Raw genomic sequence first — 288,358 nt, forward strand, 5'->3', positions numbered from 1 at the left:
GAAGCGACTGAGGGAGGGAGGCGGCGCCCCGGGGCCCCCTCAGCGCCCCCGGTCCGCCCGCTGGGGGCGCTGCTGCTCCCGCCCCGCCGGCCGCGCGCGACACCAGCGGCCCCGCGGGGAGACTCGGCCCGCGCCGGGGGCGTGGCAACGCCCCTGAGTGGCGTCCCTGCCGGCCAATGGACGCGCCGCACGCCTGACAGTTAGGCGGGCTCGGCCAATGGCGCGCGGCGGGGGGCGGGCGCGGCGCGGCGCGAGAGGCGCGGCCGGGCGGCGCGGCGGGCAGTCGGCGCGGTGGCGCAGGATGATGCGGCTGTGGCGCTCGGCGCTACTGCGGGAGCTGCTACTGCTCGGCCCGCCGGGGGCGGCCGGCGGCGGGGCCCCGATCCCGGGACCCCCCGCCGGGACCAGGCGCCTCCCGCCGCCGCTCGCCGCCCTCGGCGCCAGCCCTCCCGCCGCCCGCCGCGGCCCGGCGGCGCTGCCGTCAGCGCGGAGTCTGTGCACCCGCTCGGAGGGAGCCTTGGAGGAGCCGGGGAAGGGGGCGCAGGCGCCGTCACCGACTCCCGGCGAGCCCCCCGCCGACAGCGGCCACAACAATAACCACGGCGGCGGCGGCGGCGGCGGCAAGGAGGTGGCCGGAGGCGGCGGCGGGGAGAAGTGAGTGTGGAGGGGGCGGCGGGCGCGGGGGATGATGCGGAGGCGCCATGTGAGCGCCGCCTCCCCCTCGCACGCGTGGTGCCTGCGGAAGGGGCCGGGCTGGGCCGGGCGGGCGCTTCCCCGGCAGGTGCGGGGACCCCGGGGTCTATCCCGGCCGCTCCCCGGGCGGTGCGGGCCCGGCTGCCGGCGGGTCCCGCGGGTCGCGGCCGGGGGGGTCGGAGCGGGAGGGAAGCGTACACGCGTGGTGGTGGGGCGTGTGCGTCCCTCGGGGCTCCGCTCACCGCGGCGTGGGGCCCAGGCAGCGCCTGGGGCTTCCCCCGGCCTGGGGGTCCCTCCTGCGTGTGTGCGGGGGTGCCGTCCGTGGGGAGGCCCGGCGCAGGGAGCGTGCCGATAGGGTGGCTTTGGTAGCGTTTCCACTTGGCTAAAAATATTTTTCAAGAGAAGCGAAAGCTGTGTCATCTCGCATTAATTATTAAAGGCAGTGTGCATGGTGAGTAGTGCTGCCTTGGAAGTTTTGCAGGATTGTCTTCTCCACGTCTGTATCTACCTGGGTGCATTCCTATGTAACCCGCCCTAGGGTGACCCAGCCTTGGCAGGGGGGTTGAACTGAGTGATCTCCGGAGGTCCCATCCAGCCCTAAGAATTCTGTGATCTAGTGCAGCCAGGGACAGATACTGCCACTCGTACGTGGTGAGTACAGATGTTTATAGGCAGGATGTGTGCCTGCGCCAAGAGGTCCTTATTTGTCCCTTAGTGGCAAAGGTACGTGCAGGTCATAGAATGATAAGGCTGTATATGTTTATGAAGTTAAAATTCCTTCACTCAGAACTTGAAATACTCCTAAAAAAAAAAAAAAAAGGTCAGAGACAGGTGTATCAGCTCCAGTTTTTTACCTGGTAATGACTGGTAGTGGATACCACGGATAGGGTATAATGATGAGGTAAATGGATTGGCAGAGCATTCTGCTTTGTTAGTACTCAGCATTATGCAAGTCTTGAATGTTCATTTCCTACCACCCCCTGTCTGACAGTCTATGCATTGGTTGTTTGAACCTGGGTACATTTAGTATCTCAGATAACCTTTTAGAAGAAGGTTGACAGCTTAACTGCAAGCCCATGATGACTTCTCCTTTGTGTGTGTTTGAAATGTGCCCCGTGGCATTCCTGTAGGCACCCTGTGTGCTGATTATGGGGTGGCATAATTAAAATTACACCCAAGCTGCTTTCTCAGGCTTTGCTATGCTTATTACCTAGATGAGAAGAGTAAATGACAGAAGGAACAGGGCTGAGAAAGGGCACTTGACACTGAGCAAAGTCTCTGTTAGTCTGATGCTAAGAGGAAGTCTGGAAAAGATTCCACAAGGCCAGTCAGGAAGGCTTCCCCTTAGCTTGCTAATAGTTCTGCTTTTGAGTTGTGGTTTGTGGGGTTTTTTTTTTAGCATGAACTTCAATATGGCAGGTGGGGAAGGAGGCTGTGGCCCTGTTCTCTGCTTTTTCCCCCCAGATGTGTTAGCTGCTCAGCCTGGTTCAGTGGGGTATAGCCTGCTTTGAAGGTATCACTAGTTACTTCTGCTGTCAGATGCCTTAAAAAATGCATGCACGTCAGGTTATGTAACCATGTACAATATAATACACAATCATACGGCTGTAATTTTTAAATATATGCTATTGTTCAACAAATATGAAGTCTCTTCTTTGAATTAGCTCTATATATAATGTTTTGGAATTATATATATAATGAAAATTATTCTTCTGTGGCTTGAATAGGTGTGGTTTATAAAGATTGCACTTCTGTTTTCAAGCAGAAATACAGACATTAAAACTTTGGAAAAAAACAGCATGCCAGGTGTGATGCGTTTTTGAGGGTATTGCAAAGGTGATTTATTGAAGAGGCAATGTTTTCTTAAACTGAGCTGTTATTAGCTTCCTACAGCTAGCAACAATTAGTGAAATTCTTTAATTTCTAATGTGTGTGGTAAAGTTGTGTAATCACAAACCAGTTAAGCACTTTTAATAATTTTTGGCTTTTGACAAAATGATGTTTTTTAAAGTCAGATGCTTGTTCTGTGAGTCTTACTGCAGAGTGAACCGGGAGGAATTCTATAAAACATCTATCATATAGTTATGATCAAGGAAAAAACAAGAAACTTTCTTTTCATTTCAGGTTGTGCAGGAATTCCTGGTAGGACATTAGTCAGGCTGCTGGATACTTTCATTCTTACTTTTCTTAATGCAGAACTATGAAAATCTTCCTTCAAGCATTTGTAAATGGTAGAATACATGTGGAAATCATTGCTTTGTTAAGACAGAGTACAGGGTTGAGCAAAGTGAGGTTCTTCAAAAGATAGGTGTCTGAACTGCATCGACAACTGGGCTAAGTCAGTGCAGTCTGTGTATTCTGCTGATTCCAGCACTTTGCCATCCGTAGTGTCTAACATTTGAGTGGTGTTTGGCAAGTGGTTTGTGGACCCAACTGGCAATAGTCCTTTTTACTCTTTTTTTTTTGTTTATTTGTTAGCGTTGTTGGGCTATTTTTTTTTCTATTTGGTTATAAGGTCATGATTCTGGGATACAGAAATAACCCACAGTGTCAAAAGGCAGCAGTAAGGTTTTCCTGATTATTTGCTTGTCTAACAGTTCTTGCATAGAGAGAGTAGCAGTTGCAAGTGAGAGCCTAAAATGTTCTGTGCAAATACTGCAGAGAAATTTAGAACAGTTGAATTCCTCATAGAATAAATTATGAGGTCTGTGGCTGATGAAATAACTAGTATCCCATTGCATAACCAGATCCCCTGTGCATTTTTTCCTTCATATCTTCCACCACCTCCTTATCTCTGCTATCCAGCCTTCACACTGTGTATCCAACTAAAGCTTAATATATTTTAGAGAGGAAAAATAATTGAGCTTAAACTGAGAGTGGTCACAGACTGGTAAATTTAATTAATGGGAACTGTGGATTAAAACACAATAATATCTATGCTCATGCCTGAGTTATTAAAACACAGTAGCCTAATATACTCCTCAGTTATAGAAGTGTATAATATTTAATACCCTTTGCTCCTACTTTCAATATAACTGTTCTTTTCTTGCTTTTACTTTCAGTATAAGAGTGCATTGTTCATCTTGCATCTTATGCTGGACAGTAAAGGGATCAGTTTATCTTAGTAGAAGCTATTTCTAAATTACAAAGGCCTTGATTAAGGTGAGAGGGAGGAGCAAAATGTGAGTGACCCTAACTTTTGAAAGCTAAATTGCTCACTTTTTACAGCTACATATACTGCTGGACACTAGTATATAGAATATCACAAAGCGGTTAAAAGAAATGTTTCATTATTTTTTTTAAATGACAAGGGAGTGGTAGTGCTCGTTTTTAAGGCAGAGATGAATTCTGGAGATACTTTTAAAAATAAATTTGCTTTTGCAGCCAGGCCAGATTACAGAGGAATAACTAATAACCAGGCAGTGGTTCATTTCGCTGATACTCCTGTGGAGTGTGGATACAATACTCAGAGATGCAAGAAACAGTTAGAAGTGCACTTTTATTAGACCTTTCATAACGTCTGTAGAGGCCAAGGTTTTGAAGCTACAGTTTTTTGTTTTACCATAAGCACTTTGATAGCTAACATGTCTATCTTTGGTCTAAGTTTATAAATATGTAGTTTCCTCTTGAATCTTGTTTAAGTTCTTGGGTAAATAGTTGCCCACCTCTGTTATGGGACCAGCATCTCACTATACAAGTGGACAGAAAGTAGTTTCTTAGTGACTTGACAAGTGTTTGTGTCTCTTGGTTGGAAATATTTATCTGTGTTATGGTGACAACTTCTTCAAGGTGCCTGTTTTAGATAGAGGGGCTATCTGACTGTGACTTGCAGCTTTCATAGAATCCCAGAATAGTTTGGATTGGAAGAGACTATTTAAAGGTCGCTCAGTACAAACCCCTCTGCAATGAGCAGGGACATCTTCAATAGATCAGGCTGCTCAGAGCCTCATGCAATCTGACCTTGAATGTTTCCAGGGATGGGGCATCTACCTCCTCTCTGGACAGCCTGTTCCAGCATTTCACCACCCTCACCATAAAATTTCTTCATTGTATCTAATATAAAGCTGTTCTCTTTTAGTGAAAAACCATTATGCCTTGTCCTATTGCAACAGACCTTGCTAAAAAGCCTGTCCCCATCTTTCTTATAAACCCCCTTTAGGTACTGAAAGGCCTCAGTGCGGTCTCCCAAGACCCTCCTCTTCTCCAGGCTGAACAACTCTATTTCCCTGAACCTTACCTCTTCGCGGGGAGCTGCTCATCCCTCTGACCATCTTGGTGGCTTCCTCTGGACCTGCTCCAACAGGCCAATGTCATTCCTGTGCTGAGGACCCCAGAGCTGGATGTAGTACTCTGGGTGGGGTCTCACCAGAGCAGACTGAAGGGAAAATCCCTTTCCTTGACCTGCTGCCCACACTCCTCTGGACGCAGCCCAGGACAGGTGTGGCTCTGAGTGCACATGGCTGGGTCATGTCCAGCTGCTCCTCCACCAGCACCCACGAGTCCTTCTCGGCAGGGCTGTTCTTGATCTGTTTGTCCCCCAGCCTGTGTTGATTCCGGGAGTTACTGTGGCCCCGGTGTAGAACCCTGCACTTGGCTTTGCTGAGCTTCATGAAGTTCACACCTGGACAAGCTTCTTCAGTTTGTCTAGGTTGCTCTGAATAGTGTCCCATCCCTCAGGCTTGTCACCTGCACCACTCAGCATGGTGTCATTGGCAAACTTGCTGAGGCTTCATTCTATCCCACTGTTGGTGTCATTGATGAAGATACTAAACAGTACTGGTCCCAGTACAGACCCCTGAGGGACCACTGTTTGTGACAGTAATTGTGACCACATTTTTATGACTGGTGTCATATTTGTTAATAATGCCTGAAAGTATTATTAGCAATATCATATCTTTATATCATTTGTTGTTCTGTAAATCCTGTTCTGCATTTTGGCAGTTCTATCTTGAAGTACAAAGTAGGAATCTTCCATGTTTTTTGAAATTTAATTTTGTTTCTGTCTTAGAAATGCAGTGTTTGTTAAAATGAAATCATCCCCAGAATCTGGTGTAGGCTTTGTACTGATGCAAAAGGAAGAGCTGAAAGAACGAATGATACGGACTGCAAAGTCCTTGTGCTTGGAATTCCTGTTTTTTTTTTCTTTATATTTAAAACAGTCCACCAGTATTGTAGCCCACAGATTAGTACACTACCAAAGAAGTCTAGTTGTTTAATAGTCTGGTGCTTATTTATTTTTTTAAAGAAGGTAAATAAGTATCAAAAGTCATTATTCTTCAAATCAGGTAAACTGGAATTTCCACTTAATTTGACTGTGAAAATTGCAAGTTCCCCGACCTGAAAAACAGCTTTTTTTACATGTGTGGAGCAGAATTATCTTGCTAAGTGTGCTCCCAGTGCCAAAACACATCTTTTAGGTTAAGCAAACATTGGTTACTGACATCACTGATCTGATAAACTGCAGAGCAAGCCTTTTCACCCCTATTTAGCTGATAAACTTTATGAAAAGGTGGACTATTTGACGAGGAGCAATTTTCTGTAAATATATTGAATGTCATCCTCTTTGCTTTCGTAGTCTGTGCAGCTCTATTGTTTAATTAGGCTGAGTGACCCAATATTGAACAACAGCAGATGTGAAAGATATGAAGACCATGTTGAGAGATTTTCTGCTGTGAAGGGTGCACATCTCTTTAATAGTTTAAAAGCCTATGAAGAGGCAGCTAAAATCTTGGTTCAATGTCTGAAGTATTTTTCTGCACCTTTCCAGACAGAAATTCTTGGAACAGCTGTAAAATTCTGAGTAATTGCTCAGAAATGTGTAATTAAATAGGTTATCAGTTAAAATTTCTCAGTGTGTTTGCTGGCTGGTTTTGCTAAAGTGAAATAGGAAAGTTTCCTCTGCCAGACCTTCAGCAGTCCAGGAATGACTCATGTAGCATAGACATCCCTTAAAACATGAAATCTTGACACGTTGGGGAGCTCAGTTAAAAGCTCTGTGTAAATGATGAAGATGTAGGGGTGTGGACGATGTAACTTAGCATAACTTTTCAAATTAGTTCCCTGCAGAATTAGGATGCAGATGCAGGGGGAAGCTTTAGTTGCTATGTTGGTAGTTCTGGTTCTGTTGGCTTGACTGGACATACTGTCCCCAAAGGACTGAAAGCAAAATATGCTGCCTGGAAGACCTGAATTTTCTTTAGGAAAAGGGCTGTTCAGTAATTTGCTTGAGGTAGTAGCAAGCGTTTGTCTTGGTTGAATTGCCAGCCTGTCTGTGCATTAGTCAGCCAGCATAATTTAAATTTAAAAAAAAAAATCTAGACTGTAAGACAAGGAAAGTTCTGTTGGCTTACAAAGCTGTCTTCTGTTCTTAGTATGTAAATACAGTGTTTTAAATTAGAAAATGAGAGGTGGTATTTTTTACTACTGGTTTTCACAGCTAGTTACTAGGAAAGGAGGGAGGCAAGGGCAGTCTAGAGGTTGTCTTAAATTTAAAAGGGTATTTGGATATAATCAGATTTTTATTAAAAATAATCATAAATCTGACTTGTGCAAGTATTGGGAGAGGAGAGGATTAAACGTCAGTCGTAAGATTGCATTGGCCTGTCTAGGGTCTGTGCTTACTTGTAGCATTTTACTTTTGCAGTTAGAACCCTGAGTTCTGTTATTCAAAGATTACTAATCTCTTGAAAACTTCAGTGACTAGAATTTGGACCTGCTTTTTGTACACGCTTGCATGAATGTATAAAAATACATAAATGGCCACTGAGCATTCTAGTTTCAGGCATTAGTTTATCCGTTACCGTATAGTAAGAAAGTATTGCCAATATTAATAGATTATAAGATAGACCTTTACAGTTGATGGCTAGAATGATGTAAGACTACATACTCTGCATTTTAGTTAATATCTACATTTGTTTTCTTTTGGTTTTATGTATGTTTGCTTGTCAAACATCGGAACATTGGTTTTTTTTTGTCTGGAAGCAAACCTAGGCACTTCAGGGGACCAAAGGATGGGAATCCCTTTGCTGTTGCTGCCCCTCCCAGTCTCAAAGTGTATGTTCCACTGCTTACAGGCCAAGTGTAAAGACTTGGGCTCCTGCCTGCTGCAGGGTGCTTTGGAATATCAAGGAGAGCGAAACTTTTTATAGGTTAAATCTATAACATTCCAAAGGCTTTGAGGGAAAGCTGTCAGTGCTACAGCTTTCTGTCTTAGAAGGAATCTCAATGCTTAGTCTGGTAGGTTTCCTTCAGATTTCACATAAAATGGAGATGCAGGTAACAAGAAACTGCAGCCATAGGGGAAGCCTATCTTGGAGTGAAATAGGTAGCACCTGGGATCTTGGAGAGCCGGTGTGTTTACACTGATAAGCACAGTGACCATTAAAGGTGCATCTACACTGGGTTTGCTTAGCTAAGTAGGTGTGATGAGAATCACTCCTGCTTCAGGTGCTCCGATGATTATGCTGCAGATGTCTTTGCTTGTTTCACAGTAGCTGATGGGCCTTACATAAGCTACTAGAAGGATAAGGACTTCAGGACTCCTCTGTGGAGTCCTGAAAACAGGACTGTTTTGAAGAAAATATTACACATTTATCATCTCCTCTTGCTTGTAGAACAGTTGGGTCATAATGCTCTACAACTTTATTATGAGGCATGTACATCTTGGAATCTTATAAATAATTTATCCTCTTGCAAGTAACATAGCTATCTTTGGTAACATCAAAAAGAGGGATATGTGATTAATCTACTCCCAGAAAAATCTAAATACAATCTTAGCAGTAAATGTATGACAGTAAAAATATAACTGTGTTGCAGTTAAGAATGTTTGCTACTGTAAAATCTACTTGCAATATTACCATTTTTTTCTACTTAAAGTCGAACTAAGCTTTGTGTTCACTGATAAAAACGTTCTTTGAAATTAGTGGTAGCAGTTACATTGGTAGTGAAAATGTGTTTCCCTGAGAATAATGCAAAAATGTGTATAAATAAAAATAGGCACTAAAATAATCTATACTTTTTATATTCTGTTTTCCAGTAAAATGAAACAAGGTCTCCTTCCCAGCTTAGAAGATCTACTTTTCTATACTATTGCAGAAGGACAAGAAAAAATACCAGTTCATAAATTCATAACTGTAAGTTTACTGTTCCAGAGTGCTGTATGAAAGCTAACTACTGCAAGGTTATTTTAACATTCTAAGTGCAAGAGCAAAGCAAAGAATTTCTGTCGACCATGTTTAGCTGTGGGAAGGAATATAACTATTGTTTTTCCCCCAGTGCTGTTTCTGTAGTTGAGTAAGAGAATGAGTATATTAATGTTGTTATTCACTTCTTTGATGTGCAAAAGAGTATGCTTGAAAGCATCTGTGCCTATGGCACAGCTCAGTAGTATTTGTGCTTGTGTAAAATGTAGTTGGACCACTGGATTTCAAGTAATATTAATGTTTTGACATAAAATGCAGCCAAAATTGCCAAAGGAAATTGCTAAAGAATCAGTAAAGTGTCAAAATGTCTCTGTTGATAATGCAGTGGCAGATCTCTTATAGTGATAAATGCTGAGCAGTAGATAACTTGATTGTAATAGCATATCTTTTCACTTAGTAATTACTGTTTTATCATAATAGGCACTCAAATCTACAGGATTACGTACATCTGATCCTCGATTGAAAGAGTGCATGGATATGCTAAGACTGACTCTTCAGACAACTTCAGATGGTGTTATGCTGGACAAAGACCTTTTTAAAAAGTAAACTTTCTGTCAATTATGTAACTATAATTCTGAATGAATGCTGTCTGTGTGTTACTGAGTGCTGTCTTAAGGAGAGACATAAAGTATATAAATCGATTAGAAAGGGAGTTAAATGTACACTCCTCATGCTGTTTTGATAAAAGTTTGTTCTCAGATTTCATGCAGCAGACAGGCTCCATGATCTCCACAAGAGTTTAATATGTCAATGTTGTTTGCATGTGTTTTCACCCCATACTGCAACTATTGGTCAGATGCCAAACAAATGATTTGATGCAGCATGAGGTATTTAGTAGGATTATGTAAAACTGCTCTCTCACTACATTGTCAGTTTTTAATCTGAAGTTCAGGATGCTGCTTCTGTGTGGCAAGATGTTCCGAGCATGTGTGTAATTCTAAAAGTGAGTATGTGGGAAACAGTGAAGTTAAATTTCAAGATACGTGGAAATGAGAGGTGTTAGGATGGCAGACATTCCTTTGGTCTGTTTTGGAAAAGACCTGTGTGCTGTATTTTAGTGATGCTTTTATTGGTTTTTTTTAGCAAAGTCTGTAAGCTGAATAGTATAAGCACTGTTCAGGTTGTCTTCTGTTCATTTCAAGCACACTCCTTTGCCCCTCTGCTTACAGCTTTTGTGTGCCAAAATATTGGAAATTTGGAGGTTCTTAAATTTTGAAATGTAATTTTTAGGCTATTTTTCCATCTGCATTTTAATTCCATTTACAGGGTAAATCATAATATTTAAAACTTATTTGCACATATTATTTTGTATGTGTGTATATATTATACATATATAATATGTTTATTTTATATACATATAGGTATATAAAATATATACTATACTGTGTATTTGCATAGTTTATATAAGTGTAAATGTATAAACATAAAAGGTATGTATATATATATTAAAATATAGATAAACATTTTTGGAAATAGATTGAGAAAAAGCGAATGTCTGTGTGTGAGAGAAAATAACAGACCAGTCAACTCCTTAAGCAGATGTGAGATACTTTGTAAAGATCCAGCATGGACTGACTTTACTCCTGTGTTAAGTTCAAGACCAGGTTTTCACTGTTTTTATTGTCAGCCCAGTAAAAACTTGAAATTGTTAGATTCAGAAACCTTCCTGGGTGTATGGATGGTTTGGAAAGGAAATGCATTTGGTATTATGTGTTACATTTGTACTAAAAGACTTATTTGTCACAGTACACTCTGAATTACGTTTTAGGCAAGGGCTGTACATTTGAAAAAGGACAAGTGATTGCTAATTAGCAGGATTATCTTATGTTCTATGTCACATCTCTGGGATTCGATCCTCTGTGTGAGGAGAGTAGTCGTTACTATAACAATTTGTGGAAAGCTTACATGGTTGCTTCTTGTGTAGGAAGAATTTTGAACGTAAAGATAATACAGACGTGGAGAGGTGAATTTTATTTCACATAGCAAGTTTTTCTTTGCAGCAGCAGAAGGTTCCTTTGCAACCTTTTTCGTAAATTAAAAACCCCCAAACTTCACTTACCTGTTCCTTGTAGGGACACTGCATTTGTTGTGAAGAGACTTGCACAGAATCCCTGTATTTTCTTCTACAAGTGTTTAAGGTGTGAAATATAACTAATGTATCTACTCAACTGTACTTACCTCAGGACTTTGAAGCTTCAGTTCCCTAAACATAGAAGTCAGTGGTGTAATTCTCATCTTGAATTTGAATCCAAAGCTGCCAGATCACATAAAGTATCAAGGTTAAGTGATCTGGAGTAGTGGTAACATAAGCTTGACTAAATCAATGAAATCCAGTAGAAATTAGCTGTAAAATACACCAGCTCATATGTCTATACTGTCTATTTCTGTATGCCTTTTTAGTGGTTCTACACATTAGGCTCCAATTTGACTAAAACTGCTTTATTTTGAAGTTTTTTGGCTTTACAGCACTCTCCACATCACAATCTCCATGTTACAGGCAGAACAACTTGGAGTTTTAATCTTTCATTTGCGGAATTTCTTGAGTTGAAGATTTCTGGGGTGCACATTCTGGAGAGAGTGCTGACAGATTCATGAATTAGTTGCTTATGTTGCTAACATGGCCGTGATGTGGTCTTTGCAGAGTGAGACCAAGCTGCTACTGAAAGCAGTGTGACATGCTGGTTAGCTTGCTATGTGAATTTTCTTCTTTCTGGTATTACTTACTACAGTAGTACTATCTATTGTTAGATGAAACTTGGGCAACTTAATAAATATGGAAGATTGTACTTGCTAATCTTCCTTACAAAGTGTGCACATTTTGACATGCCCTGTGTTTTTAGAAGTTTCTATGGCATTGTAGCTAGTTTGTAGAAAAAAAGTCTGATAATATTTGTAAGAAATCCTCCTAACCCTCTTAGCTTTTCCTTAAACTCATAGCATGTTCCTAACAGAAAAATATACGACTTGCAGAAAGCCCTTTTTCTCAAATAACAATATTTTGGTCAGTGGGGTAGAGTGGGGAGGAGGGGTAGGAAAGGCATAAGGCAATCAGAATTGAGTTAATTTGATTATAGTGTACACTTGAATGAAATGATAGCTACTGAGTAGCAGTTCAACTCTTAAGTTTAAACCCTGGTTTTTTTTCAGAATAGCTTGCTTGGCTTTGTAGGATTAGCCTTTGTCACAAGGTGCTGTCTATCCTGCTTTATTGACCCAGAACTGTGGTATTGCTACCACGTCTTTGATGTGTGGGTAAGAAGCAGCAGTCTCAGTGTGTTACGTACTGAGCATCAACCTGTCAATCTGTTTCTGGATCTCAGACAGGGTTTGCTGTTTGCTGCTGAGTGGCTGTGCTGCTCTCAATATAGGTAGCAAATCCTGATGAAAACTTTAGTTTTAGAGGAACTTAACCCCAGGTGTTAATAAATGTTTTCATCCTGTTTGAGCAATTAGATTTGAGCAATCTTTTGACAGAAGGTAGAGGATTTCCACCATGTTAGAATATTAATATCTGGTTTGTCAACATGCTACTTTTTTTTCTAAAATGTTTAAATGTGTTGAACACTTCTACAGACCCAGTAATGGAATTTCACATGGCTTTCTGTAATGCATAAACTGTAGCTTTCAAAACAGGAAAAAAGTGTATCTGTACACATAGCTGAAAAGCTCTTTGGAATTGAAAATTCAGATTATGTTTTTAGCCATGTCTGTTTTGTGTAGGGAAGCAGTAATCAGCAATCTTGAGTCAGAACTTGAAAAATGATGGATAAACCTAACAAGGTGATAAAGGAAACAAAGCGATTCTAACTTCATGCTAGAGCACAAAGATGCAGTTTCCAAAGACCCTCAAACTGTTGCTTTCAAACTTGGATATACAAGTCATTGACAGTTAATATAGATCATAAGACTTGCAGCCTAATCTTCCTAACCAAAATGTGTCTGGAAACATTTATAGTTTGAAAAGACTTTTTTTAAAAGTGGGGCAAGAAATGCTTGGATTGGGATTTGGCAAGAGAATTGTTTTTGTTTTTTTAGGCTGAGATTGTGAAGTTCATTGAAATGGAAGAATGTAAAATAGGAAGTTTTTAGTGTACCTGTCCGGAACACTACTAAACTGTATGAGAGATAAGAGCCAAGTTGTTCACAACATTTGACCATAGAAAGGTTTTTATTGATCAATATATTTATTTATTTAAATTCCTCCCTGTGATCTTTTCCTAGTGCTCCACTTCTTTGGAGCCTGAAGCCAGCCATCTCCAGAGGGTTACCTGGAACATAAGTAGTTAAATACTTCGGTGGGGAGGAGATGTCAGCTGCACAATTTTAGAGGCTGTCATGGCTCATGTCCTGGCTGACTGAAAACTTTGCTGTCCTGTTAAAGGGAGACCTAAGAACTCTGTTAATTTGTCCATGCACCTATTGTTCTGAATACCCATCTAGATGACTTGAACCCTTGTATTTAATTTAGTCTGTGAATTCGTATGATTTGCTTGGGTTAATGATAAATACCCAGACAATGACCTTGGCAGAGTCTGGGAAAAATTGGTAATGATAGGTAATGTCCTTCGCCAGCTTAGCCATTTCTGTGGTGAGTTTCAGTCCCTGCATTAAAATGGTTGTACTGCTGAAGTGAGCATCATAGACTTGGTGTGAATTTTAAGTGTATAAATGCCCTTCCTGTTTCAGAAACACAATGTGATCTTAAGAGGACTGTATTTCAGTGCATACTGCCTTCTTGTTTTCCAGACTTTGTATTGACTTGTTCTAATAGGTTTGGGTGAATTTTGGATTTTTTTTCTTTCTTACAAGCGTGCTTAATGCTGTCCAGGTGGTATAGGCAATGTTAGAAATGTATCTGCAGTTTGAACCTAGTGGATGTTATGTTGTTACTCATTCTGCACACAGCTGCCATCAGTGGTATTAATTACTTTTGAAAAGGGGTTTTGCACCTGGAGTAGGTAACTGTAATTGGAAGCTGCTGGGAACAAAAGCAAACAGGATTTTTTGCAAGATACAGAAAAAAATATGACAGATTGCAACAAAACAACTCAACTGCAATTTTAACATAGGCTAAGAAAGAGCAGCGTATTACAGACAGTAGTTTGTAAGGTGACTGTGTACATCGGAAACGTCACAATTTCTCGTTCACTTTCGGAGACCAGTGCCTATCAGCATTTGAAATGGGTATCAATTGAATTTAAGATAAGTCGTCTAAGTACTAAGGACTTTAAAGGCGACTTTAAAGACTTAGAAAAAGAGAGGGGGTTTCAAAGGGAGGAAAATTCTGTCTCTTCACCGATCTTCATGCACCTTCGTTTTGAACTGATGATGACTTTTAATAGTAGGATTATTGAAATACCTTATCTAAGTGAAAACATTTCCCTAAAAATTATTTTTTTTCTGAGTAACTCTTATTTGGAAGGTATGTTCTTCTTTGTAGCACGTGCCTAGATGTTCTTAACTTTTCATTTGCCTGCATTAATAGTATGTGTCTGCTTTTGTCAACACTGCCAGAAGGCATGGCATGAAGGTGTTAACTGTTTGTTTGGTGTTAAACCTCCCTTTGTCTTCCTTGCACTGGGATAGGGCTGTTAATACCCTTCATCAGGTCATATTTCAACTGACTTGATAATGGCTCCCAGTTGCCACCCTGCTCGTGCTCTCCCCCCTCACCCACAGACACACCACTTTCAGCATGTCTCAGTTTGTGTTCATCCTTCCTTCTGTTTGTCCTAGATACCTCCTTTCCTTTTTACCTCATCGGTTTTTTGACTGACCCAGATGGGCTGACGTTCCGAGGGTGTGGCCGATAGTGTAACTGTGTTCTGGGCTGAAAGGCAACAGAGATTCCTTAAGTGCTGTCGGTTTGAAACTAGAAACTTGCGGTACTGCTCACTATGAACTTTTGCTCAGTTCAGGAGATGTTACCAAGTTTTTCCACAGGGCTTTTTTCTTATTAGAGGGGAATCACATTCCAGTTTGGTCTGTTGGCAGCGTTCTCCCCTCAGTTCGTGGTGAAAGAGTCAAGTGAGAGAAAGCAACCCTGAACCTCCTAAGTCTGATCTAACTCTGAAATTAGTACTGTTTTGGACAAGGACTGGGCTAGATAAACTACAGATGGCTTGATCCTGAGAACTGGGTGCTTTAGATCCCTTTTGCAAGCTGAGGTGCTACTTGAAGGCAGATTGATAATACCTTGCAGTATAGCTTCACAGTTGAAACTTCAAAAAGAGAGCTTTAAGTAGAAAAAAATAAAAATGAATGCAATAAAACTATTATAACTAATTTAGAAAAATAGAGTGACAAATTGGAAAAGTAATAAAGCCTTGTTCTTGTAGGCATGTAGCTTCAAGGGACTGAAGGTCCTAATTAAATAACATGTAATTGCTACTTAAGTAGGCTTTTTGACAGTACGTTATCAAAGTACTAATAAACTTTTTCAACTTTTTGCAGGTGTGTACAAAGTAATATTGTGTTGCTTACTCAAGCTTTCAGAAGGAAGTTTGTCATTCCAGATTTTATGTCGTTTACTTCCCATATTGATGAGCTGTATGAAAGTGCTAAAAAACAATCTGGAGGAAAGGTAACCTGTTTATAAATTCAACTTCAGACTTCTGTAGGTTTTTAGTATTAACCAAATGCGTCATTTGTTAAGTAGATAGATTTTTCTTAACATTTTTAGAAAAATTAAACAGATAGCGTAATGAAAGAGTTTTGGAAGTTCAGTTATGCCTGCAACTTGTAAACTGTGTTAGAAATACAGTCCATAGCCTCTAAGAATCTTGTAGCGTTTTGATGTTGGAATATGAAAATAGCATTATTCTTTCTTATAAAACTGCTGTATAATTTGTCAGACTACACTTAGTCTATAGAAAAATTATGCAGCTCTACACATCTGGCAATTGTCAATACCACACCTTTGTTAGTAAATAAAATTTATTCTGGTGCTTGTTTTCAATAAATTAGTTTTAAAATCCCAGACTTCGTTACAAGCTAAAAATTTTATATGATTTGAAAATGCTGAACATGCTGTAATACAGAACACAGATACCTCTCTGAATGTGCTGAAAATTTTACTTTGAAAAAATGTTTTATTTGATAGTGATCCAGTGAATATAATAATTTCTAATGAAGCTTTAGATATACCAGGTCATTATTAGTAGTGTAACTCAGTTCTACCTTGTGTATTCTTTCCATTGACATTTATTTTAAGTAACGTAGAGTTAAGTATTTTGGATATTGTAATGTGTCTCTCTTTATTTCACGCTGTAATAGGTTGCTGACTATATTCCACAACTGGCCAAGTTCAGCCCCGACTTGTGGGGGGTGTCACTTTGCACCGTTGATGGACAAAGGTATATTGTAACTTCTAGATTTTGTTCTTGGAATAGTTGAAGGACAGATAAAGGCAATGCTTCTGTAGTATTAATCTTTGGAAGCTGAAAAGCTTTGTCTCATAGTACTTGTGCATCGAGCTGTATAACTTTCTGTGTAGGTCACAATGTACAAAGTGTTAGTTCCTTCTCCACATTTTAATGTTTTCACTGTAGCATTGTTATATAATATGTGTGTCACTGAAAAAATGCAGATACATGTTCTTTAAAAAGAAAATGAAGATGTGGAAACTGGACAGAGCTGAAGATGATTTTGCTTTTCAGGTTTATCAGGCTTTTCCCTGTAAGGGTTTACATAGGTCTTAGATATAGTCAGAGTGATTTTATTTTTCTCAGTATTAGTAACTCAGAGTAGCAGATGGTTAGGAGCCTCGATGTAAAGGGATACCTTGCACCATCTAGCTGAGAAGTAACACAAACTCTGTCTACCTTTCTGAGTACACAATGCAAGATGTCCATCATCTCTGCTGACCTGCAGTTTGGTGTGGTCCTACTGCAGGTCCTGGAAACTGCAGTTTTTGGGTGTTGGGTTTGTGAATGGGGCATTCCTGAGAGCATCAGACTTGCTTCTGGTGACTATGGCTTGGAAGTTATTTTGCTATGATCTCTTGAGATCCATATGTTTGCTTCTAATTAGCCATATGCTCTGTAATCTCAGGGGAGGAGCTGTACAAGTGAGCTGAAGTATATTTTTCATCTCCCTGTTTAAGTGTCTGAGCTACAATCTATTAATAGTAAAAAACCTTATACTTTAAATTGGCATTTTGCTTTGTTTTGGATATTATGCGCTAATGAAAGTTTCTATAATGTTAATTTTTGTGATGTTAAATGTTTAGTAATGTTAGCTTTTCTATTGCCAAAATGGTATTGTGATTTTCACTGAAGCTTGCTTGTGTTTTCTGCAAAGAAAAGAAGCAAATACACTCCTGATTTTGTCACCAGACAAGTGACTGCTTCAAGCCTTTTGCTCTAGATGTGGCATATGCTGCTTGCATGAGTCACTCTTTGGTGCAGTCTGACATAGATGCTGAAAGTAAACTTTCCAAAAGATAGCATGTAGTAAGTGTTATAAAACATCTCTGCCATTATCACAGGGAATGTAAATGCAGCTATTTGATTATTGTTCTCAAATTGCAAAACCAAACTGTATCTCATATTTGTTTATATAGACATGAATAAGTGTAGTGGCTCTGTTTGGGTCAGCTGTACCCTGTTGAGTATGTGGTTTGCAACTGAGTAGGATAAGTGTAAGATTAGAGGTCTGAGGTGATTTCTTGCTCTGGTACAAACCCGTATCTGAACCCATTTTCATTTTGTTATCTCTGCAGTAGTCAGCAACTGACTTTGTTATGCTTGGCTTATGGAGTCAGTTGCTAAAACCTGTAAATCTCATTGTTAAGTTCTTTAAAATGAGACTTAGTATCAATATGCTTTTGCTTTTTGGTGCGTTTTTGTTATTAGTCCTTGCATGTGGAAGGATAGATGAAGCATTTAACATTCTACTGCCACAGCTGACAATCAGGAAATTCCAAGCCTCTTCATCTGTGTTTTTCGCAGGCATTCTGTGGGTGATACCAAAGTTCCATTTTGTCTTCAGTCCTGCGTAAAGCCTTTGAAATATGCGATTGCTGTCAATGATCTTGGCACAGAGTATGTGCACAGATATGTTGGTAAAGAGCCTAGTGGATTACGGTTCAACAAATTGTTCCTGAATGAAGATGGTAAGAGATACATTTTACTTAATAATGCAAATACTCAGTTTTAGAAAAATATGACGCAAGCCTACACAGTTTTTTCAGTCTTGTCATTTTACCCTATCCTCTTAAGTCATATTACTAGGCAGCTTTCTGGAATATTTTGCATCAGCAAGGTAAACTTAGTTTTTGTTAGTCACTTTTGCCTAATTTAGAATGCTAGTAAAAGATGTTGTATTGCTTCTATTCTATTTGCTAGTTATTGAGCTGTAGGAAAACCCAAAGAATTTTAACGATGAAAGTATTTTAAATTTATTTTTATTTAGTTGAGTTGGTAGCAAGTGTTCCTTAATCATGGCTTCTGTAAAAATGGTGGTGAAAGAATCAAAGATGTTAAATTGATTTTAAAAAGCATATAACTTCTCAGCCTTCTGAGAAGCAGGTGCTGGTGCCAAAGGCCAGCACTGACTAGCTTCCAGAAGGCGAAATCTTCCCACAGATTATTCTAAATGGAATTTGGTTACTGATTCAAAACGATGTTTTTATTTTTTTCCCTGTGGCAGGAGTATTTTAGCAAGAATTTCTCATACAGCACTTACCTAGATTATTTCTTTTTCATGTTATATTAATTCTCAAGCATGGAAATTTAATTTTAATAAACTTTATGGCAAAAATCTGAGAAAGGTGACTCAGGTAGCCCTAGAGGAAATACTGGATATTATCTCTGAAACACAAATGTTTCTTCTAGTGGATCTGTCTCAGTAAAAGAACAGACAATGTTTCCATTGCCATGGTATTGCAATTAATATTTAATTACCAGCATAAGGCTTGGATGACATTTTTCTCAAGGACTGTATTGAATTCTGACTTAAATATCTACATTATTAATATATTAATGACACCTGATTATATTTATTATGTTTATAAATATATTCAAATGATTATATAAAAATTATTTATTTATATCTTAAAATCATCTTACCATACTTAAAAATACAATATATCGTGACAATTTATTTTCTCTGTTTTATTATGTTAGTAAATGGTGATGAAATACCAGTATGAATATATTGCCAAGAGAGATTAAGCATTTTGTCAAGTTTTGCTGTCTTGTTTTTGCTTTCCTAGTTTTTCCAAATATACAGTGTTGTAACAGTGTGAAGAAGACTTGTCTTTCATATCTTACAAAAAGATTTACTATAAAAAAAGCTTTGATGGTGCTGAAAATGGCTCCTTAATTCCTTTGAACTAATATAGATGTTCTGTATTTTCTCTTTTTAATAACGTGACAAAGTACAGAAATTATTTTCTTCTTTTTATTGCTACTTTTAACATTGAACTATTGGAGAAGAATTGGTGGGCTGTGGTCTTTTACATTACTGTTATACTTTAAGAGTGTTTATAAGGCAAGAGTGTTTCTTATGCATATTATGTTATGCATAAGAGAATTTGGACTATGGAAATTTTGACCAAGGAACATGAAATTAATAGAGAAGACTAATTCACATGATAGAAAATTTAATCTTTAAATATGTGCTTCTATGGCTGATAGACACAGGAAAGAAATGCTGGGACTGACCTGGATGGCCTCTTATACAGTCGTTATGAGAAGAACTAAAACAAAAAGTAGGAGTCTAATAAATAGGAACATTTCAGTTATAGGGAGAGAAAGGGAGGTTGAGTTTCTCCAAGTGAAGGAAGAGGAGGGAAGAACGGATTATACTTTGCTTGTAGATTTAAACCACTGTATGAACTTTAGATATGCAGAGTATTTGTCAGTTTGAGCATCCATAAATACTTTGAAGATCAGATTTGAAAATGAAAAAAAAAAAATAGATATTGAATCTATTTACTTTCTGAATATTCAGATGTAGTTGAATTTCATGTTCATAATCCAGATTCTGTGAAGTGATACACAGGTGTTTGAAAACCGTTTAGACATGCATCTGAAGCTATTTTTTCTATACTTACTTTATGGAAGATTCCTAAAACAGGATATTCTTGTATTTCATTGTTTACTAGTATTGAGATTCAAGCTGGAAAGAATGAAGAATATTTTAACATAATTTAAAATTATAGCTAAAACTGCCGATTTACAACAAAAAGATGTTGCTGTGTTTAGAGTATTATCTGTGCTGTGCAATGGAAATTTGGAAACTTCTGCAGGCTTATGCATATTCAATTTTAAAACTTGTTTTATCAAAGGGAATATATTGCCCAGTCCAAGTCAGATTTCTGAAGGAATAAAACAATCTCCATGCTAATTTTAAAAATACTATTCCAGTTGATTGAAGTAGATCAGGAATTTTACTATGTAAAATATGTCTGAAACAGGCATTATCAGGAATAATTTTCCTGGCTATGGTCATTAGGCAGCTACAGGCTTTTTAATATCTGTTGAGCTCATGATGCTACAAGTGTGACAATACCTGTATATATGAACAGGTAGTATCTCTTATCCATACATACAACCTCTTCTTGGTGATAATTATTTGTAGAATTAGTCGAGTGATACAATAATTTGTGGAACTTAGTCCAGTAATAAAAGTTGCATTGTAATTGAATAGGGGATTGCCAGAAAAGTGTTTATTTTGCTTATATCTCATTAAGGATAAAAACATGAACTTGGCAGTATAATGAGATGATACAGCAATACATGTGACTTGCAGAGAAGCTGTGTAAAAGATTTTATTTTTTTTATCAGTCTGGGCAGATCACTGCCTTTATTATTTGATTATGGAGAGTGTGTGTGCGTTTGGTTTTGGTAATGTGTGTCAGGTTTGCAGTTTGATACCTCTTTCTAAAGATTAAGGGGTGAATTTGTTCATCTCTTTGGCAAGTTTGCAATTACAGTATCAGTCTTCATGCTTAGTTGTTGTACAGGATGAAATCCTTTTGCTGATGGCACCCACTGTGAAGTAGATCAGTAGTGGCTGCTGATTTAGAAATAGACTTGTGTATGAATTTCTTTAAAAATTAATGTAGTGTCAGAACCTATACATCCCCCAGCGGCGAAAAATTACCAGGGAATGGAAGACATCTCTTCTTTGGAATCTGCAGAAATCTTTCAGAGTTTAAGTTTTTATTTAGGCACCCTAGCACTTAAAAAAGGGCAATATAGCTAAAGTTCGGGGAGAGGTTCTTCATTGTAGAATGGAATATTTTGGTTGGAAGGGACCTACAGCAATCATCTGTTAAGGGCATTTTCCAAATGCCTCTTAAACACTGACAGGCTTGGGGCATGGACCACCTGCAGGAAGCTTGTAGCTGTTTAGGCAAGATAGAGCGTTTTCTGTCTCTTACAAACACCTATGTATAGGAAGTATTTGGGTGTATTCCCTGGTGCTATGCAGATAATGGTGAAAACTGCTTACCTGGGACCTGGATACCCTGGCAGGGTTTGTTGTGCTTAGAAGAGGCAGCAGTGGGTTCATGGCAGGTGTCCTGCTCAGTGCCGTGACGTGCTGGAGTTGGCAGCAGTAGGAGAGGCCCTCAAAGGACAGCTGTTGTTAGTGTATGGTGAGCCAGGCTGCTGTACCTCCCCTTAGCTGGTAAGGCTCCCATAGTGATGTTCCTGCCGGCCTGTCGTGAGGGGAACAGCACAGAACTGCATTTCAGAAGCACGTTCAAGAAAGTGCATATTTTGTTTTATCGGAAGGTTCTTCCCTTCGTCATATGCAGGCAGCACATGGAGATGTGTTAGTTGTAAAGTGGCCAGAACAAGTACAGGTTGCTTGAGATGTTAAGCAGTGGGAGACTGGAATCTTCAGAGTAGAGGGGTATGTGACCAAGAATGCCTTGACTTTGCAGGTAAGTGGTGATGTCTCCAAAGAAATAAGAAGCAATAGCGTTTCTGAGGGTATATTCTGTGTGGACATACCACGTTGATAAGCTTTTCAATTGCTGAATGCTAAATAAATATTGCACTTCCTTTTTATTCAAACATACACGTGGTATGGAATCTGGTTGTGTTGTTTTCTTCGTACTGTGTGGCAGATTGAAACTATAGAGGTGCACAGAAGAATCAAGAGCAAAATATTTATAAAAATATTTTTAGAATGGGCTCTGTATGATAAAGTCATGAGTTTATGGACTGGAGTGATACCTAATGCTGGTGAGAGGAAGCTGTAAAGAAGAGAAGCATAGCTAGAGTGAGAAATGAGGGTGACAGTGTGTTCTGATTAAGCATGAGAGCCGTGTTGTCTTGAATTGTGTGTCCAGAGTTGGGATCCCCAGCTCAAGGAGAACAGTGAAAAACTGGGGAGGGCTCCAGCGAAGGGCTGCCAGGATGCTGTGCAGTCCAGGGCACGTGCAACTCCCAAGGAGCAGTCGGAAGGGGGAGTCTAGGGGCTCCTCTGGAAGCCTCTTCAAATTCTTGAAGAGGAATTGCCAACATGAAGAGTTCTTTAATTCTTCTTGGTAGTGGCACCTGGTACAACAAGGGCCAGTAGCCCCATGCAGTGGCTTGGGAGCTGCAGATTGGATATTAGGGTAAATTTGTCCTCTAGGATGAACAGGATTGCGGGAGAGGTAGAGGATTTGCCACATCTGGAGGTTTTCAAGACTCAGTTAATAGAACCTTGGCAATAGCCTTGCATTGAGTGGGAAGGTGGAGGAGATGACCCCCAGATGTCCCTTCTGATGTGCAGGCTGTGATGCTGTGAGTGGTCATTTGACTTGTGTTCAGGTCTGTGGTCCCTAAGGAGCTATGGAAATCGTATGTTTTCTTATCCAGGATCTGGTCTTAATTGAAAGTCAGATACATTTGACCCTCGTTGCTTGCATTAGTAGATTACAACAGGATATTTTATATATGTGGATCTTAAGTATAATCAAATGAAATCAGAACAATTTGTCAGTCTCGTTCAGAGAGAGAAGGAATGGCAGTAACAACTTTAAAATAGTATCTAGACAACAAGTTTGTATTTTAGGGGAGCTCCGCTGTTTTGGAAGATACTGGCCTTTTTTCCCACTAATAGAATAGTTGGATTTATTTAAAAGTTCCTTTTAATATTGACTTTCTGAAAAATACTAATAAAATTGATGATCAGTTTTTGAAGATTAACTGATAGTCATAGATGGCTGTCATTGACCATACCCAGTGTAATTTTCATGGGAAGATGTGTGTTGGCTGCGAATATCAGACTCATATCCAAAACCCCAATCATCTCAAGTTTCCTTTAGAGTCCATATTTGTATATCATGCATAAAAGTATTAAAGAGTTTTTGTGTTGTTTTTTAATTAGTATTTTTTCAAATTTGGAGATAAAGGAATAGCAAATAAAGAATTCAAACATGTCATGATATTAATGCATTGAGAATTGTTCAAAGTTTGCTCAGAAGTCAACATCCTAGTTAAAAGGCACAGCAAAAATGTTAGTTAAAAAAAGAAAAGGGTTATTTGTTGAAGGTGGATTATTTGGGAAAAGTAAGATGGCTGATAAGGAGAGGTTTTTCAGAAAAAGAAAATAGAAGAGAAGGTGATTCATTCAGCAGTCAAGAATGATTTGGGAATGCAAAGATACTGTTAATATGGAGATCAGTGGGAAAAAGGAGAATGTAAGTGTAGCAGGTATGTGCAAGTCAGCTATGAAGTAAGTTAAATTCTAGGGAGGATGAGTAAATACATATTTGCATTTCAGAAGCTGCCGGTAGAAACCTCTGGCTCTTGAAAAGAATCAGTGTTTTGTATTCATGGTCAGCAGTAAGGAAATTTAAGAACTGGATTTTAATTATTTTTTAAAGGTCCTGTTTAAACACTTTTAAAATCACTGAGACTTGGTAACTTGGGGGAAAAATTGGAAAGTCCTGGGGTTGCTCTGCTTTTAAGTGTTGCGTTGATCCAATACTGGAACACTGAAGAGCATTTGTAAGTTTCAAGAAAAGAAATTATGCCAAACCAAATAATTTACTGGATTAAGTTGCATAAGACTGGGTGTGTTCTAAGCTGTAAAATACTCAGAATTATAAAATATTGTGTATAGTGTTGGATTACGGTATTTTTTTAAAGGTTTAGGATTATATAATAGCTATTCTGTAATAGTAACTTGAAGTCATACATCTAGAATAATTTTTCCCTTAGGCACTTGACTGGTTTTGTTTGACAAACTTGTCTTGGAATATATTTGTAATTGAAAACTTTATTTCACAGACAGGCCTCATAACCCTATGGTGAATGCTGGAGCAATTGTGATCACATCTTTAATCAAGGTAAAAAGTTAATTTTTAGTTTCTCTCCGAGTATTTTAGTAGAATGTAGAAAAAAATGTCTTGTACAGATTATAAACTGTATTTGATTTTTGACTGCAATATCTGATGGCACTTTACTCATTGGCAGGTAGACAACCTCTGATATTTTGGAAATAGTAACCCTTGCAAACAAATGCAGTGTTAGACTAGCAGTTTCTAACAAGTATCAGTGCATCTCAAAAACTCTGTTTCCTTGATGGTATTAATTTGTTTCCTTCTTTAGCTGCACAACACTTGATATTCTCTCGAGAGTGTTGCCTTCTATTTGTTAATTGCTGAGGAAGTACATTGCTCAGGAACATACTTTATAGCACTTAGAAGTACATTTCTGAGTGTCTAGTGCTCTTACAGAGCATAAAGTTACAAGAGTATTTCTTGCTGTGCAGAAGAAATGGAAGATACTATAATTTGTACAGGAGCAATTGTGCTGTATCTAAATGTCAGTCTTATGTTGAATTTGTGTGCTGTTAACATCCTGCACCACTAAATTATGTTAGGCTTCTATGGTACACAGTTGTTGTTGGGATGTAAGTGTGCTTTCATAAATAAGAATGTTTGAAAATAGTCACTTATTTTGCCAAGCACACCAGGACTGAATAATGACTTTACATCTTTAGTCCATGATCTTGAGACTTTTGGAAAGCTGTACTGTATTTTTTCTGTAGAATAGCTGTGTATAAATGTCTTGAAGTTGTTAATGGTATAAACTCCATATAATGTTAATGCTTGCCAGATACTTGACTTGTATTTTCTGCTGGTGTTGGTCGCCACAGGTACAAAAAATTAATTTTTTTTTCTAAGGGTACCTGCATAGAGTTCTGGGGAACATGTCAGTCCCCTGGAATTTTTGAGTAGTAAGCTTGATACTGTTACTTCAGAGGTCTAAAAGTCTTGTTTACAACCTGTTTCTTGGTTGTGTTTCAAAGTCCAATAGCTACAGTGTGTTTCCTACCCTCTATTTCCAAAACGTTGATTTTAAAATTACTTAGATCTTGATTTTCTGTTATTTTATATTTAAAGAAGGTGTAAGAACTCCTGCTTAAAGACATTTATCTTTGATAGCTGTAGGTGAAAGAAAATGGCCTTAAGTATGACAGGTAAATTTATTCACATTTAATATTTTTTAAAGGTTGACTGAGCATTGAAATTCACTTGGATAATAGTGAATTTTAAAAACTGACTTAACACACTTGTCTGAAATGTCAAAATGTTAGTCCAAATACAACATGCCCTGCTGATCATAAGGCAAAACAAAAGCATGTGCCTCTTGCAGAAGGCACGTAGTTCTTGATAAATGGTGTACTTCTGAATAGATAACATGGATTTGTTTATTGCATGCAACTGTGGTATTTGTTGCAAGGATGGGGGATTGGTTTTGCTGGGTGGCTTTCTTTAAATTTTTATTTGGGTTTTTTCTGTAATGTTCTTATAAAGAGTATTGCATTGCACTAACATTTCTGCATGTGGTAACTGCACGTCTAGTGGACGCGTATCTTATCACACCATTATTTGTTTTCAGTGTGATTAAAATGTAGATTATTTTCTGTACTGCTTTCACTAAGATACCATTTATCATTTGAATAACTAACCAAGCTAAACATATTCTGAAGAAAATTATGTAGAGGGACACAGGTACAAAACTACCTAGTAGTTGTATTTTTTGTGAAGTAACTTCTTTACAATCTGCAACTTAACATTATTCCTACTAACCTGTGAATTACGTAATTCACGTTTGTATTTGATCTAATATCAAACTTACCTTTTTTCTGAAAAAGGTGGCTTCATTAACTCATGTTTTGCCCTCAATTCCTCTGCATTTGTTCTTTTTATTTAAGGTGTTACTTACATGTCTTAAAGGCAGTGTGTGACTCTTAAAGTACAAGAAAACTTAAATTCACCATGTATTGCAGATTTATCTAATGTGACAGCATGTTAATAACTATGGAGAGATTGTTGCTGTATTTCATAGTTAAGAATGCTTTTATCTCCTTTGAGATTCATTATCTCTTTCTGAGAAATGGATCTAAGAAGTCTTTCAAAGTTCCCATACATGGTACTGAGTTTAGCAGCTATTAGTAGACACGATCTTGCACACAGCTGTCCTTAGAGCCTGGCACAGACAATGGTTACTTGTGGATGAGCAATGATTCTTGGAGTAATCTTTCTGTCAGAATATGTTAACATGTAATATGTTAACATTTTAGGGGTAAAAATGGCTCTTAGCATCACTTACCCAGTTCTGGCTTCTGTAAGAATTTGGTGTTCCCACCTTGGAACAGAGCAGGGACCTAAACTGTAACATTACATTGTCTTTGCAATCCATAATAATAAATAATGAGGGGTATGTGTATGTTAAATTGTACGTTTGTTTGAGTTACTTAGGCATGGCTGTATCATGCTCCTGCCATCTTAAGTGATTCTCCGACTGCCCTGGGTTTGGAGCTACAGTGTATTTACATTTTGGTGTCTCAACCCCTGGCTCTGTTCTGATTGTACTTGCATTACACTCCATAGACTATTTTATCAGTTTAAAGGATGTATCTACAATAAAAATGCATTAGCAAAAGGACATCCTGCAGGTCACTTTTAAAGAAATAAAATTTAAAAAAAACCCCTAAGGACCTTTTCCCTTGTTGATAATTGTACAGCCATTTGCCTGTAATACTAGTTGTATAAATGACATGGTTACAACAATTTTCAAATAATTTTTATCAAAAGAAAATTGTGTGGCAATTACAGGAGTTTGTGGAAAGGCGGTATGAGATAAAACAGTAATTTTTTCCGTATCTTCAAGGAAATATAGGTGCTTGAAAGAAGGTGATTCAACTCCTGTACAGATTTAGTACAGATTCAGTGCAGCTTTCTGTACATCACATTGGCTGGGAAAAGTCTTTATTGCCTGTAGTAGGGATAGATTTTACTGCTTTGATCTGTTTTCTTAAACTTCAAACTCAATTCTCAAAGCTTGTCAACTCCAGGAATAACAGTGGTTTTGTCAGGGACTTCCCACTTCCACTTTACCTTTACTGACTTGTCGTATTAGAAGTGCAGGTGAGATAAAGAGGAAGGATTCACAGAGAAATATGTGGAAGAAGGCAGATGGCTGCGGATGGAATCACCAGAGGATAAAGGATTAATCTTAAGTCATTTTTATTGTGTGCTTTAACATTCCATCTGTAGATAAAAGTTTTCCTAATCTAACAGCAAAGGTTCAGGCAAATACAGCATCTTTAAATCCTCTACGTACTGGCAGCCACACGCAGACTGTAAGACAGTGTGGACTTGAAAGCTCACTGAAGGGAGGTGTTCTGTGGTCTTGAATTATGTGGGAAGCATTTAGACATGTTGGGAATAACAAAATTCATAGTTCTTGCAAAAAATTCGGTGTACGAGAAAATGAAAATGCTGATCTCGCTGACCCTGAAAAGACCTTAGTTCAATGGAAGCTTTTTTTTTTGATAAAACATGGAGGGGTTTGTGATATATTTAAGAGCTTTCTAAATATACTGATAAATCAGAAAGTAAATGAGGCAAAGAGTGGTAGAAAAAACCTGTCTGGCTGTGCCAAGGGTCTGTTTGCTGTCAGGATTCAGTTATTAGGAAACCTATGCAGTTACAGTTTAATACTTGAGAGGTGGGAAAATGCATGGTTTATTTGGCAGTATAGTTATAATAAACTGTACTGATTTAGCTTAACTGCTCTATGCTGTCACTCCAGTTATCCTTCCTGATAGACTGTTGTGTAAATATACATACAAACCACTTTGCATCATGTGTTGGTGTTGTGATCTTCTCTACCAGATACTTGTCTTTACTTTGGTGACATTGCCTCTCTTCCTAGGTTATTAATTTTCTTTTGGTAACTAATTTGGGGATAGAACTTACATCCATGTTTTTCTCCACTTGCTTTTTACTGTAACTCAAGTATATTGGATGTTATCTGATGTAGAATATGTATGAGATTCTGTGAAATGACATCTGTTCAGTGGTCACAAACGCACAGAAGTGAAGGACACACAAAATCTGACATGTATTTGAAATTTTCATAGTATTTGTCTTAGGTCAAGTACTGTCTGTCACAGTGTACTCTCAAGTATTTCAGAGCTGAAAATGGTACACTAAACTGGCAAGACACCAGTTCTCACAGAACAGGACCATCTTAACAAATAAATATAAAAAGTGTGTAAGTACAGAAAGCTAAAATAAAGACATAAAGAAAAGACATAAAGAAAAATGCACAAGTGTAAAAAAAAAGAGTTTTCTTGCACTCTGATGTAGTATTATGATTTTTTGTTTCTGGATATTTTCATCACAGGATAGCGTTAGATTATAAATTTGGCTTTAAATATTCCAGAAATTAATTTTTAAATAATCTTCTATTATTAGAAGATTATAAACTTCTCATGATCCAGGTGTTTTTGTTAGCTTTGCTTAGATTCTAAATCGAGAAATTGCTTTAGCAAGAGACATGTGGTAAGAGCTTATATGGTCTAATCATAGAAACAGTGTTGATCAATGAAAAGTGGCTAATATTAACTACTTTTCCAATAAGTATTGCCTGATTTTGTTGTTGCAAGCTCTGGTAAGTATCCATGGGTCTCTTTCCTATGTAGGCATGTAGCCTTTGCAACTGTTTCTATTTTTTAATAGAAATACAAGTAATATAGTACAAGTACCTTGTTTAAAATAAAAAAGGGAAGATCACTAAAACCTGACACAGTCAAAAAATTCAAATTTATGATTGACAGCCATAGGTTCATTGGGGTTTTAAGTGTTTACAAAATTGTGTTGAGCTGTCTTCTGCAAGTTTGAATTTTCTGCCTATCAAACTGCTTCAGTCCTAACATTGTAAATTTAATTTTGTATTCATTTAGAAGTGTTTTTTCATATGTTTATACACACAAGCATGTATAAGTGTGTATATGAACATATGTTCCAGTAAATGTACAAAGTGTTTGTGGAGTTAGTGCATGGAATGTTTTCTTTGATGTTCTAGACAGGTTGAATTGCATCTGAACTTTAAAAATGCTTTTTAAGAAGTATTGTCATGGTTGCCCTCAAATTCATAGGTTTATACAGTCAAGCTAAAAATAAGGGCTTGTGGAAGAACAGAAGTTTCCTTGTCTCTTATATTTGTTTAAATTATTACGGAAAAGCTGCTTAGTACTCTAAATGTTAGGATTTTATATTTGCAATTGAATTTTAATCATAGAATGTGTGTTGCCACTGTGTCTCTTCAGCTTTTTAGGAGGAGCAGGATACCTCTGTCAGCTGCTGAAAGAGGGGAACTAATCTGCTGGGGTTTTTAGTCATCATGTGTATGGAAGCAGAGTTTCTCATTTCAGTAACATGTTGTAGTAAATCCCTACTGAGGTCTTGATCGTGTGATTGCTTAAGCAAGTAGTTCAGGTGAATGAGCAGTCTGATTTCAGTAACAATGCTTTTGTGTGTGATATGAAATACCTCTACAAGTGCGCGGAACATCAAGGACTAAAAACTCATCATCTGGCTTAGTATGCAGAAGATTTTCTTCCCAAAATACGAGTTTAGTTGTGAACTTTGAAAAGGAACCTTTTTTATTGAAAGTCAATGTGGAAAAAGTTTGCATTGAGTCTTTCGCCCACCAATTTAATGTGCTGCTGGTAAAGCCATGTTTTTATTGAAGGGAATATTTTTTTCAACCAGGCAGAACAAAAAAGTGAAGTATTATGTATTTATATTTTTGCAGAAAGCATGATCTCTTTCTCCCTCTTTTCTTTTTTTTTAACAAAAGAACCTGTTTCAATTTATTAAACATGTCTAACCATACAATTATCAATGCAGCATCCCATAACTAATGCTGACCCACTTTCCCAGAAAAAGATGTTCATTGTGCATTTGAAAGGTTGAAAAGGTTTTTGTGGTTTAAATGTTGTTACATATTTTACAGCATTAGGATCTATGGAATATTTTGACAACTGCAACAGTTCAATGAAGTTGGTAATTTCTTCTTTTAATTATTTTTCATTGAACAGATTTGGAGTTAAATTTTTAAGATTTGTGTTCTGGTATATTATACAGGAACATTTTGATGAAATGTATCATGCATTTTTTTATCTAATTGAAAATTAGCTAGAGATTATTGCCTTTAGGAGTAAGGTTATTAGCCTTTAAACATAAGGTAGCCACTGGCGCATAATTTTGAGAGAACAGTGTGGTGTTCCTTTCACCAGTGATCATACGTGTGTGTCTGCACATCCTCCTGTAGATGAGCTGATGCATGGGCTTCCAAGATTATCTGCAATACCCTAGTCCACACACAGAGTGGGAAATGAGACTGGCTTTATGCATTTCATTAAGTAAAATACTGGTTGATATAAAGCTTCCGTTTTTTCCACTTTCTTCCCCATCCCCACACTAAACACAGTGCAAGTAGCGTCTTGAATTGTTTGAGATTTGTTAGAGGCTTGTTATTCTAAATAGAGTGTCTTTAATATTAAAATAATGTATTAAAACAGATACATTGTTTCCACTTGTGTATGCGATGCCATTGTTTTTTAAACTTCCTCCAAAAATTCTACTTGGCTACTTAAAAAAAATTAAAAACTCCCCCCAGTAGACCATATGCTATTTTTTACCTCCCACTCCTCTTTCAATCTCTTTTGATAGGAATTTGTGAAAGGCCACCCATCAGAGACCTCTGAAAAATTAATGTTTTTAACTGGCAGCTACTAAATTTGAGAATGTTCTTCAATGTGGGAGGAAAAAAAAAAAAAATTCTCAAAGTAACACCCCTCATCCTTCCTGAAAAACCCAAACCAAGCACACCCTAAGAATTAAGTTTCACTATCATCCTTATTAAGTTGGATTTAGATTTTCCTGTACATTGTTATCACAATGATGTGCCCTATGATGTGAAATTCTATTTTTCTAGCTGTTTAACAATTTTTAATAGGTAGGACATTAATCAGATATTAACTAAATCAGATATTTTAAAACTAATTGCAGTTATTTTCATAGTAAGGGGTAACACTTCATTTTTAGTCTTCGGTCTAAATTCTTAGTATGGGCACTGGCCATGGAAATATTTTAACTTCAGTAGCCTCAATCTCCCTATGCTCAGCTCTGTTGGTAATATGAGAATACTTTTGGCTTACTAATCTATAAAAAGTTAGTGTTTTTACTGTAATTATCCTGTTTGTAGTTACTTCTGTATTTTTTTTGCTTTAGCTACAGCATTTACTTATGCTAAGCATGTAAAGTTGAATAGAGAGCACTTAAAATAAAGCATACCTTCATTTATTACCTTCCAGTTTAAATTAATTTCCAACATACAGGTGTTGGTTAAGATTCATAGGATTGTTTAAATTATAATTAAAGATTTACTTACCTAACACTTTAATTTTTTCATTAATATATGAAGTGATTGTAGTACCTTATTCTTAATTAGCCTCATACCTTAGTTATGTGCATTAAAATCCTAATACTGTTAAGTGAACTAACTTCTTTCCTGTGTTAACAATTTTTGTAAATTATTTTTTCTTTTCTTGCAGCAAGGAGCAAATAATGCAGAAAAATTTGACTACGTAAGTTGATGTTATAACATTGCTTTTTAAACTAAATTCAATGGAAAATTTTCAAGATGGCAAAAGAATTGAAAGTTAAATTTTAATAATATCCTATGTTTTGTCTTTGTAGATATACTTGGTTGTTCAAACATTTAGTGATTTGTATTGCATTTGTAAAATGGTGTTGCAAGATTTAGGGTACGGCTGGGTTGAAAGTTGATAACCTTTTCATGTGTAAAAATACTGCTTTTCCTTCTCTTTGTCTCTAACAGGTGATGCAGTTCATGAATAAAATGGCTGGTAATGAGTATGTTGGATTCAGTAATGCTACGTAAGTATTTTTTATTCACTTACTGAGGTTAGGTGGAAAGTGTTTCAGCTGATAACTGGCATACGAGCTTATGACAAAGTTTAGTTATTTACATTTCAACCAGCATTTCATCCCTTATATTGGAGGGTGTTTTTGACTTAAAATTTACAGCTAAAGTTGTGCATGTCTCTGACATCAGTGTGGCTAAATTTCACCTAGAAGTGTTGGTTACCTCTTTGAAATGTCAGTATTCTGTCTTAGTGCTCTGCTGGTGCTATGGCAATGAGAGCTGTAAGTGCAACTCTTCCCTTCCTGGCATTCATATTAAAAATTAAACTCTGCATGTTGGTGGCTGCGTAGCAAATGTTTAGAAAGCACTGTTCATAACAACTGGGACTCCCTCTGCTTTTTTATTTTGCATATTTAAATTCTTTTCTAGAAGAAACAGTTCCCCTCATAAACTCAGTGTATAGCATTCCAAAAATCTGGAGAGCTTTTTCCAGCAGCATGAGGGAAATCATGAAGATTCCCTTTAGCAGAGTTGCTTCCAGGTTGCCAGCTGGAATGCACATGCAGAGGTGTTTTTCCTGAGCTTTGTTACAATAAAAGGTGTGTACTGTAGAAGGAACCAGGCAGGTATTCCTCCTTTAGTTTTCATCCTTACCTTAATCATCACAATGAGGAGTGCAGCCATCAGTCTGGTCACTGTCTGATCTGCTGTGTGTGTGTGATCCTCAGATTCCTCTGCTTTGGTCAGGAATGACCCTTTCGCTGTGGGATGTTCCATTCCACTCCGGCCTATTTAGAAATGCTTCCGAGATTAGGATCTTGCCCTCCTTTGCCTTATCTCCAAGTCAGCTTATGTTGTGTGGGTAACCAGTACTGTGTGTATTTGGATGTCAATGCTGATTCAATCCAGCTGGGTGAACTGGGATGAACTTCTATGGCCAATTCTGTCCCATTAGTAGAATATTTGTGTTCAGAAGTGGTATATCCTTTACATGCAGTTTTACTGAATTACATTATACATCTTGAGTTCAGCGATTTTTGGGGTTTTTTGGAAAGTTTGACATGTTGCCTTGTCTTTTTTTTATTTTTTTTTTTCTTTTAGGTTCCAGTCTGAAAGAGAGAGTGGAGATAGAAACTTTGCAATTGGCTATTACTTGAAAGAAAAAAAGGTTAATCTCTTTTTTTCTTGAGTGTATTTTGAAGGTGGTGTGCTGGGTTTTATCCATAGTCTGTGAAGACTTTTAATTTATGTACAGTATGGCATAAATTAATACTGTATATGTCTTATCAATGTTATTCAAATGCTGTCATTAAAAAAGTGTGATACTTAAGCCATTCTCATAAAACACCTCTAAATATTTTTCTGTATTGTAGCCATGGTAATTTGTTTTATTTGTTGTAAAGCATATAATCTGTGCTGTACAGGTGACTTCATAAAACTCCTGGATGCATTTTTCAGTTTGCTTATTTAAAGATGATGGAAAGATGTACTGAAAAAAGTACATTTAAAGATGTACTGAAAAATACTTTAGTACCTAGTTTATTGATATCGCTGCACCAAGTTATTTTTAAATCTGATGTCATCAAATATTTCTACTTATTATATTTAAATATTTATATTAAAATATGCTTAATGCTTAGTATGCTGACAAAAATATTGCTTAATTTACGTCTTTCTAAAAGTGATACTTAAAAAAAAATAATAATTTTACCTAAAGAGTCTTTATTTTTCTTCCTCAGTGCTTTCCTGAAGGCACGGATATGGTTGCTATACTAGACTTCTATTTTCAGGTAACTGACTTTAAAATTGAGACTAACTATAGACTTAGAATTGCTATTGTAAGCAGTAGAAGCTGATTTGTGCCTAGACATGGAGGCTTTAATGACTTGCAGTTAAATTTGTCAGCTTCTGTTAAACTCTGGAAATGACAGATGTGTGTTTGATGTATCCAGATTTGCTCAGATGTCTTTATTGCTAATACAAACTAGCAATAGTCTTTAAACCACTAGTAGAAGTTTAAAATGTCTTGTATTACTTCAGTGAGTTTGACAAAACATTTCTTCTTCTTTGGGTTGCTGCTTCTTACTGTGCTGTGGAGTACTTTACTGTGTAACTGGAGAATGCATGCTGAGCTGTAGGCTTGAGGGGAGTGGTACAAGGGAAGTAATGGCAATATCTCCTTCTTTTAGTTTAATTCAGTGAGTTTAATTTTGAGTAAAAGAATCTATATATATATTTATTCTCCCCCTCCCCCATTTTTTTTCTTTTTGACTTTCAGCAAGTTGTTTGCAACTGTCACAAAATGAGAACTTGGCAAGTGTGAGGTATTTCCTCAGTAAGGGTTTCCTAATGTTTAAATGCTCACAACTCAGCCCTGCTGTGTAGGGTTCTCAAGAGGTAGTTCTAGTTGTGTTACTGATTCACTTCATCTGGGAGAGTTTAAAAAAAAAAAAAAACCACAGAGTTCAGTTCTCAAAATCTGTTTTTGACTTGGAGACTTGCTGTTACTTACGCAAATCATAAGCCATTATTTTCAAAATGCAAATTTTATTCAAGTTTTTTGTGTTTGGATGCACCTGCTCTCTTATCTTTAGATCAGATGCGTGTTTGTGAAGTAAGATATGTGTGATTAGCTGTAGCTGACCTCTTGTTGAGTTAGAAACTAGGTACAAGCTAATAGTCTGCTCTAAACTTCCCTTGTGACTGAACAGAACGTGTAATTTATCTGAATTTACTGTGTAAACGTGCTTTTTAAATGCCTTGTATCCCACTGCCTGATAATGTGTTCTAAGTGAAAGCTATTCATAACTTAAGAAATGTTAAAGCTAACTTTTCTGATGTATTTTAATTTGGCCTAATTTTTGTGCATTCTGATCTCTGATTTAATGACCATGTGTCATTCTTTCTTTTTTCCCTTGAAAAATCCCCTTTTCACTCCATGCTCAGGAAAAGGATAGCTCATACACGAGCAGCATTTCTGTTTTCTTGTTAGGGTACAATGCTTAACTTTCCAACACTCAGATTCTACTTGAAAGTCTAGTTGTTTCTTTTCTTTGGGTTTTCTGTAATGTTCCTTCCTCCCTTTTGTAACTGGGAACTTTCTGAGCAGGAATAAAGGTATTTGCCTATTATCTCTGTAAAGTGAGGATGGATTGTTCTCAGATTAGAGAACCGAGGTACAAAATGCAGGTGCTTAAACTGAGAACCTAGAAACAATTTTTTTTTCAAAGTAGGTGATACTATGTAATACTTCATATGTTTAAAACACGGTTGCCATTTTAGATGCGTCTCTGACAATCTCTTGATTTGCAACTCCAGTTGATTGGACTAGGATGTATTGAGTTTGGCACCCGGAAAATAAGAATTCCAGGTAGTAACTACTCATGCAAACGTGGCTTAGGTAACTTCATGAAGTATCATGTAATGACTGTTTGGCAAAAGCAAGAATACGAGCACTAGTTTGTTTACTTTTTAGAGCAGCATTTCAGCTTCAGGTTGAAACCAACTTATCTTTTGGTTTCTGCAGAAATGAGGCAGCATCAGGTGATGGCATCATATCACATTTCCTGATGTGTCACCAAAGTATGTATAGTCTGTACTGAAGCAGGGATCCTGGGAAAAACTATGGTGTGGTTGTATAATTACTATATAAAAAATTAAATATGAGAAAGGTGAAATAAGGCTGCATCAGCAGGAAGTGCTGGCATTAATACTTGCATGTGCTAGAATTTGCAGCTTTAAATTGTACTTCTAATAACGTGTGGGATCTTCTAAGCCTTTAAAATGAAAAGAACCCACCACACAAAACTAGCTCAAATTGAAAAAAGCAGTCATTCTGTGGCTTTGCCATTTAAGCAGATGCAAAATACTGAGATTGTTTTACAGACCTCTTCCTCTCAAAGGAACATAAGGGGGGGTGGGGGGAGGAATTGAGCAGAGACACTAACCCATAAAATACTGTCCCCAGCTTTTAAGAGGGCTTACAAACACTGTCACTGGGATCTTTATAGTAGAAAGATTCAGACTGTATTAATTGATGCTACTAGTGTCATCTGTAACAAATGTATGTTACAGGTGATTTTGAGATGTTATTTTAATATTTCTGTATTTTGTTGATCCTGCTGTAGTTGGCCTTACTGTGCTAGAAGTACCAATGCTTATAATCTCTATTTCTTTTCCATAAGCTTTGCTCAATAGAAGTAACATGTGAGTCAGCAAGTGTGATGGCAGCAACTCTGGCTAATGGTGGCTTTTGCCCAATCACTGGTGAGAGAGTCCTGAGTCCTGAAGCAGTCCGGAATACCTTGAGTTTGATGCATTCCTGTGGCATGTATGACTTTTCAGGGCAGTTTGCCTTCCATGTAAGTACTTTCCAAGTGTTAATTACAGCTGACCAAGAAGACTAATCTGTGCTATTATTTTCTGTGTTCCAGGGGTTGCTTCCTTGTTTTTGAGGCAAAGGAGAGGGCGTTACATGAATTGTTTAGAAATTGAACACACTGTAAGGGAAAATCTCACCTAAGATTCATGGCACTACTAGTGTCACATACCTTATAGCACTCTGCCTTCACATTTGGGAATCCTTTTCCTATCAAAACATGAATACTGTTCCTTAGGAAAGGCTGTTCATGAGAGAAACAGGTCATGATGCAGATGGAACTAAAAACATGGCTGCAGAAATCCTGCTGTATGGGAGTCAAGGATAGCAGAAAGCCTTTGCAGACAGTTGTTTTTCCTTCACTAACTCAGGCTCAGAAATTGTCTTCATGTGTTGTAAAAATGGATGTCATACACAGCACATGTACTGTGCTCCTGTTTTCTAGCAGTGTGTTCCATACATGTAAATATTTCGAGATGGACTGTATCTTATTGATACTTTCAGTACTCTGGTCTGAGCATTTTTAGTTTTTCCTTAGTGCATACACGTAAAAGTGGTTATGGTGGCGTTGTGTGACCTAAGAGTTGCTGCTTGGAGAGCTATGAGGATGTGTGACATGTTAGTTCCTTCTGGAAAAAAGTAATGCCTTTGTTCATATTGTAAATAAGTAGGTTATTGTATGATTTCGTAGACACTCTGCAATTTTCTTGTGGTTTTGTTTTTTGCCTTTTCCAGTCAAGATTTTTACAGCTTCATTCTACCACCTTGTTGTAAGCTGTTCATGAGACATACACTTGTGTACTACTGCTTAGTCACAGTTGCTTGTTTTATAATAGATTTAAATTACCTTTTTTCACAGTATTACTGACTCACTGTATTCTGAGAGCAAATAGTTTTATAATTCTGAACCTCGGATTGTTACAAACTGTATCAGGTTATTGTTTATCTAAAAAGAGATAAGTAATAATGCTTTCCTGGCTTCAAGTGCCTTCCAGATACATGTTTTATAAATGCTACACAATAATCTTCAGGAAAATGCTGATGCACTGTGTTACAATAGTCAGGAACATCTGTAGAGGCCAGTAATTCTCTGATTATTCTATAGGTTGGTCTTCCTGCAAAATCTGGAGTTGCTGGTGGCATTCTTCTGGTTGTTCCTAACGTCATGGGCTTGATGTGCTGGTCACCTCCTTTGGACAAGATGGGCAACAGTGTTAAAGGAATTCACTTTTGTCATGTAAGCAGCATTGCCCTTGGGGTTTTTTGGTTGTTTGGGTTTTGGTTGGTTTTTTTTTTTTTTTTGCTTTTGCAGCTGATGTTTACGGAGTTTCAGTTGGCATAGCTGAGATCTAAGTGAATTAAATGGTGATTTGTGATTGTTCCCTACATAACAAGTTTCATTGATTCAAGGGTGAAAGTCTAAGAATAGATATTTGCTTTTTAGTAATAAATAGCACTTGAATTCAGTGAGTGTTAAAATATGATGCCAGAAACGCTGTAGAAATCTGTTGTGGAAAAGCTTTGAAAAGGAACACTTCATGAAGTAACAAAAGTGCTGAATGCCAGTATATTGCATTAAAAACTGTAGAGCTCTATTTATAGACTTCTTTCCCTCTCTTGTCATAAAGTGCAGTTTTCAAAACACTGGAAATGCAACTCTTATTTACTCTTACTTCATTGCAATAAAAGAAAAAGATTGTAATGAAATATTGCCATTCTGATGTATTTTTAAACTGATTTTTGTAAACCATGTGACATAAAAGATGTCTTCATACATGATACCCAGCTGTTGGGCAAGCTCTTCCTAGCTTTATGTTGTGCCAGTGAAAGGGCTGTGGATAGTCTGATGATAGCAGCATTAGAAGCAGGAGAGATTTTGGGGAGGACTGTGTAATGATTAATAAACATGTTTTGTGGGAGAGGAGAATGTAAAAAATTTCTTCCTTTTTTCTCCCTAAAACTACCTTGTAATGAATGATTGCTTAATTATAAAGGGGAGGTTGAGCAGCAGTTAAAACTTTTCATGCTTCTATTTATCTAACATTCGTACAGCTTCAAATTAAGATGTTACTAGTTCTAGTTTAAGTACTTTAAATTTCATATGAAATTGTGCTGGTAACTTAACTCTAAAATCCTGGAACAGCAGGCTAGGTGAAGATTTACTGCGTCAATTCTGCATTCCAATGAGACCCAAAAACTGATACATGATCATGGCATACAAGTAACATGAATGTAACATTCACTTTTAAAAATAGAACAGCGTTGCCAAGTTTTGTAATTACAGCCTTTCATGCTGTAACTCAAACTGACTTAGGATCCATTATGTCACACATTTCCTTGTTTCATTCTTTGGACTGCAGTTTGATGTACTGGACTAGCCCAGGCTATTCTTTCTGCTCCTGAAATGTTCCATACAGCTGGAGTAGGAATTTATTAAAATAGGTATTTTGCAAATTGCTCCTTGTTTCGTTCTTCGTTAGAAGGAGTTTAAAGGTATTATTAGAGCTTTATCATATAGTCGTGCAATGTTTAAAGGGCCTTACAGACATGGGTATTGATTTATTAAATCAACCTCTCTTCTTACTGGTTTAAGTTACTAAGATATGATGCAAAATGTAAGGGGTAGTATTATTAACGTATATGCATTTGGCTATCATATGCAGATAATAATGCATGTTCTTAAATATTTGCAGGATCTGGTTTCTTTGTGCAATTTCCATAACTACGATAATTTGAGACACTTTGCAAAAAAGCTTGATCCTCGCAGAGAAGGTGGTGATCAGCGGGTAAGTTACTGTCTGTGTTCAGTGAGTATTGCTTGTAGACTTCAGAAGAAATATGGAAAAGTTCTTCTCTAAATGCCAAACTGCTCAATGACATGTATTGCATCAAAGCTTTCAGATAACGCAGTTAGTGCACGTTATTAGTGGACACTTGCCTGGGTGGACCACACTATCACAGGGTTTTTTGTAGTAGAATTTCATATTAGAAATGAACTCCATTTCATACAGTTCATCTCCCCTGCTAGATTAAGTAGATGGTATCTGATCTAAGTTGCAAAGAGCTTTACTGTACTGGTTGCCTTTAATAAAGACTTGACCAGCTGGTGGGCTTAGCCTTTCTGTTGGGTGCTGCAATGCAGGAGATGTGTTTAGCTTTATTTTCATGGGGGTATCTCTGACCCCACATGACCTGCTGAGAGTTGCACAGGCAGTGAATTCAGGCATGAATAGTGCTGCAGACAAGAGCCTGTTACTTAGGGAGCAGCGTAAGCAGTCTTTGGGAATGAACTGAATCCACTCCAGCTACACAAAAGATACAAGTGTGAGGTGTTGAGATAAGGAAAACCTCTTTTTGTTTTCAATACCATTAATGTTTTGACTAAGACATGAAGATTTCAATAGGTGAAGTAGAATGATTTTTAAAGTGCTTCTATTTGCATGTATACATCTAAAAAATACCCAGTTTTGAATTTGATTTTTTTATAAGTGGAAAAGAGAAACTAAGAGTTAATGTGAGGAGCTGAGAAACTTGAGTCTGTTAGCAATGACTGCAAGTATGGATTTTTTTTTTTTCCCTTCAAGTACACTAATAAATAATGTATGTTGCTTGAACAACTAGCATTCCTTTGGACCAATGGACTATGAGAATCTCCAGCAAGAACTTGCTTTAAAAGAAACAGTATGGAAAAAAGTGTCACCTGAATCAAACGAGGACATCTCCAGAACCGTAGTGTATAGAATGGAAGGTCGGGGAGAGCAGAACTAAACGAATGGGTTCTGGTTTCATTAAATTCTTCATTTTAAAAACCCTCAAGCATCTCTAGATTTAACTTTGGTTTGAATATTGTTTACCTGGTGTTTCATTTATATATACATTTTGTGTAAATTCTGTATGCTATACCAAAAAGATTGTCAAAGTTCAAGGGTATGTGGGGAAAAATCATGTGCAAACAACAAACCCAAAGCTGTAAACTGACTTTTGTAGTTACTTAGAATACGTTTAGTTAAAAAAAAAAAAGTAAAGGTAAATCTTAGTGTTTTCGAAGATATACCACAAAAGTGGTATATATCTGTTTATTTTTGTTTATATCTGAGAATTTTAAGTATACAAACTTTTGAGGCTGAGGAAGAACTTGTGTCCACTGAGCAGGGTCAGCATGCAAAGATAGAATACTAATTAAAATATAAAATAGTGTTCAACAAAATACACCAAATTCCTGAATTTCTAAATAATTGTATATTAAGTGGAGATGGGTTCTGAGTCATATTAGTACCACATCAGGGTTTTTTTAATGTCAGCTTTCAAATTTGAGCAGAAACAGACCCTTTGCATATGCCGTGCTAGTGAAGATTATTTTTTCTTTTAATCAGACCATTAATAATTATTAATGCTAATGTTGTAATAAAGAGAGCAAAAATGCCTGGGCAGGAGTGGGAGAAGTAGGGAGGAGAAGGAAAAAAACCTGTCTTGTTTGCAAGTTAACTAATGCAGCAGAGAGATTTCTGACACAACTATTTTGAGTGCTGCCAGCTGGTAGTTATGACTCAGAAGTCTGCCTTACTAATAGTGCTGTGCTCCACCCTGGAAAGGAATGTAAGCAATCTGGGGTTTGGAGTGGTAACCAACTGAGCAGTGGGCAGGAAATATGTTCAGAGGGAAGCAGATAGGTAGATCTTACTAGAACTGTTTACAGTTAACTTACTTTTCAACCATTAATGCGTGCGCATGTTTGTATATGAAGATGAGAGGTTTCACTTACTTACACACGAGCAAATTCTTGAGAACTTATCATTAACTGCTGCTTTTTGAAATGATTTTGAGTTTGCAGCTCTGTCAGCTTGCTGAGAAAGAGGACTTGCATTTTTCTATAGGCAGCTGCATCTCTTAAACTGCATAATTTGATAATTTGAGTATCTTGAGTAGGATGTAGCTCCAAATGATATATTTAAGCTTCAGGTAGGCTCAAGAGGCAGTTCTGGACAGAGGTCAAAGACTTGCTAAATTCTTAACACTTGTAGGAATTAGATTCTTAATAATGCTAAAAATCTTAGAAAATCATTCTCTATAAAGTTTTCTCCTTTATAAATTTGCAAATTATATGATATGTCCCATCCCTAGTACACATCACACAGAGTCCCAGTTTATCAAACTGGGGAAACTTGTCCAAGCAATGATAAATGGTATTAGCTGGTAGAGGATTTTAAGAGACAGTGACAATTCCGTAGGAACACCTTCACCTCTTCTCCCTGCTCCCTTCCCCAGTCCCTCTCCCTTTTTTTGTTTATCTAAAACTCCAAAATGTTGATAGGTGAGTTTTGCCTAATGGCAGAGTTAGTTTTTTCCTGTCCCTTTTTTGACCCATCCGGGTGTTTATGAGTTTAGGAAGATGCATAAAACAGAGCTTATGTTCTCTGAGAAAGCAAGCTGCTCTTAATTACTCTGTTTAGGTATTCTTGGTTTTGCATAAACATCTGAAAAAGCTCTGACTAAACCCTGAATTATCTTCATTTAGCAGAATATTGTAAAAGGATGGGCTTCCTGTCTTTGAAGCCTAGGATGAAAATATTTAAGCAAAACAGCACAGAACATAAATTTTCAGTGAATTTGATGCCCTACTGGGATGAAGAGGTAAATCTGTGGTGCAGATGTCAGTAATAAGTGTCAGTCATGAATTGCTGAATAATAACTGTTTTATATTCTTATCTCTGATGATAAGGTTAGGTTTGTTAGTGCTTATCCTCAAAATAAAGGCAAAGTCTTGAATTATAAAAATGTCTTGCCTGTTTGAGGATTTTACAGTAAACTAGTAGCTACAGAGACATAAAAAGTATTCAGATCCCACAGAACTACTTTACCTGAAATGCCCTCAGTTGCAAGAGGGAACATAATGTGTCTGTGCTGCTAATGAAAAGTATTTACAGTGGTGACGTTGCTGGATGCATTATGGATTTAACTAAAAATGGAAAAGGCAAGATGCAGGATTTGCTTGATCTGATTCTACCCACCTTGATTTTTAGTACTGTTTGAAGCCACTTCTAAAGATGTGGTTGAAGATAGAAGATTTTTCCACACGCAAAACTTGTGGTAGAGTCAAGTCCTGCATGGGAAATACAAAAATAAGGAAACTACTAGGTCTTTAATATGCATAATAAGAATATTTAGAGTACAGCTTACACAGTCTTTAAATATATATATATATATATATATATATATATATATATATATTACAGTTCTGTAATATATGCTTTTGAAGCCTGCCTCAGAATTGAAGGCAGCTTCTAGCTAGGAGGGGTCAGGAAGAGACTCCTCTGACCCAGCTGTTCTTTAACTTGCCCACACTTGTAGTTTCTTGCCCTGGCCTGCCATGTGTGCAGAAGGCTCCTCTTCATGGCAGGGCACCTGGGCAGCCGAGGCCAGGGCTGGGTGTGCCGAGAGGCGTCACCCATGATGGGCAGGTGGGAGAGGCCGGGGCCACAGAGTTTTAGTCATTCCATGTGTGAAGTCTGCAACGGTTTTAGTGTTCACCTGTGCTACAGTAATAGCAATTCTTGATATTCAAGCATTTTAGCTGTTTGTTTGTTTTTCTTTGTCAGCATCATTAACATTTCATTAGAAATGTAAATGCTTTTTAAAGTTTTATTTTAGCATTTGTGTTGTACCTTTTGGCTCAGTTGTTAAGTTACCTGTCTCGTTTTCCATTTTTCATTTGCATTGTATGTTATTTATGTATCTTGATTTCCAGCATGCTTATTTTTGTATTGTTTAATAAATTTATTTTAAGCTGATTTTTATTGTATTTTTTTTCTCTCAATGGAGAACAGATTTGTTCAAACACGTTTTTTAGATTGAAATTGAGATAGTGAGCACTCTGTTCTAAAAAAGATTCTGAAAAAGTAGGTGGAATAAGCAGATTTAGTTAAACCAGTCACTGAAAACTTCCTGAAGATTTTGTAAACATTTTGTGCAATAATCTAGTTACTTTTCTCTTTGAACTGATGTCTTAGAAAGTGGAAAGCAAAAATCAAAGAAGCAAAACTTTGTCACCGTGGCTTTTTTGATAAAGAAGTCCTGGTGCAGTAGAATATTAACATCACTGTGTATTTGTATGGTTCTGAAGATACTGATTCAGTCACATAGAAAATGTATGGTTAGTGGTGCCAGTGCCAGCATAGTAACTGCTGATCCTGAGCATTATGAAGGGAAAAATACAGCTTGTAATAAATCCTGTATAGCAAGGATGGGTCCAAATCCCACATTGTTTTGGTAGTGATGGTGGGGCCTTCCTATACTGAGGATGGTCAGAATTGTTAATTTAGCTTTTCTGTAGACTGGTTTATAAGCTGAAGTTATTTGTTCTATTGTTGTAAAATTAGCTGTATGTTTATTATACGTAAAACCATTGCATATCAAAAGAGTTTGTTCTCTAAAAGTCATAAAGATGATGGAAGGAAAAAGAGTAGTAGGTATAAAGAAAGAGCCACAGGTGATTTACTGTAAAATTATTTTGCCTCTTATATTGTGGTTTTCAGCATGTATTTGTGTCAGAAGACCAGTGGGTGGGTAGATGAATAAAAAGGCAATGGATTCAGAGGAGGGTGGGTGGGAGGTGGGGGATGGATTATGTTGGTTTTTTATTGCTCTTATATCTCTTGGTCTTGATACATACATGTCATTGATGCACAGTAATTTGTGAACAAAGGAATTAATTATGAGCGTAATTTATGTACGATGTTTTAGTATCCTAAACATTGTTTGTAGGCTTTTACTGACTTTTTTTTTTTTAATTCTAAAATGTATTTCTGTAGATTATTTGAAGGGAGCTCAGAATCAGTTATTGCAGTGAAAGAAGAAAAAACTTGTTTCAGCTGATGTCATATTAGAATGACTTTATGCACCGAATAATTTGCCTTCAGTGCAGAGTCTTGTTGAGGATTTGAGTCCACAAATGTCTGTAGTAGTTGGAGGGTTGGCAAGAGGCTTCAAATTGGGTAGAAATCTTAACTAAAGCTTTATTTTTTCATCATGCTGGCATCTTGTCTGTTCCACATTTGTCCAGTCTGGAAAGGCATGACTAACTAATATATGTAAAGACACGGTTGAGTCATGCACAGCCCCATTTTCTTTCAGGAATTTGTGTCCCAGTATGTTGAATAATTTAAATAGTCTAAATTATTAAACTACCTACCTTGAATCAAGTGTGGTTTCTGATTTGCCATTTGCTCCTTCTGGAGAATGTTGGGTGCAAAACAGAAATGCCCTCTTTTCTTTGATTTTCATGTGAGTAGGAGTTAATTTTATTACTGGCATCTAATCCTGCTTTTGCAGACTTTTGGTATCACTTGAACACTGAGCATTTAAAAGGTTTTGCAAGACTTGAGTGGCACCGCTCTGCACATGGTTCAGCTACTCCTAAAAAATGCCACGTGCGTTTCTTCTGCGCGTAGCAGGGGTACATGATGGTCACATCTGAGGCTGCAGCTTAGCTGAATAAAGCCTAGAATGGAGTTGAGTGGCAGAAGTGTGGTAGGGGGAAGTTTGTTGGGTATTTTGTTTGTTGTTTTTTACCAGTTTAAGCAGGACTTAATTGAGGCAATAAAGCTGTCACTGGTGCTTGACTGAGGACAAGGCAGGGGGATGTTTGGAGAATAATAGACACTTTGACACCTCAGCACTAAGGCTGAGGAGGAAACGGGGTTGTAGGAAGGACGAGGGGAAAAGGAAGTAATTCTAGAATGTTTTTCTATCCTCAAAAATGTTCCAGCCAAGCATACTTTGATGTATTTTATGTGCTAGGCAGGCACGTGGAGCAGCATATCTGCTGGAAGGTGCTGCTTCCTGTTTTAGCTGCTGCTCTGCTCTGATTCTGACTCAGCTGGCACATAGCTGTGCCTTTACGTGGTTTTACAAAATTCATGTGCACACTGTGAATTGGAAATTTATTTTCATATTGTATCTTTTCTTAAATCAGGTCAGCTTTACTTAGCTAGGTGCAGTTACTGTAACCTATCTGTATGAGGTGCAGGAGGCACTAGTGACTGTAAGCAACCTGAGAAGGAAACCATGAGGTCACAGAAGCTGGGAGGGATCTCTGGAGATCTTACAGTCCAGCCTCCTGCTCAAAGAACCATCTAGTGTCAGTTGGATCATGTTGCTCAGGGGCTTTGCCAGTCAAGTGTTGAAAACCTCCAGCGATGAGGTTTTGTCATCTGGCTGGGTGACTTATCCCAGTGCTTTAATGCTTTGATTGAAGAATTTTTTCCTAACCTACAATTGGAATTTTCCCTTTGTAGCTTGTGATGGTGACTTCTGTCATTTCACTGAGCATGATGATTTTACCACCATGTTGTAACGTGTTGGCTTTTAGGGAGTCCTAGAAGTGGCATAGGTAAAAATGGCTTTTGGTCAGCAGTAACTAGTATTTTCACTTCCTGCTGTATTTTTCCTGCTGGGTTCTAAGTATTTTTTCATTATGTCATTGGAAATGAAGTGATTTAGGGACTTGAAAAGGCCATATTCCCTTTATTTTTCTGCTGCAGCCCAACAGGCTAAATGCAAATGTGGAAGTGTGTAATTTGCTGAGGGATGGCATGTTACTGTTAGGACCCCTTGTGATCAGAGCGCTTGTCAAAACAATGAACTGAGAACACAAGTGGAGTGATAGGAAGAGATAATGTTACTCATTTCCTGTTGATGTCATTCACTAGCCCAGCTTTTTCCTTGAGGCAGGCAACTTTATTGTTTGTTCAGGAATTACTCATGCAATAATCAGGGGTTTTTTGGACTCATAGACCTGCCTTTGGTTATATGTGTGGCTTTTACTTTCTGAATGGAAAGTACATTTCACACTTCTTTTAAAGGACCCCTCTCTTAAATTTCTCCAACTTGTAATTATTGCAAGTCAAATAATTAAAATGTAATGTTGATCTGAGAATAAACTGTTTCGGTTAAACATGTTTTAAAAAATCCCCACTCATGCCATTGCAGAGCAGGATTAAGAATTATGATTGAGGACATAGAGAAGCAGGCTTATCCAGCTGAGTACATTTTGTCCCATATACCAAGGCTGATGGGGAGTAATATGACTGTTTGCAGTGTTTAAAGATAAAAGCAGGGAGGCAGAAGATTTGATTAAGCTAATAAATATTTCCAAAATGAGGAAAACAGGTAAGGAATACATAGCCTAAAAATTAGAAGAAGATTTATAGCAACTTGATCCTAGTATTTAGAAGGAGCCTTCACGGCAAGAGTAGACTGCAAGCATCTGGTAAGATTTCCCCATTCTGCTTTCAACCGGTAGGGTGGAGTCAGTCTGTTTGTGGTGCAGGTGCCTTATGTCCTTTGAGAGCAAAATCCTTTCTTTTGGGAATAATTCCAGTTCCAAGTCTTGTATTTAAGAGTAAACTGTCAGCCACAATTTGTGAAGTGCCTACAGGCTGGAAAGTGGGAGCATTGCCCCACTCTACTCTGTTGTGTGGGTGGGTATCAGTGTGTCAATAGGTCCTTGAAAAGGCAGACATCCTTTTGTCCTGTCTGCTTAACACAGCTCGTGTCACTAAAGCACCCATCAGCATTCCACTTGATTCATGTGACTGTGGTTGATCCCAGTCCTTTGGTCCCAAATCTTGCACTGTTAGTGATGTCTATATCCATTACTTCAAAGGCTCTTGTTTTTTTTTCCTGCACCCAGGATCAATGGCTTAGCATTCATTCCTCTTTTTAAGGTTTCTGTATATTTTCCCTATGCTCTTTGTTGAAGAACTGTTAGCAGGGGGTTAGTCTTTGAAAAGGAGCTACCAAAGTAGGTATCGCGACATTTCTGTGATAGTTTACTGCAAGAATTATTTTACCATTTTTGAACTACCAGCCACCATTATTTACTGACAAAATGTTTCATTGCTGATGAGAAATGCTGAAAAAGTTTGATAGTGGAGTAAGTGAAACTTTTTGAGCGCGTCATTTTCTTACATAACTTGGATGCTTTGGACATGGCAGCAACATTGAAGTATTGCCATCCAAGCTGCTGATGGCAAATGCATGCCACCTAGAAACGAAAATTTGCTTTGTCTTTGTCTTGTGACTTGAAGGGTCTAAGTCTTTATGCTTTAAATCTTTCACTTGATCTAGTAAACTTTTTGTTGAAATGCTTAATTGACCTACCATTCCTTTGTGATACTGTTCATGGCCAACAATGCAGCAGTAACACCTTTGGTCATCCATGACAGGAGCCAGGTTGGATTTTTCTGTGACTGACTCGCTCTTGTTAATTCATGGTTCTGTGGAACTGCCTGATTCACTGTTACTCACTACTGCTGTTCTAACTTGGCTTTCCTTATTAGGTGTTCAAAAACCTTTCTTGCTGGCACAGTTTGAGTTTATGGATATCCATGAAAGGTCTTTTAAAAAAAAACCCCAAAACCAAGAAAGTGGAATCAGCCAACTTTAGCTCTTAAGTCTAGTGAAGGATGATTAAATGCTCAGTTGATATTTTGGGGGTCTTTTCAGTGATGTGCTTAATTCTGTTGTTTCTAAAAGCAAAAAGTGTGATAATTCATTGGTACCAGAAGAAATTGGAAACAGCAGGTGGAAGCAAGCATGGCCATACTCACTGTAATCTAGTGAAGGCAGCTTTGGTACTCAGTTTTCTCTCTTCTTCCCAGTATTTGTACCTTCTGAAATCGACATAATCATTCCCAAAATTTAGGGATGGGGATGGGTATACCCTATGAAGCAGAGTATAAGACATCTGTCAGAAATTGTTAGTGAGTAGCTCTTGAGATCAGCTCCTCTTCTGCCAGGCTCTTCTGTTTGTCCAGGCACACATGTGCACAGGCAGGGAAGCTCTCCAGTCACGACATTATCATCTGAGCACTGCTGAAGCTTCAGCATTGGGTACTGTAAGGCCTTCTGTGTTGAAATATTTAGGATGATCGGTTGTTCCGGGATATCTGTGACAGCAATATTGGCTGGGTCCATCCTGGTACCTGTTCTTGATGCTTCATACCAGGCAGTTTTTCCTGGAAGTTTCTTCCAACTACAGATTCTTGGGATCTAATACTGATGGAGTCAGTTGGTCTGAATCTTGAGCTCTGATTTCTGTGGGAATTTTTTCTGTGTACCCCTTGAACCCAGTTCATCATTAGTTGGTTTTATCTGCTAGAAAGGAGAAATACAAACCTAGTTTGCTTCCCACAACATTTCCTGCTGTCCTGCTCAGGATGATGGCACTGGAAAGGAGAAACTGCCCCATCTACACACCCTGGGCGTTCTTACGATACTATGTAATATTTGCTAGTTAAATTGGTTTGGAATTCCCTGATTCCTGGGGGAGAGGCTTGTATGCAAGGATCCAATTACACTTTGCTTTGTGTGACCCACTCTCCACCTTTGGATATCATGTTCTGGAGTCAGGATTAGTGAATGGTTGTTTCTTCTGCCTCCATCAGGGGAGGCAGAGGCAGGAGTGGGGCAGTTCAGGAATATGGCTGGCCAGAATAGCCTTGGCTCACGCTGTGGGGTTTGCACATCTCGGGAGTGGAATAGATGGGCCTGAGCTTTCTGAAAGAATCTCAGTTACTGAAGGTAAGTAGATGTTTCACTTACTCTAGTAAACATTTTTTTTTAATTACTTAAATCTTAATTCATCGTAATTAAATAGTCTTACCTGTAATTTAAACAGCATCAGTTTACTAATACTTCAGAATTAATCAATATTCAGAACTGTAAATAACAAGGCATTGCAAATTCCCAGTGTGTGTTGCCATGAAAAAAGGTCTCTGCTTCCGTGGCTTTCCGTCATCAAGGGCTGTTCTGTATTTCAGGCGCTTGAGTAAAACCAAACATAGCATGAAGCAGACTACAGTTGCGGAATCACAAACTATATTGGAAAGATAGATGATTTCAAATTTCATTTACAAGATTCTAAATCTCATTTAGCATTTAAAAATTAGAATAATTAAATGTAATAATCTCTGAGCATGCATTGGCTGAATTAATTGCAGAACTGAGCTCAGTCCTACCTATGGCTCTTGCTTTGTTCTGTATGAGTCAAAGGATATTTTTGGACACTTGAAGAGCTTGCACCTCCTACCTGATAGTGTTCAGGGTGAGTTCACAGGTAGAGAGATGATGTGTTGAGGAATACCAGTGTTACAAACTCCTTCCAGAAATTTGTGTCCACTTGATGGCCATCTTATGAGCAAGAGGTTGGTGTTGGAAGAGATGAATTCTGTCTTTCATGGCTCCAAATGTGATTGGAGGAAAAGTACCTCCTGCTCACAGTTACTGCTTCCTGTGTCCTTAAGCTCTTTCCATTTTATGCAAACTAGTACAGTAACAGAGAAGAAAAAAAGAGACAAGCACTTATGGTATTGTGCTCGTTGTTAGTAAGTATCATTTTCAGATGGTTTTGAATACCTCCATTAATTTAAAGTATTTTGACAAAAAAAAGGACTTCAGGCAGAGATGGACAAGGAAATGCAGGTTACTGTAACATGTGGTATCAATACTCTTAATTATTTGCAATTTTGGGTGGCATAATCCAGTACTTATCTTGAAAAGGTTTGAATCAGAGAGAGATATGAATGGTAGAAATCCATTTGATGCCAGTGGGTGGAAGAGGGGAGCAAACCACCTCTGCTCAGCCTTCCCTCCAGGAAAGCTGCACTTCTCCTTTAGCAGCCTTAGCCCGTCTGTTTGCCAGTAAAGCAGGCTGACAGCTCTTCTTAGGCTGGAGAAAGGGTCCTGGTGTCAAGAGAAATCTTTGGTGTATATATTTGGTTTATTTATTTCTTACATTCAGCTGCATGCACGGCTTCTGTGACAAGTTCCAAGACTGAGCTACTGGTGCAGGCTTGTTTGAATGTTCCTGTATCTGAACTGAACCTAGTCAAAACTCCTCACTCTGTTTTTGGATTTTAAATAGACACTTCAGGACCATTGAAAAAAATTTTTTTTGTTAGTGTCTACCAGCTAGTTCAAAAATGTAGGAAGTCAGAAGGAGAAAATGACTAGCTTTATTCTAAAAGATTGGATTTGGATTTGAAGCAGTGTGAGTAGTTGAATTGCAAGAAGACATTTAAATGCCTACTGGGATTTTGGCCAGCTTTAAGTAAAAATAATTACTAACCGGTGTGCTGGCTTGCCTGAGGGTTTTGCAGCTCTGGCAGTGCAGTTGGTTTAGAGCTGCTTTGTGTTTGGATACATGAAAATACAGCCTCTTGTGTGGCTGCAGTCTAGACATCACTCATGGGAGAAGCAGCTTTTGGTATATGCATGGGTTGTGTTTGAGCAGGGCTGCTGAAAACTGGAGGGAGGAATAAATAGACGTTTTGTTAGTCTGTTAGTTTGCTATCAACAGCACAACCTATATGGATAATAGCTGTGCAAAAGGCATTTCAAGTTAATTCCACCAGGGAGACTCCAGAAATAAACTCCGTGGTAGCAGCTTTGAGTCCAAAAATAAACGCTGCACCCACAGCTCGTAAGACTGAAGGAGCTGGGTATCGTCCTCTGTCCCCAGCTGTGAAGAGGGAGGACCTTGCACCATCTAGAGGAAAAGAAAGGATAGTCCAAGGGTTAGAAAAGGGGCTGGGAAAAAACCCTGATAAAATCTTGTTTCCTGTATTAGTTTTAAAACATGTCAGAGTAGATATTGGCAGATTCTAAAGTTATTTTTGCACTTTTGTCACATTACATGAGGAAACAAGGATCAGTAGTGCAGAAAATAGCCTAAGAGGTGGTGGAAGTCATCAAGAAGAAATTAAAGTTTTATGTAACAACTAGCCTTGTCTGTATTTTCAAATATATCAATATTTTAATGTGTGTAGGTATATGCATTAATTTATTCACACATCTGCTAATTATTTATAGTGTAATGGGAACAAAGACTCTTTCAAGGAATTCTACCTTTAGAATTTCTTAAGACCCTTGTATTTGTTTGAAGTCAGGGCGGGAGGCTCTGTCAGTGTTGGGTTTCTGTAGAGGTACATGGGGTGATTTGATCACTTGCTGAAAGCCTTACTTTTGTGTGCTTCAGGAAGTTATTTAGAGAAATTACCTCTTCTTGTGTAACTGAGTTTTCTGTGGAATAAGGTAATGCTGAGGCTTGATCCAGAGGCTGCTTTGAGTGCCTTCAAGGACTGTCCATCCCTAAAAATATTCATGAACAGAACCTCACTGGTGAGCTCTGAGGCTACTTCAGAGCCAGCCCTTGCCTGGGTGGTCACTTAAACTAGTCTGGGATTCATTTAGTGAATAAAATATGACACTTAAGTCTGGGAGCTGTGTCCTGGCAGCTGGCTGGCAATGGAGTGGGGCAGACAGGTCAGGTCCTGGCTGTGAAATGGAGGTGATGCTTGGCTGGGCTTGGAGGGCTTAGAGCTTGGTTGGGTATTTGTCTGTAGTTCAGTCTTAGTTTTTACTTTGAAAAGTAAGTGGTTTACTTACCCTTAGGTAATAAGTTCTACTTTATTTCATGGGAAACAAAGCAGAAGCTCAATTGCAAGAACAGGCTTTTGACTGAGATTTCTTTCCCTACGAAGTACAACTTCATATTGAACAATGGTATTTTAAAGGAAAACTATGGCTGTCTCTTTTAGACCTGAAGAGTCTGAATTTTTTTCCCAACAATAGCCTTGTATGTAGACACTGGAGAGTAGGTTCCAGGTTACTGAAAATTAAATGTAAATACAAACCTGGCCTGTTTGTAAAATAAGTGATCCTTCTGAACATACAGATACCTGCATTCCACTCTCAGATCCAGCCCCGGTTTATTTTTGTCCTTTTAGGGACTACTACCTGCATCCTAGTTTCAAAGTTGAAACTCCAAAATTCATTTTGGGCAGGTTTGAGGGGTTTGTTTTTTGTTTGTTTTTACTTTATTTTGAAACTCTACATGCCAGGAAAAAGCTGTCTAAAGGCCGTGCTTCAGCGTAGGTGAGCTACAAGTTCAATGTGTAAAAACCGGATGACTAAATTGTTTACTTTGTGCTCTAGATTTACTTTTTGTGGTATCAGTAGGTCAGCGCTGCTGTTTCAGAGTTTATATTGGCATCTTGGGTTTCAAGAATTGTTTTCCTTTGATAAAACAAGCATCTAAAAATTCCGAAGAGCAGGAGGAGGGATTGCTTTTTGCTGCAAGCCCCGATGACCTGCATCAGGGGACCAGCTTTAGGAAAAGCAGCTGAACAGTGCTACTGTGAAAGTGGATTCCTGTTGATTTTGGAGCTTTTATTGCTTTGTGCAGTCGCTTGTGGCTCGCATAAACTCTGCTCCTGCCTTCCTTGTCAGGCCCTGGCCGTTTGTAGAGGCCATGGGAATAGGCAGAGTGTGGTGCAGTCGGTCTGTCCCCTCTGTGGATTGCTAATCCCCGTTCACTGGACGAGTGCTCACCTTGGGCAGCTTAGCAGTCTATTTCTGCGTTTCCGAGTTAATGCCGCGCTGAGCCGGATTAGCTGTGTGCTGCGAACAATGGATGGAGAGCCGGCGTGTGCGGGGCTCCTGGGCTCATGTGTCCCCTGCCAGGCAGGGTGGGTGGCCGCCAGTGGGCTGCGGGAAAGCACGGAGCCTCCTGGCTGGAACAATGTGCTGCCGGGATGCGCTGTTTGGAAATGCCACCTGGCAGATTTTCCGTGTGAATAGGGAGCTGTGGAGCTGTGCTGTGTCACCCTCGGTGTGGGCGCAGGTGCCCCAGGGAGGCAGCCAGGGTGTCAGACGTGCAGATTAGCTGTGCTCAGCGCCGCTGGGGGTCAGTGGCACGGAGAAGTGTGCCTTGGGGACACTTCCAGACGAGCTGGGCTGATTTCCCTGGTGTGCTCTGTGCTGATGAAGAGCTGCAGGACTGCATTCTGATTGCTGTGCAGCCCTCCTAGGGCTGGGAGCCTCTCAGGAGCCTGGGGAGCACATAACCCAGAGCCCTGCTTGTCTGGGACCCATTCTGAGATCCCAGTGCATCAGGCCCTGGGGTTGGTGTGATAGTCACCTGTCATTAGGGAAGTCAGGAGCTGAATTTAAATCCCAGTTTATCTCTACAGCTCTGTGCTGTGCAGGGGAACTTTTAAAACTTGGTTGTTCAAGCCAGTTGGCCAGACGGGCAGGGTTCCCCAGAAGGAAACATTACATCCCATTTTAAGCACAAAAAGTGGGATTTGAGAGAAGAGCATGGTTCATGTGTTCTCTCAGCTAGCTCTACTCTCTCTTTTTAACTCCTTTTGTTCTATTTGAAAGTCTCCTCTGAGCACACTTGGTCTGGTGCACAGTAAAGGTCAGATACAGCAATGTTCCTGAGAAACAATATCCATTCAAACCTTTTTTCCTCAATATTTTGAACATCTCTTCAGAAGTCTAACCTGGGGCGTCATCCCTAAATATCGGGGAAAGAGCATTGCAAAGTTTAGGGGAGTTGTTTATTTATCCTTGTTTGTATTGCCTTGAGCAGCACTATTATGAACTATAGGGCTTGACTGTATTGCTCAGCCATCTGGAGAAACGTAAAGTTGGAAGTAATACTTTTTTTCAGAATGTTAATTCTGTAATGTTTTCAAAGAAATTGGAGAGGAATTGCAGAGCATTTTCAGGAAACAGGGCACAGTAGGAAATTAAAGTCCAGATTCACTGACCTTTTTAGCTAAGGGCTTCTCATGGAATTAATCCAGCTCCGAGCTAAATTAATTTTTTCTGAAGGATTTGCTTTCTGTACATGTACAGCTGTTTGGCTTTTCTCTCCTGAGCCAAGTGCAGTGCGGGGCAGAGGCTCTCCCTGCCGTGCTGGAGGCATTGCAGTGATAGCGGAGCAGGACAGAGCCCTGTGGTGACAGGGACACGTGGGCAGGGACAGAGCACAGCGCTGGTGTGCTTAGCTGCTTGGGTTTGGCTCCTACTCAAGGTGTGCTTGTTCTGCATTTGTGATGAAGGCAGCGGGCAGAAGGTGTCAGGCCACTCTCCCTTCACCACGAGACCGTAGCAGTTCATTTCTGTCTCTGGGCCTGCATTTCCCATCTTAATGCCAATAGCAATGTCAGTGTGCTCTCTGTGAAGGGTTTGGAGACGTCTTCTGAGGATGGCGTTAGAGCCGGGCAGTGACAGATGTGCTTTTCTTCAGTTTAAAAAAAATCCTCTAAACTGGTCTCTGTTAAGATCTCAGTCTTGTGTGGGCATTTGCTATTAGCCATCATGAGATTATTTAAGTAAGTCTGGATTTGGGTATGCAGCTCAAGTAAGGAAAGACTGTTTTGTTACCAATATTCCACCAAGGCAATTCCCACATTCCAGCCAAGCCTTTCAGATCAGTTAGATGTGTTGACATTTCACTTGAAATAAGTAACTTCAGCATATTAATACTGAAGTTAAATTTTTCTTTTTTTCATTAAGTTTTTCCGGTTGGTACACAGAGAAATTGAAAACCACCCCAAAAGCTCTCATGTCATGCCCAAGTCGTTTGTGCTTGCAGAGAAGGGGGCACAGCCTGCACTTGCTGTGTGCTGGGCCACGTGCTCCCTGCTGCAGTTCCTGTGCATCCGTTCACGTCAGCACTGCTGCTTGAAGGAGGCTTCTTTAAAACTTGCAGCATAACCAGGCTCAGGAGATATTTAAAATAACTGTGATAGGAAAGCTTTGGACGAGGAGTCGCTTTGACACTCAGTTTCCTGTTGTAACTGTCAGTGCTGTAGCTTGCTGTAGCAGTTTGTCCATTTGGGGTTTTCGGATGGTGTTTTTTCCCTTTCGTTTTTTGCCTTTTTGGCCCCCGTGTTTATCTGAAATATCTGCTGCAGCGCTGTGACTTCCTGCCGCTCTGAAGTCCGGCTGTTTCCTTCCTTTGACGTGACCTCAGTGCAGTTCTTGAGCAACAACAGTCTTGATTTTTCTTTCTTGAGCTGCTCACATCCTCACCCACAGACTCAGAGAACCATTAGTTGGAGAGGTACCTCTGGAGGTGTTGGTCATTTGGCCACCGCCGATGTGAAGCAGGACTTGAATCCTTCATAGCTTTGTCCCGCTGAGTCCAAGACCTCTAACACCTACTAACCTGACAGTGAAACTGTGTTTCTCATTTTTACCGTTGAGTGACATGAGTATTTCTGAGGAACCTTTCCTTGCTGGTTTCACTGCCTGGATAACGAGGATTATACCCAGTGCTCAGGAAGGAGTGCTGTACAAAGAGGGTCTAATTGGAGCTGAGTGAGCAGTGCTCTGTATTGTTGGCATGGTGAGAAGAGAGCTGCCAAGTTGCTCTGCTTCAGTGCACGCAGGTTTTCTCTCCTGATTGACAAAAGGTGGAACAGTTCTGGTCTGGGTTTGATCCTGCCATGCAGCTGTATGGCAGTGTGTGACCCCTCCAGCTCATGTAAAGCAAAGGGACCCCATCCCTTCTCCTTTTATTAAATTTTCATAGTTAGGGAAGTACATGCAGTAGGAAAAGGTAATTCATGGCTGTTGGGCTGAAGGGGAACTTTGTTTCTAAACATTAGGGAAGCTTGTGTTCACCAGTACAGTTATCGAGACACCAACACTGAATGTTCATGAACCACTTGGTGAGAAACTCACTGACAGTGTCTCTAAACACTTAAATTAGTTGCCTTGTGCCCTACTTAGTTTGAATGGATAGAGCTCATCTGTCATCTTCACTATTTTTTTCTCCCCTACAGTTAAAAATCCCCAAATCGTATGTTTGCTGCTGCCACTTTGGAGTTTCTTTTGCCTTTTGATGTTTTTTTGCAATGAACCTGTTATTTCAAGCTAGTACACTGTGAGTTTTGGGTAGAGAATTTGTACTTGACTTTGTGGCAGCCTAAGTGAGATTCTGCACAGATACAAAGCTTATGGCAACAAGTGCTGCTCACATAGTGGGTTTTTCTCACTGTAAATGATAACCTCTTACATGATGATTTAGTATTATGCTGCTTCCTTGAAAACTAAGGAAGACCCATAAGATGCTTGTGGAGATGGTATATTCTTACTTTGAGTTCAAAATGAATTTTGTATTTGCAGATTCACTTTTTATGTGAACTCAGTAAAACTTCTGTTGTTTATGGCTGCCTTCTTAGCAATTTAATTTCATACTTTATAAAATCTGTTAATTTTTTGGCCTGGACTATGCTGCTGTTACAGCAGAGTGCAGTTATGGGGTTCAAGGTGTGTTTTGTTGGTAGCAAATCCAGTCTAATTCTTCTATAAAATCATTAAAGTCTCTCTAGAAGCTGGAGGAAGTTGTTCCAAGTGGATTTTTTCAGCTATGATGGCCACACTTGGCTTGTTCTAGCTTGAGTTCATCTTTGACCAGCTTTGGGTAATTACTCTGCTAATAGTTGTTCTGCTTAATTTGTTGGGTTTCTCCTGCTTTTTGTATCCCATTACTTTTTTGTATTGGACAGGGAGCAAATTTCCTTCTGAGCTAAACAAGCAGAGATCTTTTTGTCTGGACTTGTATTTCCTTTTGTTTTGATCTGTCAAGCAGTTCAGTTTGATAGTAATGTGACGTTTGATTTTACTTGATTTATCTTAAGGAAGGAGCAGCTTTGACCTCTCCCAGATTGCTGAGAGACATGATCTAAGGTGATTGTGTTACAAAGCCTCAGGAATCTCTGAATTACATTTTGTCACGTCGTTATAGAAAACAAAAATCGCTTTTTAGCAAAATGTTCAGCTGAATCCAGGATTCTGGGTTCTGACTGCACTTGGAAAGTTGTTTCTTGAAGAGAGGAATGTGTGCTATTTTTATTTTATTACTTTAATATATATTTGCATTTCCCAGAAACATCAAGAATCCCAGCCAAAATGGTCAGTTTCCTCTGAAATGGTTTTTATGAAAGACAGAGTGTATCCTTTGCTCATCCCAGATCCTGAAAAGGGAGAGTATTCAGCACCTGTAGGACCTGAAACATGGGAGTGCCGCCAGCCCGGTCTGCCTGGGGCCCCAGCAGCTTCTCCTCCCCGAGAAGAGCTCCTGAATCACCTCGATGAAATGTAGAGATTATCAAACTAAATTCCCCTTTCACACCTGCATTTAGTCTGCAGCCCGGTGCCTGTAACAGATGCTGTCTCTGTTAGAGGGTTTGGTATTTCGGCGTGGCTGTGGTGTTTCCTATGGAAAGCCCAGGGAGTGTGGTTGGGTGGTTGCTGCCCTGAGTTGGCCTTGCTGATGCAAGTCTGTGTGTCTGTGACACTGCAGCAGCAGACCCCAGCCCTGCAGGCTGCTCCCAGGAGCTCATTCCCGTGCTCCTGCAGCCCTGCTGCTGAGCCAGGGCTGGAGAGGGGCTGCGCCCAGCATGGGGAGCTGCCTCTGGGGCAGGAGGGCTCAGCTGGGGTGGCTGGCTCTGCCTCTGGAGCAGGGCCCTGCTGAGGAGTCTCGGTCACTGGTTTGGCTTTTGGCAGAAACTCCAAACAAAAAAATCTTTGTGGGAGGAATAGAATCACTCAAGGCCTGTCCTCTGTAACACTGGCGAGGAGGGTCTGGGGCGTGATGTCAGGTTTGCCACAGTTCAAGGTGCTGCGGGGTCAGAGCTGAGAGAGCCTGACCAGGGGCCCAGCCTTTGGAGCCAGTCAGGTTTAGGGACAGCCCAGGGGGGCAGAGCCCCTGAGAAAGGAGGGAGTCCTACAGATCTTAAGCCTTACAGCCCTCATAATGCAAACTTAAAAGGAGCTGCAGGAGTTTGTGGGTGCTGGAGTGAGGGTGGCTCTGTGTTCCCTTTGTATTTCCATCCTGGCCTTTGTGCCTCCTCTTCCTTATGCTTCGGTCTCTCCTTGCGTCAGTGCATATTTGAGGTGTAAAAAACAACAAGCAATTCCGTGGCTTTGGTTTTGAAGAGGCGCAGATGTTGGCTCGTCTGTGGCCCTGTGAAAATACGCCAGTGTTCTTGCAGAAATCTGTGGGAGACTTGCTTGTGGGTGGAGAGTTTTCATTCTGTTCGTTTCTCCTCCTTGTTGCAGAAGGTCAGTGCAGCATCAGCTCCTTCCTTTATCTCTGTTGCTTGGCTGGTGGCAGCGACAGAGCTTTGTAGACTCAGAAAGCAAAGCAGCATTTAGAAAGTTTACTGGAAATTACTGTGAAATGGTGCCTAGAAGTGGCTATGTCAGCTTATGAAAGAAGCTGATGTGGGATGCTTAAAACCATCTAGCTTGTCATTTTTGGCTCTTGTTAAAACCTGCAGAGTTGTTATGGCCAGGATGTATTAAAAATATGCATGGGACAAGGTTGGTGTAGCCTGACAGTATCATTTCTTACTAGAGTAATTAATACAGCTGAGAAAAAGCACTATGTACCTGAGACTTTATCTGTATCATGCTTTAAGCCCATATTTATCTAAAAAAATGCAACTTTGTCTGCCTGGAAACCTTGCTTATTATGTAACAGAATCGCTTAAAACAGTTTATTTGAGGAAAGTCTGTATGTTGGATGTATGCAAGGATAATCTGTAATATGTAGAAAAAAGGTATCATTTCTTCTCTTCTGCTGACACAGATTTCTCCTGGCATTAGGAATCTTTGCAGTTAATAATAATAATAAAAAAAAATCTTACTTTTCCAGAATGAGTTTGCTTTACAAAGGAGTTAATGGTTTTATAAGTTGTGCAGCGTGATGCTGTCCGTGCAATTCAATACTTTTGTTACTGGGAAACTGAAGAGAGAAATACAGTTTGCCCATAGAGCAAGGCTCATATTTTTTACCACAATAGAGCAGAAATTAATTTGTTTTAGTTCTTTTACTGTCCTTAATGACTTCAGCCTTGGAAAGACAGACCATGCAGTACTGGTAGCAAAGCAAGCTGTACTGCAAAACGTGGTCAGGCAAGAACAATTAACAAGTTCATAAACACTGGACCAACTGGCCATGCTGGGTTTTCTTTTTGAGGAAAGAAGATCAGTAAACTGGAACTTAATCTTTCTTTGTAGGTGAAATCTGTGATAAATCTGCTGTTTGCTGCCTACACAGGGGACGTTTCTGCACTCCGGAGGTAAAAATCATTGGGGTTTGGGAACAGGATGCTGCTTGTTTGGTTCCTGCTGTTGTTGTTGATTTAGGAACATGCACATGCACTGTGTCTGTGTGGGGGACATGGAGCTGCATGAGCTAGAGATTGAGTATGTTCACCCAAAACCCAACCATCAAAAAGAGTACCCTCACACTATCTTGAATCCCACTGTGTTCCATTTCTTTGGATCACAGTAAAATAATTTCTTTAACCAATTTTTTTATAGTACTGGCAGAAAATCCTACCTGTACTCTCACCTGCTTTAATACTCAATTCTGAAAGTGCCACAAAAATTCAGGTTGGAAAATGTACATGGTTATTGGACAGGTTAGGACATCAGCTTTGCTTTTTAAATCTGGAAGAGAATCTGGCAAAATTTAAAGTAATAATGGTAGGAGACTAAATAAACATTAATTTGGCTAGAATATATCTAAATATAGTTAGTGGGTGGAAAAGTGTGTATAGTTCAATTTTGCTCTCCCATGGCACCATAGTGTGAAGCAAGAACTCTCCCAATCCCTTAATGCTGCTCAGGATTTTCAGACTTGGGAGACTTACTGGGATTTTTTCATCTGGTATAAATTTCCTTTGCCTTATGTGGCTTAGCTTGTCCGTGTACCATTTTAAATGAGGTGTGTTGACTGTTATGTTTCCTGCAAAGATGCTTTATTTTTCTTCATGACGACTAAAGAGCAGAAAAAAAGAGGCACTAACGTGGTTTTTAGAGCCAAAGCCCCTTTCATTATCAGCAAAGATCCGATGTGCTCGTGATGCTGCTTACATCCTCTTGTGGCAGAGCGATACTGTTCCATGCTAGTTTAGAAACGTGCTTTAATTATGGAAGACTTGCCTCTGCAACCTCTTTTATTTTATTTTGTTTTTTAAGGTTTGCTCTGTCAGGAATGGATATGGAGCAAAGAGACTACGACTCACGGACAGCCCTGCATGTGGCGGCTGCAGAAGGTACTGTCTCCTCACACAGCATTTGCTGTCTGTCTGTCTGCCTGTGGGAGGGGGCCAGCTTGCTTTAGAACATCTTTGCTGTCTCTGTGTGTCTGCTTTTGTCTGTACATACATGGATATATAGAAGTACATGCACTCACAAAACTGCTTTTCTCGTAGGACATGTGGATGTTGTTAAGTTTCTGCTGGAAGCATGCAAAGTGAATCCTTTCCCCAAAGACAGGTGAGTGTTTTTATTGCTGCTTTGGAGGAAAGATGCTCCAGTAGTCCCCATGAGGAGGAGGTGCCTGTCAAATAAGAGTGGAATGTATTGAGCCAGTCCACTGAAGCGGGGGGAATGGGATCCTACTGATTCTCTGTAGGTTCTGCAGACTGAGCAGGAATAAAAAATGAACCGCTAAGCCCTTTTTCAAGTAATTTCATTATTTGAAAGGTTATGCTCAGCTTAATGAAGTAGTTCCACAGTTACTGAACTGAGTGTGGTCTGTGTGCTGAACTATTAGTGCAGTATGTAAAGAGCTAGATTTGAGGTGCTTTTTGGCTCTGTGCTTAACGTGCTGATCTTAAAAATACTATGCTGCTTTTTGTAGGTGGAATAACACTCCTATGGATGAAGCTTTACATTTTGGACACCATGATGTTTTCAAAATTCTTCAAGAATATCAGGTCCAATACACGCCATCAGAGGATAACAACGATGGGAAAGAGAACCGAACGGTTCATAAAAATCTGGATGGCTTACTATAATCATCTTCAGCTAGATCCTAAGAATCAAATCACCTATTTAATTGTGGTATGCATAAGTAATGAAGAGCGTGTGTGTTTCTATCTGATAGTGGTATATATTTTACAGAAGTCTCTGTTACTTCAGTGTTACGTTGCAGGAGTTTCTATACGCACAGGACAAATCCAATCTCTTCAAAAGAAACAAAACCAACTAAGAATCTCCCTCCATAATGTGAGCAATATTACCTCATGCTGCATATAATTGATGTATAAAAATATTTAGCTGTTGTTGGCTTTACTGTGCACTATTAATTTATTTTTGTGTTCTATGTGAACTCTAGTCCGTGGTCAGGAACTTTTCTGCTGAATTTTTGTTTCTTTAGCCTTCTGTTTCCAGTATGGCCAGGATGAGCCAGAGTACTGTCAGGTATGAGCGTCAGTGAGGTTTTTTGAAAGCTGAGGATGCTGATGTACATTTAGGCTGGGTGTGTTAAGTAAGGATCTGCACTTACCTTTGGGAAAAAATAGAGAAAAGAATTCCACACAACCTTGTTTACATACTATAAATATCACAGAGTATAAAAGTGACACTTGTCAATGGTCTTAGAGATAGTCTTGTCAGGGAATGTGTTTTAAGGTTTGTTTGACCAAATGACGTAGGGGAGTGTGACTTGTAGCACCGGTGTGTAGTGGGATTTTTGTTTTGGGAGTGTTTCTCTTCGTTCCCTTTGTCTTGCCTCCCTCCTCTCTCTCTCCATGTTCAGCTGCTAAAGTACTTCCCTGTGGCTGGGGAACGTGGGTGCTTCCACTCCGTGCAGGTGTTCCTTGCAGGTATATTTGCACTACAGCAGAACCCCTGGGGGGCTGACAGGTGCTGCTCCTGGTGGCTGTGCCAGGAGCCAGCAAGGGCAGTGGAAGTGCTGGAAAGGCAAAGAACTAAACCAAATACTACACGCCAATCTGAGCTCATTTAGGCTTGTAGTGAGGAACACAGATGGAGTGAAACAGCTTTAAGGAGCATAGAGCCAATCAAAATGGGAGCAGAGCAGGAGATAAGCCAGGTTTTTGGGTATGTTCTCTTCTTGCACTGCCATCAACCAGGGAGCAGGATATTGCATCACTGGGATTCCCCTGGTGTAGGACAGGAGTTCAGCACCAGGAGCACAAGTAAGTAAATGCCTTTTGTGGTGAACAGTGGAATTCAATTGTCTTGCCACTGAAGCCAGCGTGGCACGTGCCCCGTCATGGAAAACGTAGATGCAGGTATTTGTAGTTCACAGAACAGCTCCCTGTCCCAGGTGCAATTACTTCTGCCAGTACTGTGGCATAAAACCTCAGAAGTGAGCAGTCACTTAAGATATTCACAAAACACTACAGTTGTTGGACATAGGCAAGAATTTCAGCACAAGAGTTGTAGGCAGGAATCATTTAGCACATGGAAAAGGAGATTGTGCTTGAGAATTGTGTATATGGTGGTTTTTATCCTAGCATGTAGTGTACAAGTCATTAATAGGTCTCAGAGTTCAAATTTTCTGTGTTTTGGCACCAAAATCCTCTTGAAATAATGCCCAAATTCTTCCTAGAATGGCCCAAGCACTTTATAAAGATGATCTGAACCACATTACCCTCCTTTAGCAATGAGTACACTAAGGCTTGGAGAGAAGTAACTTCTCCAGAGCGACCCAGCAGGTCAGTATAGTTGAGAATAAATCCTTTCAAGTTCCTGTACAGTCTCTCGTTGAAATGCCATACTGCCTCCCTGCAGGGAGGACAAGCCACATGGAAAAGTGCTTGGTACTCATCACAAGCAGTGACTGTCTTCATGATGGTGAAATCTTTGAAGAGTCTGAAAGTCCAAAGCCCTCAAATAGCATCTCAAAGCTGGCTGGCATGGTTATCAAACACTTTTTCTCAAGAATCCTACTGTTCTTAAGCTAGTTGGGTTTGTTTTTTGGTTTGGGTTTTTTTGTTGTTCTTCTGAAGATCAGCTGTTTTTCTGAAGGCTTTTAACCTGTTCTCTTCACATCCTGTGTCACAGCCACCCCTGTTGTAACCAAGAACTAAATGAAATGGCCTCTGGCTCCTTGTTGAGCCACACCAGTCACTGGGTAGCACAAGGCCTCTTCTCTGCTGCACTCTGATCTAAATTCCAGCATCTTTTCTCTGGCAACAGATTTATTGGCTTCAGTGTAAAGGAATATTTTCAGATGGATCCTAGTTCAGAATTACGAATGTCAGTGCTAATCTTCCCTATTTTCCCCCTATTACAACACATCCTATAGCTTCTCAGAAAAATACCTGATTTTGCTTTATTTAACTGACATTGCATTGTTCAAACTGGTGTTTTTAAACATAGGTATATTATATAGTACACATGATATAAACAAACCAAAACCAAAAGAAGGATTTTAACTGAGCTAACATTGAAGATCATAGCTGTTCCTCAACTTAATGCTTTCGTACCGAGTGCTTTTAGCCGGTCTTAGCTTCAGTGCATTTTTGCTGGTTAGTTCTAGTATTTTCTCATTGTGAGAAGATGGATTATTTTGTAATGTTCAATTCAGCAATGCAGCTATGTAGACATGGCATTATTTATAAATATATGCAGTACATTGGTTTGGCTGTTTATCATTCATGACACTGACATGTAGATTTTACAGTAAATAGCTTTTGGTTATCTTTACCAACGCTGACTTCCTTATGCTCCAAAGAAGATTCCCCCACTCCTTTGTTTTTATGTCATATATGTTTCTTCTGTATCACAACCTAAAATTGTTCAGCTAACTTAATGCTTTGTACTCAGAAATATTGTCGTAGTCTTAGCATTAATTAGCCTATCTTTGTGAACAAACTTTATTGTACCGGATTTTTTTGCTTCAGAGCTGGACTATCCGTGACTATATTTACTGGCAGTGTACTTCTGGTCATTGTAACTGACTGGGCTGATCTTGACTTTTAGATTCTGTATTGTGGGGACTAGACAGTGATGAATGTATTTCTAGCAGTTTCCCATGAATGAATCTAAACTTGAGCTGTACTGGTTCTGAAAATGAAAGTTATTTATTTTAAGAAATAAAATCCAGATAGTGTTGCTTTTTACAGCATAATAAATGGAAATACCAAGATGATAGTGGTGCTGGTGGGTTTTATTGGTTATCTGTGTGACTGCCATTGAAATAAGTCTTCAGTCATGGGGAAGGCTGTCCAGGAAAACCTACTCTGGTCATTTCCACTGTGCAAAACATACAGGAAATCAGAATGCATTTATCTAATGTAGCCTTTTTCTGATTTTTGTTGGTGTTTATTTTGAAACCTACACTTCCAGAGCTGTGTCCTTTCACTGGCTGCTTTTTGTTAATGCTGGAATTCTTAAGTGGATTGGCCAGGAACTCCGAACAGCTCTAGCTTTCTCTTGCCTTACTCCTGCTATCCTTCATCACACCAACAGTTTCTTTCCTTTATTCTCTGTCTGGCTGTGCAGTTCATATAAAAGCCTGACAAGTGTGAGATGAGGGATTTTGTCACTTAGTTGCCCCAGAGAAAAACGATGCAGCACTGATCCAGCTTGGTAGCCCGCAGAGATGAGCCATAGATCAGTTATCCTACTGAGGACTCAAATTAGAAATTCAAATTCAGTTTATTGAAGTTTGTGTGGGGACAGAAACAAATTAATGAAGTGACAGAAGCAGTAATAAAACAAAGTTAACAGTCACCTTCTAAGAACTCTAGTGCAGGCAGACCTGCAACAATGCAGAGAATTAAAAGCTGCAATACTGCCTTGGGCTTCAGCGCTGTATCTCCTTAGTTGCACAAACAAGTTCAAAATGAGTAGTAAAATACTGACAGACACGTCCACTTTAAAATAGAAATGACGACAACACAAGAGAGAGAACAAAAGTGGCAACTAGCAGTTCCATTTATTTAAAACATATATAAGAATATTCTATGGAGGAAAAATCACTGCCTCCAGACCTACCGGCTCTGGAAGGACCAACCTGTGAATAAGGCCACTGCTTTAACTCTCACAAAACTGAAGTATAAAAGTAATAAGATGTAGAACATGAATACAAAGCATAGCTCAAAAAACAAGTAACTTGGTTTTTGTATTAGCAACAGCTGCACATTCAGCTAGTTACAGCAAGATAAAGGCATTAAGTCACCACTTGCTATTTCCTGTAGCACTGTTAATCTCAGTAACCCAGGGCACCAAAAATAAGTCAGTTTGGCTTTTATTTAAATTCTTGTGTTGGCAATGCTTTCATTTAAATACATGTGTTACCTGCTCTAGGTCCTTTAATTTTTCTTTGAAGCTTTTGCAGGGGGCACATCAGATGTCTTGGGCACAACACACCAAACTGAACCAGTCCTCTACTTCCCAAACAGCAGCTGATGGGTCTGGAGAGGCTTTGGGAGGTCACCTTGTCCAAGCCCCTGCTCAGGCAGGGAGGGCCCCCACAATGGGTGCCCTGTTCCTGTCCCTGGACAGGTGGGGTGCAGCACGAGTGCTCTGCAGCCCCTCTGCTCAGCTCCATGCTAATTAGCAGCCTGCACTAATAGGTACCCCTTAAAGGGAGAGACCAGCTGCCTAGAACAGCCTCGCCTCTTGAGTTGTTAATTACCTTCCAACCTGCTGAGAAACAAACCTGTTCCTCCTCTAGTGGAAGCACAGCTTCATCCTTTAAGTACTGCACACTGCATATCCTGCAGCCACTGCTCTGGATAAACTGTAACTTCTTCACCCTCCTGTGCCTTACCCCTAATTACAAACCCACTTCATTAGCAAAGCCTGTAGAAGCTTTTAGCTATTCAAATTAACAGTTAAATAAATGCCCTGGTTCATAATGCACGAGAAAACTGAGTTCCATTCCCCCTGTTACAACCTAAATGGGGTCTGTATTATGGCAAAAGTTAGGAGTGACCAGATCCCAGCCTCGGCAGACTAAGCACAGTTAACAAAAACATACTTCAATTCCTTTTGCACTCTTTAAGAGTAGGTTCTCATTTTGTCTTATGACTCCAGTCTGCAGAGGCTTTAGTCTTGATTATACACCTTGGGTTGCAAGCTCAGCATATGCCAATGCAGCTTGAAGGTGGTGTCCTAAGAAATGCTTTTTATGAGAGAGATTGTGTGAAACATCCTACACAAGATTAAGCCTTAGGAAAACTGCAGAAATGAAATGCAGGTAACATTTTGTGCTTTTGCTCTCTCAAAGTGCCATGCCCAGAAAAACTAAAAGCACAACAAACTTCAGCAGCACAGGGATTTGGTGGGGCATGTAGCTGTAGAGTGTTTTGCAGACAAAAATTGAAGGTGTAAGCTTTCTGAACAGAACCTCTGCAAAAGAACCAGCTTTTCTTTGAAGCCTCCTGTGTACAGTCAACTGTTTTAAATGTTTAACTAATTCCTTTAAACAATGAATGCACGTTTCTCCTATCACTGTCATTGAGGAGCTCACATTCCCATCCTGCTCTTCCTCCACTCTGGCACGGTATCTTGCTAATTAAACAAAGATATGCACGTAAGGAGGCTACTCAGGCTGCTGCTGTTGATACTCCCATTAGCTAAAATTGCTACTGCACCTTCAGGTTGAGAAACCAAGGAAGTGAAGTGTGTCCCCAAGGCATTGACTACAGCACAGGATGTGTGAAGCGAATCGGCCGTGCTAATGACGCAGGGAAAACTCAGCCAAAGCTCAGAGCTGAATGTGTGTACACATCTGCAAGGAGAAAAGGAAACCTCCATGACACAGGCCGAGCCCTAGTTCCCAAGTCTTTGCTCTCCACAGAACGTGACCACGTTCTGCCCCAATCACACCTGATTCCCATCTTAGGATTCAACTACTCAGGGTGGGCAGTGGGAGGGATGACTTTAACTTGTTTCTTTTTCTGAAGCACACCCTGCAAGGATGGCACTGCTCTGTTCACAGGCAGTACCTCACCAGCACTGGCAGGGCAGCACTTCCAAATTGCACTCCTGCTCCGGGCCCTCCCCACACAGACCCCACAGGAAACACTACTGTGATCCTCCTTCCTCCCTTCCCATCTTCCCTCCACCTGCAAGGCACACACAAGAAGCTTTGCTCTCCTGTTCTTCACCCCCCTCCCTGCAGACAAGTGGAAAAAACAACTGCTGGCAATCCCAGTCTAACTCTGGATCCCCAGCTTTTCCTATCCATGTGAGGAGACGTGTTCTCAAGTGCTTGCTTAGGTGTCTGAGGTATGTGTGAAGGGGGGGAAAAAAGGGGAAAAGCAAGTTCTGGCTCAACCCCCTGCTCCAGGCTGTTTCATGATACGTACCACAGTATCAATGTCTGCTGGGTCCACCATCCGAGACACCTCATCAAACTCCTCGGGAGACATGGGGAGCAGGTTTTCTGGAGACTGGAGCCTGGAAGGGTGGCTGAGGGAGAAGAGCAGGGGTTCAGCGTCACTGAAGGAATGAGGCACAACTGGGCTACCCTGTCTGGCTCCAAGGCCCGAAGGGCCACTAAGGAGGCCTCTTGTGAAGAAGAGCCTGGCTCTAAATGAAAACTCAGGCTATTCAAGGGTGCACATCCTAACCAAAGAAGTCCAACAAGTCTTTGAGAACGTGCTTTTCAGGAAATTACTTGCCAGTACAACTACCTGCAAGTTTATAGGGTTTATACCTAAAAATGGTGTTTTGAACACAGCACTGCATTAATGTGTTGTGATCAGATTCTCAAAGAGGAAAGACTTGACAGGGGCACCTACAGGTTAAATACTGTGAAGAAGCACGAACTACAGCTAAAAACTTACGATCAGTTCTTAAAAATCCAGCATTTTTGTGGGAACTTACACTTCAGATACAGAGATTAACTCAGTCTTGATGTAGCCGTTTCCCTTGGGACCATCCAAATCCATTGGCTCTGGTGCTTCAAGGAGAAAAAAAAGCTTGTGGAGTTTTTTTTCAGCAATTTTATGTCACATTTTCATCTTTATTATACCAAAAATATAGCCTATGACCCAGATAATGTGCAAGTCTCTCTGTCGTGCAGTTTACAGCACTATGGTTAATTTATTCCATTTTTAGTCAGTTTTCCCTTTCCTCCTATAAAAGATGGCAAAGAAACCCCTCCCCTAACCAGGCACGGTCGGGGCTACTAGTGGGAACCTACATTTCTGAAACAGCTCACGGGCTCACATGATAGCTGAGTTGGAGGGCCAGTGACAATTAGGGGTTTCAGTTTTTTGATCTGATTAGATCTCATGTTGTGCCTCTTTGTTAACCTCTAAACATGGGACAGGCTGCCAAGACATTGAGGCCAACTGCTCCCCTTCTTTGCACGCCACAGAAATGGTACAGTGCCCCAGTAGTTCAGGAACAACCAGACAAGCTAAAAGACACAAGCCCCTCACAGCACTCACCCTCCTTAGGCCTGGAGTAGTATTTGCCAAAGGCGTTGTCTTTGGGTATGTTCGGGTACAGGAATCGCAGCGGGTTCTCAGGAATGTTTTCAGCTGCCATCACTTTGTAATTGCGGATGATATCAGGGAAAGTCACAGCAGAGAGCTCCTTCTTGGTGTAGGGTTCTACTGAGTGGAACTGGAGCTCTGCAGAGGAGAGAAGCAGCAACTCTTAAAGGTGGTTTCAAGGTTTTTTCTGAAAGAGTCCAGAAAAGCTGCAGCCACTTCCCCAAATTCAGAGTCCACATGAGCAAAAGGCTTGCCTGAATGACACCTACATTGCTGCAGTAAATATTTCATGCCTGTCAAAGGGAGCATAATTGTTCTGTGGGGTAGGGAGGCACGGGGGATTAAAGCACACAGTGATGGCTCTTGGCGTGCTTTGTATTCAGAATGACTGGTGTGGCTTGTCCATGGAAATTAACTGCAGTATTTCATTAACTGCAGTATTTCATTAACTAATTCAGGTTGTGCTGCCTTTTTAACCTTCTTCCAAATTATGTAATTCAGACTCTGCTGCCTATTAGGAAGTTTGATCCAAATACACCACTTGAGGCTTTTATGAATCATCAAGAGACACAGATAAGCCTTCCTGAATGCTCCAAATACTATCAACCTTTTGCTTAACTTTTGGATGTCTCAGGTAGCAAAGGGAAGAAGTCAGACAAGTACATTCAGCAGTTTCTCTTCCACCTGCTGCCCTGATTTGGGCTCATCAAAGTGTCAACAGCTGCCTCATGCTGGCAGGGGGGGCTGTGTAATTAGTGTGGTAAGGGGAGAGCCCTGACTGGGTACAAGGGAGGTTATAACTTTCTGCAGCTGTGATGGCTCCAAGCTTCCTCAAGATGAGAAACGAGTCCAGCTCACTCTTTCAAAGAAGCAAGCTCTTCATTGATCCTTTTGAACAACGGGAGGAAGGAGAACTGCTCAGAAAATGAAGTATGTAATTTACCTAGGCAGAATGTGGGAAGGCAAGAACAAAAGCTCCATTTGGGTTTGGAAAGAGATGCAGGTGTGTGTGTACTAAAGGCTGGGAGAGAGCTGAAGGAGGCATGGAAGACAGTCCAGGCAGTTTTTCCTACCCAACTTCCAGCACAGAGGCAGAACCTGGGAAGTGCTAGCTGAAACCTTGATCAATTCATTGTGTGGTTTGAGTTACCGCAAGTATGGTGTGTCCCTGCTATTGCTTGTGCCCTGCTGCTGCAGGGGTGTTGTGCTGGTCCTCAGGGTGGAGGAGAAGGGCATAAAGACTTCTCGTTCTGATGCAAGTACATGAACAAAGGTTCTCTGCTGCTGACTTACCATTCTGAGATCCCTCTACCCAAGTAAAGGTGATTGCTCCCTCCCTGCTGCTTTCACTGAATCTCAGTAAAAATGTTCCTGGGCTCTGGTCCTTCAGTAGAGCACGTTCTCTCTCTTTGCTGATGAAACCCATGATGCAGCTGTAATGTTGAAAAGAAAGAGCTGAGTTACTCCTCAACATAAAACCTAAGCTGTGCTGGGCTAGCTAGGAAAACTAAAAAGCTTTCCTCACTTAAAAAAGATGAGTACTGCTGAAAGCTTCATGAAGGCTTTGTCCCGTGAACAGCTGGCAGCAGGACTGACTGACTGGCTGCAGTCAGGTGGTGATTCATGCCCCTTGGTTGCCATGAATCACCACAGCTTCCCTCAGCACTCTCACTTTCTCCTGGGGGCTTATACAAACATCTTTCTGAACTTGGAACAAAAGAGATTGTCCATTTTGCTGTCGAAGCTGGGCTGTGCAAGCAGAACTGAAGTTGCATGTGTGTAACAAGGTCAGATCCCAGCTAGCAGTTAGCTTTAGCTTCAAAAGAATGCTAAGGAACAGTTGTTTCTCCTTTTTGGCTGATGAAACAAACTTTGCTAGCTGCCAGATTACACTCTTAGAGGTGTGGGGTTTGCTTTGGTCCCTGTGCATGTTTTCTAGAGGAGCTGTTAAGCTTGTGTGACTGATTCACTATGCTCAACAGATGCTATTACATGGACAAGGAGGCTGGTGTAGTAATTATAAGAGATTGATTGATTTGGACAGGTACTGGGGAGGGAGCTGTTCAAGTCAGTACTAGGGTATAACCCTGGCCAAGCCCCACCTGTTTGGTTTCGGTTGCTTTGTTGGTTGATATTTTGCTTTTGATAGGGTTTTTTTTTTTGTTTTTTCAAAGGTCAGAACTTCTCTGCTTCTTATTCCTCAAAATACTCCATCAATAATGAACTTTTGAGTACTATGACTGTCCTTGTGTGCATTAAGTTAGGGAAAGAGGGTTTTGCACAAAAAAATACTAAATAATCATAATTTTGCTTAGAATTTCAGATGCTGTAAGCTGCCCTGTTTTACGGGGTTTGGGGGTTTGATTGGTGAGTTTTGTGTTTTGGTTTAAATACCATGCTTTAGGTAACAAATGCATTCAGCAGTCAATATCCTGTGTATAAGGAAGTCTTTTGCCTTCCTATCTCTCAAGTATGAAGAAAGGCAAGTGTTCTTGAGGCTGTATTACCCTTTTGTATACAAGGGGAGTCTCTGCTATTCAAGCCTGTACCAAATCCACATGTAATCCCAATCCCAGAACTGACACTCTGCTTCAGTAATGGTGGCAAATATTCCCACTGCACTGCAGCCCCCTCATCAAAGAAATGGGGAGGTTTGGGGCAGTGAAACAAGGCTTTGAAGAACTCTCCTGGACCTGGGGGGGTAAAAATGTGAAGCCCACTGCTGAATGTGGCAAGACAAAGCAATCCTGCTGCTGTAGATCCTGCAGAACTGTGGGATACTCCACTGTCAGTGTGCTGTTTGATGAGGTTTCATAATGTGGCTGAAGCTAAAAGGCAGGATTGTGACTTTAGATAAGCCTAGTTTGGGCAGAATTACTTCTGAAATCGGAAATCCCAGAATGAAAAGTTTACTAAACCAGTATTAAAGGGCAAATGGAACTGTGTTCCCATCTGGCAGAGTCCCTCTACTTAGTAATAGTCTTAAAATAAGTGAAGACTGCTGGGTTCTGGGCCTGTGCAGGCACAGGCATTCCAAGTCTGGCTGCTGCCACCTCCAGGCAGCTCACACTAACTCTCTTTGGGCAGGCAGTTTGGTTTTTTTAAAATCATATCACTATGACTTGTACGTCCTTGTGCTTCAGTTTTTCTTGGCTGTGTTCTAGGATGTGGAAAGAACTGACTTACAGCGGGAGCAGAGGCAAAACAAAATATAATCTAACATTCAAAGCCCTGCTCTGTGACTTAAATGGGACAACTCAGTCACCTGACGTTCCTGCTTCTAGCAGTTGCCTCACCAGAGGTTTCCTCAATACTACAATCCACTTGCTTCAGATTCTTCTGGTTTCAAGTTCCACTCTCTGCACAACCAACCACCCAGCAGCTGAGGGTGCAACTGCTGGCCTGAAAGTGAGGTCTGAGGCAATGACCACATCTTTAACTTCACTCAGGTCTTACCCATCATTCCAGAGACACAGGAGATGTTTCTTAATAAGCTCCAGGATTCCCTCAATCCACAGCCAAAAGGGGAAATTTTTATCATTTATGTTTTCCTGAAATTCAGAATATGGAAAGGCAGGGATGGGAGTAGGGAAAACAGGGATAATGAGACATGAGTTTCATTAAGCAGAGAGGAAAGCAAGGTTTCAATCCTGCCACTGTCTACTTGTTCTTGTGTTTTTCTTTTCTTTTCTCCCACCCTCCCCATATTCTCTTATGACTCTTTTTCTGTCTCTCCAGGACAGGAACTATTGGTAATGAAGCATGTACTGAATCTTAAGGCAAGAGGAGAATGAGAAAAATGCCTGTCTGAGCCTCCAGTACCCACAAATATGTGATCCATCACCTCTCACATGCAGTAACACTGGTCTAAGAGCAGAAAAAAGGCTCTTGTTCCCTGCCTGGGTGCTATCCTTACTGAGTTGTTGGACATGCAAACCCATTCTATTGGGGTTTTTAACTGGGCTGGCTAGCAGAAGCTTTAGAGACACTTTCTGTTGAGACTTGGATCTCAATTTCTCATGAGACATCCACATTAATGAATTTCAGTGCTTGTAGGTCACCAGAGCCTTGCTCTTCCCCTGGAGTCTGCTCCTGGTTGCTGTGATCGCCTACTTATCTGTATCAGTTTAGGGTCTAAAGCTAAAGAAAATATGAAAAGCCCTCCTGTCTTGCTGCAGCCAGGGCTGTGAAATTGCATGGTGTGGCTCTCTGTCATCATACTGACCCTCTTGGCCACCCCGTGTTAATCCTCACCCTAATCCATTTGCTCCTGGCCTGGGAAATGTCCTTCACTAAGATACAGAAGAATTGTTCATCTTGCTGATTGTTTTGTTTATGTTTTCTGTAATAGTCAAAATGGAGAACTATTCTATTAATAGCAGCTGCATTAATAATAATGAAGGTGCTGTGTTTGAAAGATACATTTTTTTTTCCTATGGAGTTTACATGGATCAAAAGCAGTCTCAAAATCATCTACTCCTTGCCATTGCAAGCTCTTTTGCCTCCTTCTGCTGCTACTTTAACCTTGCCACCAAAGCCTCCCATAACTATGTAAGGTCTAGAATAATGAGAGGATCCTACTGAGAAAGAAGGCACCCTGGGGGGAAAAACAAACAAAAAAAGCCCAAACAAAATCCACAGTAAAGTGAGACCCCCTCTTCCATCTCAGCTTTTAAAACTGAGCTCATACCTTGCAGAATCTTGTCCAAGGAATAAGGCCATCCTGAGATCCTCCGTTTGTTGGCCCTGAACACAATACATTTTACTTCAGTCATGTTCCATAAGTTACTTAGTAAGGCTAGAAGTACTTAGAAAACCAAGTTCTGAGTTATTATTTGGAATTCAACTGTTGAACTACGAAAGAAAAGGAAGGGCAGGCTGCTGTGCTTTCACAGCTAGTGCAGGGGAGGGTGCAAAGTTCCCTCTGGGAGGTTTTACGATAACCAGATCTGTGTGAGCAGCCCTTGCATAATGGGAGCCAATCCATCCTGACACTTCCTGTGCTGCGCTGCACCAAACACTTGCCAGCTTCAAAATGCTTCCAGGAAGGAGGCTGAATCCTTGCATAGTTCTTGCCTGCACAAGAAGACTGCAGCCCACAAGCTCCTCTGCAGGGGCTCAGCAGACCCTGCAGTATCTCTCTAAGATTAAGCACTTTACTACCTTGATTCTGGTGACCTGCAGGCTTTTGCCCCAGAAACTCTTGACTCCCAGGTCTACCCCAAACACAGACTCATCTTACTCCTGTTGCAACTGTTTCCCCCAGCCTTGTTTTTATGTCCACAGTGTTTCATAACCATATCCAAACCACAAAGAAAAGTCCTGTGCTGTGACTACAGTAGCTGGAGCTTTGCAGACCCTGACTGTAGTCAGAGCCAAATTCTTTCCATTAATGATCATGCTATGGCTTCCAATAAATATGCTTTTCTCTGTCATTTTTCTGAAAATGAACTGGGTTAGGGAGCTTGTTACTGATACTTCTTGGTGTTAAGAGATCAAGATTCTGTCAATTTTCACATTGCAAAACCAGCTACAACCAGGTTGTAGCCTGGCACTCTGCTAGTTCTGTCTCCTCCTTGCATTGAGGAATCCTGAATCTACAGTGTTCAGCAACCAGGATTTTTTCAGCTGGGTGATATTTTTATCTACAGAGGTAAGATGTAAGGAGCAAGCCTACCATTACCAGAGCTCGACAAAATTCCTGTAGTTCTGACATGCACATTTGCCATAGAAATATATCACTGGTCTCCTTGTGTTGGTTAATTAAACAAACAACAACAAAAAAATCATTCTCCTTGTAGAATTTTGAAAAGTAATCTACTAAAAATTAGCAGCTTTTTGTCAGATCTTATGTCTTGGGGGAATTAGAGAGTGGAATGCTGTACTTGCCACCTAGACACACTAAACTCAAATACCTTTTAAATATAACTTTTTCCTGAAACTTAAGGTCGGTGAAATATACTGAATCAACAGTATTTTTCATCTAGAGTCTACTGTGCAAAATCAGTAGCAGTGGCAAGTGCCCTGCCTATTCAGGCAAACTGCAAGGAGTTTGTTTCCAAACCCCATGGCTGATGAGGCTTTTACTAAGGACACTCATGTGGGAGATAATTCTATTTGATATCCTTTAGCAGTTCCATAGTGTTTGCATGTTGATATTACAACTGTGTTTATGCAGAGTGAATCCCCACTGCAGCTCAGGGCATGCACGGAGTTAAAATAAATGGAGGTGGATTTAAAAACAAAACCCAAAAGATGCCAAGAAACATCCACTTCAAAGACTGACTAAACACGAGTGTTACTTCAAAAGGCAGAATTAGGCCCAACTGGTGTTGCTCTAATGCACAGAACTCCCAAGTTAGAATGGCAGATTTTTTTAATGACATGATCTCATTTACAAACTCTGCCATACTGAAAAGTGGAAAATACTTAATTGCTACAAAGTTGTATTGTAGAAGGGGAAAAGGTGTGAGAGGAAATGAAAACTTAAAATAGGTTGCAGGAAAAGATGCAGAATTAGCTTCAACTGAAACAGGCCATCTGTGATGAAAGCAGACCATACCAAGAAGCTTCTCTCCCAGCATGCTCAGCTGATCTGCATTAAGTCCTCTCTTTGTTACAGAAGAAAACTGCCAACTCAGAACTTCAGAAAGCTTAGACCACTTTGCACAAGGCGGATTCAGAAAGAAGGACAAGTTCTAGAATGAAACAGAAAAATACAAGCTACATAATACAAGTAAACATTCATTTTGGAATGCCATTTGAACTTATAAAAGTGTATTGTTGCCAAAACAAACTCCAGATTTAAGAATGGATGTCAGCTTGAGAAGAAGCTCTGCAGAAGCAGGCAGCTATTCTTCCAGGCACTCTTTACCAGGAAAAGCAATCTCTGGGGCTCTGGGTATGTCTTCTCCCAGTGGGCAGAATTGCTGGATTACTCAATGCACCATAATTGAGTTCTTGATTGTTCATTTGTCATAGTGTATATCCTGAATACATCCTCCCCTAATCTGGGTTTCAAACATTGCTCTGTTTAGGTCAGGGAAGTTGCTGCCCCTCTCTACCCCTGAAACTCATTAAGAGTCATCTGCAGAGCTAAAATGCAGCAGCCACCTGCATACAATGCTTGAAAATTACATATAGTACCTGAAAAAATATTTTTTTCCTGCAAATACCTTGGGATCAGTAGACAGCATGTTGAACCACAAGATAGAAGCCCATCCACTGGGAAGCTGGCTCACATTTGAGATCACAACAATGGGAAGGGATGTGGTCTGAAAGGGGCACAAAAGGAAACATATCAGGTTACCCTGCACTGCTGCCACAATCCTCCTTGAGATTATTCACAAACCCATTTCCATTCTAATTCCCTGCTTGCACAGTCTTGACTTTTTCAATAGAGGTTGGTATGTAGGGGAGAAAATATCAGTATGATGAAATACTAGAAAGAACTTGGGTAATTTTTATCTAATAAAGACTTTAATGTCAGTTATGACAGCACTAATAGTGACAGTAGAGTTCATAGCACACTGCTTCTGAAATAAATGTAAACTGATAACCAACCCTGTGGTTTAAGCCCTCTAGGTATCAGACACTTTTGCAAAGCGCATCTATTCTTATTTACCAGAGATCTGACAGCATTCTCTCTCTGTCTCTATACACAGTTGTGAAGTGTCATTCCCATACTTTGAAATAACTGAAAGTGCTTGATATCCCAGTACTTAAAAAAAAAGAAAAAAAGAAAACAAAAGAGAGGAAAAAAAAGTTAAGATTGTCAGCATGAGTGACACACAGGAATTGAGGTCCCTCTGTTTCATCTAAGACATACCTCTAGGTCTATTACCAAACCAGGCTGGCACAGCTGCGTCTCAAAACTCAGAGAGTGAAGCTCTTCTGTTACAATGAGAGGACCCTTCAAAAAAAATAAAGGAAAACTTTTCAGGGACTGAAAACTCCTAGGGTGAAGTAGTGGGGCTTTATTATGGGGAAAACCCTTTTTTGCCCACAGTCGTGCTCTAGACCTCAGTAAGAGCTTACAGATCAAAGTCAAGTGACAGTGCTGACTTCCTAGAACTGCCTCTCCAGGCATGTGTTTTTTGGTTTTTTTGTGGCTACTACCACCTATAAGCCACAGAAAAATCAGTGCTTGCCAGGAAGTCCTGTTAAAGGTAGATGCCAGTGTCGGAGAGTCCCTCACTACCATTCTGGCTGTAGTTCTCCTTGCAGACTGTTCCTACATGGATCCCTTTGTAGAAACACTGAACTCCTCTCCTATGATCTCTCATCCCATGTGTGTCTTCATGGGTCTGATCAGAGAGCACTGTCTTAAATGAATGCCTTGTTAGTATTATGCTAAAACTTGACAAAGAAAAGGTTAGTGCTGCTTACCTCATTTGTTCTGCTCCCTGCATTTTTCTGTTCTTTCAGTTGCTGCAAACGAACAAAAACCTCTGTCACTCGTTTATCTCAGCCACAAATGGAAGTGGTAGAGGAGGTTTGCATGCTCCACTTGCTCAACTGTATGCAAACTTGCTGCACTAGTGCCTGATTCTATTTGGCTCTAAGCTGTGGGAGCCAAAGGATTAAACTGTAGGTAACTACTATGCCTTTATAAACTGTTCATCTGTGAAAAAAGATACTGCACAGTTATGATGCAATGCCTTTATGTAAGAGGCCTTTTAAGAACAGAAGCAGTATGAAATCAGAATCAGATGGAATATTGGTTTATCAAAGAACCCCTCTGAATAGGATGGTAAACTCTAAGCAGTCTCAGTTGTGGTCAATGAAGAGAGAGTTCCATGTTCCCTGGTCCTGGACTTGCATTTTTCCTTTCCTGTGGTAGGAAGGAACCAATCTGTTCCCTCACAATGTGCAGATCAGAAGTGTGGTACAGTCTGCTGAAGGCACTGACTTCCTTGCAGCTGCCCACTCCTTGACAATTTTCATCTTCCAGACTCAGAGCTCTTTGAACTATTCCAAGCTTCCCTACCTGTGGGCCTTCCTCTGAAAGGCCCAAACCAGCCTTTCTAGGCTTTTTTAACTTCCTCCTACAAAGAACCCATTGCAGCATAATCTGTATAGCAGAAAATAGTCTTGCTTGCATTCCTGTCCCTATTTCAGTGACAAGCAATCATATTTTGATTGAAACAGGCCAAATATTTCAAAAAGGAAAGCACAAAGAAAAAGGAGATAATCACAGTTCCTCTTTACACAAAAGTAAATAATGACTTCAATAACAAAAGCCATTTGTTTCCTTCCTACCACACTCTACCAACAAAATTAAGTGGCTGTATCAGTAAAAGAAAGAAAAAACCAACCCCCTACCAAGTGCCTGAATTCTGCTGCTAGACTTCCATTGGTAGATTCTTCCATGTTCATTACTTTTGTGTTTGTTCCCAAAATATTAAATTTCCTGAACCTACACAAAGAGAGAGAGAAAATGTAATTAAATCTCAACTTTGTTGAAAGAACCTAATAAATATACAAAACTCTGATGCCACCTACCCTTTGACTGAGTTCTTCTCAGTTACATCTCTGTCAAGAAAAAAAAAAAAGACAAAAAAAGAATCTTTTAAAGATTCTGCCAGAGACAGAGAAAATGTGCATTTTTTAGTAGCTGACAGAGCTGACTGAGAACTGGTAAAATGCTTTTGTGAAATTCTTGTGCAAAAGATGAGGCAATTGGTTCAAGCAGTCAAAATAAATACTGTGCTACACAGCCCGTGTTTTACTGAGGCTTAATATTGCTATGGGGGCTTTATAATCAAAGCAAGTACTTTCTTTTACTCTATCTATTTTTTTCTCTTGTGCTGAGGAAAAAAGAATATAGTTCTGCTACTCTAAATCTGCTTTAAAACTTGTTGAATAAATTGCTGCATCACTTGAATTGGTTTTCCCAGCACTTGGGATTCTACTGAGTTGCATTCTGTCTAGCGCACTTCTCAAAGCCTCATCTCCCACAACCACATAAGAACTTTTTTTTTACTTTTTCCCTATTCTATGCAAGTTTCTGGACCCTAAAGCCATTTCAAGTGAACAAAATTACTTGGCTGAGAAGACAAAAACCCACTTGCTTTCTTGAAAGCACAGTCCCTGTCATTATTTTGGATAGCCTGTCATATTTCTTTCCATGCCCTTGAAGTATGGAACTGCTTACAAAATACAGAAGGTTGGTATTAAACTGTTTCAACTGCTGTGATTTTTCCTCTGATTGAGAACATGTCCTATGTTACAGGTAGGTAGATTATACCCCTAACTCAAAGGCTGCTTTAGGATAACCGTATTTCTTACTAGACACTACCCAAAAAGTAAGGTATTCTAGAGACATGACTGAATTATGTGACTGGAAAGGGTGGAGTTCAATTCGACACTGTCACCTTGTGCTAATCCAGGTGAAACAACCCAGCAGAGCTGTGGCTGTTCCCCAGGTGCTGCCCTGTGCCTGATTTAGCAGTAGTGAGCTCTCCTCAGAGGAGATGACGGTGAGAAGCTGAAGCCATCTGCACTTTGTGACATGTCTCTGGTGTCAGAGATTTAGAACAAGGGAATGGATAAGAAAAAGGGAAGGATGTACTTGCTGTCACAGAGAACCAGCCTGCTGCTGGCCTAGTCAACACTTATAATGTGACTGCTCTTTGGTTTCTGAACGTGGGGACTGTTTACCTTTACATAAGATGGATGAAATAAGTGCAACATACTTATCAAATAAAACTTTCACTTTCAAGTTGTAGTTCAGTTCCTGCAGTTTCACCAGCAATCTGGAAAGAGAAGTATTTTTTTTTATGTCAGCAATTGAAAAAGATGGGTTCTCTTCTATTGTGTTGCTTACCACAGATATTTAAGGAGCATGCTTGGGGCCACGTGCAGGCTCCAAGCTTGCTCCGTACCAGACAGCATTTAGAGATGAAACTAAATGGGCAAATGAGTTACTCTTTGGCATGACAAAGTGCTCTGCACGTGTCTTCTTGCTGTTTGGTTGTGTTTGTTACACACTCAGTACACCCCACTTCTGGTAAAGGGTAAAAGCTGAATGTGAGTTAAACTCTGCCAGAAGAAAGCCCCTGCCCATGGCACTTCCCTCCTCCTGGCCTCAGCCCCTGGGCTACAGGACAGGCTGTGCAATCCCCCTGGCTGTGGAAAGCCAGTGACAAGAAAGCCTTACCACAAAACAGGAATAGGGAAAGGGGAAAACATACCTCAGCTTCACAGTAAACTGTACTCCTGTCTTCAGGACTAGTGGCCTCTGAGGATGTGTTGGCATGCAAGGCTGCCTCTCCACCACAAAGGAGCTATGGGAAGAACAGATTAAAGGCACTGTGGTTTATCTGTGCTGTCCTTAAATAAGAAACCACATAAAAAGTGAACTTTAAAAGAATGCTGATTTACCAGTAATACTATACCCTTTATTCACTCAGTTTCTATCTACACAGAGGTGTGTGCATCAGTTCCTTTCAATTGTTTCAATGGGGCTAGAAATAGTGATTTTTAAAGTGCTGGCTTTTCTGCAATACATTGACAGCTTGAGGAGGGAGATTGCTTCATCAGACTTCCCTAAAATCAAACAGCAAGGAAACACTGTGCTGTAATTAGCACAGTGCAAGTGAAGAGTGTTGCTTTGTTTGCCATTCCCAGGACTTCCTGAATTCTTACAGTGACAGTGCTGTGTAAAAACAGGTGCCCAAGGGATGGATACACTAGCAGGGGATTTGATGAGGGCCAGCTAACCCAATGAAACAAAACTTCTGGGGCTAACTGGTTCTGATACACCCCAAATTTTTATATACTGTGTGTGTACAGAATAGGACTCTGATCTTACGTGAGGCAACTACAAGCTACAGTACCTTGCATCATAGAGGTGGTACAGAGGCAGGGCTGGCCTCCCTGTGCTGGAGGCAAAGATGATGCGTCCAGTGACAAAGGATTGGAGAATCTAGTGTGTATCTATCTTGGGCACAGCTTGATGCAGATTGTTTCTTGCCTCTCTTCACCTGAACTCTGCAGCGTTGAAGCTTGAAGCAAGAAGTGGACTAACAGACTGGGAGTTTGTAATCAGTGTGTACTGCAGCAAAGCATCTGCTAACTTCAATAATGACTGATCACAAACCCTTTCCACAGGCCTGAACCTGTGGAAATCCTAGATAGAGTAAATCTCAAAAACAGTAATTCAGTTTAATATTTGTGACAAACTTAGGAAAACCTTGGAAAATGAAAAGTTACTATGCAAGAAATACTGAGGGAACAGTAGGGAAGGTGCTCTTCATCTATTTATTCATGTAACACCAAAAGATCCTTCTGGTCTGTTACCTTTGGATGAGTTGTTTGAAAAGAGTGTGCGTTAGGTCCTGCAGAAATTGTTTATTTTTTGTAATGGGATCAGGGTCGTAGGTAAACTTCTGTTCCAGTTCCTCAAGCTTCTTAAGCTGCTGACGAACTTGCTGTAGACTTTCAGCAACAGTGGTGAACCTAAAATTGACACGATCTTGTTACTTTTAGCATGTTTTTGTATTTTTCTAATGCAGAGGCACCAGCCAGGTGACTGTCCCTGAGGATGTGGCAGAGCTTGGAGAACACTTCATGCTCACTAGAAATATAGTTAGGTAATAAAATTAATGTAGTTATAGTAAGACAGAATGAAAATGGATAATATAAATCATCAGTATATTTCCTAGATGTGGTGTTCCTTCATAACCTGGCTCAAATGCAGCCTTACAAAAGACTTACCAGTTCTGCAGCTGGTCGAGGCAGGCATTGGGTGGCCCACCAATGCATGCTGTCTGTTGCCTGTGCTTCCACTCCACCAGCTCATCATTAATAAGGGCAGTCTGTGTGTGCTCTGTGCTGTGCAGCAGCTGTACTATCTTATTCACCACCTCCTACACAGAACATGAGATTACCCTGTTTATTAAAAATACATCATACAGGAGAACTAAGTACTGTTTTAGCTAGTGCTCATCTGTCTTGCAAAACTCTGCAAAGACCCCAGTTCAACTGACATATTAAAAAAAACTTTTCTACTGCTATTTTATGTCAATTCAATGAAAATGAACATGTGCTTAAAATGAAGAGCTGCTGACTTCTGAAAGAAAACTTGAGCACTACCTTTCTCTTGAGGTCCAGGTTTAAGAACATCTGCTGGAGACTCAGCTGTTCTTTCTTGTACTCCTCCTGAGACATATTACTGGACTCGTGTTCTGTAAAATAAGTCCAAATTGTGAACGGGAGGCTGCAGGAGTGCTGAAGGATGGGTGGGGAATATGCTGGGGGGAAAGTGGACAAATACAAAAAGCAAGATCGTAGCTCAGTGCTTCCCTAAGTACCTTCTGAACTTGTCCCTGTTCTGAGGGACAGTCAGCTCTGCCCAGCTGTGGTGGAAACTAAAGCCTTTTCTAGAACAAAGAATTCGACATCAGAGACAGATCTGTATAATGAAACCAGTGTGGACTCCGTGTGTTTCCCTTGGTGCACAAGAGCCTACAAAACCTAAAGCTAGTCTGGCATTTGTGAAATACAAGATGGCAAAGGGAAGCCTAAACATCCCTAATTAAGTGTATGGCTGAATGGCCACAGAGCCTACAGGGCTTGCTACTTCTACTGGCAAAGGGCTGCAAAGGACAAAGGAATGCTGTGTTAACAGGGAGGCTCTCTTACTTGGAACTAAAGACAGATGCAGAAATTTAGGTTTCAGTGCGAAACAGAGTTAATAAAGGAGGGACATTACCAGTAAGTTTGGCCGTGTATCATTAGGCTCAGTGTCTTGACATAAAGAGCAGTTTACTCTGACAAACTACATGCAATAGGGGATGTCCTTGAAAAATTACTTACCTCTATTCTGCAGGGTTTTACATTTGAAGTCATACTCATCTTGCATATCCTCTAATGCCTTGATGTCCTGCTCCACATCCTGTAATGCATGAGTGAGGGTGGCCACAATTACTTAATATTTTCAAGTAATGCAAGACTACATCTGATGAGGAACTGCCTGGTACTAGCCCTTGACAGACATGAAGCCCAGTTTTGTTACACTGCTTTTTCCTGGAACTCCCTAAAAGGAAATATTCCTAAATTTCATCACCTATTCACTGTTCCTACTTCTCAGCTAGCTGAAATCTATTAAAGTGTGGAAGTGCCTTTGTGGTCAAGCCATGTAAGTTCACAGAATTTAGAAAAACCTATGCTACAGTGGAAAAACTTAGCACACAGCATTTTAAACTTTCAAATTCTTAAGTACTGCTTGGAGAAAAGCTTTCTGTTGTGACTGTATTTATTAAGACAAACATTTGTATGCTAAAAAAAAAAAAATCTTCTAGTTAACAACAAATTGGTCAGTTACAATTTAAGAGGTTTTTTCCCTCAGTTGCTAGTATTTCAGACAGGTAAAATGCTTTTGTTGCTAAAATTTAGGCACAAGGTACTTTCTGTCTTCAGACAATCCCTGGTTATAGACTTGAAAGCCCCTACTTTACTTTTATTTGTCACTTTATCAAGTCTAATGTACTACTGAAAGCTTTTCAACATCTGTGAATCAACAAACACTACTATGAAAAGTTATATTATACTTACTGTAACACTGCTTTTTATAGCCTTAACTTTGGCATCAAGCTCCTTCTGTTTGTCCAGCATCCCAATCACAGTGTTCTGTACATTCCCTACTTCCATCTGAGGGAAGAAGCAGTACAAGTCAAAACAGAGTGACCCATACTTTTTTCATTAATGTAAATTAGTGGCTTTTGTTGACAAACAACCTGAGGAAGCATGGCTCTGATAAACCATACTAAAATTTTGTAGTATAAGAAAATCAAGTTCAGGTAAATTTGAAAGAAACAAACAAAGTATTTATTTTGGTAAACTGCCGAAGGTTCCCCATCATGGATTTAAGTCAGTGGTGGAAGTGATGGCCAAGCTGGATTGGGCATCAAGCAACCCAGTCTAGTGGAAGGTAGATGATCTCTAAAGTCCCTCTCAACCCAAACCATTCTGTAATTCCCTTTCCCTTTTCGATGACCCCAATTTATTGCACACTGGAAAGGCAGCAGCAAGTGCTTTATGTCACGTGCCAGCACTGAACAGCTGTGCTGCAGCTACAGGGGCTCTGTCAGAGTCACACTCTGAGAGCAGCTGCTTTGGACACTGTTGCAAAGGGCCCCTTGTTGAAAGCCCGTGCCCAAGTGCTCTTCCCACACTGCACATTCAAAGCCCTGCTATAAACTGAGGTATTTCAGCACCGGGAATTAACATGCTTGGTCAGTCATCACTTTATTTCTACATAAATGGATTACAGCTATCTATACATTTTTGCATGCCTTTCCCAACTGCAGAATTTTTACTGCAAAACAGTTATTTCAAAGGAAAAAAAAAAAAGGTGAGAAGCTGGAGAACAGGTGACGAAGGAGAAACTATGGCTTTACCTATAATTCAGAGGAAAGAAAAGGGCTTCATTAAAAAAACCACCCCAAAACCCCACCAAAATTAGAAAGAAATACTTGGAGACAACTGGGAAGGAGAATGATGCATCATTTTCCCAGAGTAAGTCCAGAGAAGCATGCTCAGCTGCTTAACAGAGAGTAAGCTGGGGAGTAAAATGCAGAAGAACAAACCTAAAATCTTTCTGGATACGTAAGTTAAGCACTAATTATTAAAACAAAATCCAATTAGCATATCAGGCTACATCGTACTACAGAAGCATTAAAACAACCAGCATAGCTTTTACATCATTCAAGGAATAAAAATTATTTCCTGGCCATTTATTCTCCAAATGCTTCATTCATGAGAAAAAAGCCATGCTGTCCAGCTGGTACATATCAGCGCTCACTCATCTGTTTTTTAAGGAACTTCTTATTGTGCAGAGAGGGAACAGCCTGTTTCCCCTGACAGTCTTCATCCACTTCCCTTATCCCAAATAATAGGAAAGGGGAGATACAACTGCAGCAGACATTTCAACACTGTTACCTCATTCGACGCCTGGGCACTGTTCAGTATTTTTCTCTCTTCTTTCAGACAGTTGTAGATGATCATTGCCATGTGTATCGGGTCTTCTTGGAAGTTATCCTAGCATTAGAGACACAGTCTATTGTTAAAGTTCATACACATCATTTCTTGTCCTTCAGTAACTTTCAGATTAGCAAAAAATAGGGAATTACCAGTGTGTGAGCCTCAGGGAACACACTGGTCATAGCCTGCTAAAGGATTACAAGCTGTGACAGCCACAACCAGCTCCAAGAACGAGTTTCTATTGTAGTTCATTGGCATACAAAGAGACAGAATTGGCACAAAACAACAGGAAAGGGTCAAACATTACTGGGAGATGTGGGATAATACCCTACAGTCCTAGAGAGAGCTCATCCCTTATGAGCCATCCTCCCACACCTTGGTATGGCTGCTGGTTTAACACACAGTCCAGGCTGGATGCAAATTCAACGTTATTGTTTTACCTGCATACAAACTGGAAATGTGCTACAGACTGAGTACTGCCCTGCTCAGGATGGTGCTACCCTGGGGGGTTTTCTTCTTCCTGTAGTTCTCAAACTGTAGCTGTTCTGATAATTAAACTGTAACTTTCTAACCATAGCAAATCAAAACAAAAATGGAGCAACACTTGAATTCTGGCTTTTAAATCAGGATTCTCACACATCCTCTACGAAAACCCCTCATGGCAGGGTAGTTGCTTGGAGGCATCCAGCTGCACTAAAGCAAATCAAGCAAATGTATATATATAGAACCCAGGCGTACCTGAAGATTACGTTTGCTTTTCCTTATGTTGTGCTGCAGCAAAAAATTGTTTTCTATCAAGAATCTGCTGAACTGATCATCAAGCTGTGACAGCAGGTCATGGAATAACAGCGTAGCAAATGAGACATTGCTGGCGGCATGTTCCCTAGAATAATTTAAAGCATGCTTGGGTTAAATACACTTCCAACACAAGATCCAAGAAATACATACAGGTGTACTTGATTTTTAATCCCCAACTCCAGTTGTAGAATATGCAAGTAGTGAGAATTAGCTTCAAATGTAAGCCAATTTCATTCTCTTAACTTTGACTTTACTTTCCTCGATAAAGAAATGTTGTTTCTCTATTCTTTTTGCCACATTCTCTTCAAATTCATTTACTCATGCCATGTACGTCAGGAACCTAAAAGTGACCCTGATGCACGTGCATGTTGTACCACTCTCCAAAGAGAAGACACTCCACAGAAACTTCCGCAGAAGTTCAGTCTTTGAAGAGCGAGAGACTGAGCTACAAAGGCAGTAACTAATTGGTCTTAGAACAGCCACCACTGAGAGCAATGTGAGCAAGGACACTTACTCCAGGCATCAGGCCCCTCTAGAAAGCCCTGAAGAGGGGCAGGAACACATGCTGTAGTATCCACATAGCTACCGAAGCATCCTACCAGCAAAGGTTTACCTAGCAGCTTGCTTCCCCAGCATTCTCCTGCTGCCTGTAACTGCATGTCTGAGGGCATTGCTTATCACACAACCCAAAGCCTAATAAACTTATGTGCTTACCAGTCCTGGTTTTCCAGCCACTGTGCCAGGTACTGCCTGATCTCCATAGGAAAGCTGTCATCATATAGCTGGTGAACTTGCTCCAAAAACTTGGAATCAAGTTGCTGCAGCTGATACCACTGAGTCATCCTGAGGAAGGGGTGAAAAAACAGCCAGTGTAAATGTTTAAGGAGTATTTGGACTGAACGAGTGAAAAACAACTAATTTAAAGTTTTCATGAACATTGACAAAATTGGAACATGTGCTGATTTTGGCTGGGATAAAGTTTATTTTGTTCACAGTAGCTAGCATGGGGCTGTGTTTTGGATTTGTGCAGGAAACAGTGTTGGTAATATAGGGATGTTTTTGTTACAGCTGAGCAGGGCTTACACAGCATCAAGGCCCTTTCTGCTCCTCACCCCACCCCACCAGTGAGGGGGCTGAGGGTGCACAGGGAGTTGGGAAGGGCACTGGGAAGCTGACCCCAACTGACCAAAGGGATATTCCAGACCATGGGGCATCAAGCTCAGCACACAGAGCTGGGGGGCGGAGAAGGAGGAAAGGGGGAAATTTTGCATGATGGGGTTTGTCTTCCCAAGTCACTGTTAGGCATCATGGAGCCTGGCTTTCCCAGGATGGCTGAACACCTGCCTTTTGCTTTGCTTGTGCACATGGCTTTTGCTTCACCTGTTAAACTGTCTTTATCTCAACCCACAATGCTCCTCACTTTTACCCTTCTGATTCTCTCCCCATCCCACCACATAGGGAGGAGGGGAAAGTGAGCGAGTGGCTGTGTGGTGCTTTCTTTTTTTTCTCCTTTTCCTCTGAACCCCTTTTCATGGCACTTAGGGTACTGCTAGTGTTACTGCTCTCTTGCTTAGCAGGGATATGGGAATGAGGACCTGTGTGTTTGATACCTGTACCCTGCATAATTGAGGTCCTGAACGTGGAGTATTGCCTTTTGTTTGTGCGGATGTATTCCCCATCACCCCCCGCCAGAGCGTGCATGAAAAATCAAAGAGCCCTCTAAGTGCCCATTTTCAGTTGCTTTGTGTCCACACTTGCCTGCTCTGAAAATGGACTAGATCTCAAGTCACTTTAAATGTCGAAGTACTGGAAAGATGTTTTGTCTATGTGTTTTAGTTCTCATGATCATCTTTTCAAGCTAAATTCAAGTAACCTTTCCAGCAGATACAGGATGCTTAAATGAACTAATATTGTACAGAATAGCTTCTCTCAGTCCTAACACTTTTGTGACAGAGTGGCTTTATGGTCTCTGGCAGCAGATCAGTTAGCCTTCCAGGCTGCAGGTTATCACCTTGTAGTGGAAATGGCACGTAAAGATACATCCAAGGAACAGTCCAGGCCAAGAATACAGGTGGTGAGATGCAAATCCACTCACACCACTCTTTTTTACTGACTGCCTATAAGACCTGTCCAAAAGACCAGGACAGCATCAGGGTGAAGGACTATTTTCTATGCTCCTTCCTGCCAAATCCTTTAGTGTTTGTATGCCAGTGCCCCTGGCATGTGCTATGTGTGAGAAACAAAGTAGTTAAAAATGTTGTTTAAAGTGAGGGCTTTGAGGCTTTTCATGCGTGTGCTTTTCAGATTACAGGTAATACAGCATTTGAATGTGCTCTAGCAATCCCAAAAAATGAGACTCCATGACCTCCCTGGGTAGCCTGTGCCAGTCCTCTGCTACCCTCAATGTAAAGAAGTTCTTTCTCATGTTGAACTTGTGTTTTAGTTTGTGGCCATTGCTCCCCATCCTGTTGCTGGGCACCACTGAGAAGAGTCTGGCACCATCCTCTTGGCACCTGCCTTTGAGATATTTATATGTAATGATGAGATCCCCTCTCAGCCTTCTCTTCTCCAGACTAAACAGGCCCAGCTCCCGCAGTCTCTCCTTGTAAGAGAGATCCCTCATCATCTTTGTGGCCTCCGCTGGACCCTCTCCAGTAACTCCTCTTGTTTTTGTACTGAGGAGCCCAGACCTGGACACAGCACTCCAGATGTGCCTCACTAGGGCCGAGTAGAGGGGGCTGATCACCTCTGTCAACCTGCTGGCCACCTGATGCACCCCAGGACTCCTTCCTGGCCCCTCTCTACCTCATTTTCTGCCATTCCCGGGGGATCGCGGCCGATCCACGCGGCGGGGTTCGGGAGTAAAGGACCCGGCAGCCGTCCCTACCCTCGGCCGGCTCCCTGCCCGCGTTCCCCTCGCTGCCGGCCGGCTCAGCCCCGCGGCTGGGAGCACCGCACCTGTTCAGCAGAGGCTGCCCAGCGATGCTGGAGGCACAGGATCAGCGTCAGCGCCGTGCCGGGGACAGGGGTCCGCTTCGGGCGCTCCGGCGCTCCCGGGCAGGGCAGGTCTGGAGATGCTGATGGACGGAGAGTGAAAGCTGTGGACAAGGAGCCAAGAGTCGGACTTGGGAGCAGATGCAACAGATGACAGAAGAGCAGGGGTGTCCCTGCAAGGAATGAAGACCACTAGAAGATATCTCCCGCTGCCCCAGGTGCAAAGACACTAAAGCACAAAGCTCGGTGTTCCGCGGGCAGGGACAGTCTGAGGAAGCGACAGTTTTAGTTACACCGGGCATTCACCCCGCCGGCCCCCGAGCTGCAGGCAGTGCCCGGCAGCACCCCGCCGTGCCGCTCCCGGCGCCATCCCCCCGGCCCCTCAGGCCCGCTCCCCTCACCTCGGGTCCGGCTCGGCAGTGCCGCGCTGCCGGCTGCGCTCGGGGAGCCGCGCGGCCAAGTGCGCATGCGCGGGGGCGGCGCGGGGGCGTTCCCGGAGCGGGAGCGTCACGTGACTTCTGGGAAAAGCAGCGGGCCGGCGAAAGCGAAAGCGGCGCGGTGCCGTGAGGGCGGGGGCTGCCGGCCCAGCTGCGGCTTTTGGCCCGGGCACTCCAGCCCCTTTGCTAGCCCAGGCGCCGCTGAAATGCAGGCGGCTGAGCGTTAGTTCCCTTCCCCTTTCTTGTAAGCCTTGCTCGCAGGGACGCTGTGGCTGTCTCTTGGACCAACGTGGTGTGTTGGGTTTTGTTTGGTGTTTGAAGCCAACAGAGACCGGCCTATTAAGTCCAGGCTTTGCTGCGGGTCTCCAGGGTACTTTGTGCACCCTCCCTCCTCAGATGGAAGAGGCAGGTCCTACTCCATAAAAGAAAGAAATCAGAGGTCCGTTTGGTGAACTTCGTGGCATGAAGTACTAGGGAGTAGTGGATATATAAACATGGCTATAGAAAAAAACTATGGAAGAAGGTAACTGACCGTTTTTATGTTTTTTAATTAGGACCATTACAGTGATGCACCAAGACAGCACAAAACAATCACATTTTTTTACTTTGCTGTTGCAAAACACAGCAAAAGCACAAACACAGTAGAAGTACTTAAAAGCAGACATTTTGTTTTCTCTGGTAGTATCTGGGCACCCCTTTTTTGTTTTTCCCCCCCCACCCCCCCACTATTTTACTAGAGAACCACTTTCGTACTCATAGTGGCATAAGAACAAAATTCTCACTTTTTTTAATGGAAGGAGGCTTGGGCTGTATATATTCATCCTACAGGAAATTATTCCAGTGTTCCTTTAAAACAGTGAAATGATTTCAAGTCATGTGCTTTTCAATGAAATGTTAAGCCTACCCTCTGCAAAAATCTGTTCTGAAGCAATAGCAGAAACTGTCCTGCCAAAACGTGATCCACAATGCTGTTCAGGAACACCAGTTTTATTGGGCTGAAGTTAATACTTGAGAGTCGAAGGGTTGCCTTGCATGGGGAGCAGGGAAGAAGGAGAGAGGAGACTGTTTCTCATGCCATATCTGATCTTTTCTTGCTATACTTCTCATGAACTTTAGATGGTCAAAAATATAGGCCATCCCCTGTTTTGTTTGTATTAAGATTGTGAGAAGAGGTTAGAATGGAAAGACATGCAAGAGCTGATGTGAGAGGAATGTTTGCTGCTTTAGAAGTCTGTTACTGCTTGTAGCTCAGTTTAAGGTCAACAAAAAGGCAGCAAGACTATTTTTGTTGTGCCTTGAAAAAAATCCACAGAGGTCTGGGTATGCAACTTGAAGCCAAAATCTGATTTTATTCATGCTGGTTATATAAATTACAGATATTACCATGCTATATACAGAATTGCTCTTGTTTTTTATTTTATACACGATGCTTTCTGAACGTATGTGCAACTCACTTTAAGTCACTCAGGCTAATGAACAGAGATGTGTTGTTTCTTTGAAATCTACTTCTTTGTATCACAAAAATATCCCATTACTCTGCTTCTGCTCACTCGCTTTCAACTAAGGTAAGTAGCATGGGTGAAAGGAGAATTGGAAGTCCAATCCATGTCTTCCTGATTCAAGGAGGTTATGTTTTCATCTCAGATGTCTCATTTATACCTGCCTGAGAAAGCAGTAAGGTGCAAACATTCAAGGGCTTGTATTTTAAGCATGCATTAACCAAGTATTCTGCGGGCAAGACTTAGGTCTTGATTGAGCCTGCATTTGTGAAATACAGTGGCCTTGTAGTTGTCTCTTTATTATTCATAAAACCATAACAACAAAACCAAACAACCCAAACTCAGCAGTAAACATGCCTGAAAGAAAAAAAGAGTATTAAAAAATTTACCATTTTTACAAAAACTAGTTGTCCTGCTTATTAAATGAGCCTGTGACAGGCACATAATATCCTGTCATGCAGCACAAATTGCCAGGTGGTCAGCAAATGCTGCAGCTCTTCAGTAACTGTTTTTTTAAAACTGCCTCCCTGGTGGCGTTGACCAGTTAGTATCCAAACTGTGTCAGGTCAGGATTTTTTATGTGTAGATTTTCTGACAGTACTTTCTGCCCAAATAGATTTACTTCTGCAACTATTTTGCGAGAGGGGGAAGTTTTACTAACTCTCTCTTCCAGTGGTGAAATGGAGACAGCCTTTTAAACACCACAAGTTTTGTGTCTGCTTCCTTTGTGGAACTCCTTTCTCTCCCCAGCCTTGACTACCCGCCTTCCACAACTTCTGATGCGGCATCAGATAAAAATCTCTGCTGAAGGCAATTCATCTTTGGAGAAAAGCAAACCTCAGACACCTCTGGAACATTCAAAGTCAGGGGAATGAGAATCTTTGCTTTGAAACAGTATCTAAATCAGTGGTCCACAAGATTATGATTAAGCAGAAAGTATTTAACATAATAAATCCTAATTTCTCCAAACATATTAATGTCTTTAGGTATCTTTATACACTGTTTTCAGAAGCAAAACATTTTATTCTTATGCTCTCATATTTACAGCAATTCTATGGAAATTAGTTAAATTAGCATGTAAAACTTATCTCTGCTGGCACCCCACTGAAGTCAAATGATTTCCAAGCCAGAAAGAATTTGGTATTTTTTCAGTGACAACAGCAAATCTGACTTGCATAAGGCTATTTGAATTCCTAGGGAGAAAATTCCTTGTTTGTGTGTTATTGATAACAGAAAGATGCCTAAGAATAACAAAATGATTTCCAGGAAAAGCTAGTTTTCAGAGGTGACAGGAAAAAAAAATTATGACTTCTTTAACCCATCCAGTGTTCACATGATTACTAATTTTTCCAGTATGTGAACTTCAGTCAGTGGAGTAAGGAGAACTCAGCTAGAAGAAAAGAAGGAAAAGATTAGTCTCATGGTACTCACAGCTGTTCCTTCAAAAGTAACTGCAGATGAAACCTTCTCTGGCTCAAGGTAACTATAGCCTCACTTTGACAATGTGAGAATCTTGTTTCTAGTTATATATAGAATAGAGGGATACTCTTTAGAAAACACTGTGTGGGAAACAGTTGCAATAGGAATAAGCATAGTATTTCTTTTTATATGAACTTTTGTTGTTGTGGCCTGTGGATATGTATTGCAGGGTTCTTCCTGGAGTCTTGTTGTTTTTGACGGGCAAGGGAAGCTGGATGGGAGGATAGAAGGGAATTCAGCAAGGCTGCAGAAAGTATGCTAAGACTGAGTTAGTGAGTTGCAGGATATTTTGTCCTGCTGCAGATTTCACTCTTGTTTTCTGTATCTCACATGGTGCTTTTTTATTGGCATTTCATGGAGAAAAAGTATTGCTTTAATAGTGCAGATTGTGTACTTGCTGTACTTAGCCAGCTCTTCAGCAGGGTAGATTGTTGTGTGAATTTGGGGTGATAAATAAAAAGCCTCCATATTTTCCTCATTTCCGTTTAGGAAGGTAAATAGAATGGAAAAAGCAAGGAAGGAATTCTTTTAAAATCTTCTAGAACTCTTTTTCTCATGAAATTTTTAGCAGAGCTTGAAAACCTTCCTAGTAAGAGCCTATAGAAGTATCACCATCTAGCAGCACTGAACCACTTGTCTTGATACCTTTAAAACCCACATGACTGTATTTAACTTTTGCAGTTTGCCACCAGGCCCTAAACAATGGCCATGGTCACAGCTTATTTTGAAGCTCTGAATAGAGATGGTTTGAGATTTACTGTGCCTGCAAGAAGAAACCAAAAATGTTTGGAGCCTGATGTTAAACGAAAGTGAATCCAACTATTTACTCTGCCGAAACTTCAGGAAAGCAAATGCGTGCATAGTTCAGAAAGGCAGTTGAGGAGGTCAGAACCATTTCCACATGTTATACACCACAATAGAAATGAAAGGTGACATGTCTTGGATTGGGTGGAGTAGGTTTTAATGCAGAATTTTAATTCAAGCTGGTTATTTCATTTTCAGCTAAAGAACTAGTTTGTCACGAGTGCTATTGGAGAAAAAAGTGAAGAATAAAAAGATATTTTGCTCTTGAGCAGTTCTTCAGCTTGATGTATTAAAGAACTCATCTATTTATATGTAAAGTCTAACTGTACTTCCAATCATTGACAGTCAGGAAGGATTCTGGTTTCGTTTTGTTCTGTTTGTGGGTAAGGAAGAGTGTTTACAGAGAGGCATTTAAAGGGGAGTTGGCAGGCTTTTAAATACATAACCATTTTAAGATCATAAATCATTGAATATGCAGAAGGTTAAGGGCTAGTATTTAAAAAGGAGATTTTCTTCTAAAGCTGCTAGAGCCAAACCACTGCTGTGTTTCCTAAGAAAAGCCTGCTGGACAAATCCCCACCCGGCTCATTACTCTAAAGACTCTGAGCCATGATGATTCTGAACACATTTTCTAGTCAATAAGGAAAGGAGGAATTTTTTTTTTAATACAATGTTCACAGAGTATTTTCCTAATCTTTCTATATACTAAGTTAATACTACTTTTCTTTGCTGAAAGTGTTTTAGTTGACTTTTAATTTTGCACTTTGAAACCCCATGTAAAAACTTGCAGCATTAAAAAGTTGTGCAAGTTTGCTGAATGGGAAATTACTGTGTTCCCTGGGCAGCTCCCCTGAGCAAGTCCAGGCCTTTGTGCTGTCTAGAGAGTTAGTATAAATTACATGTATTTGTCAGTGTAAAGCCTTCTTTTGTGCAAGAACTCTGGGATCTTTGTGTTCTGACATTCATGGTTCATTGGCCAGCATGTCAGGTAATTCCAGTGCTTTCAAGATGCTTGCAGTATCCTGCACCATTTAGAATAGGAAATATCTGCACCATTGTTTCAGAATGTAGTGCAGCAATTGAAGAAAGAGCTGTGATTCTTTCACAATTGTGCAAGCAGCATTTTGTTAACCAGCATCTGTGCTGGACACATCCTGTTTGCTTAATATTTACTTACGAATGGGAAAGTCTACAACTTACAGCAGTTTCAATGGCTGTGGGACTCAGGTGTTCTCTCAGAACAGCATAAACGCTTGGAGACATTGGAAGAAGATCTGATGGGGAATGTGGTTCTGTAGAATCATTTAAGCTAAAAAGAAAAAATAAGCAAACAAAAAATATACAAAAATAATCTTAGAAAGAACTTAAATCCCTCTAACTTTATGCATATCAGTGGAGTATGGTGAATGTTTTTTAAGTCTGTTAACCCTGTACTCAGGCTTGCTGGTGGCCCTGCAAGCACATGCCAACAACCTGGTATACACTTAAAAATGTAGGAGATAGAATCATGTTTATCCTCTTTTTCCTTGGCCTTAATACCAGCTGCTGGAGAGAAAAAGGAGACAGTGAAAGATAAGTAGATCAGAGTACCATGAAATCTGCATTCACTTTTTACAAATGTTTTGCCACATGAATGGGAAAAGCACCATGCAGGCAAAGTTTTTTATGTCCCTTTCTTGTGTTTAGCAGTCCTTGGCCTTGTGTTTCTATGCCAAACTATTTTCAAATAGTTTGGGGAAGGGAAGCAGGGGAAACTCTGAAATGGGATGTAAATTAAGTAAAAAAAAAAAACAGTTGAAGTGTGACACACTTGTGAGGATACTTACATTTTGGAGACTGGGATAAATACAGAAGGAACATAACCTTTCCCTCCTCCATCTGAGGGCTTTGAGACTAGAATAAATAGTAAATAAATTAAATATTGTTGAGTCATTTTATTATCTATTTGAAATTGATTATTTGCTTGAAGTGCTGCAGACAATAATAAATTGAAAAATCCCTGCATAAATAAATAGCCATAAAAGTGAGGAGAATTCCTGAGATTAGTCCTTGAGTTCAGGTCTTAGTCATAGAATTGTCTGTGCTCTCTTGATATGAATCACAATACAATACCACAACCGATGAAAGAGATTTCCTTAGGCCTTCAAAGCAAATACACAATTCTTTAAGTCTGGTACTCTGAGCCTCCACATTTCAGTTCTGCAAATGCTTGGAGCTCTGTCTCTACAGATACAGCTTCAGCAATGTCTTTTGCATGAAATTAAGCATATATGTAAGATTTTAGAGGATTGGAGCATTAGGCAAAGTCCACTGAGTTAAAATGAAGAGGGAGAAAAAAACCTGTAGCCTCCAAATATTTTTGAGTTGTGTAGGAATTTGAGTTCAAATGGAACTGTAACCCTTGATACTGAAATTCTAGAAGAATGTGTTTTATCTATTAAAAAATTAAGGGTTTGAGGGCTTTCTTTAAGCGAGAATGAATTTGATCTAAAAACGTAACTTGGACAAAAAAGAACGTGGGCCTGAACATATTTGGAACCATCCTTTTTTGCATTTTCCAGTGCAGTTGCCAGGGGTTTTTAGGGACATTGTCTGCCATAATAACTTTGTAATTGTGCGGTGTATTGGGAAAAGGTGGTGCAGATAAATTACCTTTTTTAATGAGGTTCCATTGGATGAAATGAAACAAAGTAGGGCTTCCAAGCTGTTTGGGAAATACTGAGTTTTCTTGAAATTAAAGAAACAGCATGCTACAGTATAACACAACTATGAAGCCGATAAGCAGGATGACTTTTCAGTTTCCTCTCCTTTGAACACCCCAGCACTGAATTTTGTGATGCATCAGTCAGGAAAAAAAAAATCAATTTCTTAACTTTTTAGAAATATTTTCATCACCTCTACTGCAACCTCTAAGACTAGGGATGTATTTGCAAAATGAAGCTGTCTAAATGATAGACACATGTTAAAATAGTTCTCTTGAAGATGACTATTAAAGGAGGCATCTTAATCTGTTCTCTCCCTCCTCTTTCTACATTCCTAAAATTGCCTCTTGACTTTGCAGCTGCTGTGCAGAAAGGGTAAATAGAGAAGTGGAGCCCAACCTTCATTTGGCTGACAGCTGTAGTGTTTGCCAAAGGCCTTATCTTTGGGGATATCTGGATACAGGTACTTCAGAGGGTTTTCAGGAACGTTGTCTGCCATAATAACTTTGTAATCGCGTAGTATGTCGGCAAAAGGCAGGGCAGATAAGCGACCTTTGTTATAGGGTTCCACCGAGTGAAATGTTACATCTCCTGCAAAAACACAAAGGCACCATCACCTGTAGATCAGCATCTGCAGCTGGAACACACTTTAGCCTTTCTTTTGAGGTTTACACTTGCATAGGCTTTACCTGTTCTTACCTACGTTAGTATCTTTCAATATATAATTTTGGCATATTTGGAAACAAATCTAAGGTCTGCAGTAAGCAGATACACCTCATAGAGAGCTTTGTTAATATAAAGAACTCAGAGGTGGAATGTCAGAGTTTTGGTTTGTGTTTGAGAAATTGTGATACTTGTATCTTGTCCAAAACCATACTATGACATGATATATGTGAATTTTACTTTCAAACCAAACAAAACGTGACTCCAGTATTGCAGGTATATTGCCGAGTTTGGGTTGGTTTTTGTTTGGTTGGTTTTTTTTGGTTTTTTTTCTTTTAAATTATACTTACCATTTTCTAGCTGATCCACCCAAGTAAAGGTAATTCCACCCAGATTGCTCTCACTAAACCTTAATAAAAATGTTCCTGGTGTCTTGTCTTTCAGCAGAATTCGCTCCTTTTCTTTGCTTACAAATCCCATTATGTACCTGAGGTATAACAGGAAATCATGGGTTTACTTTTGGAAAAAAATACAGACTTCCATCTGGGCAATGTGTAGAATCATAGAAGGGCCTGGGTTCGAAGGGACCTTAAAGTTCACCTGGTTCCAAACCCCCTGCTGTGGACAGGGACATCTTTCACCAGACTGGATTGCCCAGAGCTCTATTCAGCCTGGCCTTGATCTGGCCAGACTTTATACAGGTTTCCAAAATGTGGTTACAAAGCTTTATAAGGCCTAGAGACTGTGACCTAAGCTTTGTGTGATTTACATGTGGAGCATGGCATTGAGCTCAAAGTACTATGAAACTGGTGAAATTTATCCCAGTACTTAACTGCATAGACAGAACTGAAGAACAGATCTAAACCTGCATTTCTAAGGGATTCAGTGTTGTTCCCCTTTGGCAAAAATTTCCAAAAGCTGTAAATGGGAGAAGGGAGAAGTATTAAACTCATTGCAAATACTCCTCTGCATAGCTAAAACTGAGATTAGTGAAGGACAGAGAAAAAGCGGAGAGAGACCAATATACAGCAGTTCCCTTCTTGCTCACCCATCAATCCAAAGAGGAAGAATGTGTTTTTTAATCAAGTCCAGGATTGCTTCAAGCCAAACCCAAAAGGTAAAAGACTTCCCAGGCAAATGCTCCTAACGGTTAAAAACAACCACAAAACACAAACAAAACCAACACACACAAGAAGAGAATCATGAGAGTGATGTTACCCAACGTTCACATGACATAGTTTCTTCTCAGTTTCTTAAGAATAAGCTACTTTGCTCAAGTGAGAATGACAACTTGAGCTGTGGTTTTGAGTAACATTTCTCTTTCAACCTGACATAAAACCAACTGATTTTTAAGATATGCATTGGAAGCACCTCATTTTTCAAGGAAAAAAAAAAATCACATCTGTTGTTTCTTCCTAGTTAGAAAATCACGTTTGAATGAAATGAAGATGAGAAAGTTGAACTTCCTTCCAAGCTTCTGTTCTTGTTTAAATAATGTAGTTAATGAGAATTAAACGAGCTTACCCTTCTTTATCAATACATTCTCTGTTCCTCATCAAAGTTATTGCATATATTGACTGTCTTGGAATAATTTAGGTCAAAACTGAGCATACAAAAAATAGTACCTATGCTTTACAGAAAATATATTACATGCTTTGATAAGACTTTCAACTGATCATTTACAGAAATATGTTAGGCACACTAAAATGGCAGTTTCTGATATCTGTAGCAATATATCTAACTAGATCCCTAATCCCAAGCTTTACGCTTCTGGAAGTGTTATTTTCCTAGTTAAATTTTTACAAGGGATGTGATTGTGCTGAGCTGTAAGTCCCACATATGGCAAATGAGAATCTTATCAGTAGCATCAGGGAAACAGAGATAGGCATGGCTGTGGGTGTTATGAGACATAAGAGTCTAGTTTTACTTTTGGAACAGTACCTTGCAGAACTTTGCCCAGGATAGTTGATAATCATTGTAACTGACTTGTTGCCCTGAAAGAAAAAAAAAAGCCCAAATGGTGCATGTATTATTCTGAAGTTATGAAATAGATATAGCTTGATATCTGTATAGGTGGGTGAGGGGAGAAGTACAGTACATACAGACTTGGGGAGGGAGGGATAGGGGCATGCTAAGGGACTGTAGATCTGCTTTTCTGTATTTTTATGAAGCAGGTGATAATTGTAGTTTTGGGAATACTTGCCTAAAGCAGCCCGTGACTTGGTGTCTGCAACTCTACATGCTCAGTTTCAGTTTTTAGCCTAAATGTTACTTCTCAGTTTTCCCCAAGGCCTCTCCCTTCTGGGGCACACTTGGGTCTCAGAGTAGTCAACAGTTCATCTCACTGAGGTTACAGGGCCTCTTTGCTGTGCTGACACCAGTGAAGCATCTCTGGTGAGGTCCCAGAAGTGAACAGACCCACAAGGACAGGTACTTAAAATGAAACAAACCCCAAACCAAACCTCATAAGCAAGCAAAAATACTTCCTTTTGATTTCAGATGTAAGAGATAATTGCTAAGGAAGAAAAATAACATCACAGTTCAGTGTGACTTTGATGCCCTCTTCCTTCAGTTGAGCAGCCTGGAAGTTGAAAGTTGAATTACTTTGTGATAAGAATAAGCTGATGCCTGCTTTTCTTTAAAGAAAAAAAATGTCATTGTGACATTTTTGACATCAGCCCTGGAAGTGGAGGTCATGACGTGCTGGTTTTGGCTGGGGTAGAGTTCATTTTCTTCACAGTAGCCAGTGTGTTTTGGACTTGTGCTGGAAACAGTGTTGGTAATACAGGGATGTTTTAGTTCTTGCCTAGCAGGGCTTACACACTGTCAAGGTCTTTTCTGCCTCTCACCCCACCCCATGAGCAAAGGGGCTGTGAGTGCTGAGAAGTTGGGAGAGGACATAGCTGGGACAGCTGATCCTAACTGACCAAAAGAATATTCTGCACCATATCATGACATGCTCAAACTAGGGGGAAGGAGGAAGAAGGAGGGGATGTTTGGGATGATTGCATGTGTCTTCCCAAGTAACTCTTACACATGATGGATCCAGCCCTGATTTCCAGGCTGAACACTTGCCTGCAGATGGGAAGTAGTGAATGAATTCCTAGTTTGCCTTGTGTGCATGTGTGGCTTTTGCTTTACCTGTTAAACTGTCTTTATCTTGACCATGAGTTTTCCTACTTTTACCCTTCCAATTCTCTCCCCATCTCACTCTGGGGGAGTGAGTGAGTGAGTGGCTGTGTGAGGCTTAGTTGCCAGCTGGTGCTAAACCACAACAGGTGCTTAAAGCCCTTACCTGTAGCCATCAAATATAAACCCCAAAGCAAATAAAGTCTGTGTATTTCTACACACTTACCCGTAAGTTTCTCTGCCAGCATGTTGAGCTGTTCAGAATTGAGTCCACGACCTACGTATGATGAAAATTGCCAGCTCAGTACTTCTAAGAGCTGGCTTAAAGTGGCAGCAGGGGGGTTGTTGAAGAAAGACAAATTCTGCAACAGAATGAATGCATTGTTTAGATAGCAGCCATGAAATACGTATCAGGCTGTAACAGGAGGCTGCAAGTACTTGAGCAGAATCTGGAAGTGTTGAAAGTCAGCTCTGTGTGTGGGGAAGCATTGGGGCAAACATCTGTGGGCCCTCCCACCTGCAGGCACCCAGCAAGGTCCAGTGGGGTGCCTGAGAAGAGTTGTAGGGCGGCACTCCTAGAGAGAGCCTAAGTCTCTGTGTGCATCTCGGATGCTAAAATACCTTGCTATGCTTCTAGTAGTGTCCTGTGTAAAGACAATGAAAATATGCTTAAATCCTGCCTGAAAAATCTAGATATTATCACTATATTTTAATGTTTAGCGCATGGAAACCTTAAACCATTACATACTGATATGGTGATGTGCTGTTGAATCATTTGGCTTATCTTAGTTTTTTCATTTGTTTTTTTTGGATTGTACACACCATGGACATACTGAAGACTGTGCAAAAACTCTTTGGAGTATCACAGAGTGATAATGCAGTCCAGCCTGCTGGTCTGCTGGCCTGCCACCATGGTGGAGTGTCTGACCCTTTCCCTCCTCCGAGTATCCATGTGACTGCATTAATGCCCAGCTGAAAGCCTGAGAGCCATTGACAGCACTGTTCCACAATCTGCAAATACAGTAACAGTGACTGAATCTAAAATATGTGCTGAGACAGCTGGAGCCTTAGAAAGAATGATTCTGCCTTTGCTCAGGGTTAGAGCCACGAGAAGCTGCTACTTAACATTTATAATCTTCTCCACAGAAAGCACAAGTTCCTATAAAATCCGTGGTGGAAAGCAGCACTTAAGTACATTAGAGACTCACCTATATGCCTGCTTTCATGGTTTGGAGTTGTACTGGTAGAATTATCTTCTAACAGCTCTAGTTTTAGTCAGCCACACCCAAGAAAGATAAAATCAAACTACAGAAGTTAGAGAAGTTGTGGAGAAGGGCTGTCACCTTTCCTTAGTTTAAGAACTACTTTAGGCTACAAAAAGGAAAGCTAAGTGTGCATGTGGTTTTATATCTGGGAAAGAAAGATAAAGAGGACAAGATTAAAGTGTGATGTTGATAACAGCGTATTGTGAAAAAAAGTAAGGCCAGTTCAAGAGCGAAACACATCTTTTTTATACTTAATGTATTTAGTAACCAAATAACACAAATGTGAAGATGCAGGAAGTTGGTATTTATATACTGAGGACCTACCTGAGGATCGTTGGTTGACAGATTGTACCAAATAATAGAGGCCCAGGCATTGGGCAGTTGGCTGACATTGGAAATCATCACCACAGGCAAAGAGCTGGTCTGGTAGAGAGAATGAATGCAGTGTGTAAATGCTGCTGAGGAAAGTATTAGTGCTGTGCTGTGCTTTGGTGTTTTAGCCTCTCTTTCTTCCCAAAGCATAGACTTATTTTCCAGAAGTTCTGAAAATCTTGTGGTTACTGCTGAGGGCCTCACCGAGGATAGGCAGACCTGTGGTCTGGCCCAACACAGTTGTTCTTCTATGAACTGCCGGAAAATGCCTTTTACTCTTGCCCCAGAAAATCTGTCTCGAATACTCACTTCCAAATTTATGGTCAATCCGTACAGGCAGACCTGTGTTTCAAAGCTGATGGAGTGCAGTTCCTCGGTCACCATGTGAGGGCCCTGAGGGAGTAAGGAGGTTTTAAAGCTGTGAGTGCACAGTTGGTGTTTTAGTGATCCAGCTGCTGAGGTCACACTTGGAAAGAAAACTCATATCAAATACATAAGCAGAACAGGAAAAAAAGGAAGTGAAGGAAACAATTTGTTTGTTCAACTATAACATTACATTAGTCCAGAAGCTTGGTATTTTTTCTGATGAATCTAAAAAACCCTGAATATTGTTAAAAGAGTACTTCCAAACTTTTAACTTTTTCTAAAATGGTACTTTTAAACACAGATTTGCACACAAGAAGTTAACAGATAATTTTGTGTGTCTGATAAAGGCTGTCGCCAACTTTCCTTTTCCTAAAGTTTCCTTACTGATTGACAATTTGACTTTGAACAGACATGTTCAACTTCAAGGAGAAACAAACTAGAAACAAAGTCAATAGCCACAGCTTTAAAGACAACTAGGCCTTCATCCAGGTTTGCTGTGTGTACTGAGATGGTACTAGTTGAAGGAGTAGAGACCTACATCATTAATCCAAAGTAAATCTGGTATTAAAACCCCAAGCTTTTCTTGGATGGAAAAAAAAATAAAATCTGTTTGTCATCATTGATTGAAGTTTGTAGTACAAGCGTTTGTTGATTACAAACCAGCATAGCTCTGTAAAAATCCAAATCTCTGCCCCTTAGGAAACAGGTCTTTCGAAATACATTTCCATCCCCAGAACTCAAAGCATAAAAATATATTTCTCCTCTTCCTGTTTTCTTTGTTGTTGGTCTTTCCCTCCCCATCATGCGTTTGTTTTGTTGGACTTGTCTTTTAAAAAAAGAAATTAAAAGTTGCAAATCAAAATGCTTTCCCGTATTGAAATATTCTGCTTTCAGTCAATGTAAAATAAAACTATTTCTTGGCAGAGGACCTCGTGGCCTTATCTTTCCCATGGAGCACCTCCTCCAGGATATGTACAAGCCACTGCAATAAAAGACACTGAATAAATGAGGAATTGAGACCACAGGAGATCCTTAGGCATCTGAATAATAAATCTGCCTTGCAAAGGGAAAATCCAGCTTAGACCTGAAGGCTTTTACATGGAACACTCATCCATCAAATGAGCTCAGATGTTTTAATACAGGTTAAATCAATCCAGCTCAACCTGTATTACTGATACAAAGTTGAAAAGGGTTGGTGAAACCACCCTTCTTCCCCTCATTATGATTTTGCAGAAACAAATTTTTCTCATGGAAAAATCATCTAGGCAAAAAGGTACATCTGCATGAAAGGACAAATCTAAAATAGAGAACTTCCACTTTTTTAATGAGGCCAATTATGTTTAACTACACTTTTAGCAAACTGAATGTCTTATAACAAACCTAGTTTTGAAAGTATTATAGTTGCTGTTAACAAAGAAAATCCCAACTCTTGTTCTGCTAATAACCACTTTCACAGACTGACTTGACCAAGGAGAGGCTCTGTTTGAGGAAATCAGCAGTGAGCCAGGTCACAGTCCAGTTGTCCTAATTCTCCACAGACCTATGATAGCTTTAGATAGTTTTAAAGGCACAATGTGTGGAAGGGGGAGGAAAATGCTGCCAGAAGTAGAGTGCCAGCATTTCTTAACCTACATTTTTGCATTTGCTTGTTGTGATGTCAGTGATTTTGTAAATAGCAAAGTAACTGGGAGGTGAGCCTGGAGTTTCAGTCTTGCTAATCGGGTTGTGAGTTGTTCTGTTCAGAAATGTGTGTGAAACAGGAACAAGTATCTCCTGCTCTAGGTTTTGGTAAAATTCTTCATGTTGATCATACCTTTTACTTTGTACTTAAAGACTACTTCAAATAACTGTTGTGCTTATAAAACTACAGCTATGTGGGCTGTGATATGAGTGATTTTATATATACATATACATATATACGTATATATATATATATGTTTTTTTGGGTTTTTTTAGCTTGCTAATTCAACTTTACCCTCAGTTGTTGGTTTTAGCGCTTTCGTGCCATACACAGAGTCACCACGAGAGGGGAACCTACGACCAGGCTGGGATGAGTGTCAGTAAATGAAGCACATTTTTGGTCCTGGATGAGGCAGCAAATCCATTTGATGCAAAAATAATGACATCCTGACTTCAGCTGTGAACCTGGCCAGTAAAACATATATTTAAAGGACCTTTCCTATAGGAAATAATTATTTCATTATTATTTGGTTTGGGTTTTTTTTCCAAAATATAAATGACCAAAAAGGTAACCTTTGAGAGGAATGCACAAATTTGGATTATTACTCTCCACCTTCTATTGTAACTTTTTCAATATACAAACTTAAGGCATGCAATTACAATTTGAGTCATTCCCACCAGTTCTCATTATACTTATACTAACATAATAATTGGATCCTGTACCTAGTACGTATTTCAGAATCTAACAGCTCTTTGATTTAAATAAAATCAAATATGAAATACTTGTGAGAGTAGGCAAAAACAACATGTAAAATAAATGCACAAACCTCATTTCCTTTGCTTCCAGCGCTTGTTTTCATTTCTTTGGGTTGCTGTATAAAGCAAAGCAATATTTATGTGTCAGAGAGACTACAGACAGAAGTACATATAAAGAACATAATTTGTAACCAGGATGTTTTTAGTTATAATAAGATTTTATTTGCAATATACAAATGAAGTCTTCATAAGTCTCTTGACACTACACCTCAAAATTCTATTCAGTGAGGGTCTTTTGATATTTTAAAAGAATTTTTAAGAAACTAAATGAATGTAACAAAGCATTAATTAGGGTGCTTGCCAAGTGTATAACACAAAAAAGCGCTAAAGACCATTGATCTCAATCTCCTTTTGCAAAACTACACCAAGGTACTGCATCTGTGGTTAAGCCCCAAAAATACCACAGGCAAGGGAGTGTTAGTCAGAAAGCAGGACTCACGGGGCTCTCAGAGAAGTCACAGAAGCAGTACTCTAGTCTCTCACAAGGCTGTTATCACAGGCATTAATTTCCGATAGATTTCAAGCATTCAATTCTATTTCCCCTAGAAAATTGTGGTGTGGTTTAGGGTTTTTGTCTGTTTGTTCTGTGTGTTGGGTTTTTCTGTTTGGGTTTTTTTTGTTGTTGGTTTGGTGTTTTGGGTTTTTTTTAACCAAACTCAGTTTCTGAGAAGCTTTTTAATTCAGCATGATTAGTCTTTCCTTTTCTGGTGGTAATTAGGGTTTGCTTTGTCATTTCTGTGAAAATATATAGTCTTATTTTATGGAATGGATAAGGTATGGAATGGCATAAAGAGGTTCTAGGAGTAAACTTCCTGTATAAGCAGAAAGAAAATGAGTGTGGCATTGACAGTAATACAGTTCTCCCTCCACAGCTTCCAAAGAATCTTATATTTCTCTACCAGAAGTACACAACAATAAAAAAGCAGTCAAACCTACCAAATGTCGAAATTCTACTGACAGGCTTCCATTTGCAGACTCATCCATGTTCATGGCTTTCACGTGCGTTCCACACAGAACGAACCTCCGGTTACTGGGGAGGACATTTCACTTATGTACTCAAATACCATTGTATTGGAAAAATTTAATAAATGTGGTACTTTTATTGTCTTACCTTACAGTTGAAACATTCCTAGAAGAGAAGAGGGGTGGGGGAGAGGAAACAGATTGTGAATCAGTAAATATGTAAGCCATGACTTGTACTGAGAAGCATATCTCAGATGGTAGATTTTGCCTGGTCGAAGTTGGTTTGCATTGACAACACAACTACAGTTTTTAAACTGAAGAACTGAAATTCATACTGTCCATTTAGAGTTTTGCATCTGGCCATATGTAGGCAGTGTATTTTATCTTGCTCTTTATTATCAGACAGTACGCGGCTTTTTAGAGAAACAGCCCTGGCTTCTCTCTTGCTCCCTCCTCACTAGGTGTTTTCCTTCTTTCTTGTAGGCCAACATGCAGTAGGTCCATGCAGTCAAGGTGTTTTTTAAGGGCTTGCAGAAGCACAACAAGCAGAAAGAGGGAGGTAGCTGTACTGAGGGCTGGGGATGGAGCATGGTGAGAGCGGAGGTATTTCAAACCTAACTATCCCATAAATGCAACACAGTTTGATTTCAAGTTTTTGTGTGATGCTGCTGTATCACACAATGATGAATTTTTTCTAAGTCTTGAGACAAATCTTAAATGGATTTCTTGCCTCCAATTTGAAAACATCAATTAGACTTAACAGCTTTGTTTTAAAAAAAGACATCATCCACATAAAAAGGAAGTGTTACTCTGATCTTTTAACTGGTGGGGGGTTTTAATTTTTTTTTTCTTTTCCTTTTAAAAGCAGTTTTATAATCAGATAGGGTAGCCACTGAAAAAAACTGTGTTGTCTCTGTAGGGAGAAAGAGAATATCTTCACTTTTAAGTTTCTTACTTGTCAATAGTTGCTTTCACTCTGATCTGGTAGTTCAGCTCTGGCAATTTAATTAGCAACCTTCAAAACAGAAAATGAGAGAGTGAATATTAACAGAATAAATGTCTCACCAGAAAACACCAGACTAGTTGCTCCAGATTCAAGTATCAGAAATTATTATAATCTGAAAACAGATTAGGCACCTAGGATTATAACACAATTTACAGGGTTTGAATACTCAGAAAGAGGAGCTGGGCTGTACTGGTGGTGGGTGCCCTACCCTCCCTCTAAGTGTGTGGAAAAGTTAGCATGTGTTTCAGGGAATGTCTGGAGAGACACCAAAGTAGTAATAATTAGGAGATGGATTTGTATGATCTCTAACTGCACCACAGATTGTGTGGTGGGCTTTCCTTCATGTACCTTTTCTCACCCCCAACCCTCCATGCACTTTGTGCTGCAAGGTGGAAATGAAATGAGAGTTCCTCTCCAATTTTTGTTCTTTCACAAAGTCAGGCAAGGAGCTACTGGGAGAGAAATAACTTGTCTCTGATTCACCAGAGACCCCCAAAATGCAGCAGTTTCTCTTTCCTCTGTGTATTCTCTGAGTATTCTGATTTTGGCTTGTATGATATGGATCATTATTTATTCAGTTTGTAAAGTCATTAGAACAAGAATTCAATGCATACAGAACCCTGAAGGTGCCACCTTTAGCCACAATGTGCCTTTCTTCCTCATGTTTTACTCTTTGCTGCCACTTGTTCTGCATGACAGATTCTGTGGACTTCATATCCCCATTCCAGAAAATCTCCCTGCAGTTGAAAGGATCCTTAACACAAGTTGGTCTGCTTTGCTTTCTAGATTCTCCTAGGATAAAATACTGTACAAAAATGAAGGACTTTATATCAGATTTTTTCCCTTACCTTAATTTAACAGTGAACTGTATTAAAGTTTTGAGAACCATTGGCCTCTGGGGATGTGTTGGCATGCAGGGCTGCCTTTCAACCACGAAGGAGCTGTGTGAGGAGTGAAACAAATGTATTTTTAGGAATGTGTATGAACAAACAGCTGGGTTTTTTTAGGGGGGAGAGGGGGGAATGGGGCTAGTATCTCTTAAAGACTTATTTCTCTACAGATTCTGAAGTGGGAGGTCTGCATTCCAACTCTCAGTTCTCAAAATGATACAGTGGTCTAATTTTCATTTAAATTGTTCCTTTAAGGAACAGATACTTGGAATACATTGAAAATCACACCAAATTCTATAGTCCTAACATACAATGATGATTAAAGTCTTGGTCTTCTAAACTTTTATCAGAACCATGAAACAGAGTATGAAAATACACTATGTCTCCAAGGAAATGAAACTATCATAATTAAACTATAATTTGAATTTATATATTTATATATATATATATATACACACACACGCATATATATATATATATATATGTCTCAAACAATTGAACACACTTTGCTTTCAGAGACTCACTTGTGGTATATATCTAGTATAGCCAGTAAAAAAACCAAGAGAAATGATGATAATATTTTATCTATTAATAGAATGATGAGTTGGAGGGCAGCAGGAAGAGTATCTTGGTGAGTAAGAGGAAAGACAAGACACATTTACCTTAAAAAAAATAGCAAGCCTACAAACACAAAACCCCATAACTTTTCTCAGCAGAATGTACGTAACTCCTCCTAAAATAAGGGGATTTCTAGCATGCAGTTAGAGTCAGAACTTGATGACAAACCCTTAAATGCTACTCATGAGAAGCTGCCTGGCACCTTCAGTTTCTATGAGTTTTGATGACAGCTGTACATACTTCTTATATTAGGAACCTGGACCTTAAAATCCTCAGATATTCAAACTTTTTTCCTTTTCCTTTTTTTTTTTTCCTTCTTAACAGTGTGTTCTCACTGTTGTACCAGTTCAGGTAAAGTTCTGTACATTGGCAGTGGCTCACGCACTTCCGGAAGAGGTTGTAGAGCAGAAAGTTGACTTTTTCCAGCAGCTGAGGTCTTTGCACAGGAATAGGGTCCCCATCATAAGTCAGCCTGATCAAGAGTTCATCCAGCTTTTCTAGTTGCCTTCTGACTTGAAAGAGACTCTCTGCCAACAGCGTAAAGCTACAGCAAGACAAAGAATTAGTTTGCAAACTTTTGTGTAAACAGTTTCTTAGAACAAAAGAACTACTGAAGTTCTTGCTTGAGGAACATCAGAATTTGTATTGAATGGTACTTTCCAGCTTTGCCCAAACTCACATCCATTCATCTTTTGTTTACAGGAGTTTATAAATACATTGGGCCAATCACCTGCTTTATCTTCAAAGACAGATATTTTCATAACAACACAACACTGTCTGTGACAATTTGGAAGAAATATATACACAGTCCTGATGTTGTACAAGCAGGGCTCTTGTGCCAGCATTAATTCTTTCCTACAGCCCAGTAGTTTTGCAAAATGTACTCTTTAAAATGATAATATTTATACAAAATGAGTAGGTTAACAAGACTGAAGAAGTGTAAAAGCAGTAAGGAAAAATAAATCCAAACACACTTGCTAACAGTTCAATAGGGTATGTGTGTATAAAATTACATTTTTAAGCTATTTTTAGCATCTTCCTTGGAAAAAAAAGTACTTCAGTAAAAAAAAAAGAACCTAAACCAAAAAAAAAAAAAAAAAAAGAAGGAAAAAACCACTTTTTTTTTCAATCCTAAATTTTTTTTGGTAATTTCCCTTCCTTTTTACTTCTTAATATTTACTTCACCTTTTCCATATGAGAGTTTCGATCGGAGAGTAATGATCATGATATGTTGACATTCTCTGAGTCCATTATCTTTCAAATATAATGCTATTTTCTTTTTACTTGCAATCACTTCAGAGTTGCCACCACAGAGACTACTGCCATTCAATTCCTGCACAGTGTGAAGTCTGGAGGAGTGAGTCAAAGCATAAAGCTTCTACCCAGCCCCTGCCTATACACAACTCCCACTGTCTTCAATGACAAACTCAGTCAGCACCATTCTTACTCAAGCAAAACTCCGGAGAGAGTGTGTCTCATGTATCTGGAGGAACTGTCAAACCCAAAAATGAGTGAGTGCCACGAGTCAGGCTCAGCAGTTCACCGTGGCATTAATTCTGAATAGCGGGTGTTGCCCACCGCATCACTTTTAGTTGGCACCTTTTAGTTATTTACTTTCTTAGCTGCTGATGAATTTGCTGCTGTTGCAGCTGATCTAAAGGAATGATCATTTCAAGTGTAGCAGACTTCCTGTGGTTTTCAGTGGAAACACAAGGTCAAGGCAGGTTTACCAATTCTGGAGCTGATCGAGCCCACCGTGCAGGGGCCCCCCGATGCAGGCGATCTGCTGCCGTCTCTTCCAGTCCAGCAGCTCCTCAGTCAGCATGTTGCTCATCAGCATATCGATCTCATGGATCACACGTCCTATTTTACTGAGCACTTCCTGTAAAATAGGAAAGGTGTTACAAACTGACCTCAGGCAACAGCTGCAAAATTCAGCAATTATCATGAAGTGCTTATTAAATTTTTTCAATTATTCTGAAAGTAACCATATTTAGTTCCTATTGCTTCAGTGACAGGATTAATCACCCATTGTACATTAATCCTAAATCTCTATGAACTGTTCTTCAGTAAAACTTTTTTTTTTGGGAGGGTAGGAGGGAAGATTGTTGCATTCTTTGTGGACATAACATCTCCAATATTTTGACACTTGCAAGCTCTGTCAAGTTCAAGAAATTCTGCTTTTGTTTTGCATCATATAAAATGCATTGGTTTTTTGTTTGCTTGATTTAATCATAAACCCGCCCCTCCCCCCACCCCCCCTCCCCCGGACTCCTTGCTTCACTCCTGAGGTGTGCAGAACCATATCCTTCATTGAGCTGTTACTTAATTGACAATTTCTTAGCTTTTAGTCAAAATCACTCAGACCCACCCAAACATTTTGCAAATTTTTAATTCCTGTGTAATTTGTCTGTTCTTCTGAAATGAGAATTTAAAAAGGCACACATACACATTTGAGTATTTGGTGTGGGAATAAGGGGAGAAAGCAGATTAACCACAAATGACAAAATATTGTCACTAACCTTTCTCTTGTAGTCCAAAGTATTGAGCATTGCCTGCAACGCCAACATTTCCTGTTTAATGAGGGCGCTGTTTTTGTCATTCTGCTCTGCAGGGGATGAAAAAAAATCAGTATAAATACATGTGTGGGTGTGTGTGCCTGTTTATAAGGGGAGGAGAGGAAAAAAACCACGTCCAGACTGCAGCATGAACTAGTGAAAAAATAAACTGTGGACATCGGTAGATTATGTAACAGAATATTTCATTTGAAAGGACTAACTTTAGTACTAGTTTAACATAAGGTGTAATGTTACCTGTCTGTAGATGTGTATGTGGGGTAGGAAAAGGCAGAAAACATGCAGATGATACCCAGAGTTCCCTAAATTTCTTATCCCTGTGCATACTCCTGTGTATTATGTACATCTGGCTTGGATCAATGATTGATCTGTACACACAAATGCACTCTTGGTGTCAGCAGTTAGGCTAAAGCTCTTTGGACTTGATGTGAATTACAATGTCTGGCTGAGAGGCATTTGAAACAGAGATGAAATGTTCATCGCCAGGGGAATTTCAGCAGCCAGGAGCACTGATCGCTGGGCATTTCCCCCTCTCTCTAACTTCTGTCCTTCTCTGGATCATGTACTAGTTTCAAGAGTACCTAAGCTCACCCATGCTCTTACACATGCAGCTCTTCCCCACCCTCACTTTTCCCGACCTTTTGCATCTTTCATGCTACATTCAAAAAAGAAATCGGTGCCAACTGTGTGTCTGCTAAGCTCTGGGTTGATGCCTTCCTAGTGAGTTAGGGTAGATGTTTCAGTAGAAGTGGACAAGTAACCACCAGCAGCTCAGCCACAGCAATTGCTCCCACACATTGTAAGCTGGATGTGCTGGAGCAGAGCAGTGAAATTTTAAGCCCTGAAAGTCATTCATGTCAGCATGTTTTATTTTGCAAGTGGGGCAGCTTTCAGTTATCTGTGTGGTCAGTAATTATGATTGGCCTGATAACTAAACTCATTAAACTGTGGCAACTCTTCTGATTGCTGGGTCATATCCAGCCTTCAACATTTAGGATTGATGTGCTTAAGGACTCGGACGTTTCAAGCCCAGTATCTTTGCATGTTCAAAGGAAGATAATATAAAGATATCTGAGCAGACACAAGTGGACCCCAGTTTCTTTTCTGAAAAAGATCATGCAAGGACTGTTGCCACGTGCCGATCTCAACCATCACAGGCTGGTCAAACATGCATTCAGAGTGCTTACCAGCTGGTTATCACCACTGTGGTCAAAAAAGAACAGAAAGCCAAGTCAGAGGCTAGAAAAATCAGTTTTGCACAACTCTGGGAAATAAGTGTCTCTTCCTCATTCTGCCAAAGAAGGGGCACGTAAAAGGTGGGGAAATTGAAAAATAAGTTCTTTAAATTAAGAAACGTACTACTTTACGTGCCATTATGCAGCTTACCCATACAAAATAACTATACTTTCTTAACACAATCCTCTTTACCCTCTTAACCCCAAAGGAGTCATTATGTTCCAGGACTATAACTTTATATAAACTAAAGATCCATTTTTATGTTTACATATATTATTTAAGTAATACACAAAACCCCCTGATGCCAGAGTCTAGCTGCAGAATCAGCCATTTCCTAGAGAATCTAAAATTTGGTATAAAAACTCTTACCTAAGCTCTGTATTGTTTTATACCTGAAGTCAAATTCCTCTTGCAAATCTTCCAAGTATTTCACATCTTGGTCAGTCATCTTTCCCAGAAAAGAAATGAACAAATGCATGATGCAGTATTTTCCTTTCTTACCACTTGAAAACCCCAGAACAGTTCTGGGAACTCTCATTCACTATCTTGTAACAGGATGATTGAATAATAAATACATGTTTGTAGCTACAAATGTATTTTACTTGTTTAGAAAGTCAAATATTATCCTCTATCCTGCAGTTGACAGTGGTTGATTCAGCTTTATCCCTTCTTGTTTACTAGTGCAATGACATAGAGGAAAGTAGGAATGATTGTGTTAGCTTGAGCTAAACTGAAATTGTTATGCCAATAATGTTACTCTCTTCTTGAAACTTTAAAGCAGGGCAAAGGAATCATTTTACATTTACTTAAATGGAAATTGAATTGGGGTGTCCAAAGCCAAAAAAGGTGGAGTCAGACACAGAAGTAGAGCTCACAGAATTTATTTACAGAGTGTCTTAAGAATCTGGATAAAGAAATGAAACATTTTTGCTGCTTTGGCATTTTGCAAGTTTCTTTTCATATGTGCTATAAAAAAATGTTGAAGATATTTTCTAGTAACCAATCAAAAAAGCCCATCAAAAGGAAAATAAAACTGTAGGAAATTATCTGTTGTGCTTTGAAGGCCTGTTTCTGTGCTGTTTATAGGAAGCCTTGATTTTGCCAACAACTCATAAACAATCCTTTTTTAGTTCCCTAAGATGTGCACATTAAGTGTCTGTGAAAATACAGAAACTTGTTTGCTAAATGAGCCCACACACAATTAACCATTTTGGTTTACTCTTCATTTTTGGGGACTAAAGTTTTAATTTATATGTGTAAAGTATGAAATTACATACACGAGGAGCTGGATAATTTCTGTGTTCAACTTAGTTACCTACTGAAAAAAACCCCTGGTATGTAGAAAATGTTCTCATTTTCACTGGTCCTTCAGGGGTGGCTGTGCTTCTCCACAGGCAGAAGGAGCAGCGTGACAGGCTGCTGCTTCGTCTGCTCTGCAACTTTTATCTTACAACTTTATGTGTAGATAGAGATCTAGTATTGCATTCTTCTGAAACTACCTTTATCCTTCTAAGGGTCTGATCTCTCTAACCCTTCTTCCCTGTGAAAGGAGACACTGATGAGCGAATGCTGCTAGGATCTCTTTCCAGTATACCAAGAGCATTACTCTTCAACAACATATGGACAGGTATTTCAAATATAATTTCCACGCTGAGACTGATGCAAAGCTGAAAGTGGGGCTGGGATAGCAATAAAGCCGTGGGTAATCTGAATCCTTATCCTGCCTTGAGCTGAACAGGCAGGTGTTGTCTGAGATTTCAGGGTCTCTGGGACATAGCTATGGGTTTGACTCAGCCCAGCTCTGTCCTGCAGTGGTATGAGAAACTCCTGGAGAGTGGTTACCATCAGCTCCCAGTGTTCTTGTCCCCTCACATCTCCAAACCCTGTAATTATGTCACGTAGCCTTCGGCTCGACAAAGGTCTTGGTACGTGACTCAGAGGTCATGAACGTTCAGCTATTGCTGATCCAGCTAAGGGAGGTGAAATTGCAAAAATGCATTTTCTGAACCTTGCATCTTTTTAGAGACTGTAGGTATGCTCTTACTGCACTCAGGGGTCTGTCTGCAACTCACATAGGGATGAGTGTGATAACTTTAAATTAGGCAGCTCTCACACTGAGCCCAGACAGCTGCTAACACCTGAGGATCCAGGTGTGTCCTGAGCAGTTAGTCTGGGCAGATGTCCTTGGAATAATGGAAAGTGGTTGGTGTGTCTGTTGGCAGAAGTCATTGTGCTGCCCAACTTAAAGATAGTTCAGGTGTGTCTGTATGAAAATCATGTGGGCAGAGACAGCAAACAGGACAAAAAAACTACCTGAGCACTGTTCTTGATGGCTGACACTTTGTGTTCTACATTTCTTTGACGTTCTGAAACCACAGAGTTCTGCAGAGACTTTTCCAGCGGCCCCTGGAACACATTGAACAGATAATTGGCGGATGAGTAATAATAATAATAGGTGATAGAAACTGAACTGCAAGTTCCAGCACAGACAGGGAATTTAGAAGCCAGTGTTCAACCATCTGGAGACTGCTGTAAACACACAGACATGTTTAGTTCCACAGATTTGAAAAACATGCAGCTTTAACTTTGAAATCCAAAAGGTGAAAAGGTGTGGGTATACTGCAGACATTAAACATCTAGTAAATTAAACGTAGATTATTAGGTTTTTGAGATCTTTATATTCCTATATAGGAATACATATTACATCCATAAGTGATTAATAAAAACACATTTGTCTTAAAAATTCTCTCTGGATTTTAATCATGTAACAATTTCCCAAAAGTAAGTTTCATGTGTAATTTGAATTATTTTTTTCTTCAAACAACATAAAAATCATCAATGACTTTATAAAATATTGGATAGAATGTCTTTTGCATTCCATAATTAATATGAATTAATGCATTGCATAATTTAAAATACACACATCTGTTTTGCAAAGAGTAATCTCTTTAAAACCTTTCCTACAGATTAAAGTCTTTGAAGATTAGTTGTGACATAGAAGTCTCTTATAGCAATGCTTCCAGCAATAGGGCCACTAATGAAGTTCAAATGTGAGTTTAAAGGGCAACATTTGGCAACCCCTAGTGCACACAAATCACTTCAGTGGAATGAGAGGACAGGATTTGGTCTTAAAAGCATGTGAGCAGATTAACATGGAGCAGATTAATGAAATGTAATTCATTACCTGTACAGGCATGCTGGCTGCAGCCAATATTCTTCTTTCTTCTCTTAAGCAGTTTGAGATGATCACTGCTATATGCATGGGATTACCATGATATTTGCCCTGCAAGCACAAGTTAATACAAGTCAAAAGAATTCCAGAATTCAGGATGTCCCTCTGGAAATCACAAGCAATATGATGTATGAGTCTCTATGAGCTACAGATTGGTGTGGGTGGAAAAGACTCCCCTTTTCATGTGCTGGTTCAGCCTTTCAGGGCAGCATCAGTTACTGCCACCATCATAAAATATTCTTAACAACATTCCACAGAGATTATAAAGATACAATTCCAAGACGTGTATCATTTGAAGATCAAATTGCTCCTCTGCTAACACAGCTGTTTTGAAAAGGCTTTCCTGTCAGCCTATTCAAGGCACGATTTTATCACGTCTTCGATTTTCAATAGGATGTTGCTGCTTAGCATGTAGCACTTCTGCCAACAAAAAAGTTTGTAAGCATATCAATATGGTAATGATGCAAACAGGAAAGCTTCCTCAGCATAAAGCAGAAGACTTAAATTTTAATGTCTATGAACAATTTTTCTCTTTCACAAAATAATGTGCCTAAGATGAAGGAATAAGCAACTCTTGTCCCAAGCCCAAAGAATCAAAAAAATCTATATTTTTACACCACCATAAATAAAGTGCTGAATTGCTGATGCGTGACTGAGGACTGGGCACAATTTGAACTAATATTGGTTTATGCTGTATTTATCAAATTGGAATGATCGAGGACTCTCAAGCATCTTCTTTTATTGTGACGTATCCATTCAGTGTTTCTCAGTATCCTTCATGCCTTTCATTCAGTATCATTCATTCAGATACCCTTCATTCAGAGTTCATAGTGTTTGTCCATTCATCAGTATTAATCCATTTAATTTCTTTTCCTGTATAGTTTCCAGTCCTGGACTTCTCTATTTTCTCCTCTTTGTGATCAGCCTTTATTCTCATCCTATCTTCCTGCCACTCAGAACCTCTTTTATTCTAGATGTCTCTGAATGGGGAACAATAAGTTTATACATACTTTAACTGATGCCATATCTTCCTTTGATATCTCATACCAATCACTGTGTTAGAAACAAGGGTGTGAATGCATCTGACAGAAATGTGAACACATTGCTTCTGTATGCAACAACTATCATGGCATTAAACATACATTTCTAATGCTTTTTACTAAACATTTCCTGTGTGCTCTTGCATGAAATGTGTAATCTGAAATATGTTTTGACTTCAATCGCAAAGTAAAGAAATACTATATTAAAGATGGTATTTTTAATCATGGCAACTTGGTTCGAGCTGCTTGATATTAAATACCATGTGTTACTGTGGTTTCAGGTACAGAGTAAGGTGAAAGATAGGACTCTTAAAACTAAATAACCAAGCTACGAAATGTTCCCTTCTAAGGAAGCTTTGACTGCCATGGCATTGTTAGCAATGAATCTACAGGTTGTTTCTTTGATTTCTGAAGTCTTTTCAGGACTTTTCAGGAAAAGTACATGGCCCACAGTGCAATCAGTGCACACCCAAAGTAGCCCCAGTGCTGTGCCTCCTTTGATTTCCTTAAAAGTAGTTCAGGATGGTACTTAACTCCAGGAACCATCTGTATCAATTACCCTAAGGAACAGGAGTTATGAACCTGAGTGGTTTTTAGGAGCTTCTCTATAAACAAGAAGTGGTGAGTAATATTACCCCAGGACACACTATGCCTCAGATGAAGCACCAAGCACTCCCTCCCTGCCTGCTCCTTCCTGGGCAGTGAGAGGAGACTTGATTAAGGATGCACTGCTGATTTCCATGTCAAATAACAGTGCCAAAGATCTGTCACTACACATTTCTCCCTGACAGCTTCATGGCTGTAAGGACAGTAACTACGATGTTGCTGCACACTTCCTTCAACACCACTGCACTTCAGGCCCAGTAATATATTCAGTCCCCTTTACTGGGCATATTCCCAATCTCTCTCTCTGTAGTGTCAGGATGTAGCTTTGGGAAGGGGATACAGAAATGTGAGAAATGGCTGTGATCTTCCTGCAAAGGATTGAGTGGGGTGTCATGTGGAACTGTGGTCCAACAGCAACAGCCAGGGCAAATCAACTGCTGCAGAGAGTGGCTGTGCTCCTGGCTGTACTCCAGCCCAGTGCCTGACTCCTTAGGGAGCCAATCCAGGTTGCTAGCTGGGGTGGAAACGACTCATGCTTTTTTACTAACTGGATTTTCTGCTCTTTGGTGGACTGAAACTGCTCAGGAAAGGATGAGTTTATTGTTAAGGACAAGCATATGTGAGGTCAGAGAGGGGGGAACAGTCCTGCCTTGTTTCAGCTGTTATCACTAAGCCTGTCTGTTCATCTGAACCTCGATTAGAGGGGAAAAAAGTCCTGTTATTAATAGGCTTGGGATGAAAGCTGTGAGGAGAAATCTGCTACTGGTGTAAGTTTACTGATGGACATATTAATTCCTCTGTTAATTTCTGCTTGTGGCTGTTATTTCTTTATAGTAGTAAAACAGGGTTTCCCCTTCCCCCTAGATGGCCAGTAAGTGACCGTGCCACACATGGATACCTGAAGCTACAAAGCCTGGGGAGTGTTTAGTCCTGGCTTACCGCTGCCCAACAGAATTCCAGCACTGCTAGGGTTTAAAGGAGTCAAAAAAAAGCTATTTAACCAAGTCAAGAAGAAATAAATATCCTCTCTTGGAGCTGGAAAAATGCATTTGTGTAGAAGAGACTCTTAAAAAAAAATTCTGACAGTGGGATGTGTTAAAATTCCCCACAAAGGATGCCGGTTATTAGGGACTTTCCCAGCGTTTTTACACACTATTCATATGCAAAACTTTCAAAAACTCTTTCTCTCCTTTTCTTTGTTTCATTAAGAGAAACCTATCTGAATCAAGAGATGGAGTGGAAATTCACTTTTTCACCCCTTTCTTTCTTCTCTAACTCATAAAGCTGTGTCCATAGCAATTCCCATACTTATGTCTGGCTGGTGCTTCTTCAACTTGATTCAGTTTGAGTAGATGCCAAGAAGGTCAACAGAGGGCTGCCACTTGTGCTCCTGGAACAGCCCCTTTTGCAGCAAAGGAGCAGATGGATTGCAACTCATCAGTAATAAATTGATAAATAAATTGTAACACTAAATATCTCAAGAACTGCAACTTATTAAATAACAATAGCTACTAGAAGTCACAATAACCACGTGTTTGACTCTGGAAAAATAATAACACTAAAAATTTTCTGCCTGTGTTTTATACTTCTCAGCTGTAATTACACTTCGGGATGCACCACTTGGTATTCCCTTATTATTCCCCTACTGTCAGCTCTTCTTGTTCTGCACTTCCATTTTGTCTTTGGCTGAGGGCAGAATTTGCTCAACATGACCTTGATTTCTGAATGACTAATTGAAAATTATCTCCTATCAGCAAAAGAGTAGTATACGTAGGAAAATTAAGGAATATTAACCAAAAATGGCTCGAGATGGGGGAATCCTAACTTAGTGTGACATGAACACTAGCAGCCAAAAGAGGAAGAAGAGTGTGGATTCTCTAGTTATGCAAAATTGTATTAATAAGTTTAAACATTTAAGGAGAAGATTTATAATTGTCTTTTGATAAATACCAACAAAGAGAAATTGAGGATTCGCTTTTCTTCTTTCACATCAAAATGTCTGCTAATATTACTGTAATTTTGTTGTTCACAGAAGTTTTCTTTCTCCTCTCTTCTGTTCCAATGAGGTCTTTCCATGTCACGAATTACAACAAACAACAAATGATCTTATTTGGACTGGCTTCTTCTCAAGAACTACCAGCATGATGCTAAATTTAAGCAAACAGGGGAACTTGAACTTTCATTCTGAACAGGTGACAATTTTCTGTGAGTGCTGATGACATTTCCTTGGAGAAAACCTTCCTACCACCACCTGGCATGCACTCTTTCTACTTCAGGGACATCTGTTATGACAGTATCTTACTAGATCACGGAGAAAAACAAAGAGGCATTCCTGCAAAAACAGTTTGTACATTATAGCATGCAGCATTTATGCCCTTTAGCCAAATTTTTAAACAGCTTGAACTATTTGGAGTATGTTAAAGGTGCATGATACAGTGGCTGGGGAAATGCAAGGTTTGATTCGGTAAGTTGCAAGGTCATGGAGAAACTTTAAAATACATATTATGACATTTTAAAATACATATGCTTTCAAAAAGAACACCAAACAACTGTCAGTTTTAGTATCTAGAATTTACTGCTTACTCTGACAGGAATGAAGAAATCTAGACCAGAGCCATTCTCTTGCTCTTCTTTTCTTCCCGCTGCTTACATTTTTCAAATTTTAGCTGATTTTCCTGTGGGCAGGTCCATCACAAAGTGGGTCACTCCCAGCCACACAAACACTGACTGCTTTTCATGTGTCAAAGGTGTACACACCCATCAGTGAATTCTGGATGTGCACTACATGAGCAGCTGGGTCTATTTTCAGTGGTTAAAGCAGGGGATTAGGTGTTAGTTGGTCTCTGCTTGTAATGTAGAAGGATGTGCTGTGAAACCTTTAGAAAGTCAATCAGGGGTTTGCCTGGTTATCTCCGTGTTTTCAAGGTGACCTTAGAAAAGGACTTGAGTAGGTTTTGGTGCTTTCCAGTTCTGAAAATTGCTTCAGAATTTGGTCTTTTTTCTCTTATTTCTTTCCTTTTTATTTTTCTCTTTTTAACTCTTAAAACCATCAGCTGTATTTCTTCTCATTTCTGCTAGAAAAAACCTTCTTGAGCCTTTTAATTGTATGCAATAGGAGATTTACTTGGAGGCAAGCAAGCATTAGCTAGTATGATCATTGAAGTGTTTGTTCATATTGAATGAATATTTAAAGAAGCTGATGGAAGGGAGGAGAGATAGGAAGCAGCAATACAAAGTCAAGCAAAAATACATTTCCTTCCCTATTGCTAACTTGTGAAATGATTATTTTATTAAGTCTGATACTAAGCATCTTTCTGGGTAAGCAAATATCTCATCTTTCATAAAATCAAAAGCAGGGAGAAAAACCCCCTTTTCTCTATCATTTTATTTGTTTGAAAGAAAGAAAGATTTGGTTTAGTTGTGTATCTTGACTGTGTGGGTGGGAAGGCATAGCTGTACATACATATTTCCCGTTTTCACCTTCAAATATGACAAATACCACTTGGCCTTGATTTGTTTTCTACCTTTGTTTATGCATCCAGGCAGAAAGTCTAATGAAGACAATAGCAGAATACAAAGAAAGTCGGTCCTTGTGCTAGCCTGGCAAAGGTTAAATGCTTGGGAGTTTTTTGAAACCTTGTACTTAAACAGGCAGTATTCTTACTAAAAAATCTTCTTCTACTAGAAAGATGTCTCTGTTTTATCTAGGTCTTTAAGAGGAAGTACCTGCAACACTATCTATTTAGACTGCTCTTGTTGTACTTTATTTTTAGATTTCCCCTTCCCTTCTCAAAATATGTGAGAGACCTTAAAGGGAACCTCATTGTTTTATAAAACTCCTGTGATGTGTGGGAAGTCCTAATAAACAGGTCTGTTTTTCATAGCATATGATGGATAACTTCCAGAAGATCATAATTTCTTTAGGGCATGTGCAACCAAATTGCAATAGGCAAAGTTGTAAAAGCACAGTGAATGAGCTGTGCAGGCAGAGGTCTTTTTCTCCACCCCTCAAATTGCACTGCTGAGTCCCTCCCAGCAGCCACTAAAACCACTCAAGGAATAGTCTATAGAAGCAGCAGATTTCTGAGCAGGTAGGGTGAGATACAGCTACAGAAAATACATTTCTGCAGAAATCATAATCAGACAGTAGAACTGTACAGACAGGGAGGGATGAATAATCTAGTGATGCTTTTATTTGAGATTCATTTGAGAATAAATAACTTCCTGTTTAAATGAGATTTATTTGAAAGTAAATAAAAATACTGTGTTCCCTATGAAAAGGGTAAAACATCAGAGGGCAGAGAGGACTGATCCCCACATCCCCCTCCTCCTCTGGGCACAAAGACCTGAGTATTATTAACTAATCTCTCAGGCAGATGTTCAACTGCAACTGGGCTCTTAAAATTTCAGAACAAACAAAGCCCACAGGAGGTTATTTAGTTTGCTTGTATTTTTACTTCTGTCTGTTAAGTTAACTCTTATTCATTCTACAAAAACAAACTGAAACATTATAAACTTTTCTAGAGTTGTGTTCTTTAAATAATAACTAGAAACCCCAAAATATTTTACTTCTAACAAGTAACCTTCTTCAGTCTTCTATCAATCCTTTTTAAAACCCTTTATTAGCTGACATGCAGTCACCAGGCTGCAGTTGCTAGGAGCAGGCACCTAGCTGCTTTAGCAAACAGACTTCTGTCTGGGGTTTCCCATTTGCATGCCAAAATTTTCTGTAAACAGCTTTAATGGTTGTTCTGAAAAACTCACTGGGAGCAGTCTAGTACAATCTGAATTAGACAGCAGGACACACTGGTTCAAAACACATGTCCTACTTTAGCATGTTGAGTTTTTGATCTGGCAGGCTGCATGCGTGCTAAATATGGGTAAATAACATTTTGAAATGGATCTTCCGTGGTTTATTAGGAACTTTCTCTGTTTTGTTCCATTCTCACCCTTTTGTAAGCTTTAACGGGAAACTGCAACTTAAACATCGATGGATGTTTCCACTCTTTGCAACTGTTTCTCAGCACAGGGCTTATTAGAATTGTTTGTCAAGGACCAACTGGAATGTCCTGTTTCAGACCTAATGCTATTTTGTCCACTTTCTTTGATGTACTGAAATAAATAATCTTATGACTCCTCATGCATGTTCCTTTCTGGTACAGAGGCTTTTGTAAACAGTCACTTGAACTAAGGAACCTTTATATGTTCATTTAGTTCTATCTGGAGAAGCACAGTGATGTTCAGTTCCCATTGCAGATGGAAACAAACCGGGCATTCTAACCAAGAGCATGACAGAATCAGGAATGCATTGCTCTGTTACTGTTTTAAATAGCATCATGTAAAGATATATTTGCTTGTACTACATAGAAATGGTGAATTTTACATGGAAAGAATTGCCTTAATGTTAATATATGTTGTTTTAGATGACAGAAGATACTTTCAGATGCTATTCCAGACCTTCCCATAAAAACAGCCAGAGCCATGTAGGAGAAAGCAATGTAACTAAAGTAATATTTCCCAACTACTTACTGTAACTTCTGAAAACTTGTTTTTATATAACTGGTTGCTGTGAATCGGCAGCTCTGGTGCTTCTGCCTGACCTCTCCCTTTGTAAACAGACCCCAAGGTGTTAATGGTGTGTGTGTCCACAGACCTGCTTATTCAGGCATAATCCCACTGCCCTCCCCACCCCTCATTTTAGGCTCTAGCAGGGCTGGGGAGTAGGTAGAGTTCACCAATACTGGAGAATCTGCTGTGAGAATTAGGTGAATTTCATGAATATACATAATTTACAGCAAATTGATCCCCAGAGCACACAGTATACTCATTAACTCAGGCTTCAATGGTAAATGAGCAGAGCAGCCCTTCTTATTCCCAAAATCTGTTATTTCACTTTTATAAAGGAAGATTTATGTAATCAGATTTCACCCCGAATACCATAAACAGTGAAGTAACACAGATGCATGCTGCCATTAACGAGAAGGAATTGCTTTCAGAAGTTATCTTGAGACTAGAGCATAAATAAGGGCTTCAGTTATGAGTAGGGTGATTCTGGGAATTTCTGCCTTTGTCCTGATGGGGTTGTCCTGCACCCATCACAGAGCACAGCACAGACAGTGGCTCTTCCTGAGAGCCACACTTGGGCCAGGCTGCACTCCTCGGAGCTACTTCTTCTCTAGCAAGCACCTGAGGAGCACTCCAGGTTTCCAGCTTGGAGTGTGTGGGGGGAAGGACATCCCTGAGCTGAACAGGCAGTTGCCCACCAGCATCATTCCTAAATGGAGCAGTGGGACACGGGGGCACAGTGCCCATCTCTGATTCCCAGGCTCCTCTGAGCCTCCCCTGCCCTGGCTCCCGAGTGCACTGCAGCCTGGCTGCTCTCCCCCAACCCAGGATTTTGGCATGTGAGTCAGGTATGTGGACAGTGCCTGTCTTCCATGAGAGTCTCTGCATTTCACCAGTCATCTCTGCACTAAATCTCCTCGTGTATTGCACAGGAGCTTACATCAGGGACAGGTACACTGTCACATAAAAACATTCCTTCTGAAAGCTAGGATGTAATTGTCCACGAGCCAAGGTCATGCAGTCCCTTACATCTGCAATTTGGTTCCTAGAAGTGCTAGGCAGCTCTTCAAAGCTTAACATCTGCCCTTTACATTTTGTTGTCATAACAACAGCACAAACCATCTCCTTGTGACTAATCCGCTTTGTTTTTCTCCATCTAGATTTTAAGGAGAAAGAACCATAGGCATAGTTTCCCTGCTCTTTCCCCACTGCCTCTGAATATTTTCTCCCTCTTCCCTTTCCAAAACTGCTTCTGGGGGGAGAAGGAGCTCTGTAGGAAGATGGACAGAGAATTTAACCTTAGAAAGTGACTGTGCTGTTCTGTCTCCCACTGAAGAGCACAGCAACAAAAGGCTGCTCTGCTATAAAAAGGAATCCAATTTACTGACTAGAGAAGTAATAATAATGTAAGAAGCAAATGTGAAGGATTTTAACCTAAAATGATGACCCTGATTTTAATACAATATGTGCATTTATACCAGATTAATGTCAAGAAGAAGAGATGTTTCAATGAAAGCAAGAAATAGAGAAGCAAATTACAGAGAGTTAGCAGTGACCACACCAAGTGCTTATAACTTTTTCAAATGACATATTTCCTGACTAGTGTTTCTTTTTGCCTGCAGATCATTTTGGAAATGTAAGCAGTCTAAGTAGGAATGCCATGTTCCATAGTTATTTCTCTAATGGTGAGAGAATAGGGATGGTCCCTGTGTTCTAAAAGCAGGGGTGCCAGGCAGACCCACCTTCCTGCTTGGACTTCTACTCTTTGCCCTTCACAACCCCCAAGGGTGCCCAAAACTTTGTATTGCAACTGAGGCAGGCAAATTCTCTCTTCTTTCACGATTTCCATTCTTATTTTCACAGAACAACAAACATATTTATGTAAAGATGTTTCAGCAAACAGTCAGAATAGAAGATTTTCTTAATTTTATAAAAAAATCTCAGGGAGATCTTTTACGTGAGGTGTGCTTGGCTGTGGTGCTGGAGACTCCTTGACATACTCTTCTCCAGACTCAGTAACAGCACCAGGAATCTTGATCCTAAGGAGTCCTTATCTGTCTAGAAAACAGCTGCATAGGCCACTTATGAAGTGTACATTGCTTCCTCTTCTAAGGCTGCTCTTCACTAACCATCCAGTTGTATTCCTGATTAAACATTGGTCTCTCATTTTGTGTTTTGTCAAGAACTACAGATTGCTTTTGAATATCTTTTGTTTGTTCTCTAATTGAATTTCTTTTGTATTATTGCTATTGTCATAGTGTTTAGGAACTTTTACCACAGCTCAACATACTATGCTGTGTGCATAGTGATAAGTGCTGGTTTCCAGTGTTATCTATTTTGTCAAGTATTACTCAATAGGGTAATGCAATTTGGCTCAAAATAATGAACAAACGTTGTACTCAGATTATGTATTGAGGTTGGACAGCCTTGTGTGTGTGCACGATGTACTTGGGTCTGTACATCTGTGTGTGGTTCAGAGGGGAAGGAAGAGGAGGGAACTGTGAAATTTCAAAGAAGTGCTTGCACTAGAGAGTGAAGCAGAGATAAAGGTGGGCTCATGGTAACTAACCTTCAGAGAAAATACAACCAACACTGTTCACAGAGTCACCAGATAGGAAAAGATGTTTACGAAAGCAGCTTCCTCCCCTATTTAGGAACCCCGTCTTTCTTTCATCAGTTGGTCAAAAATCTCATTAGTTTTACAGTGTACCATTCTAGCCTCCCTTTCCCTACAGGGTATGTTGGGACAAAACAGATCATGGCATTCTACTCTGTACATCAGTCACGTTTTTCTGGCATTGTCATGTCATGAAACTGTCACAAACTAGCTCAAATTGCAAGAGTTAGGTATCTGCAACGACTTCCAGCTGTGGGTGGGAAGCCAACTGCCCATTTCCAATCTTCTCAAATATTCAGCAATAAGATGCAACCAGTGATGCATTAAAAAAATATTAGACCCACAATTAGATAATTTGCATACTCAAATTTAAGAACATTACAGAACATACTGTCCATGCTATGTGTCATGTTCAGTCCATTAATAACACTTAACAGTTGATAACAAGGATAAGCTGTCAGCTGGTTTCAATGACTATAGCATTTCTTTACTGATGGACTTACCTAATCAGTGAAGAAATAATTTTAATAGCTGAAGCAGGAGACTGCCTGTGCAGCTCTACAGAACATGCAGCCCACACTTTGGCTGAAAATGTATTAATCTTCTGTGTTCTATAACTTAAAAGTTGTAACCTAGTGCTTTACAAAAAAGTAAAAAATACTGGTGTTACAGATTTCTTAAGACAGTTTAAGTTATTTGTCTTATCCAATAATAACAACCCTCAAACATTGCAAGAGCCTGGTCCTACTTCAGCCTATTCTAATAATTTTGGAAATCAGAATATGGAATACAGTGGGTGATAGTGTTAAAGATCAAAAAAAGCTGCAACAGTGAAAGTGCCAGCCAATTTTTGGTGGTTTACATGTGTATTTTGAAAGTGAATGGGTAGCTTTTCGTCTAAATCCAGGTTATCTGCTGTCTTGATGCAATGAAGAAAGATTAGCATTATTAGTGATGGGGAGAGCTTCTGGGGTTTTCTTTTGCCTACCTGGAAACATTCTACTGCAATGCTGAAGATTCAGATCCCTTTTTATAAGCAGTGTAATTCCAGCATCACACATGTCCTCTCACGGAGTTCATAGTGCTGTTCAGCTGTAATGGGGATGCCTGAGCATTTTAGCTTGTTCTGGAATTGTGACTCAGACCCTAGCACCTGAGACACCATTGAATCACAAATCACTCAAAACTCCCCCCGCCTTGGCTTTCTGGAATAAGCCTCCTTTGCTTTGTGCTCTTCCTGAAGCATGATATAATTTCCAAACGTGACAGGACTTAAAGGAAAGGGTTTTCTTTCGGGCCATTTTCACACTGGTTATTACCTGAACTCTTGTGTGTTCTCTCAAGGCCTGATTGCTTGGCTTGGTGTGCCCAATTTGGCAGAGCATGCAGAGCTGATGCCTCAAGTTTTGGTAAAAAATTTAAAATAAAATAAACGGTGCAAAGAGCAGGAGGAACAACGAGAGGCTTTAACTTTGTAGAGCTTATTTGTAAATATATACTAGTCCTTCTGCCTGTGCACATTGTGATGGAATAATCACAAATGCACTGTCTTTTAAGCCAGGAATACACCAGTGCAACTGCTTGGCCTGAAATGCTCTTTCCATGTATATGCCACTGTGGAAGAATCCTTTACTAAATTGAGACAGCCTTGTGGTAAAGCTTTGTGCCAAGACCATTACGTCTGCAGTTCAGTAAATTTTGTGTTTGAAGAGTACTGAAATTATGAAAAGTGCTGCTTCAAAAACCAGAAAAGAAACAAAAAGTGACTTTATTTTTAAATTACAGGAGGCTGCTTGCATAACGTACGATGAAAAAGTGGTTGCAATGGAAATAGTGTCATATTTTTAAGAGGCCACCACTAGGGATAAAGAGTAGAAAGACACAGCCATAAAGAGAACAAAATAATTGACAAAGTCATGCTAAGATTTTCCAGGCCAGTGTGTGTGTATGTATATATGTCTCAAATAAAGAAAATGTTTTGCAAGCAATGTAATTATCATTTAAGTACTTATGGAAAGCACCATCAAAGAAGAGAAAAACCCCCAAACTTTCATTAAACTCAATGGCATATCTACTTTATGCAGAAGACAGATAGATGTCAGGAAGTAGGTGACTAATGAAGTGGAATTCTGAGAATCCTTGCCTTAGATAAACAATTATTAGAGAAACATTCAGCCAATCAAAATAAATATCATTTTGCAGAAGCCTAACGGTAAATCCTTCAAGTAATTCATAACAAATAATCCCAGAAAAGCATAAAACAGCAAGCATGCTAATGATTTACAGGGGTTCCTTTTTCATGGTGCTGCCCTAAGCCCCAAGCATGTATTTTATCCCATAGTTAAATATCTGTAGGTGTCCGAAAGGTGTTAATTACATTTGTAATAAACATGAGCACTATACAGCCTTATTTGTAAGAGCTCAGTGAAACACACATATGCACAGAGATAAGAAGTCACAGCATTTGTATCCAAGCTGCATGCATTGAAATAGGAATTATTGTGCCACAGACAGACAGCAGAATTGTTATTTTGAATTATCTTGTTGAAGGCTCAGTCTTGCCATAGCTGCTCGGAGTCTACAGCAATCAGGGCAGGGCATTGGAACAAAGTGCACTCGACAGAGCTCGAGCACTACCTCCAGAAACCAGCGAGAGTGTGCAGTGCAATCTGTCATTTGAAGTCATGACCCACCTGCAGCAGCTTCCTGACTCTTTTCAGGTTGTGTATCAAGAGCAGATTCTTCTCCTGTGAAACCCGGTCCAGCTGTTCATCCACTTGTATTATCAAATTCTGTAAAAGGATCATTGCCATTGCTTCATTGTTGGCTGCAGCCTCCCTAAAGAATCAATGAACAACAACCATGCATGTTTAAAATGTTGTATGATGTGCCAATCTAGCAGTACGGAAAATTATAATCTATTCAGAAATCTAGGTAGCAAAAAAAGACTTTAAGTATATGGTGACTTGCATGTAGTTAGAGCTTGTGAATAGTTGATTTTTATGATTTTGTGCCAGTTTTTTTAATACTCCTATAGATATGCACCTATAAAAACAGGGTGAAGTGTTAGCACAGACAGTAGAGTCAGCCAGAGGAGACAACCAGGGTTTTCTAGTCTCTGGTCCAGTGAATATTTAAATACTTCCAGCTCACTTGTCAGAGGAAATGGGACTTATGCAAACTGTCCCTCTCACTCAGTCACACAGATATAATTTCTGAATTTGCTGCCCAGTTTCAGACAAAGTTGGCAACAGGCTTGAAGTCCAAAAGATAGAATGTTCTTACAAATTTCATGGAAATCTGGCAGGTTGGTAGAAGAAAGGAATCCAAATTAGCGCCTCCACTGAGGAAAACGGCAGCAATAACTTGCTCCAGGAGGCAACAGCCAGATGGCCAGGCAGCAGATCCATCTCTTCACACCAGGCACCAGATGAGCCTTCCCCCAGCCAAACTATTTGGGGATACAGGAAGACTCTGAGGCTACTGGTGAAGGGCATGTAGGGGACACAGGACACAAACACAGACAAAGCCAGGCTTTGCTGGTTCTGCTGTTCATGGTACAGCTTGGGATGTGCAGGGCAATGGCATTAGTCAGCAAAACTGAGGAGGAAAAATTTTGGACAGTATGGCATCCTTGTCCTTGGGATGGCCTCCTTCCTTGCCTCACAAATGGCAGGTGCCTGTTTGAGATACACCTCAACTAACTCAAAGTCTGGCAAAAAGGAGATTTTAATGTTACCTGTGTTGCCACAGCCCCATAAATACTGAGCATTAACTGTAAGGAAAGATTATATTCCTTAACAGATTTTTCTTCTTCCCCTGCACAATAGTCCTCCAATAGTCCTGTGGATTTAGCTTGAAAAATTGAGATGTCTCTATCTGATACGACTAATATAAATTTTTTTTGGCATTTAGTTTGGGATTTTCTTAAGATAACTATCAAGTGAACTGAATCCAAATTTGTGCACAGGCTGACCTCCTAGAGCAGAATTCCTGTAAACAGCTGGCTTGTTCCCCAGAATTATCCAGCTCTAAGTGCAGTTTTGGACAAGTGAATAATTTTATGCTGCAAGAGGTAAATGTATAACATTTCCATTGAAAATTAACTTGCATTATTTTTTAATAAATTTTTATTGGATTTTGTTTAGGAGTAAGTTCAAATGTGAAACCTCAACTCCCAATATTCCTTAAGTTTAAATGGCTAAATCCATAACTAGTGAAATAGTATTACTGGAGTGTAGATACCTGCACAGTTTGTAAATGAGCACCCTAAAGCCTACCAGAAAACCAAAGAATCGTTGGTGATTGAAATAATAGGAGAGAGAATAAATGAAATCCTACCAGTCCTGGCTTTCTATCCATTGTGCTAATAGATGCCGGATTTCCATGGGGAAGTTATCATCGTAGAACTGGTCTACCTGCTCCAAAAACTTTATTTCCAGTTGTTGAACTTGACTCCATTGGGACATGCTGCAAAAGAAAAGAATTAAACAGGCTTGCCCTTGGAAAGTGAATATGAATTACTAATCCAAACTGCATAAATCAGTTATTTTCATTGTAGCTCTTACATACTTTAACATTTTATTCTGTCTTTCAAAACAGGTGGCACTTGAGTAAATGTAGAGTTAAAGGGAAGAGGGAGAAAAGTGAGCAAGGACATTAAAGAAGTTTTGGCTCTTAAACGTGAATGGGCACCTCTGTCAATTCCCTTCCTTTATGTAAATGTTTTGAGGTACTTTATGATGCTTATGAAGTGGCAAGATTTACACACCATCTCTCATCAAGAGAAGAAGTTTAGGACTGAAGTCTTCAAACCCAGGTAGAAATATTCTTATTGAAGAGTAGTGGAAAGCAATGATTTCGCTCTCTTCTTGGTGAATTCACACCACTCAAGTTTTTCCTAAAGCCATAATTGTTGTGTGTTGCTCTGCTGTTCCTAAAGCCCCACATTGTCTGTTTGGAGAGTACTGCTTTACAACCTAAATCTAGCACATCTTCTCTATTTAAAATTGCCATTTAATTATGTTTGATATTACATAAAGGGGGGGGAAAAAAAAAGTAAGCATAAAGTCATATGAAAACTATAAGACAAGCAAAAGTAGCACTACCTGATGACAGGATCTGAAAGTCTAGTGAAAAAACTATCCCAAGTAAGTTTTGCCTGATAACTGAGATGCTGGCGATAGAAACTTGGTTGTTCTAGATTGTAGGGGGGACTGAATTAATACCTGCTCCTCTCCATGGTCAAAAGACATTATTTTGGGTGAGCAGACTCTGCAGGAGGACACCTCAGCCTGCGTGACTCCCTCCACTCATGACAGAGTCCATTCTCTAGGGTTGCACCCTGTCACTATTAATCCCACTGGTGAAAACACCATTTTCACTGTGATGTGTTCAATGCAGAACAGACTGCATTGATAAAATGTTGCCTCAGGGCAGGCTATGCCAGGCTGTAATCCCAGATGTGGCATGTGGATAAAAAGTCAGTGGTGGGGTTGAGAACAGGCCACCCTGGATGAGCAGGGAAGAGGGATGCTCTAGGACCTGTGCCCTGGGATCCCAGTCCTCAAGTGGGGTCTGCCAACACCCTGATCCCATACCAGAGGTGGTCTTCCCTTTCATCAGACTGTTAGTTCATGTGAACAAAAGACACAAAATCCATTCTGGGGCTAAAGATTGAAGTGGGTCAAATTATGGATCTGTTGGAACATTTTTGATACAAACTTTTCCTGAAGAAAAAGACAAGATTTCATCAAAATGGACGTTTTTGCAGAAAGCTGACCTTTTTATATGCAGCTTTTCTATTTTCAGTTCTGAATCGTAGTTTCAGAATGCCAACAGTTTCAAATAGAGAAGACATTGTATTTTTAATGCTGTAGTCTTTCCTTTTGCATTTTTTAAAGTCAGAGGAGAAAAAAAAAGTAGTAGCTCAAGGTTTAATGGAGTCCTGAGCACTTACTCATGCAAAAGTAAAAGTGACAGGTTTTAGTTTCTCCCTAATGAAGGCTGATGGGGTGATTCTGTGTGTGGTATGAAGGACACCGTATATAACATCAGTGGAAATGTGTCCAGTGACATTTCCCTCCTCTTTATTATTTCCATTTTGAGAGGAAAAAGATATTGCCTGAATATTTACTTTGTTTCATTAAATTGCTGAGGAGGACTTAAGCACAGGAGTGTTTCGCTGTCTGCGTTGCTGTATTGAGAGTTACAAAGAATCCCAAACCTTATTTCTGGTGATATATACAAAGAATCAAATCATAATGCATTAATAATTTATGGAATAGAATCAGAGAATTGTTAAGGTTTGGAAGGGATCTCCACTATCACAGAAAGTGACTGTAACTTTTTTTCTGAACTTACACTCGGAAAAAAACTCCAGATTTTTAAGTCTGTTCACTTTCAGTGGGGGTTTTTATTGTAATTGCTAGTGAATTCTGGTGATTATGATATCCTAAAAAGATTCGCAAGGAAATTTAATATTTTTATCTAACAAACAAACAAATAAACAAACAACCACCAAAAAAACCCCACAAAAACCCAACCAAAAAAAACCAAGGAAAAAAGGGAAGATTTTGTCCAGCCTGCAGCCCCCTTAGGCCTGCCATGTAAGTTGCAGGGATGCTCACATGCATAAACTCTTAGAAAGCACACAGGTAGGGTTTGTCCCTGGGATTTTGTGACATGCTCAGTACAACCCATGTTCCTTTTGCGCAAAAGGTTTCGCAGGGACAGCTGAGAAGGTCGGGCAGTTGTAGCTCATTGTGAATGGCCCCTGAAGGGAGCTGAAAGAAAGTTTTCAGGAAAGATGGGGCAACACTGTCTACAAGAGCACGTAGTGAGAGGACAGGGGGAATGGGCTCAAGTTGAAAGAGCGTAGGTTGAAGTTAGAATTGGAAAAAATTTCTTTACTGTGAGTGTGGCGAGGCACTGGAACAGGTTGCCCAGGGAAATTGTGGATGCCCCATTCCTGGAGGTGTTCGAGACCAGGTTGGATGGGGCTCTGAGCAACCTGGTCTCTAGTGCAAGTTGTCCCTGCCCATGGCAGGGTGTTGGAACGGCATGATCTTTAAGGTCTCTTCCACCCCAAGCCATCCTGTTACTGCAAGGCGGCCTGCAGGAGCGGGTGCTGCGTGACGGCGGGCATGGCGCTGTGTCCCGTCGCACTCCGGACAGCGCAGCGCAGCCCCGCTCTCCGGGTGCCCAGGTGCTCTCCCGGCTGCCGGGCTTGCCCTGGAGCCCGTTCCCATCGGCCCCGCCTGTGCCGAGGGTCGCTGCGCGCCCCGTCCCGTCCCGTCCCGTCCCGCCCGGAGCTCGGTGCGCTCCCCCCGCGCCCGCCGCCCCACTTGCCTGTGCCGGGTCCGGCCGAGCGCCGCCGCTGCCGCCGCCCCGCAGGCTGTAAGCGGCCGTGCCCCGCAGGCTGTAAGCGGCCGTGCCCCGCAGCCTGTAAGCCGCCGTGCCCCGCAGCCTATAAGCCGCCGTGCCCCGCAGCCTGTAAGCCGCCGTGCCCGCCCCCGGCCCGTGGCAGCGCCTTCCTGTGCGTCAGCCCCGCGGGGCCCGGCACGGCCCTGCCGCGTATCGCAGGAGCCCCAGTCGCCAAAGTTACCTGGGCAAAGCTCGGAGCGTGGAGGAAGCTGTTTGTCCTCAGGAAGCTGAAAAATACCAAAATCTTTCCCATTCGTGCTGTGATAGCAGAGGGCTGGGTCCCACCTCTCTGGGGGACCAGTGGCATCCCTGGGCACTCAGGGTTCTGCTGTTCCCCCAAAAGCCATGGAGGCACTGATGTCCCCACTGCCCGAGCTCTGCTCAATGAACGCCAGTGAAAAGGCAAAGGGCAGTTCTTGGAGGAGCTGGGCAGCAGAACAAAGCATCTTGTGGCTTACAGTCATAGAGGTTGAACAACACCTCCAAGACCATCGAGTCTAACCTTTGCCTGAACATTGCCATGTCAACTTCAGAGCCACAGTCAACTTGTTTATTGAACACCTCCAGGAATGGTGGCTTCACCACTCTCCTGGGCAGTCCATTCCAATGCTTAGCCACCCTTTCCATGAAAAAATTCTTCCTGATGTTCAGCCTGAACATCCCCTGGCACAGCTTACAACTATGTCCTCTCATCCTGTGGCTGGTTGCCTGGGAGAAGAGGCTGACCCCCACCTGGCTACAACTTCCTTTCAGGTAAGTGTAGAGAGTGTCTTTCTGCAGCATTCCTTATTCCAGGTAGTACCTGGGATGCAGAAGCTTCCCTCCAAGATGAAAGATTTGATCCCTGTCCTACGGGGCTAATGATCCAATAGCATATCTGCAAACAGTAACAGAGACATGTTCCAAGTATCTTCTCCCCAAAGAAGTACGTTATTAGAAAGGAGACTTCTATAATTTCAGATGCAACACTGCTGAAACCAAAGTGAGTGAAAAATGCTAAATTATGACCATTTCAAAGCCATCTTACCTCAGCACAGACTTTGAGTGGTAGGATCATGGCTCTGGTGTGATGTGAAGCAGCTGCAATCTGCCCTAAAGCGAATCCTTTAAACTATTGTTTTGTCATATTTTGTCTTTACCAGGAGCCCCAGCCATGAGCAAGGCTTTTCTGCACCAGGCTGTGCAAACCTGGAGTAAGAGACACTCACAGAACCTGCCAGGGAGCTGACAGGGCACATTACACTCTGTGCACTGGGAGGAATGTGCAGCCTCGTTCAAGGGAAAAAGCCAGGTGCTGGGGGTGCAGTTAAGAGGAAGGTGTGTGTCACTACTGATGCACAGTTATGTTTTCTAGACAGAGCAGAGGGAGAATTAGAAGTGAGGTGAGGAGTTTTAGGGAGCTTCTAGAAGATCATATACAGGTGTCAGCAACTGACCCATGTCTGAATATTGGCTGGGTAGAGAACATATTCACCATATGCGTTTGAAATGAGATTTGGCATTATCTTTAATAGCATTTAGCAATTTTTCAGGGGCATTTGTGTAGAGAAAGGCAAGATCATAACAGGAGTTGACAAAAATCCTGTTTTATAGATTTGTGTGGTCCAGTCCATATTTGAGTTGATTCTCTTTAGTTCTGTTACTCTTTTATGTTTTATCATTGCATATTTGTTCTTTTTTTTTTTTTTTTACTTTCCCAAATGAATTGAGGATATAATCTTCTAGAAGATTTTCTTCAGCCTTTTATTTTTTGGCTAAATGACCAGAGTGCAAAATCACATTAGCTTTACAACCCAGAAATGAAAGCTAGGTGTATAAGGCTGGAGGAATTATTTGGTTGCTATTCGTGACCAGAAGCACATTTAGCCCCAAATTGCATTTGACTTCTCTAAGTGGCTATTATTGGTGCTGATTTAACTGCCACTGGCTCAAGAGAACTGGCACTAGAGCAGAAAGATAGTATTTTCATTGCTTTTTGTTGGGAACTGAGGACCACACTGGCTGTCAGACTAGCTCTTTGTCCAAAGAGGTCAGTCCCCAAATACAGCCAGAATTTGGCAAGTCTCTGCTCAGGCCTGCCCTCTGTCCTTTAGGTTTCAGCAAGCACAGGCCTGGTTAGCTTATGTGGAACACATCAGGACAGCGAATTAGTAATTTGAGGACCACCCAGGAAATAACATTGATTAGTAATCTGAGTTTGTGCTGTCAGTAGGGGGAACTATTGCACTGTATTTCTTTTAAATAAATATTGGTAACTATTTGTTTTTCTTTTTACATTAAACACAAATTTTCTGAGCATCCTTATGTGACTGCTGCCTGTAATGATGAGCAGACAGGTAGTTCATACTGTTGCAACAACACAAGATAGTAACAGATATTCAATCCCCTTTTGCTTGCTTTTTCTCTGCTTAAACCTAGAAAATAATCTATATGGTGGAGTGGTTGATATTAAGACAATACAATGCTTCCTGCTATCTGATGAAAGTCTCTGTTCGGGCTTGCTTCAGGAGATCATAAGCCAAAAGTTCAGCTAGGTGATCTCAAAGTCCAGGGTAATCAGAGGTCATTCTTCAGCTGAGGTTCGGAGATCAGTTTCTGAGAAGATGGTTCCCTTCTTCCCTTCTTCCCTCCTTTTTACCCCCACCTCCTGGCAGGCAGAGCAGTGAAGGCAGGTCAGTGGCTGGGATGGAGACCAGCTGTGGAACCAGCTGTTGGGGCTGCAGGATGCCGGATATGAGCCATGGCTGTGGAGGCAGGAGAACAGGGGCATGATCCTTACAGCAAGGGGTGTAGGAAAATGGATGGAGTCACTTGTGATGTTACAGTGAGTTGGGGACCCCTGGGGCTTTGGGGGAGCTCATTGGAGAAAGAGGAAGGGAAGGGCACTTTGTTTGGTGGAGGGGAATAAAGAGGATTGTGGTCCTAGGGCATTAGAGCTGGATTGTGAAAGGCATTGAGGTATGGCTGGGGTGTGCAGGGTCAGCCTGAGTATGGGGGCTGTTTGAGGGTGGGAGAGGAGGGTGTGGAGCAGCAGAGCTGTCAGGGGTGGTGAGGGCTAAGGGGTTCCCTTCTGAGTCTGAAGCATAGCCCAGCTCTGTGCTCTTGGACAAGGGTCAGTGGGGTGTTAGCACACTGCGAAGGATGTGATAGTGTTTGGAGATGTGAGGGAAACTGCTGTGGAGCAGGACTGAGATAAGAAAGAGATGGTCTAGGTCAGTTCAGGTAAGTTCTGGAGGGGATCTGTGTGGATGGGATCCTGGAAGAGATGGCACGGGGCGTGTGATGGATACTGCTGGGCTAGCGCAGGAGGAGGCTGTGAAGGAGGCAATGCCAGGGCTGATAGGAGAAGTTTAGGGAGTTGTGGCTCACACTCAGTGCAGGAGTTCAGTGAGCACAGATAGCACAGGCCAGGAAAGGTTCAAGCCACCATTGAGTTTGATGGGTCAAAGTTAATCTTCACTGTGTAACGTTTCATTCCACTTCATCCGTGTTTCAGCACTGGTCAGAGCAGGAGAATAAGAAGCAAGTGTCTGCATTGTGTGGGCTGTTTAAAGGGAAGAAAAGGTCTCAAGCGATGGAGATGGAATTCAGGACATAGTAATCTTCTCATCAAAAGTTCACAAAGTTTTTTCTAGGAACACTGAGCCAATTTATTACTTTGATCTCTCTGACCAACCTGTAATCAAGATTACCATCTCTCGTGTTTGGCCTCTAGTCATTATACTCCTTGACTAACCTTTAATTAGAGTATGTATCACCTGTCTTTTACATAAAGAACACATTCAGCTTGTCCATGCTATACATGTGTTATGTCTTGTATCTGAACTGTTCATAGCTTTCTTCGTGCATTCAGAACATGGACTTCTGGTCTTGGTAAGGCGAGTAAATGCTGTAATTATGAGAAATTGTCGTGCTGACAGCGTAGGTCCTTCTAGTCAGCACAAAATAAATCAGTAGTTGTGTGTGCAGGTCACATCCCTAACTGTCCTCTGTTTGGAGAAAAAAGACAGAAACAGTAAAGTTACACGTTATAGTATCATAAATATAATATTTATGAATGCTGGAAAGAACTCTTATCTCTGTGTTCATATGTTAAAAGAATGATCATTATCCTTAGAAAAAGAGGTCTTTGTCTGTTTGCTGGTTCTTAATTGCTGGAATACTTACTGTTTTCCCCCTTCCAGTAATGAATGAACTGTATGTGCAGATGTATAAATCCATATGAAGTAAAGATACATATCTTGCCCAAATTCAACGTGATATGAATGTGATAAGAAAAAAATTAACTTGACACATGGAGAATAATGAGAAATAAGGAATTATAGAAAATGAAGTTTTCTGCCGCTGACTTGGGTTCAGGTCTCTGCTTTCAGGATGGAATGGCCTTTTGATACTGCAGTCTCTGGCTTTCCTTTTTTTAGTAGGTGTGGGTAGAGTGACCACTCAGCAGTGCACGGGCAGGTCAGAATGAGTGACCTGTAAGTAGATGACTTCTGTCCTTTTTGCTGCCCAGGCTCTAATGGAGGGTCCATGCCCATCCCTGCTACTGGGGAAAGGATCTTCTACACCAGTTCATAGCAAGGTCAAGGTGAGAGGTTCCCTTGTGCTGGGACAGTAGGAATTTTCGTCTTTTATTGTCTGTTATCTTTGAACAGCAGGTGTGTTGTTTTGGTACATGCCTTTTTCATCACTTTACCTCTTAATGTCATATTTGCAGTTTTGCACTGGGTGCTACAGTGTGTGCCCTGGGAAAACTTGGAGGTGTTTATTCTCAAAAGAAAAGGTTTATGTAGTTCTGGTGAGATTTTTCTGGATTTTTCTTAAGGAGAAAGAAGCCTGTGCATCTTGTAGAAGTTAAGGCCAATGCCACTTGGGGTCCTACAGACACCATACAAACTTCTACACTGACAAAATTAAGGTAGGAAGAAATTACATTAAAGGCCTCAGTTCCACCTGAGTGCCAATCTGTCATTGTTTATGGAAAGGGCACATGTGGAGAAATGAAGGAAGCATGGAAAGAAGTGAGGCTAAAGACAGCAGTTTAGAAGAGGCAGGAGAAGGAGAGAAACTCTGGGGGCCTTGTATTAATTACCTTTTAGTGTAAATGAAAAATGGCATATGCAGAACATCATTGTAAATAAGCTTTGCCTTGTATGCCTGCTCCAGTCATTATTTTTTTCAGCAGTTTTCAGCTCTTGAAGTATGTGATTGATTTAACCTGTCCACTTCCTGAATGATATAATGCAAATTTAAGTTTTATTTTTCCCGAATTACTCTAGTCAGGTCTCCTTTTTTGGTTGTGATTATGTAAATTGTTAGGAATGCTGGTAGTGCTATTTTAACAGGCTTTTTCACTCAGTGTGGACTGTGGGAGCTCAGGAAGCTTTTCTCTTATACAACAGCTTCCCTGACAATTGGTAATGATCACTTTTTGTCTGTGCATAACTTGAACATTTTAAGATCAGTGGTAGAGTGTGAGAAAGGAATACAAAGTCAGTGTGATTCAGTGAATGCTGTGGGTTTTTATATATGTACCTGTGAGATAGAGCTTGGAGAGCAAAATGAAGACCCTTGCTGGTGCAACTTGACTAGTAAATAGGTCAGTGTTGGCTGGACAAGAGAAAAGAGAATTTTTTCGTAGTTAGCTCCCTTGGGATTTGTGCTGTCAATATTTGCTGAAGTTCTTACTGCCCTCCTTGCCTAGGGTCAAGATGACCATGCATAATGGTAATTTCTGAGCATACTTAGGAATATTTTCATTTTGTAGTCTCTTGGAAGAGTCCTTGAGTTTTATTAAGCCTGCTAGCGTAGGCTAATTGCAAAAACCAGTTTGATGCCAAACAATGACTTCCAAATGCAAAGATCAATAGTTTTAGAATTAGTAATGGATTGTGCACTGAGAAGATAACTTGGTTAATTAATTTAATAAAGTATTTTCACAAAGGGAGCAATTAAACCGAAATCTGATTATCTCTGCTTGATAATACTTGAAATACTACATACTGAAATTACAGGTTTTAACTCTGGTGATACCAAGAGGACCTCTTGATTTATGTTATTCTCTGAAACTCCTTATTTTGGTATTCTTTGTATAACAAAGAACATATCTTCAGAAGTGATGTCAGCTTGTTGCTTGGCTAGGCAGTAAGACACCAACAAATCTGAAGCAGTTGTACAGTTGATTGTAAGTGTATTGTTGGATATCACAAGCAGGACGGGAATCCCACACCTGTTATGGACTCATTGTCTTCCTTCTGGGTTGCACAAAAAGTGGTATTTGGTTGGATTTTTCTATTCTTGTCTAGCTTCCTATAAAAACTTCAGGTCAGATGAGATTTTATTTTATTTCATTTCTGTAAACCTGCTTTTTTCTGGATTTCAGCCTCTCAGCATGCTGTAGAAAAGGACCCTTGTGGTGGGAAATTTAGCTGCAAACTGACATATTCCCCACTCAGCTCAATTCCCATGGCAGCAGGGAAGGAGGAGCATTATGGATGAGTGTAACCATCCTTTATTTATTTTGAAAATTTCTGAATTTCTAAATGGATTTTTATAGGATGTTTCAAAATTTTCAGATGAAGCAATTTTTTAGTACAATCAGTTCACACCAGAAACAAAAAAAATGGGTTAATTTTCACTGAGAGACCATTGGGATGACACAGAGAACTGACACTGTATGTGGAAATTTAATATTGGAAGTTAGATTGATGCAAGTAATACTCGTGTTGTTCCCTTGCCTTCACAAGAAGAAAAAAAAGTGATTTCTAGAGCTGGCTAACATGAGGTGAAATGCCAGTATGTAAGAAAACAGCTTGTGGCCACAAGAGGACATGAGTAAAACAAAAGCTCAATTCTTTTGTCAGTTTGTGGTCATCAAGTTCATGTCTTGCACTGCCCCTGAAACTGCTCTGGTCATGAGGTTCCTGTAGAGTGGGATGGATGTTCTTCTATTTCTCCTGGAGAAACAGATTTGAGATTCAAGGAGACCATTGCTTATTCACTGCAGCCTGGCCACTCACTCAGTCCAGCATCAAAGTCCAGGGATTTTGTGCCTAACAGGAAGAAGTTACGATGTCTGATACACGCAGAAGGAATCAAAGCCCAGTTATCTTCGTAGTAAAAGCTGAGGGCCTTTGTGTTTGGGCATAATGATGCTTTCATTCCTGGTCTGGGTGAAGTGGCAGAGCTTCAGTTGTGAGAGAAAGTACATCCTCCCTCTGTTGGACTCTGAAGCAGACTGCAGTTTCAGGATTGCGGGAGTCTGCTGGAGAGGAAAAGAGAGAATATGTCTGAATCCCCTCAGTCTGGTTAGGAAATTACAGCAGGTCTTTGAGTCCTGCTGAGTGCTTTAAATACTGCTTACTGATTTATTTGCAATGCAGTGCACGAATTTGAAGGGAAGCGTAATGTTTGCAGCAGGAAATCCTCCCTGAGACTGGTGCATGTCATGCGTTGTTTGAGATGTGCTCTGGGTTAGAGCGTGCTGAGACTCCCAGATTGGAGAGTCCCAAATCAGAACTGGGTTGGGGCTGAAGTGAGCAGCAGGCTCTGGACAAAGCTGGGTATGGGCAGCACAACTTGAGTGGCATCACTTGGACACCCACAAATTCTGGGTGTGTAAAAGACTGCGCAGCAATTCTGAGGATGCATTCCAGAGCTTGGCTCAAAAATGCTGCCCAGATTTCATTTTAAGTGCATTTAGGATCTTGTCTTTAATTAAAAATGAGGCTAAGGTTTGTGTTGCTATGGTGCCTTGTGGTAGACAACCAACTCCTGCCTTGCTGCTGCTCTGCGCACGTGGCCATGTTGGGTGGATGGGTCACAGGAAGGAACTGCTTGAGTATTTCTGCATCTGTCCCTGTCAGACCTTTGTGTGCAGGGGGAGCATCCCAGCAAGCTGCCTGCTGTTAGATTCCCACTGGTTAACAGGAACTGAACCAGGGCTTTTCCTCTTCCACCCTAAGTGTCTAGTAATGTAAATAAAGCCAAAATATGGAAGTGCTGGTACTATGTAGGTACTATTTTAAAATATAAGCCATAAATCACTTATTTTCTGATGTTCTTTGACTCTTTTATAATTTCTAATACTTAATGATATGCATTTAACACAGTTTTCAATGCTTTGAACACAGAATAAAGAGTCCCTTTTTGTATCATTTGTATCATTTGTTCTAAAACCAACACGAGTGGAAATCTGTGATCTCAATTTTCCTCTTCTCTCATCTAGTTCAGGATCCCCAGCATCAGCCTGGTAAGAAGCTGCAAGTGAGATTTTCAGACAGACAACCTTGATGGTGAGGCCATCTAGACCAGTGGTTTTCAAGGTTTTTTTATGGCCTTCTAAACTTGTTGGAAAAAATCTGAGAACTGCCTAACCTCTGTGGGGGAAAAAATGAATCACAAATGCAGTGCGGAGTGCTGCCACAGTAGTTATCATTTGCAATCAAAATAATGAGGCAAAGCTTTTGAATTATTCTCATTTTTCCAGTGCTGATTTTGTTTAGTTCTTTCCATACCAAGGAAGGTACAGATATCTTCTAAAAACATCTTACTCTGTGTAGAGTTGTTTTGCAAACTGCTGCGTGAAGGTTTTTGACCTACTTGTGACCCAGAGCTTGAGAAGTGCTGCACCAACACTACAGGAGTGCAGATAACTTACACCACTAAAACTATCTTTTGTCAAAAAAGAAACCACTGGGTTCTCTGAACCCCTGAGAACCAAGCAAGAGCTTCTCAGTTAAATTCTTGTGGTATTTTTTTTTTCAAACTTTGTTTTACAAACCCTCTGTTGCTCTTTTTTAAGGTGCTTTTACTGAGAAGGAAATAACCTAATGCTGTATTTGAACACATGGTGCAGTCACAGCGCTGGGCGGTGCAGGGCACTGAGGTTGAAGTATTTTGTAGTACATGGCCCTGTTTGTGGCTTCTTCCCTTGATGCCCTAGAAATAAAACAAGCAGCTGAGGGGTTTTGCCCAACCTGCTTGCCATTGCTGGGAGAGGTGGCTGCCCAGTGGCTCGATGACTGGCACAGCTGTGGGGGCCTGAGCCCTGGGGCGCCTCAGAAGGGACCTGCACAAACCCCTGAAGGAGGGAGGCACAGCTGGAGTCTGTGTGCTGCACAGTTTGAAGGCTACGTCTTACAAAGTGCCATTTCCTTTGTGGACAAATATTTTTTCTTTAAACTGGGATTGTTCAAGCCAGGAGTGTAAGTGCACTTCTGTAATGAGGGGACTGCCTTGTCTGAGGAAGCCAGTGATCTCTGCCCCTTGGTGGCTCCAGTGTCACCAGCTACGAGGACAAGCCGTACATATGAAAATAAAAAAAAAATCATTTCTTAGTATTTAAAGAATATTTAGCAATAGGAACTAATTATGCATGCAAACTTAAATGGCCATACTCAGCTGATGAGAAGGACAATCTTGATGCGTAGTGTTAAGTTTTGCATACTTCTGCAGTTAGATTTGGATCTTCTGTCTCGAGCTCACTGCCAGTGTTGTGTAAATCATACCATATGTTAGGCGTCTTCAAAAGAAAACTGAACAAACCACACAGTAATTAAAGTGGGTTTTTTGAAAAATCAGAGGTTTTTTGCTTATTTGAAGATTTGTTGTTTTGCAGTTCTGCTGAGAACAAGTATCTTTACATTGCTTTGTGGACTGCATTATTTTTTTCTCAATAGGAGAATAATTTTTCTGAGTAAATGCAGAATCTATGGTCTTTGTGCCATGCCCATTAGCATTAAGAGGGGGAGAAACTCTGAAGGGAATTCCCAAATTCAGCAGATTATAGCTAGGGGACAGCAAAGCCTACTGCTGTCTCAAAACTTTTCCTGTTTCATCAGTCTGAAAAGATACAAGTGCTGATAGGTTTAATGAGGCTCTCAAATTACAGGAGGTTATGTGCTGATGTGGGGCTTGTGTGGTGACTCAGAGGTGGTGGCATTTTCATGAATGCATTTGTTTTCAAGCAGTGTGGTTATGCTACCTAGTTCACCACGATAAACACTGTGTTTTCTACGTGTCTTTCTTTATCAAAACCTAGTGTTGTGCATGGTAGTGAGTAATTAGCAAGGAGGCGTCTACAAAGAGTTATCCTGATGTAATTACCAAAATTAAAAGAACTGTGCTGCCATTCAAAAAGATCCTGTTGAGAAAGACAGTACCTTCAGTTAGGCTCTACCTCATATTATGGAAGTAGTCGGATACTGAATCAGAATTATTTGGGTTGCAAGGGACATTAAAGACCGTCTAGTTCCAATAGCCTGCCATGGGCAGGGACACCTTCCACTATTCCAGCTTGCTCAGAGCTCCATCCAACTTGGCCTTGAACACTGCCAGGGATGGGGCATCCACAGTTTCTCCGGGCAGCCTGTTCCAGTGTCTCACTGCCCTCACAGTAAAGAATGTCTTCCTAATATCTCATCTAAATCTACCCTCTTTCAGTTTAAAACTGTTACCCCTCGTCCTATCACTACACTCCCTGATAAAGAGTCCCTCCCCATCTATTCTGTAGGCCCCCCATAAGTGCTGGCAGGCTGCTATAGGCTCTGTCTGAAGCCTTTTCTTCTCTAGGCTAAACAACCCCAACTCTCTTTGCCTGTCTTCATAGGGAAAATGCTCCAGTCCCTCTGGACTTGGTTGATAGAGCTTTTTTCCAAACCAGATCTTGCTCCCATAGCTACTTCTACTTGCCTAAATATTGGCTTGCCTTGGCTTTGTCCTCTGCCTGCTGGATAGAACATGGAGGATCTCTTGAAACTAAGCCAAAGTAACGGTGTTATGAGGTGTGTTTAATTCCAGCATATTGTAAAGCAAGTTGTGTCTTGCACTGAGATTCAGACTATCCAAGGAGTTGTTATCCATGAAAACATGAGATCAGTATTTCTTCCACCAGTTGCAAACTATCTTTCTGGAAATGGAAAATTGGTGAGAGAGAACGCTGCTTGGAAAAGGTGCTTCAAGCAGTCCAGGAGCAAAGGCAAGATTCAAAATGCAGAAGCCCATTTCTTTCATCAACATTCAGGTTTGTGTATGTCACAGTATCTGCCAGATCACAGCAGTAAGCACTTCTCCACTGCAATAAAATATTTCACTCGTTCTAATATTTGCTTTACTATTTTGGTGTTGTCCAAAAGGGGATTTTTCTAATTATGGTTCCTTTTTTGTTCTTTTTTAGCGTTTATATCTTAATCTCTGGTAGGTACTCTTGTTTGACCTGGAGAAAAAAAGCGTGTTGGTGACAACACAGGTGCTTCAGAGTGGTGAGGTGGTGCATAAGTTTTGCAAAATAGAAGTATCAGATTGATATGTAATGAGCTTTATTTCAGTAAAATTTCCCTCTCGCAATCATTCCTTCCCATCCATCCTATAGCCAGCCTTAGGACTGTTACCACTCTGTGTGTGTGGTGATGGTGCTTAGAGGCCCTGACTGTATTTTGCTATACATCGTATGCATGTCTCAACCCAGGCATGCATTATTCAAAGACAGATGGGTGTGCAGTTGAATAAACACTAGAAATGTGGAAAGGAGAATAGAAGATGAAAGCGGAGCAATGATCAGCATTTGAAGCAGTAGTCAAGTTGCTCAGCTAACTCTCTGACTCAAACTTTGAGGCAAAACCCTTAGGGTAGAGCTTTTGGCTTTCAGTGGTTCTGTTTCCCTATCTGTAAAATGCATGTAGCTGTATCAGGAAAAGTGTGTTGTCCTTGCAAAGTTCTTGGTTTTGCATAAAAATGCCATTGTGATGGCACAGGCATTATTTTTGTTAATAGGGACTTATAGTATTGTTAGAACTGTCTTACCAAACTTTTTTCCAAGGAGACTGTGTTATTAAAATCATCATAATATAAATAAATAAGGCTATTTGGGTACAGCATAGGTCATTTTAAAGATCACCTCTGTCTTTATCTGTTTACTTGTGTTCCTTCCTTCTTCATTTTGTTATTTGTGTCCCTGTTACTCTTTTTGGTTTTTTGAGGAGGTGTGCTGTGCCCCTGACACATGGATCCCAAACAGCCAGGGTTTCTATTGAAATTCCCGTTCTGGGGTATAATAAGTAACAAACCAAGGAAATACTGGTGAGATGAGACCAACAAGTGACCATAGGTGTAATTTGGCAGGTTTAGTACTAGAAATGTTTACAGACATCTTCTTAGCTAGGTTATTTATTATTGTTTCACATTGTAGTGTCTACTCAGTGATTCTGTCTCTCATGGATTCCAAGACTTCAAACCTCAACAAACTAAAATATACCAAAAAAAAAGAGATTTTAATCCTGCTAAAATTAGCATTGAAACAAAATCCTTGTGCGTAACGTTCTTAATCCTTGTGCAATTTTAACAATTGAGTTTTTCCTGCTTCCTCCCCATTGACCTTGACTATATGGAAAATACCTTTGAAATATATATTTAAAACAGGACTTAGATTCAGGAGCAGACACCCACATATGCTCATCATCTGGAATTTAGTACTTTCATGACAAAACAGGGTGTAGCATAAATCTCTTTGGATATAGTATTTTAATTGAGCAAGAGTTGCTTGTAGAAACACTGGTCAAGTTGTGTTGGAGGTTTTTTAATAAAGGAAAAGATGATGCAAGTGCAAATTGTTGTAATGCTGAAATACTGTAGGTGTAGTTTCAGTGGAAGAATAATACAGTCAGGGCTAATGTCTCTGATACCTCATCCTGCTGGTTATTTGAAGGTAGTGAAATACCATTTCATTGCACATGTTAAAACTTGCCAGTATATTGTTTAACTACTGTCAGATGAATATTTAATTTAAAGGAAATATTAAAAAACCCCAAAGGCTTATTTTTCAGAGCTTCGTCAAACTATGCTCACCTAGAAATTGTGCTTGAGTTCCCTTTAAATTCTCTTGAAGTTCAATAAGAGAAAGCTTGTCAGGATTTTGAGGCTTGCTATGTATTTAGACAGCTCAGCTCACAACTCTGGCTTTGAGAAATCCTGAAGTCCATTACCCATCATTGTGCTGCTCCTCAGCAAGGATTTATCTAGCCTGGTACCCTGGCAAAGCACAACTTTAATTGCCTTTCAGTACTGCGCTTCAGAGTACAAGCCTTTTTATGAGCAGGCAGTCTTATTTGCAGTGAAATCACTTCTTACAAAGCCATGTAGTGAAATAACGAAGTCACAAATCTGCAGGTATGTCAAAATCAGAGCAGTAGATAGCCCTCTGCTATAGGAGTGTTTCCTGTATAATATTGAGCTTCTCAGGAGGGACTCCTAAACTGGGAAAACCAACGAATACAGTACGGTGTTTATAAATCTAGGCAACGTCAAAGTTTCTGTTGTGGAACGGGAAGCGCGGGATTTGCTAAACCACGTTATTGCTGTGAAGCCCGTTAATCTCTTTTTCTTGTTTCTTTGCTTTCATCACTACGCTAAATGCCCTGAGCTATCTGTATAATTATTTCAGGCAGCAATCCACATTGTTAGCTTATTTCCCCTGGGTATGTTTGGTGCATTTTTGAAAGTCGATTTAAAAATTGCATGGATCCATTTGGAAGGAATACAGAAGCCTCCATCCAGTTTTGCCTTATGGGTGTCTCTAGCAGTCTGAATTACCAGAGGCACACAGCTTCTTGGGAGCCTACTGTGAAGTGGTAGAGCACAGCCCCACAGAAAAGGTGGTGTTAACACATCATGGCTCTGGTATTTGATGCTCCGGGTGAAGAATTGCAAGACCGGGAAAAGAAAATCACATGTTAAGTAATACCTGCACTTAGTCACTGAGTCTGTAGAGGCAGATACCCCTGCTTCCACTTCATGCATTTGCAGGTGATTGAGCAAGGCAATGAGCACAGCCAGCCTTTGCCACATTTTCAGCTGTTAAATTCACTGAAACTTTAGCTGAGACTGAACCTCTGGTTCTTCTTGCTATAAAATAAAAGCAGCTGAAGATTAGAAATCTGGGTAAAAAGCTAATTTACTAATTTTGTATTTTCCAAACCAGAGCCAATTGAGGTGGTCACCTCAAATCTGCAAAGATCAAGGCTGCACAGTGTGCTGAGCTTTGTAAATGGCAACTTAATGGCAGTGGCAACTGCTGAGCACCCTCCTGGACCTCGCTGTGCCCAGCAGCACAAAGATCCTGGACTGTGCCCAGTGGCTTGTGTCACAGCAGCACAGCTCTTTGGCCACATGTCCACCAAAGGCTTGGAGAGCAATTCCCTACATCCTGGAAGCACTTGTATTTGACCTTGCTGATACAACTGCTGAGCTCAGTGATGGCTGAGCTGCTTCTCTCCCACCTACATTTCCTCCTTTCACAGCTATGAGCTCTGAATCCAAAAATGTGGCATCATTAGAGATGTTCCTGCCAGAGCTAATGTCCCTTGAAGCTTTTGCCACAGTGCCATTCTGGGTTCAAAAAGAAAAGTCCTCTGAACAGCTGGTCTCAGCTTCCCAATCCTCAAATACTTCTCCCAGCATTAACTGCTTAGCCAAAAACCTTCCCCCCTGATGTTGTTGTGTGCATTTCCATTTCAGATTGCAGCTCCCTGGTGCTTGGTGCTTATGTCTCATGTCACACCTTGCTAGGGAACAGCTGCTGGTTTCTTGCTTTCCTCTCAATTACTCAGGTGCTTGTGTCTAAAGGCCACCATGGTGGTACCGTTCAGATGCTCTCCTCCCCCTTAAATGCCACTACTGCTGGTGGACGCATTGATCTGCATTTCCATATCTGGATTTCTAATGGATTTTGCATATCTGTTTCACCATGACCTCAGCATTTAGCTGGGGTCTTACTCTCTACTAAAACCAGAAGGACTTTTTTTCATCTTCTGCCAGGGAAAAGTGACTTAACATCAGGCTTTTCATTTGTGAAAGGTCTTCTTGTAATAGCTGTGGAAATGCTGCTATGACTGAACAGAAGTAGGTAAATACGTTTGCAGTCCAGACATCTGTGCTCTGTTGTTCTGCTTTTATTTTAGAAGACCTGTTCCGATTTTAATTAAACTCCTTGGTTAATTTTAGAAGAAAATGTTTTTCTGTGATCTGTGATCTAATTGTAATAATAAAAAATTGCCTCAATCAATAAGTAAGAGGAGGAATTCAGGGGCTTAGCCTACCATGTGTATTGCAACATGCTAAATGCAAGAAATTGTCCTCTTTACTGGGTTTACATTTCCTGCAGAGACCTGAAGTACAGACCATCTCAACATTTTATCCAGGATAAAGCTGAAGTATCACTGCCTTGCCTCAGGAAAGAGATAATAAGACTGCACTTTAAAAATACGTGATGATTACTTCTCTTAGAGAAGAATATAAGCAAGCTGTCTGCTGGCCAAGCATGAGGAACTCCATAGAAATATTGGATTTGTTTGTGTGTGTGGTGTAGATGATATTACCACTAAAATTGGCATCCAGATTTCTGCTAAATTCCTGCATAATTCTGAGAAAAGCTCTGCAGGAACACACAGAGTCAGGGCTAGTGGACTGTACAATTAAACACTTTTGCTGACTTACAGGATTCCAACCCTTGATCAAGATGCACAACATCTCAGATAATGCCAAATGTCTTGCTGATTGACAGTCAGATAAACACAGACTTCATGAGGATTTTTGCTTGGTTTTCAGAGTACCTTGCATGTTTGACAGGCACCCAATCTATGGACCTTGGGATGCTCTTGAAATTTGCCTCTCTAGTGGCTTGGGTTGCCTTTGAACTTCAGAATAACAAGGTTTCCTTTGTGTTCAGGTGGAGGAAAGATTTTACTGTTTGGTCCACTCTCAGGCTTGTACATTTAGTGAAAAATGTAAGGTCTTCATATTTACAAGGGTATCTATTTTTAAGCCATTTGCAGAATCAAGGAAAATTTTGTGGGAAATCTAATTTCATTGCAGTTGCCATGTTGAGGGTAGACAGACTTACTCATGAGTGATAAAATTTTGGATGTGTTTGTATTTCAGATAGAGTTGTAATCCAAGCTCCCATGATCCATTGGGACAGAGGTGATGTGATTTCTTCTAGTAAATGAAACATCTAAATGGAGGCCACTTGTAAGGAATACATAGCAACAGAGGATACTGCAGGTGTGAAGCCACACACTCTTGCAGCTCATACCAAGTAATGCTTCTTAAATGATACACTGGGGCACTATTTTAGGTAACTTGCCATCAGATGACATAAATTCTCTTACAACTCTTAACTACACTGAAGCAAACATTCTTGGAGTAGATTGCAGTACCGGAGCCAAGCAGTTAATCAGGTGTAACATGAGGCTTTGACGTGATTTACTGCCTGCTGGTAGCTTGTACTGGGACTGTATTGTCCTTCTGTATGAACTGTGTAATAGTTTTAAGCTGTCCTTAGACAGGACCCTATTGTAAACATGCTGTCTGGCTTAACTGGGATGTCCTGTAAAAATACGTTAATAAAAACTGAAGTCATTTTAAAGGATCCTATTCCTACTATTTCTGTTTCCCAAACTATTCCCACCAGTAAAGTACAGGCCATGCTCTTAACTCTTTCTGTGCTGATGCTTTGCTAACGCCTGCTAGAGCTGTAATTCTTGTTTCAAAGCTGATCAGTCATTGTGTACCCTCTCAGTAGCCTGCTGCTGTGCCTGAGTTCTCTGCTGCTTTGGCTTGCACAGTGCAGAAGTTACCAGAGAAAAAAAGCCTGTCCTCAAGGGGGTCACATAAATTTATTAAGACTTACTTTATTTCATGTCCCTTCTTGTCTTGGCTTACTCAGGTCTATGGAGGGAGTTCTGAGGTAACACTTTATTTCAGTTAAAGGAGTTTTTTAAACAAGGTAACTTGTGTTTGGTATCTGTATTTGCTGGGTCCTTGTAACCTGGAGCTAGCAGGTCAAGGTACAGCAGTAAACCCTTCATGGGGTGCAATTTTCAGAAGGATATGCTGGAAAACATCATTCACTAGGACAAGCTGAAAATGTGAGTCCTTGCAAATGAGGTGTTGTTCATTTAAACAGAAAGATTGCACTCTGGTGGGTTTAGGCATGCTGAATTTTTGAAGGAAACAGGTGCAGAGAGATGCATATTGAGGGGCTTATCAGAGAAATTACTACATTTTATAGGCAGGATGGGACATGCAGGAGAGCCTCAGAGGAGATAGTGACCTGCACAAAGGGCTCTTGTTTCCTAACCTGCCTGCAGCTCCTGGAGCACCAACACCTCGGCTAGAGGGACTCGCAAAGAGTAGCACTAAGCAGCAAGCAGAGAATGATGCTTTGGAGGGATTTCTGATTCCTCCCTCTCTTCTTCTCATCCTGGAGCTCTGCAAAGTACAAATCCTCTGGAATATGGCCTCCAGGATTTTAGCAGGGCCTCAAAGGGACCTGTTGGTGGCTCTAGAGAAACGTATCAATCCCAGTTTGAAATAGCCCACTCCCACTCCAGCCATTTTTTTTTAAGAGAAATTTGTGATGTCCTTCCTTTTGTGAACTAGTATGTAATTTTGAATGTAAAGCAGGCATCAAATGTTTTTAGTACAGATTTGAATTGCCCTCATAGTTGGAAACAATACTTGTATGTTGGGTGGTGGTTTGGGAAGGGGGGAGGGTTGTGTGTGTGCAGCTGTTGAAAGCCATTAAAAAGTGACCTGAGCCCCCCTGAGAGCAAGCCTGGCATTAACTGTAAATTGATATACCAGGTCTCAAACACTAATTTCAGATTTCTTCATGGCAGGGTTTTGCTAAATGTTCTTATTCTAGGTATTCTGGTTACACTAATCTTTCATGTACTTTTAAAAATAGACCGCACAGCAAGTGATCAGCTGTTGGTACAACTTAATAATTGAACAGTTAATCCTTCAAATCTGAAACAGAAGAATGAATTCCCCTGATGTATTTCCAGCATAATAGTTAATTTAAAATTTATCTTAAAAAAATAAGGAAATATAAAAGGACAATTTTGATTTTTATACTACTAAAGGAAAAATTATTTTTCTTGGTTGGCTTTTAAATTAAGAAATTAATGTTGTCTTTGCTCTAGTAAATGTTTATCTCTGAATGCTACAGGACCTACTGTTGTGATTGTGCTGCTTAAAGTTTTAGCAGAGCTTGGAAAAAATTTGGCAGACAAAAAGATGGTGGGTCCTGATTTAGATTTGAAAGAAGCTTGCAAGCAAATGTCCCATGACGCAAACACTGCTTCCTTCGTTCTGGCTTTTTTGTTTTCCCCTTGATTTGACTAATTTAAAGTTGCTGCAGTGAACTTTAAAAGCTGGGTGTGGTGGTTGTTTTCCAGGCATCGGTAACAAAGCTGAAGTTACTTGATCAAGACTAGGAGCTGGGCGTCTGAGCTATTGTGTTTGCTGGATAGACGAGGAGACCTGCTGGGAGACAATTCCACATGAAATCCCAGATATGGTGCCTCAATATTGCAGTAGAGACAAAGCAGAGGCGTTTGCCTCTGCTAACAGGGACGGTGCCTGTGTGGGGCTGAGGGGATGGTGGCAGAGACCCAGCACCAGTGCAATTCATCAGGAAAAAATTAACAGTTTTGAGGTGGCAAAGAGCTACAAGCAACTAAATCCTTCAAACAGCCTGAAGATGGTGGCAGCTGGCTGGCTGGTGGGGCTGGCTCTGAAGCTCGCCTGTGTTTGCAGTCGCCTGAGTGCTGCCGTGCGAAAAGGAGCTGCCAGAAAGATTTGGGTGGTAAAAAGCCATATTCTTGACTTCATGGAAGTGCTTAATTTTTTCAAGGCCTCAGTTATTATTTCTTTTGATTCCTGTGAGCAGGATGAGTTCCAATATCACTGGAAGCAGCTGTCAGCTGTTCAGGACAGTGTTCACTTCTTTTCAGTGGGAATATAGAGCTGATGAGTTAGTGCATACCTTTTGTGCCTGCTTATGAGATTTTTATTATTGTTGTGTTATTATTATCAATTATTTTTAGTTTTGTTGCTGGTTTTTTTGGCTGTTAGCTTAATGAAAACACAAGGAATGGAACCTAATTTTTTACCATCTAACTGTCTTCAAAGCAACAACACCAAAATCAATCACGTAACATTGCATGTAAATGAGCATCAATGATCTTTGGAGTTAAATACAGACAAATTGCTCGTTTTCAGTAAAAAAAGGCTCTTGCTCTCCTTACCTTCTTTTTATTTTTCAGGTCCTGTGTGCACCAGTTTGTATGGGAGTTGCACAACTTATTTCCAGCAAGGTAAAGCTGAATGTTTTCCTGTTCATGTGGAAAGATGATGAACCATGGCCCTCAGAATACCATTTATTCACTCAAATGTGTTGGTCATGGTAGTCATGTCTTGCAAAACTTTTTGCCCTAACTTGTCTCCAAATTTTTCATTGTCGTAGTTCAGATTCATCATTTTTTTCCCTCCCTAAGCCAGTGAGATTCAGGAAGAAGTCATGGCAGAAGGTTAAAACCTGTGGTATAACTCGGTATTTAAGCTGTGTGCCTTTTGCATACAGTAAAAGCATCAGGGATTAATGAAAGCATTTTAATGGATTTCTATGTTCCTGAATCATAGCAGAACCATGAGATCACTATGGATAGCCTGATTACCAGATTTTCAGGCTGGGTAGTGGTCCTCTATATTACTGAGTAGAGATTTTCTACGCATTTGAAAAATTACCCGGTGAATGAATGGTGTTTTTATGTTCCCCGTTGTGTTTTTATACTGTATAAGATGCATGGTAAGGCTAATCAAAATAACGTAGACAGATACAGAATTAATCTTAAATTTGATTGTAGATGAATGTGCCTTCTATCCTTTTTCTGAAAAAGTGAAGCCACTCTAAAATGTCATTTCACACCACAGATACTCTCTGGATTCACATTCATTCCCAACGTATGATAAAAAAGTGCCCGCCTATAAATACATTCAAGAAACACCACCAAAGCAAAATAATCATCTGTTTATTTGAGGGTAAGGTAAGAAGACCAGTTACATCTGCCTGTGACATGTAGGTTATCTCTTAAGCATGTGGAACAATTACTCTATGTGGTGCCTGGAGCCAGACTGCTCAGTGCACTGAAAGGTGATGTAAAAAATGGCTGGAAGGGTAGGATAGAGCATGGGCTTGGCCATGGGCAGTTTGTGATGCCTCTGCAGCCACTGTATTTCAGTAAAGCAATTTAGACTAAGCTGAATCTGAAATAAGTTAGTATTTCTAGTCATTCTTTCAACAGACTTAATATATTGCCCTGATTTATGATCCCCATCAGATTTCTCCAAGGAGAAAGCTGTAGGAAGCTTCCTTTACCGTGCATCTTGAGGGGTACAGGGACCATATTGTAGGCTGGACAAAGGGGGTTTCTTTTATCCTGTATCTTGTATACCATACCTGTATCTTATCCATGTGGCTTTACATAGCCTGATAATTCAGACTGCATCATGTTTATAACCTTTATCCTGCCACCAAATTACCAATACCTAAGGCTTGGAAGCCAAAGATTCTTATAACTTCCCTGCCACAGGTCCACTATAGCATTTTGAGTACAGTGGGCGTCAATTCTGAATACGGGGCTAGAAAGCTGTTACTTAATGTTGCTAATAAATTTACAGATGAAATGTCACCATATGGATCACTGCTGTGCATGCAGAAAATAGAATCAGTGTGTATGGCTTGTAGTTCACTTTTCCACTCCCTTTATGTGCTGGGGAGCCTAACTTCTCCCTTTGTAATGAGACCCCTTTACTTCATTCTGGCCTTGTCCCTGGGCCTTAGGCTGTTTCATATGGTTCCTTGAAAGTGCTCTACACTGCTGGAGGGAGCCATAAGGAGTATTTAATGTAGATGTAAATCAGATGCAGCATGACACAATAGGCCTGTTCATTGCTCTGTTTATAAAGTCATTAAAAAATGAGGAGAGTGACTTCAAAACAGAAGAATGAGCAGAACATGTCCAAACTCCATTAGAAACTGGACAAACAGAAATTCACATTTTCTTATAAAGTGATAATTGTTTGTTATAGGGGCCATATGGAGCCTGACAAGAATAGCTGAGATGAGACTAACAGTTTTAGACATGAGCTTTCTTTAACCAATCATCAAATTGGTTAATGGCTTTTCTCCCCCACCGCAATCAATGTAAAGCAGCTGCAGTGAAACACTGCAGTGGGCAATGCTATGGAAGACTTTCCATGTGGATGTTAAGTTTGTCCATTTTGCAATGACAGCAAAATGTCTAACATTGTTCTAAAGAAAAGGACAACACATTTAGAAAGACCTTGGTCAGTGGATTGCAGTTCTTTGTACAATCTTTGACTGTTTGCTAAAGATTCAGGGCTTGCAAAAATGCAGGCCTGGAGCATGCAAGGTTTAATACACAGCACTGTTCCATACAGACTGTTTTAGGGAACTGGAGAGAATTCACATCTAATTACTACTATGCACATTTTTTTTTCAATTTTCCTGATTTAGTTTCAAAGCATAGAAAACACCATTTTCCCCATCTTTTGATTGCCCAAGTAATTTTGATTGTTAAAATACATTTAGTATAATTTCTCCACTTAGCCCTACAGTGCCCCCTTTGAGCATCTCTTTTAATTATACTGAATCAAGCTATGATTTCTCTGGCTTAAAATATCCAAGACTGAATGCCAGTAGCAATGTGTTTGGCTACTGCTTTACTCTAGTTCTGCCAAAGCAGAAACTCCCTAGGCTATTCACTTCTGATTTTTTAAAACATTTTTTTGGGGGTATCAAACCTTAAAACAAGAGATGCATGATTCAGTGTTGGTTTTGATTGACTTTAAGACTGATTTATCAACACATGTTTCTTCCTCTATGCAAAAATAGTACATAGGAGATCCAAAATAATGAAAAAAAAAAAAAAGAAGTGCCTGCTTTAGCAATGAGAAGAGAAGGGATTGGAATTCGCTCAGCATGGAAATGTAGTGGTGGTGAATAGTAAGACTTGCAGATAGTGTTTACAGCTGTAGAGGATGTTTTCTTGTAATCTCATTCTTGCCTTTATGGTTATTACACTGAATAACTTATTCTGTTTGCTCAGGAGAGGTCTGTGTTTGGCATCCTGTGGAGTAGGAATACGTAATGCTTTTTTCATTTTCTAGGAAGTGTACACTGAAGGAAGAGAACAAGACAATGTTTAGCACATCCTTTGTGCCAATAAAATGAGTTGCCATACATTACTGTTGTGTTAGAAAGCAGCTATAGCTAAGTGATTAACAAGGGAAGGGGCAGGGGGAAGGAAATGCTGCTCAACATTTCTTAACACAGATCCTGGAAGGGAACAAGCAAATGAGCAAATCTTTGCTTTTTTTTTAAACAAACAAACAAACAAACTTGGTTTCTTGTTTATTTTTTAAGTGCCTGAACTGAAAAAAAGTGGTATCTGAGATTAGTCATCAGCCTTACTAAGAAAAAAAAAAAAATTAAGACAAGACTATAGGTATGTATGGTGTCCCTAGTTAATATTACAAACTGTTGTGATATTAAATGAAATGGGTGATTATGTCTCAGAACACCAACTCTAAGGGAACACCTGCAGTGAGGACTAAAAGGTGACTTCAGCTCATGGTAGGAGTCCTTGTTATGCTCCATTCCACCCTGACTGTGTTCTTGGCCCTATCAGAGGTGGTTCAAGAGTCAGTCTGAGGCTCCCAGCTGCAGTTCCAGCTGCTGTAGCTGGTATTCTCCTAAGTTTACAAGTTTAGCTGGCATCTGGAAGGAAGGATGCTCTTCCTTTCCTTTCTTTTTTTCAGCTTACATTTCTGTGAATACTATGGGAAAATACAAGTTGAGGGGAGCAGTTTCCTCAGCTGTGTCATAGTCTTCTGCTAAAGAGGACAGAGGAGCTGTGTGTCCTAAAGGAAAATTTTGCTATTTCAGTAATAATTGGGTGTTCTTTTTTTGGATAACAGTATGGTGGTGAATTTATCCTGTGTGAAGCAGTGGCATGATCCTGCACTGTGCTTGGGCTTCAGGAAGTTTTCCTTGCTATATGCTTTTTCTGAAGTACAGAGATAAAATTGTTCTAAACAAAATGCCCTGAAATGGGTGTCTGTTTTGAAATATCCATGTAATGTGGGCAGGGAATGATTATGTTATCAATGATGTTTCCATCATATCTTAATGTAAGTGGCTTGGAATCTGAGCTTCACGATGTGTTCTGTTTGGAGTGGTGGCAGATAAGAACACCATTGGAACAAACCCAGGCTTTCCTGAGGAAGTGTTAATGCAGCTGCAGGATCGAGCTAAAACCTGATGTCCTTCATCACCTGATACCTGCAAAGCTCCAGGGTAAGTGCATGATTTTCAGAAAGCAGTTTATTTGCTGAGTAGGAGTTTTACCAAATTTCCTAAAAGTTTGGTTTGAGTGAGGACTGAAAAAGCAGGAAGGATAACAGGCTGCAGAAGTAGCTTGAGTATCACTGCCAGGGAAGAGTGCATTTGCCCCCTTATTAGTAGAATCTTGCTTGCAGAGGATAGGGCTTTGTTTCTGCAGATTGCTGAACATATTAATTGCTATTTCATACCCCTTTCCACACACATTTTCCTGTTGCAGCCCTTTTTGAAAAGCTTCAAACATTAAAGTGTATTATTACTGCAAAAGGGAATAATACAGATGCTGAGTGAGCCAGTGCAGTAAGAAAGGATTCTGCCCTGAGGGGAGGAGTGGGAAGCTCCAGTGTCAGATATTGAATGTTTCAGCAGTGATATGTCCATGATTAATATGTTCATGAGGGGCTGTTGTGCAACAGGACACTGAACAGGTCAGTGAGTAAGCATTTGAAAAGCCTTATTTTAGTAGACAGATAATTATGCAGGGCTATTATAATTTTGCAGGAGATATTTCACTATATCAACTGAACCAATAGATATGAAAAGGATAAGTTCAAAAGGCTTCATAAAAATCTAATACTAGTAGAAATAGTTTCATTATTGAAAAATTGCACAAAAGCCTTTTTATTTTAAATTAAACACCTGTATGCTTTTTGTAACAATATCACAGCTGTAGACTCCTGGCATAATCAAAAGACAATAAAATAACAAATCAAAGGATAAAAAGAACCTGTATAAATCCACCTCATAAATGAGGTGAAGGGACTCATTTTCTGAAGGGTTTGTTTTTAAAATCGATGTGATATTTAGTTTCTGGCTTTCAGTATGGCTTTTAATTTGGAATCCTCTCTCCTAGCATGCACAAGAAATAGCAAATCAGTACGTCCAGTTGTGTTTGATTTGTTACCTTTGGCACAAAGCTTCAGCATCTCTTCTTAGCTTTTAGATACACAAGGCTTTTAGAGTGGGGATGTACCTTTCTGTTTTCCAGTAAGACTCCAGGACAGTTTCCTTTAGTCTCAGGGTTTACAATGACAGCCCGAAACTCAGCATAGCTGGCTGAGGCAAAATTGCATCAAATCCTGAACATTTTGCAGTCTAAAGCCCAGAATTCAAGTCCAGCCACTGCCACTTGGGATAAGCTCATTCCTTCTGGCCTGATCAATGCTTAACAAATAAAATCTGGCTGTTCAAAAGATTGAGGACATGATGAACTCAGACACTTGCCCATATCACAGTGTGGATGTTTAAACAAGACTGAGTTGTTCATTAACATTGATAGCCTTTAAAAGAAATCTTTCCTTGCCTCTGAGCTTGATTAAGGCCTCTTGCCTCTCGAACTGCACTGTCTAAGGGTGAGCAACTGCAAAGTAATCAGCGTTGATATCCTAGTTTCTGCTCTGGGGGAAAAAAAAAGTGGTTTTCTTTGTGAGCTCTGAAATCTCAAAGTGGCAACAGTTGGTGAGTGTTTGTATGAAATGTGCAGTGGTCTCTGCAGCGCTCATTCATTCCTCTGAGCCCCTGTCTGCTGGAATTTCTCACATGGAGAAGTTATCTCTTCTTTAAACAAGAAAATGTAAATTAATGTCTTTTGTAGGAAACATGCTGAATAAGGATCTCCTACAGACCTAGTTCTGTATGTAGGCTGAGACAGTTCCTGGACTCGAGCCATTCATTTTTCTCCCTACAGTCAAAAACATTCATTATAGCCTACGTAGCTTTACTGGAGTCTACCAGCTTTGTTTGCAGTAAAGGCTCCAGCGTTTTGGAGACTTTGCTATCTGTTCTGCTATGTTGTCTTGATAAAGATACCAGCCCTAATTCTTCCATCACAACAAATGTGTTTATCCATCCTTTCATCAGATCACAGAATCTCCCTTGCTAGATATGGGGCAGTATAGCAAGGACTTTTGACCAGTCTGGACTCTTCTTATTATTTTTGTATAGGCATTAAGTAAATGGGTTGGGTAAGAGGAGCAGGCACTGTTTCCTCATCAGTTTCCCAATATTTATAAAATGTATGGCAGGAGCAATCCTTGTGCTCTAAGTACACCACATCTAACTCTCACTGGGATGGGTGATGTGCGGGAGGAAAGGCTCGTTTTTTATTTCATTCTCTCAGGACCCCCACTGTCTTTATTTTTTTAAGGCAAAAAGACTAATTCTTCCCTTAAGGAGGCACTTCAGAGCCCATGGACAAATTATGCAGAAGAACAGGCAGCTTTTAGCTGTTTTCTCTCTCAGCTGTGCTTTCCTAAAGAGAATAATCATAGAAACCATAGGGTCGTGGTTGAGCCCTTTATAGTAGCGTGTGTTATTAAAACAGTAAATCACTTTCATGAGTGTGCTTTTTCTGTGTGGAGGCTGTTGGGTAATTTAGTCCAAAGTCAGCTGAACATCTCTAGTTATTTCAGAGATAGTGTGTCCTACAGATGGCTTCAATTAATGCTTGTTCAGGGCTGTCTAAAGCAAGTAGCCAGTCTGATTGTTTAGTAAGTGTCAGTTAGAAATATCTCTATATATGCACGTGAAATGTGACCTTCAGACCTGTTGTGGTCTGCTGGGTAACACCCCCAAAATGGCTTGGCATGGGGTTTTAATTTATGTTCTTCTCTTTTCACCTTTTTTACCCCATACTGGAAGTGGGCACAATACCCGGGGCTTGTGGGATGGCCAGCCCCAAACCTGTGCATCTGTTTGAGGAACAAAAATAGTGATCTTTGTTAAGCAGTTATTACGGATTTTACAGAGAGTATTTTCAATGTTGAAAGCCTGGCTCAGGCCAATTATTCTGCTTCAAATTAGCGTGTATTTAGGAATAGAACTTAAACGTGAACATGGTTTAGGAACTTCACTGGCTTCAGTCCTTTGAGAAGTAGCAGGGCCTTTTTAGTTAAGCCAGTATTGGAGGTAAATGTGGTTTATTACTTGCACAATAAATATGTTTCTTAATAAGTGAATACAAAATAAAGTGAATGTTTTGAAGAAAAGACAGACTGTAATCATTTGTTGAGGTGATCTATGAAAGCAAATGGTTTGTAATACATATTACAGGACACGACATGCATAGGAGCAAACACCATAAATACACAGAACTTGAATATAATGTGCTTATGTCAAAATGAGAATCTATATATTACACAGAATAATAATCACAGAATAGCTAAATCATACACAACCAGTGAAGCAGTGAAAGTGCTCTTTTTACAGAGAAAGACTAGTGTTTAATCTGGTGACATTTAATAGAATATATTCTTGGATTGAAACAGGTAGTGGAACAGCTCGAGTAACAGCATTGATGAGGAAGCAGTTTCATCACTGTTGCCTTGCTCCTTTCAGTAGAATTGCAATTGGTTCCTGCTGGCCTGGCTGGGCTGGATTCAAGATCCTTGCTTCCAGAAAGCTGTAAATATCTTCTCTTACAAGCACTGCGTTCACCTGTGATGGAAGCAGAAACACACCACATACATATGTTATTAATTTGCTGCTTCTTGGCAAAAATTTGCACTCCTAAAGAGCTCACCATGTTGTAATAAAGTTGGAGAACAAAGAAATTGCTATTTGCCTGCGTATAAGACGTGCGTAATCCCCAGTGAGGAGTTCACATTTGGGGAACATAGGAAGAACTCTGGTGCTGGCAACATCTGCCTGGCATGTGCAGTCACATCCTTCACAGCTGAGTTACCTTTCACGGACTTTTCTTGCAATTAAGGTGGAAGAAATAATTGTTCTTAAGTGCTCTAGATAAATTGATTTCTTTTCTTTAGCTGGCAGGAGAAGTGGAAGGCTCACAGGTTTACAAAATTAGTAAGAAGGAGCTTCCAGAAACATCTAATTTTGAAGTTCTTTAGCCATTGATTTTTCCATGCTGTAATTCTCTTTCTTATTGCTACTGCTTTCATCATTGCTGCCATTCGTACACTGGTGCATAGCCAGCAAAGAGCCTGGCTGAATTGTCCCTCTGTCTGCACTTTTGCATGGACTCAAAAAGGGTTTGGATCCACAGCTTAAAACTTGCATAGTCAGTTCCCCTCTAAACCCTTCTTTAGGAAAATCACAAAGGTGAGGGAATCATACATAACTAAAGGAAACACGTGCATCATAGCCTCCGTGTCTGTAAACTGCCTGGACACTGTTCAGGATTAGTATTATGATGAGACCTCTTGAAAGGTCATTCTCTTTTAAACTTCTGTTGTCTAAAGTGGTGCAGCTCCTTTTCTAATACCATCTTCTGTCAATTACTTATGTAAGGAGTGGGTGTGCATTTAAAAAATTAGAGTGGAAATTGCAGACCAGTTTCAAATAGTGGGAAAAATATTAATAAAGTGTAACTCCTCAAGAGAATTTCACATCATTTCACACTACCACACAGGGATGGTCATTCCCAGACACTAGCAACTTGTTACACCTCAATATGTGGCATGGGAGATGTAGTATATATATATATATATACACTTGGGTTTATTCTGAAGGTAAGCTTGCATATACCTGCAGTTAAATTTCAATGCCTTTGTGTTGGATAATTTTGTTGGCAAGAATGGTTGCAGGCCAGTATCCATAACCCAAGTACAAGTTTTCTTTCTCAGCAGAGTCCTTGATAACAGAGGGCCACACAAATCACAGGAATGTGTCATCACCACGTCCATGTGCCTGCGGGAAGGAGGATCCCCACAAACAGATGTTATGCGTGGTTGGAAATCTCCGTAAAAGCACAGCTCCAACACATCACATATTGTGCTTGGGAATCCACAAAAATACATATATTATGAAATCAAAGGATTCTCTGAGAAGTATATAAAATGGGAAAAGAATGTTCATAAATACTCTGCAGCAAAGGTTTTCAGGCTGTATGTCCCTGTATGCATGGAGATTGCAGTGCAAATACTTTACTGGTGATGTTTCTCTTTAGATGCACTAAGAGACATTTCCCTGGTGCTGTGTGGATTCAAACTGAAGATTTTTCTCTTGCCACTTAATGTGCTGAATGATCTGACATGAACTTTTGAATCTCACGGGACACTGGGCCTTTCCCTTTCCTAATTACAGGTTTTACATCTGGCTTGAGGGAATGCTTATGAAGGGATGCATGCAGCTATGTCTCAAAAACATATCTTTTGCAGAGAGAGGAAATATTAACTTGTTCTACTAGGAAAAATGGGACTTTCTCCTCTTCTGTAACATCAGTGATAAAATCCTTCAGGAGAGTGGGGAAATATTACTTAGGAAGTCTGCAATTTCAAGACTTACCTCTGATCAGACTCTTCCTTGAACTCCTGAAATATGTTCCAAGTTTGCAGAATTAGCAAGATGGCAGTTCAGAAGGTTCTCGCAGCTCTCATGTTTGTAATTTTTTATTTTTTGTGTTCTTCTTAATTTTAGTGGGTGTACTTACCCTTGAATTGAAAAATAGAATAGCTAAGGCTAAGTGAACACTGCTTCTCAGATCCTGTGCTTAATCCTAACACACAAGGTAAAATCTCCCCTGGGTGACCTCTTCTCTTAAATTCGAGGTCTAGACTTTTAGGCTGTCTTATGCAAGTCTTTGCTGCAAAGGAGAAAAATACCATTCTAATTGGAGGCATACTGCTGCCTCTAGACAAAAAGCCAAAGTCCCTCTTTGGAAAAATGAGGAGACATTATGGCAAAATGGGAAGCTGACAGTGTTTTGACAGGTGGAAATACAAATCCTGTATAAGATCCATCTCGGAGAAGGCAGATGATCTGTCTCAGTACTGAATGAGCTGATGTTTTACAAAGCACCTGAGGAGCATTCCAGCGAGTGGCTGTACAGAGCCACTGCTTGTTCTCCTAATTGTGTGCAGTTTAATTTGCCACGAGTGGGTGAAGGATGAGCTGTGCTTTCTGGTTTTTTTAATCTAAAACCTGGAATTCTCTGGACCACTGGCAGCTTGTTTGTTGAATCATTCACTTGTGTACAGGCAGAGCTCAAACCTGTGGCCATTTTCCATGACAAAGAAGCCAGAGACTGTTAATGTTAAATCTCCTGCTCAGATTAAAATTTTCTGTTGTTTTGAGTACTGGGATTTTTTTTGCCTGAAGCAGAAAAGTGTTCTAACTACTCTAAGGTATATTCCCACAATTCTTGGTATACACTTAGAACAAGAGGCATAGCTGCTACATTTTATGAACATGCAGAATTTTCTCACTGAGTATAGGAAAAATGGCTAAGCTTGGTCTTGTGGCTAAGAATGGGATTAGAAACATGGACATCTAAACCATTTTCCACTCTGTCAAGGAAATTTACTTATTTAAGTATTTATGGTTTTTTGTTGTTGTTTTGTTTGGGGTTTTTTTGAGTTATTCTTGCTGACTCAGTTTCTTCATTTATGAATAGCAAAATATTTGATCTGGTTTAGTTAATCTCTCCATATATGAAAATTGTATATCCAAAGAAATATGAAATAATAAAGTCATGTCGATCAGTAAATATCCTTTTGTCTGAAAGAAAGATTAAGAAAAACAAGGATTGATTTATTTTTCTATTTTAAAAACTATTGCAAACTGATTTAAATTTATTAATAATAATAATACTTGTCTCAAGTACTGATTTGTTAGTTGATATTGAAGTACATGGTTCAACCAACTAAATGCATTTGAGAAACTTCCCATCCAGTTTTAATTTATACCATCAGGTGTTTCTGTATTTCTAGTGAGCTATCCTCATCCTAGGACCATGAACTGGGACTAGATTCCTCTCCTGCCTTGCTGCAAATCCTGACAGGCCATGCAAATTGCAGTTCACAGTAGTTTTGTTCTCCGAAGTGGCTGGGACAGCTGTTCTTTGCCTCTCTTCCTGGCAAGGTTGGCTAGGAGGTACTTCCAGCCATTGACCGGAGCTCTTCTGATTGTCAGGGACTGTCAGAGGCCACTCCGAGGGCTGTTGTGTGTTTGATTCATGGTTTGTCAGACTAAACCATGCCCTAAATCTCCACAGTTTGGCTCTTTCAGTCTCAGCAACAGCCAGTTTTACAGCGGGTTTTGTATCCAACTTCTCGCCTTGTGAAGCTGTAGACTTTAAGGCTGTAGTCAAGAAACTGTAATTCATCCTGTGGAAACATCCAGAAAAAGAAAAGAGAAAAATGAAATGTCATTTGTAAATAAGCAGCTCTTAAACTGCTCTGATGTACATGGATATCTGTCCCAGCTTTTGGTAAACTGTGATGCAGGACCTGCAAAACAGGGATGCAGCCACATTCCCATTTTCTTCTCTGAAATGTCTGTAGGCTGTTGGTGAACAAAGCTTCTGCCTGTGCCCCTTCAGGGTGACATCTGTGTGCTAAAGAGAACATATTTAATGATTCAGTACTTGGAAATTCCCCTTAAATATCCTCCAGGTTATACCTCGTGTTTGAGAGATACCTTAATGTGTGCCAAATACTGATTATGCCTGATCTCTTAAATGGCCCAGGATATACTATTTGGCTTTAAGAAATGAGCCATATCTTAAAGAAAATAATTCTTGGTGTCTGACTGATCATCTATGACCAGACATGCTTTTTAGTCTATTTTAGATTTTTTAAATTATTATTTACTGCAGATTGTTTCAGAGGTAGTCCAGTAGCTGTAGCAAAATGAAAAATATTCTAGATTGAATTGGATACTCTCTGCATTGCACTAATTTGCTTTAGGGAAAGAACACAGGTTTTGGGAGCTATGTTTCTTCCTTTGCTTGCTCTACAAAGCACAGAATGTCAGATACAGTGACAAGCTGCTAATTCACATTTTATAGTGAAATTCAAAACTTGACCCAGAATAAGGATGAGTAATGATATACCTTCTTTTGCACAACTCTGAAACAAGGCAGGGAGTGGAGTGCTGGAAGGCTGGGGAAAACTCTGGATAATTTTTGTTTGTTTCACGGAGGAAAAGGCAACTTCACAAAGGTGCTTAATATTATCTGTGTTACAAATGCTACCAAATATCACCAGCTGTCATGGATGGTTGTTGTATTTACAGGAGTCTAAGCATCAAACGGGCATGAAGAGTGTGCCTGAGAAGTAGCCACCGTCACCCCTTTTGAAGCCTGGTGGTAGGACCATGGAAGGAAAGTTGCACTGCTTTATTCCTGTGTGACCCTTCTCTTTGGATCATATGGAGAATTTTAACCTCTGAGGTAGAAAATTTTGTATTTTCATGCCAATGCGATGACTTACGATAATTTTAATGTGTAAAGTGGAAATATGTACGTTCTCAGTGAAGTGCTTGCAGTCACTGTCTCGTGGTGTTTCTTATTGTTGTGTGTGTGTTGCAGATAAATAGTGTTGACCGGACAGCAGTTGCTTTCCTTACTGAAACTTGAATTCAGTTTTCATTTAGATTTGGAGTAAAAGGAAATTGCCTTTTTTTTTTTTTTTTTTTAAATTATTATTATTATTTCCCTTCATTATTTGGGAAAAAAATGCAATAACTATCTCCCAGAAAGTAAGTTGAGTCATGAGCAAAGCACTTACCTGAAGCAAGAATGAGGTGAAAGGACGGGCTCATGGACTCATGCCTATGCCTCTTTCAGACCACCCCAAAGCTAAACTATCCTCCAGAGAATACCTGCATCAGGCTGTCACTGTTTCATACACCTGAGTTTTGACCAAGCCCTCAGTTCTTCAGCAGGAAAAATATTTTGCTGAAGTAGGTTTTGACCACTTCTAATGAAAGCAGTAATTAATTTCACAGATATAAAAAATTAAGGGCAAGACAAATCTTAGGAGTTAAGCATCTGTGCTGAAAATAATAAAAGAGTGATGAGTCTATGAATCAGCAGGGCTTCAAGGCTCCGGTTCCTGGGATTCATCTGAGAGCTGTCTCCAACACTTGTACAGTTACAGATTTGAAAATTGTGTGAGAACACAATCTCTTTCTATAAACAGAAGGACTACCAAGGAGATGTGTGTCTGGGAATGCGGTACTGACTTTGAAATATCTCAAGTGTTTTAATGAGGAAGGCTTTTAGAATGCATCTTGCATCTTCACAGTGCGGTTCCGATCACATTGAATCTGGTGATATAAGCTGGATTTCTTCCACGTGCTGAAGAGTTCTGGTTGTGTATCTGCAGTTCGGGTCCTCTTCTCACTGTTACCTAGCAAATGTAGGTTTAGCTCGGGGTTGAATGGAAGGTTATTGCTGTTTAGAAACAACCCAGCTTGGAAAAAGCCTGCTTGCAAACATGAGAAAGTAACAAAATGTGCTAATTGGTTTCTTAGGAAAAAAGCACAAGCAGTGAAACTTTTCACACGGGGTATTTCGCCAGGAAGTGTCTCAGTGTAATATACAGACCTACACTCTCCGTCTCTTCTCTGAGTGGGGAGTTTTCACGGGGGTGAGGAGAAACCTCCATTCCTTGCCCTCAGTCCCAGAAACAAAATATGAGCCCTTTAGGGCTTTTTCTTTTTTCCCCTTCTTTTCACACAATGGGGCAATCGCTCTATTATTGATGGCTTCTGCGCTTATCACGGTCAGGATTGGGCAGATAAGCTATGTTATATCAAAGCTTGCTGAAAATACTTTCGGGTGCTTACATTCAGTTGAGGAAATACTGAAAACACTATTGCAGAAACCGAGTGGGACATGTTGGGTTTCACACTGAAACAGGCCAATTTCTCTTTTTGCTTAGTTTTTGACGGCTTAAGGTGAGGGTGAAAGAAATGAACTGGAGAGCTGCAGAGCAGGCGGGTCTGGAGCGCGGGAGACCAGGTGAGGAAGGCGGCGGCTCCGGGATCGCGGGGGCTCGGTGCAGCCCGGGAAGTGGGAGCAGCCCGGGGAGTGGCAGCAGCCCGGGGAGTGGGTGCAGCCCGGGGAGTGCGAGCAGCCCGAGGAGTGCGAGCAGCCCGGGGAGTGCGAGCAGCCCGGGCCCCCGCGCAGGGAGCGGTGCCCGCCGGGCGGCGCTGCGGGGCCGGGGCGGGCGGGCGGTGGCGCCTCCGCCCCTGTCGGGCGGGCGGGGAGGGGCCGGGGCTGGGCCCCGCTGGCTCCGCTCTGCTCCGCCGGCTCCTCGGCAGGGCAGCGTCCGCCGGCGGCTCGGGCCGGGAGGCGAAGGGCGGTCGCGGGACGGCGGGCAGCGCCCTTCGGCAGCAGAGGTACAGCACCCCCCGGGACTCCCCGGCCCGCACGGCTCCCTTTGTTCCGCGGCGCCGGGGGCTCCGGCAGCCCGCGCGGGACACGCCGCGGGGATGGGCAAAGGGATGGGGTCGGCGCTGCAGCGGCTTGGGGTGCTGGTGTGGCGGCTCGGCGCCGGGTCTCCTGTGAGGAGGGGGCGGCGGTGCCTGCTCCGGGTGCCGAGCACGGGAGCCCCGGCGCCTCCCGGGCGCCCCTTCCCCTCGCAAAACTGCGGCTTCGGGACGCTCTGCGTGCGCTGTGGCTGGCGTTCAGCGGCTGGTGGATGGCAGCGGGGCTGGGACAGCTTCATTTAGGCATGAACGCCGTGCGCACACACGCATGGACGGTCCGGGGCTCGCTCCCTCAAGCATATGTGTGTGTGTGTGCGTGCTCTTTCTGGGAAGAGAGCGTGGCATCTGTTTCTTCTTGTCTGAAATAATTACCCTGTGTGCGCGGCTTTGCTGAATTCAAAAGAACGGGCTCGGCTGCGGGGCTCGGGGGAACCGTGGGAAGAGTGCTGGTAACTTGGAGCAGGATGATGGATTCTGCTGTCGGGTAACACTTGGAGAGGAGACTTGAGGAAGGGCTTTCCAGGGCAGGGTCATTGTCCCAGAGAACTTCCCTGAGGGGACGAGTTGGTGTAGCCTCCCAAGGAATACCGCCTGTCTGCGCCCATGGAGGCTGTTGGGATTCGGTGTGGGACATCTGCTGCCGCTGTGTTTTGGGAAGGGAATCCCTTTGTTCCTCGGAGTGGCCAGACTCCCCGTTGGAAAACAATGGCCTTCCTAGAAGAGCCACAGGGAGTGGGGCTAGCGGTGCAGTCACGAAGTGGTCCAGTGCTCGCTTGCCTTGCCCAGGGTACCGATGTGCTCACACGTCCGTGCTCACATGTGCTGTTTGCTTTTTCATGTAATTTAAAGCTTTGGAGTTTCACACCATGTCATGAAATCAGTTGCTATGCATTTAGTCAGGACCACTATTCTAAAGGATAAATGTAACAGTAACTAAATAAAAGCTAACTACTCTTAAAATTTACGTTAGAGAAACAATTTAAAATATATCCAGATTGGAAATGACCGCTGGCGTAAAGGTCAGGTAAAACTCCTGACTTTGCGATTTTTGTGTCGAATCATGAGTCTTCCATATCCGTCTGTCTTATTGTTAATTGTGAATTAAGGCTGGCAACAAGCTGCCCATCCTTCCCTGGATGAATCATCACTTTGTCAAGCCCTGTGTCAAAAACAAGGCTTTCCCCAAAAATGTGCAGTGATAGAGAACAGAAATAGTCCAACCCATCTGTTAAAGTAAAGTTCAGTCCTTGGCTGCTTTTAAACCTATGAAAGGTAATGACATTCTTCTCATCATGTGCTTTTATTTCCAGTTGTCCTAGGGCTGAGTTTAAGAATGTCTTCAATTTAGTGCTAACGCTGCCTCTGGCTTAATTTTGTGTGAAGGTGTTAGGGTTGGAGCATTCCAATTATTCCCAAAGTAACATAAAGTGGTCACTGCTTACGTTGGCTTGTAGCAGCTACTGGCGTGTTAGGTTGCCACAAGTTCCTCCATATCCTTAGGAAAGAAGATGTTTGTAAAACACCGGTGGTGGTGTTGGATATCTAAAAGGATTCTGGCTCCTTATGAGCACCACAGATTGAATGCTCAGCAAGCTGAAGGTGAAAGGACTCATGAAAGCATCCTAAATCACAGAAGCTTGCCCCTTTCCTTTCCTTTCCTTTCCTTTCCTTTCCTTTCCTTTCCTTTCCTTTCCTTTCCTTTCCTTTCCTTTCCTTTCCTTTCCTTTCCTTTCCTTTCCTTTCCTTTCCTTTCCTTTCCTTTCCTTTTTTGTAAGAGACCTTGTTAAATCACACCTGTGGGGAGGAACTCTGAGGAAATGATGGCAGGGGGTGGTAGTTTAGCTCTGTGTGTTAGCCCTTTCAAGCATTGTGCAAAACTTGATGTAATTACCTTTAGAAGGGCAAATGTATATTTCAAGCCTACTAGTGCTTCTGGGGAAGGGAAAATAAAAGTCTGGCAAATGAGGAGAGGAAGTGGGAGAGAGCAATTGGAAACATAAGCAAAGTCATTAATTTTTCCCACTGTGCACTCTTAAGAAACTGCTGGCAACATACTGGAGATACTCTGCCTCATGGAAGTGTCAGGGACTTGCTTCACATGGATTCTCTGAGATCATCTGGTTTCCCTGAGCTCTGTGGGAACAGAAATTCCTCATGTTGGAGGCTGATCTCATCTTCCTTCGGCAGCAGTAGTAGCAGCGGCTTGGGAGTTGGAGAGGAAGGTGAAGAGAGTGCCAGTGGGACGGTTTGGAGAAAAGCTTAGTTCTGGTGTAGGCCAAGCTGGACACTGTTTCCTCCTTTCATTTGCCTTGTCTGGTCAGAGCTGGGACAAATGCTGACATACCCACCAAAGTTCAGTGCCCTTTCAGACTGCTGAGCTCATTTAGCACAGCTCATGTACTGGACTGTCCTATAAATCTTATCCTATATTTAATTCATCTTTTCTTTTTACTGTACTAATGAACAGCAAACTGAAATGGAAAGGGGTAACTTGAGTGATTGTATGCATCAAGCTTGGGGAATTTCCTGAGTTTGATGAAAGACAAAAATAAAGGGTTTTTCCCTCCCTTATAGCTATGTAGTTAATCTATTAAATTCTCAGAGCTTTCTAAGTAGTGTCTTTTGTTTGTTGTGGGACTACTGGCAAAAATTTTAGGAAGGCTGAAGTAGTGATGACCAGCCCTGGAGTCTGTAACTTGATCTACAGCTTTTTCTCTTCAACTGGGAAAGGAAGTAACAGCTCTTGTTACACCCTTATGTAACCTCTCCATTCATATCCTCCAGAAAGAAGGAAACCAGAGCTTGATTTCTGGTATATAAGCTGATATCAAGGCATGCTTTGTCATAAAGAAGCAGTAAAGAATAACATTAATTTTCTTCTGTTTTGCAGTTCCTAGAATGAAAAAAAAAACCAAACCCAAACCCCCAGCCCTCCCAAAAGTTAAACATTTTAATTTTGTGCTGATTGGATAGTGGAAATCTCTGCAACTCCTCATCATGTGCTGTGAAGTAGCTGTTAAACTGCAACAAGGGTCTTGTGAATCTTTCCTGGTGTGTTTGAGCATTAGTCTCAAAACATTCATCATTTGCAGTTGTGCCCCAGTTCGCTTGTGGTTTGTGAAAGCTTTGGTCTTTTGGTGTGTATTACTCCAGATTTTGGTTCTAAACAGTGTGGAGACTAGGATTTCTTGTTTGTTTGTTTGTTTTGCTCAGTTTGGTTTTTTTATTTCCTGTTAGTGGCATAGCTTTTAGAGAAAACTGTACAAAAAGTTAATCTTTTTGTCTCTTCCAACTCCTTTTTACTGGGAAATTTCCCATTTGGTATCACCAAGTAAACTTGTATCCATTTCTTGATATATATTTTAAGTCAGCGAAGTCACGCTGGTGATGGAAGTGTTTCAGTGGGAAAGACTAGGGCTTAAAAATACAATTTCAGAGGCGAAGAAGAATGATCAAATCCCCTTTCCAGATGCAAACTGGCTGGGGAATTCTTCTATGCAGACAGTACAGCAGGAGTAATGGACCCTAGAGGCCAGAACAGCCTCTCCAGTACTCCAGCCTTTGGGAGGGAAGCAGTCTGAGAGGTGGTCTCCAGCCTAAGTGACCAGATTTAACACTTCAGCAAACAAGCTGAAGGCTCAAGATAAGGAATCCGAATATCCAGAGTCCCAAGGAGTAAGGGTGAGAAACATTTACTGTCACTGAGATTTTTCTTTCCTCTGCAGGGGTGGGGAGTGGGTGTATCCTGGGGCTTAGGTAATTGCCTTGTCTCTGGCTTTGTGTAGTGCTACCTTGGAATTGCTTCGTCGCTGTGGGTGTACTAATAATCTTTCCTTTGTTCTCCCTGTCTTGGAGAGGCAGCAACCCTTCCAAGGGTCTTATATTGGCAGAAATCCTTATGTTGTTGGGCAAGAGAACCATGAAAGCAAAAGACACCAGGAGGAAAGTAAGAGCATTTATCAAGGAGAAAAAGAGGCGATCATCGAGAGGAATAGGTGCTGAGTAGCAGAAGGGCTGGTGGGTGTTGTACTATCAGAAGTGCTTGTGGTGGATTTCTTTATTTTCTAAATGGAGGCAGCAAGGAAAGACTCATTTTTCACAACTGTAAGCAGAAACCAGTTTTTAAAAGTCTATGACCACAGCCTGGTCAGCATTGGTACAAGCTTCCTGGGCCCACAAATATGCTTTGTATGTGAGCTGTCTTGCTGTTTGCTTTATGCTTCTCTTTTTGTAATATTCTGTAATTTTCATAGTTTGTACACTCTAAAGTGCTACTGCGGGTACTTTGAATTGCAATAAGAGTACAAATACAAAATTACGAATAAGAATATTTAAACTGTAGGCTTTGCTACAATGGAAAGAAAAACAGGTGGAGAGCTGGGACATCCTGAAGTGTTTTGTCACACCCCAAAAAGTTTCTACTCTTTTATATGCATTTTCTTTATGGAGTCTGTTCTCCGTTTGTCTACATGAGTGTACTGGTGTTTAAAGATCTTTGAAAAGACTGGGCCTTAAGGTAACCACCAGTTTTTATGCACAGTGGAGCATATGCAATGTCCTGATACTGTGCTTAAATCTTTGCCAGTAACCTTTGAGAACCTGTGCCTCAGAAATGAGGAAACTGCTGGGTGATGAAGTGTTGAAGAATTCTGTATCTTCGAAAAGCACAAGCAAAGGAAGTTACACTTATTCTCTGTGTTTTAATGCCTTTGTGTTAAAACAATTTGAAGCACAATTAAGGGTATCTTTTTAGATCAAAGAGGTATCCTTAAAGTCCTTATTGCGTAAGGACTCTGCAGATGGCACTGTAGTGAGAAGTCAGCCCTGCTTTTAGGAGAGCTGTTGAAGGGAGTGAGTTGCTATTAATCCTCTGCACTGTGCCTCTATGGAAGCAAATAAGAAGCTTAACATAGAGACACTGATGAAGAGATGAAGAGGTGCCATTTTTTCTGGGACTCTGGGAATTGGTTCACTCTTCACTGAATAGCTCTGCTAGAGCTTCATGTTTGAGGGCTGCGAAGAAAGCCTTTCCTAGCAGAGCTCATGCTTATCTGATGTGAAAGAAGGGATACCTGGGATGTCTAACTTCCAGCAAAAATAACAGCTGCTCTACCTTTTCATCAAGAGAGGCTTGGAGAGAGGGCAGCAGGAAGGTGGTAGAGGTTGAAAGGCAGATTATTTTGGGGAATAGTTAAGCCTACAAGCTAAACAAGTGGTTGCTTGAGTGTCTGGATACCCTTCCTAGCTTTTAAGTGTGTGTAGGTCTGTGACTGATGGAGCAGTTGAGGTTTGTTGCGCAGAGTAATCTAGGGAAGTGCTAACTCCCTGTAAACCTTTGGAGAAGGAAAAAGAGTTGTAGAGGGGGTGAAGGAGTATTCCTGGTGGTGGTGAGGAAATACTGCTGCCATGATGTACCAGGAATCCTCTGTACAGCCTTGTTTAAATCCCTGCTTGGCCAAGATGGGCTCAAAAAGGGGAGGGAGCAGAAAAGGGGGATTGGGATGGTAAAGGGAGATGGAAAGGCAAATGAGAGGGAAATGGGCAATACTGGCTGTGCATTATTTGGAATGAAGTCCACGAGATGAACCTCTGTCAATACTTTCCTGTGAGACAGAAAACACATTTAAATTTAAAAACAAAACCAAACCACAGCAGTATGTGCAAAAGCAAGAAGAAGTAGATATTAGCTGATCATGAATAAATTTAGTCTAGAAATAAGGCACACCTAAATAACTATTTCTCATGGAGAAGGATGGAAAATGGCCCTCTGGAGCAGTGCAGTGTAGTAGTTCGTGGCTGTAGGATGCAGTGTGTTTGGCACCGGTCTGGAGCACACAGAACAGATTTGGCTGCAATTGCCATTGTTCAGCTCACAGGCTGTCAGGCTGCTGGAGTTAAAAGGGCTCTGGAGATTACCTTCAGTGATCAAAGAGTGCAGGGCTCTGTTGAAACAAAGTGCACTCCAGGAGAAAGCCTGGAAAATCTTTTGGCAAGCATGGAGAGAGCTGGAGCTCCTTGTGCCTTGTAACAGGTTTCTGGAACATGGGGAGCTTGCCTGTATCTCGTGTGAATAGAACTTTTTGCTTCCCAAAAATTGGCAGATGATAGTTCTCATGAAATACAGCAACGGGAAACTTAGTAGCTTTGAGTTTGTGTTGAGTTTGCCTGCCATGGGACCAGCTGTTTTCCGTCTGTGGAAGGGAGTTACTTTCTATTGATGTTTTAAGAAGGTGTCCCTCTCTAAATCTGTGAAGTGTTATATTTTATTTGGAAAATCTCTGTTTATCATGCTAGTTGTTAATAAAAACACCATCTGCTGGTTTTTAGCTTCATGGACATCTGGACAAGAGTGATGTGTTGAAATGCAACTTCATGGACCACTCCCATTGTCTGAAATATCTCTTGATATGATACACAGGAAGAGCTGGAGATGCCTTGATTCAGAAATTGATGACTTTTGTCCTCTAATTGCAGGTGTCCATCTGAAAATGACCGTTGAGGATGAAAATAACAAAATTGTGGATATAGGTCAACTGCTTGAGACAAGCAAATATGTCTGAACAGTACATGTAATTAAAAAAAATTTTTCCCTTAATAGATTTTAATTTTTTCCCTTAAATAGTTTCTTTTTTATCTTAGGTTTGGGCAAATAATGCTTCCTCTTCCCACAACACTTGCATCCAAATTCTTTCATTCCCTCCCTTCATTAAAAAATAGCAGTGGCTTGCTGGACAGAAATTGATGTGCAGAATAGACAGCGATGGCAAGTGGTGGGGTGAAACCTTGCACTACTGTTTTACCTTGGCAACTACTCCTGGGAGAAGTGGGACTAGTCGAGTCTGACTTCCTGCAGGTTTTTCTCTTGTGATGGATTGACTTGCAAAGAAGTAATAATTTCCATTTGAAGCTTTTTTGTGCAGCTAGGGAATTTTGCAGAGCAATTTTTCTGCTCTGTGGTAGTTAATAAGGGGTTTGTTCTCCTCGCAACCCATGTCTCCGATGGAATGATTGTGCTCAGATCTCCTGTCCTGCCTGCTTTTGTGTGGAACATCAGCTGTTCTGTTGTCCTTTACTCTGTCCTGTTCAATGAAATTCAACATTAGATGTGTGTAAGAGTAGATGCATAGACCAAGAGAGGTACAGCTGGCATGATTTGTCTTATTTTCATAAAATACTAGCCTAAAAACATTCCAAACTTTATTTACAAATATTACAAGGACCCCGCCAGTGAGGTTTTGAGGAGGGGAAATTGCAATGGGCAAGAATAAGGTCTCTGGCATGGTGTTTGTGTGACTTCTTTTCCTCCTGTTTTAAACGGAAAAGTACAGGGACATTTTTGGTTTACCCAGACTTTTACTGCTTGTAAGAGGATATAGGTGCATGGAAACTGCGGTACCCTGTGAGTGCCAACTGCTCTAGGAGTTAGGGTGTGCTCAGTTATCATGGCTGACTTGATGCTGGGTAGGTACAGGCATCAATGCCTCTTCTGGAGGCTGGATTTCCTGAAGCTCCTGATTAGGTTTGTCTTCATCTGTGACTGGTTTTAAGCCTGGTTCAGTGACTGTTGCGATGACTTTCTGTGGCTGTTTTTCCTTCTGCTGTTGGCAGCTGAATGAAGCTGTGGTGTTACCTGGCCTGTTATTTCATTTTCTGCGTATCTTCAGGGCCTATCACCAACGTCTTAACAGGCAGCAAAGCATTTGAGCAGAAGATTAGCCTGTACTCTGGTATTTTCACCCTGTGGTATTATGGCATCTCTTAGTATCTACCTTCCCCACAGTGTAAATCAGTGTTCACTCCAGTTGCTCCACCATGAGCAGTTCTTTTGCCTGGATCCAGGGGTGTGTAGTTCCCGTGCTGACTGCAGGAAAGCAAGGCTTCCTTTCTGCCCATGTGCTTGTGTGGAATAGAAAGTAAAAATCCTATTATAATCAAAGATCTCGATTACAGCTGATTGCTTGATTGCTCCCGAGGGACTGAAACCTCAGTTGAGAGAAGTGATTTGACTTTGTGAGGGCTGATTGTGTGTAAAAGTGTTTTGTGGAGATCTACTACTGAGAGATCTTTTGAACCCAAGCTCTGGTGTGGTGGCAAGCAACTGCAAACAAAGAAGTTCCCCTTACATAAATAAACACTACCTTGTTTTTTGTGCCCCTGTTCTGCAAATGTAACCTTTGGATTGGGCAGGATCCCCCAAAATTGGCAGAAAACTTTAGGCGGCAGCTTGAAAGATTAAGATAATCAGTTTGAAAAGGCACCCACTACTTAGTGTAGCTTAGCTGTCCAGTAGTAAAAGCTATTTTTTTTTTTTCTGAAAGAATGGGGGTGTTTTCTATGTGTCTATATCCTGTACTGACAACTTTTTAAAAGTTGTGTTGTTTGAAGAACACTGTCAGTCTAAAATCAGTTTAGGGGGAGAAGGCAGGACCTTTGACAACTTTTGCCTTTGCAGTCCCATTTTGTTCCTTATTTTGAAAAAGATTCGAGGAAATCTTAGCAAGGTATGTGCCAAAGATGGAGCCCCTTCGTTCCTGAATACTTTATCCCTTTCTGTAGATGTGGACCTGGAATGATTATAAAACTCTGTGGCTAGGCAATGACTAAGAAAAGCCTAAATATAAGAAACCACCATGGATCCTGTTTCTGCTGAACTCAGTGGGAATTTCACCAGAATTTTGGACTGTAAGTAGCCTTGGTAGTGAAGGCCTATTTCTAGATGCATTCAAAATGCCCAAGGTGTTTTCCCCCATTAAACTAAATAAAGAAAAAAAGAGGAACAAAAGGACTCTAGAATAACCATTTACAGAAAAGGCCACTTCACACCTATATTCTTTGAAGCCTGTCAATATAATCCAAAATGTAAAGGAACATTTGCAGGGTAAAAATGGAGTAGCAGACATATTTTGACTGTATTTTCACAGCTGCTACAGAAGAGTGCCTTAGCAACGTTGAAAGACCCAAATGTTTTTCCCAGAACCTGGTGTGACTGTATGACTGACCCAGATTAGTTAAAGTACGGCAGAAAAGCTGATTTAGGAAGTAGATCAACCCCAGAGTGCGATTACTGGTGGCAGTTATTGTGTTGTGGTTGCAAAATAATTATTAGAAGTAATTTGAAGACATGTACTGCTGGGACTGTAAAGTAGAAATAATAGAATAGATATACCCCGTGGTCTCGTAGAGCAGGTAATACCCATGCTAATGTTATTCAAACTGCTGGGAGAAAAATAACAGAAAGTAGCCTTAGAGAAATGCAAACACAGCCCCCCAGGCTGCTGAATTAGTCTTTTTTTAAGGAAGAGAAGAAGGGCAGAGCTGTATCTTCTGCATACATGGCTTGTGTGATTTTGGTTTTGTGGTAAGATACTGTGCACCTTTTCGGTGATACCAGAGTTGTTCATAGTCTCATCTTAATATGAACAGAGGCACGAGAGAGGCATCTCTCTCAGTTTAGGGGAGATTACTGATTAATGTGGGTTGCAACCAAGCTGATGTAAAAGAGAAAACACCCCGCCCCCAACACCAAAACAAAACCCCCAATACTCCCCCAACGAGCGCCAAAGAGCTACAGCAGCAACCAGACCTCTCACTTTCCATTTATGAAGAACCTGAGTCCCGTTAATGAAGAAAGTTTAATCCACAGTTTATGTCAGGAGGAGATAATGCCCCAGCTAACATTTTGTACGTGTGCTAATGCAGTCTAATTTCACACTATCAGTTTTTCTAAACTGCAGTTAAATCCATTGTTAAACTGTTAAAATATGATATTGCCTCACGTGGTTGCAACAGTACCTTAAGTGGCCTGATTCTTTCTTGAAAATTACCCAATCTTTAGATAAGTGGCGGAGCATTCATTTCTCCTGTGGAATTCTCTGGTCAGATCTTCTGTCATCTAAATTGCATTCACTGGTGCGAAACTGTCCTAATCTGATGTTGCTAAAGGGCTGTTCCCATTTAGCTGATGCTGAATGCAAACATTCCTGCGGTCCCAATACAAATACACTCCGTAATGCCGCATTTTACTTTTGTAATTCACCAGAGCTGTTTGCTGTTAAGTACTCAAGGAATCCGGTGCACGTGTGTAATATTCAGTGCCCACGGAAATTTAAGAGAGGTTGCACAAGGTTTCAAATAACTCTTACTTGGTAGGTAAGATGTGAGAAACATTAGCTAGTTCAAAAGCTCGGAATTATAAACTTTTCCAGTTTGGAAAACACTGATTTTTTCAGTAGGGCTGCGAGAAAGAAAGGAATTCAGAAGCTATTCAGACATTGGCGAAACCAAAAGGAAAGATGGAGAGTCAGAGGAGGCATTTCAGTTCTTTGAGTGCTTTTACTGCTGTTGCGATATCCATTAACATTCCTTCCTGCAATTTGTCAGTCACGTTTCTCAAGTCCATTTTCTTGCAGGAAAAAGTAATGGGGCTGCAGCACCGTGCTGTTTTCTGCATGCTCTTTTCCACAGGACATGGATGTGTCAGAGCAGCAATTGTGAGCAGTCACAGCTGGGCAGGAGGCTGCAGGTGTTAGGTGTTCCTGGCAGACCGCGGCCTGGCAGCAGATGGGAAGGGTCTGGAGGGAAAGCAAGGGTTTCCTCTGGGTGGTATCAACGTTTTTTCACGCCTGCTGATGTCGGGAAATCTAGCTCTGAGTGAAAAGGGCATTGTAACAGTTCAGCTGCAGGGCCTGCCTCAGTGTGCCTGGTGAGCCAGCACTGGGTGTTTCCAAAGAACTTGCACCTTCGGGGCATCAGCCAGAGGCTGGTGAGACACAGGGTTTGCTGGGCAGCAGGACAGGATAAATTTAAATCCTGCCTCTTGCTAAATTGGTACTTAGGCTTGTCATGAGCAGCCCGAGATGATGGTTGCAGCCCCTTTTGGTTTTGTTTTGTTCAAGTAATGACATTGTGTCCCTGGCTGCTTTTTGCAGCAGTGGTCTGTCGATGTCCTCACTCTGTGTGGGCTGATTGCTCCTGGACACAGGAAACAGGGAAGGGGTGGGCAAGCATAATTACAGCCTGACAGGGGCTCAGGATCAGACCTGGAACATGAAATCAGTTTGAACTCCACTATTGAATTACTGGTGTTGCACATTTGTCCCTGTTAAGATTTAGAAAAAGGGGGTTATTTTCTACAGTGAGCTGGTTGTAGTGAACCAAAGGCTTGGGCTTTTTTTTTTTTTGTTTTTAAGTAATCGGAGCTTGAAGCATATGTAAGCACATCTGTGTCAATTTTGGGAAATTGTCCTCTTGCTACAATGCCAGGAAAGACAAAAAACCAAGCCACCTCTGCAGCCAGTGATAGTTCCAGTGCACCAAACTTCAAGTGTGAGCTAAGGCCTGCACAGCTGTAGGAAGCTGCTGACAATTGTTGCTGTTCTGCTGTTGGAGGGTGATGTGGAAAACCTCGGACAATTCCATAACATGCTGTATGCCAATAACAGGGCATTACTTCGTTTCCCCCGTAGAGAATGTGTGCATTTCATTGTGCAAGGCTTCAGGAGTTTTGCCTATTTTCTGTATCCTCTTCTATTTATAGTTCTCATTAGCTCTTGTTTCAGAATGGCCAATGATATGACTGCTGTGGCTGTGGGATGCTGTGATTTTTAATTTGCCATTCTTGTGGCCAAGAGGGGCAAGAAGGTTTTAGATTCACCCGGCCTGGCTGGATGGCAATCCCAGGCACTGCAAGCAGTGGATGCAACAGTCTGTGTTTTAAAAGGCTCTGTGTGGCGTGGGAGTGTGTGGATAAAAGCATTTTAAAGACACAGCCTGCCCAGCACTTCTCCTCCCAAGCACCTTGTCCAACATAAAACAGATCAAGCTGTGAAGGATTACTGAATAAACTTTTAAAGAATTTTTCTGAGAATGGAAACATGTTGCAAATGTTCTCACTCCATTGAATTAAGGACTATATATGAGACTGAAGGGAGGAAGAACAGATTTGACAACTGCCTACAGAAAAAGGAGGTATTTTGAAACACTGCTGATCTTTCCTTTAGGGACAAGAAGAGTAAATTTGGGAGAAGCCTCAAGTGGTAAGTGGGTATGGGTGAGACCAGGGAGTGTTGGAGGAAGAATCTGATTTGCAGACTAGAAGCATTAGAAGAATTTTAGGGTTTTTTTTCTGAGCTAAATTTTGCTATATTAATAATTTGCAGCTGTAATCTTTGTGCGCTTGCTTTTAATTGAATTTCTGAAATGACAGTGCAGTTCAAATAGAGCCTCCCAGCAGTACCTCTATTCACCTTCCACCATTCAGCAGGCTTAATTTGAAAATCATTAAACCTCTCCTTGTTTAATAGGATACAACCCAGTCTGGTTCTTTTCTCTGTCCTAAGACCGAGTTTGCCTGTGTTTGCTCTCTCACCAGCACAGCTGTGGCTTTGGTCACTCCTGATCTCTCAGGCACTGGGAGCAGGTTCTGGTCCCATCCTTCTCATAGATCTGGTTCTTGAGAAACATTTATCTTTTTAAAGGTGTGTGAATATGTGCAAAAGGAGAAGCCACTTGCTTTCATGTACTGCTCTCCAAACTGGTGAGCATGCTGTCAGCAGTGCTGATGGAAAATATTAACAGCTGCAAGGCCTCTTTGAGTATATGGCAAATACTTGGACATTAATTTGGATTGAGTTTCTGAGCTTTTTCTGAAGTTTAGCCATGTAATGTTGCAAGGGTTTGGTTTTTTCTTTTCATGTGTAGTGTGCTAATTTTTGACTTTTTTTATAAAGCTACTTCTAAAATTAGTATTTGGTATTTTCTAAGTGCTGTATATTAATCTTCCACTACATTCTCCTAGCAGATTAATTTCAGTTATGAAGTCCTATTTAATTGATTAATATATGTTTAAACATTGTTGGTTTCTCTTAGCAGTGCTTTTTTCTCCACTTTTTACCTCAGGTAGACAACCAAATTATCCCACAAACTGGATTTTCCTTTGTTAGCTAAACCAGAGCAGGGATTATGATTGGATTCCACCAAAGCAAAGGCTAACAACAGTGGTATGGCAGCATACTCTTGAATCATACATAAGTGTATGAGGTAATCTTTAATGAAGTTTTGCAAAGGCTAGGCTATTGAAAATGATTTTGAGCAATCAGTGTTAAATGAGTCATCTCAGCCTATTGTCCAATTTTTTCGTCATTTGGGTTTCTAGTATTTTCTAACTTGCAAGTTAATGAAAATATTTTAACCATAGAAATCTGTAAATTATTGTGGAAGAAACGAAGATGAAAATTAACCTTTGACCATAAAATCGAAGTTTTCCAATATATTGTCAATATATTAAGTTAATATTTGTGTACAACTTCTTGATCCAACTTACAGTAGTAGGTATAGTGTCTTCTGCAAAACATGCCACTGAGTTTGGGAATACAGGGATGTTTTTGATCAGTTTGGCTTGCTCTTGCTCTTGAAATTCCCAAGCAGTGATGCATGAAGTGTGGTAGGTGGTATGTAATTTCACAATGGTAAATGAGGTATAGTACTTAGAACTTAAATTTTAGGTTTAAATTGCCCTTATTAGGATTTTTGTGTTGGCTTTTTTTATATGTTTGGCCACAAAGCCATTATTTAATAAGTTCCATATTTGAGAAGGGTTTTATTTTTTCAGCCTTCAAAAATTATTTGAGTTGTATGGTTGCTGTATGGTAAGTAATTAGGTCACTGAAGAAGACTGGTAGTTTAAATAATTTGTCTTAATGGGATGCAGAAGTTAAAGTGATACCTCTGAAAAGATTCTATGAATGTTTAAAATTTTTTTGGAGAGTCATAGAGGTGAATTTTTAAGAATAAAAGTATCTTTCTCTACAAAAATACTTGTCCAGTGTTTCTGTTTAAAATAAATGCTCTTTTATTTGCTTAGCAGAGTTGACTCAGCTTTGGTTGGTTACCATAATTCAGCACTCTTTTTGCATTTCCATGTGAATTTCTAGTAATTCCCAGGCTTGGTTCAGGTTTTGGGGATCTTTTTGTATCGCTCTGTTAGCTGCCTGTGGAGCTGCACTTCTCTTCGTTGAATTTGGAAAAACATCAAGCAAGACTTAAGTCTTGATCTAAAATCCCTCACATGTCACTCACTGATGAAAAACATCAAATAATTTTTAGTAAAGTAGTGGCAGCAGGCAGAAGGGAGAGGTAAAAGGCTTTACTTGTTTCAAATTAGTTATCTGATGGAGAGCTTCTATGGCAAGGTAGCACTGATTATATAAGGTAATAGCTGCTCAATGGCATCGAGGGAAACAAGAAAAAATATTTAGAATTAAAATGTGCAGCAGGGATAGGGGAAACAAGGATAGCCTGATAACATTCCGTAGCTGGGAGGTGACAGCTGACTGGTGAAGTTGAGCTGTTGTTTTGTGTAGCTGTAGCTGTGCGGTGGCTGGTCCTTGGTTTGCGTGGTCAGCAAAGTTGTTCTCTCACCTCTGGTTCCCTGTTCGCTGGCTGCTGCTGTGAATCCATCCATTTTTCAGTCTCCTCACAAAAGCTGAAAGCAGTAACTATGTGCCTGGAGTTCTTGAGGAGCTCAGTAATCTCCAGCATTTGGATTGGAGGGATAAAAGGCTGGAAGGATCAAAGAAGTGCCAAGTTTTGGCCTGACCTTGACTTCTTCGTCTAAATGACTCCCTTTGTCAGACTTGCTTACTTTGTTTGATCCTGGTCCCCTGTTCAAGACCATCTTCTGACTTCTGCCACTCTGGTTATATTGATGCAGAGTCTCCACTTGTCAGCTGGATTGTTGCTGCCCTGTGAAAATGTTCTCTCAAGCAACAAAATTACAAGTGAATGAAGTCATTTGGTAGCTTCATGTAGCCAAACCCAGCACTGTACTGGAATACAGGCACTTTAGAATCCAAGGTTCATGAACTAAGATCAAATAGTGTGTTTTTTGTCTCTGAGTGGGTTCACTGAGTTAGTTTCCATTTCAATATTGATGGAGTTTGAGAAATGCAAGTAAGGGTGAAAAAGAAATTCAGATTAAGGTGTTGGCAAATTTAAACCCTAGTTTGGAGATCCTGATGAAGCTTTCAATAAAACATGGGTTTGCATGCACTTGAACTTTGTGTTGAAGTCATCCAAATAATCTGGCTGTGATGCCCACTGGAATCTTCACTCCTGTTTCTAGGAGTTTCATGTTTAATGTACAGTGGACCAGAAGGCATTGTTGACTATTAGAAGTTAAATTTTGGAATCACATGGATTGCCTGGGTAGATGGAATGACTTTGAGAATGCTCCTTGGAAACATAATTTTAATGTAGTGTTCTTTGATGGATTTTTAACTTTTATTCCTAAAGTAGTGTTACTAGAGAACGCCTGTGAATAATTAGAATAACCTTGAGCTAACCTTTGCTGTTTGTTTTATTCTTGCTTCTTTTGTTTTTCCCAGGACAAAATGGCCAAAATGGAGGTCAAGACGTCACTTTTAGACGACATGATAGGGGTGGGAGATATGGTTCTTTTAGAGCCACTTAATGAAGATTCGTTCATCAATAACCTGAAGAAGCGCTTTGATCACAATGAAGTTTATGTGAGTATATGTTAAGAAATAACATCCTATGGGAGCTATGCTGTCATTCTTATGCTATGTGTTCATTTTTAAGGATACACACAGATTGAATGCCTGAACATTATCTATTGTATTAGGGATGTTTTAAACCTTACTTGTGCTGTAGTCTTTCCTGTACTGTATTCTTTGCACTTGATCTTTCCCATCTGGGATATTTTTCCTTTTCTTTGTCCCCATTGCACAACACGGGGGACTTCTGATTTTCATAAAGACCAGTTCCAGAACTGCTGCTGACAGTAACTTCGATGCTCCTGTTTTCAGAGGGCATTTGCAGTTATAAATAATTCACTTACAGGGAAGGCTCTTCCAGGACGTTAGAGCGGGCTGAAGTAGGAACAAAACATGCTTGGAATATGCCAAGGCTGACTTAAATGTTGCCTGCTATCTTTGATTTGCAAAAGCATTGTGTTTATTAAAATGGTTGGATTTTAAACTAGATACAGTGAGCTTGGATATGTGTGGAAATAATCAAAGTCTTCAGGCATATTAATCTCTGAGTGATGATCAACAGGAGAGATGTTGTGAACTGGCAGTTGAAACAGGCAGGGAATAAAGAAGCAAATTGTGATTCCGGTTAAGCCTTTTATTTCCTGCTTCATCTCTTCGTTCCACTTTTGCTAAAATGTGCACAGTATTGTATCTGTTATACTGCTTAGGCTGTGTGAACTTAATGGTTTGTAGAGACTTGCCAAGGCTGCTGGTGAGCCTCAATATTAAAGGCAAAGTATAGCTATGATCTGCAAGCAATTGTGTCTGCAGCTTACTACAATCAAATAAGTCTTCTGTACTTTATTATAATTTAGTCTTCCCCCCCATTTTTAATTTTTAGTGTGATTATATTTTTCATTCTTGCTAAGCATTTGGACTATCATGGTTTCATTATACTGGAGAATGGAAGGGAGAAGGTATGGAAGGATCTGTGCTGTTTTTGTTTGCTTCTTCTATCCCTTAGTTATAGTCTGTGCTTTTGTACCTCTGCTATTCATTGTCTGTCACATCTCAATTTTCCTGCTCAACCAGGCCTGCTCCCTTTTCTGGAGACATTAGGTTGGTAATACACAGTTGCTTGTAACTGCTGTTGTGTCATCTCCACTTATTTGTCCTTCAGGTTGTGCTGACAATTTAAATTAAAGAGGAAATTAAATTAAGACAAGGACTCTCAGTATCCATGAAAACCTTGTTGAGGAAGAAACCAAAACAATGTATATTTGTGGAAACATTTTTTTCCACAATGATTAAGAAAAATATCACTTTTTTTTTTCAGCTTTCCTTATACCCTTGAGAGTTACATTTGCAAAACTTTGTGTCTTAAATTTTCCTTGTTCCTTGACGATGTGTTCTGTTCCCTGTGGATAATAAGCCTTGGACGTTGATACGGGCAGGTTGATATCAGACTTCTCTTTTCTGCTCTTTCATCCTGCTTCTGGCAAATCCTTCATTTTCAACAACTGCAGTGGCTGCTGCTCCTGGGATTCAGAGGGGTTTTTTTCCAGTCAGTGGCTTGTATACTTAACATGTTCCACATCAGTTTTGGGGTTAATACTCTGTTCCTAATGGCTACAGTAACAGTGGGTGATACCGAAACATCTCATTCCACTTAAGAAAGAATGAAGGAAAAGGGAAGAGAGCTATTTGCCTGGAGATTAAAGAAGGCAGTACCATGCAGCCCAATCTTTGGGTCATAGTTGAAAGTTTTATTTAGAGCATTAAAGATACAAACCTGTTCTGTGAGGGCACCCTGGACTACGCAGTTTCTTGTGAAGGATTGCTATAAATCTTAAGGGAGTGGATTTCTCAAGGGGATTTTTTGGTTTCTTTTTTCTTTTCTTGTTTTCTGTAACTACTATGGATTGCAAAGTATTTAATTACATGTTTCTGCTTAATTCAGACTGGATGTTTTTTCTTGAAAGAAGTTGGTTTGAATGGCAAATGAGTATTCTGTTTTGTTTTTATCTGCTGTTATGAGCTAGCTGACAACATGTGTTTAAACGCACAGTTCTTTGAGAGGGAGACAGTGATGTATTTCCCCCAGTTTCTGATTCTATTGCACCTGGCACTGATGTGCAATGTAATTATCTGTATTGTGTGCTTTGGTAGGTGATACCAGGTGTCACTTTTCCCTAGCAATGTAGGATTCTTTGGCTTGCAGGTGGGAAGACCTGTTTTTTTAAGGTCTTACAAGCTCTGTGTGTGAAATCACAATATGAAGGCCAAATGTTGCAGATCTTTGCAAGTATTAAAACATTCATTACATACTATGGTGGAAAAAAGGGATGTTTATGCCTGTGCCACATGCTGCTACCAAGTATGCAAGTTACTTGGCTTGTGATGCTGCATGGTTTTATTTACCAAATCACTTGAGAGTATTGTCTCCTCTCCATATCAGTTGAGTTTTGCTGCATTGCAAATTTTCATGCCTCTGTTGCATATTTTAGAAAACTTGTAACACAGTAACAGTTGGAATGGCGCTCAGTGTAACAACCACATTAATTTTCAAGTACAAACTCTTCTCTACTTTCTCCTTGTTGCCACCAACTCTCTTCTCACTCATGGCAACTACACTTTGCATTTCTGCTTTTAGACTCTGATAAGGACAGTGAAGCCTCTGTTACACCTGGAAGCAGGGCTTGTTTTACCATGTAAAATCTGTAGTTTGCATTCTGGGGAAACCAAATTTCACTATTAAAGAGCTGCTGGTGGTGCTTAACCAAGACTGCAGATTTCTGCTGCTCTGACAAGCTACATACAGAAATTGACCTCTCAGGATCCTTCCAGAGGGCACTAGGAATGGATTTATTCTTTAATGGCTCAGCCGTGGGCTGAAGTTCAGCCCTCACGTCAGTGCTCCACTGCAGGCATTACCAGAAGTTGTGTCCAAGTTTAAAGAACCAAGTCAAGCTGCAGCAAGCCAGTCTTGCCCAACATGGGTTTCTAAGCTGTTTCCTGCAGTCTGAAGGCTGTGTCTGCGCTACATATGTTAGTTTTAAAAGGGAGTTGCAGTTATAACCTTTGGAAGGGTTTGTTGTGAGGAATGAGACCTTTAACATGGATAGCTTTGAAGGTGCTGTAAGGTTGGCTGGATGCTGCACGATTGTTTGCCAGTCTTGGGTAGGTAAACGCACAAAGGGGGCTTACGAGAGAAGTGGGCACAAACTTTTTAGTAAAGCCTGTTGTGATAGGATGAGGAATACTGGTTTGAAACTAAAAGAGAGTAAATTTAGACTAGATAATAAGCAAGAAAATTTTTTATGATGTGGATAGTGAAACACTCTAACAGGTTGTCCAGAAAGGTGATAGGTGCCCCATCCCCAGAAACATTGAAGGTCAGCATGGGGTTGAGCTATGAGCAACCTGGTCTAGTTGGAGATGTCCCTGCTCATTGCAGAGGGGATTGGACTACAGACCTTTAAATATTCCTTCCAACTCAAACTCTTCTGTGATTCTGTGAAATGTGAGAGTCAGATCGAGCCATCAGTGAACAATGCCAAACCTCTCCCCTCCCCACAGCCAAAGATGACAAGATAGTTGGGCTCATTCCACTAGAAGATTTTTTTGCCTTTTCTAGTCTCTTTCACAGTTGTTATGTTTGATGCTGAATATTTGATGTTGGAGATCCAGGTGCCAGCTCCATTGGCCCCTTTGAAACTCTAGATCTTCTCCATAAGAGCTCCCTTTGCAAAAGCATTTAGATCTGGATCCTCTGATGGTCCTTTTGTATCATGCCAGGCACGTTCACTGTAAGCCTTTCAAGAACATTGGGCAAAGTTTCATGCTGTGGTGCAAGCAGGGCAATGAGTTCCCTCGTAAGACTGAGGGAACAGACTGTGGCTTGATTACCTGTTGTTCAATTTTATGTGTATTTGGTGGAAAGTTTAATAGACTTGGGTGTTGTGTTACACACTAGAGTGTGAAGCTGGAGGCTGTGCCTATAAAAATAAGCATGAAGGCTGGTGGAGCTGGAGTTAGGCCAAATATTCTGCTAAAGACCATCAGATTCTGCAGTAATCTCATGCTGAGTGGCTTGGGGGGGGGGGGGGCGGGCAGGGTTTGTTGGGTAACACACGTGTTAATTGGAAATGGGAATCTTAAAGTTTAGTCATGTCTGGAAATGTCTGAGGTATGTCTGACCAAGAAAAATCTCATTAGAAAGCTGTAATTGTTTATTATATTGTTTTTTCAACTCTTAAACTTTACATTGATAAAATTTTCATCGCTCTTCCACAAAAGTTCTTTTCTGTAACTGTTGGTAACAAAAGCCTGTGGGAGTCTTTCGTTAACTTTACAAAGTAAAATGTGGCTCATGGGCAATGCATTAGCAAGTAGGAAAGAATCCCACAATGTTGATTATTTGAAGGTTTCAGGGAGCAGTTTGTGCGGTTAAAATGTGTGACCTGCAGACCACATGGAAAACTTTAAATACATTCATAAAGTCCAGTTTGTGTGTGATTGATGAAATTTTGACTTGTTCTGTTGAACTCCCCCTCTTAAAGTTTTGGTTTTTTTTCTAAGTTGGCTGAAATATGCTCGCCCAATCCAGCTCAGCAATTATTTTTCTTTTGTAGTTTGGGATACTGACAAATGGGAGGGGGCATCTGTCTATATATGCATTTACAGTGACTTGTGAATGGTAGAGATTTTGGATAAAATGTAGTATTTGTACTGGTCTGAAACTTATTTTTATACTGGGTTTGTTGCTTTGTGAGGCATGTGGAAGTGTCAAGGGAGGTGTGAGGAGTCTGGAGAGGAGTGGAGCTGTGTAGACTCACAGGAGTCAGCCTTTAGAGGTCAGATACGGCTTTATTCTGCTGCCCTGCACATTTTTCCCCACAGCTATGTTGTTTCTTGAAGTCTTCCCAAATTTGCAGAGGTCAACATTTTGTTCCTTACAAGAAAATGTTTGTTTGCTTTTTGTTCTTACAACAAAACAATCTTTCTCTGATGTCAGCGTTTAATTTGTATTTTCTGGTGCGTGGAGTTTGTGGGCTGCTTTGGGCAGCAGCAGTCTTATGTTACTGAACATTTGTTGTTTTATCACTGAAACATTAAATATTTGTAATTCCAGGGTAATAACTCTGTTTTATCTGTTTGAGGTACCATCGTCGTGGCTGCCTTCTGATGGCATGGCCATTGTGGTGTGCTCGTTTTGTAGACTGAGCTGCTGCCTGTTAATCTCTATTGCTTTAATATTTTAGGGTTAGCCTTTTTGGTTTTGACTTGCCTTTACTGCATGGTGTCTGTCTATACTATTGATTCATCCCATTTTCAGCTACCTTAGATTATTTAGGACTTCACTGAATTGCTGTCAAGCACAGTGGCTTTGTTCCTGCTGCACTCATACCTGGTATTCCAGATGCTACGTTTGCAAGAACAGGGTAGGGAACAGAATTATGTGAATGAGGCCAGTTGTTCTGGTTTGCATCAGCCTTGTGTGACCATCCCATTGCTGCTGTGAAGAAGAGAGGCTTGTGGTATTGGGATACACAAATGCAGCTTGCTGGGAAAATCTGTGTGGTAGTAGTAACTGAGTGATTGCTGAAGTTCAATTTTATTCTCAATTTCATTACCTCCTGATGCCACCATGGTCATGTTCACCTTTAAAATGTTGTTGTTGAGGCCAGGTGGGGTCCTTTGTTGGGTTTTGGTGAGGGTTGTTGTCCCCTGTGGTTTTTGGGTATGCCGTAGCTGTGCGTGTGCTGGCTGGTAGCAGCACTGTGCTTTGCTGCTCCTGCAGCAACACGCAGAAGAGTCTTTCCTCCTGCCAGATCTGACCCTGCTCTCTTGTACTTTCATGTATTTACTTGAGTTTATCCAGCGAATCCAGCCTGGGCTCTGGTCTTCCTTTGGGAGTTCGAGGAGTGGCAGGTGCGGTGGCTGACCAGCTTCTTAAAGGCAGGGTGATTTGAGAGCTGGATCAGAGCAGCCATCCATTCGCCTGTGATGGGAGCCCAGGGGACCTGAGTTTCTTCCCATCTCCTTCTCTTCCTCTCTTGGGGAATGCCTGTGTCAATTTGAGCAATTTTCCCATCAGTGCCTCAACAGTTTTGCCCTTTGAGGGAAGCTACTGGGTTGTAGTAATAATATTGTTGCAGCTGCCACAGGCTAAGACTTTCAAGCCTGCTGCTTCTTCAGATATGAAGAAAGGCTTGTGTGCCCAAGGCACATCTTTTGCTGTGATAGCTTGTGGCCTAAGAAGTATTCTGCCTCCCTGCAAATCTTGTTTTGCTTGTTATCTAGATAAAAATCCTGTGGGTCCTCTGGCCCTTCACATCAGCCTGCTCTGGCAAAACAAACTTTATAACTTGCCCAGAGTCAGGAGTAAAGATTCTCAGAGGCAGCAGGTTGGCTGCTTTTTACCTTGAAGTGCTTAGTGGGAGGAGAGTTATTTATCTCAAGGCAGTGCTTTGTTTCCTTTCCTTTTTGTACGGCTCCCAGGATGCAGAGCCTCGTGTTTGAGGCACTGTTTGTAGGGCTGCATGCGGTATTTGCATGAAGGAGTAAGAAAACAATAATAAGGATCACAGAAAACTGTATGCATTTGGTGGGATGTATGTAGGGGTCTTCTCCTCCCCTACACACCCTTTCTTTATTTTGCCTCTGATGTGATGCTTTGAAAAAAGAGAGGAGAAAGTGTAGGAAATGCCTCCAGTTATGGTATTGGCTTTGCCTCAAAATACTATGCATTTCTTCACTAAGGTGATGATGACATTTGGGGCATTTATTGTTGGTTTCAGTGTATGTTATATGAAACTAAAACACAAAAGGAAGATTAATGAAAGATCAACAAATGACAGAAATAGAAGCAAAAGTGTCAAAATGCTGTAAAAACATGGCTTTCCCCCTGAAGAGCACAGGTTAGCCTTGGATGCAACATGGCAGAAGGTTTCCCTTCTCTCCCCTCACATTTTATTTGTACAGAAATAATGGAACATTTTTGAGTGAATGCTCTTGGTAATGTTTTCACCAATGGTTTATTGGCACAGACCTATCCACTCTTCAGCTCCTGTTTGCTTGTGAAAACAAGTCTTTATCATTTGAAAAGTGGGCAAGCACTGATGTTCGGGGGTGTTTAAATGCTGTCTTGAAAATTTCTCTTGTCACCTTTGGGTTGACTTCCTCATCATGTATTTACAGGTTTTGCCTATATTTGCATGGTGTGTAGAAACTGTTTGTATAAATCATCCCAATGTAGCCAGAGAGGAGACCAGTAGAGAGGATTAGTCTGCTTCATTAATAGGAGCACCCAAGTATGTCATAATGATATTGAGGTTAGCAGCAAAGTTCACTGAGCAGGGCAGAGATTTCTGTGCCCTCAAGAAACTCAGAAGAGAAACCTGATAATCTGTGCTCATGCATCCACTCAAGTACTCGCTCCAACTTGCTGTATGGGTGTCTTTCCCTGGCAAATGATCTGCTCTTACTTCAGGGCTAGGATCTCAAACAGGTTGCAGTGTTGTTAAGGGCTTGATCCTGGCCACTGTGGGTTGCCCACAGCTTGTCCAGACTGCTGCTGCTTGCACAGTGGCTTGCAGGATCAAACCCATATAGAAGATTATTTTAGCAGTGTGGTTATCCTCTTTGACATAGGTTGCCTGTGTTGTGAGTGTTTGCTCTGGGATATGGATGTAGGCTTCTGCCTTTGTGTGACCTGTCTGAGCTTTGTTTTCTTATATCAGCCATCAATGTACTTGGTACAGGACTGTTATTTTGTCTCCTCAGTTTCTTATTTTCCTTGAATGTTTTTCCCTTCTCAGTTTCAGGAACTCATCCACTGTTCTTCTGAGTAGTTTTTTTACAGCCTTTACTGTCCCGTCCAGGTTTTACAAGGCTGCCCATCCTGGTTAATAACTGCATTAAGCACACAGAGTAGCTTACCAGGATGGGGTATTTTTCTATTACAACATACAGACTTTGTCCACTATGTTTCTGGGACTAAAAGTCTGTTTCTGGGAAGGTGGGCTTGAGCAAGAGAGTTTTCATCATCATGGAGAATAGGCTGTGTTTGTTCAGAAATCCAGTGATATCTTTCTCTGCTCAAGCTCCCAGCTCACTGAAGCACAAGCAGCTTTAGCCCAGTACTGCCTCAACCTGAAGTGCAGCTGCTCAGCTTGGATCACAGGTAGAGTTTATTTTGTATGTGTGAAACGGCACCGGCAAACCCTGGAGTGTTACAGGATGAAATCCTCGTTTGTTTGTTTATTTGTTTGTCTTTTTCAAGTACCCAGCCCATCCCTCTCCACCAAGGAATACAAACACCTCCGTTGCCGTACACAGGAATACAGTAAACCAAAGCCCCAGAAAAGCAACGGGCTCAGGTGGTTTTGCTTTTACTCTTGATGTTACTCTTTTCCTTACTCTTTTCAAACATCATCTCTTGCAACTTTGTGTTTCCAACCTGAAAAAACACAATGGACCAGAGGCACAGTGCATTTAACTGTTTTGTTGTGGCCAACCACAATGTAAAACAAATTTGAGTGCACAACATCGTTGTTCAGGTAATAGTAGCTGGTAAGGTTTATTAAAATGGGAAAATTCATTATAGAGTGAAGTTGCAGTTTTAAATTTGCCAGGCTCTGTTTGAGATTGAGACAGCTCAAAAAACTTAGAACGTGTAAGTACAGGCTTCCTCTGCCATCTCCTTGGCCTCAGCTGTTCTGAACATGCAGCGGCACATGTGCTTATGAATTGGCAAGATCTAGAACTGCAGTAGGTCAGGCAAATACAAAGGAAAATGAATATTATATTAGAAATATAATTTTCATGTGTCACGTTAAAAAAAAACCCTGCAAAACCAAAACACAGCCCTCCCCTACCACAATGAAAATAGTGCTGGGCAAGCTTTGGTTTTGGATTAATTCCAATAAAATCTAGTCACACTTTTCTTTGATCTTCCTTTTTTAGCTCTCATTTCAATGAATAGTTTTGGTGGCATGATCTGAAACACTTCAAAGTTGTAGGAACCAAATGATTACTTGAGCATAGCCATTACTAAAGGAATGTGCATTATATATATCTGGAGTATTAAAATTGGCCCGCATAAATGGAAGAATATACACTAGCAATCTTATTTTACTAAAATTTCTTTGTTTTCTGTTTCTGTGCTCCAAAGTTTAACAAATAAATAGAGAGAAACCTTGTTGGCCCCTGGGAATTCAGTGCACTTGCCAGGTACATTAGTGCTTGGGGCATTTTACAGCAGAACTGACTTGTGTGCAGCAGCAACTTCTCTGGGCTGTAAGAGGCTACAAGAGGTAAGAAGCAGTGGGTTTGTTTTTAGCAGAGCTGATGAAAGGGATGTAGGATACAATTCCAGAAGGCTTGCAGCAGATCTGTGTAGATGTTTAATGATTTTAAACTCTGCAGAAGGTTGCTTTGCAGAGATTGCCACAGATCCAGAAAAGCTTTTAAGGATACGGAGCAGGCTTTTTGACAGCCCCAGCTGTACAACTTCTGTGCTGCAGCCTCAGCTGTTGTCAGTCTTGTTCCCAGGCTTCTGCAGATGCAGTCTTCTCTCTTCTGGCCCTTGGGGCATTGCAAGTCTAACTTTGACAGGAGGAAAAATAGCTTTATTAATATACTGTATCCCAGGGTGTGAAATATTCTCCCATAAGTTGTACTAGTGGTCTTTTAAAGGATCTGCTTCTTGGGTTGGCCTGCACTGCCTCTATCTTGTGCATCAGATTTCACTGCAGTGCTTGTGCGCCCTGGCTGCAGAGGTGTTTGGGGACCTTTCACTGGGCTCACTGTAAGGTTTCTGCAACCTCTCAGCTGAAAATGTCTAGTTTATAGCAATGACTTTCCCTAGCCCTTGACTGGGAAGAGGCTGCTGCCTGTACATTTCTCACAAGCAGCAAAAGCCTCATCAACTTGTTATTTGAGGCTTTTTCTTAAGCCAGTCTGCTTGGGTTAGAAGGCTCAGAATGCCTTGCATGGTGCCTACAAACTTGAAGTAGCACTAGTATCTTGCCACAAGTGGTTACATTGGCTTCCAGTACTAGGGGGAGAAAGTGGGACGTCAAAGGGTCTTGGTCATTGCATCTCAACCAGTATTTAGAGGTGATGTGTAACAAACATTAACAGTGTCTGTAGTTGAATTGGAATTTGGAATTTTCTTCCTGCTTGAGGTGTTAACCCCTGAACTGAACATAAATGAGCTTTATGTGTTGTTTTGGTGGAGAATGCAGAATGTGTTGTCATTTAAGCTGATAGAAATTTGAATGCTCTGTTCTGAAGCTGATGTTTTTGCCCCTTACAGTGTCGCCACGCTACATGAGAGATGCACTGACAAACGATGAGTGAGAGTCCTTTTACTTTGTGCTCTGGGCAAACACAGAATTTGCCTTTGTGAGTTGCAACAACAGAGGAATTGGGAGGAAGGAGTGTTATCAACAGTCTAGTTAGCAAAACTTGAGGATACAGCAGATCTCATCCAAACTTGCGTAACAAGACCGTGTCAAACCAAGAAAGAAATCAAACATCAAACCTCCTGACTATATTCTGTGCATCCATCATCATGAGGCCACTCTTCTGGGGTTTCATTTTTGTCCTTAAGCAGGGAAATTCAAGAATCTCTTTCATCCCTGGGGTGCTGTGGTATGGTCTCCCACTACTCTTGGGCGTTCTGCTTTCAGCACTGGAATGTTTCTGTGCTTGTCGCTCGCTCAAGGATTTAAGCCATTTATTTTGTTTGTTTATAATAGAGTTCTGGTGGGAAGACAGATGTTATGTGGGAAAGCTATTTTCCGGATCTGTTTATCCCTGTTATGTGGAATCTCACAGACCACCAGTAGCAAGTAGCTATTAGGCATCAGCTTTGAGAGATTGAGAGATTGGCATTTTCAGAAGAGGAAATGTATTAGTTCTTGTAAGCAGCTTTGCAACAAACCCAATGACTTCTTGGCACACTTTGGCTTGGTGTTTAAAATGGATTGGAGTATGTCTTTGTTTCAATATAGCCATTTGACCTTTTGAAATATTAGTATTTTAGGAAATGGTCCGTATTTGCTCGTGTCTGACAGTAAAGAGCTGACTTGAATTCCCAAAATACATTTTCTAAGCAGTACTTAGCTATGAAGACATGGTTCTAAATAAATCTCATTTAAATGCCTGTATTCAAAATTAAAAATCAAGGTTTTCACTTTCAATCATCTTTATCTTGATGTCCCAGGGTACTTCAAGGAACTTAGCAATTAAATTGTATGCTATTATGGTAGCAGAATAGGGACAACTCTTTGTGTTCCAAAGAATTCATGTTTCAAAATACAATGTTCAAGATTTGGCCTTCATCTCCCTCCTGCTGATACTTTGCAACACTGGTTTCACAACAGGCTGAACTTGCAAATTCTTCAGATTTAGCAGGAAACAATTTATTAATGTTTTATCAGAGAAGAGTCCTAATTGGGGTATCCATGCACTTGGGAAGACTAGAAAGCTTCTTACTCTTGGGCATCTGTTATTCTTGCCAGGAATCTGTAGACTTGCAAATTGCCAAGGCCGCATGTGCTGAGAGAGAGCAAAGTAAACACTGTAGAAAGGCAATTTTAGCATTTTCATCTTGTTCAGCCAAAGAGATTATACATAGTTGGAAAATGCTTTCCTCTGTGGGGGGAGGATGACCACAAAACTAGAACAATTTTTTCTTTATTTGAAGAACATGTACATAAGCACACACTGCGGTGTGTGCTTGAAAGAAGCAAAACTCTCAATTATTTTGGGTTGATCTCAACATCTGAATGGTTGGGGGCACTTCCCTCTGGATTGTGGTGCAGGGCAGGTTGGAGCTGTCCCTCTGCCGGGGTGCAACCCCACTCCCCCTCACAGCACTGGGCATGGGCTTTTGGGGTGCAACCAGCCTGTCTGGGGGTATTGGCTCTGTACTGGGCTCGAATGCATGGGGGCAAATGTTTTACAGGAGGTTTCTGGCCAGTTGAAGGGAGAGGAGGAAGTGTGTGTTGCTTAGAAATGGTGAGTCTTGAGCCCAGTTAGTGAAGTACTGTGTTCCATTGTGGCGGCTGTTGTACGGTGAATTGTCAGCAGTGGCTGCTTCTGATCCATCCCGGGAGTGGGAAACACTACAAGGATGAACTGTGAAAGTCTCTGGAGACCTCATGCCACTTGTTTTATCACTGCAGTCTGGTTTATTCCACTCTGTTTGGGACAGAAAATGCCACGTGAGTTCACAGCTTGCCTGTGTGTATGTGTGCAATGGAAAATTAGAAATATTCCTCTCCTCGCTTAGGACCATATTTAGTAGCATTTAGCAGGAAATTGCTTTAGACATGAAAGTTAGATATGGAAGGGTTGCAGCAATTAATATTTTTCATTTGTTACTGCAGTTCTGGCTGTAATTTGATGCTCTACTGAACATGTTTGTCAGTAGCTTGTCCTCCTCATATCTCTCCTTCCATTTAAAAGTGCAAATTACAGTACTTTTCTCTAAGAAATATTGTGGGGAAAAACTCAAATAGTGATTGTCAGGTGCTGAGATATCACTGCACAGAAACCCTTTAGAACCATAGCACATTAAAAAAAAACTATTTTTTTCTTCCGTAGTTACTGCAAATTTAATCTAAGTATTTGGAACCTGCAGCTTTTGTGTAGAGCATTTACACCTCCTAGGGAGCAGTGGTTACTGAAAAACCATGTTCCATCAAGTGTTATTTATTGATATCACAGTTGTGGAAAGAGATACCAAACACTTGGGTTTTTTTTAATCTTTGGTCAGTATCTGCAGGCAGGATGGAATGGGGCTTTGGCATTTTTTGCCACTCAGTGTGTTTGATTGCAGCCCTTGGAGCTGGAGGGAGGCACCGAAAGCTGTGGGATATCTGGCAATAGGCTGAAGGAATTCAAGTTAGTTGTGTCATGAGCAGACATGGTAGTCATGGTGTACAGAATTGGTCTTCCTTCAGGCCAGCAGTGCATGGGATCTAGCCGAGTAAAACAGCACATTTCTCCCTTTGCTTTCCAAGGGTGGTGGTGAGCATGTTTAGAATCTGGAAATAAAAATTGCACTTCACGTCTGCTGAGGAACCATGGTAGGACTTTGTCTGGCTTGAACCCTGGCACTAAATCTCTCCTTTGACAGAAACCTGCCAGAGGCTGTTCACCTTCAGGTTTCTTCTGTGCCTGAGACTTTGACAAGGTGACGTAAAGCTCCTCCTTGGGTAGAGGGGCACAGTCCAATGCCAGCCTTTTGGTGTGAGTGCCCAAGGGCTGCAGCAAAGCTCGTGTGACATTTGCCATGCAGATGGAGTCAGTTCTTCGTGAACATCTGTGTCCTTTTGCCTTTCCCTCCCCCAGCTGAATTAGTCACAGAAATATAGTACGATGGGGCTTTCTTCTAGAAAATGTTCATAAGAGGCTTTCGGTTATGCAGAAATAGGTACTTGGTACCCAACAGAGAGTATCTAAAAGGTGTTTCAAAATGTATGAACATATTTATTCATTGCTACAATTAGGCTTTTTTGTTTGTTTTTTTCACATAAGTATTAAATAGGCAAATAGTGTATAAGCAGCAAAAGTATGTTAAAAAGAAAAATCCACAATAATTTTCTCTTTTCTTTCAACAGACGTACATTGGCAGTGTGGTGATATCAATTAACCCCTACAGATCTCTACCCATTTATACTCCAGAGAAAGTGGAAGAATACAGAAACCGAAACTTTTATGAACTCAGTCCTCACATGTAAGTACAGCAAAGACATTTTAGTTTTCATTTTGTCCAGGAACAGATGGTACCAGCTGTCTCTCTCCTCAAAAGATCTGTTGATTGAAGCAACCAAAATGAAAATCACACCACCACTCCCCCAAAATGAATTTTTATTAGCTCATCCATATTTTAAAGGGAAGTTAAAATGAGTTACTCTTTCATGCACTTAGGCCCTGGTATGTGCATTTCAGAACATTTCCCCTAATTGTTAGCAGTAGCGAGTATTACAGCACTGTAAAATAAGCAGTCTGTTTTCAAGGAAATCTGTTTCTTTCAAAGTCCAGACTGCCTCCTGGAAGCCTCGAGGTGTTAAATATGTTTGAATCATAGAGTGTTGCTTTTGATATCTGAAACTCTGAATTTATCTTTGTGCAATGAAGAAAAAGAACCCCTCTCATGATAAATGCGGAAATGTGTTGGATATGTCTGAATGGTAACTGTAGGAAAATTAAATCTTGGTCTTCTCTGTGCTGGGTAGAGATGAGCCCATTCATAGAGGACAGCCAGAGCACCATAAATGCATAATGCAAATTTTAAAACTAAAATAGGATGAATAATAGGACAAGGTTCTGTTTGCAGGTGTGGGTGGTGTGGCTGAGAGTAAGGTGTGTGGTCTTCAAGGTCTGCATGTTGCAGTAACCATTTTATCTTGCCAGTCGTAGTGGTGAGGCTAAAGCCAGCTGTTCCTCCCCTCAGTGTGATGCTGGGAAGGAGAAGAGTTTCCAGCTGGTTGTGAAGCTGCACCTGACTCTACAGCCACAAATTCAGGAGACTGACTTGAGCAATCAGTGGCTGGATAAGTGTCTAAACAGGGCCATACATTTATGCATCTTCTTTCAGTGTTAACTTTTAGGTTAAATGAAAATTATGCTTAGAAAGTTTTCTGGAAGTTATTTGGTTCTGATTAATTTTTTGCCTTAACATTTCATCTGTCACTCTCCCAGATGCATTGCTTGAAATGCAAACAGCCCAATAATCAGATCAACTAACCTTCTGGTAGTTCTTGGGCCTCTTGGTTCTGAACTCTGGCTATGTTCAGGTTTTCTTTCTTCACAGTTTTGTTTAGCAAGCACAATTGCTAGCTAAATTGACACAGTTCCTTGCTAAAAGAATTTTCTGCTCTGCTAATTTTGTTCAGCTGCATAAAATTTGCTGTCAAATGATGGAGTATTTTGAAAATAAAATCTGTGAGTTAAAGTTTGTCTTGACATTCTGAAAGTCAGTATATGTACTTGGTTACACCTTGAATCAATTACATAGTAATATATTGATTTCCACATTTTTCTGTCTCTCTTGAGAGATGGCTTTCCAGAACAGAAATGGTCAACAGTCATTCTTGTGTGTATTATGAGAGTCTTAACTTGGTACAAAAGTATTTCATAAACATCATTCATCACAAAGGACAATAATTGTATGGTCAGTTTCCCACCTCACAGCAAGGACTTTGGGAGCCCAAACACTAGAAATCCACTTTAGAGGAGGAGACTGAAGTGAGAAAATATTGACTTTTAACTTTTGTCAGGAGGTCTCAACTGCATGATAGTAATAGATTTTCCTTGCAAGTTTGGATAGAGTCCCAAGTCAAGTAAAGTGTGAGCCTAAATTGTTTTGGACAGATATGATCTCTTCACAAATTTTCTTTATTTTGTATTGCTTCTGTGTGAGAATTTTGTCTTCTGACTCTTGCTAAGTGGACAAAATAAGAATAAAGGATTAGGAAATAATCTTTGCTGTGGTTTCTGTTACTGATACAGCATTTCCAAACCGTATAAATATAAAATGATCTTAGTTTATGGTGACCTTGCTTCCCTTCCCAGCTGTCTCTAGAGGCTTATGGGAATTGCAGAATCAAGAAGAGTCACTTTTGGCTCTGCTAAAATTGGTAGACTTCTCACCATCTTTAAGAAATATTTGGAAGGTATTGTAGGTGTATTAAATAAGTGCTATGAAGGCTGCCTTATGCCATCTCTGGCAAGCCTAAACAACTTTTCATCCCCTTTAATGTGCAGTGCCTTGTGTTGTACCAAATGATTTGTGCCAGTCCAGTTGTCCACTCTGCAAACCTGGAGCTGGTCCTTGAATGCTGGTTAATAGATCATGAGTTGAGCTTGCAGGGTGGCCACATAGTCCTGCAGGAGCCGAGCCTGGGCTGTTCACCAACTCTGTGCTTGCCTACCCCCCTGGTCAGGATGGACTAAGAACTGGGTTTGGGATGGAGCATCATCCCATCCTTGGCATCATCCCATCCTTGGAGCTTGCAGCTAATTCTAGGGTTGACTGCCCTGGCAGCCTTAGGCCACTGCTAAAAGCAGGGTTCAGGCATGTCTAGGGAGGTTGCTGCACTTCCCCAGAGACCTTGCAATCTTCAAGGTGCCTTTTTTTTTAGCTGCTCCGGAACTTTAATGAAGAGATGCCATGAGACAAATTGCAGTTTGTGGCATTTGTTCTGCCTCGAGGGTAAGAAACCTCCCATTGATTTGTAGAAATGTACATACTTAGTTTTCTTTGATGTGTAAATCTCTGTTGAGCCATGGCCTCTTCAGAAGAATTGATTGTGGGTAAACCCACTGCACCACTTGGGAAAGACTTTTGGCTCCTCTTGTGTGATCCTGAGCAAAGTAAAATTCTTGACTGTTTAGAAGGGAACTAATGCATCCAGCCTAGAAAGTGTGTCTAGAACAATTAGATATAGCGTGTTTCTTATTTCAACTTCTCTTTTTTACAAATAATATAACTTTGGTACTAGTGCCAGCTAGAAAAACCCAAGCACTAATTAAAAAAAATTTCTAGCAGTGGTTTGCTTTGAGATTCCTACAGAAACCAGGTCAGTATGGCACCAAAACTCTTCCATCTCCTGTTGGTGTGACAGCTCACATTCTCCCGAAGTCTGCAGTTTTGGAGAGAACGTTCAAGTTTGGGAAGCCCAGGATTTAAGTGTCAGCATCTCTAGAGCAATCTGCCATGGGATGTTCCCACAGGTATGGCTCCATGTGGGAGCTCCTGGAGAACGTAAATCAGGTTTTATTTATTTTCCAGGAGTTTTGTGTGACCTTCTGTCTAGGCTGGAGGTACTTGTGTGTGCCTCAGTGTGATGGGTAGGGAGGCTGTGCTTGAGAATGCCAGCTGTCCCAGTTAAAGAGCAGGCCTGGTGAGCACAGGAAAACAGAAGGAAAAAGAGACAGAAGTTTATAATGACATGAAGGAAATCCCTACCTGGAGATTTCCTGCTGTATATGGTAACTAGAGGAAACACTTTAGGAAGTGAAAAATCTGTTCAGGTGTTTTCTTAGCCCTAATCTGAAAGAGGAGGGAGGGAACACCTCGTCCTCTGTTCTGTGTTTCCTCAAGAGCGTCTGTGCGAGTGACTGATGCTTTCAGTGTCGCCAGTTCATACTTAATTGCAGGGCTGGGACAGGGTTTGTTTTTCTGTTTATTTTTTTAAATGATCTCTGGAAACTAGAGTAGGACCACAGTCACACTTTGAATGGGCAGCCAAACTGAATTGCTGGTCACGTGATTTTGGATAGTGTTCTAGCTGATAAAATTTGATCCAAGAGGTTTTATTTTAATAGTTCATTCCTCTCTGAGTACACTACTGTGCTACTGCTGTTGTGGCACCATGTAATAAAAGTGTTATTTTTTAGGTCTCCTGGAATGCTTGTTTTCATAGTCTGTGGCTATTTGCATAGATGTAATAGGAAATTTACCAAGCTTTTTAATTGTTGGCTTGTTGTTTTTGTTTTAATGTTGGTAATCTTGCTGGTTTTGTCTTTATCTGCAAGGCAGGATCAAACTTGTCTCTGACTTGGCAGAATATGACATTTCAGTGTTCAAACAGTTTGCTGCTTGATTTGTGCAGTCCTTACACTTCTGTTCTGCTCTCTCAGTTGATGTAATTGCTGCTTTGCTTACCTTGTGGCTGAGCTAGTCATGAGAGCAAACCAAGCTGTCTATCTTGTTTTTTTACATTGGTTTTCACCAGTGGCAAAAGCAGCTGCTGGCATCTTTGAAGTGAATGCAATGGGAAATCAAATAGATTATCATCCCATGTATTTGTAACTGTTGTGCTGTATCACTTTTTGTTGAGCCATGTACCAGAACCAGATTTGCATGAAGGGGTTGGAGAGTAGGTGCTTTCTTGTGTTTCCTGTTTTAACCTTGTCTCCTGGCTACTAGCAGCTCTCTGTCCCTGGCAGGGAAGGTGGCACGTGGCTTTTTGCTCCTCTTGATGTTCTGAGATGCCTTACCTGCTTGCTCTAGAAGAATTACAGATTATTTTAGGTTGAGGGACAAAGTAAAAGTGGCAGCTGTAACTGCTAATGGCCAGCTGCATTCAAATAAGAGTTCAGTCCCTGTGCATTTTTTTGACTATGCACTGAAGTTTTTAGAGCAGCAGTAAAAATCCAGAGGTGGCTTTTATCAGACACCTATTGAATTCTACTTAGGCAATTTGCAATATATTCTATTCACTTGTTATGAATTCTTTTAAACCCGACATTTGTGAAGTTTTCTGAATGGTTTTTCATGTAAAGCTTTCAAACTTAGGCTTAAATTTCCGCAGGCAACTGCAGAAAACCAGCTTGCCTTTATAGAGAATACGAGCACAAATATATCAATATACCTGTTAAAATGCAATAGTGAGGAACTTATTAATGTTCCTCATTTCAACTATTGTCATGTAGATAATTATTGGGATAAATAATTATCCTGTGGATATCTGCAGTTACTCTGACAATGGATACAATTTGCTGTTTCCAAGTTTTGAGCCAATGTAAATGCAGAATATAGAAGTTGTATTTTTGCTTCTGGCTCTTCTTTTTTTTGGTGGTGTTAAAGGATTGGATATCTTCAAGAACACCAAGGTTTCAGTAACTCCTTTTCCTCTAAGATGTAAGGCAAATATTTCTGTCTGAAGGGTGTGATAAAGCCCCAGCTGTGAAGGATAGTTTCTACCTGTATGTAAAACTAAGCTTTTCCCCATAGTTAGCAGAGTGGTGAGATACATAGTAGCTGTCTTTATTTGTTGAAGAAGATGATGGTGGGATGAGAGCCTGTGACAGAATTAAATGTCCTTCATTGCCCCAGTATGTTTATTTTAACATTTCCGTTTCAGTTAATACTTTCCTAATCTTAATTTTCTTTTTCTTGTCGTTTTTTTTTTTTTTTTTTAACCACTTCACTGTGGTCTTCTTCACCTTGCAGTATCTGCTTTTTACAGATGTTTTGTTCTTATTCCTAATAATTCCTGACTTCTCCAGACACTTGGTCTTTGGACTTGTTTGTGTGGCTTGGCAGAGTGCTGCTTCCAGAAGAGATTTATAGCTGAGAGAAGATGGTCACTTCAGAGGTTAGTTGGCAAAACTGACCACTGGGCAGGGAGGGAACATCTATGACTGGTGGAAATCATAAATAGCAATTAGGGAGGACTGTCGGTACCTAATTGTTAAACCCATGCTCGGAGTGAATTGAAAGAAGAGGGGGATGGAGCCCTACAGAGGACATTGAAGTCTTTTTTTGGTAGAGGTCAGACTTATTATTCTCTTAACCTCTGTAGAGAGGCAGAGCTGGATGTGGTGTGCCCATGAATGTCAGTCCCTCAAGCACAGAGGTGAAAAGGGGATGGATGAAGCACCACACTTGCTTCAAGTGCCAGAAGGACTTCATGCCTGAGAGAGCCTCTTCTATTGCAGTGTTCTCTCACACCCACCATGGGATGCACAGTTTGCTATGTTTTACGCTTGGTAGGAGACCTCAGAAGTCCTTCTGAGGAAAAAAGAGTTTTGAGGAAGGCAGTTGTGATGTGGCTGTATTGAAGTGGCCATCTGACCTCTGAAGAGCATTTTGGAGCTGATTTGCCAGTTTGAAAGCTTAGGGTAAAAAGCAGGGTTTCTCTCACGTACAACAACAAATCTAGCTTTTTCCTGAAATTTGAGCAGGGCTGTTTTGGTGGGTTTGGATAGCACATAATGCAGCCATCTCGCCCCAGTGCTCCAGAGGTGGATGTAGTCTTATTGACAAGAACAGTAGTTGCTTGTTCGCTGCTGGTTTTAGATTGCATGAAATTTCTAATAATGCAGAATAATACAGGACCTGACTTATGGCAGGATGTGTGGTTGTAAGGAAGCTCCAAAAATGCACCCAACACCCAAGAAGCATAAACAGCCTGAAAAAGCAGCGTATATATGAATGTTGTGCTTTATTTTAATTTTCAGACTATTCTGGAGTGACATTTAGACTGGATTCCGGAGTTTGGCGGAATGAGCCTTTCCGTTGGTCCTCTAAGTAGCTCTGTCTAAATTAAGAAATGAAAAGGCCCTTTAAATTCCTTTTGCATGGCACTGGTACTGTCATCCTCCTGTTGGTGTCCAGGACTTGGGATGTCCAGGATGGGAGCGGACGATGCCATGTAGTGGCAGAGCTTTGCACAGGTGGGCTGGGGCTGGCAGGGCTGCTTGCACACAGTCTGTGTGGAGACAGGGTGGATTTCTGTGCTCTTGTGGCATTTGAACACTTCCTAGCCTAGGAAGGAGTATATATAGAGACCTCAGGGGATATAAAAAGCATCAAGGCAGAACTGCCTCCCAAAATACCTCAGAAGATGGAGAGTACTGGCTGCCTCTGGTCTCACCCTCCCTCATCTCTCGGCCTCTCAGAAGCTGCAGCAGCATATTCTGCCGTGACAAAAGTATTCAAAAGCACCAGTTCTGCTGGCTCACAAACATTTGAGTGTCCACAGCCACACCAGCTGGCAGTGCTGTCAGTCCCACTGCCAGAGCCCCCCTCTCTGGGCTGGACCCACCTGGCTCCAGGAGAGCCTGCTGATCCATCAGTGTCTTCTTTGGAGAGTTGTGTGTGGTCCTTGCCAACACTCGTGTGCCCAGTGGGCTTCTTGAGGAAGAAGAATGCAAGAATTTGGGTACCTTTAAAACATAGTGAGTTTGTAAGGGAAACACTTAACTTGAGATCTGTTCCAGATGCTTCTGTAACTCTATAATTGTTGTCATGGTGTACAAAGGAAAATAATCTTGGAGCACCCTTCATGAATTAACTGCTGGCTTAGAGCCTCCACAAAATAACTTTGTTTTCAGAACTGTTTTCAAATATTTACTTGTACCCCTGTACACAACATACTTCACATTTGACTTCAGTCATGTTGGGGATGTAGAGTCAAATGTTTTTAGTTATCTGTGACGATCTCTCTTTTTTTTTCTGCATGTGAGTGTATTTGTTATAGTCTGTGTTTATTTGTAAGCACAGAAAAGTTTGGAGCTTGGCTAGATTGTTAGACCAAAGATAATTAAGAAAAAAAGCAAAAAAATTAAAGTGCCTTAATATAGTTGGGGATGTGTGTAAATGCTTCAGCAGTCTAAACTAATGGTAACTTTTTTGCCAGATCCCATTTCTCTCACTTTCCTGGAACTGGATTGTTCTGTCTAGCATTCATATTTTGCCATTAATATTTTTAGGACATAAAATACTGAGATTTTTTAAAAACTAGTTCACATTGTCACATGAAGTAGAACGTTCAATAGCTTCATTTTTCCCTTCATTAGAATTTTGGGACTTTTTGCACACTGAAAATAATGAGTTGTACTTAAAAAGGAGACATTGCTGTGTTTCGCTTCTTAAATGCAGTCTGAAAAGTGAGGACAGGTAGAGAGGCCCTGTCAAAAAGGAGACAAATCCCATTTTAAGCACTGTGTGTACATGGACCAGAATTTTCATTATGCCTTTCCTGCACTGGCAACCTGGTACTCTCTTTAAGATCTGGGATTTCAAATTGCAAGTAGGAACAGCTGTTGTCCTTTCATTGGAGGTGTCTCATTGTGTTTAATGGTTGTCTTTTTCTTTTTTTTTTTTTCCTTTAAGCAATTTAGAGCACACCAGAAAATGCCCATCTGCTCTGCTAGGAGCCTTTGTCGTGATTTTCGATACAGCATAAACAAGGCTAATGTTTAAAGCCTTAAATAAACTCTAGTAAAATTTCAGATGTGGTACCACTGTCAGCAGCAGATCATTTCCTATTCAGTCTTTTTTTATTGGCACCATTATGCAAAAGGCTCTGTTTTATTCAGCTCCGGGTACATCGTGGTTAATGTAGTTTGGGTTATTAAGGATAAACTTTTTCATGTTAGGAATCAGGAAATACAGTCTTAATATTTGCAGCCTAGCACACTGAATAATCTTTTTCTTGTGTTTTGAATAGATAAGAGAGCTGGGACCGGGGTTTACAAACAAAGGTATGAACTACAAAGACAGTTTAATTGTGGTCATTTCAGTAAATTAGTTTAAATCTGCATTTTTCTTGTATACACAGTTTCCATTTTACATACCGCAGAAATGATTTTGAGTTGCTAAACCTTGTGGAGTTCAAGCTGCAACTGGTCTTAATTACTCCCAAGATGATTCTTAGTGAGGATGAAAACAAATATGTGCAGTTGACATCCTCCTTGAGCATCAGCATTCCAACCAAGTAGATTTTTGCTGGAAATAGTACACGTGAACTGAACTGGGGCCTCGTGTTTGAGCAGTCTGAAGGAGGCTTTTTGTTTCTTGTTTTGACCATTCATAGAAAGATAATTTTGGACATATGTCCACAAATCTCATTCACAAACTTGAGCAAATGCCATTTAATAGACTAGATAGACATGCTAGCTCAATGTTGTACCTGAGCTAACAAGCTCTTAGAAGCTCAGATAAGCTTTAGTGCCTATTTTGCCCAGGGGTTCATGGCAGGGACTTTATTTGGAGAAGAGCTGGGAGGCAGAAATTGTGTAAGACTTCTTAACAAACTACTTGGTTTGTTAAGAGAACTTGAGAGTTACTTGCAAACTCAAAAAGGATTCAGTCACACCTCTGAGTAGAGTAGCAGCATAACTATGTAATTACATAGTGTTGATACTGCCTTTCAGATGTTTTCCAGATAAGTAAATCATTTTTATTTGCAGTTCTGTCACTTTTGTCTCTGATAAACTTGTGGGCAGCTGCATTCTAGCCTTTGTTACAGATCCCAGAGCCTGGATTTCAAATCTGGTGATTAGCGACTTACTTTAGCTTAGAGATAGCTCTGAGGATGTGAGAATGCTCCTGTTGCCCGCCTACCCTGCTCTGGTGAGGCCCCACCTGCAGTGCTGCATCCAGCTCTGGGGTCCTCAGCACAAGAATGACATTGGCCTGTTGGAAGAAGTCCAGATGATCAGAGGGATTCAGCACCTCTCCTTTGAGGAAAGGCTGAGAGATTTGGGATTGTTCTGCCTGGAGAAGAGAAGACTTTGGGGCGTCCTAATTACGGCCCTCCAGTACCTGAAGGAGCCGACAAGAAAGGTGGAGAGGGACTTTTGAGAAGAGCATGAAGTGACAGTTCAAGGGGAACTGGCTTCAAGCTGAGGGTAGTTTTAGACTGGATATCAGGAAGAAATTCTTTCCTATGAGGATGGTGAGGCACTTGCACAGGTTCCCCAGAGAAGCTGTGGATGCCCCATCCGTGGAAATGTTCAAGGCCAAGCTGGATGGGGTTCGAAACAACCTGGTCTAGCAAAGGTGTCCCTGCCCATGGCAGGGGTTGGAACGAGATGATCTTTAAAGTCCTTTCCAGTCCAATCCTATGATTCTGTGATTCCATTTCTCCAGTACTGTGATATGAATTTGGTGGAGTGCTTGGCATTTTTTCTGCTGGCAAACTGTTGCATTCCACTGCAGTGTGTTGCATTAATGCCTGACTGACATCTATTTACCTGTCTCACCAGACAGAGGTATAAAGTCATTCCACAATCTCATTTTCACGAGATGATGTAGCTCTTGGGTATGTGCTGCACACTGGAGTTTAGTTGTGCTGGATTATTGTCCTGTGAGGTGAGACCTTTTAAAACGTATCCCTTTCTATGCAGTGAGTATGCACCTCCCTTTGCTGTTTTTCTCTCCCTGAGTACTGGAACATGTTTCTTTACTTTAGAATAAAGGAATAAATTTATTTTTCTCTCTTGAGTTAGCAAAGAAGAACAAATTTGTTTGGAAAGCACTGATAGTTCTGCAATAAAATTATTTGCAGTGAGAAAAGTCCCTGCATGAACACATGGTATCAATAAACCCTGCATGGTTCCAAAACTTGACTTGCTGTATCTCTTGCTGTCGCTGTGTCAGGAGGAAATAAGTTATTTCTGCCTTCTGACTTCAGGATGCAAAAAACCCCAAAAAAGTAGGATTTTTGATTTGCAATGCAGGAGAAATTTTTTTTTTTTTTGAGGCAGAGAAACGGAACACTATTTGCTAAACACTTTTTCATGTGAAGTCATAAGAGCAGCACTCTGCCCTCCTCTGCCCCAGGAAAACCCCACAATCAGTACAGCCCTGTTGTGGCTTCATTTGTGAGATCAAGAAGTCACTGGCATTTTTGAACGGATCAAATCAGTGCTCTGCCATTGACTGGGACAAGCACACACTGTAAGCCCCAAAGACACATCCTATTTATAAATTTAAAAAAAGCAGAAAAGCATTTAATCATATATTCCTGTATAGGAAGAGCCAAGTTATAATGATCATTGTTCCTCTAATTGGATAATAAAGTCTTGTCTTCTAAGCATCTCACTTAACCTGTATTTCTGAAATAGCTATGAATAATTAGAAGGACCCCTTTTAAACCAGTGTTTTAAAAATGAGGACTAATTGTTTTGCATTGTTTTATTTTGATGGAAAATATGTTCTTGTAGACAGCTAAGACAAGATGAATTTCATGTTTTTTGCGGGAGTTTACTGATAGCATGCTATTCTCATGGTGTAGCAGCATAATCAAAACATTTCTTGTTCTGCAGAAAAAGATTTATGTAAAATTTGGTCAAAGCTGACATGAACTGAACACATGTATTTGACAAATGAACTTCCCTGTGTTTCAGACACATGCTGTGTTAGGTACAGAAACTAATTCAGTTTTCTGTAAAAGTACTGAGAGTCTCTATATTTCAGTGCAGAAAGGGAATGGCTGTTTTCTCCTGCTCCCTATTTCCTCCCTGTCCCACCAGCACTTCATTTCCACACATGTGCAAGAGCTCAGAGGTGCAGTTCAAATCTCCTTCTGTGTAGATGAAACAGTAAACTGGGATTTTAAATAATTTTGTGCCCTCTAGTTAAGCTCTGACAGAAGCCAAGCATGGCAAATCAGTTTGCCCCTCTCTTCCCTTACTGTTCAGCTGTCTGACCCCTTGCTGCTCTATTTGAACCAGGGAAGTGGAATAAATCCCAAATTTTTCAAGCCCACCCTCAGGGACTGGAAAGCTTTAGAAGTTCAGTGGAGAAAAATGAGGAGCTTGCCATCAGCATTTCTGCTGTGCCATGGGGCTGCTTCGCCCCTGGTGTCTGCAGGTTCCTGTAGTGCATTTGGGACGGCAGCTCAGGGAAAAACCTGCAGCTTCTGATGCAGAATATGGCTACCAGGAAGCTTCAGCCTATAGTTTTGCCGTAGAAACACACAGTATAAGGACTTGGCTGGTTTAGGTAGTCATCAAATCATGCAATTGCTGATTCATCCTAGCAAATAAACATCTAACTAAATCTGATTTTTGATGAAACAGTAGGAAACACTCCCTGAACTTCCCTTCAAGGATATCATAGCCTAATAAAATTATTGATTTTGTAAACAGAAATGCCTTTTCCCTCGAGAAACTTGAAATCTTTGCTGTGCACATGACAGCAGACTGACTTGGGGTTGTTCTGTGGGAGGCCTGTCTGTGTCCTCCTGTGTGACCGTGTAGCAGCTGGTTGTCTGCCTTGGGTAATGCAGCCTGGTGTGTGGGGTGAGAGAGTTACAAACTCATCTGCTTAATGCTGTGGAACTGGGAGTTACTGGTTCAGGCTGAGCATTGGTATGGGTGAGGAGGTGATGGTTATGTGCCATCTAGCTGGCTGATGTAATTTCAAGGAAAATGGGACTAGTCAAGGGGAAATCCAAGCCAAGTTGCACTTCTGAAAAGCAAGGAGATACTTGCTTCCCTGCCCCGCCTTGATTTATGCATATCTTCACTTTGACCGACATGAGCCTGCTCCAAACAGGAGTTTGCTAGTTTAGTTCCCTTTTTTAGGCAGACTAGGTCACGAGCCATCCCTGTTGTTTGTGGGCAGCTGCAGGTGTTTACGGTGTGCACAGCTGGCACTGGTCCACATCACTTCAGCTTGGTGTGCCCTGGAATACCCAACCCAACCTGGTGTTCCATGATAAACATGTCACCAAGACAGGGGACGGGCCTGGTGGCTTGGTTACCTGCAGCACCAGGGTTCTGCCTGCTGCTGCCCTCTGCCACTATCCTGCATTCCTTTGGAGGACCCAACCTTGGGCCCATGCCCAGGCCACTGTCCTGACGGTCTGCTGGGTGTATTTCACTGCCAGCTGACAGGATGGAGCTGTGGGATGGGATGTGGGCATGCTTACCAGGCTTGCTAAAACTCAGAGGGAGAATTTATTTTGTAGTCTGGGTTGGAAAATGGCATGGTCATCCTCAGCTACAGAGCTCTTGTTTTGCACTGGTTGAAGGAAAATAAGGGAACAGCTGGGTCATAGGCTCCTGGTAAAAGGAACCTATGTTCTTGTTTTCCATCATATTAATGTGAGCTCTAACGAGATGCCTTAGATGTTGAAATAGGCAGAAAATCAATGGCTGCGTTTTTGGCTTTTCTGTACAGTGCTGGGGAAAGATCACAGCTGGTTTAAAAAAACCCAGAGAAATAATTTCTTTTGGGCTTACAGCAAAAGGAAGTGATTAAAACTGATAAAGCCTCTCTTAGAGTGGGCATGTGTGCCATCCTGCGAGAGGGAAAAGGACCGGGCTTTGGTGAGCTGGGAGGTTGTGCAGGCACAGTATTTTGGGAAGAAGCATTGTCTGAACCTCTCTGTAGGGAGCTTTTTTGAGTTGAAGTTCATTGAACATGTCCTAAATCTGCTTCAGTCTGAGAAAGATAAGATTTTCCACAAGAACTTTTTTTTTTAGTCCAGACCTCAGGTTGTAGGTCTGAGACAAGTCTTCTGCTAAGCCTGCAGTGTATATATGAGCATCAGAGAGTATATTATATTCCCAGTCTACCAGAAAATAAATCTCTCTGGCTTAATTTCAGCCTGTGTGCTATAGTGTTTTATTCTTGAAAATTAAGAGTGGCTTTGTCCTCTTCCCCCTCCCTTTTTCTCTGTCCCTTCCCTTCTGTAAATGTTGGCTGCTTCTTACAAATCAAATGGGCTGATTTGCACAGCTTTGGGTTTTGTTCTGCCTCTAATAACATCACAGGGGCTCACGTGAATAATGAAGTGAGGAGGCCTGTGCAGGAGGTACCCTTCTGCTGTGTGTATTACCACACAGTATTGTTCATAAAACAGGTTTCTGTGCTCACCAGGAAAACAAAACTGGAGGATATGAATAGGAGCAAAGGCTTTCCATCTGTCTTAGCACACCTCTTTATCCTGGTGTTTAAATTTGTTTTATTTTTTTCCCCTGATTGGCATTTTTGAAAGAGCAGCTGCTTGCCTGTGAAGGTCTATCCTAGCTGATGCTCCATCAATTCAGCTGTTATTTTATTCACTCCAGTGGCAGGCTAATCAACCTTTTCTTTTCAAGTGTGTCAAAGTGCTGAACATGAGACAGTTTGTAATTATGGAAAATGGGAATACACTTTTTATCCTTGGGGCAATTAAATGATTCTGCACCATGAGCTAATACTATAAATAGTCTCCTACAGTTGTTTTTCCTGAATGGTGAATTTTCCACTGAGCTTCAATGGGTGGGGGAATATATATAGCAAATAGTGATGATTTACAACATAAAGTCTCAAAGCACTTTATGAAATCTGCTTCTACTCTTCCTAACTCAGGTTGTTTGAATTTTTATACTGTACCAAGCAAATGGTAATTCTGATGTTTTCCCACTGCACGTCATGAGGGAAAGAAATAATTTGTTGGCTGCTACCCTGCTACTGAGCACTTCTGTGCATTCAGAAAGAGAAGGAAGGAAATGAAATGATGCTCTTAATTAAACTTGAAATAATTAAATTACATTAAATGTAAAATTCATATTAAAAGCACTTGTGCAATTTACATATCACTGCTGCTCTTTTTAGTCTAGTGTGGTATATAGTTTTTGATAAGCACTGGCCTTTAGCATCCTGCCAGTGTGTTTAGGCACATTTGAGCAGAAATGAATCCTGGTACCTGAGCAGTTGAGCCCTGCTACCAGGACTCTGCTTTATGAGGAATTGGAACAGTCAAGAAAAGAGGTTTTCCTAATTTCCTTTGAAAGGAGTAAGTGAATTGTCAGCCAATAGCCAAGATTAAGCAATAGATGCTCTGAAATGGGGACCAAGAATCTCTTGAGTCAAAGCAACAGCTGGTGAAGAAATGAATTGATTCTATTAGTGCATGAGAAGAGCAATTGGAGAGAATTTAAAATAGTGTTAACTAATTACTTTTAATAGAGAATGCTAAGGAAAATGAAAGAAAGAATGGAAGTGATAGCAGAAAAAGTACCAGTATCTGGCAAGTACTGACCCTGGTGAGTTTGGCTTAAAGGAAAAGAAAAGCTGCTCCTATGAGCTGAATTTCTGACAGTAAGAGCGAGGTTTTTATGGCTTTTGTAGTTGCGAGTGCAATCTGGAGTGTCCAAGTGCAGCACTTGCTTCTTGTCTCAGGGTGAGCGAGTGGAAACCTCGCTCCTGTCTCTTCCTGACTCCAGTGTTCTGTTCAAGCACAGAGTGCTGTTAAGATGCTGAAAATTGCCAGAGCCCTTTGGAAATCCTGCTTGGAGGGCTGTGCTGTTTCCCTTTGTTAAATTTTTGGGTTAGGACTTTGTGACAGATCTGGCCATCTGGAGCTTGTGGCTGAACAGGCCATGCTATAAAAAAAGCAGAGCCTTCTTACTGAGCTAGGTGTGGGTGGCATTTTGATTTCAAATTGCTTTCTTAGTTAAGTCTTAGCTAAAAGAGAACTCCAGTAAATATTTCTGTGTTTGTTGTGGTAAGAGAATGTCATCTTCCTCCACGAAAACCTAAAAATCAAAGGAGAGCTTATTATAAGGTATGGTGACTGATGCTGCTGACACACTCATCAGCTAATTCGAAACACATGGTTTATAACTGCTTTTTAAACTATTCTAAAATTTTACTTAGGCTCTGTAATTGTGAGGTGGCTCAAAGAGTGGTGTGTGGTTTAAATCTATGGTTGCAAATGTTGACGTTACAGAGCCATGTCTCTTCATGTTGCTAAAAGGAAAAGGCTAGGGTTCTTTGTGGTCTATACACCATTAATATGTGTTAAAGTTAAATGACCTTAAATGAAATTTTTTTTTTAACAAATAGGGAATAGCATGAAATTCTATTTTTTTGATCAGATAGAGTTTGAACTAAAAGACTCAAGGTTTGTTTTTGTTTGGGTTTTCTGTTACTGTAAAGATAGATGTTGATAATAGGGAAGGGCTGTGAGGTGTTAACACTGTGCGGTGAAAGTCAACGTGACATCTGAATAGATCTATCTTTTTCTTTGAGATAAAGATCTTTGTTCAGACTGACATAAAGATGCTAATGCTCTTTATGCACTGCCAGAAAGACGAGTCTTAGTTGTTTAAATAGACTCTTGGTTATTCCTCCTCCAGTTGGATTGTTGGAACAGTGGTTGAAACATCAGTGGTAGATTTTAGAACACTTCTGCTGGGTCACTTTTGATAGGTACTTACACAAAACTTCTTTTGAAATGAATTGACTTATTTTTTCTTTGGTCTGTAGTAGATCATATTTGACATATTGGTGGAGTTTTAGGCTTTGTGGGTTGTGTAGATTGGAGGGAATGACAGTGTATGCCAAGCATCTCTGACCAGATTGGATTAAACCAGAACTGGACTAAATCCCCCTCTCTTCTCCAACTTCAGAGACCTCATTGCAGTACTAGGCTCTCTGTTTCTCTGTGGAGGAAGGAGAAAACACCTGATTTGGTGTCTTTAACTATGCAGTGCTGGCAGAGTTGATAAATACATCAAGCAGTAAAATACATTTTGACAGGGGCTGTTGAGAAACTTAAATTCAGTGTATTAGAAAAGACGAATGAGTATTAAGCTGATTAACTCGTAACTCAGTATATCAACAGAGAATACTTTCTCTGTGCTTGATGCTGATTTCATTTCCCAGTGTGAAACTACTGCCAAGAAAATTGTTCCAACAGTGAAAAACTAGTTGATGGCCAAGATGGTTTGAAGGACAAGAGGCACAGAATGAGCCATCCAGTCTATAAATTTGAAAAGTATCTTAGACTCTTATCTTCTTGCTGAAGGACAGTTTCACTCAGTCAAACCTGTGGAAATCACAGCATTATTGTTAAAGTTTGTCTCACATGGCCCATGAATGCTCAGTGCAGTTTATTTTTTTCATCTTCATCCTGTTGCTTTTAATTTTTTCCTTATGAAAAAGAAGGTAATCTCTTCTGGAATGAGCTTTTCTGAGTGCTGTTGTACTTTTCAAATTGCAAGTATATCTGCAGCAACATTCAACAAATATTATTAATTTCCTAAATATGTCCTGTAAGAGAGTCTGGTAAAGTGTTACTGCTACTGTAGCTTGGACTCCAAACAGTGAAATGGGTGCCAGAAATTGTGTCATGGTCTCTCAGCAGCAGCAGAGTATTTTATATTTTTTTTACTGGTTCTCCAGCGTGTTGGCCACATCACAATGTGACTTTGTTGTAATGCTAGAAACATTACAGCCTGCTACTCTCTCGTAAACACATTTTCACCTCCAGCTGAACTACTGAGTTCAAATGCTTCAATCAGCACAGCAGTATTAAGGTTTGAGAGATCAGCCTTGCTCTGGGTTCAATGGGATATGTATCAAAAGGAGTTAATGACCTTTGATCACGGGTGTTAAGTGGATGGCCCAGCCATCTGTCCAGAAAGGAGAATTGTAATTTAGTGCCTTGGACAAAGTAGGCTGGAGAAAAGCAGTGAGAGAGGTGGAGCCCTGGGCGGGTCATGGAGCTGGGGAGGCAGATGTGCTGCAGGAGAGAAGATGGCAGGGGCACAAGGAGGGGCAAAACGATGGCATGAGCATCCTTGGCAGGCCCTAGAGAGGGAGGGGAGGGTGTTACTGCTTAGTAGCAAAGGAGCTGCAAGGTATTTCATTTACCAGTTTCCTAACCTTTAAAAATGCCCCTCACTTGGTTACCCATGTCTCTTGCAGGGTGGCTGGGCTGGTAGCATGATGTGACCATGAAACCAAATAGGCAAACGAAACCAAAACCCAAATAAGCAAATATGAGATGAGTCTCATACAGGTGAGGGGTGAGGAAGTAGAAAAGACGGTGTTGCACATGCACCTGATGATAAATTGGAGGCAACATGTCATGCTCTTCATAAACTTTTTGGGGAGAGAAGCCTGGAGCTAAGGGACAGCAGTAGCAATAAATACGGACTAATTTGGGGATATATAGATTTAATATTTGAAGCTTTCAAACTGCAGCAGTAGAAGCCTCTAAAAAATGCCCTGTGTGGCTCTCACTGCTTGCTTTGTACTGTTCCTGCTTTCTCTAACTGGTGTCATGACAAAGAGCTTGCTTTTCTATAAAGGGGCTGTGGTTGCCTGTGGAAAAAAGCACCATATAGCTATGTTGTCCAAAACAAATACTTGATCTGTTTGCGATTATCAGCTGAATACAAAGTTCCTGAACTGTTGTAGAAGAAAGAATCAAGTTTCTAAAAAGTGCATTGAACCTGCAGCGATTCTGCATCTTATGTTGACCTGAGAGTTCATTTCTGGTTTTCATACGTGGGTTTTTTTGCTGTAAATAATAAACAATATCCACTTTTGGATACCTACAAACACTAAATATTTTACTAGATGCAGTAATCTAACAAAGCTCTTGGTCTGTTGAACAGCTGTTTATTTCATGTAAAAATATGCCCTGTTTGGATATCATATTTTTTCTTTAATTGGGTAATGCACATGTGCCTTTTTATTTGGATTTTGCTTTTATGTCCTTTTACAGATACTACTTGTTTAAGTTTTTCCAAGGGAAAAATGCTTAGTTTACCGAGTACTTCATTCCATTAATTGAAAGATGCAGTTGAAGGAAAATCTTTATTCTGTCTCAAAATTACTACTAAAGGAAACTAAATACAAATAAAACATCTGCATTTCTCCGGAATATATGTTGCTGCATGGCAGCAGAGCACATCTGGATTCAAATTGCAGCCCAGGGGTTTCGGGGTCATGATTATTCTGAGCTCCAGGAAAAGACATTTTTGGTACAGGAAATCTGTTGGCTCTTATTATATTCTTTAGGTTCCCTACATGACATCACACTTAGTGGGTTAAGAACACAGTTAGTGGGAAATAATTCTGCATATTCATGCACAAGTCCAGCTATACTCAAAGGCGTAAAATGCTCAGTGTTTTATAAGGTTGTGAGATTTCTTCTTACTGAGCAGAAATTGCATTTTAGTTACTGCTCAGGGGTCTCCTGTTTCTTTTATCTTAGAGATGTTGTCAGACAGAACACACCCTGATGATGCATTGACATTTTTTTCAGTGAAGAATATGACATTTTGTTCAATGAAGAAAGATAGCTACATTTCCCTAAAATTCTGTTATTTTATTTTGACTTTGCTGTCTTTAGAAAAACTTCAAGATTATCTTTGCTTGTTCCTGGAGGAGGTCTAAGTAAGCCTCTGATAAAAAGTATCAATTTTGCTTCTGTGGATCTTTATATTCTGTAAAATGAATGCTTTTATCAGTTATGCAACATTAGCACTTGGAGGATTTTGGGTTTTTATTGGTTGGGTTTTTTTCCTGGATGTGTGAAGGACAGATTGTAATTATCATTGGTATTTGGTAGGTTTTTTTTTTTTTCTTTTTTTTTTTTTTTTTTTCTAATTCTCAGTTGGCTCTTTCTTTCTTTGCAGCTTTGCTCTGGCTGATGAAGCTTACAGGTCTTTAAGGGACCAGGACAAAGACCAATGCATCCTTATTACAGGAGAGAGTGGAGCTGGGAAAACAGGTAAGGAGCAGTTTGGACCTGATTAAAAAACATTCAGAGTTGTTCAGAGTCTGGCAAAGGGGTGCTGGAGTCTGTAAGAGTTGAGAGATGTCAGTAACTCTTTGTGTCTGGCCATTGCAGAAAAGGGGTGCTGTTACACTTGTTGCTGCAGGTGTGAACTCACATAAAATAGTGGTTTTTTCACACTGTCACCATGTTTAAGTCCCATTTCATGTTAGTACAGTGTCCTCATCAGTATCCAGAGTTGTACCAAAGTAATGCTGACTTGTCACAGAATATTCCAAGGGCCAGAAAACATTTAGGCTCTGCTGGTGGGAAACTTGAAGGTACAGAAAACAGAATGCTCTGGGTTTTCTAGACTTGCTACTTCTACTTGTCTCTCAATAAATACATGCCTTTAAAAACTGGATTATGCTATTTGTCTAAGGACAAGAAATAACAGTAGCTGATTACTTTGGAAATTTTATCAGCCTTTTGCACACTGTGCTCAACTGCAGTGCTAAGATTGGCTTGTGTACCAGAACACTGAGTTTCTTAGGCAAAGCTGACATTTCCCTGAAAACGACTGCTAGTTTTTCAACTGGAAGGTTAGAAACCAAGTGAGGATTGCGTAACTGCAGTACATTTTAGGTAGACTTTAAAAAAGAAAGAAGCCAGTTATTTTCAAAGACAGCAATTTAAAACAGAGGTGACTTGCAAAAGAGGCAGCGGGTAGGAAGGCATACATCTGTTTCCAAGTAATTTGAGAGATTTTTCCTTTGAATCTGAGGCTATACGGGGCTTTGTGTGCTTATTCTGAGCAAGACTTAAAGCAGGTTACAAGAAGTTGCTTTCCAAGACTTTTGTGAAAATATAAAATGCAGACTTCATCTTTGGTGCTCCTTGATTAGTGGCATCTAATTGAGAGGTCTTGAATATAATCCTTATTTACAGTTCAATAACAGGAAAATGTGTTCAGTAAAAGTGCAGATTAAAAAACCCAAGTTCTTATTAATATGACTGAGGTTCTGTCTCGAAGTTCAGACTTTAGAAAAGAGTCCTGTACTGGTGGTGTTTAAACTTTTGATTGCCTCACGAACTGTGAATTATCAAGCACCTCATACAACTGAAGTACACATATTATTGATTTATTCATTTGAAAGGTGAATCAGAGGTTGAGTTGTTGAACTTTGCTATATGTAAATAGTAAATTCAGATTTGTATAGGGATTTTGACTATTCTGTAATTTTTATAGCCATATGGGAAATATTATGAATTGTTCCTTTTTTATAAAGGTAAGTACAAAATTGTCTAGGATTTGAAATTCAAGTCATTCATCGACTTGGAATCTGTGATATTCTCTAACATTTAATGTAACTGCTGTTGCTGAAATGGGTCTATGAGGTGAGAACTCAGGTTTTCATTAAAAATAAAGGGGAGTGGTAGTGCAGGGCGGTGGGTAAAAAGTTCCTGGAGTTAAGGAAACAAACCTCCTAGTACAGATACACTATACAACCGTGTTTTAAAGTTTTGGTAGCCAGAATATTTGACATTTTTGCCCTAGAAGAACTGAAACTGAACTGTCATCGGTTGGGTCTGTTTATTTGCTTCCTATTTTGTTCTTGCTTCTCTGCATGTTTTTCATATTAACTGATAGTAACACTGGGCAAGGAAACATGGTGCATCACCAGAACAAGTGATGTATTTAAATGTTTTGAGATGTTAGGGTGAAAATTCCCTTCCTGGTGTCTTTCTTGGGCCAAACGCAGTTCCTAAAAAGAGAAAGGGCCTTTATTTTCTTTCACTGATGTTCAAAGCCTGTATTGAAGTCATTGTGTGTGAACTATTATTACAGCTTTTTTGCTGCTTTGATGCATGCTTCTCTCAGTGATTGAGTGGCTCTGCTTAAAGATGTAGACTGTTTTAGGAAATATCTCAAATTAAATAATTTGGTAATTCCAAGCTCTGGAGGGAACAGAGTCTTAAAAAGGAGAGCTTTGTTCGAGGCACAAATAAAGGAGATGGGAGCCTTCTTAACACACCTATAGTTTTTGCTCCTTGCTTGCTCCCTGTGTGGCATGTTTGCTCAGTTTCCTCTACATTATGGGATAGTAATACAATGCTAACAAATTTGGTTAAATAAAAAAAATCAAAATCCAAGGGATAGCATCTAATCCGTCAGTTCTTTCCTGCAATGCGACCCTTAAATTTGTAATAGATCTTTGAAGATCTGTTACAAATGTGATGTAATGATTTTTTTATGACCACAGTCTTGAATTGATAGGGTTTCCAGCTGTTAGTAATTACATTGTATATCAGCCAATATTGCCTCAAATTTCACTGTCTTGCATCATAGTAACCATCACAGACTCACTTTATAAACAGAATCATTTTCCAGCTGCTTTTTTCTGACCAGCAAAAACATAAGGGTTGGATGGATTATCTGATCTTCGTTTCTATCATGGGTAGTTGACACCCCTATGAACCCAGCTTTGAGAGTCTAAAAATTGTTCCAGACTTTGTTAAAAGCACCTCCAAATTAGTTTCATTGTTTAAATGAATGCTTCACTTTCTCTGTTGGTTATACTTTCAAACAGACTGCAGCACGTTATGTGATGCTGCAGTTACTCAGTTGCTTGTAGATTACAGTTGTAATTACATGTGTACAAGTGTTGCATGTTTGCACTTGTTGTGTATCTGCTGATATAAACTGATTGAATTTTGTGTCTTGAAACTGCCTGAGACTGTTTATTTTCAGGCTAGATTAAAACATTTCCAATGTGTCAGCAGGGGATAATGTTCTTCCCTTGAAGAATGCCTCTTACTGAGGCTAAATGTAAAAGGAGCAGGTAATGTGCTGTATCCAGTGGTGGCTTTCTTTTAGCTTCAGTAGAGGCTATGGGTGTTTAAATCAAGAGAATTGCTGATGTAATGGCATGGGTCTCATAGCAGGGTATGCTCCTTCTGCATTTCCAGATGGTACAACAATGCAGGATAAAACTGAGATGAATGTGCTCACCGTTCCTGTCTGGCATTGAGAAAATGTGACGGAGATTTAGTCTGTAGAATAATGTTGTGGCCTTTTTGCCAATGCTTATCACTGTTTTATTTGGCTCTCCCCCACAGAGGCCAGCAAACTTGTTATGTCATATGTAGCTGCTGTGTGTGGAAAAGGGGCAGAGGTTAATCAAGTAAAAGAACAACTTTTGCAGTCAAATCCAGTCCTTGAAGGTAAGAATCTCACAGAGCATGTACATGTACAAGCATATTACCTGTGTGTGTACTGGTGTTCCAGCTGAGCTGGTTTGGAAAACTGTGCCTGATGATGTTTCGTTGTTATTTGGGGTCCAAAACCATAGGAGATGCTTTATGTGAATACAGCTGCAAGATTTTTTTCAGTTCCATGTAGGTTTTCTTGAGAAGAAAATGGTTTCCCTCATGAAGGAAGAGCTTAGGAAGTTAGGTCATACTTCCCAGCCTCCTCCTCCTGCTGCTCTCAGAGGGCTTACCCTTTCTTTACCCTGCCTTGATGATGCTTGTCTGTATCAAAAGACTTGACTTCAGTTCAGTCCCTCTGATTCATTTCCTTCCAAATCATATTATTATAGTCTCTAGTAAACAAACAAGCTCTGTAAGACATTATTTTTCTTTTAGAAAAAAAAAAGGGTGAAGAAATGGATCTTAGAAAAAACGAAGCCAATCCATATGCATTCCTGTTGTTCCCTGAGACTTAATGTTCCCTGGGTCTGGTGGCTGTTGGCCTGTTGTCCTGACAACTGCCATTCCTGCTCTCCCATGAAAGACTTTTATTTTTTTAATTAGTCATTTTATTTTAAAGATGTTGGCCGCCAGAAACAAGATCTTCTTTGTTTTTTTTTTTTTTCCTGGAGATAGGATATATGATCCTTAAAGCTTGCAGTGTTGTCCCATTGTCTAATAATTGCCTTCAGAAGTTCCTTGGTTAGCATTGACTTATTTAGGTCTATTGTGTCGATTCCTGGCTCAGTCTTTCCCAGAATTCTCGAAGCTGTTGTAGGGCTGAGACAAAGTCAGTTGTCAAAAGACAATTTTGCACTATGGCCAGATCATATGTGATGTTTGTAAAGACTGTTGAGTGTCAACATTATGTTTATTGCCTTGCTTATACGTGATGAATTGGAGTCTGTAGGGGACAAGCACTCTACAAGCAAGAACAGAGGGAAAAGTTAAAAAAAAAGAAAAGGGAATGCAAGAAAGTGGGCAGAGAGCAGTGGGGAACTGGACGGTTAAAACGTGGTCTTTGTACAAAGAACAGAAATTGTAAGCAAAGACTTGTAAAGAAAGGATGAAATGCTGATGTTTAAGAATAATGGAAGTGCTGGATAAGCCTTTCTTTGATGATCAGCTGTGTTCCCCTTAGAGCTGAATGGGGGGATTGCAGCCTTCCATTGTTTTGGGTTCACAGAGAAGAGCTGCATTGTTTTATCTCTGTTCTGGAAGCAGATTTCAGATATAGACAGAAATGGCATGGTGGGTGCAGAGGCTTTTCTTGCCAAAGCTAGATTGTTCCCCAGGGACTGCTAAATGTGTTTGATTTCTTGTTGGTTTGTGAAGCTTTGGTTTAATGCAAGAGGAATCAGCTAGGCTTACTGAAGATTGCCTTATCATTTTAAGGTACTATTTGTTCTGCTTGGTGTGCTGGTAGTGCCTGTTTAGCTTTTTTGGAAGGTTGAACACTGGCTTATTCCATGAGGAATAAAAACTGAGCAAGCCTGGCTGCTTATATAGGTTTTAGAGAGAAATTAAGCATTTGTGGTCAGATTTATTTTTCTTTGGTTATGTAGCTCTGTTTCAGTCAAACTGCAGTGCAAGAAAATTACATAAATGTTACATATGCATAATTTATCTTATGGGATTATTTTTTTAAAACTACAGTTGCTACTGTAAATTAACTTTTAGAAACAATGAACTTTAGGGAAAACCAAGGAATGTGTCTCATGCTTTATAATGGAACATTTGTGCTTGACTCCATGCAGTTATAAATGACTCTACTGTTCAGCACTGCGTTTAAGAAAATGCAGCTCAGAGATTTGGTTGTTGAAAAGATGATTTATTGCAGGGCATAAAGATTTTAAAAACAATTCTTTCACTTATCCTGGCCTTTAGGATCAACAAACTTTTCATTTTGGCTCTAGTTCTTTGGTCAAGAATAAGTCTACTCATGCAAGTTTGTAGAAGCCTAAAGGCATGTATTTATTTCTGCCCAAAACCCATTGATTTGACTTGATCTTTGAAAATATATATATGCTATGTAAATAAATACTGGGATAAATAAAGTCTCTTGTTGGAAGTAGGAGTGCTGTACCTAATGATGGAGTGGACACTCCTGTTTGACTCCATGTGCTTGGACAATGTGTGAGTTTCAGAGCTGGAATTGTCCCCCAGTCTGAGTTCTTGTCCTGCCCATGCTCTAAGATGTTGACTGCCTATCTGAACATAGCCCTGGGAAGTCCTTTCTCAGAGAATTTTCATTGTCATAAAACTTGAGCTAAAGAAATTGAAACCAAACTATTCAGAAAGCTAGTTTAGGTCAAGCTGAAGACAAACTTTCATTGTAAACCTGACTGATTTCAGCTGATTAATATTCACCTTAAGGTAGGACTAATGAGTGGAAATGGTGTAAATAAGTCAGTTTCAAAGCATTGATTAAACTGTCCCATGCAAACAATTTTTAAGTGTCATTCTGTAATTTCCTCCGTTCTGGCCTCCAGCTTTTAACATACTCTTTTCTGGGAACTAGGATTCATTTCTGTCTCCGAAATGAAGAGGAAGAAGTATTTCCTGTATTTAGTTATTTGGGTAATAAAATCATGAATTTGTTGATTCAAACCCCAAAGATATATGCTTAATATGGGTGCAGTTTTGTTTTGGAACCATTTCCTCTTGTACATTTTTCTTTAGCTTTTTTAAACAAGGAAGGTGTTGAGACTAAACTTCTTTGGACTTCTGTAGGTTTTTCTCATTTGTGATCATGTCTGTCACACTCTGTCCCCAGTGACTGATGCCCATACAATGAGCAGAGTATTGTTTCTCAGAAGTCTGTAATTCCTTTAAATATATAAGCAGACCTGGATATTTTATCATTTAAGTGTTTTTTTACTGATAGATTTGCTTGTCATATTTGTTTTTCTCCAGCTTTTGGAAATGCCAAAACGGCGCGGAATGACAACTCCTCTAGATTTGTAAGTATTTTCTTCAGTCCTTTTTGAGGAGCATGCTGTGCTGTTGGCTACTTCTGGTTTACCATGTGTCACCCATCGAGGCATCTGTAAAGAGGGAAGGAATAATTTGGGGAGCTTTCTTGTAGTTGTCTGAGGACTGTGGTGTTTGAAGAAGGCAAACACCTTCAGCAACAATCAGTATTTCATTTTGTACATTGGAGCTTGTTCCCCTTCACCAGTGTGTTAGGAGGGCACTGTTAGTGACCCCTCTTAAAAGACATTTCACCTCCTTGCCAGAAATCTTTTTGGTTTCTGATATGGGCATAGAGTTCAATTGAATATCAAAGTAGAGGCTAAAAAAGAAAAACAAAATTAGGATGTGGCAGCCTGTGACCGGATGAAAACGTAATTACAGTGCAGCTGGGTTCTTTAATTTTTTGGCACTGGTGGCTTTTTGTGTCAGTGACCATGTGTCCAGCAACTGGTCTGCTTAGCAAATAGATCTTTCCATGTGATCTTGTTTTCCATTCATATGTATATATTTTTTGTTAAAATTACTACTTTAGGTTCCCATTTGCTTTCTATAACATTTCAAAATATGTTCACAACTTCGGTTTTAATATAAACATTTGTAACGTTACTTTTTTGCTTAAATTCTTTATAATCAGCTGGTTGAATTCAGCCTTTTTTAGCATGAAACTGAATGAGAAATTATCAGAATTGACAGTTGGGAAAACGGAAAAGTTGAAGCTAGAGTTGAGAGGTTCAGAAGTGTGAATACTTATCATAGTTTCTCCTGCTAAAATCAGAAAGCTGAGTACAACTCTGTCATTTGCTCACTTGTGTCCAGAAGAGTAATACTGTGAGATGTATAAAGTTGACAACAGAAGGAAGATCAATAAACTGGGAGAATGGTGTGTTGTGAGTAAAAGCAAATGGATAAAGTGCTGGACATTGTGAGACTGGAGAGAGGCGCTTTTTTTCCACTTGGGAGATTTCCTCCCCTTCCCTTCTAATTGTCAAGAGTTGATGATGTTCCACATGTCTATGAATGCTCCTTCTGCAGCTCATTGCGTCTGATTGTGAACAGAGCAAGGGGTCTTCATCACGAGGGCAGGGCCAAAATTTGGGGCGCCTGTAGAGATCTTTAAAATGTTTTTTAATAGAAAGGGTAGAAACATTGCAGTTATCAGACCTGACACTACAGAAATGATGAGCAGACAGCCCAGAAGTCTTTCCAGGACAAAGTGCAACTAACAACTATTTTGCCTTTCAAGTCTTTGCTTATAAACACAGAGCTAAAAATACTTTTGGAAACACCCAGCTGTCCCAGTCTATGGGAAATAAAAATTTAATTATCTGATTTAATTTTTTTATCTCTGAAATTTGAATCAGCTCAGAATTAACCTTGAACAAGACAGTACAAATATTGTCCTGTCTAGCTACCTCATCTGGCAGCAAGGAAAATAAGAGTTTAAGTAGAGTCAAGCCAATCTTGACAAAATACTCAGTAAATTAGAAAGTATCTTTGAGTGAGTCAGTGTAAAGTGCTTGGTTTTTTATGTTCTGTAATTAAAAGTAAAATAGAAAAATAAATAAAACCCAATCTCTTCCTAAATGCAGTGAATAAGGAAGTATAAACACAAGGCTTTTCAATGTGCTGTTTTTGTCCTAGAATCTTAGAAAGGTTTTGGCTGGAATGGACCTTAAAGGCCACCTCATTCCACCTCCCTGCCATGGGCAGGGACACCTTCCACTGGACCAGGTTGCTCAGAGCCCTGTCCAGGCCGGCCCTGAATCTGCCCTGCTTCTCTGGGCAGCCTGTTCCAGTGTTCACCCCCCTCCCTCTCAGTGAACAGCGTCCTCTGTTAAGTGTGCGCCAGAGGGTGGAATTTGGCTGAATTACTACCAGCAGCTTTTATCTCTCTTAACTGCCTTGCCAGTGCGAGCAGCATTGCTTTTGCCTTTTCTGCACAGTGTGGTTCTGTCCATTTTGTCACTGTTAAATTTAGCTGTTACTACATTAAGCACTTGTCAAATAAATTAAAATGATGCGAAGACCAGAGCAATCTTCTATGATGTGGAAAAGTCAAGCAGAAGTCAAGGAAACATACTGCGCCAGCATGGCCAGGATTGAAATCGCTTGTGCGGTGACAGCCCGTTAATTGTTGCCTCTGGTCTCCTGAGTTACGAGGGAGAGAGTTCAGCGGGAAGAATCCATCACTTTTACAAGGCAGGCACACGCTCAGGGACAGACGTCCCGCGATTGCGAGCAGCGCTCGCTGCCAGCCGCTCCTTCGGGCCAGACTCAGTGGCTCTCCGTCAGCTGCCTTGATTCACGCTCTGAGAGCTCCCATTGAGGAAAGAAGGCCGCCTGCAAGATCATTTCTTCCTGCATCCTAAATAAGTAAATAAGCATGGCGATACCTAAATGGCTGCAGGGATTGTTTGGTGTTCCTGGCACTCCGATGGAAGTTTGTATAACATGCGTTTTCTTCATAGAACCTTAGAAACTGAGCAAGCTACTGGGTTGCTTTACAGACCCGATTAAAGCTGTTTTCATAAAAATCCCTGGCTGTGATAATGTCTTAGAAGATTTGAATAATTTTCTGTTTTTCAGAAATCTGACAGGAGACTCTCAGATCACTCTTTTAACCTTTCAAGCAACTAACTTAAACAATGTCTTGAGCAGTTTTTCTTAAACAGAACTTATAATCTTAAAATCTGTTGCTTTCACAGGGAAAATACATGGATATTGAGTTTGATTTCAAAGGTGACCCACTTGGGGGAGTTATAAGCAACTGTGAGTATTACTTCTGGTATCAGCATATTCACAGATTAAAATGTTTTGTATAAAAAGGGAGATGGTTAAATTATTGAAAAGATCAGCTGTGATTGTCTAATAGAATCTCTCTCCATTATGTGATAAATTCTGCTTTTTAATTTTTTTTGCTGTTACGGTGCTGGATAATGTACCTTAGAGTGAGTGAAAACAGACTTGAAGAAGTAAGCATGAATATTGAATTGACTGTGTTGTTTCAAAGGTACAGAGTGATGCGTGTGAGTCTGTGTGTTGTTTCTGAAGCTGGTGGCAGATGCATATGGATATCTGAGGGTCTTTTTATGCTTGAATCCCTGGAATCAGTTGTGTCACTAGGTTTGATGGGTCATGTATTTATGGCAGATGATGTCCAGATGATGCTGTCCTGTAATTTGCAAGAGTGATACGAAGTGTGCTGGAGATCACTATGAGATGAGTATGTTCACTTGGAACCAGAGCCTTCTGTGCTAATTTACACACCTCAAAGTGTAGGAAAAGGTTTATAATGAGAGAGGATGAACATCTGTTGAGTTTAGGGAGGCAAAGGTGGCCTTGGAGGTTGTTTTATGACACCTGTAGCAATTCAGAAATTCTGACCAGCTCTCTGTTGGGAGGAAAAAGGCTGGGAATTGAATGGCAGCCCAGAATGCTTTGACTTGCTTTTCTTTTGAGGGTTTAAGTGCCACTTTTAAAATAAATTTCTCCTCTGTGCTATATAAAGCTATATTTGTTTGGTTTTCTTTTTTTTTTAAAAGGGGAGGAAGAGAGCAGTGAGTGACTATACTAGGTGTCACTGACCTAGCCTTGACCTCTCTTTCCACTCAGCCAAATTCATCTGCTGCTTCTAAAGATGTGACTTTTGACTCCATTGGCATTTTACTGGTTGTGAAATAATGAGACTCACCCAAGGTGAACTGTACTCTCCATATATAACATAAACATTTTAAAAACACTGTGAAGAATTTTGCACATAAATGTAGGTTTTGGCTTTTTTCAGAGGGCAGACATTTTTTCTGGACCAGGTCACCTTTTGGAACTGTGCCTGAAGAGCATGATTTTTGTGACAGAGTAGATCTTGAAACTCAAATTAGTCACTATATAAGTGTTTGTGGATGTCTATTAGATTTGACATTTGGCAGTCAACAAAATTAGGGGCCAAACATAATATATTCATAATAATTAAATGTGAGCGAAAAGGTTCTAAAAGGCTGTTACTAGTTTCTTTTTATTTCACATTCAGAATGGATACATAAAAATGAACCCTCCTTTGTAAGAGTGGACATGTAACAGTCTGTCTTTGAAAGTACTGCACTGAGTCATGTAATTAAAATATTGTGTCATATCAAAAGGCAATCCAAATAGTTGCCGTGTGGTTTATCTGCCCCATAAATCTTTGCATGGTGTAATTATAACATTACATGTAATTGTAATGATGTGATGACATATGTATCAAAGGGCAGACATATTTCTGGATCTGTCTAAAATATGCCTGTTTTAGGCATTCTTTCTGTCTTGTCACATGTAATAAATATCTAATAGCAAGAAGATTAATTCAATTTAAGAATAAAGACATGATGTGTAAGCCCTATTGTGGAAAAGATGTTACTTGTTGAACTATGAAACGCCTCATACTTGGCAGGGTATGTCACAGGTAAATACTGAGTTCCCATAGCAGCATGTTAATATATTGCATCTTTGATTAAATGTTTGCAAAATTTGGTACTGTATCCATCTCTCTTTAAAAGAGATTTAACATTCTTTGCAGTTTCAAAGCAAGTTGATTGTGCTGCCTTAGATCTTTTCCACATGTCTGCAGCAGTGCATTGCAATGCCAATGTCTTTTTCTGTGAGGTATCACCATTCTGAGGATATTGGGGGCCTAAATTCTTTCACACCACTCAGAATTTACTCTGGTTTAAGTCAAAATCAGGATTTGTCTTCATAATTCATCAAGCATGAAGTCAAGTTGCATCAAGTGCTGAAGTTTCTTATGCTTAAAAGGAAAAGTATGATAATGAAAATATTAATAAATATTCTTTGATTTCTGACCATCTGTTGGTTTGGTATTAATATGATGTGAAGATGACATCATAATGCTTTGATTAAACTTTAATAGTTGTTTTTGACCAGCTTGATTTCCAAACGTCAGTTAAGGTAGTGGGCTTTTTGGGCCACAGCCTATGTCACCCAGATGTATTTCATACTGTGAGTGGCTTGAAGCAGACACGGTGAACATATAGGTTATTTTGGTGGCAAGAATGGTAACCAAGATAAGCTACTAATTTTATCAGGCTGGTGTAGATAAGCAGAGACCTATTAGGCTGAAAGGTCTCTTTTGGAATGGCCTGTTGTGTCCTGCTCTGGAATGCTGTGAAGCTCTGTGGAAGGCTGCTCCCTCTGCCCATGGTGAACCTTTGTGTGGTGGCTGGTGCTGCTGTGACCTTCCCTCAGGCCATTCTCCTGGTGCCCTTCAATGATCTCCTGCTTCTTAATGGGATGGGTTAAGCTTTTACCAGATGGAGTTAGAGGGTGAAATTATCATGACAGTGCACACCGCATGTCTGCCCTGTCCAGTGTGCAGCCAGTGGGAATATCCAGCTGATAGGTCTGAAACATTTAATGTGCCATAAACAGAAGGGTGAATCTTTTGAGTAGAATCAGAATGGAAGTAATGAAATGGAAGGGATTTGTGGCATCTGTAAATTCAGAACTGGTATGTACCCAAACTGAAGATAATGTTGTGTTTGAACAGTGTAAAATCTGTGCAGTCTCATTTCATGTACAGTACATGGCAGCTCAGATCTTCTGACTGTGCTGGTTTCCAAGGAAATTGATATATTGTTATATCATCATGAACAGTCATAAAAAGAAATTGGGGATGGAAAATTTGAAATGAATGTGATTTATGCAAACTTTCAGTTTTTTACTTCAGTAGGAATTTTTTCCCCTGAGACTACAAGGCAGCATGTGTTGTTTGATCCTCCACCAGCAGGTGTGGGGGTGAGTAGGAGGGCGAAGAAGGCTGACTGAGGTGTGCTGTAAGCCTGAGTTGTTAGTCCTCCCTTTTTGTTAGCTTTCTGTGAACATCCCAGCTTGTTTTCCTAATGGGTGGGAGACGCTGGAGCCCATGGAAGGTGCTCAGTCCTGGTGCCAGCTGCCAGCCAGCCCATCCATCCATGGGTGCCGTGTTTCATGTGCTGGGGTTAGGAAATCCAAACTACTCCTGTGAACATTGGTAAACATGAAACCTTTTCTGTGTTGCCACCTGGGACTGTGGGCATCCCATCACGGTTTAGTAGCAAACATGAATCCCTGCTTAAAGGTGTGTTGCTGCTTTAAATGGCACCTGCAAACAGGGAAATGGCATTTACATTTTCTCTCTCGGAATTGGGTCTGAGGTGTATCTGCTCTTTCTGCCCTCCTGCGGGGTGTTTACAGTCACTGCTGTTGCAGTGGACAGTCTTGTCAGCACTTACGCACTCAGAGGGGTTTTTTTACGGAGCACTTACTAGTAAAGGCAGCATTAGAGTGTTGCTCTATGTGTTGCTGCATGTAATATTGTGGAAATAAATTACAGAAAAGATCAGTACTATTCTTAGTTTGCCATTTATTATAACTACTCTGTTAGTGAGGATGAGAGAAAGGAGAATGGTAGTTTCTTTTCCACCTGCAATTACATCATAATACCTACCTTACGTAAAAATGGGTGTGTTTGGTTTTGAAGTAATAGATGCTAATTGCAATAGCTTTTTTCAGCTCTAAAATATGACTCTTTGTCCACAGACGCTGCATGTTTTGTACTTAAGGCAGTGTTTGTGTGCACACTTGGTTTGTTAGTTTTGTGACTTGTTTTGTGTACACTAAATTTGGTGGCTGAAGTGGTTTTGCATAGTACAGCTCAAAATGTTTCACACTTACAATAGTTTAGACCTTTTGAAAAGCATGGATCTTACAATATCTTTCCCAGAATTTTTGTAAGTCTTAAATTTTCGTGTTTCACCTGGAATTTCCTGCTGAAAAATACCTGGCTCTTAGCACTAGGTGATCTTTCCTAATCTGCCTAAGCCCTACAGTGATTTAATGATTAACTAGGAGACAACAGTGGTGCAGGTTGTGAAGTAAAGGATACGCAATGCCTGATCTGGAAAAGCCATTTTTAACCAGCACAATGTCCTTAGAGTCCAAATAACAAGAGATTAAGAAAGGGCCCTGTTTTGCCATCTTGTCCAACAACAGCATGAAAGAAATCTATGCTGTTTATCTAAGGCAACAACTTTTTCTTTTTTTTTTAAAGCTAGCAAAGTGATAACTTTGCAACTTACTCTTTTTTGCAACTTGTTTGTTCATTTTAAAAGTCGAAGTAATTACCCACTTACTGAGAAATCTGCAGCCTGAGCTGTTGTGTGGTTGCTGTTGGAAAGCTCCTTTCCTTAGGGAAATACTGTACAAATTGGACAATTAGACATTATGGGAAGAGATACCCATTCTTGTTGATTTTCTTTTTGATTTTTCTTTTTTAATCTTCACTTGTTGCAACATCTCCCTTGGTGTTCCTCTTAGCACAGTTGCCACCACCTAGGCAATGGTTTTGCCTAAATTAGGAAGAGTTTGAAAAAACAAACTACAAACTATATTAAACATTTTGATTAGCTCATTTTTAAACATCATTCATTCCTTACTTGAGCAATGAGGATTTAACACTTAGAATTGTGCGGTCGTTGTCAATGCACATACTGCCCATGTAGTTGTTTTTGATTGACACAATTATGGATCAGTTTCTCCAGGAGAACATTATTATAAACTTGGTGGTAATAATAGGGAAAAGTTAATGAGAAATTTTTTAATCAGTGACTTTTTTTGATGACAGCTAGATAATCAAGGTAGGAAAAGAGAAAATGTGGCTGTAGAAATAAGCTGCTGTGACTAGAATATGTTCTGTAACTTCGGTTGAGCAGCTAAAAGGGTCCTTGGTCATGGCCAGCTGAAGAGACTATGACTAAAACAAACTTCTCCTGGATTATTTAGAAAGTACCAAGGTAGTGTCATTTTTTGGTTTTACTGTTTACTTGCTCCTTTCTTGAATGTTGATTTGATTTCTAGTATATTTAGAGAAATACAAATATCCTAAATATTTCTGCACCCCTTGAGTTCATGGGTCAAGTAACCAAAAAGAAAAATTGTGTAAAGTTGTGCATTAGAGTTTGCAGAAGTATTCAGCATGTTTTTTTTTTTTCTTTTATGTTCAGTCAAATTGTTTAGCAGGGTGCTTACACAGATCTCTTGCATTTAAACACTGATATCTAGGAATAACAAAGAATCTTCAGAATCTGAGGCCTGTAGCTGGATTTTGAGTCATCCGAATTGATGGGTATTCAGAGAGTATGACATAAGAAGGTTGAACTTTTCCAAGGCAATTTAATTTTTCCTGGTGCTTTGGTGCATGCACCAGGTTAAACATTCCCATTGAAGCAGCAGCACTGTTAGAGAATGCAGAAATAACACCTAACCCATAAACACACCATATGTAATTCTGTATGTGCTCTCCTGGTAATTCTGTATAGTCCCTATACATAATTCATATAGGCCATGTAACAAAATGTAGTGTGGAGAGAGTTTGGGGGGTTTTTGGTTCTGTGGATTTTCACATAGATGAGCACCATCTGTCCACACTGTCAACAGAATCACTGAGTGGCCACATGCAGCAATCTGAGGTGCAGCTTTGTCTTTCCTCTTAGGGGTGTTTGATCCTCAGAATTGGTAATTGGCTGAGAGTTAACAAAAAGTTACTGGTATATGTGGTCGATTTATTAAAATGCTAATTAGGGCAAACAGAGGGAAGAAGTTTTCTGAAGAATTGGGCAGATGGTCTGGATCTGTCTTACAAGTCTGATTTCAGTCTGCATGTGAACAGAAAGAAAAGGAAAAAAAAAACCTGATGAACGCAGATTTAAAAAGAATTGGCAGCAGCTGCTTTGTTAAGGAAAATATCTGATTTTCTGACAGTGACTCCTTTCTGGAGCTTTTTTCCTCAATTATGAAGACTGACAGAATATGGAATGTTAGGACTTTTGAAAACTGATTGCTAATTGGTTAACTTTGTTGCTTCTAAAAATATATAAATAAGATAAGCTAGTGAAAAAACCAAAACAGTTATCCTCTTAAACATAACTAATTTCACATACGTTCAGGAACCTGCTTTTTAAATCTGCTGAATGCATGTGATTAGAAGGCTTGCATACAATACTTTGCCAGGATGTGTAGCTGGGCTTTTATGACAGCATTTGACTAAATTTATAGGTAGAGTATTTTTAAACCCAAATAAGCCAAGCCACATTGCTTCAATATCCTTTGAGAATACAGCCATTTCCTGAAGTGTGTGTAGCCACTGTGGGAGCTGAAGTTGTTTATTTTTTTGAGATTAAATTTGGCTGCGATCTGTTCCAGCACTTGCCTGGAGAGCCTTCACAGCCAGCACAACTCTGAGCTGCCTGCTGCTCACCTTGCCTTTCCCAGCCCAAGTATTAACGCTTGGATGGGGGATGAGCCTCTCTCAGCCTGTAAATACTTGGAACATGTCCTACTATCAACCAATCACAAAATTAATAATACTCTCTGAATTTTGTCATTGTTGTCACTGGCCAATTATTAGAGCAGAAAGTAATTCTTGAACCTGACTCGCTGTAGTTTATGTGGAGGAGGGACTCTAAGACTTGTGTAATTTTGTATGTTGAGGTTACTTTGGGCCCTTCAGAATGGTCTTTATTTCCTATTGCATGAGAAGGGATGTAGATAGGTAATTACAGTAGGCAGCACAGGCAGCATGCACTGCCTGTAACCAGCAGTAATAGGAACACACTCTATTGCACTCCTCTGTTAATGGAGGGAACCCCAGGACAGATACACCCCCCCTCTCAGGCTAAGCCCTGCTGGGCCAGGAGCTCCTCAATTGCTCCTCCGTGGTGGGACTGGGGTGGGGAGTTGCAGCACAAAGGTTGCTGACCTGAGTGCCACCTCTAACTTCCCAGATTGCTGAGACTGAACAGGCTCAAGTTTCAGCAGGAAGGAATCTGAGAAAAGGTGTAGTAGAATACACCTCAGATATTCCAGCAAGGGGAGGTGCTTAACAACCCCCATGTTATGACTTGGTGTTCCCCATGTCTTACCTTTGTGAAACCTCATTTCACTTCGTGGATGTTCTGAAGAGTGACAGTTCCCTTTGGGAGTTTCCTTCTTGCACAGGCTTAGAGAGAATTTAACTCCCAGTCAGAGAGATGTGGTGGGTGTGTCATGGTAGGAACATGGGGGAAGCTCCTTTACTGTGTGCTTGGAATGAGGCACTGAATGTCTCTATCTCCATGTCCCTGAATATGTGTAGCTTAAGAGAAACACATGGGAAGTGTGTGTTTGCTATCTGGAAAAATGTAGTTGTGCTATTGAGAAAAGAAGAAAAAAGCATGTGTTTTGTACCAAACCAGCAGATCACACCGATACCTGTCCAGATGTTCTCTTATTGCATTCCTCTTCCTTCTCCTGGAGCACTGTGAACCACAGCCTTCCAGTGCAATGCAGACTGAACAACCTTTGAATTGCCACCTCTGTGGTAAATATGATGTTGAGTCTGAGGTGGTTGCATGGTGTTACAAGTCAGTCTGCTTATGCTGCCTGGCTGGATTCCTGCCCTCCTGAGCAAGGCTTAGAAATGTGTCTGTCACTGAGAGCAGTCTTCCTGTCAAGCTACTCCATCAGTGCAGTGCTGCTTTTCAAAGTGCTGCTTTTTCCTTTCACTTTAAGTATATCAGGATGGAGCTTCTGTCAGCCTCACTGGGAATTACTTCATAGTCTGATGTACCTGAGGATCACAAAGTGCTGCATAATTATTCGGTTCAAATGCTTTCTTTATTTGGTTTCCCCTTTTCATTTACCCATCTTTCATATGCTTAGCCTGGTAACATTTTGCCTCTTTTCAAACCTTCGCACATCCTCACCAAATCCTAATTTTGTGGTGGTACTGTAAATCAGTTAACATCTTTTGAGCACATTGCCTCCCTGACCTGAATTCTCTCTGCAGCTCATAGACTGCAGCCTTTACAAGTGCACTGGGCTTGCCACTTGCTCAAAGAAATATTTGAGATACATGATATACTATGATAAGGTTCATACCTACCATTTATCATCTTCTGGTTTACTGATGGTGATATAAAGCAATGAAGTAGAAAATGATGGAGGGTTATATTCATTTTAAAGGGTTTTGCTCCAGCAGTCTGTCCCTGACCTGTGAGATTTTTGTTTGTTTGTTTAGATCTACTAGAGAAGTCTCGTGTTGTTAAGCAGCCCAGAGGTGAAAGAAACTTCCACATTTTCTATCAGATCCTGTCTGGTGCATCAGAAGAGTTTCTCTGTAAGTGTTGCCCTTGTGCCATGTTCAGATACAAGTTTTCTTTATATTTGATGTGCTGTTCCATGCACATCGTCTTTTGTGGGAAATGTGCTATTGATTCTTTTTTTAAAATTATTGGTGGTACTGGCATTGGTAATACCTGAAGTCAGCAGATGCTTTGCTATTATCCAGATACCTGAGCCAGAATTGGCTTAGCAATGTATTATAAACAAATTATAAACCCTGTTCTTATTAAAAGATCCTTGAAGAAAATCCAGCAATAACAACAGTTCCTGACAATACTGGTTCTGGGATAAAATCGCTACTAACAAGAATGCTGTTGCTAATGGTATTTTTATTTGGTTTATTAGGCAAACTCAAACTGGAGAGGGACTTCAGCAGATACAACTACCTGGGCCTTGATTCTGCCAGAGTGAATGGAGTGGATGATGCTTCAAACTTCAGAACAGTCAGGGTAGGAAGGAGAGGGGCTGGCTGTGCACTCAACACCAGTGCAGGGTTCTTACGGCCCTGGGTCTGTCTGTTCATGCAGGGCTGGGCTGGGAGTGCCACCTTTTCTGAGTGCTGGCACTCTTCATGCTGGGATAGAACGTGTTTGCGCAGGGACTCTTGGATACAACTGGGAAATAGGATCAAGTTTCTGGAGTATTCTTATGGGAATACAGAAAGGACAAAAAAAAAGAAGAATAAAAAAAGAAAAAAACCCCAAACACCAAAAGGAAACAAACAAACAAAAAGAAAACAAAAGAAGGGGGGGAAAAAAGCCTAGATGCCTTGGTCAGGTCCTGGGAAAAGTTATGTTATATAGTGGCTTATGACTGCAGGGACTGAGCGTCAGGGACCAGGTGATGCTGACCAAGCCCAAAGAAAAAGGGGACTGGGATGATTCTCAAGGTGATTTGCTGTCCTCTTTTTGCTTGATTGTACTCAGGGACAAGATGGATACAGGACCTTGTTCCCAGTGTATGCAAATTTAGATTCTAAGAGTGACTGGTCTGAGAAGACAGGAGTACCTGTTCATTTGACTGTGAAAAATTGGGTTGGGTTACAAACTAAATTAAGTGGCTAAAAAAAGTACAGCATTTTAGAAACCCAAATACTGAATGAGTCCTAGAAGTGGACTGGACTGAATGCCAGCTCCATTTTCACACCTCCTGTGTATTAAAAAACTTACTTGTCTTAGCATAGGAATTATAACATGCATTTTCAGTAGCAGAAGTGTTCATGAACCATTTGTAATTTATGCTTATGCAGATAAATGGTGAATTTTTCAAGTATGATCTGTTTAAATGTAGATTCTTTTATCTCATAATTTTATTTGTCCCACTTCCAGAATGCAATGCAGATTGTTGGGTTTATGGATCATGAAACACAGTCGGTTTTTGAAGTAGTGGCAGCCGTTCTGAAACTGGGAAATATCGAATTTAAGCCTGAATCTCGTGCGAATGGCCTAGATGAAAGTAAAATCAAAGATAAAAATGGTAAGATGAGATTAGTGATGGGAGGAAAGCCACTAATTTGTCTGAAGTCATTATTAATTTTGTAGTTTCTGCAGACATACAATATCCTTACATGTGAATTAAATTAGATTGTTTCCAGAGCTCGCCCTCGGGCAAATACAGGCTGCATTCTGTGCAATTACAGGCTGCATTTTGTGCAATTTCAATCGTTCTGTTGGAAATTCCAAAAAGGATTTTTTTCCCCCCCCACTTTATTAACACTTTGTTTTAAAATGTTAAATGGTTCTGTGCCTTTCTGTAGCTGCTTGGTTTTTCTGCAGTAGAGGATTTTTGTTCTGTGCAGTATATCTACCTGTAATGTTGGATTCATTTGGTGATATTTTTGCCGCTGATGTATTTTCAAAGTTCATTTGCATCTGAAAGTTTTTCATTATGAAAAATAGTCTGCTATAAATGGAGGGAAAGTTTCTTCTCAAAAATAAGTAGTTAGGAAGTGCTTTCAAAACCAGTAACTGATTCCTTGTGCTGTGCATGTTTTTAAAAACTTTGCTTGGCAGGGTGGTGGGGAGAGAGCGTGACTGGGGAACACTTCTGTTGAAGAGCACTTTGGGAAAATACCACACTTCTTAAAAGCTGGTAGTTTTGGGGAAGAAAAAGCAACCATAAAGAACGATTAATTATGTTTACACTTGGCTTTTTCTTGCTAGAACTCAAGGAAATCTGTGAGTTGACAGGTATAGACCAGTCTGTGTTGGAGAGAGCTTTCAGCTTCCGGACGGTTGAGGCCAAACAAGAGAAAGTTTCAACAACACTAAATGTGGCTCAGGTAAAAAGAGGTCCTGATTTTAAAGGCAAGAATAATTTTAAATGGCAATTTTTTTCTGCATGATTAAATCATAACTACCCCAATAAGAAGTACAACTGATAGGCTGCACTGAATAAATCAGAAGTGTAAGTGTGGGTTTTTTTCAGAGGTTTCTAAATGTTCAGAGATACTGGATGCTTTGGTTTTGTGTGTGAATTACCTCCAAAAGATGAGGGAGAGGCAAATGTTGCAGAGAATGAAAAAACAAGCAGTCCTGCACAAAGCACATGTTGCAAGTGTTGTGGCAGACTGTTTTCATTTAGGGCAACTGCTGTAATTCCATGTGAGCTGTAGGCCCCGGGCTGCTGAAAAGCCTTTGCTGCCAGTGTGAATTCATGTTCCTGTAATGCTGCAGAGCCAGGGTAGTTGCCACCTGTGTCTCATCAGCTCAGGCTAGCAGGAATGTGCCTTCTCCAGCTGCAGCTGCTCAGGTCCCTTTGCCTCGGATTAGGATGGGGGATGTGAGTCTTCAGTGGGCATCTGGAAGAGCAGGAAGGGAGCTGGAGTGCCCTGGTTATGGCTGCTGTTCCAGCCAGCCCCTGGCCAGGAGGGCAGAGGGGAGCACCAGCAAGGTGCTGCTGCTGAAGTGTCTGGCAGCCCTGGTCTGGCTCCTGTGCCTGCTTGGGCAGAGCCAGTGCTCCTTGTGCTGGTTTACCTCAGTTTGTAGCACCTTTAAGACATGTCAGCAGCAGGAAAATGTTTGGTTAAGCCCAGCATTTATAACATTTTTCTTCTTTCTTCTGTTTAGGCTTATTATGCCCGTGATGCTCTGGCTAAGAATTTATACAGTCGCCTGTTCTCCTGGCTTGTTACCAGAATCAATGAGAGCATTAAGGTATTGTTGCTTTGTGCTTGTAAAAAAATCAATAGAAATCCTTTAAATTAAAGTGGACAGTAAAACCGTATTTTCCAATTTCATTTTTCCTGGCTGTTCACTGCTACACACAAATAACTGTATCACAGCTCAACAAATTGCTCTCTGCCATGTTCTTAAGCTTATAAAAATATTCACATTAAGTGTATTTTGGGAAACCACACTTAACATTTTAGTTTGCAGTATTTGACAGCCTACATTCATTTTCTTGAGTCCCAAGTATGCAATGTATAGATGACTGACTCAATGTTTAATTTTGTTTAAGGCACAAACAAAAGTGAGAAAGAAGGTGATGGGAGTGCTGGACATCTATGGCTTTGAAATTTTTGAGGTAAGACCTATATAATGGTAACCATTTAGTGAGAGAGCTGTTATTAAAGCTTAACAGAGTTGTTCATGAATTCATAATCAGAACACATGTAATTTGACTCAAGTGTGTGTTTCCTGACAAAAGAAAACCACAGTAAGCCAAAGAGAGATGTCTTAACATGTCTGGCAGTTGAAACAAGAAAGTATGAAAGTCAAACTTGTGTTTTTACACCATAGATAAATAAATATTTATGATGGATAAACTAAATATATTTTGTTGTGACATACATTCTGAGCATAGGAGAAACTCTGGCACTGTCATTTCTGCCCTGAGGCATTTTGTGGATGTCTTTGAACAAGCTGTGTATCCTGAGAGGAGAAAAAAAACCAACAAACCCAACAAAAACTATGCATTTTTTTCCTGTCAAAATTAAACAAGGACTTATATTGCATTTCATCTCAATTCACTTAGATAAATACTCTGTACCTATTCCTAGCTAAAGATCTGTGGCTCACTGCTGTTTGTTTACAATAGTATTTTTAGACTGGTAGTATTTTGAAACAAAACAATCAATGAGGAGTTTTTAATTGGGTTAGAGAGCACCAGGGACAGGGCATTTTCATAAATCTTGTTCTGACAGTTTTTGTTAAGAGATTTATAGATCTTGGTTGGAATCTGTATGTGTTTAAACTAGAAACTCATCTGTGGAGAAAAAATCAGTAGAAAACATGTAATCCTGACCCACTTCCCTATATCCCTCTTAGAAATATGGGATGTTTAAACTGTGTAGAAAATGTGAATAATCCAGAAGAGAGTAATTGTTCACGTGAGGGTGGTGTAAGTTTCATTTCAGAAGCAAAACATCCAACTATGTGCAAATCAGAATACCTCTATGCAGAGGAAAAGGCAAGCTGGGAGTTGCCTCAAGGGCTGACTGAGTGAGGTTGTGTTGTTTGCATTAAACATAAGAGCATATTTATGAAAATATCATGCTAGAGGTCAGGTGGCTGAAGGGGGATCTTGGTGCCAGATCTCTTTAGAGCTGGTGCTTGGAGTAGCTTTTAGGAAGCTTGGGCACTGGAATGGTGCTGCTGGCATCCTCAGGCAGGACTCTTGTTTTCTCTAGCTGCTCTGTGTTTGATTAGGTTAGACATGCACAGGGAGGTGGGAGACAGAAGCTTGCACCAGCACACAAAGCCAGCTGAAGGATTTGTGGGATGGTGTTCCAGAGGCAAGGCTGTTTCTCGCATGTAATTTTCATCTTTTATACATTCACCATCTTAGAAGGTCGTAAGTAAGTGGCTGAGTGCAGGAGAAAAATGAAAAAACAGGGCTCTTTTCACTTACCTGTCATACTGCATTATGGTGTAGCTTTCTCAAAAGCTGCAAACCCAAAAGCTTTAGAGTAATGTGGGTAGCTATTGGTTCACTCCTTTAAATGCCGAGTGTTTGTTTTTCTGGAAAAGGTGGGAAAGGTTTTGCCTTGTGACTTGAGGATCAAATTCATCAGTACATTCATACAAGGCGTGACTCTCTCATGAGTTAAGAACTGAGGTGAGAATAGTAGCCAAGCAGCTCAGTTCAGCATCACAGAAATAACTGAATTATTGTTTAAAGTTAATTATATTAAAGCAACTAATCAATAAAAAAAATTTTGACACTGTACAGCAACATAAGTCAAGGAAAATTTAATAATGTCTTAAGCTTTATAATATAAGAAATACAGTGGAATTTGGGGTGTTTTGCTGTGTGGTACATTTGTAAACATGATTGCTAAATGTGCAAAATATTAGCTGAGGTATAGTTAATGACAGTAACATACCCATCTAATTATAAGTTACTTAAAACCTGTGACTAAAAATGTGCAGTTCCCTCTTGAACCTAATTCTTAAGCCAGATTTCGATTTTCACATCTGTTCCTGGAAGTTAGAACTAATGTCAGCTCTGCAAATAGTGTTGGTTGGCAAAAATGTACTTGAAAGACTTCATCTCTAAACTTGTGCATTTTAAATGTGCAAGCTGTTTGATGTGCTGAGGGTAGAAAGGCCCAACATTAATCAAGTTTCTGCTCAGGAATCAGGTAAGTTTATCATTAGTGAGTGGTCTTTTACCTGAAGTGGCCCTGTACCCTGGAGACAGAACGTATCAAAACCCACAGGAGGTGCAGCAAGAGTGTTTATTACACTGCAACAATACTTACACAGGAAGCTCAGTATCACTGGAATAAGTAGCAAGGAGTGTGTTTACTGAAGAGTGTTTCTTACATTTAAAATTTTTTTTCCTTTGTTTTAGAGGTTTCCTTTGTTTTTGGTTTCATAATGGGCAGGGCACAATATTTCTCAGGCCTTATTTCTCTTTGGCATGATTCTTTAAATCATCCTACAGTTTCCTTGTGTAAGATTAGTGAATACAGAAATCCAGATTTACCATTCTGAAAGATCCTACACTTCACCTTCTTGATGACAATAGCAGCCCTGTTCTATTATACATAAATTGAAGCTTTTAAATGAGATTTTTTTCATCTATTTTTGAAAGATTAATTCATTTACTGCTCACTGTGGTTTCTGCAATTTTCTGTAATTTAAACTGAAGTTAATTTACAAGGATTACATGAGTTTTCCTGGAAATTGACAGAGAAAAAAATAACCAGAGTATTGATGCTGCTGGCATATACTTTTTGGGATTTGGGTTTTGCTAGGATATTTATCAAATACAGACCCCATTTTTCAGACAAACGCAAAAACCATCCAAGAAAGTAGATATAAGGACTTGGCTGTCTAAAAATTCAGATTAAGGAATTTAAATCTATCAATAATCCTCAGCCTCTGTGCGTTTGGCAGATGTCAGCAGCAAGCTTGGCTACGCAATCCACAAAATAGGTGCTGTAAAGCTGTGTTTATTTTTGAATCCTGCCATGCCTTTTGTGGTAAGCCAAATGCTGTGACTGAATGTTTGCAAAGCAAAACGCTGAAATTTTGGGTGGCTCTGTGTGAATTGTCTGTGGGCAAGGATTTAGGGACTAGGATTAGCGTGGAAATGCAGGCTGGAGGGCTGGGCTGGTTGTGTAACTGTGCTGCTGGAGTTTGGGCAGTGGACCGAAGCCTGACACTAATTGCTCCGAGTATGTTTATCCACATTTTTGAGCAGCTGCGTGCATAGTCAGTGTGCAGTCTAGACTGTGATTTGAGATGGGGTAGGGATGATGGCTGGTGGCACTGGGATTTTTAGAATCAGCTTGATTCCAGGCTTCCTGGGGTAGGTTTGGGGCTGTTCCCATTTTATTCCATGTTTGATGATGTATTTTTGGGCAGAGTGTTGGGGCGGGGTTGTGGAAGGGTGGGGTTTGTGAACAAGAAGTGAAGGTTGTAGGAGGCAGATGATGGGGGCCTGCCAAGGCTCAGCAGAGATGAGCAGAAGGCTCTCTCCGTTTGCTTTGGATCTTGAGTTTCCTGTTGTGTACATTTCCTATGGAGACAAGAGCTAGGGTGTGTGAAAATGAGTGTTGTGGAGCAGGAGTGAGTATTTCATCCTGCCCAGCCCTTCAGAGATAGAAATGTCTGTCTTTAAGCTAGCTGGCTTAAAGGCTTTATTCTGAATATTCAGGCTCTACTCTGCAGCTGGTCCTTATGATGAAGTTAATGATTTGGAGTGCAGTTTTATGAAAGTTAATGCTGCCAAACAAGGCTTATTGTTGAAATTTGCCAGGCCTTGGGAAGGCAGTGTGAGTGCTTTCTGCTCAGTCCCTTGGTGGAGCAGTTTGTTCCATGTGTTTTAGCCTGGCAAGAAACTGGGATGCAGCGGCGATACAGCTGCAGAGAGGGACTGTTTCCATTTGGTTGACCTCAGGTGATGTGACTGCCTTGTCTTTGGGGACAGCATCTGACCAACTCCTTTTGCTCCAGGTACACAAGAACATGCAAAAACATGGCAGAATCCACCACTTTCTCTGTAAAACCCACCAGTAAATAAAAATATCCCCAGTAAAGCAGCTAAACAAGCCACCCAGCAGTAAAACCAGGTCCATTTCTCACAGTCTGTGAGAAATGCATTTTGATAGCACTTCATTTCATTTAAGGCAATTAACTTGTTGTGTGTAGAAGTCTCTTGAGATGACAGAAGGAAGCTTGGTCATGCTGCATGTACTAAGTAAGCTGTCATCTGGACGATGATAGAATGACAATATCTCTGTTGAGGGAATATGTTAGAAATACTAAGAATGCATTTTCTTCATATTAACAAGTTCATAATTGTGTTAATTGTCTGTTTTTAGAGGGAGGTAATCAAATAAAGAGCAGTAATCACTGAAAATGCCTTTCTGAGATGTTTTAAGGTATGAAAGAATAGGGGAGGTATTTCCATTTTCACCATAAACCTGTACAACAGCTTGGTCCAGTTGCTGACTGGTTGCTTTGCCTTTTTCTATCCTGTTGATTACATGAAGGACATTACAGTTTCAGAGCATACTGAGCTCTGAGAGATTGCTCCTGGATCAGTGTTTTCCCCCCACCCCCCCAAGGATTATTTAACAGGAGAAGGATCTAGTTATTTGCTAGCAGGATGACATATTAGACGCAAAAAAAAAAATTTCTAAGGAGGAAGTTGACTTATCAGGATCTTATTTTATCTTTTTTTTTTTTTTTTTTTTTCTTTTAAAGAATCTGGGAACCTTTTCTTCATGTCTTGACTTTGGCTCTAACTCAGCCATGGATATCTGTTGTTTTGTTATTTGCCTTAATCTCCAGATCATAACTTGCAGGTGCTTTTTCTAGGCTGTCTACCTTGCAACAGATTTCCTTTTTGAAATTGTTCAACCCTTTGCTAATGCCCAGAAGTTTAGCCTACACTGGCAAGCAGCAGTGCCAAAATGTGTGTACCCAGCCCTCTGTGCCTTCTGGCAAAGCCCGGTCTACTGGGAAAGAGGAGAACTGAATTTTAATCTGTAATCGGTCAACTACCTCTGCTGGCAAGTGTTATGCAAGAGAGGAGCTTTACAGAGAGGGACTCTTGGTTGGACTCCTAGGTGCCAGGGAGGTTTTAAAATACTGTTAAAGGAATCATTTCCTTAAGTGATAGGATGCTCAAAGCAGAGGTGCATCCCAGGAAGTTAATCACCATTTAATTAATCGCATAATAACGTAAGTATTTAGAGAGGCTTATTTTGCAACATGCGGGTTTATGAAGTAAATCCCGTTGGCTGGCTGTTTGCAAGAGGAAATACTTGAAATTCTGGAGCAAAAATACACAAATGCTCTGCTTCAGGTTGTGAGAATAGTGTTTTGCCCTACAGCAGCTATTTCTGTCTTAGTAGAGGAATGGCTCTGATAACACAGTAGGTTCTTGCCTGTTTGTAATTCCTGTTGTTCCAGGGCTGTGGTTTATCAGGTTGAGTTTGTTGAAGTGATAGTACCTGGGTTTTGCCATGAGCCACACATGCACTGGATTCACTGTAGTTTCTTGCCCTTTTAATTCCAAATTTGGTTCAGACCTGTGTGCCTGGGCAGCACAACTGGGAGCAAGATGGATTTCAGGGTGTGTGGTTCTCTACCTGGCACACAGTAAGGGCTGGAGTTGGTTGAGCTACACAAATATGGAAAATGGATAATCCCCAAAGCTTTGGCATAGGTCTGTCTTGCTTCCATGAGGTACACCGAAACATGGTTTGATTACATACAGTGGAATATTTATAATTAAAAGATGTGCTTCTCTGGTTCTTTGCCTATGGAGATATTTACACAAAAGCCCAGAGCAGTCTAGTTTACAGGAAATAAAGCTTGATTGCTCAAATGTTTGTATATGTAAACAGAAAAGAAAGGGATAAATATTGATAACATGCCTTTACTAAATTTGCAAAAAATTTTGAAAAATTGTTACAGCTGAGTCACGTTATAACTGGGTCATTGCTGTCTGAGATTAAAATAGTATCTTTTTTCATTTTCTTTAAATGCAGTTTGCTGATTTTAATTTCCTAGCATTTATATTCCTTAGTTTCATCTCATAAACTCGTATGCTTGTGTGGTCATACATAAAACCCCCTATCCCCAGACACCACAGTAGCATATAAATTGAATTTGCTGCTTGGTTTCACCCTTCATTCCACCATTCATCTCAGTGAAGTGAGTATGTTGGTCTTTTATCATCATTAGTTTTGCCATCTGGCTTTTTCTCTAGGGGCCTGATGGAACTACTTGGGGTCACCTGCTTATGTTAGGAGGTGGTCAGAGACTTCTGATGCCTGGAGCTGTGTTGATATTTAAGATAACTTACCTTCTGGGGCTATTTGTGATAGAGCAGAAGTATCAGTCTCTGTATGTCTTTTTCCCTTCTCACACTGATGTAAAAGTTCATTTTCATTACATCAGTCCTGTTGATTTCAACAGTGTCATGACTTGAAATGTTTAGGTTTTCTTTTAAAAGATGCTTTTCCTTTAAATACATCTCATGTATTATTTTAGCTGTATGTGTTCATATAATATATTTGAAGAAGTGTTGCTGGACACCTTTTTGCAGTGTGGTTGCAGACTGAGCAACGTGTACATTTTTGAATTGGCCCTGAACAAGAATGGTGTGATGAAAGATTAAGAAGGAAGAGGAGATATTGAGAAACACCTACAAAGGTGTGACATTGATGATATACCTGAGTCTGTGGGTTTGGATCCACAACATCTGGTTAATCTGGGGGAAAGAGTGGAGAGGACACAAAAAATGGAACACCTAAAGTTAGACTTTGTTAGGCAGGTGGACGGTAAGGATCTATTCCTGCCTGCTAGTATGGAAATGAAACGCGGTTTTCAGTTTTAAGCAGGTATCTTAGTTGCTGTGTAATCTTTGGAAATCATTGGAAACGGGGTACTCAAAAGTGAATTTGAGTTCTGTGTGAGGAGAGAAGGTTAGAAGGTATATAACACTGATAGGAAAATGTCCTGTTTTAGATATTTTCTGTTCATAAATCTAATGGAGGCATTTCTGCCGGAGACCAGTAAGAGATTTTTAGCCTACTTTTTTTGACAAAGATATTTGTGTCTGTTTCCCATTGGCATTTTACTGGTATGAAAATGTCTAAAATCAGGAACCACCATATATGTTTTTTTCAGATGATTCCACGGAATCGTTCAAAGAAGTTAAAATATTAAGGAACAAAGAATATTTTCTGTAGGACTTTTAAGCACCTGCATGTAATAGCTGTGGCCCACAGATAGAACTTTATAGCTAGTTTATGTAATCACTTTATTTTTGCGTGGAGAACAATTTTTTTGGAGTTCAAAATGTGCTATTCATGAAATACGACCCTGATGACCAGTAGTTTGAAGGTTGATAAAGAATGAAGCTGTTTGAGCAAGACACCATTATTTGTGAAGCGGGAAACATGGTGAAGTAGGCTTTGATTTTTTTTCAGTGAATTTTTCTACTCCTCTAAATTTAGTGTTGCATCTGATAAAAGATTCAGAGGATAAGCTGAGGGTGGTTGGTTGAGCTGTATCTATAAATTCAACATGACTTTAAGCCTATCTCAGGTGACATTCTGTTTTCCTAGCACCTTTATTTAATTTGAGAGACTGTGTGGTTTTATATTCCCTGAAGGTTTTATTTTGTATTCCACAGTGCTTTCAAAGGCATAGTTAGAAAGCTGCTGTTAAAATGCAGGGATTTAAGTGATGCCTTCGACATTAAAAGTAGCAGAATTACAGCCTGGAAGAGAAGGTGACACCTTGAGAAGATATGGTCTTCATTTCTCTCCCCCTGCCCCCGCCCTCCCCCCCCCAAGTTTCCTAAGAATATTTGATAGCTTTTCCTCAAATTTTATGTCTGACTGCACTGCTTCTGTGTTGGTCAAACCCCTTTCTGTCACTTAACACAAGTGGTAGCATAAGGAGCAAGTAGTCTCTGATGGCTGGGTCCCTCCAGCCCATCTGCTGAGTGGGTTTAGTGATATTCTATCACTGATATGGGTTATTCTCTACTGCCTTCTAGAAAAAAAGGTCAAAAGTCCTTTAGATCCCTTCTAGTTCTGTTGTATTCATTTCTATAAGACCTTCATTAAAATATTGGGGGGGGACAATTCATTTGTGAACATTTGTATATGCTTTGTGGAGCCCTCCCATAATTAAAAATTATAGATATTCATTAAGGGAGAATAAATGCACAACTGTTGTTGCCTTAGTGAGAATTGCTTAAACACCCATTGTTTTTTTCATACAGGATTTTTTAAAACCTGTAAAAGGAAACAGCTCTTTCTGAAGTATATTTAATTTGCCAAATGTCTTCTGGTCTTGCTCAGAGTTTAGTGTTTTGAGAATGTCAGTAATTTCAAACATTTTCCCTAATTTTCTTTTCTGTAATTAGCTGTTTTAGCCTTTTGCTCTGTATCATTCATAAAGAACAATATTGCTGCTGCTCTTCAATAACTTTTTATGGAATAGCAATTTTCAGTGGCTTGGCAATGTCAAATAGAATTTCATAGCTCAAAGTGAGCGATTTGTGGAGAACTCTGTGGATTTTGGTTTGCCTTTTTTTTTGGCAAGCCATAAATATCATAGATACACAGCAAATCAGGAAAACATCTAGCAATTACTTTAATGTGTTGTTAATGACCTTTCAGTTAGATGGTTTAGCTGGATTTTCTGTTCAGTTTCCATCCTCTTTTGATGACTGAGCCTGTATAATTTGTGAGTGAAAAGTCCTGCAGCCCTTTTAATCAGAATAACCTGGTCTTTTGGAGAAGCAGTCTCTCTGAGTTGGGTGGCATGTGCCTGGCAGGAGGATGCAGAGTGCGTTTTGCCCTTTCTCTGGGTGATGTGACAGTTGGGGTCCTTTTACTTCCAGCTCAATGTATCTGAAGTGATGGCCTTATCTGAATGTGTCAAGTAAAGTTACACTCATTCTTCCTGCAGTATTCTCTATTCCCTTCCCCATTCTCCTCTCCTGTTGCTGGGATTTGTATGACCAAGGTTATAAATGTGGCTTTTAAAGGCAAAAAGTGCCTGGTGATTTAGAGACAGGGCAATGCAAGAATGCTGTTCTGTGTTAGGCTCTGATGTGTCTCAACCTCTTGGTTTATTTGATAATATTTGGACAGTAGCTAAAGATAGACTCAGCTATGAAGATGTAATACATAACATTTATATAGTATTTTGCATTTTCAGTGATACAAAGATTGATCTACTTGGTATGCTAAATAAATGCTAATAGATATGTTGTGTATTGTTATGGAAGTAGTATAAGTACTGACTGCAGTTTATGTAATTTCTTTTTCAACAGAATGCAGTAAGTATGACTTGTTTGCAGTGCTGATTTTGCTGCATGCCAAATTTTAACTCTCTCATCTTGAGCTATGCAAGTTTTGCAATCTCTGAGTGATAATTGCAGTTGGTGAGAGGGGCAGCATTTGTGGCTGAGGAATTTTGGTGATCAGCTATGATTTTGCTTCATTTAAAACTAAAATTATAAAAGTAATCTGTGCTACCTCAATATTTTCTAATCTGCGTGTGTGTTCTTAATCTCATTTAGCAACCAGATCCTTGATTAAAACATTCAAATGATTGCACTTGCCTTCAGTGATAAAAATTCTATCAGCATTATTTAAGCTTCACAGGTATTGTATAGCAGATGATTTGGTAGTTTAAAAAGGCACAATGTCATGTCACAGCCTGTGATGGGGCAGTCACCAAGCCTCCTTCCTGTGCCTACCCCTCCTGCTGGGGTCTGCTCCACTCCCCGGTCCCTTCTGCAAAGGGTCACACATCTGCTTGCTCCCTAACCCAGTTTTAGATGAGTTAGCCTGTTAGAGGAATTTTAGTCAATGAAGCTCTTTTGTTTCCCATCATTTCAAGGGGCAGTTTGTTGGCAGGGAGGAGGTGGGTTGACCTCTGGAACCAATAATCTCTTAACCCAGGCTCAGATGCAACTGGAATAGCAGCTTGAGCCCTGTTCTGTAGGGAAATAGGATACTTTATTGGCTGCTGAGTGGAAAAGAGCTGATGCTACTATCATGATTTTATTTATCGGACCCCGCAGGAGACTACATTTTACATATGGGGACAGATTGGTGCAGGCAAAACTTTGGTCATTTATTCCCTGACACCACAGGTGTCCTCATAACTTGTTGAAAGGGATCAGTATGGAGGCATCGTGAACAAAACCCACAGAGGTTTTTGTCCCTCCCAATGGACAAAGCCTCAGGAAAGGATTTGGTCAAAAATTTCTAAACTAATCGTGATCTCAATCAAGTATTCCTCCAACCATCACATCATAAAACTGGAAGGAGTAGTTAATACAGCAGCTTGTTGACCTGCAGCTGCTGCAGTAACTTACTCCAGCTGGGTTCCAGGCTGTTTACACAAAGCAAACTCAAACGTATTTCATCTGACAGGACAACAGCTTTGAGCAATTCATTATCAACTACTGTAATGAGAAGTTGCAGCAGATCTTCATTGAACTTACCCTCAAAGAAGAGCAGGAGGAATACATCCGAGAGGTAATACTTGAGTGCATCTTTCCTTATCCTCTTCCCGTTGTCCCTGCAGAGATACATAGGCATGCAGGCTGGAACCATTTTTCAGGCAACAGAGGCACTTTTTGAGCACAGGACTGACATGGAGCATGTTTGTGTGGGGCTGTGTGGTAGTTACATGAAGCAAAAAATGTTGGTTTGGCATTTGTTTCACATTATGAATTCTCCAGGTGAAAACCAGACCCAACTCTGATTCATTCATTGCCAACAATGACTGGCAGTTCTGAGCAAGGGCTAATTGATTTATTAGAACACTAATACCACTTTCTGGTATTAGTGCCATTGCCCTGCAGCCTGCATTTTGGATTACGCAGCAATGTCTGGGATGCACCCCAAGAACAGCCACAGCCAGTCCTTTATCAAAGGGAATTGGGTGGCTAAAATAATAGCATGCAACACTAAAGAAAGTACAAATAGAGTTTTGGTTCTAGTGTTCTTTCAGGTAAGTATTGAAGGGAGCTGTGTGAGCTTTACGGATAAATTTAAGATGTCCTGTAGAGCCCAGCCTCTGGTGTTTGATGTTATTCTGTGAGTGAACATCAAGCTAAAATTTTAATAGGTTTTAGCAGTGCTCCACATGATACACAGAGCTCAGACAAAATACCAGCTCCCAGCTGTAAAAACTGGCACACGCTGTTTGTACTCCAACTGGATGATACCATTTTGCTGTATAAACATTTTTTTTAATTACATAAAGTTCCTGCCTTATGATCCTGAGGATAACATGAAATTTCAGCATGTCTTTTTAATTTTGCATTCAGTGGTAAACCATCATTGCTGCAATTTGGTTCTTGAATGATATTTCAAATGCTCTGAGAAAAGTAAACTGTAAGAAGTACCACAGAGTGCAGATTAAGAATGAAATGAATATGTTCCTTCTTTCAGTCCTTTCCCCTACCAGCGTTACCTCGTGATGCATTGGCATCTCATCCTGGAAATTTTATCATTGATGTTTGAAAAAAAAAATTGGGATATTAAGAACATCTGAACAGAAGTCATACTCTGGATTTTTCGAATGGTCTTATCTAAATTTAGCCCTTTTTCTTCCTCCCATGAAAAAAAACAAACAAACCAAAAAAACCATCCCAACAACGAAGAACTTAGAAATTTTGATCTCAGGAGCTTGCAGTGACATGGGCTGATTTCCTTCTGGCCAGTGGGAGCATGGGCAGCACGGGAGGAGCCTGGCCTGGTGCCAGGGAGTGCATGGGAAGCTGACATGGGTGGGGGAAAGGAATGGAGAGTGAGTTTGGCAGCAGCTCAAGGACAATCATTTTGCGCAGATAATGATAGTAGTAGATAGTTGCATTTTTTTTTTTTTCTTAATAAATAAATTGTTGGTAAGCATGCAGAATTAAATTTCAAAGTAGTACCATGGTTAATTGGAATATAATGGGAATTGCCTAGAGGAAAAGCTCCCTCCATTTTTTTCCTGTTCATACATTTACTTATATTTTCTTACAGGGGATTGAATGGACTCATATCGAATATTTCAACAATGCTATCATTTGTGACCTAATAGAAAATGTAAGTTGTATTCAGGAATCTCTCTGGATAATTTTTTAATGTGGATTTTTTAAAATAATTTTTTTTTAAATCCATTTTTTTAGTGGATTTAATTTAGCTGTAAAATCTATATGTATCCTCATGCACTAAATTTTGTGAAACATGCCATTCATTATTCATCTTACTTTGAATGGTAGAAGTTTATTTTACTAAAAAGGTTTTTTTTATAAGTGATGTTACTTTTGTAGAAATATTCAGCAGTATCTACATGAAAAAAGTCCTCAGATCAAATAGCTCTTAAATGTTTACATTTAGGGCTGTTCTCAATAGCAGATATCACATGCTGCATTGTAATTAACATTTCTTTTCATATGGGAACTAGAAAACTCAATTACACATTCATTACTGAGTGTTAGAGGTACTCAAAGTACTTGTATATAATGAGAAGACTTCCAAAGCAAGAAAGATAAAATTCCTTAACAATCAGAAAAGATAACTTTTTAACCATTAACATAAAATACATGATGGTTTTACTGTAAACTGGCAACTTTCAGTTGAGTTGGAGTTGCTACAGTCTGAGGAAATGACATGAAACTTCAATGTGAATTTCAGGATTCAGATCTCATAAAAAGTCTTTCAAAAATGCAAGTGCTAAAAATCGGTTGGAAATGGTTGTGGGGTAAAAAGAGCCAAACCTTGAGATGGCTTGAAGAATGTTTTTCTGGATAGCAGAAGTCAAACAGGAGAATGATCTCCTTTTTGTGCTGTGATGGAAACAAGTACTAAAGCTCTTGTTTTGAAACTTCAGAACCAAACTGGAATCCTGGCCATGCTGGACGAAGAATGTCTGAGACCAGGAACTGTTACCGATGACACCTTTTTAGAAAAGCTGAACCAGGTCTGTGCCACTCACCAGCATTTTGAGAGCAGGATGAGCAAGTGCTCCCGGTTCCTCAATGACACCTCCCTGCCTCACAGCTGCTTCAGGATTCAGCACTATGCTGGCAAGGTACCTGGTGAAGGGAGCATGTGCGGGCTGGTGTAGCTGACTAAAAAATCCAGGCCTGTCTTAATCTTTTTTTGTCTTAAGCCTAAAATCTGTGATTTGGGCTGGAAGGCTTTAAGAGATCTTGAAATGGTTTTGGTTGGAAGGGACCTTAAATATCACCCAGTTCCAAGCCCCTGCCGTGGGCAGGACACCTTTCACTAGACCAGGTTGCTCAGAGCCTCATCCAGCCTGACCTTTAAGACTTCCAGGGATGGGACAGCCACAGCTTCTCTGGGCAGCCTGTGCCAGGGCCTCACCACCCTCACAGTGAAGAATTCCTTCCTAATAACTAATCTAAACCTGCCCTCTGCCAGTCTGAAGCCCCTACCCCTTGTCCTGTTACTACGTGCCCTTGTACAAAGTCCTGCTGCTCCAGTTGAAATCAAAACACTTCTCCTTTCATCAAAGGAGAAAGATGCCCACTGCTGCAGTGCTGCTGTTAGGTCTCTGGAAAGAAATCATTGCTCAAGGTGACAAAAATTCACACACATTTGTAGGCAACATATTTTGGAAAACATGCTCTTTGTCACTGAATTAGCTGTAGTCCTTAGTCACATTGTTGAGAAAATGCAGTTTTAGTATGTTTGAAGGAACTGAGTTTGATACTCTGTTTAAACAGAGTATAGAGAAAGCTACACAGAGGGCTTGCAAACGTATTTGCATTTTGCAATATAAGAAGTATGAATAAATACAAGTGTGACAGCTTTCAGTGTGTAATCCATTATGACTTTTTATTAATGAAAATCAAAATAATTAAATTTGTAGACTGAAGATTTAAAAGAAAATTAAAAGTAAATGTACGGCTGAAATTATACCTCTTGTCTGAATCTGCTGAAGTGATAATTTCACACAGTAAAGAATATTTGGAAAGTGTTTAATTTCCCTAGGACTGCTTAATGCTTTTTGAAATTTTCTTCATCTTATAATTTTGAATAGCTCAATAATTTTCTTGTTCAGAATAGTCCTGGAAATATCAGACTTTCAGCCTTTCAGGCAGCCATTCATTAACTTAACATTATTTGCCAATAAGAGTTTGTAACTGCCTATAATCTATCAGGGGTTAATACCTAGGTACTTCTTTGGTTGTCAAAAATGTAAGTGAATTGAAAATACTCTAGTACTTGGAGAAGGACTGTGCACAGATTGTGTCTTAGCAGGCTGTGAGGGTCTTTGATTGTTACAGGCATTCAGTAGAGCGACTTCCTCCTATTTTGGGAGGAATGTTGTTTTTCCATCCTCTGCTAAGAACATTTTGATCTTGTCAGTGGTCAACAAAAGTTTGACCCCCCTTTTAAGAAATATAAGTCATTTCATGTGAGCAGTTGTTTGGTTTTTTCAGTAGTGGCATTTACTGCACCTGTCAGAACCAGAAACAAGTTCTCCAAAATAAAGTGCTGCCTGAGTTCCCGGTAACTTGCTGTTGTGTAAAATATGTGTCAGTACTATTTTCATTCAGTATTCTGTGTACATAGTACATACCTATGCAGAACTGAGAAATCATGGATCTGAAGAAGAATCTGTATTACCAGCCAGATGACTTGTCACAATTAATCAGAGAAGTTTCCTACCCTCAAAAATTAAAAAAGCCAGTAGCAATCTGAGATCTGCATGAGGTTCCTCTGGCTGCCTCCTGGGTGCCCAGCTGCAGGTCAGAGCTTTGTACTTGTGCTTGTTGTTGTTGGACTGCTTTCCTGGTAAAAGTCCTTTAAAATAACAGTCCACTGGGGGCTGCACAGCTTGCTGCTTGCACTGCGATAGCAAGAGGTGGTATGCCATATCTTGTTTTAGTTAGGCAAATAATGTAAGCATAAGTACTTTGAAGGAAAAGGGTATTTTTGTTGTTTTGATCCAAAAGAGAGGGAGAAAACTTCATCAGACCGAGAAAAAAAGGATTTTTGTGGAGTCTTGGCAGGTGGTGGTGGTGTGTCAGAGTTATCATGGAAAAAGGATTTCTTCCACTTCAAAAACCAGAACTGATCGACACAGGGAACTGTATGGCAGATGAGAAAATGCATCTTTCTCAGGTAGCATGTTCACAGACATTTTATCCAACAAAAAGTCATCCAAATGTTAGATATAAAATGAAAGCTGAAATATCTTTTGTTTCTTTTGGACAGTGTGTAAGAAGGAGAAATCAATTTCTTGGGCCAGTTTTGAAGTGGTCTATGTTGTAGTTCAAAACCTGTGCTGATGAGACTCTTCTCTGTTGTTTAGGTTATGTACCAGGTGGAAGGATTTGTTGACAAAAATAATGATCTTCTGTACCGTGACCTCTCCCAGGCCATGTGGAAGGCCAACCACTCCCTTATCAAAGCATTGTTCCCAGAAGGAAACCCTGCTAAGATCAATCTAAAGAGACCACCAACGGCAGGTTCACAGTTCAAGGCTTCAGTTGCTACCCTGATGAAAAATCTCCAGAATAAAAATCCAAACTATATCAGGTAAATTCCCCAGTGCCAAAGATTTGGTGAATTTGTTTGGTGAGGTTATATAAAAAAACCCCACCTCGATATCCAAGGATAAACTATTGAAATCTATGGTTTCTATCTATCACCATAAGAGTTGTATACATGTACAGTGTTGCAAAGAGATGTCCCTTTTGGTTTTCCTTTCCAGGTGCATCAAGCCCAATGAAAAAAAGGCTGCAGACATTTTCAACGAGGCCCTGGTGTGCCACCAGATCCGGTACCTCGGGCTCCTGGAGAACGTGCGGGTCAGGAGGGCGGGTTACGCCTTCCGGCAGGCCTACGAGCCCTGCCTGGAGAGGTACAAAATGCTCTGCAGGCAGACATGGCCCCACTGGAGAGGGCCGGCCAGGTAGGCAGACAGCAGTATTCCTACCTGTCCTGAGTGAAATTCCTGTCTTCCACGTGTCCTGATTTTAAAATTTTTTTTGCATACGTTGCGAAAGGAGCATATTGCAGCCCTTACTGGTTTGGGTCTGACAGAAAGGGCGTAAGAGAGATACTGCAGTGGATTCAAAACTGCAGGGAGGTCTGGAATGATCAGGAGGGCACTTATCTTTAATAACCAACTTTCAAAGTGTAAGAACACTCATTTCGTTGAAGACAGCCATGCAGTCTTCCCCTGCCCTTTCAGGAGTAACTTTACATAATGATTGGGGAACGATTATGAGATAATATCTCTTGCAAATCAATTGTATTAAATATATACTTTTAAATTGCATAGTATTCACGTGTATTTTTTGCAAATAATGTCTGGGATGGGCAAATAAGCTTCTATTATTTCTTTTTACATGTGGCCACCAAAAGCATGATTTAAATAGCTTTCATAATAGACTAACATCTTTTAGCTACAATTTAAATCTTTAGGTTATCAAGATAATGGTGGAAGTGCAGTATTGATAAAACCAGCGTTGTAGTAATCATCACAAAGATCTGCACAGTTCCTCTCTCCTTTTTCTGTTGGTGTTCCTAAAATGCATTTGGTAAGAGTGGAACACTGACGTTTGTCAAACTCGTTAGTCTTTGTTTCACATTTTGACATTAGTGTGAGAGCCCTTCCTTTTTCCTTTTTTTTTTTTTGTTTTTAGGTAAAATAATTATAGATGTAAGAGGAAAAAATAGGCCATTGCTGATGCTGTAAAATGAAATTTGCTCTTTTTTTCCTCAAATTATTCTGAATCTTTATGGTGATTATTCTTGCCTTTAGCTGAATAACCACTGAGTAAATGAGTTAGGTTTTCAATCTTCTTATGTCAAGCACTATTTAAAAGTTTAAAATATGCTTTCATATGCTTTCCATAAATTAAGCTGTGAATATGTGAACTAAGAAGTTTTAAAGCTGAGGTTCATGTTTGTTAAGCTCATTTATTCCTTCTTAGGGCTGGAGTAGAGGTGCTGTTTAATGAATTGAGAATCCCTGAAGAGGAATTTTCATTTGGCAGATCAAAGATATTCATCCGCAACCCAAGAACAGTAAGTGAAAAATGCCTTCTGCAAAACCAAGCCCTCTCTCTTGAGGACAGCCTGCTGTGACGTGCATCATTCACTACCTGGTTCCTACAGATTTTTCTACTTGCAGTGCTTTGATATATTGATGTGAATGTAGCATTAAAAAAGCACTTTTTAATGTTAGACCCATTAAAATCAATGTGAATCAAGATTCTACAATAGCTGTCAGCCTTTATTTAATATAATTTTAGAGCATTGACTTGTGACAGTGTATCTGCCACAAATCATCTTGGTATATCTGCCTATAGCTCTGGAGATGAATAAAACAACATGTGTCTGAGGGGGGACTTCAGTAAAGAAGTGATTTCTCTTACAAGAGCTGTGCTTATGGGTTTTTTCCCTTGTCTCTTCTCTCCTGCTGTTTTTCTTCCAATGTCAAACAAAACCCTAAAAACCCCCACACCCAGCTCTTCAAACTAGAAGACCTGAGGAAGCAGCGTTTGGAGGACTTGGCTACTCTGATTGAAAAGATTTACAGAGGCTGGAAGTGCCGTACCCGCTTCTTGTTAATGAAAAGATGCCAGATTGTGATTGCTTCCTGGTACAGGAGATACGCAGTAAGATACCATCCTTACTACATGGGGGGTTCTCTTCATTGTTTAATACATATAACCTTCATAGGATATTCTTCCTCAATATGTACTGAGAGCTGTTGAAAGAATTCAATTTTATGCTAATATTTAAGTACCAATAGCGGGAATAAAGAAAATTTAGTTTCTATAGACCACTATTAAGTGCTTACATTGTGCTTGTTCTTAAATAATTGAAAAGCTCTCCAGAGTCCTTTTGCTCTGGGAAAACAGGATTCTGTGGCTCAGCTGGGAAGAGTCTTTTTCATTAAGCTTAAATGCTGTGCTTCCCAGCACTTCCGGTGCTTTCAAAACATGTGGTTAATGTGTAAAAAATGTTCAGTAATATACATGTGCAGTTCTGTGGAATTCAGTCATTCCTAAGCCTTTTTGTGTTTTTGCCTTATTTGGAACATTTGCCTTTGACTCAAGAATGCTGCCTGGGAGGAGGCAGCATATAATTTTAATTATAACTCCTAAGACTTGTAATTCAGTGTCATTATTGATACAGTCAGTCCTAAAGCAGTTTCAGATCTATCTGTGGACTGGGTGTTTGGTGCCACAAACTGAACAGCATGGTTCTGTGATTCTTTGGCAGTTAGGAAATGATACTGACTTACGAGATAAAAAAGATTTATTTGTTTCTAAAACCGTTCTTGAACTTCTCAGCTGTGTTTTGTTACTGCTAGAGAATAGCACAAGCGTATCAGAAACCTTGATAAAATATGGAAAGAAAGTCTTCTTAAACTGCAAGTTGCAGAGTTGACAAATCCCTGTTTTTCAGTTGACAAGCACTTCTGTTTGTCCTCTTGAAAGCCATCAGTGTTTGGTTCACTTCTCTTGGATAACTAGAGGGAAGTATAGATGATTTGGAAAAAGTATGCCTGAAGCATGCTTTTTTACTGTAAAAACTCTTCTCTCTGAACTTGTGTGATTGAAAGCCCTGTTCCTACAAACAGCATCATTACAGAATTGCGTTGTACCCATATGGCTTCATTATGATCTCATGCAACCTTAATGAATTTAAAATGGACTTAATGCAGCTCAATTGGCACAACTTTAAATATAAGGAAATGAAAACAAATACACGGCCAAGAACTGCTGATTTCTTAACTGTGAACCTTTACTGGGTCACTGGTGAAACATGGCAGCAGTTGTTTTATTGGTGGTGATAGAGAGGTTTCCTCAGCCTCTTCATGCGGATGGAAGGCACCGTTCTCCTCACCCAACATGACTGGTAGGCACAGTGCTTTGGAAGGTTTCATGGGAAGTCCCTGGAATGAATAAAGCTTTTTTGAGCAACTCCTTGTGCTGGAGGCTTGACTCAACAATATGCAGACATTTGTCTGTCTGTTGCCTTGCAAGACACAGATGGCAGCCGTGGCATGAGGGTGGCCCAGAGGGGACCCTCTCCAGCTTGCTCACAGAGATGTTCACTGTCACTGAGTGGGCTGAGTGTCAAGTCTAAAAGCCCTGTTGCAAAGTCTGTCAATTTAGTATTATACTAAATGTTAGGCTACTGGAGAACTGAGTTTTAGAACTGAAAATGCTCAGCTGTCCAGGAAATTTATAGTTCAACTTAGCATGCTTAAATAATACTGCAGCATCTCATTCTGGAATCCATGGTTTTGGTTTTTTTCCTCTTCCTGAGTTATCATCAGCACTTGGTATAATAAAAGGAAATTTTATTTTATGGGTAACAGGAACAGCTTGTCTTATGAAAAGGTGGTAAAAAGCTTAGCCAACAAACCTGAGCATTTGGGACAGTTTGTGTGCTACTCTGGTGGTGGGGAAGACAAATAAAGCTCTTACTGTTAGCATTTAATCTGCATTTGTGCTGCTGACCATGAACTTAGTGTTTCTGTAAACAGGGTGACATTGTCCATGCAGCATTGTTGATGTGCTTTGTTTCCCCTCGAGTTGAACACAGAATGTACACTCTGATGTGCTCAGTCAAAAATTGTTCACTTTTTACATTTAGTGCTTGTCTCCTCAAGCATATGGTGAAATGTTAGTAATGAAAGGTTTATTATGCAGTGCTTAACAGATGTAATATTCTGTTCTAAGCATCACATACTTATTTCCAATACAGCAACAAAAAAGATACCAGAAGATAAAGAGTTCGGCTATTACAGTGCAGTCGTACATCAGAGGGTGGAAGGTGAGTTTCCTGCTACTGCGGCTGTCTGTACGGTGAGGGGAGGAGCAGGTCAGAAAACACATCCCAAATGCACTGAGCCTCCTGCCCTTCATGCCTTCCCTCCACGGAGCTGTGGCTGTGCCACAGCCGTTGTTAAACACTCGTGTTTGCTGTGAGAAGGGGTGAGTTCAGGGTATCTGCGTGTGTTGCCCGGACTATAAATCCCTGCAAACCCTGCAAGTGGAATGCTGGGACCACACTAAACTACTGGGTTATCCTTGAGGCATCTTCTGCCAGGGAATTTGGAGGTAGGAGGCCTCTTAACATGGACTGGAGTGTAAATGAGTGAGGGTGGTCATTAGAGCACACCTAATCAGGCAGGCCAACTGCTCCAGAGCAGGATGTTCTGGGGCTCTGCCAGTGGGCTTAGGAAAACTGTAGTGCTGGACTGATTTGAAAGCAACAAGTTGTGGTTGGCGATTATTTTATGCTTAACAGGATTCTCAAAGGATGAATCAAATTGAAAGCAGGATTAAAATAAAGAGTTTGTGTTGCCTGGGCAATTTGTTACTTGGGTTAAGTCTCCAGTTCTCCTCTGTCTGCTAAGTGGAGGAGCGAAAGTGTACTTGGGTTGAGAAAGTAGTTTATTGCTGTTGGCTTGTACTCGGCCTCAATTTGCCACAACTCCGCTTCTTCTCTGACAGGTTTGTACTTTGTGAAGGGATAATCATGCATCCTAGTAGATATTTAAGGAGTGATGCTTTATTAAGAGGTAAAAATGAGGTGGACAGCTCACATGAGAGCAGCCATGATGCTTAAAGCAACTACTGCTGTCCATCTTCAGAAAAAATAACCCTGGGCTCCTCTGTTTCCTTATTAACCTTTCTTCACCCTACTAAAGGTGGATTTCCCCTCTACTTAGGGAAGAGAGAACTGCCTTTAGTTCTGGAGTCAGTTCCCTTTCTGTCAGACAGGGAGGGAAGGGGCTGCAGTTAGGAGCTATTGGTGTAAATAGCCCTCTCCTGCCCAGGCGGCTTTAAAATTTGCCAACAATAAGGCAACATAATTTGACTTTGCTGTTTCTCTGGATTTTTACTTTGTCTTTATTATTTTGTTTAAATGGGTTAAAAAATCCTTTCAGCCTAACTACTGATGTGCTGTCTTTTCCCATGAGTGTTATTTGAAGAAAACTGGGTTAAAAGCATCATCTCGAGTTACGCTTTTCTGTTTGCCATTGGAGAACAAGCTGTTTTGCAGTAGCATTACCGTGCATGAAAGCCTGATACGACAGCAGCCTTTAGTGTGACCTAAAGCCAGCAATTTATTTGTGATTTATTCTTTATTGCACTCTAAATGGATTAGACATTTACTGTATGGAGAAAAAATACTGTTGCCATTGTGTACACAGACATATAGATATCTCAGGTAATGCAGCAAATCTGGGAGAAAACTGAACATTGAACAAAGATCACCTGACCTGCCAGTCCCAAACTCTTGCAGCACAGAATCCTCCCTGGAACAGCAAATGTTAGGCTGGGCAGCACTTGTGAATGTCTTTGCTTTGTTTGGAATTTGGAGGCAGTGTGTTTTGGTTTTGCCTAGATTTACAAGTTGCAGTGCCCTATTTCAAAAACCATAAAAAGTTAGTAAAAAATAATGTTTTAAATTGTTTACAGGCTCGGAAACTTCTTCGGGAACTCAAGCATCTGAAGCGTTGTAATGAGGCTGCCACAGTAATTGCTGCTTATTGGCATGGTACCCAGGTAAGGAATGGCAACAAATTGTGCACTTGTGTGTCCCTACATAGAATGAAGAAGGTCCCTCAGGATAGTTATCTGGGAATAGTGTCAGTGGCTTACACTGCTTTTACTGCCTAAACTGGTTTTTTGGTTTCTCTTTGCTGCTAACCTGTCATAGCTGGTGCAATCTGGGAAGCAGGGACACGCTTTAATATTTGCCTTTTGTAGTGACTGGTTACTTCCTTTCTTTCTTGCACCAATGGGAACTTGCAATAACCTTTTCTTTCCTAAGCTTTTCTATATCCCGTTTTCAAATGCATCACAGGCACGAAGGGAACTGAGACGACTGAAAGACGAGGCTAGAAATAAACATGCTATTGCTGTTATTTGGGCTTTCTGGCTTGGATATAAGGTACTTCATGCACATATCACGTGCCCCCCTCCATTACCCAACAATACCAACATTTAATCACTAGTTCATAGTAAGAATTAATGACTAATACAATTCACTCTTAAATAATAGAGCATGATCATCGATTCCGTCCATTTCCATTCATGCCACACCTAATAAATCTGATAGCATTGTTTATGCCAGTTTTTTGTAGAGTAGGAAATTCTTTGCATGGCAACCAAGTACAGATTTGCACTAACAAGCCATTAGACTAGATTAAAAATGACTAGACTATAGTATTCTCAAATTAGGAAATGCATTTAACTACATGTAAATATGCAAAGTATGTTTTGTGGGGGGGAGACAAGGTTGGGGTTTTTTGTTGTGTTCCTCCCCACGCCCCCAACAAGTGCTTTCAGTGACACTGTGTTAGTGATCCAGCTGAGATTTTCACCACATATTATATAATCTGTATCCTGGACAGTCATCATCTACAAGTTCAAACCAACACTATTAAGTTTCATTAAATTCTAGTTATGATTGGTTTAATTGATTCTCTGCCTGTGATTTGAACCAGTAAAAAAATTTCAATAAGTACAAGTAAAGCACAAATTTATGAGCTGATCTTTTAGCAGAAAATGATGTTAGTTTGCAATTCTAAACTTACAGCCCTAGAAAAATCCCAGGAATTCCAGCATCAGCTGTTTGTTTTCAGAAGCAAAGTCCCACTGAAAGATGCTTGCTAATCCCCAGCCTGTAGTTGTGGGTTATGTGAACATTTGAAATGCTGTTCACTAGAGGCCAAAAATATATTGGTTTCAATTAATAAATTCCTAATTTAGTTGAAAACCATAAATACATTAGATTTAAAACATTTTTCAGTTGTTGTTTATGTTGGGGGTGTGCTGTTAGAACACCTTGCCAACTGAATGGAGAAATGTGCTCAAATTACGTCTGGAGTATAATGCTGTGTTTGACCTTTGCTATTTTAATATAAATCTATTAGATTTCTAGCAAAATGGCAGCCCTGGGAATTCAAACAAACACGTACAGAATTTCCTTCATACTAGAGAGTTTTTGGAACTTTTCAGTTCTAGCTTGATATTTAGGTAACTTATAATATGTATATAATATATAATTTGACAGACACACTGTTTCCTCATTTGTTTAAGCACAATACATTGAGAATTTATTTTATTTTTAATCAGAGTTCCTTTCACCAAAAAATTGCTCAATACTTCAGAAGAAATATTTGTTTTCCTAGTTTTAAGATATGCCTTAGAATTAAAAGATATATCCAGTGGATGCAATAGTGTTAACCATGTTAAAGCTCCTCATTTAAATATTTAGTAGATTTGGATAATTTTTAACATGGTTTAGTAGTTATTTTTATCAACTGGCTCACAGGAATTTAGTGAAAAATTGTCTCCTTATTCCTTAAATAGAAATAATCTAAATATAATAATATATATGTATATAAAGATAATAATCTAAATTGAATTAAGATTAGAAAAATAATTAGTCTCTGATAAGAGAGACAACTTTTTATTGGTGTGATCTTTTATCTTTTCTTGGGGGAAAAGTTAGAACAAAAGTTCTTAAAAGTTATCATCAGAAGTCTCTTGCTTTACCAAAAACCCCACAAACAAAAAAATAAAGTAAGAGTGAGCCTCAAGTACTCAGTTTCCTTCCTTTTCACAAGATAGACAAATACTTAGCTTTGCATAGTTCTTGCTTTTACAGTGCTGTGCAGTAGGAGCTTTTCTGCCTAGCAGATGAGTGGAAACATAATGTTTGAGTCTACATCCACTGCACATTAACCTTTCCATCTGCACCAGAAGAGCATGACTGGCACAGGCTGGAACTGCTGCTGCACAAGTCTGATAACTTACAACTTGACAAGGGCAGATACAGGGCTAGAGCTGCTCTGACTGAGCCTGTAATACTGGAACTGTTCCTTGACTGTTGTCATCTGATAACTGAATAAAAATGTGCTGGTATCTCCTAAAATGCGACATTCTGTTAAGTTGCCCACACGTGCCTCAAATTGCTTTCCTGAAATGGAGTGATTGATGAAAAGTAGGAAGGTGCCTACCTCTTTGTACATGAGGAATGCACTAGGTTTGATGGCTCTGCCCCTTAATTCCACACAGACATCATTTACCAGGCTGGAGAATTTTTTTTTTTAAATACATAAAGATCAAAATAAAAAATAACCTTCAGAATAAAAGCCCTCGTTACAGTGCTGGAAAGTCACCATGACACGTAGTTTCAGAGCTGATTCTGTCCTGCCCAGGCACTTGCCAGTGGAAGAAGTGACTAGACAGTGAGATTTTACTAAGCCTTGATTTTATACACATCGTTTTGATCACGAAACTGCAGGGAAAGCTCTCCCATTAGGATCAAGTTATGAGATGTGTGCACAGAAGAGAGGAGGAGGAAAGGCTGACAGTGAATAACAGGGCTGACAAAATTCCCACCTGTACTTGCCCCTTCAGCAGCAGTGGAGGCTTTCTTGACCTTCTCTGTGGCTTCACACCAACTCACATGGGCATGTTGGGTGTCAAAGGTCAAGCGCTGCTGCTCCATCCCTTTCCCTCCTGGTTGTAAACCTGTTTGGTTTGGGAGAGGCGTTTCCTGGTCGTTGTGCTGTCTGCATCGGGCTGTCTCTTTTGTTCACTCTCTGAACCCTTTAGGCTCGGAGGGAGTTGAAACGCTTGAAGGAGGAGGCTAGGCGTAAGCATGCTGTGGCAGTCATTTGGGCTTACTGGCTTGGACTGAAGGTACTTTCTCCAACACTCCCATCTGTCAACATGAACTCAATGAAGCGTGGCACACTACTTACTAACACTTAATAAACAAGCAGTTGTGTGGGCTCACTAGAAGGAGTGGGTTTTTTTTACATTGTTTAACTTTGTCATGGACTTGGCTGAAAAAGTCGTAAGCTGAAAGTGCCTCACAGCAACATTTAGGCATCGAGACTTTTTTTATCATATCCGGAATCGCAGCTTTCAAGAGACAGACAAAAGTCAGATTAAAGGGACTCTATTACAGTTGTTGACTTAAAAAAACTGACCTACCTTGGCAAAGGTCCTACCTGGAAAGATTACAAGGATGTATTTTCTGGTTGTGACTTCTGCTTGTTTGAACAGGAAGTAGGGTGGAAGCGTCTGACTCTCACTGCTGCTCACAGTAGACCCCTGATCCCAGTGTCGAGGAGGGCATGGTGTAAAGCCAATGGTCATGTCCTGTTGCATCCAGAAGCCTTTTTAGGGCCTGGCATTGCACACAGCTACCTGTGGCTTGTGACAGCTATGAATTCCTAGAGAAATTGAGATGTGGAAAAGTGTTTTGTTTTCCGTCCCTTGCTTTCAAGGACTGGTTGGCAAAAGAAAACACATCTGTAATCTCGAAAAAAGTAGTTCTGCTCTGTAAATAGACTATGAAAATGGCATCTTCAGATGTTTCAGGTCTGTGCCCAAATGATCTACATAACACAGTTTCACAGATGCAGTCCCGAAGAACTGCGGAAATCTGAATCTGTTTGGTTTGGCTGGGGGTGACTTCTGCTAATAGGGCTGTTGTAGACTACAGAGGTATGAGAGGAACAATTCATTCAGTAATGCAGAGTAAAGTTCAGCTCTCATATTCTTGTACTTATCCTGACAGTGATGAAATGGGAAAAATAGTTAGAAAACATATATATAATACACGTTCATCTGTGTTTAAAAAAATCCATTTCAATACATACATGGAAACCAGAGCTGGAAAATACAAAGGAGCCATTTTAAGAAGTCATTCTGCAGATCAGGATCACACTTTGGGTACTACTGCCAAAGTAGGTCTGTTTTTATGATTTTAAAACAAGGATATGTCCCTCCTGAGAACTCAGAGGCTGTTTTATATCAAACAGTGGCATTTAAATGCAAACTGATAATTCCAAAACCTTTAGGGTGCGTTACAGCAGGAATACATCTCTGCAGTCTGTGGCATGGTTTTTGGTGAGTTTGTTAAATAGCATAAGCAACATTTCCAATTTCCATCTCACCTGAAATACACAGATTTTTCTGAATAAGACCATAGTCTGTCATTCCAATACATCACTGTTACCACAGGTAGTTTGAAGGCAAAGTGTTTTCACCTGTGACATGCAAGGCTGAAGAATTGAAATTGATACAAACAGGCAAGATTAAACCATTAAGTTGTGAGGATTTTGTTACTTGTTGGTTTTATTTGATTATATGCCGAGTAGATTTTAATAGCATTTGTGCTACTTTCCAGATTTAGGCTTTTCTGGAGCAGCTTGCATTTCTCAGTGCTTGCTTTGCAGCTTCCCTGCAGCACCAATAGGATGTCTATTAGTCCCTTTCTTCCAAATTAATTTGCCCACCTTGCAGCTCGCAAAGAATAATATAAAACAAGATCATTAGGGAGAGTCTATGAGAACATGGTGAGATTTGGGATGACTGTGGTTGGAGTGGCTTTGAGTGTGTTAATTACCATCCCTGAATAATTAATAAAGGATGTACTCTAATTATAGAGCACTAAGCCTTGCAGAAAATGAGTGAATAAGAACTCGAATATTTTTTTCTTATAAAGTGAGGAGGAAAAAATTATCCGCTGAATTTGCATAGAATGATGACAGCTGAATGCTGCCAGTTTTGTTGATGCATCTTAATGTGTGATTAAGCAAAACTTGTTTACTTGTGGGGTGTTTTTAGTCCCCAAATGATGACAGATTCTTGCTTTCCAAATGCTGGTTTATCTCAAAATGCATGAGTCACTATGAGGCAGAAGGGGGTGCCAGGGTAAATTTTTTTCTGTAAGTTGGTGGGGATTTTATTCTTTGGGTTTCCCTTTATATTCTGGTAACACAGAAGCCAGCAACACACAGTGAGTTAGCTAAAACCACTAAATTTTGCTCTGGGGTGAATTATGCAAAGCCACGATGTTTTCCCTGGGTTTTGCCCAAAACCCATAACAGGTGTGTTGCAGGCTGTGCCAGAGTTTGCAAAAAAAGTTGGGGGATGTTTCGGCTGACTTGAGGTGAGCCTGGGTGTCACATAAAACTGCAAACCAGTTGGGCCTTCTCTGGTTGCCTTTTCTGAATTTTGATTTATGCTGATTAACATTGATAGAAAAGGCAAAACAAGTACTCTGAAACTTGCACTTCTAAGGACATATTAAAAGTTAATGTCACCAGCAAAAATTGTTTCAATGATCACTTTTTTGATTTTTTTTTTAAATTGTATTGGTTTTTAAATAAATTTTGGGAGCAAATATCAAGTTTGCTGACATTAAGCAGTCTTTGTGTTGATTTTCTGCTCTTACCAAGCACCAAAATCTTATTTTTCTTTCGGAATGAAGACTGCTTGTGTGAAAAGAGTTTTTTCATGCAGAAGTGTGCTCTGAAAAAAAAGAATTCCCTTTTTATTATTGAAAACCCTGTGTATTAAGAATTTTAATGGAGAAAAATCTGAAAATTTCTCCAGTTAACTCTGTAATTAACATCAAATCAGTGTCACTTCAGACACAAGAAAATTGTGCCATCGCTGGTGATGCCTCACTTTTTCCAGTCCAGCTTTATGCAAAAGCTTATTGAAAATAGATTCATGCTGTGAATTTGACAATATTTGAATAATTTGGCTTTTTGGAGGGAAGTATTTCAAATTCCTTGTTAAGTTTGCAAATAATTGCACTCAGGTCAGCCGAGGTATCTTTCAGACATCTTGGTCCATGGTCTGTTTCACATATTTTAACTGTGACCAGGTGATGTTCCTATTTCAGGAACTCTTTGCATGTACATATGCTTGTTTTAATGTTTTCTACCATAGAGCTTTTTAAAAGAATACCTGTGCAAACAAATACTTTCTTTTTATTAATTTTGAGGGTTTGTTTAACTTTCCAGGTCCGTAGAGAATACAGGAAATTCTTCAGAGCCAATGCTGGAAGAAAAATTTATGAATTTACCCTTCAGAGAATTGTATGTATATATCTGTACAAAGCACATGTACACTTTCTGTGTTTTAAGTTTTTATTTTCTATCAAATACAACAACTGTGTTATGGCCTTGATAGTCCTTGTAAGGAAATGTCCAAGATAAGCACATGGAAAAGTGACAAATTAATATTCTGATATTGTAAAGAAAGGATAGTGATAGTATTTGGTGGTGTAGGAATGGTATGAAGTATTTGCCACAGTTCTGTGATATCTAAATCTGCATTTCCAGTATACCTGGCTTTTAAAATCCATATTCTGGCTTATGAGAGCTGAGAGTTGCAGTTTGGTAACTGTGCTTTTTAATCATAGAGCAGCTGCTTTTCCTTGCGTACTTCAATAACTCTGATATTTGAACATTAATAAAACATCTTGCTTCAATTTTATCACAGATGCAAAAATACTTCTTGGAAATGAAGAATAAGATGCCTTCTTTATCACCAATAGATAAAACCTGGCCAGCGAGGCCTTACCTTTTCTTGGATTCAACTCACAAAGAACTAAAGAGGATTTTCCATTTGTGGAGGGTAGGACACATTCTGGTCCAGTCTGTGCAGAACTTCTTCCCATGATTCTCAACAGTTTTGTTCACAAAGGGTCTATTTTTAGGATGTATTTCCTTCAATTCCAGCCAGGATAATTTTATTTCTTTGGAAGGAGTATGTTTTTTGGTCATTGCCTTTGGCTTGCAAGGGATGTAACTATCCTGGCTACTCCTTTCTGGGGCTAGGGGGAAAGGTTTGCTTCCTGCCATCCGCCTGTTAATTAATAGCTTGTAATACTTGTGTCCATGGCCAGGACTTAGACCAATGCTGGAAGTGCTGGGTGGAATTTTTTGCTTAGGAGCTGTGGTTAGCTGAAATTTGTTTTGGATCTTTGGACGGAGAGAACAGCGAGAATCTGTACAAATGCTGATGGGACTGTTTTACTGATCTTGTGGGCTGTGTTTTCTGTGAATTGTCAAGGAACAGTTTTTCTTTCTGAGCCTGCAAAATTCACCCTCTCAGCTATGTTTTTTTTTCTTTCTCTCTGCCTATACAAACTTCCAAATCCGTGGAACTGTATGTATGTTTCTGTGAAGCTTTTTAGCACAGTCTTCCAATAACTGGTATCTCATAGGTTAAGCTCGTGTTCGAGTGCAACATGCTTACATGAGATGTCCTATATATTGTTTCTGGTGTAATTCAGAAGTATCTAGAATGGGTGAGGAGAAAACTGCCTCTCCTGTTTATTACAGTGGCATGTAGGATGGAGCTGAGTCACTTCAGAAGCATACAAAGAATGTGCATCTTGAGCAATGAGCAAACATTAGTCTGTGGTGCTGTGAGATTGGGAAAGATAATTTTATGGTTTGTTTAATATATCCTGTTTTGTAGTGTAAAAAGTACAGAGATCAGTTCACAGATCAGCAGAAGCTTATATATGAAGAAAAACTGGAAGCAAGTGAACTTTTCAAGGACAAGAAGGCTTTATATCCAGCCAGGTAATGACTGATTCTGCTGCCTTTAGTGTACAAGAAATTCTATATCCTTCTGTAGATTTGGGAAACTAAGTAAGATTTTGCGTTTTACCTTAAGCAGGAAAGTGTATTTTCCTTTTTTGACAACATCCCTCCATCATTTGACTTTATCATCCTGAAAACTGACCTCAGTTAGAAGCAAACTTAGCTGTTGTTACAGCCACTAATCCTGTGATACCAAGAACTTCTGTTCAGAATCCATGGTGGTTTGTTGTTTGAACCCCCCATGACGTGTTCACGTTGTAAAAGTTTGGGGAACTTGCAGAACCCTTTCCCCTCGTTTCCATCAGGCTGTTTCCTGCAATGATAAAGGCAGAGTGAGCTGGGAGGCTGTAAGTGACAATGTCACTCCCTCCCAGATGAGCTGTGCTGGGGAGCTCTCCTGTGTTCAAAGTCAGCACATTTCACCATCATGCTCTAAGGTGAAGACTGGGTAATTTAACAGTTAGATACACTGGTGCATATCTTTTTGCAAGGATACTTTAAAAAAAGTTCTATTTCCATTTTAGATTCTGTTTCCTTTTTTTTCTTTTTAATCATGTGAAATCTCTTCAAATAAGTTCTTTGGTTTCTCAGATTATTGAGTTCTCTAAAACTGACAGATTCTTGTCATTGCTATCTACAGAGCTAGCATTACTCAAGAAAGTACAGTAGTATCTGATTTTATTTAAGGAATGCACTTCTTTTGGTATGCAATAAAACTGACAAAAGAGAGATGTCCTTGAAATAAGTTGGCTTACACTTTTTAAGTGAATATGAGCTTATAAATTGTATTTTTTTCTTGAAAACAAACATCTTGTCCATCTCAAGAGAGTTTTCTTGTAGAAGCTGAAATTTGAGCTGAGCAGGAGCAATTTAAATGAGAAGCAAGGTTCGGCAGAGGGAGAAATGGGAATCTGCAAGAGTTTATGAGAACAGTTCCATGCGTGGACAAGCTCTGCTTGTTGTTTGTGTGTTTCCTTGGGTTTATTTTGTGTCATTTTTTTAATTGAGACATTTCCTGTTTTCCTGTAATGGGCTCAGTGTATGTTTCTCTTTTTTTCCCTTCAGTAGATCACTTATTTAATGGCTATATATGCTAGCTTGTGGTTTGTTCCTTATTTGCTTTGGGATGTCTTTTTATGCTGCTGGGAAAAGAGAAAGATGGTGCCTTTGGACTTTCCTAGGGACAAGCAGGTTGTTTTAGGTTTTAGTCAGTATGCATCTGATCAGCAGAGAGCTCATTGGGAAGGAAGGAATTCTATTTATATCCCTGGTTTGGTACTTTTTACACCAAGGCTGAACAATGAAATAATATACAGCAAAATATATTTATATTATTTATATCTATATTTGTATTTATGTTTATATTTATATCTAAAACTCATATATATATATATATATGTGAGTAGTTTTTATCCAAGACATTCTTAAATAGTATACATGATAGAGGAACTGTTGATTCATTTCAGTTTTAGTTGTAACTTGTCATCGTTTGATCAGGGATGAAGTCCACAGGGAATGTACTGTTTTGATGACTATGATTTCATAATGCTAATTAATAAAAACCAAAAAACCCTGAAGCTCCAACATAGTGGAAAGTTGGAATGCTTCCCCCACCCTGCATTCATTTAGAAACATTTCCATCTCTTTTTGTCTGGTATTCAGAGCTGATTAGCTCCTACTGTTGTTTTGTTGGGGTTTTTTTTAATAGGCCTCAGGGTAGAGAAAATTACTGTATAAAATTTCTGATTAATTAGTATGATAATGGTTCATAGGATATGGCTAATTTTCTGTGTATAGTATAATTATTTAAGAAGAGAGAGGGACTTGTGGGTACTAAAATTCAAGTACCCTTCCTCTTCTTTCCCATTTATCTGTGTGCCAGATTGCAATTGCAAAGGCAATGCTGTTCCACATACTGTACTGGTTTCTCTTGGGCTCCAGTCTTGGCCGGGCTTTGCTTGAATACTTTGACTGTACTTAAAGTGATTATTTAAAGTGACTTCCAAACAAAGCAAGCAGCGACTGTATTCACCAATTCTTGACCTGTAGTGAAGCCCTTACTTTAACACCCTAAGGTGTATAAAGGTGGGGGGATTTGGAAGTGGAGCAGATCTTGACAAAGAGCTGCTCCATGCTTCACAAACAATAGCAGATCTTGAAGGCAAGTTCATGTCTGTCACTGAAGTCCTGCCTGTCAGTATCAATACTCTGTCAGTCCTACTGAGGTTTTATTTTCTGTTTTCACAGGGACTCTTACTGGGTGATTTTAAATCATAGTTGGCTGCATATGCAAGGATGTCCATGTGCCTGATATCCAAAGAAATTTGGCCCATTTAATTGGAAAATGCTTCCAGAGCAAGAAAAAACCCTATTCTGTCTTTGGTGATAACTTTCTCTTCATTCACCATCGCTGGGCTGTTAGTGTGTATAAGATTCTGTATCTAATACACATGCCATTTCTTACCCCTCCTCCTTTCTCCCTTCCCCTGGGATGATGTGCTGGGGGATACATCCACACAACTTTGCAGCAATTCCCATGTTATTTTCTGCTGGCACACTCTGCCTGCTTGGCACAGATTAATGCTGGCACCAGTGTGCTGAGTGAACAGGTACAAAAGGTGGGCATTGAGAGTAGAGGTTTCTGGCTTGTTAAGACTATTCTCTCACTAAAAGTGAAGCAGCAAGTAACTTCCCCTGGAAGAGGGTGTGCCAAAGCTTGAGGAACTTTCTGGCTGTATAGCCAGAAATGTATTGAAAGTTTTATTTGGGGCATCTCCTCATGAAGCCTGTGATGGTGTCAGGTTTGCTTCTTCCTCGAGATTCGTATTTAACTCGTGTTTCCTTTGCCTTTCTTTTGGGCAGTGTTGGGCAGCCATTCCAAGGGGCTTACTTGGAGATCAGTGAGAACCCCAAGTACAAAAAACTCACAGATGCCGTGGATGAAAAGATCATTATTGCAGAAGTTGTGAATAAGATCAATAGAGCCAATGGGAAGGTAATCAAATGGATTTGATTTATCCAGAAGGGTAGATAATTTTTGTTATAAATACACTGAGACTCGTAATAGTCTGAGGATTTTTTAAAATAATGTGTATTTTTAAGGGTGCAGGACTGTAAATGTTGGTTTTATGTAATTGGGTGATTTTAACCACCTCTTTTAAACTTACATGAAGATTACTAAAATACTGTTTTGCAGTTTCCAGTGACTTTTCAAAAAAAAAAAAAATTGTATCTCATCAACTGGTAACAGACTGTATTGTGTCACAACTAAATGTGGTCTCTGTACTCAGCTAAGGTCTTCTATTTGCCAATTAAAGAAAAACATTTAGAGAATATTGTTCTTCTTCAAGTATTTAGAAAACTTAACTTTTCAAAGTCCACGCTGTCAGTCAAGCTTCTGATTATCACATTTTATTATCTCTTAAAATTATGAGTGGTATACTCTGCTAGCTTTGCCTGTCTTCCAAAGCTCTTTGGAATGAAGAGGCAAGTTTCTTGTATAATTTGAATAGAATTGTTAAATATGGTGGGTACTTTTTTATTCGGCCAACACAGAACACATTTAGCATTTAAATTGTACTTATTAAAACAGGAAGTATTATTCTACCTTAGTAAATTTAATTGCTTTCACCATATCTGTCTAAATATTAGAAGTAGTAGATCTCAACTTCTCAGATGTAGATGTCATTTATGCATTTGTAGGAGTGAAATTAGGTTGCCTGTTGTTGATGCCGAGTTAATTTTCTGGTTTAGAAGAAACTAATTAAATGAAGACAGTATCTTTCCTGTACTTGCACAGGCTACAGCTCTCAAGATGAAAAAAAAAAAAAAAAATTAATGAACTATGGTTCTATGTGCTTAATGCAGCTACTTCTTAATTCTAATAAAGATTTTATTATTTAAAAGTTTACAGGAGAAAAAGCTGCATGTGGATTAAGTTCTCATTTCTCTTTCTTACTATTTTCTAAGACAAATTTAGGAACACACATTTCATGCTTTAAAAATATTTGTCTTTTGAAAATATGAATGCTTATCCTCCTAAAGGGTAATTCCAATAGATAAAGGGAGGAGAACATAATTCTGAAAAATACTTATATGATTTGTGTTGCTCTGCATCATAGTTTTGGTGAATAATGGTCAGTATAGAGACTTAGTGTGTGATGATTTTCCTGGAGATTTTAAATTAAAGAGCATGAAAAATTAGGTTATCCCGATTTGCATAGTTTCAGAGTTTCACTTTCTGAATTTTACAGCTGTAAGCTAGTAATTAGAGGAACTGTTTATACCTAAGCATATGTGCCAAAATGAGCTAAGCTTCTCAATCTATAATTAGACACATAAATAAATTTGACCTGATTTTAACTGATCTGCAGCTTTTACTGAACATCAGATGTTCACGTGTGCTAACGTGGGCCAAGCTTTTTAACTCTATGAACTCCTTGGAGTCTTAGTAGGTGCTTAATGAAAACCAGTTCTCTCCTCATGTAGACAATGTTCTGCATTTTTGCATTTTCACAGGCTGCGTCCAGGATTTTCTTACTAACCAAAAATAATGTTCTTCTTGCGGACCAAAAATCTGGGACTATCAAGTCAGAGGTTCCATTGGGAGACGTTACCAAGGTGTCCATGAGCTCCCAAAATGATGGATTCTTTGCAGTGCACCTCAAGGAGGTTGGTTACCACTCCGTCACACCACGACGACGGTTTTACATGCAGTGATGTAAAACCTGTTTGTTAATTATCCTGTAGCATTAAATCATACAGGTTAGCTCGTAGGCTTAGAAATTTACTGAACTTTGCCATAACTGAAAAAACTTTGATTTAAAGCTACTGAAGCCAAATGAGAACAGTTATTACATTATGAACGATCACTTAACTGTGAAAATCAGACTTCATTCTTCACTTCAGCCTCTTCAGGATTAGAGTTTTCCACTTGTAATATGGTTCAGGTACTTTGTGCCAGTGTTTTCCTTACATATACTGGTAGAATATTTCTCTCTTCTTTATGGGATGCCAAGAAGTCCAGGGTGAGGCACAGTTAATTTGTTACTCAGTTCTAAAGAACTTAGCTCAGTGCTATATTTGCCTCACTGCACTGTAACCATTGCTCTGCTAAAATCATTAAGCTGGCATCTGTATTCTAGCCTAAATGGATTTGAAGACTGTTATATACAGTGTCTTTTCATACCTGCTGCCATCATCCTCAGCCTGGTGTTGGTAATTTGCTTTTGTTCCTTTCTGCACGTACTGGAAGCTTGCTGTGGTGTATCCAGATGAGGGAGACAGAAACACTACAGTTTTGTAGGACAAATGAAGATGATGCTCCTTTAGGACCAGAAGGGATTTTTTTTACCTTTCTCAACTGGTTTGTAGATTATTTGGGAGCAAATGGCTTTTTGATCCTATACACTGCACTGCATTCCCTGTTTAATTTGCAGGCCAAAAGATTGTTGTTTCCTTAAACTGGGAAGAGAAGACTCCTTGTAAATCCTCCTGCTTGGCTGCCATTTAATCGTACTCAAGGTTTTGGTAGTCCTAACTACTTTCTTTCCTGTTTCAGGGTTCAGAAGCTGCCAGTAAAGGAGATTTCCTGCTCAGCAGCAATCACCTTATTGAAATGGCCACTAAACTTTACCGCACTACTCTCAGCCAAACCAAACAGAAGCTCAACATTGAGATATCTGATGAGTATGTTTCTTGTTTGTTTAAGAGTACATTTGCTTCAATACAGCATGCTAAAAAGTCAAGTATCTAGTGTCAGAATAACAAAACACTGTTGTGTAGCTAATACTTCTTTTCTCTTGACAGAATACTTGTAAAGAAGGATCCAATTTTCAGTGTGTGCTCGTTATAGTATTCATTTTGGCTTTTATGTCCCTGAAAGTCATTACAGAAAATGTGCTTTTGTTAAAGTAGTTTCAAATAGGGCTGTGAAGCAGAACTGCTGCTGTAGAAATAATCAAGAGTTACTACATTTAAGAGAACAGCTTTGCATGTGACTGAAAAGTTCACCAATTTCTATGAGATATTTATAGATTAGCGTGGACACTAGGTGCCAAGTTCTCCTGAAAACAACCAAAACCAGAATACAAAACCCCTCCCCAATTCAATGTAGGTTTATTAAGCTCTACCTTCTCTCTTGTGAAGGTGAAACAATCTATTGTTTTTTTGTTTTTTTCATTGTTTAAAAGCTTTGTGTGATAAAAAGTTTGCATCTCAAAATAGTATTTCTTTCTGCTTGGTACAGTTTCATATTTTGGCCTTAAATAAGAACTGCCCTTGTGGTGTTTTTAGCTATGGAATAAAGGTGTTTGTGTGTGTGTGTGTGAACTCCTGAAGTTTGCTGAGGAAGAGTCCCTCACTTAGTCCACCATTGTCATGCACTCCTTTTGTTCTGTGAAGTGACCCCTCTTTTCAGCAGTGTTGATTTGGTGGGTTTATTCATTTTGAATAAAGAAGAAAATTTGGAACCCTTTAACAATAGTGAAGTAAATTTCCTGTAGGCAAAAATGGAACCTTTTTATCTGGCTGCACCACACTGTGTGTGTTCTAGAGTCATGGTAGTGGGTACAGTTTGTTCAGATTTGAGGATTTATTAAAAGGCTAATTTTGCTCTTTCCTTGAAAAGAAAATCTGCCATTTTCCTTTTTTCTGTTACCAGGTATCATTTAATTTGCTCAAGGGTGTGTGTTTTTCAGTCTCTAAGAGTGTGGCTATTCCCAGTAAGCTTCTAGTTTAAGGGGAGCTACACAGGAATAAACTAAAGCAAAGTTTAAGCATGCATTGCACTAGTCTGGAGTGCCTGCTTACCTTAGGTCTGGAAAACAGCCTACTTTCAAGGAGTCTTTCTTGCTTTTTGGGATGTGGTTTTTGTTTCTTCTCTTGCAGATTAAAAACATTCATGTGTGTATTACTATTGAGTTTATCCAGACTAAGTAATTTTAAGCTTTGCAGAGTCCCATCTCTGTTGATGGTGAAGCAGGAGTCTCTTCTCCTAGAGTTTAATCTAGAGTTTAGACACAAGTGCAACTAGGAATTAAGAGGAAAATGTGGCCTCATTTTGATTATCCTGCTTTTTGGGAAGAGAGCTGATATAAGAATGCTGTTGATGCAGGGGTATGTTTAGGAAGAGACACACCATTCACATGTATAATATTGGAACAGTGGGTGTAGGAGAATGCAGCTCTGGTGATGAGACAATGGCTGTAAGAGCTGCTCACGTTTTTGGGGTGCCTGCATGGCTGGGAGTACTGAGCAAGCTCTGAGTGTCTGGGCTGTGCAGCAGGAAAGCAGGACCAAAGGGCAGCTCAGCGCAGCAGACGCCACTTCCTCCCCTGAGCTCTGCCGTCAGCTTGATTTGTGGTTTCCGGCTGCAGAGCAAATTCTTTGAAGTTTTTGGCCTCTGCTGGAGGACTTTTTAAGGATGCTAAAAGGGAAAATCGGCTGTATTACAAAGGACTTTTTAGGTCAGCAACCACTGCATGTGAGCCAAGAGGCAGCACTGCCTTGCTTATTGCTTCTAATTTCTCTATCCAGATCAGTTAGAGGTTAGAGGCTCCACAAGGAGCCTGTTGGTTTTTTGTGTTTTGGGTTTTTTTAGGCAATTCTCTGTATTCAGTGAAATTTCCCTTCCAGTAAAAAGTGAAGAGTCAAATCCAGATTAGTAAATTTAGAATTTACAAAATGTCTAAATTTGGAGATTGCTGGGCAGGAAGTGAATTTTCCCAGTTGCCGAGCAGGGGCCTATAAAGGCCAACTAAGGATTAGACGTATGAGAGGTGCTAAAATACCAGATGTACTAAATTACATGTAAACCAGAAGAAAAGCACTCCCAATGTTGCTATAGAAGTATTGACCTTCCTTCCATGAAAACAGAGAAGTCCCCTTGGCTGACAGTGAAGTAGTTGGAAATAGTCTTCGCTGCGTTTCTGGTACATTAGAAATTCTGTTTCAAACTGCTTTTTTTTCTAAAGGAATATCAAACTAACTTCTTGTAAAATGTCCACAGTTATAGGCAAAAAGCAATACTTAAGAGATACTACCTGAAGGAGATTCTTGCCATTCCATAACCTATGGCTTTTTAAATTTATTCCCCAACTCTTTATTATTAATACAGAGCTGAAAATGACATCTTTTGGAGTGATGCTTAGAACCAACAGGAAAAGACTTCTGCTCCTCATGTGTCTTTTTTTTTTTTCCTGCCCTTAACTAAAATTTTTACTATTCCCTCTCTTAGGTTCCTGGTCCAGTTCAAACACGAAAAAGTGTGTGTGAAGTTCATACAAGGCAGCCAGAAAAACGGCAACATCCCAACTTGCAAGCGAAAAAACAATCGGCTTCTTGAAGTGGCTGTCCCTTAACTGCAGCTGGTGACTCTCCCTTTCATGGACTTGTTTCTTTGTAATAGTGCAATTTTAGTTGTTTGGTTTTGCTATTTTTATCCCTTTCTGGAGCTGTTGATGGCTAAATAGCTTTAGAAACCCTTGGCAAAACATTTGATCGATCAACTTTGAAATCTTTTTGTCCATGCCAGAGTTTTAACCCTCGAATCGCAGACTTTTATCCAGTGAGGCATTTTTACCAGCTGGCACATATCTGTCATACAACAAATCATTCTCTTTGTTTAGCAGCCGTATTTTAGTGCAGCATAGCATAAACCCACATATTAATGATGAAGTACTCATATTCCTTAGTGTAGAGATCCACTTAACCGGAATGACACGTGGCCTTGATGCTGGGTGGCCGTTTGTGCCCGGTGTCCTTTTATCCCGACCTGTCCAGAGGGCTGACAGAGGCTCCTCAGGTCCCACCCCTGTGCAGACCAGTGGAGCAGAGGCTGATACAACAACTCCTGTAGCTCACACTAGGACATATGTAACTCAACCTTCCCATCAATGCAGCACAGAAACATCTAATCCTGCAAAATAGGAGGAATAGATGATTACACAAGCAGCTACACCCATCATTTTATAGAAAAACATGTGGAAATTTCGAAACAGCATTTTTAATTAGGTCAGATGTTTTTAATGACTTTATAAAGTAGAATTCAGCAGAATTAAAGAAGCTTTTTCTTTTTTTCACAAAAGCTATAAAGTTCAAGGCATATTTTCTGTTCTGCTTTTTTTCTTTTAAATTATCATTTAAGATTAGAGCCTGAAAAATGCAATAGTATTCATAACACAAGTAAATGCTAGTTATTTAAACAGCTAGTTATCAAGTGAAAGGTTTGAGCCTTTCTTTTAAATATTGGCATGTACAATGTGCAATAAAACATACGTGACATTTTGTGAGAATTATTTATAATACACTTTTGTGTGGAAGAGAGAGGATTGGTGCAGACTGCATAGACAATGTAAGGGTTAAAATAGATCTGTTTTGTTAATTTGCAGTTTTTAGAGTGTACACTACAGTTGTCAATTTGGGAAGAATACTTAGAATTAAAAAAAGAAAAAATCCTTAATTTGGGGGTCTGTATATAAATTGGTATTATGGTAATAAAACTGTTCTAATTCTGTGCTGTTTGGTACTCCTATGTTATAACCATATTTTTGTACTCCAAACTATTTTATATAACTCGTGTGCCTGATGTAAATGCGTGCACAGAAAATGCAATCAAGAGCCGCATTATAAATCTTCAGTGTAACTGATTGCACTTAATCTTTTATAAGCCACAAGCATTAGCTGAAATCCTTGAGAGGAGAGATGCTTTGCCAGAAGGAAGGAACTGCTCATGTGAAGGGTTTGTGGGATGTGACTGTGTGATTTGTTGATGTGAAGACAGCGGAGAAAGCGCGTTGTATTTTTGCAGTCTGATATAGGACAGATTAAGGCCCTGGCTATCTGATGTGCAGTGCTGGAAGTCTGAGCATAAATAAAAGAAAGATAAAGAAAAGTTCAGAGTCTCCTTCCTGTCCCGGTGGGGATGTGATGTAGCGCTCACGGCTGTGAAGGCTCCTCTGGGTAGTTCAACGTTAAAACAGTGTTCACTGCAATAGGTGTTCAAGTGCTAGTGGTTATTAGTCTGAACAATACAACTGGTTTGGGTTACACCACACTCTGCTTTGGGATTAAATGGTTTTTCTATGATTTGGACACAAAACAATTGTTTTTACAGGCTGCTTCAATGTTGCTGCTAAAAGTCCATACATGCGACCTTGAAAGGTGGGACTAATCAGAAGATCTATTTCCCAAACTGACACAAAGGTGCCTCTTCCTCATAATTGTAGTTCAAACCCTTCTTCAAATAAATGAGTCAGGTTAATAGTTTAATAAAATTTAAATAATTTTACATGTATTGTAATTATAGATGCTTGTGAAGGAAATTTTAGGATAGATTTGTGATGCAAAATTATGATACTTGAAAGGAATTGTTCCATTGCCTTAAGAAGACAGCACATAATAATAACAATGTGGCATTTAAAACTCCTAAATCCCGTATTAGAATTTCTGCTCGGGAAAGATTGGAGAGTTTGTAAAACTGTTCACTGTCTTGGAAACCTTTACAGTAAGAACCACACACAGCAAATTCTGAAAATTAATACAAAAGTAAGAAAAACAAACATTTGAAATCTGGTGTAATTCTGTAGTTGTTTGTAGGTAAGAAATGGGAGAGTTTAGATTAAGAACATCTTGATATTTGGCCCATGAAACTAGGGTATTACAGGATGGTGTTAGGATATTTGTCCCATCCCAGCCAGGTCCAGTACACATCCCTTCTAGTTTTTGATCTTTGCAGCAAGTCTTAATAGCCATACCTGCAAAAGACTGGAAGAGGGACAAACTCCTCACCTTGGTTTCTCTTGTTTCCTTTCTTTTTTGGGACTTCTGCAATTTTTACCTTACATATTAGCTGGTACTTTGTGACAATTACCTTTTGACTCTTGAATACTTCTCAATGGACAGAGCAAGTTTTGCAGAACATGAATTATTAGATATACTAGCAGAACCATGGCATCTTGATGTTTAGATTTAAGTATCTAGGATGTTGAAAATAAAAATGCAAGGTCATCTAGCCACCTGGACTTTTTTTTTTCTTTTCCTCTGTTTTCTTTTATAACTGTCTATCAAATGGAGTTGTAAAGAGAAGAGTATTCCTCCCATGGTGCTAACCTTACTTTTGCATCCTTTTACTTTGTAAATGCTATTCTTTCATCTCAAAGCTGGGCAAGGATCATTAAGAAAAAAACTTGTTGCATGATGCTTTCTAGAATCAAATAAAATTCTGTTTCTATACCTATATTTTCTCTATATCTGTATTTTTCTTACTGCAAAAGGAGCAGGTGACTGGTTTTTAGGTTAAATATACACAACACTGGTGTGTGACTTGAAGAAAAAAGAAATTTTTATTTTGTATGTGATTCCTTAAGAGGCATCCTCGGTGATCCACAGTAATATTTTTCAGTCCTTTCCTCATCATAGTTTTTGCTGAAAATTCTACAAACTCAACTTTCCTAACATTGGGCTTTAGACCAATTGCCTGAGAACAGTATTACAGCCAGTTAAACCTGATTTTTAAAAATGGCTTTGTGCCCCAAACCTATCATACTGCATATGTTGTCTTGTGATCTGTTTCTCTCCTTTTATGCTTAACAATTCTATCCTGATTTTTTTTCTATTTTTGTTCAAATTATGGAAGAAAAGAAACTAAAATGTAAAATCAGGAAAAGCATATTCAGTTTTGTGTTTCTTTTCTTTGCCAAAATGAAAGCCTTTTTCTATACATTTCTGGGGGGAAAAATGAAGACTTAATTCAAATTTTTGATGTGAAATGAGAACATTTTCCCCAGTCTGTGTAAAGGTCTCTGTTAATTCTTAAGCTTTTAGATCCTTAATCTTGAAGAACAACATATTTTCCGTATTCTGTAGGAAATGGGCGTGGTTATTTCTAAAGGATTGCTCAGTAGTGTGATGGTGATAGGAGATGCACACGTTATGTGCTGCTTTGGACATAGAACTTCCCAGCAAACATGTTTCAAAGACAGAACTGGAGGGGACTCTGGGGATGCTGACAACTACACCAATATAGAGCAGTGTGAGTTTGAAGGAATCTCTAGTATGACCAAATGAGTTCCGACTCTCCTCCTGTCTCACTTCACTCCTTATTGTAGTACTTTTTAGCTTACACAGACATATGACTATGAGTGGGAGGGACAATTGTTTGCCAATGTTTGCAAAACCCCTCAAAAGTGATCAAAATTTTCTGGATACTGCTTTTAGTCATGTGGTTTAAAGTACGTGCTTGGTATGTCACTGTCACGACCTTCCAGTTGAAATGTAGCTAAAGGTTGTTGTCATGTAGTGTGATCTTACAGCCATTCCAGCACAGGATTTGGTGATTTGTCTGTCTGCAGTTGTGTGATCTGCTCAGTAGTTTCAGGAGACTTAATTGAGGCAGTGGCATCCTCCTCAAAGAGAACACCATTCACGTGCCAGTCCCACTTACAGTGAGACTTTCCATGTTCTGACTCACTGGAGTGCTTCCTCCTGGACATGAAGGTAAAGGGAGGTTTAGTGCATGGAAAAAAAAAACTTAATTGGCAGAGCAGAACTTGCTTCTGCTGAAATATTGTAGGTGTGAGCAGTGGCTGCTTTAAGCACAGACACTGCCCAGAACTGCCACGTTCTGTCTCACAGGGTGACTCTGCCCACAGCTCTCCCTCAGCAGCGCTGGATCTCTCCCTTCCCCTGCACTTCTGAAGCAAAGTGGAAAGAGGACTGTGGTGAATTTACAGTTGCTGTTAGTAATTGTTGTGGAGAGGTGTATTTATGTAGGTTGGGGCAGATTTGCATTGGGCAGTCTTGAAAAATTAGCTGGAATGCGAAGAGGAAAAAAGTACTCCTATGACTTTGCTGGTTTTAAATAAATGCATCGCTATCTTATGTCTGGCTGTGTTTGTCTACAGTAAACTAGTGTTATTTAAAGAATTGGGATTATGATATCAATCTCATTATCAGCTAGAATCAGTTCTGCTCCTGTTCCCTTCCACCCGTGAGATGAGTATTCAGACTGTAACTCAAAATGAGAGGTAGGACAGTCTGAGACCATGCAGTTAACTTTGATTATAAGCAATTGATGAAACTGAGTCCTAAAACTGTTAAGAAACAGATTGCATCTCTCCTTCATTCTAAACCTTTAAACCATTGACATCTGGCTGTGAACTGACTAGGTGAAATTATGAAGTACGAAGCACAAAAGGCTTTATACATGAATGAAAAAATAACCTCAATCTGAATCTCTTCTCTTAATAATTCAACTGGTTTCCACGGCTGCACCCTGCACTTAGCCCAAGGTAAGGATCTCTTTGATGTGTCACATTTTACTGTTTATGGTCTCCAATTATTAAAAAAGACAAACCCAAACAACTAAATATTCTTCTGGTCAGGGAATCCTCTTCCCTGGAAACATGGGAAAGTGCTGGGGATCTGCAGGGAATCCTTCTGTAGGAGCCTGGGACTTCACTGCTGACTTTCACCTTTACCTTCTGAAACATTGAATGCCTTTGGGCTGTTCTCTGAAAGTGGGACATACTGGGGTTTTGCCACGTTGAATGGGGATTTTTACTGGCCTGGCAATGTCCTTTCTGGATGTTATGAATTCTTTCCCCACCAGTATCTTGATACTGGGTGGTCTTAGAGATGCCAGATGACGTTTCCTGCTCTGGCTCACATCACGTTCTGATTTTCTCCTGCCCCCATTCCCTCCTGTCTCTGATGTTCCCTGCAGTGATAAGGAGAGGCAAATATCTCCGAGACACAGCAACAATGTGTTCCTTCAGGCTATTCCATTATCTACTGCTGCATCTTGGCACCTTGGTTGCAGCTGAACATACAGGAAATGTTTTATTTCCCTTCTAACCAAGAGCTGTTTTTAATGAAAGATGCTTTGTTCCCTTTTGAGTTACTTCGTTAGCTGTATGGTATTGCCAGTGTTTCCCAAAACTCTGACAAAATCCAAACCTGAAGCTTGAAGCATGAAAAGCTGCTGCTGCTATGTGCTCTGTCTCTTCCTGTTAGAAGGGAGATCTCCTCCAAGCGATGTTGTGAGGAGTCTCTGCTGGTTTGATTCACTGCACGAAGCCGTCAAGGTTGCTGTGTGTGCTTCTTGTAGCCTGGAAAAATGAATCCATCAGAATACCAAATAGGCAGTTTCAAACTGATGCCAGAAGGAGGGAACTCATTTTTAACTGATGCAAAGGAGCATTAAATAGCTGTGAATACATCTGAATACCTGAAGAGGTATCTCTTTACTTGCCAGTCTGCTGTATAGCTATGGGAAGGGATCTTGGCATAAGTTTAAACATGAAGACTCGAATTGGAGGTGTTCAAAGCAATTCTGTCTGATTAAATTCCCCAAAAGCTATTGATTGTTATTAAAAATTAAATCTTAAAGTCCAAAAGTTGTGGCTGAGTTTGCAGAAGATCCTAAATGTTGATTGCATCGCAAACTTCTTAATATCTTATGGGGATTGTGGCCTTGTGATGGCAGGTTCCTGAGTTTTCATGAACTGTTCTGGGGATGATTTAAAAAAAAAAAACAACCAATTCAGCTATTTCTGATAAAGAAAACAGGCATTTGTTCTAAACAAACAGCAAACCTATAGCAACATAAGTGTAGACATGTTTCCAGTTCATAGTCAGCCCATTACTGGCACAGAGATATTCTCCTTGACCCTTTATTTGAACACTATTTATGAACTGTTGTGTTGATATCACCTGCTGTCCTGTACGTGATTAGCTCCAGGGATGTGGGGTTTGATCCTACCTGGGTGGTTTTCTTCCTACTGCTGAGGAGGCAGGATTTCTCAGGGTAAAACAAACAAACCAACAAGAGAACAAACTGGAAAAGGAAAATGGGGACTGTGAGCCATTCCATGCTTCGAGTTTCAGTCCCACAGAATCACGCAACAGTTTGAATTGGAAGGACCATTAAAGATCTCTAGTCCAATCCCCACTTTGATGAGCAGGACTTGAACTACATTACTCAGAGCCCTGTCCAGTGTGACCATCTTCAGGTTTTTCTGCACAAAGATGGTGAGGAAAACCTTTTCAAAGAGAGGAGAGCATCCTTACCACCTGTCAGACCCTGGGATGCCATGGGTGGGGGTTACATCCAGCCAGGGTGGAGCAAAACTGGATTTGATCTGGTTTTGGTTACTGTGCTAGTCCCAATCCATGGTGTTATTTGGAGGCTTCCCTTGGCGTGGCTTTTTCCTCATGTTTTGCGCTCCCAGGTGTTCCCTTCCCTCACATTGCCCCAGTGTGCCCTACAGCTCCTTTTTGCTCAAGACCTCTGCCTGTCTCTCCAGGGTCTTGGTCATACTTGCAGGGAATTTCCTAGAATCTGATGTAAGGAGGGGCATGAAATTCTCTCAGAAAGAAAAGCAAATCCAAAGCATGGTGTGGGTAAAAGGCACCTGGAAAAGGTGCCTGAGCTGCCAGGCATCAGGAGCTTTCAGTGACTGCTGAACTGCAGCCACCAGGGTTTAGCTGCTTTGGCTCTTCAGTCTTGAAGACCTGGGGCTCCAAAACCCACATATCAGAACAGCAGCCATCCTACTGGTGCCTCAGGGAGCTTGTGAGTCTGGCAGGCAGCTTTTGGAGTGCCATTGCTCAGTTCAATGCCAACAGCAACTTGAATCAGTGGGAAATGCATTTGGTGGCAGGGCAGCACTGAGGAAATGCTGTGCCTGCAGTTCCTGGGAAACTGCTTTTGGTGTCCTCAACTGGAGTGTGTGAACATATGTGCTTCAAGGAAATGAAAATGTGCAGGGAATGTGGACGTCTTCCTCCTGGCACATCCACTGGATGCCACTTCTCAACATCTAAGGGAACTTGTCACTTTGGTCCTTGAAGATTGTGCCTGGGCTCTTGTGGAAACCATACTTCAGGTTGAGTTTCTTTGTCCTATTTTTTTTGGATTGTTGCACTTGCAATATGGCATAAAGGTCACTGTGGCTTTAGGGATGCGTCTTTTTTCTTGTGAAGAAAAGGTAATTTTACACATTTTTTTTCCTTTTTGAGTGAACTGGCTACTAATGGAATGGAAAACCATTCTCAGTCTTGGAAAAAAAAAAAGAAACAAAATGGATCCTAGCAACTAGAAATGAGACTTGTATTTATAGCTATTTCTTTCCTAAAAATGGCTGGAAAAGTAAGACTGAGGCTGTGGTTTCACATTTCAGCGTGAGCTGAACTGGCACATTCCCTGTCACTGCAGCACCATGGTCTGGTCCTTCCTGGACCCTTCAGTGAGCCAGGACCATGGGCTGCAAGGGCTGAGAAGTCACCCGGTGACAGGAGCTCCCTGGGGGCCACAGGTCCCTGCGCAGCCCCACGGGGTGGGACGGGGGAAGAGGACATGGGGATCTGTGGCTCCGGCTTGGGCACGATGCACAGCTGTGCACTGGGATAGCAGTTGTGCTTTCTGCAGCCACGGCAGGTGCCAGGGACTTCATAAACTCTATTAGAAGACACTGTGTGTCAAAATCCCAGATTTTTTAACTGAAGACAGACAAACATCCCTGAATTTTTCCAGCCGTTCTTTGAAAGCACATAAAGGAGAGGAAGCAGTGGATACAGATCCTGCTCCAATGTCACCGTCTCGTCCCAAAGTGCGGTTCAAAGACTCTCTGTGCCCTGGTGTTGACTTTGTTGTTACAAACCAGACCAGCATTTGTACAGGACGGGGCTGGGGAGTGCTGGGAGCAGCACAGCACATGTGCTAATGAGCCCAGCACTTGGCAGCCACACGGGGAAGCCAGACGTGCAAGGCAGCAGGCGGTGTGAATGCAGCCTACTGTGTCACTGCACCACATCCGCATGGGTCACTCAGGGAAATTAGAGATGAGCACGAAATTAATGACTGGATGAAACCTTTCCCCCTCCCAGATGATGACAAAACTCTCATCGGCTTTGCGGGGGCCAGAACCTCTCCCCGTTCTCATGTAGGTTTTCTGTGCAGACACCAAACAGTTCATTACAGAGCTTCCAGCTGGGATCATAATGTCATTTCCTCTGCTATTTCCCTGGATTCCTTTTTCATATGTTCCCATTCCCTCCTCAGGCTTGCTGAAGAACTGCTTTGCTAATTTACAGTTTACCTGCCAGATAGCTCTGGTGGAAAGGTTGCTCTGGGTTTCCGAAAAAGTTATTGCGCTAATCAGAGAGTTGGTGCGTACGGCTGGCACAGAGCAAAGCACGCGCCTCCCTTTGGCTCTGTGGATGCAATATCCAGTGTGCAAGCTTTGGCACGAGTCCTCAGGCTGGCCTGCCTCCAGGCCAAGGATCACATCTCCTGTCTCTAGGGAATGTGAGGTTTAAATCACTGCAGCTCAGCCATGCGGGGAATGTGCCACCAGGAATCCCTGACTGTGCCCTTCTTCAAAGCAGGCGGTGCCCGCTCTCCCCACATGCTCATGGCAAACACGAGCAATGTGCACTGTCAGTGCTCCAAACTTGGCTTCTCCAGCCTGCTTTCTACGCACAGGCTGACGATGGAAGTGTGAAGATGGAAGGAAGGAGAAGAAATGTGGGGAGGCAGCGCAGTGCTGGCATGCTTTGAAAGCTGACTCCTTCGTTCCAGATGTTCTAAATCACATGTGGAGAAGTGTTTGTGGTCAGATGCTGCTTGAAACTGATTGTTGATAATCTCCTGAGACAGCCTGTGACAAATTGAATAATAAAAATGCTGAAAATAGCATAGTTATTCCCTGGAAAAGCAAAGTTCCCACAATCCAATGAGCTGGGAAAGTTGTTGAACTTTCTTTGGACACAATGTGCTCTTTTTTTGTGTGTGCATGTTCTTCAACCTTCCATGGGTCTACGGGCTTTTTCCTTATGACCCTTCCTCTTCTTACGAGCTCCAAGCAACCACGCTTCCAGCCTCCCCAGCAGCAGCTGAACTGATCACCAGCCTTCCTCATGAAGAGCAGTCTCCTGCACTCCACGGACCTCACAGTTTGCTCCCTGGTGTCGTGGGGTGTTGCGGGTTTGTCTTTGTAGAGCATTTTTCTCAAACTGTATGAAAGCTGGTTCACAAGATACCTATCACTGAGATCTTCATCACAACAGCCCATCCTGGCCAGCAGCAGTCCTCCCCTGGCCATGCCTGGCCTATGCCATCGTTGATTCTTTTCCCATGTTGTCCCCTTGTGGCACTGCAAGGCACAATCCTGACCTTCCATCCTCAGTGCATGGGCAACCAGGGGGCAGCCACCATGCCAGGGTTTGGTGCTCTGTGTGTTTTCCCTGAAGCAGAAAGCTTGGAGTCAGCCAGTGCCCTGGGAGTGCTTGGTGAGGGCAGGTCCCTCTTGAGAACTTTGTAGTTTAATTAGTGGAAGTGGAGGTTTTGGTGGTGAGAGGGAATTTGCTACAGGCTGCTTATGCTGCAGTAGTGAATTGCAAATCTGGTGGCAGAGGTGATAAGAACCATGGGTAATGACAAGACATGGAAATGTTTGGAGTGCCCAGAGTGAGACCGTGTGTGCTTTGCCAGCCAGCAACTGTCCTTGTCATTTGATGGATACTAAATACAGACAAGTGACCCGAGTCTGTCTGCTACTGGAAAAACATCACCATTACAAAAACTACCCTTCTGTGTGCTGATTTCTGTATTTCTCTGATACTGGAATTAGCTATAGATCCTGTCCTTTTCTGGCACGAGTTGCAGATCTATGGGCATGTACAGTTAAAATTTTCTTGCCAATAGATTTAGGGGACGGTCTTGCAAACATGGGCTCATCTTAAGTGATGCATTGTGATGATCTTTCTGTGGGTGATGATTTCGACCACAGCTCAACATAGTGATTTGTTTTAGCTGACCATTCATTCTGGAGACTGGCAATGTTTGGACTTCCAGCAGAGTTCACAGCTGAGGTAGTCAGCTTTTTAACGTATGCATTCAGTTAAAGTCCTGACCCTACATGCCAAAGTCTCCTCTGATGCTTTTTGCTCAATGGAATGTTCCACTAACCCACCAACCTGCTCATCCAGACCTCTGCTGCTCTCCTGATGTCAGGCAGGTCACCAGCTGATGCCCATTTTTATGTCCTCCCTGACTGCTGTGGGGCTGTGGAGCTTTGTTAGCAAAGCGTCCGCAGCGCAACTCTTCCTCCCCCACATAAAAATCTGAGGCGTGCAGAAAATTCAGGGGTAGAGTAAAACCAAAGAAATGGAGCAGGGTGCAATGAAAAACACAAATGTTTTAGGAGTGTTATAGCCAAAATATGAAAGGCTCCAGTTTCGTAATGAAATTAAGTTTGTGCTGAGCTGTTGGTCTGAAGTTTAGATCCTGCATGATGTGTTGAGAATAGCATTTGCAAAAGATTTAATCTGCTGACAGACTGGTGCTCTTTCCCAAAACCACCAGCACAGTTCTCTCCATGACTGTCGCCCACCAGGCGCTGTCTGAAATAGAGTAACAAAAGACAGAAAACTGGTGGTGCTTTTTCTGCCATGAAGATGAAATGCAGAGGATGATGGCTGCAGGAAAGGCTACAGTCTCCACTGTAGTTTCTCCTAGATAGCTACGTGCCCTGAGTAATGGCTTGCATTCACAATATTCATAGTTAACCATGCTGCTGAGTCAGAAACTATTGTGTGATCAGCTCAAGAAGTACCTAAATGAGTGTGCTGCTTCCCCAGGATGGCTGAACCCCGCGTCCCCCTGTGCCACCACTGCTGTCCCACCAGCTGCCACATCATTCCCCATTCTCCCTTCTTGGGCTTGGAAGCTCTGTCCCTGCCTGGGCCTGAGCCACCCCTGGGTGCTTCCTTCACCAGTTGTAGTTACCTTCCACTTGGGCATAGTGATTTGTGGATCTGTGGTTCGTGGGGAGTCGCTTTTGACATTTCTCCCCTTATTAATTGGAACGTGTGTGTGTTTATTTGAAGGCTGGTGTGTTTTTATGTGAAGCTTGCTAGTGGGTACAACCCTCCCACAGGTCCTTCTTCCAGCAATTCCCCGGCTCCATCACTAGTAAATAGAGCTCTCAATATCGGAAAAGATAATTGGCTATGTAATGCACAGAAAGCAAAATTGCTTTCCTCAAGATTTATTAATCAATTACAGCTTGCCCCGGATGGCGCAGATTGAACCATTTTCTGACAGGGAGGAATATGTCAAATAGAAGGGAAGCTGCTGTTGTAATGAATGACTGGGTGCATATGTGCATGACTGCGTGGTTTAGCTCTTCCATAACAGGTATCCTATTAACATGCTAATGAACATGCAAACAAGAAGCCAAGGATTATCATTATTTTTGAGGCAATAATGTGTATTTTGGGGCTTTTTGCTTGTAATTAATGAGAATGTTGTCTGGTCTGTTGGTGTCCCCTGGGCTGGCTGTTGCTCTGCCAGAAGGAGGTAGCAGCCCATGTGCTGCACAAACCCTGCCTCTCCTCTTGGCAAACTCCGGTTTGCCTCCACCCACCAAGCCCTGCCACGTACTCGTGGAGGAACTCCAACATCTTACCAGCCTTCAGGCTGGGCATGCCGAGGTCTGAGTGAGCACTAAAGCCAAGTCAGCTGCAGTGGATGCTCCATCTGTATTTTTAATGAAGGTTTTAATGGAAATGGGATGTTCCTCTGGAGAACATAATGATATGACAGTGCTGTGCAGAGTATTATGAGGAAACGATGCTGCCAGTTACGGTTCCAGTGGTGACACTGAACCATGCTGTAAATCAAATCCCTCTGGATGGGAGAGAATTTGCTGAAAGTCCTTGAAAGGAGTTTCAAAGATAAACCAAGACTTTTCCTGGAGTTTCAATGCTTCCAGATAGTTGTTTATTAAGTCTTATCAGAGGAACAGAGCCACCAATGTGACCCAGATACAGCATAGAGCACAGAAAAGCAGGAGTGAGGCTCCCCTATCAAGATTTACACAGCCTTTTAAAGATATTTTAACCAATAGTTACTAAAAACGTACATTATTTTCACTTTCCTGCCAATTATTCAGTAACACGACTAGGAACTGCGGAATTCTCTATCCAATCATTCCAAACTACTTTTACTGCAGAACACGGAGTAGTAGAAGAAGGAGAAGAAGGTTTAGAGAACAACAACAATCCCATTTTGATATTTTTTACTCTTATCTATTTACTACAAAGAGAAGCCCAAAACCTCTAAATTTTTCACCCTGTGACAATCTTACATAGTAGTCTATCACCTAATCCACACCACTGTATTTTCTAGTTCTTGTCTGACTGTTGGTAATTTTTTCCAAGGTTTGAGGCTAAAACAGTGTTGTTCAGGGGGGTAAGAACCCTTCAAAACAGGCAGAGAAATATTCTCAGCACTCTGGGTTCCTACACAGTGGGTTGCTACAGTACATGGAGAATAAGCAAAGTGACCATATGGAGGAGGAACGGTCAGGAATTCCTGAAGGGCTTGCCCGGAGGTGCTCAGTTCCCTCAGCTAATACTTACTTTAAAACAGTTTAGTGGGACTTGAGAGCTCTCAGTTTTTGGTGGGATCTGGCTTCTCTGTAAATATTCCTGTGAGGATACAAGGTGGTCTGTGACCCTGTCGCTGGCCAGGTGACTCTGCTGGTGCTGTGGCCATTGACCTTGTTACACTGTTGGTGTTAAATGGGTCTGCTAAGAGGCATTTAATTAGTTTCCCTTTTTTTTTTTCTTTTTCCCTCAAGAATCACTTGTATTGTAAAGCACACTGACCTGTGCTGCTCAGAAATGCTTCCCTGATGCTGGGTAATGCACGAGGCAAACATTCCTGCGGGGTCTCAGTCTCTGCTCTTTGTGAGGACACCCCCAGACTGCACAATCCAAGAGAAGATTTCGTCCTGTGACCAAGGTGCCTCTCATTTATGAGGTGAGATCTTCTGAGGCAGAGATGATCAATTAAAAAAAATAACAACACCTGTACACAGGATCTGTCCCAATAGGGTTCCTGTGACATTTAGGTGCTACCTGAATATAATGAACATCTGCCAGCTGAGAGGAAGAAATAACACCACGAATGTCTTTCAGGGAATCTGTTGGTTGCTGCTGTGGCTGATAATAACATGAGAGGGAAGGAAGGAGCACAGACACCCCACCCACCCTTGTGTAGCTCTTTAACTTCAAAGAGAAACACCTAACAACCATGCTCAGGTCCCTATGTCCTGTTGCCTCCTATAAGGGCAGTAATAACCAAAATGTAATTAGCAGATGGAGGCACTGCTTGCTGTCCCACATTTTAATGGGACTAGAAAATACAGTTATTTATGTCCCCTGCTGTCAAACTCATGGAGAAGTCTGTGTATCTCGGAAACAAAGAATAGTTGTCACCTTGTAGCACAAAAAATTGTGTGTTTGTGGGATTGCAGAGTAAATCATGCAGGAGGGGAGGCTGGAGATCTCCAGCCCAATGTGCTGCTCAAGGCAGGGCCAACTCTGAGATCAGACCAGAAACTTTGTCCTGCTGGCCCTTGGAAACCTCCAAGGATTGAGAAGCCCCAGCTGAGGGCAGCCTGTGCTTGTGTTACATCCTGTGGTGTGAGTGCTGCCTTGACTCTTGTAAAGGGCTGTTAAATGCAGTTAGGATCCCTTATTCAGAGCACGGAAAAGAAGCTCCAGCCATCTGTGTTTGTAGTCTATTTCCTTTCATTCATTTACGAGATAAAACGAAGTTGATTTGGAAGCAGTTTTGGGAGAGGAAATTCACATGTCTTTCCAAGCCATCAAATATTGTTGAATTTATTATCACTTGAAGACAGAGTCATGATCTGGCCAGAGGACGAATGGCCAGGGAAGGTTTGAAATGTAATGTAAAATGAAATCCCTTTGGCCTGAGGTAAGCCCCTTAGGCTGCGCACGGTAACACGGGGAGAATAATATTTACCACTTGGTGTAAGAGCAAGGATTAATGTTTTCTAGGCACTATGAAAATGAAAATATTATTCATAGAAAGCTTCTCGTTTGCAAGGAAAGTTATGTGCGCAAAGACCCCCTGGATCCTCTCCTTTGGTGAGGTCCTCTTGTTAGCTTTTTTAAAATTATGCTTAAGATAACCAAAAGGCTCAAGACAGGAAAATGTTTGCCCCCATTCTCCCTCCATATCTCTTCTGGCAGAGAAGTAAGTGTAGTTCACCTGTAGAGATGGTGAAAAGAGAGGATGAGGACATCTTCAGGTTGACACAAAATCATGGAGACCCATAACTCTGTGCAGCGGGGTCTAGAAAAGAGCCAGGAGGATTCTAAGTCACTGGAAAAAAGGCTGCTGGCACTGAAGGCTGCAATTATGCAAAGGTTAATGTATTCAAGCAGGGCTGAATTTGCTCAATTGCCTGTTGGAAGCTTTGCCTCCGCAGCGAGGCCGGGTCATGCAGGTACGGTGATCTGGTCCTGCCCGACCTGTCACTGCTGCCTGGGCCCGGGGTAATTGGAGCAGGTCACTGGGAGCCCAGCTCGGCTGGAGGCAGAGATGGAGAGCCCTGGGAGAGCCAGCCTAGAGTTAGTGCAGGAATACATGAGGTGTTTGATTACCCCGCAGTGTTTTCCCACAATTCATGAATATACTTATCTCCAGAGTTTTGTAATGTGTAGACTTTTAAGTAGCTGAGTCCTGAAGCTTATCAGACACATCGGCTATGGCCTAAAATCTTGAAAGCAAATTTTGCTTAGCTGAAAAGGGAGCTTTAATGTCAGCGTGCAGTGAATTACCTCCCTTCCTTTCATTCTCCTGAAATAAAGGCTGTATTTCAGGCAAAGTGATGCAGAATAGGAACAAAAGAGCAGTGGGAGGAGAGCTATACTAAAGGTCTGGAAGACGTCTTTGAAATTTATAATGCTCTTCTGAGATTAAATGGGGTAAAATTGCTTCAAGATGATCTCAAGAAAACACTAAACACTCCATTCTGCTGAATGTCCTTCTAAGACTTCCTCTAGCTGATTTCAAGACACACATTTAAAAATCTGAAAGATTTTCCAGTGAGCCTGTTGATTGCACGGGGCACCATGACAGCCAGCGAGAGGGCGGTGGATGGGGTAATGCTCACAGCATGTAATGACCCAGCAGGAGCCAGGTGCTGGCACACCACACAGCTGCCTCATACAGGCATTGACCTCCTTATCCTTGGAGAAGGACTAAACAGCACGTAGTTATTAGTGTACCGTGCATGGTGATCAGGTCCCCCACGGAAAGGTGTTTATTCGGTGCTGGTATCACACAGGACCCTTCATTTCCAGACTGCACTGCACCAGTATGTTCCAAACAGCCCGGGGAGGACAGAGTCACACAGCAGAATGAGTCTGGTGGGACTGATCAGGATATTGATAACCCAGGGTGGCTATTTGTGCCTCCAACACGTGCTTATTCTAAGTTCAAAGGCTGTCCCATAAATACAGTGCACTGTATTTAGTGTATTTAGAAGCCACCTAGCTTCGTGGCTAGGACACTGGGGCTCATCTGCAGGAGTCAGGGAAGCGGCACTTCCATCGACTGTGCACCTCCCAGGAAGGTTAAAAGCATTTCTACCCTCCCGAGGAGGAGATAAGTTTGGGAAGCAGCAGGTTTAGCACATGCAGAGCCCTCTGGAAGGGAGGGGTGCTGGCAGAGCCGCGAGCCTCTGCCTCGTCCTGCTCCAAGCCTCTGATCCTGCCCTCCTTCAAAACTGACATCCCCCTGGTGCAAATTAGATAAGAATTGGCCCAGGGTCTTTAATTGTGATTTTTATTTTAAATTTGCATAATTAGACGTGTAATGGACTATTTCCGCAGCCTGGGGACGGCTCTGAGGCCGCTGGTGCCGGCCCTGGGAGATCACCATCTGCCTGCGGAGGGCGAGGCCGCGGGCAGCCTGACGAGCCTCCTGTGGCTCGTTCCAGCCTCTCCCCGCTTGAACCCCAGCTGCTTTCCCAAGCCACCCGAGGGGCTTCAGCCTTGCAAAGCATTAGTCATCCGTCCCGGCTCGTGTCCTCAACAGATGCAACCGTTTAGGAGAATGTGGTGTGAGAGGAGATTAATGGGGTCTGGGTTTTAGAACGACCCCCCTCTGTATTAGCGTTGTCTTTAATGAAAGAGGATTAC

The 288,358-nt window shown here is 40.5% G+C and overlaps 4 protein-coding genes across 14 annotated transcripts; 2 read left to right on the top strand and 2 right to left on the bottom strand.

Annotated features, from left to right (window-relative positions):
- The first annotated feature begins 275 nt into the window (after positions 1 to 275).
- Positions 276 to 61,325, top strand: GLS (glutaminase). 2 transcript variants are annotated; one of them, XM_048309467.1, is made up of 18 exons: positions 276 to 654; positions 8,729 to 8,825; positions 9,315 to 9,436; positions 15,348 to 15,477; positions 16,170 to 16,249; positions 17,846 to 18,009; positions 24,134 to 24,192; positions 31,764 to 31,796; positions 32,051 to 32,109; positions 33,200 to 33,266; positions 33,838 to 33,888; positions 36,283 to 36,459; positions 37,582 to 37,713; positions 39,170 to 39,262; positions 59,364 to 59,425; positions 60,330 to 60,406; positions 60,566 to 60,629; positions 60,997 to 61,325. In XM_048309467.1, exons 1-18 carry the CDS (start codon positions 302 to 304, stop codon positions 61,151 to 61,153), a joined length of 1,977 nt encoding a protein of 658 aa, XP_048165424.1. In that variant the 5' UTR covers positions 276 to 301; the 3' UTR covers positions 61,154 to 61,325. The 2 variants fall into 2 exon arrangements, with proteins under 2 accessions (XP_048165424.1, XP_048165425.1); XM_048309468.1 differs by lacking the exons at positions 59,364 to 59,425; positions 60,330 to 60,406; positions 60,566 to 60,629; positions 60,997 to 61,325 and adding an exon at positions 40,098 to 43,264.
- A 3,705-nt stretch (positions 61,326 to 65,030) lies between these two features.
- Positions 65,031 to 88,808, bottom strand: STAT1 (signal transducer and activator of transcription 1). Its single transcript, XM_048309466.1, has 25 exons — positions 88,747 to 88,808; positions 88,310 to 88,518; positions 86,066 to 86,194; positions 85,292 to 85,436; positions 84,512 to 84,610; positions 83,126 to 83,221; positions 82,388 to 82,466; positions 81,665 to 81,756; positions 81,287 to 81,438; positions 80,870 to 81,028; positions 79,762 to 79,854; positions 79,264 to 79,323; positions 78,071 to 78,100; positions 77,891 to 77,984; positions 76,955 to 76,996; positions 76,395 to 76,478; positions 75,742 to 75,840; positions 75,129 to 75,264; positions 73,257 to 73,312; positions 72,023 to 72,117; positions 69,860 to 69,999; positions 68,519 to 68,704; positions 67,950 to 68,025; positions 67,430 to 67,532; positions 65,031 to 66,849 (listed from the first exon to the last, which is right to left on the bottom strand). The coding sequence occupies exons 3-25, from the start codon at positions 86,191 to 86,193 to the stop codon at positions 66,826 to 66,828; spliced, it is 2,268 nt and encodes a 755-aa protein (XP_048165423.1). The 5' UTR covers position 86,194; positions 88,310 to 88,518; positions 88,747 to 88,808; the 3' UTR covers positions 65,031 to 66,825.
- A 1,297-nt stretch (positions 88,809 to 90,105) lies between these two features.
- Positions 90,106 to 131,411, bottom strand: STAT4 (signal transducer and activator of transcription 4). Of its 2 annotated transcripts, none has more exons than XM_048309755.1 (24): positions 131,257 to 131,411; positions 128,248 to 128,376; positions 126,600 to 126,744; positions 114,031 to 114,129; positions 113,160 to 113,252; positions 111,216 to 111,294; positions 109,557 to 109,642; positions 108,765 to 108,916; positions 107,420 to 107,578; positions 106,375 to 106,467; positions 105,476 to 105,535; positions 104,669 to 104,686; positions 104,494 to 104,587; positions 103,569 to 103,613; positions 101,005 to 101,088; positions 100,648 to 100,746; positions 99,285 to 99,420; positions 97,871 to 97,923; positions 96,978 to 97,072; positions 96,280 to 96,416; positions 95,666 to 95,857; positions 94,391 to 94,457; positions 93,765 to 93,873; positions 90,106 to 90,445 (listed from the first exon to the last, which is right to left on the bottom strand). In XM_048309755.1, exons 2-24 carry the CDS (start codon positions 128,373 to 128,375, stop codon positions 90,410 to 90,412), a joined length of 2,259 nt encoding a protein of 752 aa, XP_048165712.1. In that variant the 5' UTR covers position 128,376; positions 131,257 to 131,411; the 3' UTR covers positions 90,106 to 90,409. The 2 variants fall into 2 exon arrangements, with proteins under 2 accessions (XP_048165712.1, XP_048165713.1); XM_048309756.1 differs by having other exon boundaries at positions 90,106 to 91,671.
- A 33,140-nt stretch (positions 131,412 to 164,551) lies between these two features.
- On the top strand, positions 164,552 to 274,568 carry MYO1B (myosin IB). 9 transcript variants are annotated; one of them, XM_048309242.1, is made up of 32 exons: positions 164,552 to 164,683; positions 180,157 to 180,297; positions 193,905 to 194,020; positions 212,956 to 213,050; positions 216,156 to 216,260; positions 219,204 to 219,250; positions 221,969 to 222,032; positions 230,350 to 230,448; positions 230,799 to 230,902; positions 231,782 to 231,929; positions 232,616 to 232,734; positions 233,522 to 233,608; positions 233,913 to 233,978; positions 243,213 to 243,218; positions 244,324 to 244,428; positions 245,929 to 245,991; positions 246,779 to 246,979; positions 249,233 to 249,459; positions 249,635 to 249,835; positions 250,863 to 250,956; positions 251,400 to 251,549; positions 253,654 to 253,722; positions 255,378 to 255,464; positions 255,766 to 255,852; positions 258,528 to 258,614; positions 261,740 to 261,814; positions 262,221 to 262,355; positions 263,205 to 263,311; positions 266,195 to 266,327; positions 267,851 to 268,003; positions 268,893 to 269,020; positions 271,569 to 274,568. In XM_048309242.1, exons 2-32 carry the CDS (start codon positions 180,163 to 180,165, stop codon positions 271,690 to 271,692), a joined length of 3,417 nt encoding a protein of 1,138 aa, XP_048165199.1. In that variant the 5' UTR covers positions 164,552 to 164,683; positions 180,157 to 180,162; the 3' UTR covers positions 271,693 to 274,568. The 9 variants fall into 9 exon arrangements, with proteins under 9 accessions (XP_048165199.1, XP_048165203.1, XP_048165202.1 ...); XM_048309243.1 differs by lacking the exon at positions 164,552 to 164,683 and adding an exon at positions 176,720 to 176,808; XM_048309246.1 differs by lacking the exon at positions 258,528 to 258,614.
- Positions 274,569 to 288,358: the final 13,790 nt, after the last annotated feature.

Source organism: Corvus hawaiiensis, chromosome 7, assembly GCF_020740725.1.
Source record: "Corvus hawaiiensis isolate bCorHaw1 chromosome 7, bCorHaw1.pri.cur, whole genome shotgun sequence".
Lineage (NCBI taxonomy): Eukaryota > Metazoa > Chordata > Aves > Passeriformes > Corvidae > Corvus > Corvus hawaiiensis.

Bases quoted from the DNA above. Each gene is read 5' to 3' on its own strand.
- GLS (XM_048309467.1), top strand. From the start codon at position 302: ATGATGCGGCTGTGGCGCTCGGCGCTACTGCGGGAGCTGCTACTGCTC. The intron at 8,826-9,314 runs GTAAGTTTACTG...TTATCATAATAG, and splicing joins CAGTTCATAAATTCATAACT to GCACTCAAATCTACAGGATT. The intron at 18,010-24,133 runs GTAAGAGATACA...TTTATTTCACAG, and splicing joins ATTGTTCCTGAATGAAGATG to ACAGGCCTCATAACCCTATG.
- STAT4 (XM_048309755.1), bottom strand. From the start codon at position 128,375: ATGTCCCAATGGAGTCAAGTTCAACAACTGGAAATAAAGTTTTTGGAG. The intron at 97,073-97,870 runs GTACTGTTCCAA...TTTAACCGTTAG, and splicing joins CCTGGGCAAAGTTCTGCAAG to GAGCATTTGCCTGGGAAGTC. The intron at 93,874-94,390 runs GTAAGTATCCTC...TTTTCTTTTTAG, and splicing joins TTTATCCCAGTCTCCAAAAT to CTTAAATGATTCTACAGAAC.
- MYO1B (XM_048309242.1), top strand. From the start codon at position 180,163: ATGGCCAAAATGGAGGTCAAGACGTCACTTTTAGACGACATGATAGGG. The intron at 245,992-246,778 runs GTAAGTTGTATT...TTGAAACTTCAG, and splicing joins TTTGTGACCTAATAGAAAAT to AACCAAACTGGAATCCTGGC. The intron at 262,356-263,204 runs GTAGGACACATT...CCTGTTTTGTAG, and splicing joins GGATTTTCCATTTGTGGAGG to TGTAAAAAGTACAGAGATCA.
- STAT1 (XM_048309466.1), bottom strand. From the start codon at position 86,193: ATGACTCAGTGGTATCAGCTGCAGCAACTTGATTCCAAGTTTTTGGAG. The intron at 75,841-76,394 runs GTATGTCTTAGA...TGCCCCTTTCAG, and splicing joins GTTTGGTAATAGACCTAGAG to ACCACATCCCTTCCCATTGT. The intron at 66,850-67,429 runs GTACGTATCATG...TTCTCCTTGCAG, and splicing joins CAGCAGACATTGATACTGTG to ATGTGTACACACATTCAGCT.